The 288,358-nt window shown below is 44.8% G+C and overlaps 10 protein-coding genes and 4 long non-coding RNA genes across 25 annotated transcripts in view; 8 read left to right on the top strand and 6 right to left on the bottom strand.

The window, feature by feature from the left end:
* Positions 1–4,674: 4,674 nt before the first annotated feature.
* Positions 4,675–10,377, top strand: macc1 (MET transcriptional regulator MACC1). Its single transcript, XM_061820835.1, has 5 exons — positions 4,675–5,062; positions 6,742–6,837; positions 6,935–8,934; positions 9,051–9,239; positions 9,553–10,377. Exons 1-5 carry the CDS (start codon positions 4,735–4,737, stop codon positions 9,754–9,756), a joined length of 2,817 nt encoding a protein of 938 aa, XP_061676819.1. The 5' UTR covers positions 4,675–4,734; the 3' UTR covers positions 9,757–10,377.
* Positions 10,378–26,518: 16,141 nt separating this feature from the next.
* On the top strand, positions 26,519–28,689 carry twist1b (twist family bHLH transcription factor 1b). The gene is made up of 2 exons (XM_061820158.1): positions 26,519–27,639; positions 28,342–28,689. The coding sequence occupies exon 1, from the start codon at positions 27,074–27,076 to the stop codon at positions 27,611–27,613; it is 540 nt and encodes a 179-aa protein (XP_061676142.1). The 5' UTR covers positions 26,519–27,073; the 3' UTR covers positions 27,614–27,639; positions 28,342–28,689.
* Positions 28,690–32,315: 3,626 nt separating this feature from the next.
* On the bottom strand, positions 32,316–59,913 carry LOC133501231 (uncharacterized). The gene is made up of 3 exons (XR_009795135.1): positions 59,759–59,913; positions 36,809–36,907; positions 32,316–32,557 (listed from the first exon to the last, which is right to left on the bottom strand). It is a non-coding gene; the product is annotated as an uncharacterized LOC133501231 (long non-coding RNA).
* A 5,196-nt stretch (positions 59,914–65,109) lies between these two features.
* hdac9b (histone deacetylase 9b) lies at positions 65,110–90,170 on the bottom strand. 3 transcript variants are annotated; one of them, XM_061820376.1, is made up of 11 exons: positions 89,852–90,170; positions 83,633–83,874; positions 82,410–82,635; positions 81,195–81,318; positions 80,983–81,104; positions 73,304–73,435; positions 73,012–73,127; positions 71,640–71,762; positions 71,048–71,225; positions 70,709–70,917; positions 65,110–66,675 (listed from the first exon to the last, which is right to left on the bottom strand). In XM_061820376.1, the coding sequence occupies exons 1-11, from the start codon at positions 89,949–89,951 to the stop codon at positions 66,352–66,354; spliced, it is 1,896 nt and encodes a 631-aa protein (XP_061676360.1). In that variant the 5' UTR covers positions 89,952–90,170; the 3' UTR covers positions 65,110–66,351. The 3 variants fall into 3 exon arrangements, with proteins under 3 accessions (XP_061676360.1, XP_061676361.1, XP_061676362.1); XM_061820377.1 differs by lacking the exon at positions 89,852–90,170 and adding an exon at positions 89,614–89,760; XM_061820378.1 differs by lacking the exon at positions 89,852–90,170 and adding an exon at positions 88,842–88,892.
* A 21,195-nt stretch (positions 90,171–111,365) lies between these two features.
* LOC133500950 (uncharacterized) lies at positions 111,366–115,017 on the bottom strand. Of its 2 annotated transcripts, none has more exons than XR_009795054.1 (3): positions 114,514–115,017; positions 114,364–114,438; positions 111,366–114,292 (listed from the first exon to the last, which is right to left on the bottom strand). It is a non-coding gene; the product is annotated as an uncharacterized LOC133500950 (long non-coding RNA). The 2 variants fall into 2 exon arrangements; XR_009795055.1 differs by having other exon boundaries at positions 111,366–114,275.
* Positions 115,018–115,206: 189 nt separating this feature from the next.
* ankrd28b (ankyrin repeat domain 28b) lies at positions 115,207–131,358 on the top strand. Its single transcript, XM_061820246.1, has 28 exons — positions 115,207–115,429; positions 117,704–117,787; positions 118,095–118,173; positions 119,823–119,893; positions 120,013–120,213; positions 121,593–121,680; positions 121,990–122,132; positions 122,272–122,484; positions 122,795–122,873; positions 122,957–123,071; positions 123,592–123,674; positions 123,743–123,806; positions 123,921–123,989; positions 124,117–124,257; positions 124,846–124,957; positions 125,041–125,067; positions 125,817–125,891; positions 126,003–126,204; positions 126,308–126,395; positions 126,478–126,595; positions 126,736–126,955; positions 128,172–128,259; positions 128,341–128,424; positions 128,533–128,678; positions 128,761–128,843; positions 129,010–129,092; positions 130,087–130,178; positions 130,327–131,358. The coding sequence occupies exons 1-28, from the start codon at positions 115,403–115,405 to the stop codon at positions 130,608–130,610; spliced, it is 3,159 nt and encodes a 1,052-aa protein (XP_061676230.1). The 5' UTR covers positions 115,207–115,402; the 3' UTR covers positions 130,611–131,358.
* A 1,151-nt stretch (positions 131,359–132,509) lies between these two features.
* Positions 132,510–145,866, top strand: LOC133501305 (syndecan-2-like). Its single transcript, XM_061820965.1, has 5 exons — positions 132,510–132,825; positions 140,024–140,156; positions 142,401–142,600; positions 143,539–143,794; positions 143,874–145,866. Exons 1-5 carry the CDS (start codon positions 132,766–132,768, stop codon positions 144,035–144,037), a joined length of 813 nt encoding a protein of 270 aa, XP_061676949.1. The 5' UTR covers positions 132,510–132,765; the 3' UTR covers positions 144,038–145,866.
* A 1,639-nt stretch (positions 145,867–147,505) lies between these two features.
* On the top strand, positions 147,506–160,716 carry LOC133501353 (carboxypeptidase Q-like). Its single transcript, XM_061821043.1, has 11 exons — positions 147,506–147,794; positions 148,031–148,160; positions 149,676–149,897; positions 150,140–150,256; positions 151,560–151,767; positions 151,843–152,050; positions 155,700–155,811; positions 156,661–156,752; positions 157,925–158,020; positions 158,211–158,316; positions 160,230–160,716. The coding sequence occupies exons 2-11, from the start codon at positions 148,031–148,033 to the stop codon at positions 160,388–160,390; spliced, it is 1,452 nt and encodes a 483-aa protein (XP_061677027.1). The 5' UTR covers positions 147,506–147,794; the 3' UTR covers positions 160,391–160,716.
* Positions 160,717–161,727: 1,011 nt separating this feature from the next.
* dscc1 (DNA replication and sister chromatid cohesion 1) lies at positions 161,728–165,786 on the bottom strand. Its single transcript, XM_061819070.1, has 9 exons — positions 165,462–165,786; positions 165,200–165,368; positions 164,704–164,838; positions 163,500–163,590; positions 163,235–163,373; positions 163,111–163,163; positions 162,885–163,039; positions 162,672–162,820; positions 161,728–162,427 (listed from the first exon to the last, which is right to left on the bottom strand). Exons 1-9 carry the CDS (start codon positions 165,629–165,631, stop codon positions 162,316–162,318), a joined length of 1,173 nt encoding a protein of 390 aa, XP_061675054.1. The 5' UTR covers positions 165,632–165,786; the 3' UTR covers positions 161,728–162,315.
* A 167-nt stretch (positions 165,787–165,953) lies between these two features.
* Positions 165,954–173,503, top strand: mrpl13 (mitochondrial ribosomal protein L13). Its single transcript, XM_061819071.1, has 7 exons — positions 165,954–166,133; positions 166,832–166,955; positions 167,034–167,127; positions 167,487–167,547; positions 168,736–168,822; positions 170,819–170,940; positions 173,152–173,503. The coding sequence occupies exons 1-7, from the start codon at positions 166,107–166,109 to the stop codon at positions 173,174–173,176; spliced, it is 540 nt and encodes a 179-aa protein (XP_061675055.1). The 5' UTR covers positions 165,954–166,106; the 3' UTR covers positions 173,177–173,503.
* Positions 173,504–173,640: 137 nt separating this feature from the next.
* Positions 173,641–281,165, bottom strand: col14a1a (collagen, type XIV, alpha 1a). 5 transcript variants are annotated; one of them, XM_061819066.1, is made up of 48 exons: positions 281,040–281,165; positions 278,528–278,631; positions 267,654–267,770; positions 265,011–265,154; positions 263,120–263,218; positions 248,580–248,735; positions 248,373–248,492; positions 248,055–248,219; positions 247,807–247,971; positions 247,111–247,262; positions 246,476–246,605; positions 245,759–245,904; positions 245,529–245,658; positions 244,775–244,914; positions 244,515–244,641; positions 241,712–241,851; positions 237,588–237,720; positions 237,176–237,217; positions 235,741–235,883; positions 233,871–234,003; positions 232,791–232,913; positions 232,004–232,153; positions 227,484–227,600; positions 226,571–226,717; positions 223,514–223,588; positions 220,484–220,623; positions 216,548–216,671; positions 208,116–208,259; positions 207,507–207,671; positions 207,386–207,424; positions 207,168–207,306; positions 205,868–206,010; positions 203,946–204,055; positions 201,135–201,293; positions 199,622–199,699; positions 198,563–198,649; positions 195,571–195,624; positions 192,726–192,821; positions 192,310–192,363; positions 189,384–189,437; positions 187,537–187,590; positions 187,357–187,428; positions 185,886–185,921; positions 184,761–184,827; positions 184,142–184,324; positions 183,345–183,422; positions 181,264–181,419; positions 173,641–176,610 (listed from the first exon to the last, which is right to left on the bottom strand). In XM_061819066.1, the coding sequence occupies exons 2-48, from the start codon at positions 278,607–278,609 to the stop codon at positions 176,288–176,290; spliced, it is 5,631 nt and encodes a 1,876-aa protein (XP_061675050.1). In that variant the 5' UTR covers positions 278,610–278,631; positions 281,040–281,165; the 3' UTR covers positions 173,641–176,287. The 5 variants fall into 5 exon arrangements, with proteins under 5 accessions (XP_061675050.1, XP_061675049.1, XP_061675051.1 ...); XM_061819065.1 differs by lacking the exons at positions 278,528–278,631; positions 281,040–281,165 and adding an exon at positions 267,843–268,303; XM_061819067.1 differs by lacking the exons at positions 278,528–278,631; positions 281,040–281,165 and adding an exon at positions 267,855–268,303.
* Positions 215,145–221,133, top strand: LOC133500426 (uncharacterized). Its single transcript, XR_009794888.1, has 3 exons — positions 215,145–215,282; positions 220,457–220,600; positions 220,698–221,133. It is a non-coding gene; the product is annotated as an uncharacterized LOC133500426 (long non-coding RNA).
* Positions 266,965–271,382, top strand: LOC133500425 (uncharacterized). Of its 2 annotated transcripts, XR_009794887.1 has the most exons (5): positions 266,965–267,527; positions 267,661–267,883; positions 269,309–269,429; positions 269,520–269,752; positions 270,662–271,382. It is a non-coding gene; the product is annotated as an uncharacterized LOC133500425 (long non-coding RNA). The 2 variants fall into 2 exon arrangements; XR_009794886.1 differs by having other exon boundaries at positions 269,309–269,752.
* Positions 281,166–287,686: 6,521 nt separating the features above from the next.
* deptor (DEP domain containing MTOR-interacting protein) overlaps positions 287,687–288,358 on the bottom strand; it is a 33,292-nt gene continuing 32,620 nt past the window's right edge. For all 4 annotated transcript variants that reach the window (XM_061820917.1, XM_061820916.1, XM_061820918.1 and 1 more), the window contains one exon: positions 287,687–288,358. This exon is cut by the window's right edge and continues 2,924 nt beyond it. The gene's annotated coding sequence lies outside the window, so the exon portion shown is untranslated.

The following is a 288,358-nucleotide window of genomic DNA, read 5'->3' as shown; positions in this document are numbered from 1 at the left end:
ATACAATAATAATAATACTTTCAAGTGAAACACTTTTTTAATTGAACTCATTATATTTATTACAATGATTATTAATTTCAAGGCCCAATTCAACTTACATATTGTTCTGAATTTGGGTTATGCACAAACAAGCAGAGTTATCATGAAAGAAAAATTAACAACTCCAATAGCAGTTTCCTAAACAAAAACAAAATATCCTTGTTAAAAGTGACATTTAAAGTTTGCTCCAACTTGGAACATCGAAGAAGCGTGTTTCAAAAACAAAAACGAAGAAAAAAGACCTCTCTTTAAAGCTCTGAAGATGAAGGAGTAAGCAGTTACGTTGCTTCTTCAATGTGCAGCCCTTCAGCGCCCCCTATCGTTTGAAATGTTTTGGCCGGAACATTCACATCAGTCGGAGAAGCTCCCATCAACATCAGAATCAAAAAAATCAGAAATCAATCAGAAAATAAAACAACCACATCAATGGATACAGTCAATGTGTGGGTGATTTTAACAATTTTCAATGTTTTTTTCAAAGTTCTCAACTTCATTATTAGAGATAAACGGGGGGGGGGGGTCGAAGTTCGGTTAAGTATGTTTTTTTTTTTTGAATGCTGACAAAGCCCGAGTGAAGATAGTTTAATGTTTCAATATACCAAAACTAAATTTAGGCAATGCTTATTTTTTGTGCTATTTCTAGAAACGAGACAGCCCATTGTTTAATAGTATTTATAGATATACAGTAATACGTTGCATACTGTACTGTATGTGTCCATTGTATCTACAGGCTACTTTAGTCAATTATTATTATTTTTTTGCTCAGCTAGGGAATTGATTCAGAAAGATCAACAACATAAGCAACATTTCAGAAAAGTGGCCTACTTTCAAAATGATATTTATCACTAAGGAACACATTTAGCAATGTGTTTATTATTGTGGTAGTAATTTACAGTAGTGTCGAACCTGCATTGAATAGATTTTGATGTGCACGAGAGGATTAATACCTACAAATGGATGATGTTGAAAATTGATCTCTTTCAAGCACATTCTTTACATCCACTCACAAACTGTCAAAAGAGGGGAAAAAATGACTTTTTATACCTATGAGACACTTACATATGAAAGAAATAAGACATATGGAGGCCATTTAATTTAATTTTTTTTTCTTTAAGCACACATAAAGCCAGTATGTGTAAAAACAGCCTTACAATTGGCGGTCAAGCGAAATGGTCTCGGGCCATTTGCGGTCAGGCTCCTGAAGAGGGCCCGGGCGTCATCAACTGCTCTTCACAGGATGAGAGGTGCTGAGCTGTCAAGCGCGAGCCAAGGAGAGCGCGACGGCGTTTCCAGCCCAAGCTCAATCCTGACCACCGAGTCTAATGGAAGACGAGGAACGCTTTCAAGATCAACTTTTCAAACTCTTTCCCCAGACAAAAATCGCATACTCGGTAACTAGCAGTGCCATCAAAGTGACCAATCTCGAGGGACGGACAATTGGATAATACTTGGACTCGAGTCCGAGTACTTGGAGCAACTCTGACAGGGTAACATTTTCAGTGCTTGCAGTCATTTCCATTCGCTTATGTCAGCGACTGCTGGCTTGCTTGTTCGACTGCAAGTGAAACAAAAATGGGGAGTCGCATTGGAAGATTATTCATGAAGGCGTACTATCATTTATTTGGCTTCGTGGTGATCGGGATCCTTTTTATTTATTTTTTTTCACCTTCAATTCAGTTTTTCCCAACAAAAAGTCCCGCAGCACACCACCAATCAACAATGTTAAAAACAACAGTATGTAAGCAGTGGCTTCACAGTTCTGAGGACCGGGGTTCAAATCCAAGCCCTGCCTATGTGGAGTTTGCATGTTCTCCCCGTGCCAGCCTGGGCACTCTGATTTCCTCCCACATCCCCAAAACATGCAACATTAATTGGACACTCAAAATTGCCCCCGTCGGTGTGATTGTGAGTGCGGCTGTTTGTCTCTATGTGCCCTGCGAATGGCTGGCAACCAGTCCAGGGCGTACCCTGCCTTCAACCCGTTGACAGCTGGGTTGGCTCCAGAACTCACGTCACCCTCATGAGGATAAGCGGCTCAGAACATGGATGGATGGATGGATAATTGAATTAAAAGCTGACAATGACAACAGGTGTGGACGTCTAATGTACCTTCCGCCATCTTGTGAAGATGAGGTGAGATATATTTGTCATTAATGAATTTGAAATCATTCACAATGCACTCTTTGAACCAGATAAAGGACCGAGATTTGACGATCTGGCCAAGCGATCGGAGCGTACATCGCAAACACAAACTATACATCGCATAGTCAGACGTCAATCAATGAAGTGCGGGCTTTGCGAACGCAGTAACAAGGGTCAAGCGTCGACGAAAGTGTCCAGTTGAAATCTGCTATCTGCACCTTTTCAAACAGACCAAATGAAACAAGACGTCATCATTTCAACTCTGATTGCTGAGTGTTCCAAGCAGGAGTAGCATAACCACTTGCCCTTTGACCCTGTTCAGTCCAAACAAGAGGAACAGTACGGTCAAAAGATGTCACGTGACCTTACGGCGTTCCTTGGGAGAAAACAACGTAAATACTGCAAAGCGGAACAAGACTAACGAGGGCCTTGCGGGGCGCACTCATCAAAGATGGCCAACCGGAATTAATAAAGTCAAATCATGACAAGCCACCGATTACATGCAGCCTTAATTGATCCTAAGAGAAACCCACCTGCAGGCTAAACTAGCAGTAAAATATGTAAAATGAAGAGGATGACACATGAATACAATCCCGATTTTTTTTTTTAACTGTACCGCTGTGGTTTTTTTGAAACCCCATTCAATGAAGCAATATCAGAAACATGAACGATAAATGCTAGTTTGCTCGTAACCTCCAATAATGGCACAATTTGTAGTTTAACCAACAGGAAAAAAATGCCTGAAAAGCCAAACAATACTATCGTCCGCATCAGCAAATCTTTTTTTACTTTGACTCAATCATCATCATCCAACATCAATGAAATACAAAATGAGTTTCGCTTATTTATATGATTACATACAGTAAACTTGTCTTTGGAATTATCGGGCGATTTGGAAATCAACCAGCATCACATGAATAGATTTTCCCATTTTACAAGTTAGGGTTAGCGGAGTGAATAAGCCATTTCTATTTGGCGATTGAAGCAATTTAACACATATCAAATCCTTGTTTTGCCTGTGACTAGAATGTCCCAATTTCAAGTGACTTTAAAACCAAAAGGAAATGAAAGTTAGAGAAATGGCGCCCTCGTGTGGCTGAGAAGTCACAACACCTTCATCTTGAGCCATGGGATCCATCTAGTACTGTACTCGCAAAGGTATACACAATGAAAATACAAATAAAAAATAAAACTGCAACTTTCATCAAATGGTGAAAATCGTTCCAAAACGGGAAACTGATCATATCAAAAACAATAATCAAGAATGACATCTTTAAAGGGCCGCACGGTGTCGCACGAAAAAATTATTAGACCACTCTTGTTTCTTTAGTGTTTTGTTCATTTTTAACGCCCTGTACAAAATAAAGGTACTTTTTATTAGATGAATATAATAACGGCAAGATAAAAACAACTCAACCGCTTCATTAAAAAACTGTTATGTAACGAATTAAGATAAAGCATGCCAAATAGGACAAATTGTTATGCAAGTAGTCATTTTTTTTTCTATTATTCATGTAATATACCTTTCATGGTATGAGGCATTAATACAAGTTGTGTACTTTTTTTTCCCGGTTTCCTCCCACTCCCCAAAAACATTGGACACTCTAAATTGCCCCAAGGTGTGATTGCGAGTGTGGTCTGTCTCCATGTGCCGTGCGATTGGCTGTCAACCAGTTCAGGGTGTAACCCGCCTCCTGCTCGTTGACAGCTGGGATGGGCTCCCTCGTGAGGATAAGCGGCGAAGAAAATGGATGGATGGATGGATATCTTTAAATTGTGAAAATGTCATACTGTCACATATTAAAGAGTCGGAGCCAAAAGTCTGTTTTATGTGAATGTTTTTTTTCCATAGTTTTACATTTACAGTCAGTACAATTTCATTTATTGAACGCAATTTATGTCAGAGATGTTCTCATTCCACGTTGCAAAATTCCCCAAAGCTTTCCAGGTCACTGCGACACTCAAGTAGACACAAATTCCCATCTGCATCACTTTCGACCGAGTCATGCCTCAAAAATGAAGTTTTCTAAACAGGATTTCAAGGCAAGTGTTAGTAGGGTTTGATGGAAGTTTTCGGCTTTCAAGTCAGGGTTACGCTGCATTTATTTATCATTTTTAATCTTATACGAGATGTTATTGGATGAAGATTTGCAAAATATAGTCTTTTTCTGTTATAAAGTGGTAAGAAACAAAAAAAAAAAAAGTATGTTGATTACAAGCTGGACTGCTGTGTAACCAGTGTATATATTTTTTTTTGCGATATTATAAAACAGTCAACCTTCACAGTTAATGAGTAATTTGTTTAATTAGATAACGTAGCGGCCGTCCTTGACGGGATTAACTCCAGTTAACCTTCGTTTGGGGTAAGATCACACAAAAGAGCAGTGATACCCAAACAGAGTAGAATCAATAAAAAACAAAACAAGCGAGCCTTCTCAGATAACTCCAAAGCCCGCATTCCAAATGAATAAATAGCAGCAGTTGCCGCGTCGTATTCCATTTTTGTTGAAATTGAGCCGAATTCATTTGAACGTGAACGCGCCGGCTCCCCGAATGACATCTTTTGTCCGAGGCACGCTTATCTCGAAGGCCTCGAAACCGCCGCTCAGTTTCAGGTCTTGTAACCTCGCGTGCGTCCCGCAGAGGTGCATCGTGGGAGTTGCAGTGCCGCACTGCGCGCAGTCCCCTCCTCCGCCGAGCGAGCGTGTGCGGCTTCGAACTCGCACTCCCAACATCCTTGGTGTGTCTGTTTGTGTGTGTGTGTATAGGCGGATCCGGGCACGCTTCGCAAGTGCGGCAACAAAGTGTGTCAATGTTTGTGAAGAGGACTCGTTTTCTCAAAGCGTGCCAGGGGAAAAACTACCAACATCTCATGCCGACGGTGAGAGATTACACACATTTTTATTTCTATATTTCTTCATGTTGTACATTATGGCTGGATTTTGGCGTGACCGTTCTAGCTAAAGAATTATTAACACGTAACCACAAGACACACACACCTGTTTAGACGGTACTACAGTTTAGCTCGTGTTTATTTCATTCATTTGAATTCTATTCAAATATTATGTTACAGCGAAATATAGTTGCTGACGTCATTCATAGGCACAGGCGAAAATGGACATTTTTCTACACTTGAATGTCAGCCCGAGGCGCAGAGAGGAACTGACTCGAAAGCTCAAACCTGACAAGCCCAACCAGTTTTTTTTTTTTTTTGTGCAATGCTTATAAGAAAGCACATTATTGACGAGTGACTCACCGCGACACGTCGTGAATGAGTCGAATCGTCCTTCCGCCAACCGCTGACACGCTTCCTTCCACTTTGCGTGCTGTTTCTCTGCAAGACAGCCACACAGGGGCTGTCGGCACTGACAAAAACAATAACAATTATGATCATTATGACAATTTCAACAGAGCATGGCGCAACCACAAATGTTCCATGACTACTTTGCTGAATCTTTTTCTCAAATCAGGTTGAGCAATGTTGTGTGTACAACGCTGCGATTACTTTTGCTCTCTCCTTATCAAATCATGCAGATAAGTCCATCCATAAAAATAAAAAAAAAACTTCATATTCTCAGGTATTCTGTTTAGGAAACATTTTATTGTTTATTTAAGATTCATGATTTAATAAAGTGCAACTGTCATCTCAGCAAATTGGGAGTCGAATGTCTCCGAATAATGTTTCATTTTTCATGGCAAGGTACACGAGGCACAGAGACTATTAAGGGATGTTTCTTATTCATTAGCATGATTTCATAAGTGGCCATGGGCATTTTAAATGATGTTTTGGCTCAAACTATAACCATCATGAAACCCTTATTAACTGCACAGCTAATGAGTGAAGTAATATTTCAACATTACTTGCTGAAATACATGTGTTAAAAAAAATAAAAAGTTGAGCGCTGGCTGTATAACAAAACTTCCATCCATCTATCAATTTTCTTAGCCGCTTATCCTCACGAGGGTCGCGGGAGTGCTGGAGCCTACCCCAGCTGTCAAGGAGCAGGAGGCGGGGTACACCCTAAAGTGGTTACCAGCCAATCGCAGGGCACATGGAGACAAACAGCCGCCCTCACAATCACACCTAGGGGCAATTTAGAGTGTCCCCGGAGAAAATCCACGCAGGCGGGTCCGGGATCGAACCCGGGACCTCAGAACTGCTTCCCAGCTGTTCCACCGTGCCACCATAGAACAAAACTTAATGAATCCAAATAAAATGAGATTACGCGTTGGTTATAAGTTACAGAAGCAGATTTCACAGAAATGAGGAAAGACGATGATGATGATGATGTACTAACCCTGTCATGCAGTGACAAATACATATTTTGAATTGTAAACACCACCACAATGGATTTGAAATGAAATGAACAAGATGCGCTTTAACTGCAGAATTATGTGCAAGAGCTTATGGTTATGTTGCTATATTTTTTTTTTTTTTTTTTTGGGGGGGGGGGGGTTTCCAAAGGGGCTATTTGACACAACCACAACTTTATAGACTTTTCTTAGCAGCTCTTTTCAAACTGCCATCTTGTAACCACACTATGTTTTTAATATTTACAGATGCAAATATGGCAAACTCCTTGCCGTGTGCAGGGAGTCTTGTGAGGAGCAAATCTGAGGGCACGGTGATCGATCTGGATGAAAACGCCTTAAACGGTAACAAACGGCGCTTCTGTAAATTGGAGGCAATATCATTTAAGATCATGTTCAAAGCAGAATTGATGATGAAATAATGCCATTTTTTCCCCCACAGATGGAAATGCGCCTCAAATGAGAGAGAACTACGACACGTCAAGACAAAATCCCTTTTGTCACAAGCTGTCGCGATCGATTCCTAGATTAGACGACGAATCTGATAAGAGTCTTTCCAATGCATCGCACGTATTCCCAGGATCTCTCAACCGTCTGGACACAGAACACGGGGAGACCGTCAGCACATCTTCGGACGAGGGCAATGAGGGGAACTTTCTGGAAAAGAAAAATAAAGCCAACAACAGATCCGGGAGATGGAGGAGTGCCACGGACATTCTGGAGAATTTTGAGAGGAAGGCACCAAAGAGGGGGGACAGCTTCAAACCACCTCAGACTGTTCTAACCCCTGACTTTGAGTGGCTGAAAAACGACAGAGAAGCCTATAAAATGGCTTGGCTGAGCCACAGGCAGTTAACTCGCTCTTGCTTGGACCTAAATGTGATCAGCCAGAGTCCCGGATGGGCTCAGACACAGGCAACAAACTTTCAGGTCATCTGCAAGCTCGGCCACGTTGGGGGCACAGTCCAGCTGCCGGACTCCGAAATTAGTATCCACGTCCCGGAGGGCCACATCCCTCCTGGCGAAGTTCAGGAAGTTACACTGAAGGCAATGCTCGACCCTCCTCCTGGACTCAACAACAACCACATAACCACTATGAGCCCTCTTCTGGAAGTCGTGCTCAGCAACATCAACACAAAGGGTTCAATCTCCCTGAAGGTTAAGCTCTCCGGAGAGGTGCGGAGTGACCCGTTAAGTCAGGTCCTGACCACAGTGGTCGGACTCTTGTCTTGCAAACGAGAAGGACCCTATACTAGTGTGAATGACTGTTCCATTTTCAACAACGTAATGCAGATGAAGCTCCAGCACCTGAAGACGCATTTTTACGTGATCGCAGTCGCAGAGGCCTCAGCCATTCAGTCTCCGGCTACGTCAGTCTGGGATTACCTTCACCGCCAAGTCACAGTCGCTGTTTACGGCCCCCGGTACATCCATCCATCTTTTAAGGTTGTGATAGTGGTGTGCTGTCACGAGGAGGTCCCACCAAAGCTCCCCTTTTCAGACATATGTCGAGGAAACAAATTGCCTCCGCTCGTGCTGCAGCTTTGGGGAACGCATCACCTTCGGACTGGCAACCTGGGCGACCTACTTGTCACCACTAGTATCACGGGCTCCACGTTTAAAATTCGAAATGAGGACAAGGTGAAAGAAGTGAGGCAGAGCCAGCTCAAAATTGGTACAGTGTTGCGTTTACCGGTGGCCTTATCGTGCAGCAAAGACCCAAGTCCTTTTCAGTTACATCTGGAAGTGACCGAGTCAAACTCTACAACTGTTGCACATTTCCAGGTCACTTCCCCTCCTGCACCTCCGATTCGATGTGAAAAGCGCGTGCCAAATCAGACAAGTAGAAACACTGACGAAACATCAAAAGCATCCTCTATTCCTGAGGAACCGATTCCAGAGTTCCCCATATTTAAAGATGGACCTGTGAACCTCAAACGGTACGGTGTAGCCCTAAAGTCAGTTCTCCGTCAGACACGCGTGGACTACCTACTGGAGTACTTCAAAGGAGACACGTTGGCTCTCCTCTCCACGGAGACTGTTAGATCAGTCGGGAATTCAAAGGGAAAGGAATGGTACATTGGGTTCCTTCGGGGCAAGACCGGTTTGGTCCATTGCAAAAACCTCAAGATCATTACGGCGGATCAGGTGATCGACTTTACCGGCGTTCACGTGACCACAGACCTTCTCCTGGACAACCTGACACTGCCCTTCAAGAACCTTACGTACATGTACTCGGCCATCCAGACGATAGTCGCCGAGCACATAACCAACTGGAGAGAGTTTGCGGATGCTTTAGGGTATTACGATCTGTCGCTGGAGAGCATCACTCGCAGAGTTGCCGAAACGGAGGCTGACAAGGTGGCCTGTGTGCTGGAAAAGCTGAAGGAAGACTGTCACGCTGAGACGAGTGAAAAGAAATTCCTTCACGAACTCATGGTCGTAAGTAGTAAATTTCACACCAACAAGACTGTCAACACTTGACAATACTCCATAATAACACTCCTCCTTTTCTACCTCTTGGTAAACTCTTTCTTCTCTCCTGTTTGTCCTTTAAGGGTCTGTTAAAGATGGACAGAATCAGTCTCGCGGCTCAGCTGATTCAGAACACCGTTATCCTGTCCACTGCCGTGGAGTTGGGGATTCGATGGCGGGAACTGACTGACAAAACGGGAAAGCTGACCGGCGCTCAGATTGCTCTCTACGAGGCTCCGCACAGAGGAAAAAACGGAGAAGTTGGGTCGCAGGTCTGTTGGCCAGCTTGCCTGTAGTCTGCCTGATTTGCAGTCATTTTAATGGTAGTTTATAACAAGGAGACTATTATCTGTCCTTGCCATATGTTATTGGTGGACCAACTTGTGTTAAGTTAGTGCTCGTTTCAGTGCTTTTGTTACCGTTTTGAATTGAAATATTTGCCGTTTGCTAAAAAATTCCGACACGCTTTACTCGAAGGGATGTTTTGCTTTGAACAACGTCCGAAATGCATATTATACTTTCCAACAGTAGGGGCGGCTATTGAGATTGAAAAAAAATGTGTTATTGTCCACCCGTGTCTTACAGCTGATGTGGAAACCTGCCTACGATTTCCTGTTCTCCTGGAGTCAACGTTACGGAAACAGTTACAGAGACATGATTCAAGACCTCCACCTGGTCCTAGATAAGATGAAGAATCCTGTGACCAGACAGTGGAGACAGCTGACCGGTGTCCTGATCACAGTCAACTGCCTGGATCTCTACAGGGCCTCGGCGTACCCAAAGACCTAAGCTAAGGACTTTTGCAATCAGAACGTGATAATGTCCCTGCACTTGGACTTTTTCTGTTTGTTTATCGAACGTCTTTGTCCTTTAACTGCAGCTGTGATCAGCACGCCTTGAAAACAGATAAATAAATTTGAAAAAAAATGAAGGCCAGTTTGCCCAGCAGCACATTGGGTTTATGAAAATGTGACAAAAACCGAGTGATATTTTCCTTTGAATCTATGATTTGTACATTTATGTGTTCTATTACCCTTAAAATGTCGGGATTCACCAAATGATTATGATCACTACGTGTATTTTTGTAGAAGTTTGTGCTTATTATAGCAGGAGATGTTTGCATCAGTTGATCTGACTCATACAGTGTCCGAATGAAGACACCAAGAAATGTGAAACGAATTTCCGTGCATTTAACTTGTATGATTTACATGTACTTCCTGAACGCTCTCCTAATGGGATAATGAGCAGGTACTTCATATTTTGTACTGTAACATTATATTTTACAAGGAACCGTTACTTCTTATACAACAGATGTTTGAAAGGTGCACCGTAGATCCAAGTTTGGAGCGGTACCGAGCTTGACACGGAAATGAATTTTGCGTTTGATGGGGAAAATAACTGCAATAAACCACCTGGATGAATCACATTTTAATAAATGTGATGTTTGTAATAGTTTGTTGTCAAGCCTTTTTAATTGCTCTTGCTACAGTGGTTTCAGTGTTGATTTATTCCCCCCCCCCCCACCCGCCATGTTTGCTTTCGCTAACACTGTTTGTTTAAGCTTTAGTTTCAGCTTTATCTTCAGCGTCTTGACTAGAGCACACACACCGCGACAAACAATGAATTGACTTTGGCTGACTGAACGCGCCCGAGGCGAAATAAATCTGCAAATTAGAACGGGGAACAGAGCCGACTGATTGCAGGAATGGACATTGACGGCTGAAGTAGAACCGTGCAAGAGTGTAAAAAATATTTTTAACCATCTTCGTGAAAAGGACATTTTATCTTAAGTAAACAGACTACATTATACAAATATACAGGATATATCAACAAACATAAATGTGTACAAAATTTAACTACTGAAATGAGAAAAATTTTAGCTTTTCCATCCAACCATCGGCTGAGCTGCTGCTTATCCTCACAAGGCTCGCTGAACTGGTTGCCAGCCAATCGCAGCGGTCACACACGCAATCACACCGGAGGGCAAATTTGTGTCGTCAATTAATGCATGTTTTTGGGATGCGGGAGGAAACCAGAGTGGCAGAAGAAAACCCACCCAAGAACTGGGGGAACATGTCGACCCCACACAGGTGGGGCTGGGATTTAAATCCCAGTCCTCACAACTGTGAGGCAGTCGGTCTGGATTAGCTATCTTCCAGGCGACATGGTGGACCAGCTGGTAGAGCGTTGGCCTCACAGTTCTGAGGACCCGGGTTCGATCCCGGCCCCGCCTGTGTGGAGTTTGCATGTTCTCCCCGTGCATGCGTGGGTTTTCTCCGGGGACTCCGGTTTCCTCCCACATTCTAAAAACACGCAACATTAATTGGAGACTCGAAATTGGCCTAAGGTGTGATTGTGGGTGCGGCTGTTTGTCTCCATGTGCCCTGCGATTGGCTGGCAACCAGTTCAGGGTGTACCCCGCCTCCTTCCCCTTGACAGCTGGGATAGCACTCCCGCGACGCTCGTGAGGATAAGCGGGAAAGAAACTGGAAGGATGGATGGATGGATGGATATCTTCCATTTCTTGCCAATGGGAAAATTACAGAGCTTGTACTGAGCAAAACACTAATTCCAGGGTTTTAAGACGACCAAAAAGCTGAAATGTCAAAGCAGGAAGTGAACATGACATTTACGCAAGATAAACAACTCCACTAAATTAGCCCACCAGATTTATGAGTGGAGTTTGGAGATGGTCTAAAGTATTTATAGTAATATATATATATATATATATATATATATATATATATATATATATATATATATACAGAAGATTTGTGGTTGGAAACCTCAAAATTACACTCAGATATATCAGTAAAAATGAACTCACTCTCAAACTAAAAACATTTTCATGGCTTTGAGTACATTTTAAAGCATACTTACTTGGCAAACGTGATTAAAACTGTCGAGAATTTCGAAATACACCTTTTTTTTTTTACTTCCGGAAACATACCGTATGTTTCATTTAAAAAGGGACCTGAACGCAACGACACCTTGATGCATTGGTTCCACCAGTACTTCAACAAACGTGATGATGTTGTTTTTTTAAAGTGATGAAATGGAACAGAAGCGTTTGGTCCGATCTATCTATTGAAGCACATCGCTCTTGCGCTTGTGTTGACATTTAACGTGCTTTGGGCGGCAACAGGCTGAAAATGTAACTGTCGTGACATTCTGCAGCCGATGGGTCGCGCCATTGTCCCAGCAATGTGGAACGACTACGCGCTTCTTCAAAACAGTCTACAAAACCAATATAAAGAAGAACATTAATTTAGCATCTTAATAACTGCATCAGCAGATTTAAAGTCCCATTTTGAAGATTTGCTGCGAGCCTAAAGCCGTAATGGAGTAACGATCCACTACAAATTAAGATAAGTGAGCTTTGGAAGTTTGTGGAAGGCCGCTTTCTGCAGCCAACAAACTTGCGAGCCATCCACAAATCACTTTGCACGAACAGAAGCATTCCTCTGTCCCCCTTGGGTGTACGAGGCTTCATTTGACTTGCCGCCATGATTCCGTGAAATATGCCGGGGCCAAGAAGTCATTTTGCTTTTCAATTTATTAGCCTGCTGATTTATGCTCGCTGTGGAGGCTGTGACGGTGACGCCTACCGCAACACCCACCCTTTTTTTTTTTACTTTGCACCCAAATAATCTGGTAATGGATGATGTGAAAGCTGAGCAAGTTGGGTAATTAGAAAAGTCAGTGGTGGAGTGGGGTGGGGGAGTATATAAACCTGCACTTCATTTATCACTGGAGATTGAGTCCCTCTGATTAAAAGCGGAGGCAGTGCGGTGGTTTGTGTTTAGCACACCTGCCTCACTGTTCTGGGGTTTGGGGTGCACACGTTAGCTCCGGCCTTCCCGTGTGGCGTTCATGTTCTTCCCACGTTTGGGTGGGTTTTCTGGAGCTTCCTCTAACATTCCCCGGAAAACAAACCAAAATGACACGCCAGGTTATTTGAGTACCCTGCCGTTGTTTGCAAGAGCAATTATCTTGCAGCCAGTCCAGGGCATACGTCGCCTCTTCTCCAAAAGTCAGCCGAGATGGGCTCTTTCTCTCTTATGAGGACAAGTGGTGCAGAAAATAGATGCATGGATGCTTGATGTTTGAAATCAAACTACAAAGCCATTGCAAACTATCCTCTATATATAATCCAAGATTGGAGTGTGATTAAATCTCGTATTTAAATCTGTTCAAACATGCAAAAGAAAATTACAATTTTATTTTGTTCCATTCAGCTAATTCACGAGACAAATTGCTGACAGTTTTAGAGCAACATATTTGCGGTTTTACAAGGTGTCCGATGCTTTTCTTCTGACTAACAGCCTCCTCGGAGCCTCTTCCCATGACCACCGCTGGGAAGGAGGAAGCTCCATTACCACATGACTCACAGGGAAAGAAAGAAAAAAAAATATATATATATATAAAACGTGAAGTGTTTGGCAGCGCTCTGGAGCGGCTTTGTGAGTAATCTGCGTCCACATCCTGGACGCCTGACTTTCCTCTCACTTTTTCCATCTCGCCGCCTTACAGAAGTTGAATTTCATGAAACGAAAGCGCGCAAACGAGCCCGACTTTGATAAACATCAGCTCCCATGCAGACAATCGGTCATATGAAATGATGGCAAAAGGAATCCCGTATTTAGTTTAAGCTGATGCGATCACATCCTATGTTGCGGTCAAAAGTTTTGTCAGGTGGAAAGCAACAGTGTGCGGGGGATGTGCGGAGAGCGTGGCTGCTGACAGGCCCGGTGTACCAAGCGTGACACTCCCAGTCCACTCGTGATCTAAAAAACAGATGGAGGCAACGGGGTCGGCGTGGAGGCATGCTGATCATCAGCGACGGGAGTTTTCATAGCACACAGCGTCCGTCCTGAAGTCCCGGATTGATGAACCGCCGACACCCACTGTTACCAGCCCAACATCAAGCGCAGTCCTGACTACGTCCTGGACTTGTCGTTGTCAATGTAGTTGAAATTTTATCGACACAGAGGAAAGTAAATAAATAAATCGACAAAGAGACTGCTTGTAACTTCAGCTTGCTTTAATTTTTCACACCAAAAGAATCAGCGTGCACTGTGTAAGTCTGCTTTTCATTTGAACAGGGGCGTCAAGCTAATTGACCCCTCCGTGGATATTGCGCAATCCGCGTCACTGACCAATCAGAGGCCAGAGATCTGCATAAACCAAAGCCCGTTTTTGCTCCTGCCATTTTCTCAGACAACATTGCATGGTCCAGTATAGGTTTAGTTAGCGTTTTATCGCGTATTTGGGTTATTTAACAAAAAATATGGTTAAGAGGTGTAGTCACGGACTTTGTAATAGTGACGACAGGTACCCTGAAAGGCTAGTTGGTGGAGTTCGATTCGTACCCTTTCCAAAACCGAAGACCCAGTACGAAAAATGCCTTCGATGGATCAAACTTTGTGGAAGACCGCATCATCAACTAAATCCATCTAATATCAACCGGTTGTCTCAAACTAAAAAGTCCTTAAGATGTCCTGGAAAGTCCACCTCCCTTACATCGAGATCCTTCGTAAATGTGGACTTTCAAGCATCAAAGCCACTCGATAGCAACGCCAGTGAAGATGTTTAAGGATGCCTGACAATCGCAACACTGAGATTTCTCTGTACTCAGAACTTTGTGATGGCTTCCAACCACATGGGGGTCCAAAAAAAACCCAATACACTGACCACATTAAAAAAAAAAAAAAATAGGGATAAACACCAAGAGCTGTGGTGTTGAACCTAAAACCATCAAAGTCTCTGCTCGTAATCGAACTCAACAAAGACACCTGGTACAAGTCCAGACAAGCTAATTTGACGCTATCTAAATCAAACAGTCCAACATCAACTGCAACCTTCCAGAAAAATCATTCACTTGCCTCTTTTGTGGGCGGAGCTGTAAAATCAATCATTGGACTCAATTCAACGAGAGAGTCGGACGTCGACGCAGTCAGAAGATTTGTGTGTTTTCTTCCAAAGTGTGTTATTTTCCCTCAAACTGCTGCACTTCTCTGAAAGTACCTCGCACTCCAACAAATTGGAGGTCAGTCGGTGTTCAGTCTTGAAAGTCCCACTCTATTTTGAGATATTTCATGGGATTATCAGAAGCGCTAATCAAGCTGCGTGACGTCACGCAGCTTGATGACATGCCCAGCTGGGTGACCACACAACTTCATCGACCGTGAGGGAAAATAAACACAGCTCCCGGGAGCAAATACACAGAAAAAAAATCTACAATCAGCTGAGAGCTCGGGGGGTAAATCTCTCCGAGGATGTCTCCTTGGCTAATTTCTGTCAACCGAGCGAGGCTGAAGGGTTCCTGTTCCAAAAACAACATCGTTGGAGAGGTAGGCCATTGTGTCCTCGGTGAGGAGGAGGAGGAGGAGAAGGGAGAGGAGGAAGAAGAGGTCGCCTCGAAGTGACACGGTGGGGGGTGCAGAGGTGAGTAGAGACGAGTGTTCAGCTGGAGTTCAGGGACCGTCGGGGTCGCTGCAGCCTCGCGTCATTTACGTTTCCATCCCTCGATGCATTGTCGGTTCTGAGGCCGTATCACCTCGACCGAATGACGGTCCAATGACAAAACGGGGGGGGGGGGGGAGATAAGATTCCCGGCCATTCAATACACAAGTCAGCAGGATCCTCAGCAGTGTTGTTCTTGGCGAGAGATGGGAGTCCCTCCTCCACCCAGATCACTCCCCAAGTACCGACAGCCCACCCCCACACCGCTGCCCATTCCCCCCCTTGTACGAAATTCATCCTCTTACGCATTTGGAGCATTCTGCTTGACCTGCTCCCTACTTGTAGCCTTATGAGCAGAATCTGCGGGGAGAAGCATTAATGTACTTATAATGAGTAGGAAGTACTTCAGAATAGCAATCTTATTCTCGTGACATTTTTGGTGAAACATTTTTTTTTGGGGGGGGGGTGTTTTGAGAGGGGCTTCAGCCCCCCTAAAATTGGGCAAGCAACACCACTGTTGCAAACCATGAACCTACAAAAAAAACTAAAAAAAATATAAAAAATCTTTGAACCATTTCTAACCTTTTGATCAATAACAGCTGAAAATATTTACAATACTAATATCTCTAAAATAATTGACTTTCTAAAGGAACTTTAGTGGTCCATGTCTTTATCGTTATTGGTCAAATTATATGAAAATGACCCGTGTGCTGTCTTGAGAGTTTACCAAATGTGCACCAAACATGGAAACGATTTGGAGCTCCATCAAAATCTTAAGGTCACCAAGTCAAAACGAAACCTGTCGGAGTTCAAAACATTTACGAGACATCAGCAAATCTGGTCAGACTTACCACAAATATGTTTTGCTATATTTTGATGCCACCAAAGGAGTCAACCAGTGAGGGCAACAAGCCTGAATAAAGATAGATCATGAAGTGGAATTGTGACATAGGAACGGGCTTGGATCCATCCATTTTCTTTGCCGCTTATCCTCACAAGCGTCGTGGGGAGTGCTGGAGCCTATCCCAGCAGTCTATGGGGAGGAGGCGTGTTTTTATATGTTTTAATGTTGCGTGTTTTTGTGATGTGGGAGGAAACCGCAGTGCAGAGTTTGCATGCTTGCGTGGGTTTTCTCCAGGCGCTCCAGTTCCCTCCCACATCCCAAAAACATACAACATTAATTGGACACTCTACATTGCCCCTATGTGTGATAGTGAGGGCGGCTGTTTGTCTCGATGTGCCCGGCGATTGGCTGGCAACCAGTTTAGGGTGTGCCCTGCTTCCTGCCCATTGACAGCTGAGATAGACTCCAGCACTCCCCACGACCCGCGTGAGGATAAGCGGCAAATAAAATGGCGAGATGGACTTAAAAGCATCACCTAAAATGTTTGCGGTACACTACATTTTGCTTTAAGGGTATGTTATTAGCATGTAGCTATTCTGTTAATGCTGCCTCACCATCAGTGTTCCAGTTCATCCCAAAAGTATTTGAGGTAGTTGAGCTCAGGGCTCCGAATTTCTTCCCCGTCAAACTCATCCAAGCATTCTTTAGTGAACTTTGTCATGTTGGAAGAGAAAACAGAAAATGATACATCTTATGTTGCATGTACTATATAACGTTATGACTTTCATGCTTAAAAACGGGTACAATGCATCAAGGGAGCACTTGTCATGTCTTAAATCTCCCAAATCCAGAGGGTAACCTTTTTTTGGAATCCAAAATAAAATATGAGTTATGCATTTCTATTCCTATCAGATCCACAGCACTGCTATTCAAGCCAGTACATTTCATTTCAAGAGTGCGTTGCACAGGGACGATTGCATCAGAGCAAATAAAAACAAGCCAGACAAAGCAGCTGGTTGGTTGATTGCGAGCTCTGCGCATTGTCAAGAGAGCGGAAAAGCTCAAACCGCGATTGGGTTTCAAGTCATTTTTCATTGTTGGGCTCAGGTGAGGAACGTGGACGTCTCGCAGGCCCGCGTACGATCGCCACCGCCGGTGTGTGCAAAATACTGACCGAGCGCTCGATGGTTCCACTCGCATGAGCATTTTGTCAGCAGTGGTGGGACGAAATGAAGTACAAATACTTTGTTACTGTACCATTGTAGATTTTTTTTCACGTACCTACTAGAGTACTGTATTTACTTTCAGAGGACTTGAAAATGGATACATTCAAGTCCTAATTTCCAAAAGAAAGCTTGTCAATTTTTTTGATATCCACAGGTAACGACACATTAAAAAGATGGAAACATCTGTAAATTCAATCAAAATTGAGAAATTGATTGATTTACAATTTGGTGACAGTGACGCAAAAGAACTAGAGAAGACGGATACGATCATATTGAAGGGAATTGTTGGCACAGTGTCAGCTCCAAAAATTATTCAAGATGAATGTGTTGTCCTGCGGCTGACAAGCTTGTGGTATTAAAACGATATAAAAAATAATTTATCCATCCATCCATTTTATGAGCTGCTTATATCCTCACAAGGGTCATGCTCGACCCTATCCAATGCCATCATCAGGCAGGAGGCGGGGTACACCCTGAACTCGTTGTCAGGCAATCGCAGGGCACATCGGGACAAATAACCACACTCAAAATCACACCTTGGGCCAATTTAGAGTGTCCAATTAATGTTGTATAATTTTGGGATGTGGGAGCGCCCGGAGAAATCCCACGCAGACATGGGGAGAACATGCAAACTCCACACAGGTAGGGCTGGGATTTGATCCCTGTTCCTCAGAACTGTGATGCCAACGCTCCAAGTCGTTGTGACACCGTGCCACCTCATCAAAATAATGAAATAAACAAATAAAAAGACTGACTTTGGGCAAGCCTGAAACGGTCGACACCCAAAGAAAAACATTTTGGAAAGTAGGAGAAAACTGGAGTGCCCAGGGGAGAAAAAAAAAAAAAAAAAAAAAACATTGACACAGGGGGAGACCAGGCAAACTCTACACAGGAATGTCAAAACCCAGATTCAAACCATCAACCTGAGATCTGCCAAGCAAACACGTTATCACGTCACCTGCTTTCAGCATATGCCATTAAAATGACAAGAGATTGCAAACAATGATGACAAAAAAAAAAAGTGGACCTTCACTCCTTACATTCCTGCCAAGGTCAGTTATAAAAAAAGCGATGTACTGGGGTCTTTGAAGAAATGCACAGTATGTCGTGTATCACGTTGTGTTCCATCAAAGATCTGTAGGTGGCGCTAACATATCCAGTTGGTCAATTCGAGGTTCGGCCCCCAATGCAAGTAGACTGAAAAAGTCAAAATGAATTCTTGCATCCTCACTAAAATTGATGCTGGCAGGGCACACATAACCCTCCGGTACAAACTTTTATCTCAGTCAGTTCTCTTATTTTTACAAAAATGTATTTTATAGACGGAACGGTGGATCAGCTGGTAAATCGTTGGCCTCACAGTTCTGAGGACTCAGGTTCAATCCCAGCCCCGTCTGTTCGGAGTTTGCATGTTCTCCCCATGCCTATGTGGGTTTTCTCCCGTCACTCCTGTTTCTTCCCACATCCCAAAAATATGCAACATTAATTGGACACTCAAAATTGCCCCGAGGTGTGACTGTGACTGCGACTGTTTCTCTCTATGTGCCCTGCGATTGGCTGGCGACCAGTTCAGGGTGTACACCGCCTCCTGCCCTTTGACAGCTGGGATAGGCTCCGGCACTCCGCGTGACCCTTCTGAGGATAAGCGGCTAAGAAAATAGACGGATGGATGGATGGATGGATGGATACTTAATGTAGAGCAATGATTCATGCTTGTCTGCACGGTCAATATTAAGGCAAAATGATTGAGCCCTATAAATTTCCCCCAGCAGCAGGAGGCCATGCAAATGTGCGATGTGCCCCTGCAGGAAAGCGATTCAGGGCCATTCTTTTGATTTATGCGTCTCTGTCCGTCCGCTACATGGTCAAAATTTGATTCCAGCCATGCAGTTGTTCTAATGACTCAGGGATTCTCTTTTATTTATAACATTTCCCTTGGAAGATACGTCGGAATGAATTTGAGCCCCGCCAATACGTGTAAAATAAAAAAAAAAATTTAAAAAAACACCATCGCACAGATAAGTTGCTCGGTTCCCAATTGTCGAATACCTTTTAGCCCGTTTTCCTTCAAGAGCTTTGCACAAAAAAGCAGCTCAGCACCTGTTGATGGCAAAGTTGCGATAAAGCTACTGTAACTCCTCCGCGAGCAGACGTTTTCATTGCGCGGGTCACAGCATTGGTCAGCCTGCTGCGGCAGTGTGGGTGAACGTGTGTGTGTGTGTGGTCTGTTGTTCGCCAGCAAGCTTTTTATAGGCAGCAGAAGGCACGGCTGACTGGTCTCCAGGTTTGAAGATTTCACTGTAGCCAAGGAGCCCAAAACATACACACACTAACTTTCCACCTCGAAAACAGAACGTAAGGAAAAAGTGAGGCCATGTTGAACGATGCGTGGATGCACCGGGGTGAGATTTGGGTTTTAATTGTGAAGTTTGGTGCGCGTGCCAAACTCGGACTACGTGATGAGCAAATCCATCCCTTGGGTTTGCTCCGTGCGTGTGTGCGCACTCGTGCGCCAACTTCCAAGCTGTGAAAACATGCCGGAGATTTGTTGGTTTTTGGTTGGCTAATAAGGTGTCATTGTTGCATCGATTGCTGCCGTCTCACATCCCGGGCAGATCCGATGAATCCATTTGAACAGAACATGTACTACTAGGTTCTCCCCTGTGCCTGCGTGGGTTTCCTCCCACATCCCCAAAACATGCAACATTAATTGGACACTCTAAATTGCCCCACGGTGTGATTGTGACTGCGACTGTTTCTCTCTATGTGCCCTGCGATTGGCTGACAAACGGTTCAGGGTGTAACCCCGCCTCCTGCCCGTTGACAGCTTGGATAGGCTCCAGCACTCCTTGTGACCCTCGTGAGGATAAGCGGCAAAAAGAAAATGGATGGATGGATGTACTTGTGGATCAACTTTGGTGCTGTACCCTTCGACTATTACTCAACTGCACAAAACACCACCCAACCAATTTTTAAATTACTGTCCAACTTCTCCACCGAGAATTTTCATTTTTAAATACTCCACAGGGAACCAACACTTGTGTGCCTTGGTAGATGCCACGGTTTGGGTTCCGCGTGGGGGGAGAGCAAATCTCTGAACTGATGCAATTCAAATATGTGAAGGCGGGTGGAGCGGATGAGACATTTTACAGGTAGGTTACATGTACCTTGCAATATAACTCAGAGATTTTTCCATGAATGCATTTTTTCATGTCATTGGTCCTACCCGGCGAGCTGGATCTTGGACCGTCTGTAGCGACATTATCATCGTTCAAATCCAGCCCCTGAACGGGGTTGCAGCTACTACCAAAAACTACACAAAGTATCTATTCAGGGGCAAGCGTCTACTGCCGGCAGGCCTCAGCTCAGACCTCTCAAACCAAATGAATTTGTGCTCCAGGAACAGGAACCCGAAGCCCGATTAGAACGTGCAACATCAAAGCTTTGCGCTTTAAAGACCTCTTTTCCCCCCCCCCCCCCTTTTTACTGCTGTCCAGGAGTCCTGGCTCCTCCATGTCCAGACGGATTATAAAGGCTTGTTTTTATCCTCACCTCCCTTTTCAACACTACACATCATCCCTCACTTAGAAGACTGCTGTTATCAGAGTTGGAAAAAAAAAATAAAAACCTTCCATAATGTCTGGATTTCACTGTTGAATGGCACATTTTGTTGCTAAGGAAAGTGTTGTCTTCCAGTGCCGTTGCTTGACCTTGTTAGCCCCTCGGGTTAATTAAGCGGCCCTCGCCCCATTAAAGAGCCCTGTCTTTCCTCACAGCGTGCAGCTGATCCATCTCGGCCAGCAGGCACGGGACTCCGTGCGATCGGCGGCTTTAATGGAGTGAACGCGGATGTCACGGGCAATTGTGGGAGCGTAGTACGTGCGGGGGACTGCGGTTTGTTATTCCAGCAGATATGAGTGGGCTGATAGAGAAACGCTGCCTTCCAAAGGCCCCAGCAGAGAAAACAGACGGGTCTCTGCGGATCTGGCTCGGGTTCAGATCGTGTAGTAAGTGAGATCCTGAGTTGTGTCTGCCTCGATGTGACCTCTGGGAGGGTCCTCGATGACGCTCGCTCGAGAGCACGTAAAGGATCACAACAGCCGCGCCGGATCTCGTCGATAAGCGGACGAGCGGGCACACGTCATGGCCGTCCCGCCTCGCTCTTTTTGTATTTGTGCGCGTCCTTTTCCGACTGTTGGACGAAGGTTCGGGTCTTTATTAAAGATCAACAACGGAGGAGTTGTCCTGTGGTGACATCATTTAGCTGAGGAGCAGCTGTGTTTTCTCAGAGTCACTTCAGCAGCAAAGAACTGAACTCGACAGTGCAATCTGCCAAGGATTATAAATATAGAGTAGGCCTAAAGACAAGTTTCTATTTTTTTTTTTTTTTTTTTTTTTTTACGGATATACCGTGCAGAAGGAGACCACTACACGCTTTGTTGTTTTCATGACCTTTTTCAAACGTCAATGTGACTTGGGGAAATAACGACACATATGTCATAGTTAGTGGCATTACAACAACAACAAAAAAACACGGGATTTGGATATGTACAGCTACGGGGATTTTCTTTCACAATTTTACATCATCAATGGATGAATCTAATCCCACAGTCATAACAGCACTCCTTGTGTGCGCTCACCATCCTTCTTGAACCAGGAAGTCATACACAAATGGACAAACACACACAAATGTAATTTATTCTAATAAAAAATTGTTCATCCATGATGGAATTGTTTGGTGTATATTGCAAACATCCAAACTTTTATCATAGCTAAATCCACAAATTTAACGGCAATGGCCTGAACTATTTTGCATAGTTCTGTATATTATGAGGGGATCTCCAGGTAGACCAAAACTATTTGTAACGTTTTCTGAACTCCAAAGTGAACCACTGAACCAACTCGTTGCTGAACCGATTAGTTGATACGCCACCTGGTCCAAATCTTGGAGTTGAATAATCACAATGAGAGGGCAACAACTGTGTGATATGACATTTATTCATCATATAATCCAAACATCACAACACTTGGTCATAACTCTACCACGTACAAGTGTAGGGAGATATTTTCCCATAAATGACACCGGTCATATGGCCACTTGCAAAATATGCACATCCATCCTCAAATAGAGTGAAAGGAGAAATGAAATAGAAACCGTAACAGAGAAATAGTTTTCTTTTTTTTGGGGGGGGGGGGGGGGGGGCTTGGCCGATGACTAAGAGAGAGACAGAAGAGTACCAGTAAGACACAAAGGAAAAGGGTGATAAATACTAGAAAGGAAGTTATTGCGACATAGGTAAGCATCTTGGTCCCGGCTGTTCAGTACAACAAGGAGAACATTTCTCAATGCAGTAGTGCAAGAAATTGAAGGATTTCATCATCTATGCTCCATAATAATAAAAGATTAAGAGAACTTGCAGAAATTTCTGCATTTAAGCAGCAAGACTGCATCAAAAAAATAAATACAGCATCGTTGTGCAATGGAATTAGCCATGTGGGCTGAGGAGGAGTTCAGAAAACTATTGTCAACTAACAAAGTTCGTCGCAACATCTACAAAACCAAGTTAAAACTCTACCGTGTAATGCCAAAACCAGATTTCAAGAACACCTAAGAAAAAACATCCAACTTCTCAGGGTCCAAGATCATCCTAGATGGACTAATGCTAAGTGGAAATTTGTGCTGTGCTCTGATGAGTCCACATTTCACAAAGTTTGGGGGAAATCATGGATGTTGTGTCCTCAGGGCCAAAGAGGAAAAGGTCCATCCATATCTTTAATATCGCAATGTTCAAAAGCAGGCTCTCTAGTGCGATATGGGGCTATATTAGTGCGCGTGGCAACTTACACATCTGTGAAGGTACCATTAATGGTGAAAGGGACGTCGGGGTTTTGGAGCAATGTATGCTGCCATCCAAGCAATATCTTTTTCATGGACACCCCTGTTTATTTCAGCAAACATAAAATCACATTCTGCACGTGTTAGGAGTGAATACCAAAATGGCCTGGCAACAATCCAGACCTGTCTCTCATTAAAAATGTGTGAGGCATTATGAACCATGAAATCACAACAATGGACTGTTGAGTGACTCGAGTTGCAAATCAAGCAACTGTCTTTTTCATGTATTCACTTGAATGCATCTTGAAAATGATTTGCAAATCATTGTATTCCCTTCGTATTTATGTTGTCCCAACGCCATTGGTATTGGGACTTTACAGATTTACAGTATCTGCTTTCCAAGGTCATAACAACCCACCAAGAGACATCACGACAAATGAGTTTAACTCACTGGCTCTAAATTGCCCATAGGTGTGAAACGGTGGCTTTGTTTTTCAGTCCCTGATAGGCCAGGGACCAGTCCCGGCTGCTACCAAAGTCTGCTGGCAGGTAAAAGGTGCTTACTGAAGTCAGTACCATGGACAGGGGCACCACACAGGTACGTTCACCTTGACGAGACAGCTTCAGATTCTAATCCTTGGGTTGCAATCGCGTGATAATCGCCACCATTTCTACAGACGACACCGGCACGGCAACGTCCACCGACCCACGTGCAAGCGGCGAGCGGCAGATGTTTTCGGCCTACTTTAATTCCCTCGATGGTGTCGCCAAAGCCAGAGATGTACAGAAGAACTAACTCAATCTGTATACTCTCCACAACAACGGACTTTCAAAGGCTCTGAAAGACTTCCCTGAAGTAGAATATCCGGACACTAGAAATACACATGCTTACCGCTGTCAAAATGATCAAAACAGACTTTCAAATAATTATTTACCTTGTGTACTCGAGCTTCGTTCAGATCTGCACGTCGTATATTTGCGAGCCGATTTTGTTGCCGTTTTTTCGATAACTCCGTTGCATCTTCTCCTTCATTCAATCTAATCTTTGGTACAATTTTAAAAAAAAAAATCACTCCCCAATGTCTCCGTTTCCGCGATTTCCACATCCGTCGACGCGACAACAATCTGGCATGATGACGCCTGACTGCTTGTCTGCAACAATGGCGGTCAAGTACCCCGGATGAACAAGTTGCCATTGGTAAACAATGTAACTGTGCAGGTTACAAACATCAATAGTCACGTTCATGTCGTAAAATATGCACAAGATTAAAATCTGCTTGGTGAAAATGCTGCTGAAGTCACACTTAAACAAGCCTGTGTGCTGTCAGTACCTGGAGGCGCTCCCCTTGGAACAATACTGCACTCTCAGGCCTCCGCGAAGATGTAAATGGATGGTTTGGCTGATGTTGTGACCTCTCACCCCGACTGCCCCCCCCCCCCCGTTTCCAGAACCAGATGCTGCTCCCGTGGTCTACGGCCTTCTCAACCTAAACAAAGTAATCCTCCACTAAACAAGATGGATATTGTATCGCCGCGCCAGTAAATACCAGAGGGCCTCGCGCACAAAGATGCTTTTTCCTCTCCGTGGGCTGCGCGGACTCGACAGGGGGCTCCGACGTGCGCATTGTTTTATATACACACACACGCACAAAGGCATGCTGTATTCTGTGATTTGACCGTGCTTTTAAGTGATCCTTTTTAAATGTACATTTGTGGTTTAAAACCAAAACATGCCCTCTTGTGGGGAATATAATTAGAGCATAAAGAAGGGGGGGGAGGGGGGGGGACAGTTGTACAATGTGAAACCCTGGCTTCATATGTAAAGTGTCAGATTGGGCTCACGCGTTGCATAATGAGACGCGTTTGATCTCCCCTGGATTAGGTCAGACTATGGAAACATTATTAGCGAACGTCATGCGGGTTGCACGCACGGTTGCATAATAGAATACGTGACTTTTTGGGGGGAGGTGTTTCTTTTGGACTGTGCGGTGAAATTAAAGCAAACTTAAAAACACACACACACACACACACACACAATTGGCCAGTCATGTGACAGGGGGAAGCAATTTGTCCCTTGGGGGCACATTTTAATTTACAAGGTTTTGTTTATGTCTGCTTTAGGTCTTGTTTTTTTTTTTTTTTTTTTTTCGCCTGAAAACTCCTATTTTTGTCCAAAAATGCCTTGAGAAAATAAAATTGTCTCAAGAAGTTACACTGTTTATTAATGTACTGTCCAGTATAGGATATGAAGTCCTCCATCTATGCTAACAAGTCCTTCCTTCGTACTAGTACACATCATTATTTCCTAATTTAAATGTGTCTCATCTGCACTTCTATTCTAATCTAACGTGTTTCATTTCTACCCAAATGTGTCAGAAATATGCTTACATAAATGCATGGAGAATGAATGCCAATCATGTGCATGTTTGATTGCAGTTTTAAGGAAAAGATTAGCAATACTATACTGTCGATGGATAAATCGGGAGGTAGCTCAATCCTCCTGGAAGTCGTCACTTTATCGTGGTGGAGGGTTTTGTGTGCCCAAAAGAGCCGAGGAGCTAAGTTGTCAGCCGTGACAAACGGGTCCGAGTTGCGGGGCCAGACAAAGCACGGCAAGGGAAACAGGATTCGGGTCACCGGGACCCCCACTGGAGCCAGGGTTCGAAGGAGAGTGCCTGGTGTCTGGGTCTGCACCCATGGTGCCCAAAAGGGTAACGTACGTTGTGACCAAAAGGACAAAATCTTGGATACCAGCACCCAAAATGAGTTTCCTCCCCAGGGCGTCCGGGATCTCTCCCTTAGAGATGGGGTGAGAAGGTGGGTCTTCCAGGAAGGGCTCAGAGTGGAGCCGCTCCTCTTTCGCATTGAAGGGAGCCAGATGAGGTGGCTGGGGCATCTGATTCGGATGCCTCCCGGACACTTCCCCGGTGAGGTGGCATGTCCCACCCGAGGGAGACCCCAGGGATTCCCCAGGACACATTGGAGAGACTATATACCTCGGTTTGTTTGGGAACACCTCGGGATCCCCTCGGAAGAGCTGCATGAAGTGGTTGGGGAAAGGGAAATCTGGGCATCCCTCCCCAAAGCTGCTGCTGCCCCCATGACCTGACCTCGGGGAAGCGGTAGAAGATAGACAGACAGATGTATATATGTATACCGTATACAGTGGTGAGAGTGGTGTTTACTGGGGACTTTTTTGACCATACAGTATATATATTTTTTTTTAAATTGAGTGCGATTATCCTCATGATAATGTTTTTACCATGCAATCAGTCATTTATGACATTGTTCTACACCATTGCAAATACAATTTACACTGTTCTTAATTGTCGGTTTTATAGACTTTTTTTCAATCGTGCAGACAGTCATATAATATTTGCTTCAATGATTCATGGCAGGCAATATTTTTTTTTTGGGGGGGGGGGGCTATGATGTAATGATACAGCGCCGTTATCTGGGTTTCTTTTGTCAAAAGGGGTCCCACCTATTTAGTGACGTCGCTCGCCTTGTCGTCCAATCGCGGCCCTCCCCCCAAAAGTTTTCAGCCTATAAGGTTAGGGTAACTTTCTCAAGTGTCAGAAAAAGACTTGTCCTCCCCGAGGCCCATCGATGGATACTTGGCTGCCTTCAAAGTGCAAAGACCTCCAGGTGGACTAACCCGAGGACTTGATGACAGGGAGCTAATATCGGGACTCTTTTAGAGGGGGGGGCGCAATTTCCGTGTGGCGAGTGGAGATGTCCGAGGAAAACTTGGGGGAAGAGTCGAGCAGCTCCCCGGTCTCCCCTGTGGACAGCAGCCCGAGCAACAGCGAGGGGGAGGCGGACACGCAGCCCAAAAGGAGCGCCAGGAAGCGGAGGCCGAGCAGGAAACACGCCGCCGCCGCAGCCGCAGCCGAAGACTCGGACAGCCCGACCGCGGCGGGCGGCAAACGGGGCAAGAAGTCGAGCAGCAGCGGCGGCAGCCCGCAGTCGCTGGAGGAGCTCCAGAGCCAGCGCGTCATGGCCAACGTGCGGGAGCGTCAGAGGACTCAGTCGCTGAACGAGGCGTTCGCGGCCCTGCGCAAGATCATCCCCACGCTGCCCTCGGACAAGCTCAGCAAAATACAGACGCTCAAACTGGCCGCCAGGTACATCGACTTCCTGTGCCAGGTGCTGCAGAGCGACGAGCTGGACGCCAAGATGTCCAGTTGCAGTTATGTGGCCCACGAACGCCTCAGCTACGCCTTCTCCGTGTGGAGGATGGAGGGCGCCTGGTCCGTCTCCACATCTCACTAGCCCCCGCGCCGCTCGAGCCCAACACGGTAGGGAGCGGCCAGCTCCTCACACTCAGATGGCGCTTCGATCTCGTTATTATCCCGCCGACACAATATTTTGCTTGGCGAAAATACATATACACGCATATGATTTTTGTCTCGTTAAAATTGCATGCACATTTTCCTATCTAAAACACATTTTTGACCAGCTAAAATAAATGCTTTTTTTTTTTTTTTGTTAAAATATTTTTTTCCCCTAACAGAAACCCACCCACGCATATTTTTGTTTGGCTGCACGATGCAAATGTTATCAAATAGTTTTGTCCAGCGAAAGCCCGTGCGTGCTATTTCTTTTCTAAAATACATAATGCATATCGTCAACCAACCCCCCCCCCCACCACTACCATATAAATAAAAAGCATCATGCCGACTGTTTCTCAGCTGTAGCACACCGTTCTTTATATTCTTATTTAAACATCGTTTAAACTAAAATACGTTTTTATGGTGCTGTGAACATTTTTTATATGCTTGATAATGTGCTCCAACATGCGTATTGCAGCAATGCAACAATAACTATTTTTCTGCTCAAATAAAACGTCGAATATTGTTTTCTAGTTACAATGAATGCTCGTTTTTTTTCCCAGTTTAAATTCATGCCTCAATATATCACACATGCATGAAAAATACGACTATAAAGCAATCAGAACGCGAGCACAATAAACAATAATCATTGTGTGTGACCCTGCACAGGTGACTGCTGATTCTCTACTTCTCACATTCTGACGGGACATATCTGGAGTCCAATGCTGGATACATCGGATCACTATTTAAAAAGCAAAGACCACAAGACCACGGAGGTGCTGAAAGGAATTTCTGTTGTCGTTTATTTTTTATTTTTTTTTTTGCAGCCATACACTCACGTGTATGTGCATGTTGACGACGAATGTTGATTATATCACGGCTGACTCCTGTTAAGAGTTGCTTTTAAGACATGTATTGGGACTTATGTGTTGTGTGTGAGTGTTCTCTACTGGTGGTGTAGCCCACATTATGAGGCTTTTTTTTTGGGTGGAGCAAACCTGTGCAAACAAAAGTATTGTCAGAAAACATTTATTTATTTATTGGTATTACATTTAGGAATACATCCTGTGTCTGAAATACAAATACATTCCTATTTTTATTATCACTTTTGTAAATGTTTGTATATTTTTTTGCAATAAAGAAAAGCAGAATATTAGTTTTGGCTTTTTACCCTTCTTTTACTGATTCAAAAAAATATATATATATATTTCTTTGCAGAACGTGAGAAACCACAAGGCACAATGACGTATACATAGGATAAAATAATACTAGCTCAAAAAAGTTTTAAATTAAAGATACATAAATTAAAGTGTGTGAAGTCATTGCTAAATACACTGCCTTAATATAATAAAAATAATTCAAACGACACTTGTTTATTGCCCCTGAATGAGTTTACATGTGAATTAAGATGGTCTTTGCTTGTACGCTACATGCATTCGCCATAAAAAAAATAAGGGCTTGAGGGGTCTTGTCAATCTGCTCAAGTAGTTATTTTATTTTTCCAACTCAAATATTGTAAAGGTCTCTTTTACGTGTTTAGGAATATGCATCAAGTAAAATCTAGCACAGCGGATGCATTCTTTTGACGTTCCAATAATCACCAATATGCGTTCACTAATTTTAAAACTCTTAATGAAACTGGAGGGGGTCTCCCTTTGATTGGCAAAAGACGACTTCCGGTGTGCTTATATGCCCTGTCATGGCTTTGTGCAACGTTTAGGTGACGTGGGAAAGTTTTTCCTCAATGCACCCCCCCCCCAAAAAAAAAAAAAAAAAGCCGTGACCGTTTGAAGGTGTGTAATTGGCCTTGGAGGCATGTATGGAATTCCCAGATGTCTATGAAATTTAAGGAGGCCGTGAAGGTAGCGTGCACGAGGGGGCCACTCTCGCTGCTTGTTTGGGTGGGTGTAGGGGCTCCACCAACCCCACGAAAACATCCACAGACTTTAAAAGTTGAGTTGATGCATTTAACATTTACATTTACACGCAAAAAAAAAAAAAAAAAAAAAAGTGTCACTGTTTGAACGCATCACTCCGGTGTTGACATTGAGCTACTGACACATTTCAAAAGTGCTTCTTCCCTGGATGAAACAAGCTTAAATATGTTTCCCCTTTTCAGAGGAGAGCGGTTGCCAATTGAGGCACACAGAATGAAACCTATTTAGAACAGATGTTAGCCCCTCTCTTTTTTTTTTCGGGAAGGGAAAAAGTCACGTGAAATGAGCAGATGTTCAGAGTGCGGCGCGGAGGCTCACACAGAAGCGCGTTGCATCGCAGTGCGCGGACGGAGGGAACCCGCGCGACACGCCGAACTGGAGCCGAACCGAGCCCGACATCACGCTCGGCGGCCCGCAGGCTTACATCACACGGATTTTTTTTTTGATTTTTTTTTTTTTTAATTTATTTTTTTTACCGGAATGATTGCGTGTGGTTTGGCAAGTGGAGGTGCAGGAATCATCGACGTCAAAAAAAGAAAAAAAAAAAAGAAAAAGGAAAGGTAGGCCATTCAAAACGCGTTGTTTTGCAAATCTAATGGCTGCGTGCCTTCTATTTTATATTTGTAAGTCCTGATGGAAATATGAATTATACCACGTGTGAAGAGCAGGGAGTTTCAGAGGTGCAAAGGTCAAAACTGCAGAAGCTGTGTGTCTGCGTGTGTGTGTGTGTGTGTGTGTGTGTGTGTGTGTGTGTGTGTGTGTGTGTGTGTTTTCATGCAGCTGTTGGGAGGGAAATGTAAGTCAGACTGAGTGTGTGACAGTATCTCATTAACAAGTACATAATTCACTCCATTCTATTATTGTACAAGATTCCAAAAAAATGAAACTATAAGAAAATGAAATTTGCAAAACTTGTGGAAAAACAAGCATAAAGTACATTTATCATCACGTACGAATGATATTACTACCTGTGCAAACAATAACAATATAATGAACAATAGATCCTACTTCTATCATTAAGGAAAAAAAAAAGATTATTAGTATTATTTGTGGGTATGCATTCGAACGTGATCTAAAAAAAATGTTTTATACTTTTTAAAAATGTTTTTGAAATTGTCATCAATTATTCGCATCTTAACTTCATTTCCAAGTCTCTCCAGGTAACTTTTGTTTCTGTTTTGTGTCAATTTAAAAGCCTTCAGTTGTTGCTTTGGTTACTTTTAATTTGAGGCTAATCATTTTAAATTTGTTAATTTTTGCCCTTGTTCCTGTCCCTCTATAATTTAAATAAAATAAAACATTTACTTAGTCAGTCATGCTGTCTTTTTTTTAAAAAAAAAAAAAAAACAGTGTCAATGTTAATTTGTGCTTTAAAAATTGGAAACATGTGTGCATATGTGTAGGTTTCTTTGCTGAGTCTTTCAGTCAAAAGCAGGTGCAGCTTTGAACGGGTCTGTGGCTTCTGAGTAGAATTTTCCAGAGAAGCCAAAAATAAAACAAGAGCCAGGCCAAATCAAGCTTCAAGGACAAAACGGTAAAGCGGATTAAATTAAGTGGCGGTTTTAATGTGTGTCTATATTAACAAATGCACATTTAATGCATGCGTAACTGTAATATTCCACCAACGCAGTCAATTTATTGATTCTCTTAAATTGGAAATATTCCGTCATCAATCTGGGATTGTCTTAACAGGGGTTGGGAATCTGTTTTTATTTTATAATATGTACCTTTTAAATGTTTCTAGCATCCTCAGATTAATTTGTTTTTAAATGAAAAACGTGATTTTAAAAAAATGCAACACATTTGTATCATACAATGCCAGCATATGTGGGTAAAAGGTTTCGCATTTTTTAAAGAGCACGTAAAAGTTTTCATGAATTAATGTTTTGGGTTTTTTTTTTTTGTATTTTTAAGAATTGCACTGGGGGCTTTCGAGGACCAGGAATTGCCCAGGGACCAGAGGTTCACCACCTTTATTAGAGCATGTTTTTAAAGTCAGTGACATAAATTACCCTGGAGAATAAATAATGGAAATAGAAGAGCCACTTTTTTGTTCATTAAGATGTGTACAGTCTACTGCAATGGTTCCCAAACTTTACAGCAACGAGAATACCCCCCCCCCCCCCCAAAAAAAAAAAAAGAAAAAAAATTTAACAGTAGTACAGTAGGCCTAAGTGGTCATAAAAAATTTACATTTTATCCCAATGTGTATTTAATATTGTAACATTATTTAATTTGAATCCTACACTCAAATGTAGAATATTTTTAAAAAGCTGACCTTAAAATAAAAAAAAAATGCACATAATTGTTGAATGAAAATGTACCTAAATAAAAGTTTAAAAACAAAAATGCTAATGTATTTTCCAGAAAAGAATGAATAACTTGAAATGTTTATTGATTGATACACTGATTCTTTTGCATATCTCTTGAAGAGCGCCACAATCCGGTGGAGGAACTGGTACAGCATGTGGAGTGTCACCGTCCCGCTCTCCTAAAAATATTGGCTTTACTTAGCTGAAGTTTGCAAATTAATTACATCTTGGAGGGGAAAATAAGTCCAAAACAGATTTTGACGGCGGTATCCGTTTTTTTTTTTTTTTTTTTTAATGATGGATATATTTTTGTCACCATCTGGATTAAAGCGAACAAAATGGGAATCTCTGATGTGTTCTTGCCGGCTCGACTTTTTAATCATCCTTTTTCCCCCCCCCCCTGTTTGAAATCTTTTTTGAAGGCTGGACGTAAAGCGTGTTTCAATTGGCAAATGACATATTTCGGTCGATAATTTGGAGGCGGGTCAGCTTCTCATCACAGCCGAAGGCTCTCCGGCGCTGCGGAATGACGCCAGGACTCAGGCATGCGACCTGATTGCGTCCCTTTGATACTCGGGTGAAGGGCACGGCGAAAACCTGCGCTAGCTCACTGGCGTGTGACGTGTGCCACCCAGGCTGCAGACAAGACACAAAAATCAGCGTGTTTAGGAGGAGTACACAATGATGTCACAGACAGGAAATGGCTGGGGCTGACGGGGGAGGGGGGAAAGCTTGGCACCTAACTCCAATTGGCCACATCCTCATCGGCTCAGTGGAAAAATTGCAATAATAAACAGGCAATCAGAGGGTGGCGTGAGCGTACACAAAGGCCGTGCAAAGCTTTGCAGATGATAAAATCAGATTTTGGGGGGGGGGGGGGTCAGGGCCACAAAGGCGATGATTATTTGCGGTTGTCGTTTGCTCGTAAATTGAGGGCCCCTCTTGGACGCGTATAAACACCAGATCAAACCGTTTCAAACCTTCCTGTTTATGTTCAATCAAGATGTGATATCAAATATGTGTTTATACAGAATATCTATACAGTCTTGAATTCGACATAGGGGAATATTTTTATACGGCGGGGAAATTCTTGGGTCAAACCATCGGTTCTGGGACACTGATGGGCTGACACTGATTTCAGAACATGTTCCCATAGGTAACGACCTGTTCTGGGGTCAAACTGTGGCCGTCGTAAAACTTTTATGAAGTGCAAAAACATCACATTCTCAACTGCCATGCCGGGCTAAAAAGATGTAAACCACTTTAGATCACAAAGTGTCCCATGCCATCAATCCTTTCCCCTGAAAAAAAAAGGAATAATAATTCCTTTTAATGGGGTTGCAAGATGAGTTTTGGTTGGAAATGCCCAGGATGCCCCCCTTTCCAAGAGATTCTTTTTGGTCTATACCGCCTGGCATTTGAGGTGGGCCGACTTATTAATATCTGTAGCATAAATCAGCTTGGCTGCAATCCTTGATTTTAAAATGCAAAAGAGTTTGGCCAGATGACTCCTTGGCAATATCATGAAGTCTCGAATCCTTCAATGTGGGGGTTTTACTGCCATCGTGATCTCGTTTGGGATTCTTGGTCCACGAATAGTGAACTAGAGCTCAAATGGAATTGGTGTGAAAGTCAGGCCAGGGGGCCATTTTGAGTTTAGGCTGGTATACACTCACCCGATAAATGGAGGGTGAGGTTGGTCGCTTGTGCACTTTTTGGCCACAATGACCTCAGGTTTTGCTCTTTCATCCTCGTTGCTAAATGAATTATGCATATCATCGAGTGCGTTGTAAAGCCCTAAATATTGCACAGATTGTACTAGTACGGGTGTTCACTGACAGTGTAGTGGTACACACGCCTGCCTTTGGTGTTGGCTGCTTGGGATCGATTCCCACTCAGTGATGGTGTCGAAAACTGCCCTGCGACTGACTGGCGACCAGTTCAGGGTGTAGTCCGCCTTTTGCCCGAAGCTAGCTGGGATAGGATCCGACTTTCCCGCAACCCTTGTGAGGATGAACGGCTTGGATAATGGCACGACAAATTAGTACGGCTTGGTGGAAGCTTATACGAGCTCGCAAACCCCAGAAATACCGTCCTGCACTCAGCAGATTCAAGTGAGTGACGTCGGTGCAGGATTTGGGTAATAATTGCCCAAACTACATCACAATGGCTATGATTTCAAATTCATTTGTTTTGGATTTAATATTCTGGACTGTTTTGCATTAAACACCGGGGGTGGGGGGGGGTTTAAACTTCGCATAATGGAGCTGGAGTCTTACTGCTTTGAATCAGAGTCTGCTTCGAGTCGCATAACTTGGAGCGTCTATTCTTTTTCTTCCCTTAACACCCCTCGTCCTTTTGAAAATGTTTCCAACAAAGAAAGAAAAAAAAGCTGACACAAAGCAGAGATCGAGAAAAACAAGTTGAACCTTTCATGTGAGCCGCGCCGGAGGTTGGAGGCTACGGTCAGCAGCATTTCGGGGCCCGAGGTGAACCCGCTCAATGCTTCCCTCCACCTCCTAACACCCCAAAGATTTTGAATATTAAGAACAATAAAAAGTGCGAATTGGATGACAGCTCGAGAAGTTCCTTCAAAACCTTCTTGAGGAGTGTCCAACAAGTGAATCATCCCGAGGCATTTAAGATTATTAATCAACGTTTCATATGATTTACCACTTGGAACACTTTAAACGTCACATCTCCATCCTGAAACGTTTCCCTCAGCATTTCAGTGTCATGACGACAAGACTCTTGTCGTCAAGTGTTGCCAAGGAAAGGTTGAAACCTTGGGTAGTTTAGATTTTTGTTTTTTGTTTTTAAACTGCTTATCTATCACCTTCTCTATCCACACTGAGAGAAAATGCTTCATTTTCCTCACAACGTGCCAGCAAGTTTTCCTGAATCAAGTCTTCACATGCGCATTAAGAATATGGACTAGTCCATTGCATGAGAAGGTAGTGCAAGTGCAGCGGTCGAAACAAAATCAGTGCATGAATTCATTTTGTCAATTTTGGGGTTTAGCCGATTACTACTCCGGGCTGAGCATTGATGAGGTTTTCAGTACATTTCTTGTTTTCGTTTGCGGTGGTCCGGCACTACTCTCATTGTAGTGATGCTCGTTTATGCCTCCACATTCTCGTTTGCAAAAATATTCCAACATAACAGTGGTAAAGCGTTAACCTCTCAGTTCTGCGGTGCCGGGTTCAATCCCGGACCTGCCTCCCTGTGTGGAGTTTGGAGGTTCTCCCCGTGCCTGCGTGGGTTTTCTCCGGGTGGGCAATCCGGTTTCCTCCCACATCCCCAAAACATGCAACATTAATTGTACACTCTAAATTTCCCCTCGGTGTGATTGTGAGGGTGACTGTTTATCTCTATGTGCCCTGCAACTGGCTGGCAACCAGTTCAGGGTGTACCCCGTCGACAGCTGGGATAGGCTCGAGCACTCCCCGCGACCCTCGTGAGGATAAGCGGCTAAGAAAATGGATGGATGGATTCTGGGTCCCAAATGCATCGCGTAGGTGTAACCTAATAAAGCGTCCGGTGAGCACCCAAGAGGGCCGCCGTCCATCAACCGAAAGCCACGCGACGTCCTCTTGAGAGCGAATCCGCGCGGGAGACAATTTGCCCTTTTATCGCGGTGAAAAGAGAGCGAGCCGCTTTGCCAGAGGGGATTACAGACACGGCACGCTCCCCATCTCGTCCCCGGGGGAGCGCAACTCCCCGGCTTTTAATCCCATTGCCTTCATTAACCTGGTGGCCCGCCAATAGCGGGGGGCGGGGGGGTCTCGAGCTGATAATTAATGTGTCATTACCTCCACTTACAATGATCCCCCTTGTTGCTCCTACACGGTTTCAAACACTCTTATCCCGTTAAGTGGATTCCAGGAAGGCGGGATCCTTTTGTGCGAGCGAGGCAAGTCAAATTGACCATCAACACCCCGCTGGACAGCAGACGCTCGGCGCTTATGTCGATAAATTGGAAGGGGAAAATGGTCGACATGTGAGCTTCCTTGGATTTTGAAAGAAAAAGGAAGAGGGGGGGGGGGAATGTGGTATTAAAATCTAAATACAGTGGAACCTCTGAGGTTGAACGCAATCAGTTACGGCATGCCGGTCGACCTCCTGTTTGGATTTAGAAATTATTTCCCCCGTAGGAAACGAATGAAATTTCAATCAGTTTCAGTAGTTGTTGCTGTCATAAAACTGTTAAGACCTGGACAGTCCAAACATTTTTTTAACCGTTACACAAACATACAAAGAAGTGCTAGAGGTTAGAATTGAAAATAACTTCTCAGTTTGATGGTTTTTCAGACATCGCATTTAGGGCAGAACTTGCTGACAATTTCAAAAAAAATTTTAAAAACATATTAGTCAGGCTATGTTAAAAATCTGTACATGGAAAAAATATGATTTTAACCCCCCATCAAATTCAGTGAGGAGCGATGAAGCTTGCAGTTATCGCTTGCGTTGTAGGGAGAAATATCAAAACCGAACCCCAAACGCTGCGCTTATATATGGGCTTAATGTGCCATAATCACTCAAACTGGGGGGTGGGGTGGCTTGGGGGGGGGGGGGGGAATCAACAAAAGCCGTCCCCAATTTCACAAATATTTTGATTGCAACTTTAGGTTTTCAGCAGATGGCGTCTACCTTACATAGGCGCGCGCTCGTGTTTATCAAAATCAACGTGGTACGCTCCGGATGGTGTCAAATTCTACATGTCCCAGGGCACAGTCGACCCGGACTCTGTCCAGACAGCTCGAGAACAAAATACGACATTCCACCATGAAGACCGACTTCAATCAATCATGCTTTCATTGTTTACTGCGGCGAAATGTAATAACAAGGCTCATTTTTGTTGTGTTGCTTTGCTTGCTTGTGACTTACCGAAAACTGTCCTCTCTCTTTCACATTCCGGCAGGGGCGGCGTCATGGCGACACGCGGCCTGCCGCTTCAGGGACCAGTCGGATGTCGAGCACCACGGCCTGTGCACATGAAAACCTTGTTGGATTTTGTACAAAAACATTTGTCGACGCTTCACTCCATAACAAACAAACTGCATGTCATGAAAATTACTCCAAACTGATTTGATATGTCAAAATTTAACATCAGCATAGCATGTCGGCCATGTTTGTGGACTGTGTACTTATCGTTTGTCTTTGTGTGTCAATTTGGGAGATAAAAAGTAATAAAGTAATACATATGATGCCAGAAAAGAGTTCAATTTAAAATGAACAGGCTGATGTTTGGAGTTTAAAAACCTTCTCACGTTATTGTAATTTACATGACGACTACAAATGCAAAAACCTGGGAAATGTTTTTGATCATCTTTTTTGGCAAATGACCTTTTGATTCCTGTTTGCTGCAATAAACTGATGTCTAATACGCTCTGTCACTAATTTATTTGTATCGTACCTGTAGGGGAAAAGCCCAAAAGATGTATTTTAATCATTTGGGTTTGGAGTTTAAAAAAAAAAAAAAAAGACCTTGGTAGGAAGCAATTTAGAGGGGAAGTTTGCAAAAAAAACCTGATTTAAATATTTAAATACTTAATAAATTGTACTTTTTATAAAACTACGAATTGACAGTTGTGCATGACAATTTTGAGCTGTAAAAAAAAAAAAAAAAAAGTCACATCTTGTGCTTCACTTTCATGTACAAGAAACCACCACGCCCAAAGAAGAACAACCAATCATAGAGGATGTCTTGCGATGGGGCAGACACAGGTGATATTTATCACACACTCCTTACAGTCATGGCGAAAAGTTTTAAAATACAATTTTTTTCCACACGTGTGATTTTATGGGTTAAAATTGTATCTAAGTGGTGTATGATGCACATTCATATTCAGCAACATACCATATTTGTCCACACCTAAAAGTCTTAATTTTCTCAAAATCTGATGGTGCGCCTTATATATGGGTCAATATTGGATGGCTAACATAACCCCAACCTCTACTGTAGCGTCTATTCTATGCGCCTTATATCTGAAAACAGTTTTAAAATGGGCCATTCATTGAAGGTGCGCCTTATAGTGTGGAAAATACAGTAAAATAAGTGCTCCAAAATATTTCCCCTTGGGGTCTGACAGCGCTTCCCGCTGGACGCTCCATTACAAGCGGCTGATAATGGCTGCGAGACGTCATTAAGGCCTGCTTATCTCCGTTATCTCCTCCTCATCCGAGTGCTTCTCTCCCTCTCCGCATGGAAGATGACCTTAGTGGTAAATCAAGTGGTGCTTGGGAGAAAGCTCGACACGAGGCCAGTGGGAGGGAAGCGTCTTTGGTCAACCTCTGTCTCATCCCCCCTTGATGCGGCGGGGTAGAGTGACACCAAGCCCCTCCGCCGCACTTCAGAAGCCGCTCAAAACGAAAATAAAGCATTGAAAAGGGAAGGGCAGTGCGTCCGGTTTGGTGGCCTCGGTACCGCATCTCTGCTCTTTGCAGATGATGTGGTTCTGTTGGGTTCATCAAGCCGTGATCTCCAACTCTCACTGGAGCGGTTCGCAGCCAAGTGCGAAGTGGCTGGGATGAGAATCGTGACCTCAAAATCTGAGACCATGGTCCTCAGTCAGAAAAGGGAGGGGTGCCCTCTCCGGGTCGGGGATGAGATCCTGCCCCAAGAAGAGGAGTTCAAGTATCTTGAGGTCTTGTACACGAGTGAGGGAAGAATGGAGCGGGAGAGCGACAGACGGATCGGTGCAGCGTCTGCAGTGATGCGGACTTTGTATCGGTCCGTTGTGGTAAAGAGAGCTAAGTTGAAAGACGACGTTCTCAATTTGCCAGTCGACCTACATTACTACACTCACCTATGGGCACGAGCTGTGGGTCGTGACCGAAAGAACAAGATCCCGGATACAAGCAACCGAAATAAGTTTCCTCCACAGGGTGTCCGGGCTCTCCCTCAGAGAACGGGTGAGAAGCTCGGCCATCCGGGAGGGGCTCAGTGTCGAGCCGATGCGCCTCCGCATTGGGAGGAGCAAGATGAGGTGGCTGGGGCATCTGATCCGGACGCCTCCCCGGTGAGGTGTTCTGGGCGGAAAGATACCCCGGAGATGACCCAGGACACGCCGGAGAGACTATGTCTCTCGGTTGGCTTGGGAACGCCTCGGGATCCCTCCGGAAGAGCTGGAAGAAGTGGCTGGGGAAAGGGAAGTCCGGGTATCCCTGCTGAAGCTACTTCCCCCGCGACCTGAACCGGAAAAGTGGATGGATGGATGGATGATTTATGCCACACTTGCATGACAGCACTATGAAATCGTCAGTAGTTTCGCGTACAGACATTAAAACACATTCACACAGATGTGAAATTAGCTGTAAGTGCTGAAATCTGCTCACCAGGCCAAAGGTTGGCATTGGAACAGCACACCTGCACCAACAGCTTGCTCTTCGGGTTCTATTCAAGAGCGGATTGCGTACGATTTCAAATTGACGTACCGTACAATTAATTTATTTCCTCCGCAATACAAGCATGTCATGACACATTAATTACAAACAGCAGCGAGGTGGAGCGCAGGATAACTCCCAACAGTTACGACCTCCATCAGATGCTTCAGATTACAGAATTTAAATCCACGCCATGTAATGCGAATTAGGGGTGAGACAGATCTATTACATGACAAATCTACGCTGCGCCCGCTCACATGAGCAAGTGCACTGACAGGTTTGAAGTTTCTGTATGTAATTCATAAAGAAGGACGCACAGACACTTGTTGGCGTTGTGTCGGGTGCGCATTTTCTCACAATTTACAGAAGCACGGCGATCGCGTCACGGAATAAAAGCGACGGCCCGTCAACCGCGATCACCCTCCGTCAAAGATATCATCACCAAACGTCCTCAAAGTGTTACGCAATACGTTTGAGGCCGCGACGTCAACCCGGCGGCCCAAATGAGATGATTGATGTGGTATTATTGTCGTTATTTTCATTGTTCTTTGATTGAATTCACAGGCTCCAACAGCCTTGAGAAAATTGATGTTGAGATTGATTGAAAGCGATCGCCAATGCGTCATTCCGGTTAAAGTTGGCCACAAAAAGACTTGGCTCCATTTTGAAGTTGTCAAAATGCAGATGGAACATAACCGTAACTCGAATGGACTCAAAACACCCTCGTTTACCGGCCTCATCGACCGCCCAAATTGACCGGAAGCTTCCGCCTTGAAACGTCGACCGATTGACCGGCGAGGGCGGAACCTCAATCGTTTGTGGCGTTCGGTACTCTCTGCTCTCGTTTCTCACGTGGATCATACATCGCTCTCGTTCACGCGTCAGCTTGAGAACTAGCCTAAAGATGACGCCAGTTGTTGTCCTGTACCAACATGGCTCGTCGTGGTTTGAACATGGTAAGCTAAACGTTCCTGATTTGACCAAAGTCATAAGCAGTGACGAGAAAAGTAACAAAGTCCTTCCTCAGACCTCCCTCCGTGCTTCTTGCTTCATGAGGTGGCCTCTGAAATCCGCGTTGTAGCATACTTGTGGCCTGCAAAGTTTGCACACACGCTACGCGAGAAATAACTCTTCCCTCAAAGACAAAAGGGCACACCCTCGAATGTCAACAGGCAAGGCTTGTCAAGTCAGGTTGCAAAAATACTAAGCCAAAGTCAATTCAGTCCAAAATTTAGCCAAGTGAGTCTTAAAATGTACAAGTCATGTGACACAATTGATCCTTCCATACATTTTCTTTGCCGCTGATCCTCACGAGGAGTGTGGGAGCCTATCCCAGCTGTCAACGGGCAGGAGGCGGAGAACACCCTGAACCGGTTGCCAGGCAATCGCAGGGCACATTGAGACAAACAGCAGCACTTACAATCACACCTAGGGACAATTTAGAGTGTCTAATTTATGTTGCATGTTTTTGGGAGGTGGGATAAACCGGAGTACTCTGAGAAAACCCACGCAGGCACGGGGAGAACATGCAAACTCCAAAACAGAAGGGGCTGGGATTTCAACCCCAGTCCTCAAAACTGTGAGACCAACGGCTTTCCAGCTGAGACACCGTGCTGCCACCTCACAATTGATATGTGGTAAAGTCCTGCATCGTCACAGGTGAGCATGTGCAAATTCCCACAATTTTGTGAATTTGTCCTCCGTTACTCACACAAAAAACATTTGGCCAGCGCAATTAAAAGTATCATTTTGCTGAATCTGTCTTTGTTTCTTTTTGGCAGCCTCTCTTGATTTGTCCACTTTTGTTGGCATTCCTTGAACGCACCTTTTGCCTAAAGAGAAACAAAGTGTTTCTCTCCCGATGGCAGACGTAATAGCCAACGCTGTCTTCAATTTGCCTGTACTTCCTTGCTATCATTTGTTAGTCTGTGCAAATGCCAAAGATTACCGGTAGTTAAATGACAGAAACTTTGCGTTTTAAAAACAGCGTTTTATGCGCTACCGCGGTTTGTACTAGAATGTTAAGCAGGAGAGTATGCTAGCTAACGCTATTCATCAGCTTCACGAGAAAGGTGGTTTCCTCGTGTCAAAAATTGTAACCCATGAGGAGCCAATAATGTAAGATGACCGTGCACATGCGAGGCGCAACATGTTGTTGATGCTTTAAGATCATCTCCCATTTGAAGCGCTTTGCCGGCATCTACATGCAATTACCGTAACTCCCGGCCTACAGAGCGCACCTCACCGGGTACATTTGCAAAAGAAATACCATTTGGTACATACACACGCCGCAGCTGAGTAAAAGACGCAAGTGCCCACATTTAAACACGAGATATTTACAAAGAAAGCCGGTACACAGGAAGAGCTTTACCGCTAATGCTAACAGGGCGGGTTAAAATAAAACTTACCGGTATTTACCACTGAAGCACGCCAGTAACACAGCAGCAACACGCTAGCACAGCGCTAACGGGGCCGGTAAAAGTCACTTCCTCGGCACATATATTCCACCGGTCTCATTTTTACCTTTTTCGCACAAGTGCCGTTAGGAAAAAATGCACAAAATAGCCGCATCACCGCATAAACCGCAGGGTTGAAAGAGTGTAGAAAAAGTCGCGGGTTGTAGGCCGGAAATTACGGTACAACCCTTTTGGCGGTTACGTCAATTATTCACAAATGTCTGCTATTTTAATCTGGCCTAGGCCCCACCGTGAACAATTTTGTAAATATAGAATTGTTGCTACAGCTGCACAACCTAATGAATACTAAAACAAAAGCTGTATCAATAATATTCGAGTACAAAGATAATGTTCACTTTTGATTGACCCAATCAGGAAGGATTTAAGATTCAGCAAGTGTACCTAATATTGTGGATTGAATTTGATCTTTGTCTTTTTTTTTTTTTTTAAATATGTAACTAGATAAGTCTCGTTGCGGCACGTTGACGAGATGATTGTTACACAAGAGATCACAGACAGAGATTTTTGTTTCATTTTTTTCCCCCGAACATCCAATCAATTTGTCAACTTGGGAGTTTACCTAAAAATCACGCATGAATGATTAGTGTCCATTTATTTTGTTTTAGCTCCCCAAAATGTATAGAAATGTCGAGTGTTTGATTAATCAAAGCATTGTTTATTACGTGTGATGGACACAAACGAGCAAGGGGGATGAAAGGAGTCCACTTTTTTATGTGCAAAAAAAAAAAACCATAGAACTCGAACCAGACGTCAGCAGAAAAGCAGCTGAGTCGGAACGCCGCTCTGCTGTTTTTGCAACAGTCTCGCAAGGGACTACATCATCCAAAAGTGAAGAAATACACGCAGAGCGTTCATTTTCCACCGTCTATGTCCCAGCTCCATTGGAAGCGCTTCAGGGAAAACAGAAAATGTGTTTATTTTGCGTTACGAGCGTATTATCACGTTAAGAGAATGATTAATGTATTGTAATTGGATTGCTTTTATGTGGACACTATTTAAGTATTACTCCGACTCTGACGGAGGTTTTATGCGGGGGGCATATTAAATTAAGTCTCCTTTTTTGGCCCGTAACATAGCATGAAAATTGGCAATTCATCACATTTTTGTCTTGAGCTTGACGCGCAGCAAACGCCGTCCACTGTTAACTTAAGTAAGCAGATCCCGTAACCAAACTAATTTGTACCAACGTATTCATCATTCTTCTGCAGAACGCCATTCGTACAATATGTTGATTTAGTGCCCCTCTCTGACCTTTGACACTCGACCCAGAGAGATGCAAATCCCCAAAGAACATAATGGCTCCCTTCCTGTGTAAAAAAAAAAAAAAAAAGGCCGTAAAAGGACGATAATTAGGGTTGTCATGGCGACGGGGTCCGGCAAGATGCTCGGAGAACTTCAAACGCCATCGAAGCTCCTGCCGGGCCAGCCCGAGCGGTTCTGGTTTGAATTAGCGGCAAGAGTTCCACGGCCGCTCTTTAAATTCAAGATCAATATGGAGGACCCCCCTTCAAAAAAAAAAAAAAAAAGACTGACGAGAGAGAGAATCGGGTCGGGTGCTTGAGATCTGGTCCAGACAGACCCAGGGTTCTGGATTTGATTAGAGACAATTATCTTATCTGTTTCATCTCACTGCTGCTCCAAAAGGTTGGCAGGCAGACCAGCGGGCGCGCTTTGCAGTTTTGCGAAGGCCTCGCGGACAGCCAGAACCCTGCGGATGGACTCCTTGAAACGCTCGCGTCCCCGCTGCTTGGGATCAAATATTTGCACGCTTTTGTGAATAGATTTTCTTCTTTCAACCCCACAGGACATTCAAAACAAGACACGGGCCGGGTGTGGATATTCTGGGATGTTGGACATTTTAAAAGACAATTCGGGGCCGTCGTTGTTGGTTTTCCTCGCGGTCGAAGCCGCATGAGCGTGTCCGCACGTGTCGGGTTTCTTGACGCTGTTCTTCGTCAGTTTACGGTGCGCGCCACTGGTACCTGTCAACGCTGCAGTTGCACTTTACTGGGGGGGAACATTTCAATGACATCACTTTTAACTGGAAACGGATAATTTTGTGATCGAGGGCGTTTCGGGGCATGAACATGCAAACATTGAAAAACATTTCAGTCGCCATTTTGTCATTTAAATGACAAAAAAAAAAAAATGTAACGTGTGATCAGTGAACAGTGTGCTATGAAAGAAGTCAAACAAAATGTTAGACCACAACATGGGGAGAACATGCAAACTCCACACAGGCCGGTTTGGGTTTGAACCGGGTCCTCAGAACTGTGAGGCCAACGCTTTACCAGCTGAGCCAACGTGGGCAAAATACATGATCATATTTTTAGGAAATTGATTATTGATCAAGACACTATATATTTGTGCAATTCACCGAATCGCCGTTTGTTGCAGCAGCTACAGAACAACAGAAGAAGAAGAAGAAAAAAAATGGAACTCCAGCAAGACCATATGAAGAAAAAAAAAAAAAAAAAAAAAGGAAAATTTTACCCTTTCTGCATGATCCAAAATTATTCAAACGAGACTGTAACAGGGTGGCACGATGGATCAGCTGGTAAAGGGTTGGCCTCACAGTTCTGAGGACCCGGGTTCAATCCCGGACCCGCCTGTGTGGAGTTTGCATGTTCTCCCCTAGCCTGCGTGGCTTTTCCCCGGTCACTCCGGTTTCCTACCACATCCCAAAAACATGCAACATTAATTGGACATTCTAAATTGCCCCGAGGTGTGACTGTGAGTGCGGCTGTTTGTCTCCATGTGCCTTGCGATTGGCTGGCAACCAGTTCAGGGTGTAACTCGCCTCAGGCCAGACCGTTGACAGGTGGGATATTCTCCAGCACCCCCCACGACCCTTGTAAGGATAAGCAGCAAAGGAAATGGATGGATGGATAGACTATAAAACCCTTTTAAAAGCACACTTAGCACCTGTGCTCATGCTCTTGCTCTCAAGAAGCTGGAGACCATCGCATAACCTCACTAGAAGGGAACAAAAACTTCCTCGCGTAGGAATCAGTTCAATTTTCACTCCCAGTTGGCGTTTACTGCAAAACTGACGATTACAACAAAAGGGACTCAAACACTATCTTTAAAGAGCGAAAATGTTCAACCAAAAATGATAAAATATGTTGTCCCATTCAACATGTGGGCCACGTGTCCACGTACTGTCCTTGACGTGAAAGTCCCCACTTTCAACATGGCCGCCACATAGGCAAGGGCAGATCCGTTGGCCGATCGTAGTCGGATTGTATATCTCTCAAAAGCAGAAACAAGAGCGGCCAATTCTGGAACCGACAGACTCTGGCGACATTCTTTTGAGTGATGACTGGAAGCTATTTTTGGACATGTGCAGTCCAGACGTTCTGTTACTTCTGATATCCGTTAAGTCGACGTTCCACTTTACAAACGTCGCATCTAACAATCTGTGGCAACAACATTTTTTTTTTTTTTTTACTGATGGGGCCTACGGTATTACTTGGCGATCTTAGTACCGCAAGTTCACTTTCACGTCGAGGGTGCGGATCTGTAAATTCATTTCATCAAAACACTGAACTGCATTACAACAGCGCGTGCTCACTTTAACGCGCGCTAATGTCGTCTGGCATTGAAAATGAGGCCCAGGAAGATTTAAGTGTTTTTCTTTCAGTTGGTATCTGACAGGCTCGCTGGTTGTAAATCAAGGGAGAGATGCGTCTCCTCATCTGGAAGTCTTTAAAATGTCAAGTGGCTTTGCCGTCTTCGCAGAGACGCAGCAGAAGACACTATTTTGGCAATCAGGTAAAGATACACTTTCGCAGTTTAAGATCAGACATGCTCAGGGGACGATGCCCTGCCCGGTCGGATGAGAGTCTGGGGGCGAGGGGGGGGGGGGGGTCTGAGGCCCGGGACCCGAAGCCTGAAATCGAGAAGCCTCCTCATCAAGGGTTAGGGATCACGGGGGCCCAGACTTCCCTTCATCAACGCCAAGCTGGGAAATGCGGAGGACAGCGGGGGTCAGCGCGACGGCATGCTGTGCTCCCCTTGCCGTGGCAACCAGCCCCGGTTGGGGGGGGGGGGGGCAAAGAAAATAGATGACAAGTACAATAATATGAGGCGTAATCACAAAGATCACTCGATCCTGCGCGGTTTGCAGTGTCGACTCGAGGCTCCAACCTCCAAACGTGAGCCCCCACCCCACCAAAGAGGGAAAAAAAAAAAAAAAAAAGAACTTTAAGGAAAAATGAGTCAGTGCGGTGGTGGATTGGGTCCACGCTTCCAGAAAGCAGGAAACCTTGAAGGGACATGCTTGGGAGACTCTCCACGAGCAGCCATTGAGAGATTCCAGTCCACTTCCACAGTGAGATATTTATTTTCCGGTTCTTTGTACTGGGTGCCCCCGCAGATGGAATCTCGGATCCTCTTGAAGGGGAAATTTTATGACTTATTAACTGTCAACAGTTCATAACCTCAGAGGAGCTATTTAACGTTCTGCTGCGGTCGCACCAGAGAAGTCCGTGTTTGATTTGGACTGGAAAGATATTTGAGTGTTTTTGCTCCCCGCCCTGCCCGCAAGCGCAACATTAAAAAAAAAAAAGCTGTAATCAACTTTGACATCAGAACCTCGTGTCAAGATAAGGATAATGTGCTCACTTTGGGATGAAATTACGCACGAGTTCCACACTGAACTCAACACGACTGCAACTTGTAAATAATATTGTAATAACCTGTTTTGGGGTTATAAGCGATCCTCCCCTCGTCCTCGATGCTTAAAGACCTTTACATCCTTAATTGGTCTTCTCTTCTCTTAGCGTGGCCGTCATATTGGGGTTGGTGAAACGGCGTCGGCGCTGTCACTAAATCATTTATCACGGGCCAAAAGCAACCGCGATGAATAATCGAGTCCAGATGTGGCCGCTTCGTGCAAGATAGCAAGGTTCATTTCCTGTCTGCGCTGTGTAAGACAACCTATTACACCTCCCAGGCAGCTGCCGGCCGGCTACGCTGGCCCGACCCGAACATCGACACTCCTCAGGTGTCGGCGAAGGAAGGGCGCACCGCATCCGCGACATCTATCTGCAAAACAGACCGATGAATCGAGAAGGCGACCGGGAATCCTGGATCGTATTGGACGTTAACGCTTGGTATTTTTATTGATTTCTTCTTCTATTAAAATGTATCACTTACAATCAATGTTCGCTCTAATTTTTTTACATCTGAGCAAACAGACTAAGGCCGTGAGCGCCCCCTTTGACCACTGTGAGCAACATCAGACGTACGCACTGTGGTCAATCAGTGTCATCCATCGAAGGCCCATTAAAAGGTTCAGATTCCATTCCCATCAGAACATTTTTATGTTTTTGCAAACTTACAGTGAAAATGTCAAACATTACAATACAAATACATACCCAAGCCAACTATTAACTATAAATTTGATATGTCACTTCCAACTGTTTTATTTTTTATTTTTTAACCCACAATGATATCCCCGTCTGTTTTTCTCGGTGTAAAACTGAATTATTGCTTGCATTTATTGCCGCCTATATTTAAAATACAAAACTAGCTTTTTAGGGCACTGTATCGTCTGTGCTTTTATTCTCGATCAGGCTGTGCCGAGGTGGATTTTTAACATTATACACCATCTCATCCTGTACTTTCTACTTTGGCTTCAGACCAGATGTTTTTTTACTCAAAAAAAAAAAAAAAAAGAGAAAATCTTATCCAGTTTGACTACTTTTTCTTCTATTATTCACCAAGCCCGTGTTTGTAATGAGTGTATCCCTTTAAATTGGAGGGGGGCAGAGTCAGGTAAAGACGAGGTGGAGTGTGTGGCCCGGTGCTCTGAGCGCTCCCCCATGCTGAAAAGTCTCCTTGGGATTAGTGCACATGCGTGTAGAATTTTTTTAATTTTTCTACTTTTTTTTTTCTACATCCGTGCCAGTCTGAAACCTCCCCATCCATGCTTCTTCGTGTTCATTTTCGCTCCGCGTGCATTTGGCTATGGACGTCTCACAAGGCCGAACACAGCGAATAAAAGAATACAGAAAGAAATCCGTAACGTAACATATTGTTTGCTATTTATCAACTGGAAAACACGTTCCAGCATTGAACAAGAATCAGAGGATTGTTCGGGCTCAGTCATGAAGGCACATTTGGGATAGTGAAAGTAAGCGTCACGTCACTCAAACCCATACCCGAACAATTCTCTGTTGATTCCTGTTCAATGCTGGAATATGCGTTCCAGTTGCTAAACAACAAACAATACATTTGCATTTGTTTCTGTATTCTTTCATTCGCTGTGTTCAAGCATTGTGAGGCGTCCAAAGCGAAACTCACGCGGAGCGAAAATGAACACGCGGAAGAAGCATGGATGGGGATGTTTCGGACTGGTACGGAAGTAAAAAAAAAAAAAAAAAATTCTATGTGGATGCGCATTAACCTGAAGAAGACCTTGCAGCACTGGGAGCGTTCAGACCGTCACACCGGTGTGGCCAAGCAGCAGCTCTTTGTGAGAGGCAGTGTGCTGCCTTGTTTAAAATAAACAAAAAACAACCAAAAAAAATCAGCTTGTAGTTCAGTGTGCAACAAGTGCACAAATGCGCAGTTGCGCACCTTAGAGGGCACATTGCTTACAGTGTAAAAATGCAATTTGGTTGATCTTACTTGCAAACGGCATTCTTACATAAATCGATGTGTTCCTCAGCCAGGATTGGAAGGTGAATTTCTTGCACTGCTTTGTGATTAAATGTAACTCCACAAGTTTCTACCATCACACTTGCAGCCAGTAGCAGTTGCTTTGTTTATACGACATGCTCAAAAGACGTGGAAGGCCATAACTCTGAGGCTGCCTTAAAAGCATTTTCTTCCGGGCCCTCGGGCTCCATGTGGGAGTCATTAAGCCTCCACGCAGGTGACTGACACCGAGTGACCACTGGCTCGGCAGCCACGCATGCGATAATGAAGCGCAGTTTCCTGCTGAACATGAGATTTTGCTTCATTGTTGGCTGTTTGTTGACCTGCTCGATCATCACAGCAGCCAGGTAACGGCCTGAACTGGAGCTGGTGAGGCGTCGTGGCGACTTTACAGCTTTTGTCCACCGACGAGTTGCTCGTGCTCGCATTTCGGATAACGTCGACTTAACGTTTGCGTTTTAAACGAGGTCGCGTTTGTTCGCCGTGCGCGCTGAGAAGGGCATCAGTCAGTTCAGCATTAAGTGGATGCCCGCTTCCAAACACATAAACACGAAGGGAAATGGGTTTCTGTGGATGGAATTAATCTGGAAATGGATGTCAGGATTGTTTGGGGGAAAAGGTAAATAGTGAAGTGGAACGGGGCCGCCTTCTGACTCGAATGTTGCGTTTACGCTGCAATTAGTCTTTTCAGAATGAGCGTCCTGACAGAGGGCCTGAGACTGTGTGACATGATAGAATAAACTATCAACAGCCCCTGTTTGAAGGATCCTTCAATGCTCATAAACTAAGACGCCTTCCAAAAACTAGCGGCTCTCATTTTCCCGATGGGTGGTCCGCCGACTTTTCCTCGTCTCGCTCTCCCACCCAAACGTCGCCGTTCCACTTGTTTGTTCTGTTGATGCTACCCATTCCGCCCACTTCGGCACATTTGCATTTCGCCTCACTCCTGCCGTTTTAACCTCACTTTCCCCACTGCACGGAACCCGCAATCGGCGCTTCTCCGTTGGCCGGAGCGAATACAGCTGGTTCACCGGCGTTCCGAGTAGGTCACGTCAACTGCTGGTCAGTTATCGTCGTACACATTCATCATCGCTAATACGTTTTTACAGCCAAATTTGGAGGCTAACGGCCAATCCTTACGCACAACTTGCTGCTCTTCCTGCTCCAATGATGTGTCATAGTACTGCAGTTGTTGCTACAAAACAACGGGAAGAACCACTTCGTAGAGCAGAACTATGGAAGTGAATTAGTCCCGCCAGGAAACAGGATTTGACTCTGAAATGTAAAGTGATCACATTTTCAATACAGCGTGCCTCGGTTCTCAAACAATCCATTCCAGAAGCCGGTTGAAAACTGAAACGTTCAAAAACCGAAGCGCATTTTCCTATTACAATGAATGGAAAATGAAATAATGCATTGCAACCCTGTTTTTTTTTTAGCTTTTCCTGATAAACTACATAGTAGAAATACATGTATAGTTTAAATATTTTATATAATGAAATCATTTGAGACATTTATTTTTTGCTTAAAATGTATGCTTTAGTACTAGAGTATGCTAAGCTAGGAGTGCATTGCTCTATCTTTATCGACTCGGCACCCAGCCTTGTAAACTTTTTCTTTTTTTTTTTTTTTTTTTACAACAAAAGTGCATAACGTTAAACAAGCAATAATGGGGGGAGCGACAAATAGTTTATTTGCACAGAAAGTAACGTACAAAAAAAAAAAACCTCACAACTAGAGGTAGGGTCAATGGAACAAAAGAAAAAAGCAATGAAAAACAATCAACTGTTTCAAATGTCTTCAGTGGGGGTGACTTGCCCCTTTTTAAACAAAAAAACAATCTACTCTATAGTGCTTCTTCTGCTGTCGTAAACTGATCACTTTACATTTCAATTTCAAATCCTGGTGTCACTCATTTACAGTGGTGCCTCGGTTCTCGAATGTCCCCGTTCTTGAACAAAAATCGTTTCTCGAACGCCCCAAACAACAGCCGGAAGTAACAGAACATGGGGGGGAGGGGGCAGACCAGCTGATTCACAACACGCTCCGTTGTGAATTCCCACCCGCCAAAAAAAAAAAAAAAAAATAATAACGTGCAGCCCAACCAGCTGACCTCCCCACGACGACAATTCGAACGAACCCCCGGAAATAACAACGCGGCAATTGATTCGTTTTTCTAACAAAATCAGTTCTCGAACCGCCTTCTGGAACGGATTGCGGTCGAGAACCGAGGCACCGCTGTACTACCATACAGAAGGCCTTCCAACTCTTCAACGTGAAGCCGCCCAACTTTCACCAATGTGCAATGAAAACAAGCCTAATTACTCCTATTTTTTAAAAGCGCTTTGGTTAATGGAACAGTTTGTGCTCGTAAACATGTAAAATAATGATTGGAAACCCGCATGTGGACAAAATAGCAAAAGGCAAATTAGAACTGCAAACGACAAGATGAGTATTTCCACCGTCAGAGCATGGGGAGGAGGGACGTCTTCAACACTTCCACGGATGTGACACGACACCGATTGGATATTAAAAAAAATACGCCAATGAACTTTACAGCCGTCACAGTTTGACGACTCTTGCAGTCAGCAGCGCAAATCAGACGACCAAAAGCTGGCCAGCTACGACAAAACTTCTGACGCTGCAGTATTATACAAACCACTGCAATAAAACTGCAAACAACCCCATGAAATAAATGCTGGAGATCCTCTTTGTCGTCCGCTGCTGTCATTTGCACGTGCTGCATTTTCACAGTTCCCCGGCAGTACTCCGAGTTTGAAGTGAACAGAGCTGAAAACCTGCAGCTCACATGGGCCTTGTCAGTGCAGGGTCCACCTGAGCAAACAGGACAAGAAGGTTTGGGAGGGGAGGAGACCAGCGGGGAAGGAATTGGTGAGGTATAGCTCCAACCGAGTGACACCCGATGTATAATAACATTAGTCTTCCTCCTTCAGGACAACTTTTTTTTTTTTTTTTTCTTGCACGGTATTGGCTCCAATAGCAACACATTCCTGTCATGCCTCGCTGCAGTTCCCAGTTTAGAATTCTCATTACAGTCGGCATTACACGCACGGGCTGGAGCCGTCCGGAGCACCCGCCAGGGAGAGACCGTGTGGACCCTAAAAGTCGTCCAAAGCCTGCAGCAAAAGGATGAAGCCGCTCCAGCAGTCAGACAGTCAAAAAGCATCCAGCAATGACTAATACTTGAAATGTCCATAATTGTTTTGCGAGCAATGAAAAAGCAAATGACCTCACTTTTTTTTTTTTTTTTTTCTCCTGACACTAGACTGTCTTAATATTAAAAGTGCCTCTGGTGTGCCGGGATGGATGAGCCCGTCCGGCCTCCGAGCGGACGATTTATGATTATGAAGTGCAGCGGCCTCTTAGGATTGCACATCTTTATGGAAAGCAGAGCCGCTAGGTCCTCTCGGCAGTCTTTCAAGTCAGCTCCGGAGGACCGGAGCGGCCATCGCTCGAGCGTGTTGAAGAACAGAAGGTACGACGCGCTTTAACCCACGCACAAAGCACTCGAAATCTGAAGGGGGGAAAATGGACGGTGATAATCTTTGAAAGTCTGCTTTATCTCAGGCAAGTTCTTGCTTGGATGGGGTCAGCAGATGAGTCAACAAGCTAGAATCCGAAATCACGATCCAATTCCGATGATTTCCGCCATCCGGATTCTGCTCGAGCCCAACAGTATATCAAAATAAAAAAAATAACAACCATTCATCCCTACAGTTTAAAGTCTTTAAAGGTCCACTGTCATGAAATGCATGATTTTTAGTATGTTATTAATAAAAAAAAAAAACAGCAGCCGGTATGGACCGATCCATTTTTTATGTATATGGCTTTTCATCCCATGAAAATCCTCAAGGGATTTGTTTTCGAGAAGAAGCAGGAAGTGACTTACAGGGCAGTAGCACACCCAAGCGGTCTCGTATGTTTATACTTGTTTTACCTGCTGGAAGCTAGCTTTGTTCCTTCATGTTAGCCAAAATGGCGGCTCATTGTATTGCTGAACATTGCTCAAACACTCGGGAGGATGGATTTGCTCTTCATACTTTTCCAAAAGACCCGGTTCGTCGTGAAAAATAGATTGCACTGGTGCAAAAAGGACGAGATTCCAAATGAAAGGTAGGTGTGCATACAGCTACTAAAATAATAATAATAATAGGGGGGTACGTAATCCATAAATCAGGGGTGCTAAATGTGTCAATGTGCCACCCCGGCCAAAGCCTTGATGGGCGGACGCGGCGCCGCCGTTGTGGCTCACCTCTGCTGCGGAGGTGGATCGGACGCGGAGGCGGTTTGGCCGTGATCCGCATATCATCTAAAAATGGCTCGAAACGATAGGTTAATATTGCCCCGGTCACTTCACTCAGTTGTGAGATGTTCTCTTCTTCGTGAAGAGCTTCCGTGTAAGAAGGGGCATGTTCGTCTCCCATAGTAGGTGGCACAGCGTGTTTTCACTGGCGAATGTCCCAGTGTGATGTCACGGACAGATCATGCAGCCAATATGGTGACTTCCGCAACTTTGCGCAAGGATGACGCGCTCTCCGCTCATACTTATTTTTTCGTATAGACGAAGTAAATAATGTTATGTATTTTTCATTATAATATCTATTTTAGAATGTTTATAGGGATGAGACTTGACCTTTAAGCGAACATGAATGCATGTTTTGTCAATGTCCGTGGGAACGAAAGTACCCACACAAGCGTGGGGAGGAATTGCAAACAGAAAGGCTCGATCCAAAATGTAAACTCAGAGCTTCTGAGTGTGTGGCAGGCGCGCTAAACATGAATCAATGAGCTGACAAATATATGATTTCTACTCAGTATGAACATGCCGGACGCCCCGTAGCTCAGTGGTTGGAGCACTGGTTTGGTAAACCAGGGGTTGTGGGTTCATATCCCACTGGGGCCTCAACTCCCTGAGAAGGGTTGCGTCAGGAAGGGCATCCGGCGTAAAAATTGTGCCAAACATACATCTGCTGTGGCGACCCCGAAAGGGACAAGCCGAAAGAAACTTACTTACTACTCAGTATGAACATGACCATATTTCCGTCGAGCTACAGTATCGCTTAAATGTACATTTTTCCATAATTTTCTGTTCTCTGTCAAAGAGCTAAAAACAGCAATCCCTTCCCGGTGCAGTGATTTTACCTAAAAATAAAAGTCCTGCTGAAGTTTTACTGCCTCGTGATGAGTATTACTATGGTATTAACGCCAACTCTCGGAATCTACTTTGGTGGTGCGCAATGCAAAAGGCTTCTGGAACATTCTTCTGTTTTGTAAAAGAAAGCGAGAACACGCTTTTTGGAAAAAAAAAAAAAAAAAAAAAAAAAAAAAGTCGTTGAAAGCCAGTACCACGTTACACCTGTAGGGGGAGTCCCGTAGCAGTACTGTTCACGGGTCCAAGGGTTAAAAAGTACATTGCAAGTAATGTGAAGACACTAAAGTAGTGGAAGTTGCATGGAGAGCAAACACATCAAACCAAGGCTGAGTGACTTTGCACAACAAGCTCACACCTCCACTCTTGGCACAAAACGATCCGGTTGGCGCCACATTAACGCCGGGCCACACGAGGTGGCATCGCCAGCCGCACTTGCACGAGAACTGATCCGTCATTGACCTCGGGTAACTTCACAGAGTTGCACTTATTGATTTTTTTTTTTCTTTTCATATTTACTGCGGAGGATTTTCCCAATCTTCAGAACTTCTTTTTATGGTGGCGCAACACATATTTGCATGACAGTTGCGGTGTGCGATGGAACGCCAACGACATGCCTGCGCCGTTCGCTATGTGGATCTGTCACGCTGTTTGTTTTCCCCGAACAGGAAACTATATAGTTTGGTCTCAAATATAGGTCATGTGGATTATACACTAACTCTTGGGATAGTTTGTCAGTCTTTGCGTAAGGAGTTCAAGTTTTTGGTGTAGACAGTCCCGCTGGATATTATCATATGCTAACGTTAGCACACAGCTGAGGGTAGTCTCCACATTGTGGTGAGGGGGGCTACCACTTATTGTTCTGTCCTGTCTTCTCGGGGTCTTCTCCTTATGAGACTCTCGAGTCCGGCCATTAGAGCTGCGAGATGTATCGCTTCAGTCGTTTGAGATCAAGTTCCTCTGCGCCTTAGAGTACATTTTTCAAAAAGCAGCAATAAATTGAAACACCGGGACAGCCGTCACACATCAGGCGTGCGGCGCACTGCAGCGCATTTGACGTCATTTGGAAACTACACAGATGACCTTTAAATCCCTGAATCATTTTCGTCATCATGGGGCTTTTGTCTTTGAGTCAAAAGTGTCCTCCAAATCCAGCTGTTGGCACCGTGGTGAAAAAAATAAAAATCATATTGGTAAGCCTATCAGGGATTTGCTTGCTAATAATTTGGTTTAATAAAGTACCGTAATTTCCGGCCTATAAGCCGTGACTTTTTTCCACACGCTTTCAACCCTGCGGTTTATGCGGCTAATTTGTGCATTTTTTTCTAACGGCCGCAAGGGGGGCACTTGAGCGGAAAAGGTAAGAATGAGACGGGTGGAATATATATGCCAAGGAAATGACTTTTACCGGTATGTTTTTTTTTTTGTTTGTTTTTGTTTTAAACAGCCCTGTTAGCGCTGTGCTAGCATGTTGCTGCTGCGCCTCAGTGATTTTTACCGGTATGTTTTTTTTTTTTTTTTAAACTCGTGCCATTAGCGCTGTGCTAGCGTGTTGCTGCCGCATCTCAGTTATTTTTACCAGTATGTGTGTGTGTGTGTGTGTGTATTTTTTTTAAACTGGCGCAGTTAGTGCCTCGCTAGCATGTTCCTACTGTGTTACTGCCACATCTCAGTGGTTTAGATTTTTTTTTTTTTAAACCGGTAATTTTTTTTTTCTTTTAATCAGCCTTGTTCATGCTACCGTGTTGTTGCTATGTTAAGTGTGTACTGTCTTTCCTTGGAAATATCTCACGTTTCAATGCTGGTTTCTATGTGGGAACTTGATGGCTTTTACACAGGTGCGGCTTATGCATGTACCAAATGGTATTTCCTTTACAAATGTACTGGGTGAGGTTTATAATCCGGTGCGCTCCGTAGTCCGGAAATTACGGTAGTCTCGTAATCTGAAAAGAACAGTCCGTGTATCAAAAGGAAAAAAAAAATAAACCCAACACTATTTTGAAAAGTTGGAATAGGGATGATGGCATTAGCCATAAGTCAAGATTTTTGGCATATCCTCTGCTATAGGATGTACATTACACAAGACAAACCCCAATCGTTTACAATGGCAACCCACAAGTGGCAAAATGAGTACTTCCAAGATGGCCCTCGTGATGGTGCGTTGGCGTGAGGCAGCGGAAGCCCTCGGGAGGTCACTGCAGCCAGCAGTGCAGTCAGGCAACACTTACTGTCCAAGCACAGCTCGTCCAAGCATTTGCAGAGCGGCGGACTCCTTTTATGGACGCTGCGCCACATAAACGTGCCTGATCCCCGAAATCAAAGCCAAGAGACGGCAAGCCGGCGACGCAACGGCGACTCTCCCAGACAGGAGGGGCCGACTTCGTCCGCCCCGTCCCCCCACCCCCCAACGATGGGCAGGATACGTCGGAAGACGCCTCGCTATCACTCTGGTCAATCGGCGGCTGAGATAAAGCCGGTCGGTCTTTGAACGCAGCAGGCAGAAACTCCCCCAGGTCTCTTATCTCATTAAACTTGAAAAGATATATTAATCCTTGAAAGGCTAAGATAACAAGAAGGTTGACAACAGTCAAGGAGACTGACAGTATTATAAACGTTATCGCAAAGGGGTCATCTGTGTTTTATCTCAGGAGGCAGGAGGAAAAGTTATGGATTTCTTTTTCAGCGCCGAATAGGGATTTTTTTTTATTTTTAACTCTTATCGTGGGATTTGCGCAAACTGTATATTGTAGGGGTCAGCAACCTGTGGCTCTGGAGCCACGTGTGACTCTTTCGTGCTTTTGTTGGGGCACTCTGTGTCTTTCAAAAATAAGGAGGATTTTAATCCAATTCATTTTAGTTCGTTTTTAAATGAAAATCTGAAAATGTTTTTTGTAATAGGCCACATCAATACCATTGACATCCCCCGACGGGCCTCTGCGAACTCATATAGGCGGGCTGTGGATCGAGTGGGTGGGTGATCCAGTGACCAAAGTTCAAACATTCATACATCCATTTTCTTAGCCGCTTATCCTCACAAAGGTAGCGGGGAGTGCTGGACCCTATCCCAGCTGTCAACTAGGAGGAGGCGGGGTACACCCGGAACTGGTTGCCAGCCAATCGCAGGGCACATCGAGACAAAACAGCTGCACTCGCAATCACACCTCGTGTCCAATTAATGTTGCACGTTTTCTTTTTGAGGATGTGGGAGGAAAACAGAGTGCCTGGAGAAAAGCCACGCAGGCATGGGGAGAACATGCAAACTCCACACAGGCAGGGCCGGGATCGAACCCTGGTCCTCAGAACTGTGAGGCCAACTCTTTAACCGGCTGATTCACCGTGCCGCCATTATGATGGCATATTTAAATGAAGTACTGATGCTGTAGTGGTACACACGCCTGCCTTTGGTGCAGGCAGCGTGGGATGGATTCCCGCTCCGTGATGGCGTCAATCGCTGCCTGGCGACCAGTTCGGGGTGTAGTCCGCCTTTTGCCTGAAGCTAGCTGGGATAGGCTCCAGGTTTCCCGCAACCCTTGTGAGGATAAGTGGCTTGGATAATGGCAAATGACATTTTGGTAAGTAATTGCCAACATTTCAGTTGATTGTGTTTTGATTTTGTTACCAAGCAGTTTGGGCAAAACTGGGTGAAATGCTTGATTGGCACCAGCAGAGGCGCTGTTGATAAAAGCTGCAACCAGTTTGCGAGCTGAAGAAGAAGAAGAAGATTGTGACCTTAGCAACGTAGTTGACCTCCATCTAATCTTCTGAGCAGCAACATTCTGTTTCACCATCAAAAGACGCCGAAAACATTGTGAGATAAGATCTGTGGCCAAAGATCAAGACGCCATTTGCATTTTTTGCTCCTCGGCGTCTTCGTGTCCTCTGAATCCAACGTTTTTTTTTTTTTTTCCTTTGGCATTCCAAGTAAAACGCTTCAAAGCATTCGCTGAAGTCCGTTTCCACATTCTGCAGCGCACGCAAGGCTCCAGTCAATTAGTCCGGCGAGGTTTATGATTTCACGGCAAACGGCGGCCAATAAAGAACAAAACTCTGGCCTTTCGACAGGCCGCAAACATTTCAGTCCGCTTTCGGCAGCACACCCATCTGACATCAGCCCACCTCCCTCCTCTCTCTTTTTTTTTTTCTCTCGATTCTTCTTCTTCACGCCAGGACGCAAAACACTCTCCCTCCGCTGGCTGCCAGCGGTGCACTGTCCCAAGTCTCGACTCTCGCAGTTTAACAGCACATGGAAAGAAAAACACCACGTCGTACCGCCGGGTGCCAGATCCACGCAACCCTCGAGGCGCGAGCGCTAAAAAGCTGGAAATTTTCCTGTGGCGCTCTAAGCCGTCCGTCATCCTCAACATTGGTGGGCAAGCGTTGGCAGAGTAAAGTTTCACTGAATAAATGTCTTTGCTCGTTTATCTCTGAATTATGCGCAAACCCTCCCCCGCATATATTGAGATTTGTGGATAGCTGCACATGAGCACGGAAGATCAGGAAATGTGGTGAAGGCGCTTTTACCTTCTCTGGCTGCAGCAGTCATAACATAACATCAATCACGCGCGCTCGGCATATGATTGACAACAATCGTGCACCGTGTATGAATGAAGTACTCCGTCTCCATCGGGCCATTGAAGTCCGTCATAAACCAGGTCCAAAAAAGTGGTATCTAAAATTATGGAACCAAGCAATAATGTTTTCATTGACTTCCTGTATTTAAATACATTTGTAGAGTTAACGAGTGCATAAAATGAGCCAAATTCAATAATAGACTGTTACAATTGTAAAGTTGTGTAAATGTAAAATTATTTCATAAAATACATGGTCAAATGTTTACATCAAATGTGTAAAATAGTTTAGTAATAAATTCATTCTCATTGTAATATGTATAATAGATTCATCCATCCATCCACTTTCTTTGACGCTTATCCTCACAAGGGTCGCGGGGAGTGCTGGAGCCTATCCCGGCTGTCAATGGTACACCCTGAAGTGGTTGCCAGCCAATTGTAAGGCGCATGGAGACAAACAACTAGGGGCACATGTTTTTGGGATGTGGGAGGAAACCGGAGTGCCCAAAGAAAACCCACGTAGGCATGGGAAGAAGTTGCAAACTCCGCACAGGCGGGTCCGGGATTGAACCCGGGACCTCAGAACTGTGAGGCCAACGCTTTACCAGCTGATCCACCGTGCTGCCGAAATGTAAAATTATTTCATAAAATACATGGTCAAATGTGGAAAATAGTTGAGTAACAATTATTTTACTTATTGTATTATGTATAATAGATTTATCCATCCAGTCAGTCACTTTCTTCGCCCCTTATCCTCACGAGGGTCGCGGGGAGTGCTGGAGCCTATCCCAGCTGTCACCTGGACAGGAGGCGGGGTACACCCTGAACTGGTTGCCAGCCAATCGCAGGGCACATCGAGACAAACAGATGCACTCACAAATCACACCTTGGGGCAATTTAGAGTGTCCAGTTCATGCTGTATGTTTTTGGAATGTGGGGGAGGAAACCGGAGTGCCCGGAGGAAACCTACGCAGCCACGGGGAGAACACGCGAACTCCACACAGGCGGGTCCGGGATTGAACCCGGGACCTCAGAACTGTGAGGCCAAAGCTTTACCAGCTGCACCACGGTGCCGCCCACATGATAAACTGTTTACATCAAATATGTACAGTAAAAAAATAATGAATTTTACTCATTGTATTATGTATAATAGATTTAAATACAAGTCATTCAATTATCTAAAATTGAATGTATAAATATCAATCTCCAGTGGATATAAAAACTGTTCAAAAGCCAGGTTGAATATTTAAAAAAAAAAAAAAGAAATCAAGATAAAACATTTTGAAACTTTGGTTGACTTTTTTTTGTAAAAGTCCATCCATCCATTTTTGGTACCACTTTACCGATTGTAAGCAAGTCACATTATTTGTCATTTTCAACAACAACTCCAAACAATTACGTGATTGAAAAGGTCCAAACATATTCCCACCACGTTAGCATCACAAACTGGATGTATATTGACGGCTTAAAGCTGTTAAGCCAAAGAAAAGAACAGCATGAGCGGGCCAAAATAGGAAATATTATCATAACTGTAAGACAATAGTAGGCGCGGCAGTCCTAACTTTCCTACCTCGAGCTTTTTGTTGCATTGGTCATAAGAGGTAGTGGACCCAAATCCAGGGAAGCAGAAAAGATGTGGAATAACCACAAGATTAATGAAAGTTCTCGAAAAAAAAAAAAAAAACCAAGCGTGACTGACAACAAGACAAAGCGAACCAAACCCAAGCAAACTGATGAAACAACGAGGCACACCTGGACGCGACGAAGGCTGGAGAGAGCCGATTGGTGGACAGAACAGGTGGAAACCAAAACCTAATGAGCGAGACAAAGCATCAACGGAGCAAGGACGCAACACATCATCTGAAACAAAGTCAAACTTATCAGGCGTGGAAAACTTTTCATTTTGAATTCCCTTCAGGTCATGTTGCGTGATCTAACGCACAGAAAACACAGATTATGACAATTTACACTTTCTTTTGAGTATTTCAATATCATGAAATTCAAACTTTGTGCAGTAGTCTAACAGCGATCTCATCCGTGACATCGACAGGAAATTCGTTTTTTGTTGTTGTTGTCATATAGTCACTGATGGTGTCGCGGTACACTCGCCTGACTTGAGTGGAGGCAGCGTGGGATCGATTGATGCCCTGTGATTGACTGGCAACCAGTGTACTCTGCCTCCTGCCTGTTGATAGCTGGGTTGGCTCCAGCACTCCCGCGACCCTTGTGAGGATAAGAGGCAAAGAAAATGGATGGATGTGGGAAGGCGGAACGGTGGATCAGCTGCTAAAGCATTGGCCTCACAGTTCTGAGGTCTCAGGTTCGATCCTGGCCCCGCCTGTGTGGAGTTTGCATGTTCTCCCCGTGCCTGCGTGGGTTTTCCCTGGGTGGGCACTTCGGTTTCCTCCCACATCACAAAAAAATTGCAACATTAATTGGACACTCTAAATTGCCCATAGGTGTGATTGTGGGTGTGGCTGTTTGACTCAATGTGCCCTGCGATTGGCTGGCGACCAGTTCAGGGTGTACCCCGCCTCCTGTCCGTTGACAGCTGGGATAGGCTCCAGCACTCCCCGCGACCCCCGTGAGGATAAGCGGCAAATAAAATGGATGGATGGATAAGTAGGAAAAAGGCCAGTGAAGTAACTTTTTTTTTTTTTTTTTAACTTGAATCGGATGAAAATTGTCTTGAAACAAGTGACTTTTTAAGTGATGAATGTTTAAGAGGGTGGCACGGTGGAGCAGCTGGCCTCAAAGTCCTTAGGACCCGGGTTCGATCCGGGACCCGCCTGCGTGGAGTTTGCATGTTTTCCCCGTGCCTGCCTGCGTGGGTTTTCTCCGGGCACTCCAGTTTCCTCCCACATCCCAAAAACGTGCAACATTAACTGGACACTCTAAATTGCCCACAAGTGTGATTGTGAGTGCGGCTGTTTGTCTCTTTGTGAGGATAGGCGGCAAATAAAACGGATGGATGGATGGATGGATGGTCGTGGGAAGAAGCAAACCGACTCTGAGTCGAGAGTCGACCCCAACACCCCTCAAGTGAGAGGCAGAGCTGCTAACCACTTCGACCTCGCGCCGACCTGTTAAAATAAAAAGGTTATTTCATCAGTAGCTAAATTTGTGTTCCTTGCATCGACTTAAAGTTGACGCGCGCTTCAGCAGTCTTTACTTTGGCACGTTTCCTGCCTCATTACATCAGAATGTACAATGTTTAAGGGAGCTCGGGGCTTGCATCAAAGAGAGAGCGAGAGAGCGAGAAGAAAAAAACGTCTCGGTGATGAAGCCAATGCCGTAAAACTTGAAAAATTCGACTTAATTTGTCATTTGTAAATGAGAGAACTGTCATCCTGCGGCACGGCGCTTGAATTGTAGGCTGCACTGAAGCGGATCTCCAGCCCTGTGGTCCTTCGGGCCCAGAGAAACATTCCACGTCTCTCTTTTTAGAGCGCTGGATTTAGTTTGGGAGTCAATCAATCAGCCGTCCCCGACGCCGACCGCAAAACGACCGCGTTGCGGCCGCGGGTCATCAGTCCAATTAGTCGTGATGGAAGTGCGAAGGGGCCAAAAATTTCCCAAACCTTCTCAAATTCGACACCCTGCGACATCGTCCCCTACAGAGGCCTTCAAAGGCGGGCGTACGTCATGGGTAGAACGTCAGGAAGCGAGCCTGACGTGTGCGGTCAAAGTTATTAGCTTTGATTCATGTCACGATGACAAAATGGCAACTCGAAGCTCCGACAAGGAACGGAGTTTATTTGTCTCCCTGAGTGCGACTTTCACTCAAGCGCCTTTGAACGCGCGCTCGTTGTCGCTCGGTTTGGCCGCCGCGCTTTGTAAAGTGTGTGCGCACGCGTGTGTGTGCATAACATTTTTTTTTTACAATCATAGCTCAGCGACTGACTCTCCTCCAAATTCAGATGGAATAAGCTCCTGCTCACTCGCATCCATAAAGGAGCGAAAGAAAATGGATGAATGGAAAAATCCAATGAATTAGGCCATCATAACGCCATCAAAAAATATTTTATTTTTGGTTGTTAGTGAGTATGATTCCGCAATATATCCGGCTCCGCTAAGGACAGATGATTGGAGAGTCAAAAACCTTTGGGTCATCCATCCAGCCACCCATTTTCTTTGCAGCTTATCCTCACGAGGGTCACAGGGAGTACTGGAGCCTATCCCAGCTGTCAGTGGGCAGGAGGCAGGCAGGGTACACCCTGAACTGGTTGCCAGCCAATCACAGGACACATGGAGACAAACAACAGTCGCACTCAGAATCACACCTAGGGGCAATTTAGGGTGTCCTATGTTTTGGGGATGTGGGAGGAAACAAGAGTGCCCGGAGAAAACCAACACAGGCACGGGGAGAACATGCAAACTCCACACAGGCGGGACCAGGATCGAACCCGGGTCCTCAGAACTGTGAGGGCAACACTTTACCAGCTGTGCCACCGTGCCGCCTTTGGGTCAAAAATGTCTTTAAATGTGACAAAGAAGAGGAATTTCAATGGTTTCCTGTACGCAAATTTTGCCGGTTCTTAGTTTTTTCCTCATCTTTCTTTGTCTTACAAGAAATACGCCACTCTCGATATTTTCACCAATTTCAAATTGTGTTTTTAAAATACCCGAAGAACCAAGAACACTTGTCACTGTCTGCCATGACAGCCAGTGTCAGCCAATCACCGTTGGCCATGACAACCAATCTGTCAGCCAATTACCGTTGCCCATGACCTCCAATCTGTCAGCCATTCACAGTCGGCCATGACGGCCAATCTGTCAGCCAGTCACCATCGGCCGTGACAGCCAATCTCTCAGCCAATCACCGATGTTCATGACAGCCAATCTCTCAGCCAATCACCGATGTTCATGACAGCCAATCTGTCAGTCAATTACAGTCGCCCATGACTACCAATCTGTCACCCAATCACTGTTGCCCGTGACCTCCAATCTGTCAGCCAATTACAGTCGGCCATGACAGTCAACCTGTCACCCAATCACTGTTGCCCATGACCATCAATCTGTCAGCCAATCACAGTCGGCCATGACAGCCAATCTGTCAGCCAATCACCGTCGGTCAGTTCGCCCCAGTCGCTGTTTAAGGTTTGGTTGATGCCGCAATCGTTGTCAGAATTTACGACTGCTCCACATGCAAGATGCTGCAAGACGACCCCGTGACCCCCTCCGTTCTTCTCCCCAGACCACAAATTCTGCCTGATCCCGCATCAAGAACAATTCAACATTTATTCTGAATCTTTAATGACGTTCCACTTCAAATCAATATCGCACGCGATCGATCGGTTCCCCGCCTACGAATCGTGCCGTGAAAATGCCTCAACCGTGTTTGCGCGCAACCCATACATCAGCCCACCTTATCTTGACTGCACTAAAGCTGCCCCCCCCACCCCCACCCCGAGAGCTTCTTAAGCCCCCCTCTAAAGACTTTACATACATGCCTGAAAACAAAGAGCCGCCTTAGCGTGGGAAAGGCCCATTTGACAAGACTTGCGTCAAATTTATTGGGGAACTTCCAAATTTGGGGCTCTCCGAAGCTTTTGTTTGTGGAAATAGGCCTCAAAACCTCAATAGAATTTCAGCCATTATCATCTAGACCATCCATCCATTTTCTTTGCCGCTTATCCTCACAAGGGTCGCGGGATTGCTGGAGCCTACCCCAGCTCTCAACGGGCAGGAGGCGGGGTACATCCTGAACTGGTCGCCGGCCAATCACAGGGCACATGGAGACAAGCAGCCTTACTCACAATCACACCTACGGGCAATTTAGAGTGTCCAATTAATGTTGCAAGTTTTTTGGGAACCCGGAGAAAACCCAGGCAGGCACGGGCAGAACATGCAAAATTCAAAGCTACCAAGGTGGGGCCGGGATTCGAACCCTCGTCCTCAGAACTGTGCTTTACCAGCTGACTCAACCAAACTAGACCAGAAAGGTCAAAAAGATGCTGAGAAGAGATTTTTGTCTTTGAACATAACGCAACCCTAATTGAGAGGAGATTAGGAAAATCTTAAAGACGGCTTCAGGCCGCATATAATATTCCGGAAACCATAAAATTACTTCCAGACTCTATCAACGGGAAATTGTTGTGTTGCTCTGGCGTGATTAAATTGACTTTATTGTCGATTTACTTGACAGTGGTTAACTTCTACTTGAACGACAAGCGTTACAATCGTATTTAAAAAAAAAAGAAAAAAAACTTTATGAAGTTATTAATGTTAGCTACGCTTTCAGCCTGGGAAAAAAATGACTTCCCAAAAAAATGGAAAGCGACACTGACGGGCTGCCTGGATTGCCGTCATCGATTGTGGCTCTTTATTCCTCTGATTAATAACACGTCAGAATGACAAGATTGCTTACATATTCGTGTGCGTATTGCTCAAGGGCACCCGGGCACTTTTTTTTTTTTTTAATCATTTACTGTGTTCAACCTGTGACATTCCAAATCTTTTTAAACTCCCATACCATAAAAGTGATCTGCAAGGATGCCAGACGTTTGAAGGTAAATTAACTTTATTTTTATTTAAAAAATAATAATAATAATAATCATACAAGGCGAAAAGAAAAAAAAAAGACCTGTGACCTTCCAAATCTTTTTAAACTCCAATACCATAAAAGTGATCTGCAAGGATGCCAGACGTTTGAAGGTAAATTAACTTTATTTTTATTTTTAAAAAAAAATTATAATAATAATCACACAAGGCGAAAAGAAAAAAAAAAGACCAAATGCAAAAAAAAAAAAAAAAAAAGCAAGCCCCTCCCCCTGTTGACATTTCACACGAGGGGTTCGTCTTCTCGTCACAATTAAAGAGGCAAGAGAACACAGGACTTACGTTTGTTCTGACGGTGTTTACGTAACCTACAGCACATTGAAACCCGGACAGAGTGACTTGCACAGTTTCATACCAAACACAAGACCCTCACGGGAGGTTTTACACCTTGACGACGGTTACAAACGGGGACGGGACGAACCCATACGTCGGACGGACCACTTTTAAGACAGACTATCAATGTCGCAAACGGGCACTTTCATGGGAAGTGGGATCAAATGAACACAAAAAAAAAAATCAAGGTCCCATCCTGTTTTTTTTTTTCATTTTTTTTTTTTTTTTAAATGCATTACATCAAACCTGCATGTTGAGGTAAGCATGCCACGGGGGGAAAGAGAGGAAGCCGTCTCCCATATACGCTGGAAGGACTCCCTTGACCGAATCCCCTCTCACTTTGTAATTCGCCTTGACAGTAAATCAATTGTGAAGCCTGGCCCCTCGGACTCCTTCCCGATCCGAGCCGAGGCCCTCCCCTCGCAAAACATTCCTGCGCACATGAATCACTCCCGAGTCCTGGCTTCCAGAAGGCATTTCCTGCCCGGCCCTCTTCTGGAAGCTGGGCAGGAGCCTTTTGATTTGGACCCGCAGAAGGGGGAGGGGGGGGGGGGGGGGCTCAGCTAACGGCGCGACCGGAGAGGGTGTCGGGTGATGGGTGCGCGGCCCCCGGCCGCCGAAAGCCGAGATCCGAGCCGCCGACCGTATTCCGTCGACGGCGCTCGACACTGGGGGTGGGGGGTGCTGTGTCAACATTTCAAATGTACATTCTCGCTAAGACAGATGTTCAAACCTTTAACTTCGACGTAGATTTTCCCGAACGACGGCGTACGCGTCGTGTTCATCGCGCCCCTCCTCGCCCGTCCGTCCCTTAAAACACGCCGCAAAGATTCATGAGCGTATTCGGCGCCGAGGAGCCTTCGGCGGTGAAAACGCGACTTGGCTCGGCCGCGGCGTGCACCTGCTTAACCTGACCCCCCCGCCCCCAACCCCGCCCCCAGACGATGCGAAATCCGCAGCACGCGGGCCCGTCCGTCATCGTCCGTCAGCCGAGCAGACTCCAAAACGACCACAAGCGCCTCGTTTGTCTCTGTGTTATATACACGACGATGTAGCCTACATATTTACTAGGTGAGGATCACGGCTAGAGTCTGAAACTGAGTGGAGAAGGGTTTGTTGTGGTGGTGACGAGGAAGGGCCTACGGTGCCGCCGCCGGCGTGCGCGCTCGCTCGCGCGTCTGTCTGTCTGTCTGTCTGTCTGTGCACTACAGGGATGTGGTGTTAGTTTCTCTGCGAATGTCGGAGTGTGTGACCCGCTCCCCGCAATCCTCAGATCATGGCTCGAATCACCAGCCTCCCTTTGACCTGATGAAGGTAGGCGCTCCTCTCCGCCTCCAAGCCCTCGTCCTCGCTGTCCGGCGGCTCCTCCTTCACCTTGATGACCCCGTAGCGCGCGTCGGGAAGCCCCACGCCGGAGCCGCGGCCGGCGACGGCCGGCGTGTGCTTCCGGATGACTCCTCCGGGGGGCGGCCCGTCCTCCTGCATGCGCTCCGGCTGCTCCCGGCGCGGCGGCGGCGGATCCTCCTGCTCCTCCTCGGACTCCTGCAGGTGCGCGCTGGGCTGACGTAACTGCTCGATGGACTTGGACAGCAGCTGCGCAACGCAACACATCGACAAGACGGGCGAACTTATTCGATGAACGCACAAGCCGCTTTCGCTCTTAAAAAACGAAGTTGAAAAAAAACATCTTTATACGTTACATTGCTGAGTTTAAAACCAATTCATTTGATTTTTTTGCCTTATTGAGATAAAAGTCTCCTAACAAGCCACAATCAAGGAAATAAGACTTCTTTTTCGTTTATGGTTACGTTATATGATAACTTTACTCATTTATAATCACTACTACTATATAATTACTGTTATTAATTTATAATCTCACCCCAAAAATCTAACAGCTAACTTCAACCGATGAGTTATCCTCTCCTGATACCAAATTATGGCTTCAGATTAAAACACTTAAATATTTTGATATACTAAAGGATATAATGAGTGAAAATCATCACGTCCCAAAAATGGGACGCTGCCCACGATTGGGTTTTAACCTGTCTGCTTAGACCCGCCTGAGGGATTTTGTCACTTGGTACCGGACCAATCATAAATTGCTCTACACTCATCTCCAGTTAAAAATGTATTTGATTGCATCATCTAAAAAGGAAGAGCGTGAATACAATTTTCACTTGTTTCAAGAAAAATTTCATTGAAAATCCATCCATCCATTTTCTTTCCCGCTTATCCACACGAGGGTCACGGGGAGTGCTGGAGGCTCTCCCAGCTGTCAACAAGCAGGAGGCGGGGTACACCCTGAACTGGTTGCCAGCCAATCGGAGGGCAGATAGAGACAAACAGCCGCACTCACAATCACACCTTGGGGCAATTTAGAGTGTCTGATTAATATTGCATTTTTTTTGGGATGTGGGAGGAAACCGGAGTGCCCCATGGAAACCCACGCAGGGACGGGGAGAACATGCAAACTCCACAAAGGCGGGTCCAGGGATCGAACCCGGGACCTCAGAACTGTGAGGCCAACGCTTTACGAGCTGCTCCACCGTGCCGCCTCTCAGTATATAAAAAAAAAAAAAAATGTTTCTACCTCTTTGAAGTAAGTGAAAAATGTTCTGCCTGACTTGCATTTTCAAATCAATCTGATCACACGTCCAAATTCATCTGACAGAAGCAGTTCCAAACAAAATAAAGGTAATATTCCAAAAATTAATTGTACACGAGACAAAAATGTGGGTATTGTATTTTGGAATGAAAACTCAAGTGGAATGTCCCAAATTTGTAGTTCAATCCAAATTTCTGAGGGCGGGAAAAAAAGCCTCAAAAGTGAAATACATTTTACATTCCATAAAACTCATGAAACTGTGAAAGACAATCTTGTGTCAATTCAGCTCAGCAAGCATCTCCAACTCCACAAACGTTTTGCTTTTCTTTGGCTTCTTCAAAGTTTTGCGGCGCCGAGAGGAAAATTGTCATAATAATCGCGGGGCCAAAAATCAAGCGTGGCGCAACGTGAGAACGCGTCTGGCTCTTCAGTACAATCAGAGCACGTTGATTTGTTATCAATTACTGCAGATACTTTTTTTTTTTTTTTTTATTTTAATTTTACGGTGGTTATCCGCTTTAAACCTGTACAACAGTTCCAAAGAATGTTAAAATGTGACGGCGATACATGTTTACATAGCTCGTCAGGCAACACAAAGAGAGCCTGGCACAACATTCTAGTTCCACCACAAGGGGGCTCCACAGCCAACCGCGAGAAGTTCCTGCCGAGCATCAGGTTGGCCTTTTTAGAACTCTCCCTCTATTTAAAGGAATAAGCGTCTTTAGCTCAGCCTTTGGAAACACACTGCAGACTATTTTTTTTTTTTATTTCTTTTCGAACTGCTTAATCTCTTGTAATTTTCCATCGGTGCCCCTAACTGTTGCGAGCGGCGAAGGACGAGTAAAAACAGCCATACACCCCCCCCCCCCCCAACAGGCCTGTACTGGGAAATTAATTAGGGCAATGTTTCACTGATCCCTCGCTGTAAACACTCAGGGCTCATCCCTGATTAGCGGCCATTTATAACCTCTGCTTTAAGTGGCTCGATGCTGCGATCTCATTGGGCCGGATGAGCTCGCTCACATGAAGTTATTATTATTATTATTTTTTTTTTAATTTAATCAGATTCATTTCACCCGGCAACTCCCAATCAGGGTGCAGTGAGAGATCATCTCGGGTGTTGCTGCAAATTTCTCCATTTCACACAACATCTTTACAGACTTTGTTGATTTTTCTATCCCACGGGTTCCCGTTAGAGATCATAATGGTAGATTTAATGTACATCACAGTATTTGTCGAGTTAAATTACTTTAAAACTCAAGGTGAGGACTACTAGGCAGGCCGGTCACAACTACCCGAGTATGTACAGCTTTTGGATCTACGTGGAGCAAACGAGACTGTTACTCAACCAAAAACAAGAAGTCACCATGTATCCATTCATCAATTTTCTTTGCCGGTTATCCTCACAAGTGCCAGAGCCCATCCCAGCTGTCAACGGGCAGGAGGCAGGGTACGCCCTGAACTGGTTGCCGGCCAATCGCAGGGCACATCGAGACAAACAGCCAAACTCGCAATCACACCTAGGGGCAATTTTAGAGTGTCCAATTAATGTTGCGTGAGTGCCCGGAGAAAACCCACACAGGCAGGCACGGGGAAAACATGCAAACTCCACACAGTCGGGTCCGGGATCGAACCCGGGTCCTCAGAACTGTGAGGCCAACGCTTTCCAGCTGGCACACCGTGCCGCCGGAATCTGAATCAATGTAGTAAAAACTACAAAAAAAAAGCAAATGACACTGGTGCGTAAAATTTGGAGTATTCCTGTCCTCTTTGAGACAATTTACAGTGTCCAATTAATGTTGCGTGGTTTTGGGATGTGGGAGGAAACCGGAGCGGCCGGAGAAAACCCACTCAGGCACGGGGGAGAACGCGCAAACTCCACACAGTCGGGTCGGGATCGAACCCAGGTCCTCAGAACTGTGAGGTCAACGCTTTCCAGCTGGCACACCGTGCCGCCGGAATCTGAATCAATGTAGTAAAAACTACAAAAAAAAAGTAAATGACACTGGTGCGTAAAATTTGGAGTATTCCTGTCCTCTTTGAGACAATTTACAGTGTCCAATTAATGTTGCGTGGTTTTGGGATGTGGGAGGAAACCGGAGCGGCCGGAGAAAACCCACGCAGGCACGGGGGGAGAACGCGCAAACTCCACACAGTCGGGTCCGGGATCGAACCCGGGTCCTCAGAACTGTGAGGTCAACGCTTTCCAGCTGGCACACCGTGCCACCCTCGCCACGTATCATAAGAGATGAACTTTCATTCAAGTTGAATTCAACCAATAAGAGTGAATCAGGCCCTCGGTGCTGCTGTTTTTGGGTAGCTCCATGGTTGGAAAGTGCAAAAGCAAAGGTTCGTTTTTGGGGAGCGAGAAGAAATAAGGTCGTCCCGGATTCTCCCGAAAAGAAATGCCGAGTCTCGCTCGGGAAGTGGAAGATAACGGCACACGCGTCAGCCGTACGATCGGCTCGCACTGGAGGACTGGAGCTAGTTGTTGCTTTTTCTTTCCTCCTCGGTGGTTTCCCGTCCCTCCTTGAGGGTCTGAGCCTTGAGCCACATCAGTGCAGCTCCGCACAATGCCGCCATTCACAGCGCCGCTCACCTCACACGCGTCCCTCACCAGAATAATTACTCTCTTGTGCCTTGGCGAGGTGACCTCGACCAGCTTTCAGAAACACAAATATTGCCACAGAGGAACAAAATGTATTCTGGGCTTTTCTCACCCCACCCCCCCAAACCCCACCCCTTTTCCGTTTGAACGTAGCCGAATTGAATTTCACAGCGTTAGCATGTGAACAGCGCTGGTGCCGTGAGCTATGATAACAGAATTAGTGCAGGGGAAGCATTTCTTCCCCATTTTGAAGTTTTTTTTTCCCTTTGCTTTGGAAACGGCGGGGGGGAAGACGCACAACAGGCCGGGGACTTTAAACTTCGCTCGTCGCGGACGCTTTTTCGACAACCGGATGCGGATTTCGTATCCTTGAAATAAGCCCGTCGGACTTGTACGGAAATATTTTGACAGACCTTGTTTATGTGGATCTGCTGCTGGTATTGTTTCTGTTTCTCCAGGAAGTGCTGGTGCTGCTGCTGGATGACGAGCTGGGCCAGCGCGTTCTGGGGCAGCGGCGCCGACTGGGTCCTGTTCAAGGGCCGATGTTTGGGGAGTTTGGGCCGACTGCTGAGTGGGCGATCCTTCATAGCCAGAGGGGAAGGAGGGTGGGATGGCAAGGAGCCTTGGACCGACCATGAAAAAAAAAAAAAAAAAGAAAAACCATTCCATTCCTCTTTGAGTTTTTTTTTTTCATATTGATATAAATGAATTCTTTTTGTACGTCAACGTAATGTGATGCGAGACGTTGTTACCGGTGGAAAGCATCTTCTGCTGCCTCATCTGCTCCTTCTGGAGGAGGTGCTGGAGCAGAGCCTGGTGACTGGGGCTGACTTTGGACTCCGCGCCGTTCTGAAGGGGGACGGGACCAAGCAGATGGCCCGGCAGTCCGTGCTTGCTCTCCGCCGATCTGTCCTTCAAGCCCACAGCCGCCTGAAAAGGAGAGCGCACAAATGTTGACTCGCTTTACTCGCTTTTTACTCCTTTTTGTTAGTCACTTGAAAATATTCGAGAATTTTGTGAAATACTGGATTTGTTTACTCTTTTGTCTTTCTGCCATTCCGTCATCAAATTTTAAACAAATAATAAACATTTTGCTTTGCTTGTGGTGAACTAATATACAGGTTTTACTTTTGGAAAAAAAATTGAATAAATGGAGTTGTCATCGATATTAAAAAAAATAATAATATTCCACAGCCTTTCGTTTTCCGTGTTAGCATACAGGTAAGTCCTCCTCCTTTGTGATTTCCGTCACATAGAGTGAAAGATCAAGATCTTTGTTATGCAGTCCTGAGTACCATGATGTGTGTACGCCAGGTAACCTAAAAGTCTCAAAAAGGCACTCACAGTAATAGGTGAAGATGCAGTCGGAATTCCAAACGAGATATTCGGTAGGGACGGAGATGTGTACAAACTCAACACAGACACGGAGCTCTCAGGTCGGAATAATCTCGGCTGTGAAGGCCATCGCTGGAAGACACGGGACAGAAACCACGAGAGATTCAGATCGACGATAGCGCTTACAAAGATGTGCGAGCTAGTTGACTAAAAGTGCTGAAGTAGTAGCGCAGGCACAGTTCCTGGGCCCCCAGCGGATCAAATACTAGTCGGTCCGGGCCCCCGGGCTCTGCATCCAGAAGGGCGCCGCCACTGGGGCCCGCTTCCTGTACCCAGCAGAGACGGGGGGACCGGCTTTTGGAACAGCCTTGTTTATCCTTGCGACCCCTACCGTTACTCAGTGACCCGTGCGTGGATATCCGGCCCGTATTCGACCCGAAGGGACCCTTCTCCTCTGAAAAAAGGATACCGAATGTAACGCTTGCGTAAACACGCCTTGGTTTTGCAACGGGCATGAGATCTACGGGCAGCCCCCGCACTCCGTCGGTGACTTTCACGGGATTCTCAGCTTGCGGCAAAACGATGGCAAGACGGCGTGTTTAAGCGAGTCGTCTTTTAGGCTACCGGCGGCCGGGATATCAATTAAGCTCCGCGGTGCCTTTGTCTCCCCGGGCCCCGATGTCAGGGCGTCTCTGCATTCTCTGTCGCAGGAGGTCCCCGCGAGAGTAAACAGCCGCGGCTCAGGAAAACACAGCTGCTCTGTTGAGATGGGGAGTCCATGTGTCATATCTGCCACCCGCCATAATGCTCTTCTTTGTGAGCCCGCTCAAAAGGGGATCCACGGGCCAGGACTCAGCCTCGGATCTATCGGGAAATGCCTCGGAAGAGGCGCCAAGCCGAGCCAGTGACACAAATACGGTGACGAGCCAACAGCCGAGCTCGCAGCCAAACTTCAGATTGTTTTGTTTTGGTTTTTTTTTTCAATTATTATTATTAAAGGCGTAATTGTGCAGAACATCTGGGGGAATAATGCGAGCGATAAAAAAACTGAGCAGGATTCGAAGTGCCGCGGTTGTTTGCGCTTAAACGCTCACACTTCCTGCAAAACGTGTTGTTTTAACACGAGTCGACCTGGCACAGTGGGACATTTGGGTCAAGCTGCGCCTCTTTAATGTCAGTGTGGGGAGTCATTTTCACAGGAGAGGAACAGACAGAGGGCAAATGGCTGTTTATGTAGCTGCCAGCAGAAGGGCAGCCAAGCATTTTGTGCCATAATCCCCCCGGCGCCCGCCCCAAAACATTTTTTGTGTTATTATGATTTTTTTTTTAAACATGCATATGCCACAGTTTCCTTTATTTGGCTGACATTTGGCCGACGTACCTCAGTTTTCGTGGTAGTAGGCAAAGACGAGGGTCCGTTTTCCGCCCCCAAGGCACTGGAGGCCCCGATGGGGGAGCTGGGGCCCGAGCCGGGGGCACTTTTAGTCGGCGTAGAGTCTACACGACAGACAAAGAATCAGGCAGAATTCAGGTACACGTACAGGACAAACAAAGCATTGGAATACATCCAAGTAACGTCACATCAACGACAATGAATAGCTTTCAAAACTATAAATATTGTGTATGTCTGAGTGCAGCACGTTGTAAAAAGAACGGGGAAATCTCGGCCGTACCCATCAGCTCCAGCGCCCTCTTCTTGTAAGGCGTCACCAGGTTGCCGTCTCTCCTCTTGAGCATCGGGCTGCTGCGCCGCTCGGCTACTTTCTGCTTGAGTCTGGACCGCACCTTCAGGTTGGGCTCGGAGGCTAAAGAATGGGGAAAAAAATGGGGGGAGGGGGGGAAAGAGAGAATAAGACGGTTGGTCTCGGCTCATTCTTTCAGTCTCCAAAATGATCCAACGGGGAGAGGAAGTCAAGCAGTACTCTTCCATCCAGGCGGTGTAATGGAACTCGTTCAGATCCGAGGCGATCAATCTGCTCGGATTGGAAAGGAGCAATACTAACCCGCTTCGCACACGCATAACTTAGGGCTTCCAGAAAAAAATCCCCAACACTTTTGCGATCAATTAAATAACTTGGGATCGGGCCTATTTCCACCTCATCTGGACTAGATTAGCTCGAGCAACTCTGGGCTCCAAGTGAAATTCGGCCGCTACCTGCCGCCCTTGTGACCACAGCCTGATACAGTAGCAACAGTTAAACTAACACAAAAACATGGCAGATGTTATTACCCCCCCCCCCCCCACACACACACACACACACATACACATATACTCCTCCCACCTCCTAACCCAAAACAGAAATACCCACACACTTCTCAGTCTCGCACAGCCGGGCCTAACCTGATCCAGACCCGATCAATCAGCTGTGAGTGAACGGACGATTTTTCTTCCGCGAGGCACCGCTTTCTAAAGTTTCAGCCGCTATTATCAATGATTTTCAAACAATTATTGCCGGAATACTCGACTGCATCTCAAAGTTACTGAGGGTCAAAGCAGAACACACACACGCACACATATAGAGCTGCTGTGTGCGTGTGTTTTCTGCTTCTACTACATACAGTGGAGAAAATAAGTATTTGAACATGTCATGTCGAAAGACCCTGCCACGACCCATCTTCAATGCTCTGACTGAGGCAAAGAGGTTGTTCCCCAAATTCTCAAAATAGATGGCCGCGGTCATCTTCCCCTTAATACAGTGCAGTCGTCCTGTCCCATGTACAAAAAAACACCCCCAAAGCATGATGCTACCACCTCCATGCTTCACAGTAGGGACGGTGTTCTTGGGATGGAACTCATCATTTGTCTTCCTCCAAACACGGTTAGTGGAATTATGACCCAAAAGTTCCATTTTGGTCTCATCTGACCAAAAAACCTTCTCCCATGACTCCTCTGTATCATCCGAATGGTCACTGGCAAACTTAAGACGGGCCTTGACATGTGCTGGTTTAAGCAGGGGAACCTTCCGTGCTATTCATGATTTCAAACCATGACGTCAACAGTCACCTTGGAAACGGTGCTCCCAGCTCTTTTCAGGTCATTGACCAAGTCGTGTCGTGTAGTCCTGGGCTGATTCCTCACCTTTCTAAGGATCACTGAGACCCCACGACGTGATATCTTGCACGGGGCTCCACTCCGATTGAGCTTGACCGTCATGTTTAGCTACTTCCGTTTTTTAATGAATGCTCCAACGGTGGACCTTTTTGTCACCGAGCTGCTTGGCAATTTCTCCAGAGTTGCACAATTTTGTCTCTGGTGTCTTTGGACAGCTCTTTGGTCTTGGCCGTGTTCCAAGTTCAAGTTTTACTGATTGTATCGGTTGGACAGGTGTCATTATGCAGCTCACGACCTCACACAGGTGCATCTGATTCAGGATCATACACGGAGTGGACTAACAGGTCTTTGAGGGTCAGAATTCTAGCTGATAAGACAGGTGTTGAAGTACTTCTTTGCAGCTGTATCAAATAAATAGATCGATTAAAAAAAAATCATAGATTGTGACTTCTGGGTTTTTCTTTTTAGATTATCTCTCTCACAGTGGACAATTTCAGACCCCTCCAGGATTTCTAAGTGGGAGAACTTGCATTATAGCAGGGTGTTCAAATACTTATTTTCTTCACTGTATAGTCCCCGTGAATACTTACAATTTGGATATTTGAACTATTCAGCCACAGTCTAGGAAAGCAGCAGCTCACATTTGTCATGTGAAGGCAGCTGAACGCCGACCGAGTCACGTTGTGACTCACCGGGTCAACACAGTACCGCGCCGGACTTTCTGTAACATCCTCTCGGACACGTTACCCCACAGAGCCAAAGGAAGAAACAAAACTCCTCAGATATGACGGGCATATCGCTGCAGCGGAGTTATGTAAAGCCGTTACACAACATACAACCGCCTTTAATTATTCAGTTTGCGAATCAATACTTGAAGGGTTATTTCGGCGCAGGCGGCGCGCAAACCATGCAGCCGAACACGAGGACGCCGGGGCGTGACGTAGGAGTGCCGCGGGGGAGGACGGAGGTGGGCGTGGCGCTGAAGGCAAGATTGGGGCACGGTGGGCCAGATGCTGCTATTTCTGGCGTTTGTCAAAGCAGCCAAAGCCTCATCCCTAATACGTTTGGCGGACCTCGCTAATCCTGTGGGTGTGAGGATGAATGAAACAGCGTGCAGGGGGGGGGGGGGGGTGGGGGGGGTGGGAGAAAGGAGGCAGGAGAGATGGAGAAAAGGCTGCTGGGAGTCCTGCGAATCTGCTTCTCGCCTCACTGCCTTGATTGCTTTCTATTTTTACACACGACGCTGCCACCAAGCAACATATCCCGATTGGTCGCCACGGGAACGCCAGACAGCAGCACGGAAAGGAACACTTTCTCACCGGTCTCCGTGGGGGGAGACAAAAAAAAAAAAAAATCCCAATGCTCAAGGAAACAAGAGGCAATTAAGTGCTGTTTTCACTTGAAACTTGGAACTTGGACCGACTCTATTCCAAAATGTCACGCCAAGAGGTGAACAACGATAGTACGCTCGAGAAAAACGACGTCTGTTTTGTTTTGCCTCTGACCTGCTTGTTGGATTCAATTAGAGGTAATTAACATCGGTAATAAAAGAACAAAAACGGTATGTACACCGGAACCGGAATTCTATTTAGTCCTGTCCTATATATAAACTCCACCCTACCCAATTCCTCTCATGCCTTCAAAATGAATCATTAAAGCTTGAGCAGTGGTTCATTTGCTTTGTCACTATCATGACACAAATGTACCAAAAAAAACATCCCCAGAACAGTTAATTAGTTTTGTTTGGTTTGTTGGGTTTTAGGTCAGTGGCAGTTCATCCTCTGTAAGAAATTATGTCTATTTATCTTTGGAAAATACTTAATGCAACTGGAGGTTGACCATCATCCAAGAGTAGAACTGAAAATAGTGTACTGCACCGCACGGGATGCTCCGTGTACATCGCGGGCAACTGGGTCAAGAGCGGAGTTGTCACCGCTAAGCCGCAATTATTTTTGCAGCAGACTTGTTGCGTGACTCGCTTGGGGAAATAAAAGCAGATAAACTTGGACAGATAAGCAGGTTCGTCAACTGCGTACATTAGTTGTCAGGTCAGATAAGAACGAGTTTAAACGGCTGCTTAACACACAGACGTGAGATTGATGCTCGCGGAAGTGGATGGTAAAATTCAAACCAGCACCGCTACAGCGTGGAGAATAATTGATCCCCCGTATGCAGACAAAACTGACCTTTCCGACCTGTCAATCACTCGTAAAATAATAGCCAATCAGATAGCCGCATTGTCTTAACTCCTGGCTTGACACGCCCCTCTAGCCCCATTTTCCCACAAGCAATGCTAGTTGTCAGCAGCGGGCGCTTGGAAAAGTTAACGTTACGAAGAAAATGGTCCTCAGATGCGCTTGGGGAACGTGCAATTCTGATGAAAGATATCCTGATAGCTTACAAGGATTCATTTTCCAAAGCCTAAAACACAGTTGAAAAAGTGTCTACGATGGATTAAGGCTCGCGGAAGAGCGCACGTACAACTAAATGTGGACAATATCAACAAACACAAGGCTGTATGTTCGTATCTTTGAGTTTGATATTATCAGCGCTTCATACATTGCAGGAGAACAACTTTCACTTTGTTCGCGTATCACTGACCTGCTGAACAAAGTGCAACATGTTTTATGCCGAAGAGTCGGGTTAGCGATACGTAAGTGCGCCATGTCATGCAAGAGAAATATCTATTTGCCTATTTGTATCACATCAGACTTTTAAGACAGAGCACTGGGCTCCATTACGAGCCAAGTCAAACAAATACACCCACTCGCTTATTATAAAGACTCCAATGATATTACTCGTGATCTGTCCAAGTCCAAAGTCCTCACACTGCTTTACATGCGCAGTACGATTCCACAATTTTATCCTGTTGGTTTTCAATATGAAGTTTGCGAGGCGTCAAACTTTTTTGCATCCATCTACAACATTTCGCTGTAACTCTGACATTGCGTCCTGCTCCGTCCAAAATCTTAATCCCGTGTACATATCCTTGAGTGAAATAGTTCAGACCTCTCTGTAGAACTCTCTTGGACAAGTCTGACGCAATATTATCTGGAATATGCGGTAGAGAATCGACTTCAAACATGTTCTGTTCAGTCGCCATTTTGGAAGCTTGTGGGACATGGCTAAGGGGGCGGAGCTTAAGGTCGCCATCGCAAAAGGTCCATTGGCTTCTACGGTTACGCTCACTATTTAACATTCAACGTACCGCAAACCTCCATATTTACCGTTTGACCTTTGTCAAGGAGAAATAACCTCGGCTGTGCCCAGAAGGCATGAACCCGTGCCGTTTGCAAACATTTATGGCTAAAAATACACGTCGTTCCAATTTCCCCAAAACTTTGTGTGGGAAATGAGCAAGGGCCAAGTAAAACGTGAGCTCGAGTGGGGAAAATGTCCTCAACTTGTCAGTGAATAATACGTGAATCCTATTTGTTATGCTTTGATGTATTTTTTATTTTTATTTTTTAACTCAGCAATAGAACACCACTGTGGCTATTTAAAAAACAGTCAAGTCACCGTTTGGCAACCGCCGACGACAGCATTTCCTGTAACACTCGGAACTTAGGTTGACATTTACTGAGTTTCTAGGAGGGCCGAGAGTCTTGTAAAGGAGCATGTGTGACCAAAATCTAAATTACCGACAAATGCGATTATGAAAGTCCACCAGAATAAACAGTGAACTTCGCCCTTTTGGCCCAACGAGCCAGTCGTCCGTCTCACGTGGCGCACTCGAGTCATCTCCGGCTTGTTTTGAGTAGAGCTATCTTTTCTTAAACAAACAAATCACGCCGAGGTCCATCCTGCCTTCGCCGGAGCGGACCCCGACGCCACCTGCCAATCAGCCGTCGGCGGCGGGGAACAACGCCACCTTTGTGCGTCGGCTTTCTAATGAAGACGGACAGGAAGCGGGGGAGGAAAAGGCCGAGCGGGAAATGACCGCATATCGATTCGGGAATCCGCCCGGGCAACAAGTTGCTTTATCGGAGCGAGACGCGTGCACCGCTCGCTCGTGTTTGCGCAGACTGCTTTTCATCTTCCACATTTTTGTAACCTTTTTTCCTTTATTTTTTTTTTTCCAGGGCCTCCGAAACACATTCCGTGGCTATAAATAGGCGGGCCTTTCGTTATTCCGAGAGTGCAAGTTCCTTGAGCTTTTATTTTTCTCCCCCCCCCCTCAAGTCTGAACGGTTTTCATCTCATCTTTATCTTAAAAGATATAATTCCTCCGAGTGATCTCCAAATTGCGGGTACGCATGTACAAACCATGACAAGCCCCGGAGTTAAAAAAACTCAACAAGTAAGACTGTTTTGGAGTGGAATGAAAGAGACATTGATGGAGAAGGAAGGAACATAATGTCATTTGGTGAACTCATAGCTGAGGTTTTGGGTTTTTTTTTTTTTTTTTTTTTTGGGAGGGGGGGGGTCGCCAAATCTTGTGCGAGTAAAACCCAAAGGACAAGAAGGATCGGGCTCCTAAAGTTTAAAACCAGCAAAGCTAATCTCGTCGTCCCTTTCGGTGGGAACCTCTGCCCGTTCAAAATTGCTTCTTTGGAAACAACTCGACTACTTCTATTCCCTCATTCATTCCTGCTGTTAGAAGCTTATTATACATTATTAGTCGCGGTTCATATTCCATCAAAAACAAGTTAATTTGAGTTCAAAACAACAACAGGATCCCTCGCATATTATTTCGACGCGAACAATGAAATGGAAGCAACTTGGGAAGTCATTCGCGTGTCCTCGGAAGAGTTTTGCGCCGAGCCCCCGCGGCGGGGTGAGCGGGTCAGAGGTCGTGATCAGGCAAACTGATGTTATTAACAGTTCACAGCAGCATACACCAGGAAACACTCAACGGCTGCACAGACCTCTTGGCGAACACGACTAAAAAAAGAACCGTAATAATGAGACCTAATAATAATTTTCCGGACTATAAGGCGCACCCCCACCGAATGACATATTTTAAAACTTTTCCCCATATATAAGGCGCACCGGATTATAAGGAGCATAGAATAGACGCCACAGTAGAGGCCGGGGTTACGTTATGCATCCATTAGATGCATAACTCTTGAGCTGCACTAAAGGCTAAATTCTTCTTCTTCTTTTCCTTTCGGCTTGTTCCGTTAGGGGTCGCCACAGCGTGACATCTTTTTCCATCTTAGCCTATCTCCTGCACCTTGATCCACATATAAGGCGCGCCAGATTATAAGGCGCACCGTCGGCTTTTGAGAAAATGAAAGGCTTTTAGATGCGTCTTATAGTGCGGAAAATACGGTACTTGGTTGTTGGGTTTTTTTGCCCCTCAAGGTACAATTTCTATGGAAGCAAATATGTGCCACCAGGATTTGAATTCACATTTTCAAAAGTTGTATTTCAGTGTAACTTTTCAATGTTAACAATTCAACCGGCTCCAATTCGCTGTCTGAAATTCACCGTCTGTGCCTCCAGGCAGGGTTACTTCAGGTCAGTGCCGAACAACCAGCCAATCCAGTTACGCTTTCTTAGTCACGTGACGTCACATATACTAAGAAAGTGTAACTGGATTGGCTGGGTGTTCTGTTCCGACCTGAAGTAACCCTGCCTTCTTAACACTCAATTTAGATGGCGAATTTCTGACAGCGAATTGTAGCCGGTTGAATTGCTGACATTGAAAAGTTAGACTGAAATACAACTATTGAAAATGTGATCACTTTGCATTTCAAATTCAAATCCTGGTGGCACATATTTACTTCCATATATTTCTACGAGGCGGCACGGTGGCGCAGCTGGTAAACCATTGGCCTCACAGTTCTGAGGACCCGAGTTTGCATGTTCTCCCCATGCCTGCGCGGGTTTTCTCCGGCCACTCCGGTTTCCTCCCATATCCCAAAAGACCTGCAACATTAATTGGACACTCTAAATTGCCCGTAGGTGTGATTGTGAGTGTGTCTGTTCGTCTCTATGTACCCTGCGATTGGCTGGCAACCAGTTCAGGGTGTACATGGTTGACACAATGGATAGGCTCCAGCATTGCCCGTGACCCTTGTGAGGATAAGCGGCAAAATGGATGGATTCACATTTCTACTCATGTAAACTTACTAGACTGCAACATTTCATCGTCCTATTTTTTTCCAGGGCTGAAGTGGTTACAATTTGGGGAAGCAGCGGATTTGAGGGTATCAAGCTTGCCATGAGCCAATTAAATCCCAGAAGTACAATTGTGTACTTTGTGTCTGCAAATGCAGTATGCAGCGAGTAAAAGCAAACAAAGCCTACGTAAAGATTCATGCCTCGCACGGACACGGATGCAAATGAGCAGACCTGTCTTCCTCAAGGGGAAATCGTCCTTGCCGTCGACGGGTGACGGCAGAGTGTAGTGGCAGGTCGGGGACATGCCGCCCAGCGGTGGAGAGCTTTGGTCCAGAGAGCTTTGATGCGAGGACCTGAACAACACAAAAACACAAACACACAAGTGAGCGGGAGATGCAAAAGTACACAGCAAAATGGCTTCGGTGGGACCGACAATGAGTTACCTGTACCAGAGCTGGGGGTGGTGGATGAACGCATGATTGACGCCGTTGCTGGCGGGGTCCTTGGCCGATTTGCTCAACAGAAACTCTTGGAGTTTCTGCTTCACCTCCGTACTGGCCACTGCACCTGTGAGACCAGAACGGGCAAGAACGAGGATTGGGGTCACCCTAAGGATACCTGACTCCCCATATATACAAGGCGAAACATCAACATTTCAAGAAAATGCCCTCAACTTCAACATTTTTCCTCTGCTTCACTTTCTCTGTGGAGGTCCCTAGTCGTGTAGGAACATCGCCCCCTAGTGGCCAACGGGCATTAGATTGCAAGATAAGAACCCTCCTCTCGGAGGCCGGAGGCCGACAGTTCCAGGGCATCGTTTCAAATTACCTGAGCGGACAAAGTCATAAGTCATCTCCTCTATTATTAGACAGAATGTAAAAACAGAAATGAAACCCTACAACCTCAGCTATTCTCTTAGTGCTATTAAAAGACATTTTTTTTTGAACAAAATTCTAAGATTAAATGGCACTGGGAAGCCTCAGCTATATGGAGTGCTTTAATTATAGTCATTCTTGAAATAATAACCTTGGAAATTACAGGAGACGCCTTAATTTTACAACTCCCGAAATCTCAATAACGAGTCCGAAAGGCTGTCGCTAAACACAAATATATCGCAATGAGAAAATATTAAAAAGTTGCAAATCCAATTACGTGCACTAGATATGTATTGTACTTTTTTTTTTTTTTTTTTTTGCTTTATAGGCTCTCTGCCTATTCAAGTTATGGTAGAATTCAATTCCAATTCTTTTAATGCACTTTACAAATCATTAAAAGATTGTAAAGTGGATATTATTTTGCAGAGTGGTTCGCAACTGGTGGGTTGAGACCCAAAAGTGGGTCGCGGGCCCGTTGTGGGTGAGTCGCTGGCAGCCGGTGAAAACTAACATGTATTCATATTCTGGCTTTTTTGGTACACTATAGAGGTTTTCCCGAATTACCACATGGGACGTTTTGGGTAAGCGACAGGAAATATTACATGGGTGTAGAGGTTATTTTTAAAAAACAAAAGCAAGAGGAAATTGTGGGTGCCGGGGTGACAATAGTCAAGAACCACTGAGTTATTACAAAGTAATAATGATAATAAAAACTGTTTTTTTGTGTGTGAGCGTTCATTTCGTTTCCTATCTGGACTTTGCGGCGGCGTATCGAGCTCTTACTCTCTCTGGCGCGCTCTTTGGCCCTCAGGCTCAAGCCGGAGATGTGCGGCTCTCGCCGGTGCCTCTCCTGCTCTTTCTCCTGCTGGTTCTGTTGGTGCTGCTGGTTCTGCTGTTGGAGCTGCTGCTGCTGCTGCTGTTGCTGGTGGTGCTGCTGCTGCTGTTCCAGTCGGCGCTCCTTCTCTGCCAGTTCCTGCTGTTGTTTCATCGCCTGCAGCTCCTGCTGAAGCTGAGAGCGCAGCGGCACCGCCGGTCAGCGTGAGGAAGCCATCGCAGATGAACGGCGCTTGATGTTTTGGGGAAATAGCAGCGATTTTCGCGGGCTTCCTGTGCTTTTCTATTTTGAAGTGATTGCCGATTTGATGCTTGTAAGCAAAGACATTGCTCACGCTGTGCTATGACGCTTGATACTCTGCATTGCTGGGCCGCCTCTTCTTTTTCTGCTCAATGTACAAAGTTCTAGTATTTTCCAGCAATCTGGACTCGCCCACGCTGTGTTGCAATTGCTGTGCTGTGCGGCATAGGGTGTTGTGACATGCAACCATCTTACATAATTGAATTCCCAAATTAGGCAATTGCAATCTATTCCACCGCTGTGAGGGCGTGTAATTGAGTTAGAGTTGCTTTTGGAAATTGCCATGATTACAATTTTAATTATACTTGAAAAATGGCCACAAAGGCTTCAATTGTTTTCCACGTGACTTCCTCCTCCTAAATCGGACGCTTGTGATTGGCTCTCTCTGGTCATGTGCCTTTCTGTGGTCGGCTTAACCCTTTCCGGGCAGGGGTTGCAAATTTGCAACAGGTTTATATACAATCAAAATTTTAAATAATATCATTTTCTGAAAGTATCAGATTTTTCTCTGCAAAATTTCATTTAGTCCAGAGAGGGCTAAACATTCATGAACATTAATATTTTAGTTTTTTTAGACTTAGAGTTACACTTTTGAAAACACAATATAGGACGGACAGTTCCATTTTTATAATTTTGGACTTTGTTTCTGGAACATTCACTTATCTGGTTTGTCATATGAAGTCGTAGCGTCTACGTTTGTCGTTGAATCAACATGTAAGCATATAATGCAACAAAACATTTTGTATTATGTATTTACATTTCATCATGTTTTGTTATCCTATTATTATTTGTGTAAAGAACAGAGGTTTTAATCTATTTTGTTCCGAGGAAATATCAAATCCAATTGTCCTGTCCGCTGAGCGACACCCACCTTGAGGTGCTCCTGGAGCTGAGCCTGGTGCTGCCGGGTCAGCTTCTCGTGCTGCTTCTGGAACTCACTGATGAGCAGCTGTTTCTGGATCTGCTGCTGCTTCTGGATCAGCAGCAGCTCCTGCTGCAGCTGCCGCTCCCACAGTCCCGGGTCCGAACCGGGGCCCAGCATCCTCAGGTCTGTGCGCAGGTCCAACGGAGATAAGGCTTCCACGACCAGCGGTACGTTTGACTTTATCTCCACTGGATTGGGGGAAAGGAAAAAAAAAACAGGAAGAGAAAAAACAAAATTATATTCAATGTCTTAAACTGAGCACGTGCCTGTCAAGTGACACAGTTGGTGCTGCTGCACGGGGATAGGGGCGGGGAGGAGGGGGATGGGGTGGGGGGGGGGCATAAAAAAAAAGATAACTATATTAAGGATCAGCATGTACAACGGAAAGGGAAGTAGAGAAAAAGCGAGAATCATGAAGGCAAAGCTTTCTCTCATGCAAACCTGTAATTATAATCGTTTCTAAAAACAAACACTGGATCACATCCGGCAGAGTCCACTGGGAGAAGCTGGACCGGGGACCCAATGGACATTTGGCACGGAGCTCGCAGCGGCCATTCCAAGTATTTATTTAAATCCCGTCTTCCCTCTGTTTAATAAACAAACGGCATTCTTTGCGTCTCTCCCAGGACGTCGTGTATCTTATAAGTCCTTGAAGGAAAATATTTGCTCAGCGTTTATGGAGGCTTGCTGCGATTCTGCAATGGTTCCAGTTTTGTTAACGAGCACTGACGTTAATAGGAAGTGTTTTTGTCATTATGGATGATGGCCAGATTCAGAGAGACCGGGTTTCCTTTCATGCTCCAAGGCCTGTTGCTGGATAGAGTGGAAAACCATATCGACTGGTAGCAACAACAAAAAAGTAGGACACAAGGCTACTTTGTCTTTTTTTGATCCTTGCGAAGGTGTGAACAGATGAAGATCTGGAAAGTGCAACAATGCTTCGAGGATAATATCAACACTTGATTAAAAAGCTATGATAACCTAAGTACTGTAAATCAAGGACATTACCCCCCTCCAAAAAAACATCTAGCTAACGTATTTTCCGCACTATAAGCCGCACCGCATTATAAGGCGCACCTTCAATGACTGGCCTATTTAAAAAAAAAAAAAAAAATCATATATAAGGCGCATAGAATAGACGCTACAGTAGAATCCGGGCTTACGTTATGCATCCATTGGATGGGCTGCGCCAAAGGCTCAATATTGATCCATATATAAGGCGCACCTGATTATAAGGCGCACTGTCAGTTTTTACAAAATTAAAGGCTCTTGGGTGCGCCTTATAGTGTGAAAAATACTGCAGTAATATTAGACCTACTTTTATTTTTAACCTAACAGTTTCTTACAGTAAAGCATTTTTGTTTCTGGACTATCAGAGTTTTAGTTTCTGAGATGAATTTGGTCGTATATCTAAGAAAATGATAGATTCCTGTCATTTGAAGGTCATGATTATTAGAAAGACCTGATTCAAACTGTGGGATCGCAGCACGGCTGGCCTGCTTTGCTCCGTGATCTCCGACGAAACTGAGGGCGGCGCCGCGTACGATGACCAGGATGCTGCAAAGTGTTTTGACACCAGCCGAACAGCCAAACCTACTTGAAATTCCAGTAGCTGCGGGCAGATTTACTGAGTGCATTCATCGGCTTAATGTTCTCCAGGCAGGAGGTGGCACACAAACACACACAAAAGAGTGCACGCCACGACACACGCGTGGTATATCACCTGTTTGATAGAAACACGAGAGAAAATTGCCACACTTCACCTTTGACATTTTCTGGTGTTTTGTGACGCCATCGTCCGCCACCAGAAATTGTTCCGAGTGTCACTACCAGATTTATTTTTATTTTTCTATTACTGACAGGCAGCGTTCGATTGGTACGTGGCGGGGCTGATTATAAATAGCAACATAAAAGCAAGTGGCGCAATCCTGTTCTGTGACAACCCCCACAACCTCGTATCCGCCACCCTAACTTGCGGCTGTCATGGCAACGCCGGCTACGTAATTATGCCCCCCAACCCCACACAAACACACCCCATCCTGCAGATATGGAGTCTCGCTGCGTGGCATCTCCTGCCTACTGTGGCAATGTGACATGTGGACTATTATATCAGCTTCTTATATAAGGACGGAGTCCCCGGCCGAGAGAAACGCGGTAAAACAAAAGCAAATGACACAAAAGAGGGAATGCGGCGCCATAACTCGTTTCAAGAAGAGGTTCAAAGAGCGAAGACAGCCAGCGGGGAGTCCTGGGCTACGGCGTTCTAAAAACAGCTCCAGTGAAATGACAGAAGAGGCCACCGGCTCAGCAGGCACATGAATAGCTACCTGTAGATCAGACTCCTCTCTGTTGACAGGAAAATTCATCTTGGCGTGGAAGCGCCTGACAAAGGACTCTCCTGTAACGGGCGCCGTTCCAGGGACAGCCGTGAACCTGTCAACCATTCAAGGACTCCGAGACTCAGACGCCGTCAGTGCTACTTCCGCCTAATGGAGCCCAAAATAGCAAGAAAAACACCTGCTGGCAGGGAGAACTCGCCACTGTGATATTTAATTAATCTCATATTTCATTCCCTACCCTGACTGCAAATGACATTAAGGAGCCACACTTTGATCGGCGCATCAAGCTGAGTCTCGTTCACGGTTACTCAAACGGGGGGTGTCGGGGCGGGAGAAGGTGTAGGCGGGAGCGCGAAGGCTCGAGGGCACATTTGATAGCCGCGGCTGCACGAAACGGCCCTTGAGGAAACCACAACAGCCCCACGCGCCCGTTCTATTCTCGTCCGCCCACCGTCCACGAGAATAGCGCAGAGTGGAGCGGTAAAGTTTCAGGGAAAATAATGAGATCCTCGAGGTACGGCGGTTGTTCAGGCGCACCGAACGGAGGATTGAAAATAAATGTACATCCGTCACGACTGCCTGACCTCGCCGTGAGAAAAGGTCTAAACATTCTCTACACCGTGTGCTTCACCCAACGACCACTGTTCTCTGTACTATAAGCACGTACTACTGCGCAGGAGTACTGCCTGAAAGAAGCAAAAAAACAAAGACTGAAGGCATACCAGAATACCGAACCACCAGTAACGGCGGCCAAATATAAACGCTCTTAATATAGACAATGTGCGAAAGACTGTCACACTTGTGAGGCTGCCTCCTTAATTTAACACGGGCAAAAATAAAAATGCAATGTCGCATTCCAGTAATCTTCAGGTCAGGGTTCGTGGCGACTCTTGATGCAAAGACATTTTTCAGATTACAATGAGGCACCTCCCGATTGGACGGCAGCGCCGACGCACCATGCACTATAAGATATTTATGAATTACAGCTCCCAATTTTGTTTTAAGCACCAGGGCGAGACACGTACCCTGTTGCCCCGTGCCCGGATTCCCCCCCAGCAGAGGCCCACCGAGGGGCGATTTGGTGACTCGCACCTTGTGACCGCTGCAATCGGAGCGCCAGTCCCCCTAAAAGTGTTTACGTACTCACCTGCCCGTTTGCCTGGCTCTTGGCTCGAGGGCCGATTTCAGCATTAACGTGAGATGGCCGCTCAGAACGAAACGGCTTAAATGAGAGATTAAAAAAAAAAAAAAAAAAAAAAGCCATTCGTAGTATAAATATCGCAGTCTGAAGGGAAAGTGCAAAGCTGTTTTGACACCTCGAGTTTGTCCTTGTGTCACTAAATAAAGCTGATAATGTTCCGAAGCTTCAAGTGTCATCACATGCGGTCATACGGCCTGGCGATGAAGATGTAACGCGAGTTCGGTTCAGCCTTGATTGAAAAACAGCAGTTAACGGTGCAACTGCGTTTAGTGAATGGCATAAAACAATGTCTGCTCTGTAAGACTGTATTAAAACTTTACAAGGGTACAAGTTTGAATACTCCCATCACACCAGTTGCGTCGCTGAGAGCAGCCCCCGACATTGCCTGTTTCCAATCATCTTTTGCAACCGCCAAACCAGCATCAGCAGTTCCACTAAATATCTTCATTTGCGGTGCACGTTGTCTACATTCCGGCGACATGTTTCCCGATCTAAAATTCCCCGTCTGACGATAAAAATAGGAGCAGAAACACGGTAGATGTTCAAGGGGGGGGAATAAAAAATAAGCGGATATGCCGCTGGATCTCTCATTAAGTTCCTCGTTATTTTGAGCAGTTGGCAAGTCTAAAGCGGGAAACGGAATTTTATTTTTAAATACCTGAGCCAGATTTCAGACTCGCATGCTATCTGTCGATGAAGAAAAGTGACCCGAATTGTCGCGTTGGAGCCAGCAGTCTCGCTTTCTCTTGTTCGCCCGTCAACAAACAACACCACACTATCCAAGTATGAATAGCGAGAATAATGATAAAAATGTGATGTTAAAAACATTATCGTCCTCTAAAATTGACAGTTAAGCTTTTTGTAAGGATCGTGTCACTTTCTCTGCGAGCAAAATGACCCGTATCCTTAAAAACAAAAACAAAAATCAATCACAAGAAATCAATTTCATCGATCGGCATGAGCCGCAGCTGGAAGATAGTCCTCCCTCTTCATAAAAACACAAACACAAAGTTCAAAACAACTCGATTGCATAAGATACGATTTCGCTTTCCGTCCCTCGAGTGCCGTCATTGTTTTTGGTGTTTGCGCGTCGTGAGCACTTCAAACGCGATCCGAGGGCGACATGAAGGTAGACGCGCCTCGCAAGGGTCCTCAGAAGACGCGGCGACTATTATTGTCTGCGGAGGCTCCGATTGGGCCTGCGTGATGCTTTGCATTGGGAGAGCGAGCTAATTAGTTTCCTGCTTAGAGAGCTCATTTGAGCGAGCTTTTGTCTGATGTCACTGACACAGATACGCTTTTATTCACCTGAACTACTTGAAATGAAAGAGCATTATCCAAAAAAAATAAAATAAAAAACTGTTTGGGAGAATAGATTGTCATTAACCTCACTTCACAGCACATGACCCCCGAGTCAGTATGAGGTCTGCATCGACTCATTTGGCAACAACATATTTGCCATAAAAGAGAGAACAAACACAACCTGGCGAGAAACAGACTTCACTATTAATACATGTTCCGAAGCACTGTTATATCAGGAGCACGCCAAGATGGAATGATAATGCACAGACGCCTAATCTTAGCAGGCTAAAGCCATAAGCCGAAAATAACTCACCTAAGAATAGCTGACCCACAGAATAAGCAAGGAGGCTGAATTCGGGCGGCTCTGTGCAGCCGTTGTTTGCCTCGCGGGCCTGGCACACGGAGGACAGGACACAAGACGTGTGACAGCATGATTTATTGACAGATGGAATGTGTCATCGTCCTGTCTTCCTTCTAAATTTGTGAGGCCTGCTGCCTCTCAGGGTCAATCTCATGCCTGGGTTTTTTTTTTTTTTGTTTTGTTTTCTTTTTTTTTGGGGGGGGGGGAACTTGTATATACATAATGTGTACGTCATGTTAAGCTCTCGATTGAATCAATCTGCACACACAAGTCTCACTTGCTTGGCGGCGACCCAAACACTGAACAATTGCGAAATGCATGAAAAGTCCATTCACTCCGTGCACATCCTCATCAGAGTCGGCCGTGTATACTGTACATTTCCGCCAGAAAGGAAGCTGAGCAGAGAGCGGTCGATATCTGCGGTTAACGTCCCGAGAGAAACCTTTTTTTAAAAAAAAAAAAAAAAAAAAAAAAACTTGTTCCCTCGGCGTGACCGTTGCACTTTTTTTTTCACTTCCCCGAAAAGTGCAGGAAAACAACATCCCCTTCACGATCTCGGTGACTCATTTTGGCCGGCGAGAGCTTGGCAAAAAAAAAAGGGGGGGTAGCACACTTCCTTATTCATATTGTTTTGCACGAGAACCATGTTCCTATCAGCTTGTTGGACGCACGGCGATGTAACTCACGAACAAAAGACACACAAAAAAAAACAACAACACAATACCTCGATTAGGGAAGAAGTCCCAGATCGTACCGCGAAGTCCAGCTGAGAGTTGTTGTTTGCACGAGAAAAGCGAGACTATCTGAGCGCAGAGTTGGGGAGGAAGAGAGCGAGTGGGAGAGAGGCAAGTACGCACACAGCCCGTGAGATGTGAAAACAGGAATGCACGAGAAAGAGGAAAGAAAAGATGAGGGGACAAAAAAAAAACAAACAAACAACAAAGCTGAGATCCCGCGATCACCTGAGCCGTTCACGTTGTGCATCCTGGGGGGCGGCCGGGCTCCAACGCGGCCGTCTGCTGTGGAGAAACTTGACTCGCCCTCGTAAATGGTCTGCAGCATACTCCACTCAGCGCTCGGGTCTCATCGCACGGCGTCACCAAAAGAGCCACCCCTTCGGCCACCCGTGGGGGGGGAGCGAACCTGCCACGACAGCCCCTTCCTCCGTCCGACCTCTTCCTCCGAGGGCTGCGCTCGCTCTGTCTGCCGGGGGAGCCCCCCGTGTTGCCCGCAGCCACCACCCGAACACTGACACGGTCGTCAGCCTCTCTGGCCGTGCCTGCCTGCCGACCTAAAGCAAGAGTTGCTTGACAAAGTCGTGCGGACTGCCTGCGCCGAGAAACCTCACTCAGACGGGGGAGGGAGTGCGCTTCATTTGCATGTGAATCAACAACTGCGTGGCCCACAGGTGACAGAAATAGAACAATAGCCAACCCCGGCTAAAAATAGGTCAGGCGAGGCGCGGGGATTGGAGCAGCATTGATGCGTTTAAAAATACCGCACCAAACACAGCTGTCTTCTGCAGCTCCTGCCAGAAGGCACGTCTCCTGACTCCCTCTCTGCAGATGGAGTCTTCGGCTCCCCTCCCTCTCCGGCTTGTGGAACAAGTCGCTTTCGCTCTATATTTGCGTCTTCATTTCTGTTCTCTCGGGTGGGCGAGCGACAGTTTTACGTTGATGCGTTTGTCAAATGATTCACAAAACGGCTTCTTTCGTGCGATTCACAAAAAAATGTGGGCGCTGTATTTAAATTTCAGCACGAGGCCATTCTTGAAGGCCCTTTCACACCTCACACCATTTTCTCTGACCCACACAGGTGTCAAACCGATGCCCTGGGGGCCAGATCTGGCCCGCCGCATCATTTTACGTGGCCCGCCAAATCAAATCAAAACTGCCGATTGTGTTCGGGTCCGATACACTACCGATATCAATTCCCGTTTGTACAGAAACATAATAGTGAAAAACTCGTTCAAAGGTTTCTGATTTCAAAACTGGGTATACATCAATGTGTTTTGTATACTATACGCAGTTAGAGTATATGAGGTAATATTTCATTTGTATGGATTTGGAGTCATAGCGGTCCTCCGAGTGAAGTCATAAGTATAAGGCCTGTGACAAAAACGAGTTTGAGCTAACAAGTTTTGGTAGGAACCCCAAACAGTAAAAAAAAAACCATGTGGGAGCTCTCACTTCTCCTATTGATGACAAGAATTGAAAGTTGTTCTTGTTTTTTCGTTTTTTTTACTAACCACAAATAAATACTCGTCAGTATACTATGTATAGTTATGTCCCAATGGACCTTTCCGATGGCGAGCTTAAGCTCCGCCTCCTTAGCCATGTCCCACAAGCTTCCAAAATGGCGACTGAACAGAACATGTTTGAAGTCGATTCTCTACCGCATATTCCAGATAATATTGCGGGATGTATTTTGCCAAATGCGTCACACTTGTCCAAGAGAGTTCTCCAGAGAGGCCTCAACTATTTCACGCAAGGATATGTACACGGAATTGAGATTTTGGACGGAGCAGGACGCAATGTCAGAGTTACAGCAAAACGTTGGCGATCGATGCAAAAAAGTTTGACGTCTCACAAACTTCATATTGAAATCCAACAGGATAAAATAGTGGAATCGTACTGCGCATGTAAAGCAGGGTGAGTACTTTATACTTGGAAAGATCACAAGTAGTATCATTGAAGTCTTTAGAAGTGAGTGAGTGGGTGTATTCATTTGACGTGGAACCCAGTTTTTTGTCTTAAAAGTCCGATGTGATACAAATGGGCAAATAGACATCTCTCTTGCATGATATCACGCATTTACGTATCACTAACCCGACTCTTCGGCATAAAACATGACGCACTTTGTTCGGCAGGTCAGTGATACGCTAGCAAAGTGAAAGTTGTTCTCCTACAATGTATGAAGCACTGATAATAATAATTCAATCAAAGTCAGAGAAGATACTTCTCCCTCACTTACCTTCGAACATACAGCCTTGTGTTTGTTGATATTGTCCACATTTAGTTGTACGTGTGCTCTTCCGCGAGGCTTAATCCATCCTAGACTTTTCGTCAACTGTATTTTAGGCTTTGAAAAATGAATCAAGCGGGCCCTTGTAACCTAGCAGGATATCTTTCATCAGAATTACACATTCCCCAAGCGCATCTGGGGACCATTTTCTTCGTAACATCAACTTTTCCAAGCGCACGCTACTGACAACCAGCAATGCTCGTGGGACAATACGGCGAGAGCGGCGTGTCAGGGGTTAAGACAATGCGGCTATCTGATTGGCTATTATTGGAAAGGTCCATCGTTCTGTGTCGGGTGGAAGCTGGATCAAAATGAGTTCATTTAGAGTCGCGCCGCTCAATCCTTAACGACTCGAGTTTAAACTCTGACTGTGATCGCACTGTTTTGAGGTCCATTTCCATTCTCTCAAGGTACAATCAATTCCAATGTACTCACAGAACTTTTTACCCCGGGAGATTCTGTTCCTAGGGTCTTTGTGACAAAAGCGATGAAACCATCGAAGCAAAAGCGCACTAGTGTGAAAACACTCTAAAATCTGATCTGTTGTACGATGGAATGAGTCCATTTTTTTCCTCCCATGCGGCCCAATTTAGATGTAGGTCAAGGCAGTGAAAAAATAATAGAATATTTTCAGAACAGAATAATTTGTGTTCAAATCTTAAGCGATTCACATATCTGCAAATGCATCGTAAGTGGACGGAGCCGAGAAGACCTGTCAATACATAGCAGAGGTCTTCTCAGCATGCCGATGAATTGAATGAATGAAGAAAACGGGTCGACCCAGAACAGCAAAAATAGGAAAACACTCGTAGCAAATTTAGATTAGATACGGTAAGGGGAAAAAAAAAGTGGTTGACAGCAGCAAATCTACCCAAGAGTCTGTCCAGGAAAACTCAACAACATGCAATATGTTCTTATTTACTGTTGTTGAATATGGAGTGCACATTTCATAGACAGTTCAAAGAAAAAAAAATGATATAGCCTCTAAATCATAATTGGGCAGTGTAGTGTAAATCCAGGCTGAGCGCCATCTTTCTATGACACACACACCCAACATGATGTCTTCAAGTGGTATGCCACATAAAGACTGTGTTCACTGCAGACACCGAAGAGTGTGCGCGCCCCCCCCCCCCCCCCATCGCTATGTCGGCTCACTCGGGGGTACGTATGTGCGGGCTTTAAGTGTGTATCCAGGCCAGCGCTGTTTGTTACTCGGGAAGCATGCTTTAGGCTTGCCAGGGAAGCCAACTGGAAGATGCCGTAACAGCGCCACGGCAATTACATAAAACCCGTAGTGTCAATCGCATCTCTCATGCTTGACACCCCCCCCCCCCCCTCTCATGCCACCACCTCCGTGCAGCAGCCGCGCGACGTCATGTATAATGCGGGGGTATGAAAAACACCTGACTCATTTTGAAAAACCCCAAAGCGTGAGAAAGTCTACCGTTTAATGAGCGTTCTATGAATACGTCTACCAGAAGCGGCCAACGTCCATTGTTGATATATTGCGACTACCTCCCATGAAGTCGAATCCAATGTGACCGCGAAGGCAGCTTTGTGGCCAAGCAGCCCTGTGCCTTTAAATTTTTCATCTTCCTTCATAATTTGACCTGTCCCCCAGCCAGGGGCGTGGAGCCAGCACAGCTATTTTTAGGTGGTGAGCTCTGACGACTGGCTGCAAACGCTTGACACACACACACACACACACACACACAGGACTTTTACTGTGTTAGTTCAGCTGGACAAACATTTAACCCTTCCGTCATTTTATCACACCACCGCCGAAGAAGTCATGTCAGGAATGCACAACTAATATGCCACATTAATTATGCAGCACATGAGCCAATTACTAAGATAAGCAAACGGTGTATCTCCCCCCCCCCCATCTTAAAATCATAACTTCTTTGACTTTGTGCGCATTTTGCACGTTTAGGAAGCGCTCGTCACTCCGGTTGGAGCTCCGCAAAGTGGTCGGCGTTCGCACTGGAGAAGATCTTTGTGCGAGGTACCGAGTCCCCCAAGTCTAAGGGAAACGACGGCTAAAGACTCGGAACGCCATCTGCCGCGGCATCTGTCGGCGTAGGAGATTGCCGACCCCCGGCCCCAGAGGTTGACCTCAAGCAAGGCCAAGAATAGTTGATCAAAAGAGGAAGTGAATCCGCTGAAACATCCATCCATCCATTGCCTTTGCCGCTTATCCTCATGAGGGTCGCGGGAAGTGCCGGAGCCTCTCCCAGCTGTCAACGGGCAGGAGGGGGGGGGTACACCCTGAACTGGTCGCCACGCAATCGCAGGGCACATCGAGACAAACAGCCGCACTCACTATCACACCCAGGGGCAATTTGGATTTTGGCGCGTGTTTTTGGGATGTGGGAGGAAACCGGAGTACCCGGAGAAAACCCGCGCAGGAACGGGGAGAACATGCAAACTCCACACAGGCGGGTCCGGGCTTGAACCTGGGACCTCAGCGCTGTGAGGCCGACGCTTTACCAGCTGAGTCACCGTGCCGCCCCGCTGAAATATATGTTGCAGAATTACTTAGTCCAATTATGTTCCTCTAACCAAGTATTTGTCCCAAACTGATGTGATTATTTTTGTTTTCTCGAACATGTTCCGCTTTGTATATTCCGCCTACAAATTGGAGTCAATGGGTCAACAGTCTGTTCCTGGTATTAAGATGAAATATATGTTAGCGGTGATTAACCTAAAATGTTTATTTCAGTCTGGCTTCCTGGGGCTGATGAGGGATTGCAGATGGGAAATAGCTCGGTCCAATTGCCAAGGCCCAGTAAACCGGCAATGTGGCGAGACCGTTATAGCTCCTACTGCGTCACCCGTGGCCTTTGTCTACTTTAGTCCTATTAAAGCGTTTAAGTATGAAAGTCGGCCTCTCCGCAGGATAGTCGCTGTGCGTACCGCCGCTGTGTGCGCCCAATTACATCCGGCCTGTACTCACGAGAGGATGCATAAAAATTATGATAATTAGTACATGACTCTTTTCGTAGGTACCGGAGTTCAGCGGGCATCAGGTTTTGTCACTCAACTCGAGAGAGAGAACGCGGCAAGGCATCATCAGTACATGCGTGTAAGTGGACTGGACAAATACAAAAAGTATTCTGATCCAATATCACGGAGACTTTCTCTGGGGAAGAAAATAGTGCAGCAACCAAAATGTGACGCAAGCTCATAAACGTGTCGTTGATGGATGCATGCAACTTCAGCGATCTTTTGGGGATGGACGGTGCTAGTGGTGGTACATTAGGTCCCTCTAATTTATCGTAAGAAAATGCGGGCTTGTATCCTCTTCCATCTAAACCCTCTCACTCTGCCACAGTCCCAAGTCAACACCCGACTTCTGCGGCTTAATCACCATGGCGCTGCCGCCGTGTGACAAAGTGTGCATGATGAAACCCAGCGGGGAGCCAGGCGGGAGAGGGATAAGTGTTGCGAGAAATAAATTAGGTGGACAAACACCACTCGATATAAATGTGCTCCGGCGACCAAATGTGTTGTTTCCTTTTCGCAGCGGACGATCCGTGGGTGCGATGGAGTGAGCGTTTTATTGTTCTCTGAACTGAAGGGCCCCTTTCGACTCACGCAAGGGGGACACTCCGGCGACTAAACGGGAAAAACAGTGAATAAGATTATTTGCAGAGGGGCTCGGAGGGACGTTCCTCCTCGGACCGGACCTGACGTAAGAGCGCTGCCCACCTTGCTCCCTGAGGATCTTCTCCCCGGAGGTTGCCCTGACACCGGAGGGAAAATCGAGCCTCCTCCCGAATGACCTTACTGCCTCCCGCCTTCATGAGTCACCATAACAGTGGAAGAGATTTTCCGTTAATTTACGGGAAAGGGGAAAGGGGAAAGGAGGCGCTCATGTCTCTGCATTTGTTAGTCAGCGTCTCTACCTGCTGAAGGTTTTGAAGGCTTCAAAACTTTTTTTTTTCCCTCCCATTTACCTTGCGGTCATTCTCATAAAAGCACAAAGCCCCGAGAACTGCTGATGTGACGGTGAAATCCAATTAGTGCGTACATCTGGATGCGTTACGTGAGTGTTGGCCCACTAATGATTTGGGTGCGCTCATTTTTTATTGGGTTACTCCGTCTCACATCCTGTGGAATTTCCTGTTGGACGATATAGAATGCACTTAACAGGCCGGATCAAATAACATGAAGAAAAGAAAGAAAAAAAAAACATTTGAAGGCGGTCATGTTCGCAGCTTCGTTCTGAAACGCTGCCAGCACGCTTGGCGACGTTGCCAATAATACCGCCGTTAATTGGGGCCCGGCTTCCGCTCTTATAAGACTTAACATGAAAAATAGAAGCTTCTTCCCCTCATCAACATTGTAGGCCCGTAAAGGCCCACTTGGCGACTAATTGACACAGAATTCCAAGCCCCCGTGCCAAAATACAATAACTGAATAGATGGATCTCTTCGACTCCTGAGCAAAACTCGAGTACAATTTAAATTTGGGGGGGGGGGGGATGACATAGAGCAAGGGCTCCTCGCCAGGAGTTTGCGCTGCACTGCGGAGGTTTCACACATCAAGCCAGTCATCACGCTCGCAATGGACCTTTCCGACCTGTCAATCACTCGTACAATAATACCCAATCAGATAGCCGCATTGTCTTAACTGTTAGCTTGACGTGACCCCGCCGCCATGATTTCCTAACAACCAATACTGGTTGTCAATAGCGTGCGCTTGGAAAAGTTCATGTTACGAAGAAAATGGTCCCCAGATGTGCTTGGGGAACGTGCAATTCTGAGGACAGATATCCTGCCCGCTTGATTCATTTCCCAAAGCCTAAAACACAGTTGACCAAGTGTCTTATGGATTAAGGCTCATGGAAAACCGCACGTACAATTAAATGTGGACAATATCAACAAACATGAGGCTGTACATTCAAAGGTAAGTGAGGGAGAAGTACCTTCTCTGAGTTTGATAGAATTCTTATCAGTGCTTGATAGATTGCAGGAGAACAACTTTCACTTTGTTAGTGTATCACTGACACGCAGAATGAAGTGTGTCACGTTTTATGCCAAAGAGTCGGGTTAGTGATACGTAAATGCGCCATGTCATGCAAGAGAAATGTCTAGTTGCCTATTTGTATCACATCAGACTTTTAAGACACAGCACTGGGTTCCATTCCGAGCCGAGTCAAACTTTTTCATCTGGTGACTACTGACTGAGTTCATCACCGTTGTTTAAATGAAAATCGAACCTAACTCATTTATAATGACAATGTTGTTACTCATGATCTTTCCAAGTAAAAGGTGTAGTGCTAGCGTATTTCCAATAGGTACACCCTTCTTTACATGCGCAGTACGATTCCACTATTTTATCCTCAATATGAAGTTTGTGAGACGTCAAACTTTTTTGCATCGATCGCCAACGTTTTGCTGTAACTCTGACATTGCGTCCTGCTCCGTCCAAGATCTTAATTCCGTGTACATATCCTTGCGGGAAATAGTTGAGACCTCTCTGTCGAGCTCTCTTGGAAAAGTCTGGTGCATTTGGCAGAAAACATACCGCAATATTATCTGGAATACGCGATAGAGAATCAACTTTAAACATGTTATGTTCAGTCGCCATTTTGGAAGCTTGTGGGAAATGGTGACTGTAGCTCAGGGGGAGGAGCTCAAGATCGCCAGTCAGAAAGGTCCATTGTATGTCATTGTGGTCGTTGAAATTTTAGGTACCGAAAGTACTACTGATATCGGTGAGTACTCAAGAGTGAATAGTCGTACTGGTATCGGTTCCAAAAGAAAGTGGTGTCAAAAATCATCATGTCATAACGATCCATGTTACGTAAACGTTTCAAAATTCGCGAGACCTCAGCCTACCTCATAAGAACTCAGATTATTTAACATCAAAAATGTAGTACAATATTTGTACAGTGGTCAAAATTATTTTGGTTTTACTTCTGCTCCACTGGTTGCTGATTAGTTTTTTGGACATAGTGGTTTTAACTCCAGTATTTCTTTCTCTGAACTCCTGTACTCATGCACTGTACTAAATCAAATTATTTGCTGCTGCTATTTTTCTTGGTCGATAAGATGATTTCACCGTCACAACTCAAAGAAGGGATTTTTATTTGTTTCATGCTCCACCAATCGGTCATCCGCTGATTCCCGTCCGACAGCCGAGTTTAGAAACACAGCCCGAACCCCGCTGCAGCTTCCAAAGTGGCAAAAACACATTTTTCAAAGCAATTTCAGAGCATCCACGCATTGTGCGCTGAACTTGAGGTCAGTTTACTCTCTCTAACTTTGAAAAGGTCTCTGACGCGGCGCATTCATCTGTTGCCATTGGCTTCCTATAAATAGACGCAGCACAAAGGCACACTGGAAACAGAGGGCAGCGCTTGGTATTTTTACTGATCAATGCGCTCATCTCGGTTGGAAACCATTGATCCGCCGGATCAAGTTGACCATGTTGTTGTACAACTTCCACCTACGTACATTCAGCCCTTTGTGTTTGCCACTTCTCTCAAAACAACCCTGCAGCCTGCATCATCATCATCATTTCAGTGACAGCTTTCACGAGAATAATCTTCACGATGGCGTGACAAAATCAAGGGAAAAGCAGAAAGACAAGAAGAAGCCAGATGCCTCCGCACGTAACCGCGTACAAACGCATCAGCAGGAGACGCAAGTGGAACGGCAATCCTGCAAAGCTCGGTTGGCTGACCTTAAAATATTCCCCGGAGGATTCATAAAAACAAAGGTTCTCTATCAGAAGTGTTCTTTCTGAGCACATCCTGACCCGGGGAGTCCTGCATCATCCCTCAGTGGGGCCTTGAGATATTATCTTAAGATCATGAAAAGAAAAAAAAAAAAACTACAGTACGTATTTGTGGGACTTGCTGCCGCCTTTGAAAAAGCATTGCTTTCAAAAACAAAAGCGGTGTTTTTTCAACTCCTGGTCTCAGATCAACTTGCTCTGAACAAATGTATCAAATGAAAATTCAGAACAATTGCCTATATGTTGGAATTTAGTTTGTTTTTGACCTATAAAGTGAAATGGTCGCAAGCAGGAAATCAGCTTTACTATGGGAAGGGTGGGATGACGCTTATTGTCCAGGCCGCTTCCACCTACGCCAACACGGTTTTTCCTCCTCGCGGTGCATGTCTCAAAGGCCTTAGGAGCAACAATACCACCGAAAAATAGCTCTTCCTCTTATCATTAAGCCGACACAAAAAGCCTTTGCGGGAAACGTCTCTCGCTCCAAAATTATAAAGTCAATGCAAATGGGAATAAGGGGGGAAAGGGGGCTCCAGGAGTACTTTTTCGATGATTTATCTCGGTTACGTCCCGAAAGAGCAGGATTTATTCTGACAACCGTCATTTGGCAGGTCTCACATACCGCAAAACTCATCACATGTGGCAGCCATTTGGTGATTTCTCATTGTTGTTTCTGGATGTAAGCGGTCCCGTGTGACCACCACTAACAGCCATCCGATAACTTATGAAAAAAGAAGAATGGCAAACGACAGCAGTTCGAGCAAGCCGATGCGCACTTTGGCAGCGACGTCCATCGGGGCAGGATGCAAAGGAAATGTTTTAGGAACCAATGCCTGCAAAATAAATTCAGTTTGATGGCTGTTTGTTGTTTAACAACTCTCTCCAAATCCAATAGCTACAAGACATGAACCAAAATACACCAGAGACGTGGCCAACACGTCACCGTAAAGCTTTTTAGCCCGTAAAGTCGGATGTGGACCATCAATCAAGCAACTCTAATAACTCCGAGCTCGGCTGCGTAACTTTACCAAACGTGTTGTGTAAGTTCCGTCCCAACGGGTCACAGCAGCATTCACTTCAAACCGGGCAGGTTGTTTTCCAATTCAGACAATATGCATGTTTGTGCTTCGAGAGGATGACGCAAGACTTGACATTTGAATCCTCCAAAGGAATGTTTCAATCACGCCACAGTGACACAAACACTGAACAGTGAAAATAAATATCTGCGGCAAACCTTGAACGAGATTCTCTTCTCGATTGCTTCTAGTTTTTTTTTTTTGTCTGATCCTGTTGACTCGTCAACCAAACTGTGGGATTCAAATCAATAATAACGGGAAGAGATTGCACATCCTCGCTACAAAATTTGTTGACAATTTGCTACCTTATTTATTTATTTTAAAGCGCTTAGCATATCTCTGACCGCAGAGACTTTTATGAGGGCTCTGCTCTTAGATGTCCGGGAAGTGCGTCCATTCCCTGCGTAATTCCTGGCTCAGTTAGTCCTGCACATTTGATGCAAAAAGTCGGGAGGGGCAGGAGCGCCAATCATCCTCATGTCCGGAGTGAGGTGGAAGTGGCCTATAGAGCTCGTGCACATGACGTCACCGTTTTCACGGTGCCATATTGCCGGTCAAAAACAGTGCGGGGGACATTGAACCAGGGCACAATATTCACAATGCCTGAGACTTGTTGTGCTGTTGGTTGTTACAACAGGCGAGACGGATATTCAAGGATGGCATTCTTATGGAATACCAGATGAAAAGACCAGAAAAGATCGACGGATTTCAGCACTTAAACATGATGGATGGTGCCCGACCAAATACGCACGACTGTGTAGCAATCACTTCATTTTTGGTAAGAATTATTCTTCACAATCTCAAATTCCCCAAAAAATATTTATAATGCCAAGTTGGCTCATTAGAGAACAATGGATATTAAAAAAAAAAAAAAAAAAAAAAACATCTGTCACGGAGAGGTTTACTGAAGTTTAACGTGTGGCCGCAAAAAGCTTCGCGTACAGAGGAGCCAACTCGGTGTCTTTTTTTTTCCAGTCATAGTCAATGAATGCGAGTTTGTGTAAAACCAGAGGTCATTTATTGAAATATTGGTATTTGTATTGAAACAACCTGAGTGGCTCCATGGCTATGTGGGATTTATTCCTGATTGAGAACAGATCCAGCAACAAAGTATTCATATATGTCCAGACTTTTCTAGGCTTTCAAACTCTTCCATGTAAATCTCGACGACTTCCTCACCGGATCCATGTGCAGATCCAGTTGTCCAAGACAAGCCGGAGGCTGGTTAACAGTCCAATTTCTTATCGGCGAAAACATCGACTTGGGCATTAAATATGGACCCTCTATGCAAAGTGTCTCTCACTTTTCCACGCACCTTCGTTTATTACCGCCTTCTAAATGTTTAACGGTATCGGAGAAAACTCTCGCCGTCGTGCTGTAGGACGTATTTTCGCATCGTCTCCAACCGACTTAGCATTGAAGAATGCTTTGTTTGACCGTCACTTCCAGCCACTGACGTGATTTCATGACGTAGGTGCACGAGCTCTATAGGTGAAAGCCAACAACAAAGACACTCGAGAGGACCGGGCCCCGGAGGATTATGGGAAGACCAATCCCCTTCATTGATTGCACCACAGACTGACGACAGCAGGATGGACGAGAACTCGGAACGGAGGTTGATTGACAGTGGGCTTGATGGGAGGAAATAAGATAAACAACAACAACAACAAAAAATGTCTTTCTCCAGGCTTTCTCCTTCCTCCTCCACATTCAAGCCATTTCTCCCGCACGCATCCTTGCTCGCTCCTTTTGGAACCGGCCGCCGCAGCCCAAACCCTACGCTGCGAGGACCGCGGCGACATTTTCGCCCAGCAGGCAACGCTGGATTGAGGATGTGAGATTGAAAATGATTTGAATATTTATGAGCGTCGCCCTGGTGTTGATTTAAGGACTGGAGAATAAGGCCGTTGCGGCCGAGACGAACAGAGCAAATAAAAGGTGTGAGAGGAATTCATATTTCATGACGTCAAATAAATTCCGTGCTTGTGGTGCGCCTCAACGCCGCACAAAGTTCGATTTTGCATTGCCTTTGACACGGGCTACATAAATGTGGTGACATTGCAAACATTCAGTGAGTATGGCGCTTTCTGTCATTGTAATTGTTAACTGATTTTTTTTGACATCTCATATTAATCTGCCGCATCTCGCCAAACACATTCCCGCTCCCAAACTCGTGATGATTTGTTTTCTGCCCGCGGACTGACAGCAGGCTGCAAAAGAACCGTTCAGGCGTGTAATCATTTGTCAAAATTAAAGACAGTGTGACTGTGTTGGTGGACAAAAGGAAAAAGAAAACGTGCAATTTTAGTGTACCCTTGCTATGGAACTATTCATGTCACGGTGAATTTCTTTACATATTGCTATTGTTACTTCCTGCTATCAAGTAAGCCTTCTGCACCGCACAGACAAAGAGAACATAACAAAAAAGGCTGCAGAGAACAAGAGCCCAACTCCGTCCTCTGGGCATCAACAGCACTCCGCCTCCTTTCAAAACTCACTGACCCAAACCCATTTTTTCCAGTCTAAGAGAAATGTCAAGTCCAGACCTAGAACTTGTCTCTGAGAAGAGAACATAGCAGCCAAATATAGCCTGCCTCTTGACATCCACGGGGCTCTACGGGACTCTGCTAGCAGTGCTTAATTTTGGCCGTCTGCCATGTAGTCACTTACTATTAAGCATCATAACTAAACAAAATAAATCTTCGCTGAGCAGCGGCTCGAACGCTGGGTGGTGCCGGTGGCTGGTAAGCTCGTGCGCCAATGTGGATGGGCCTTGTTTCAAAGCAGAAAAGCCTGGAACAAAACAAGAATATACAGTGAAAAAAAGAAGTCTTTGAACACCCTGCTATATTGCAAGTTCTCCCACTTGGAAATCATGGAGGGGTCTGAAATTTTCATCGTAGGTGCATGTACACTGTGAGAGAGAATATTTAAAAAGAAAACTCCAGAAATCACAATGTATGATTTTTTAAATGATTTATTTGTGTGATACAGCTGCAAATAAGTATTTGAACTCCTGAGAAAACCAATGCTAATATTTGGTACAGTAGCCTTTGTTTGCAATTACAGAGATCAAACGTTTCCTGTAGTTGTTCACCAGGTTTGCACACTTACGTACGTACGCTCTTACATAGCCACTCCTTGGTTTTCGTGGCTGTGCGCTTCGGGTCATTGTCATGTTGAAAGACCCAGCCACGACCCATCTTCGATGCTCTGACTGAGGGAAAGAGGTTGTTCCCCACAATCTCACAATACATGGCCGCGGTCATCCTCTTCTGAATACAGTGCAGTCATCCTGTCCCATGTGCAGAAAAACACCCCCAAAGCATGTTGCTACCACCCCCATGATTCTCAGTAGGGATGGTGTTCTTGGGATGTAACTCATCATTCGTCTTCGTCCAAACACGGTGAGTAGAATTATGACCATACAGTTCCATTTTGGTCTCATCTGACCAAAAACTTTCTCCCATGACTCCTCTGTATCATCCAAATGGTCATTTGCAAACTTACGACAGACCTTGACATATGCTGGTTTACGCAGGGGAACCTTCCGTGCCATGCATGGTTTCAAACCGTGACGTCTTAGTGTATTCCCAACAGTCACCCTGGAAACGGTGGTCCCAGCTCTTTTCAGGTCATTGACCAAGTCGTGTCGTGTAGTCCTGGGCTTATTCCTCACCTTCCTAAGGATCATTGAGACCCCACGAGGTGATCTCTTGCACGGGGCTCCACTCCGATTGAGATTGACCGTCATGTTTAGCTTCTTCCATTTTCTTACTTATTTGCAGCTGTATCACACAAATATAAAATAAAAAAAAAATAATACATTGTGAGTTCTGGATTTTTCTCTCTCACAGTGGACCTGCACCTACGATGAAAATTTCAAACCCCTCCAGGATTTCTAAGTAAGAGAACTTGCAATGATAGCAGGGTGTTCAAATACTTATTTTCTTCACTGTACATGAATCCAGTAAGATATCGTAGAATCTCGTAAGTAAAATGCTTCCGACATCACGTATTATATCCCATAAGACCCCAACAAACCTGAGAAGACCTGAGAAAAGTTCAGCTCTCTGAGCATGTCAAGGATTAACTCTACGAGTGTGTACATCATCTTTTTCTTTTTGTGCGATTGCGTCACAGACGTGACAGCAAAGAGGAAACGTGGAAGTGGTCACGTACCTGTAAATTGAATTTACTGCAACGGCACACATTGCCATTTCTACTGCTGCGTAGCATATGTCTAGACCGGCAATAAATCAAAAGCCTGAATTAAAAAAAAAAAAATGCACTAATATGACAAAGAATGTCAAGTATGAACCGTGAAGTTGACTCATCTTTAGCAATCTGCTGACCGCCAACTATTACAGTATTTTCAACACGCTATTACAATAGCACACCTACACGTGTCAATTTTGAGCAGAGCAGCCCAGTCGACAAACAGGGATGAGAATGACCAATTCGGAAAAAAACTGAAAATGTCTGCCTTTTGGCACGACATTTTTTTTTATAAAACACACTTTTAAATGGTGACCTCTGGTTACTTCTAACAGTCGAAATACACGGCAATCAGAACATTTTGAAAACTTAAAATATGAGTCCGGACAACCAAAATAATTTTGCCAAACCTCAGACATAAAAATGTAGACGGAGTAAGATTTATATCAATTAGGCTACTGCCCTTACAAGTTATACTTCAGAAATAAGTACACAAGTCATTTGCGTATCTATCTATCTATCTATATATCTATCTATCTATCTATCTATCTATCTATCTATCTATCTATCTATCTATCTATCTATCTATCTATATATCTATCTATCTATCTATCTATCTATCTATCTATCTATCTATCTATCGATCGATCGATCGATCGATCGATCGATCGATCGATCTATCTATCTATCTATCTAGAGAGAGAGAGAGAGAGATCATGAAATATAAAAAGTGAGTGATAAAATGTGTGATGTACAGGGCCAGTGCTACAGATGGGCCTAATCGTGTTAACACTTGTTGATTATGTAATATTTCAGAAATTTACATCCAATTTACCGTTGTGTTTCCTGGTTTGGATTTGCTCCTGGATATTTTTTGTTCCTCGGCTTCCATAATTGATCATATCGGAACACAGAGCGCACAGCACTTTGTCGGGAACGTCCACTTTTTCTGGGTGTTCGGTTAGACACGATGATACCGTTTTCATTCCTATCTGCACGGTTACACTTTTTTCAAGCCATGCCCATCTGAAACAGTATTTTTACCCTGTGGTTTTTGTCGATTTCCCTTGCACGATCTTCATCTTTTCGCTCCAAGACTTTCACCAGACTGGCAAACGTGCAGACCGCTCGATAACATGTGCGTACGTATGTCTATAAGTTATAACTATGTAGTAATAAACGGAATGCTTCTCTATGAAATGTTAACATCAGAGTGAAAACACCGACGAAATACTGCCAAAATTCTGCCGGAAATCGGAATGTTGTCGTTATTATAAACACCAAATTTAATGCAAACAGATAGCAATGCCGTAAACACATAGCAATGCCGTTTTCCGCTATCACAGCTGTGACTAATTTTACGACGAGTGTTGCAGATAGATGCTGGCGGTCGTTCTTGATCGCAGCCGAGCCCCGCGTCAAGCCGTACCCCCCGAATTTTCTCAACGGATTTACACGTCTCACAAAAATGACATTTTCAGATGAAAAACTCGGAATTACGCGAATCCGCTGAAAATTCTCATCCCTGGATGAAAACGATTGTCATGGCTCACTGTGTCACTTTCGGACCCACAACACCCCGGCATCTCTACTGATAACTGCGATTTCTGCAGGGTGACATGAAGACTGCCGTCGCACGGTCACAGTCCGTCAAGGAAGGGCCCACATACACTGGAAACGAATCCTGAGTGTGAACGCGTGATTCATCGCCTACAGTGTGAACAAAAAAATAAATAAAAACACGATAAATACATTCATCGTATAACTTGAATTTGCGGCAAAAGGCTGCCTCGCACTTCTTATTCGTGTACCTCAAGTGCTGTGCCGCCATCTTCTATGTTGTATTTTAGCAAACACGAAGATGCCTGACGCCAACTTTAAGATTGGAATAAAGGTGAACATGCAGCACGCAGCAGGGACGTCGGGCGTCACACTGCGTCTGTGAATTCTGTTTGGCGATTCTATGCTAACTTATCAGGTCCGGTGAATAATTCAGAGATGCCTGCCAAGATTTGTTCTCTCTCTCTCGAAAAAAAAAAAAAAAAAACATTTTGTCTCATTAGCACATTCATTGGTACTAGGAAATTATGTGTCAAGCAAAGTGGAGAGTGCTGTTAAGATGACTCTCTCTCCCTGACACAGCTCAGATGGTACCTGCCCCCTCAAGCCATCTGAGCAGAGCAGACATCTGCGAGCATTAACCTGCCAAGAACAAGTCTAATGTAAAAAAAATATATATGTATATTCAAATATTCTGAAATGGAAGGACGGCCGAGAGGTCATCCGGAGAGACTGCGGAAGGCACTTATGAAAGTATGATTGGTGTTTTGCAAGTCTCACGTGAAAATGAGTACACTGGACGGGCTGCGGTTCTGCTGCTTTCAAACGACCGTGCAGGGACGATCCGGAAGAAAGACGTCTGCGCTCTGGCGATCGAACAAGACCCAGCGTTAACAAATGGCCAAAAAAAAAAAAAAAAAAAACTCAAAAAAACAACAGAACCCAATGAATATTATGAAACTTGAGTTGCAGGCTGCTGCAAAGGCTTCAGATGGCCATAATAAATTATTAGCTGATTCAATGACAGCAGAGAATTATGACTGCGTGGAGATCAGTTTAATAGAATTAATTGCGTGTTGAGACGACCCAAGCAAAGGGAACCGAGCGGCTGGAACCGGCTGCGTGCTGTTGATCCGGTCTCGAATCATTTGCAGGCAGAAGAAAAACGGCTTGAGGAAAGCGACGGGAAGTTGAGGATTCCGCGCAATCCTCTCTGGAGCTCCAGCATTTAGTACAATGCTGACATCCAGGCAGGAAATCACAACATTGAGAGGAAGACAAAGAGAGGTAGACAGAGAAAGAGAGAGAGATTCCCATCCCATCCCATTTTTCCATTTTCTGTCCATTTTTCGCTCATTAAGGTCCAAAGTAAACTCAAGGATATCCAAGCTGGGCTGAGGCGAGGCGCAGAGCTCACCCTGGACCGGTTGCCGGTGTGATGGTCTGAACGATCCCGGCGCTAAAATATCTCCTTGTGATTAATGCGCATGCGCGTATATTTTGTAAACTTCCAGTCAGTCTGAAACATCCCCATCCATGCTTCAACAAGTGCCGCTCGACAACTTGTCGCCGAGCGTTCATGTTTGTTACGGACGTCTCCGAAAGACGAACACAGCGAACATACATATACGTGTATATCTTTTTTTTTTTATCAACTTTTGTTCTAAGGTTAGGACATAACGTATGTTAGCTCCCTCTATGGAGAAGAAGGGGAACTATGAGACTGGGGGATTTCCCAGTACGCGTTCGCTACGTACCCAGAATTCCCCTGTTAGTAGCGCATGCGCATTAATCACAAGGAGATTTTTCAGCACGGGGGGATCGTTCAGATCGTCACACCGGCCAATCGTAGACAAGCGACCATTCACGCGCACATTCGCACCTAAGAAAAAGTTAGAGTGTTTGATTATTCTAATACAGTTTTTGGAGGGGACTGCGTAGCAAGAGAAACGCCAAGCAAGCATGAGGAGAAGATGCACAACTTTAAACGGGACAGCTGAGATTTAGAACCTAGAACCTGACAACTGTGAGGAAGATACGCTAACTCCACTTTCACTGGACTCCACAATGCAATTTTCGATATCGTTGGATCCAGAATACATTCTGAAATGTCTCAGAGAAATATGACATACCACATCTTGGATGGGGAATTGAAGTTTCAGCTACGCGCTCACTGCATTGGAGAGCTGGCCCAAAAAGCCGTGTTAAGTTCCCACTTTCACCTAAAATGTCAACAGCTCCGAGTAGCGACAAGGTTGCAACTTCCCCTGCGGGGAGGGGGGAGTGGGGGGGGGGGGTTGTGGCCTGAGGGTGACAGAGAGTTTGAGGATCAGAGAATCGGAATAGCGTCGCCGCTCCTGCACATCAGGGAGAGCCAGATGGCTTTGGGCATCTATTTCGGATCCCTCCCTCGGGGGAGATGTTCCGGACACACACATCCGGGAGGAGACCTCTAGAAACACGGCGGACACACTGGAGGCACAACAGTACGCCTGACAGCTGGCCCGGGAACACCTCGACGTCCCAAAAGAGGAACCGGGGAGGAGACGGCCGCAGGGGAGGGAAGTCCGGGCGGCCATACTCGAACGTCTCTCCCCGCGACCCGGATGGACGGTTGGGTGAAGGCTCAGAACAATTTCATCAAAACTGCACATTAGTTTTTATGTAATCCTGAGGTTCTCGCTTGGAGTGAACAGGCTGGATTGGATTATAAATGAGCTCGTTAGAGGGACAGCCAAAATGAGATGTTTTGGAGACAAGGTTCGAGAGAGCAGACTTTGATGGTTTCGAGGCAAAAGAGTGAGGATATTGATAGAAGGGTGTTGAGGATGGCGCTGCCAGGCCAAAGAGCGAGAGGAAGACCAAAGAAAAGGTTGATGGATGTGGTGAGGGAAGACATGAGGACAGTGGAAGATGCGTGAAATAGGTTTAGATAGAAAAAGATGGCATGCTGTGCCGACCCATAATGGGACAAGCCGAAAGGAAAAGAAGATGTTTTCATGTAATCCTCCAGACATGCAACCAAGACCATAATTTTTTTTCTTCTTGGAGGTCACAATACTTTGCTACACCTGTACAGTTCATGACATTTTGAAAAACAGGAAAACCCCAAGGATAATTCAATGTCTGCACGATGTGGATTGTCTTGTGCAAAAAAAAAAAAAAAAAAGTAGAGTAGAGGGTTTAATCAAATTATATTGAATAATATGTGTTTATTTTGCTGGCATTTTTTTTTCTTCTGACTGAACCTGAATTTGACCGTGAACAGGACACTGCAGCCAAGTGACAAACTTTGTCAACCCCTCTAGCAACATTTTTTTCCCCCCAAAAAAACAATTAACGTGAGTTTAATATGGATGTAATGTACAATAATGTTGCAGTGGGAACGTTCCTATATCCATTGCTGACCTCCTCCCTTCTGATGTCGCCCCCCCCCCCAAATGACACGCATTCCAACAAAATGCAGCAAGATTTAGCAATTAACCGGTTACTGTCGTATACTGGCGAAGGGGGGGAGTCTTGTCGAGTAGTTTTCTGGCCTGGGGGTGATGAGACAGAATCGGCTCTTTCACTGCGTGTACGTCGAATGAGGTCACATCTCCGTAAGCAAGTGTCTATTTATAGATTTTCTCGGAAATGTAAGAAGAAACAGCGATGGTGAGGACAAACTGTAATAATCGCAACTTCCTTGCCCGGCTCGCTACTTGGACTCGGCAGGAAAGAAGATATTATTCAGCTTTATGCAAATCTTTGCGGCTTGCACATTTTGACCCCAACTCATTCTGCCATTTTTTGATATCTTTTTTTTTTTTTTTTTTTTTAATTCTCATTTATTTTAGCGCGCGTGAAGTGCACTGAAACTTCGTCAGGTCGAATTTAGTCATGTCACGCGCTCCCCCGTGTTCCAAGTTCAACAGGAGGAAATATTCATCTGGCTACCTTGAGAGCAGGACCTGACCGGTTCTTGTTAAATTTAGAAGACGTGTAGGAGGAACGCTGCGTCTGCGCCAGTGTGACGACGGTACTATAAATAGGGATTATTTCAATAGGGGGGGAGAAAAGAAAGAAAGAAATGACGACAGCCAGAGCGAAAACGACTTGTGTTCGCCAAAAGAACCCCGGGGCAGGTGCACGTTGCATTTAAAGAAATAAAAAAAATAAAAACATTGAAAAAAAAACATACAAAACACCTGTGACATCGGATACATCCCGCACATTGAGCGAAATCATATTCATGCGCATGATGACACCAGCTGGCTCACAAGTACTTACTATTTTTAAATGTTATGCTCCTTGGCCGATGCGCGATTAGGAGACATGTTTGCTTGTTGATGTCGGTGCGACCTTTGTAAACGAAACGAGCTTTTATGGAACCGGCACCTGTAGCGTCCGCTCATCGAGACGGACAGACAGTGCTACCTACTGGTCACTTGCGGGACTGCATCCCTGTTGAATAAACCTTGCGTTAAAAAAAAAATCGCAGTTCAGTATATGCACCTTGGTTTTGGTCAGGATTTGGAATATTAAGGGTTAGGTTTTTGTTGCAATTGTACTACTCTGTAGTTTATTTATTTTGTTGAACGATGGGACAAGCCGAAAGGAAAAGAAGAAGACAGAGACACAGACACACTTGTTGTCTGCAAGCCAGAAACTGAGCTGCACTGTATTTGTTTAGAAATTAGACATGTGGAAATAGTGTGAGGCGGTTATACTTCCTCCCTGACCTAATATTTTACAGAATACTCACTCAGTTACCTCCAAGTTATTCCCTGTTTCGTATTTTTACTATTATCATCGTTTATTTATTTGTATATATGGCCTAGATGTGTTTTGCATACAAATATTTACTGTACTTGGGCAGATTTTGGTCACGTCGGCACCATTACCAAACCTGCATTGAATATTTTCCCTTTGGCAGCTACGATAGCTTAAGATGGAAGAAATGTCACCTATGAGTCACTTAATTTTAAAATTTCACGTGTCCATTATGTGAGCCGCTTATCCTCACACGGGTCTACATATTTGTTTCCCCCTCTAACGTATACTTGGTGTTGCCCTTCAGCATGCAATCAGAGGTTCAGAGTGAAAGAGGTGCGCAAAGAGTGAGGGGACGGTGCCTTGCTCGAGGGCACCTTGAATCAGAATCAGACTTAGCGGCTCTCCAATAAAAAAAAAAAAAAAAAAAAAAGTGTTGCCATCCTTACATTTTGTCCACATAGCGGGTCCTTTGACTTGAAAGCCCAAGAGCTGAGAAACTGACCTAGTGGACAGTTCATTACATGACGTCTGTTACTACAGCAGGAATTCAGCATTCCCTAAAGTACAGTGATCCAAATATTGGCATAACATCAGATGAAAATGTCGGTCAAAATTCAGAAGACATTTTTTTTCTGTGTGTGTGTGTGTGTGTTTACAACGCCACTTAATTGTCTTGAGCAGGTGATAGTACCAGGCCGCCATTGGAGCACTCCACTTTTTCCCACCGGTGGGAGTTTTGGTTCGAGGAGCGAGGCCCTGAGTGATTAGCTCAGATTATACACATATTTGTCATTGTCATGAATCCACAGCTGTCACAAACTCCCATTTTTATTTGTCACTTCAAAGCATTCTTGCCGGCCTCTTCTTAGTTGCTTGCTGGGCTCAGTGGACGAATGTCATCCCCGTAGGAGTGCCACAAAGTTCTCGCTTTACACTTTTCCCACAGAACCGCTCCTCAAATGTCAACATTTTTTTTTTTTTGGACAAAAGTTCATTCTTTCTGCCCTCGGGAGGTATGCACCCTGCTTGAAACCTTTAAAAAAAAACACACACACATTATTATTGCTTCTGCTCCCCTACACGACGGTGACATCTCTTCCTCTCTGCATCCACCTTGTACAGGATGCCACCACTGGGACAAAATCCGCCAGGGGGGTGGGCGCTTATTTTCAGTGAGTTCTTCTCCATCATTACAGAACGTCTGCCAACCTGATGCTACGACAACATTCATAGCCCGCTTCTTCTTTTCCTTTCGGCTTGTCCCGTTAAGGGTCGCCACAGCATGTCATATTTTTCCATCTCAGCCGATCTCGTGTCGCACCTTCATTTCTGCCACCTCGGGTTCCGCTTCCTGTTGTCTCTTCAGCGCCACCGTCTCTAATCCGTACATCATGGCCGGCCTCACCACTGTTTTATAAACTCTTCCCTTCATCCTAGCGGAGACTTTTCTGTCACATAGAACACCAGCCACCTTCCGCCAACTGTTCCACCTCGCTTGGACCCGTTTCTTCACTTCCTTACCACTCTCTCTATTGCTCTGGATTGTTGACCCAAAGTATTTGAAGTCGTTCACCCTCGCCATCTCTTCTCCCTCTTCCTCCTCCGCCCCTCACATTCACGCACATATATTCTGTTTTACTTCAGCTAATCTTAACACATTAATACAACACTTAACACATAACACATCTAATCTTAAAACATTGATAGTCTGCTGACTTGTTCTAAAAAAAAAAAATAGCTCACCAATGATCAGTGAGTTCCTAGGCGTAAGAAAGAAAAATGTGAACTCTTGCAGAAATGGATGGAAATTTGAACGGTATTGGGACCAAGCCCTAAATAGCAAAGTAATTCGCTACGATTCAGCTCACACATATATTTGTACATTTCACATCTAACAGTATCTTGAAAAGTACTTACAGAAGAGTACTCTGTCGGTTTTGGTGAAATTAATTAGTGGCCCAACACTGAGTCCGTCCGTGATAAATGTCCATCTGAAACAGTGGTTCTGGGTTTTCAAACATGGTTCCAGAGGGAACTTTTTTTTCTTTTTCGAGGCATCAATCTATTTTCAAAGTTGACTTTGAGGAGTTACTCAATTTCCTCCCCCCCCCCCCGAGCACTGGAGAAAAACACTGCCGTGCCGAAAACGCACTCCCTGATTCCATTCTTGTGACTAATAGATTAAGAAAGGCAATGCCGTGTGGTTGGTTGTGACACATTTTTTGGTACTTGGAATTTTTACCCAGTGACTGAGCGAGAACAGAACATCTACAACAACATCGACCAATTCGGGCCAGAGGAAAGTACATCTGTGTAAGCACCTGATGTTCCTGGGATTTTGCGTTCGTGGATATTTCATTTGCTTACAGCAGTTTACAGTTCCTAAAGTGTAAAAAGGGCACATGATTGGTAATTTTACAGTTTTTGTATTTGAAATATATTTTGTTGCAATACCTTTGGTACTGAACTTTTTGGGGGTTTACATTTCTTTGAGCATTATTTTTATAATAATGTATTGATAACGTGAAATTTTCATACCCTTTCATTGCTAATGAAAGTATTAACTTTTTTTTTCCATCAGTCCATGTTGCCTGTTTTTTTTCTTCTTTTTTTTTTAAGTTTAAATAACAGTTGGTAAGTTCTCCTCACGACCGTATTTTACTGATTTTCCACAGACCAGAAAGGCTGCGGCCTCGGGGCTTGGGTTGCCGCTCGCTTATAAGTGGAGGACCGGGCTTCTCTTTTTAAATTTAATTTGTGGAAACCCTCTTCCGCTCCATACCTGCCGGGGTTAAAGTATTCCCGCTGAAATTGACTTTGGCCTTCACGAGGTTTTTAACAGTAGATCAGGAGGACTTACCTGCTTACCGTTAAAATCACGAGCGGAGCTGCCGCGAGCTCCCCTGTAGCCCTTCCTGCCCTTGAACGCCTTGAAATATGAGACCAGCATGGAAAGTTCAGCCCCATGGTGAGGATAAGGCACATTCTTTCAGCGGAGCCCCACTCGCTCACTAAACCCCCTTCCTTAATAAGTCATTACTGCAAATAAACACACTTTACACCAGACAGCACCCCCGATATAGTACAGTACATTTACTTTTGGAGAGTAAAAATACCACAGTGTTCACATATGGACAATATTACGTTGTTGTTGTTTTTTTTTTTTTTTTATAAGACTGCCATACATACTTTTTAGCTTTATCTTAGCATTCTACTCCTGGGTTCGAGGAACTGAACTTGCGGGGTCATATTATTGAAAACCTACTTTTTTAAATCCCTCCACAGAAATAATTGGGTCTTCGAAGTGCCTGCACATCCATAAGTGTGATATTAAACAAGTGAGTAAATTCTTTGTTATCTGCCTCTTTCTGAAAATGTCTACGCCAGAACTATTTGGCACTTCTGGCGTACTGTTACGAACCAGCAGGGCTAATTTATGTTATAACCACACCACAAATCAAGTTGCACAACTACTAACATGTAATGAATGAATAAACAAACATACAAAGAAATAAATACATAATCAAATAAACTCACATAAGTGTTCCAAAGAGAAGGTTTCTGGATGTGGTGAGGGAAGACATGAGGCCAGTTGGGGTTAGTGAGGAAGATGCAGGAGAAAGGCTAAGACGGAAAAAGATGACACACTGTGGTGACCCCTAACGGGACAAGCCGAAAGGAAAAGAAGAAGTCGGTCAGTGGCGGCATGGTGGAACAGCTGGAAAGTGTTGGCCTCACAGTTCTGAGGTCCCCAGTTCAATCCCAGACCCGCCTGTTTGCAGGTTTTCCCCGTGTCTAAGTGGTTTCCTCCGGGCACTCGGGTTTCCTCCCACATCCCAAAAACATGCAACATTCATTGGACACTCTAAATTGCCCCTAGGTGTGATTGTGAATGCGGCTGTTTGTCTCGATGTGCCCTGCGATCGGGTGGAAGCCAGTTCTGGGTGGAACCCCGCCTCCTGCCAGTTGACAGCTGGCATAGGCTCCAGCACTCCCTGCGACCCTTTTGAGGATAAGCACCTAAGAAAATGGATGGATGAAAGTCAGTCACCCGTGTCTCATGAACAATATTGTATATGAGGCCGACTGACCAGTCGCTCATTTGCATGCTCTAAAAAGAAATAATAGGGTGCAGCACTCCCTGAGACTCTCGTGAGGATAAGCGGCTAAAAAAATGGATGGATGGAAGTCTGTCAGTCGCTCGTGTCTCGTTAGGAATATTGTATATGAGGCCGACTCACCAGTTACTCATTTGCATAAGCGAGGCCTGCTCTTTCTGTGTCGCTCGGAAAAAAAAGGGTGATTAAAAATTATCTCATAAAACGAAATAACGTGTGCAGTAACTCTTGGTTTTTGAGGTATTATGACAAATACATTTCACAGACACGCTGTTAAGACATCGAGAAACTGGGTAAAACATGAGGGGGCGAGTGAGCGGGCACATATTTCTCCTTTAAGGGTTACTGAGTGTATCATCGACAGATTTGTAAATGTGGGCGTAACCGAAATTCGAAACCCAACCTTCCGAATTCTGAGGAACCACAACAAGACCTCCGCGCTGACCCACTCCTGTACTCACATCCGACTTCGCAAGACGTGTGTGCAGTTCATGGTATGCCCTCCAGGGGGACACCGTCGACCAAATTGTGTGCTGTCAACGTTTTGTGATTTCTCACCGAAATTCAATATGGAGCACCTTAAAGAAGTCGTCCATTCGAAAGAATTGGAAAGTTGCCGAGGAAGTTGCACAACACAAAAGTTACGCCACTTATCTCCCTTCAAATCGACGTTGCGCGTGCTTGTCAAACCCAACGAACCAGCGGAACCGCGGCACCGAACAACACCCAATCACTTCATTTCTTGAGCTCGGGGAGGAAAAGATTCGACCAATCAGATCGCTTGTTTTTCGGAGGTGGAATATGGCGGCGGTAATGTTGTGGAGTTTCCGCTCGTCGTTGACTCGCGTGCGATCGTGCTAGCCGGCTAACGAGGGAGCTAAGCTAGCGTCACGCTAGGCCTCAAGCGGAGCGGCGGAGATAGCGACAAGAATACAGTAAAACACCGCTGTTTTGGCAACGAGACCGGGACCCCTTTACGAGTCTGCATGAGACCACCGAAACCCACAGAAATATGGTGGTTCTCAAAATTCGAGACCAGGTGAGAGGGTGCCGTGCCAAAAGCTGAGAGAAGTTCAAGATAATGTTTGACTCGCTAGTGCTAGCTAAGCTTTTTTTTTTTTTTTACCCAGTGCTGTGTAATTGAGTTTCTAGCTAGTTTGAATCTTTTGATATATTTTTTTTATTTTAAACATGAATTGCATTACGCTCATTCGCGACACCGCAGTCGGTTGACCCGAACCCGAGCAAAGCTTGTTGGAATGGTGATGCCTTTCACTTATGCATGACATCCACGCTCAACCAGAAAACTGTTCCATCTACCAACAATTAGCCAGCCCCCCCCCTTTCACAGCTCATGAGGTAACCCTTGACCAGTGAGCGTGCTTGCTGTCTGTCTACAACAACTACAGGTTGTCTCGTGTCGTTTAATTTAAGCGTGTTTATTAGTAAACGACACGAACGTTGTTGGAGACGCGTACCATGGCAACATAACCTGAGCTAGCGACTGTGACATTTCGGCGCTTGTGACATTTCGTGGCAGCCTCTGTCTGTGGCTATGCGCCAAGTAAACATGTAAACTACAAATAACAAGGATACGTGCGTTAGAAAATGAAAACTGAATGTTAGTCCGATGAAAGCACTTGCTAATCTTGTAAAGCCCGATGTCTGTACTACTTGAATGGGTGCAATCTTGTTTATAGCATCCTTATGTCAGTCTTGTACATGAGTCTTCTAATCTCTAATTAACGTCTGGACAAAACCCCCATTTTTAATCATGCAACTGTGTCCAAGTTATTGTGAATTTTATTACTTAAATACAGTGATAGTGCATTGGGTAATCATCTAAGGATGAGGTGTCAAAGTGTCATTTATCCGCTGTGGTTATTTAAAGCACCTATCCTCGGGTCACGCGTGTGTACGCTCTTGTCATCAGTACCACTAATGATCTTTTGTTAGCCTGTGTGGTTGCCGAAAGACCTGTCACCATGGTGACTGTGTTCGAGGCCGTGAATGAGGCACAGAGCCGTGCAGTTGTGTTGCTGGATGAGTATATAGAATCTCCCGCAGGAGCCCAAAAACTAAAAAAGCAGATTGGTGGTCCCACGCCGAAAGTATCAACATGAAAGTCTGTAAGAAACACAAATACACACTTGTTTGCTTCAATTGATCATTAAGCATCTGCAGGTCTTTGTGAACACTGAAGAGCAAAATACTTGCCTGGGATTATTAAAACGCTTGCATCGAATGCGGATATATTGAGCTACTTGTCGTGTGTCTCATTGATTCAAAGAAGTAGAATAACTTGTATAAAATGAGCTCCCTCTGTATAGTTTGCTGTTGTTTTTAAAATCCTCTTCCTCATTTTTTGCATTTAGATGTTGTTCATGTCAGCTGAACGTCAAAGTACTCAACTCATATTCGTGTGGTATTTGCCGGGGATTGTTGGGAAGCCACATACAAAACGGCTTCTGTACGAGTTAATGATGATCATGTTTTTGGTGTGCCGCATTAATGCGTATAAACTCAATATCTTGGTTTGTAAAGTCCGGAGACTGCTCATTAGTCAATTAGTTGCTAGGAAGCTGGGGAAACGTGACCTCATTTTTGTTTAAAAACTTAATTTTTGCACAGGATTCGGTGAAACGTCTCGTCAAATGCCAATTCATACTGATTTTGCATCATTTTCCTCTCTTCCCATCAAATCAGCGAATGCCGCACTGTTGTATGTATCTGGAAGAATATCCTGAATGTGTGGTATATACAGTAGAGGGTACAAACTTGGCCCAAAGCAGGGATTTTGGGCTCTACTGGTTGTATACAGTTCAAAACAAATGCTGCCAATGAAGTGGATCAGTGTGTGTGGATCAATGACTGCTTTTACAACATAGAAATGGGCACCGTGTCTTTGACAACGTTCAGCGCTATGGATTCTGTGATTGCCATCCATTGTGGGTCGTCATTTTGGTTTGAATGTGTATCTGAGAGTAATAAACTATCCTGATTGTGTACTCCACCTAACTTTGTCTTCTCTGGTACATTATTTCCTCGCGTTGTGGGTCTTCTACTATCCTACAACCTTTTGTGTGTGCGTGTGCATATGTGTGTGACGGGGTGGTGGGGGGGGTATTTGATGTCATTGAACAGATGAGTCGGGTTTGTATCGTGATTCCCGAGCATGAGGACGCCACAAACATTCTTGCTGCTGAGGTTTGTGGAGTTAGATTCTCCGTCATTTGTTTCACTTAATGGCAACAACTGCAACGAAAACGATCGAAAAAAATGGAAATGAACTGAAACTTCTTCCCTTCCACAGCCTGCTTTGCTGAAAGCAATTTTCAACGTGGACCCCGATGAAGTACGCTCGCTTATATTCAAAAAGGAGGACGTGAATGCCCAGGTAACCTCAAACTTTTTTTTTCCCCCAAATGTGACACTTTATTATCTCCTTTAATTTCTTTTTATTGTAAAAATAGCACCACTCCTTTTATTTTCTTGCATCCCTCACTGGTTTACCTTTGGTGTTTATTTAATCTTGCGTGTGTTCCAAGTGGCGCACTATATTTATTCCAACTATTTATGTGAGTGATCTTTGTGGGGCTTTGAATCATGACCTTGAACAACACATTGTTTGTTTCCACCGTGCATCAGGATCTGGGAGCCTTGTATTACAAAAGCCTGTCTATTTTTTTTTTTTTTTTTAACAGGACAATGAGAAGCGGACGCCACTCCATGCTGCTGCTTACCTTGGAGATGCAGAAATTATAGAACTTCTGATCCTTTCAGGTCCGCTTAATGTGATATCAAAATATCAGCGTATCCCTTTGGGTTATGTGGTAGATTGAAATGTAGAATATGTGAGTTGTCTAGCACGTGAGTGATGCGGTCACACCCTGTATACAAATAACTAATAATGCCTCTTGACTTATACACCAGGCTTAATTCATTTCAACTCATCGAGACAACTTTTTATTTTGATCTCGGTTATTAGGTTATTAGAGTACTGCTGTCGATGATAATTTAGAAAATGGGGACATGCGTGGCTAAAATAAAAAACATTAGACCCAAGTTGTGAATGCAGTGCTCAGCATAATTAACACACTATAAAATATTCCAATAAATGATTGCAAATGACTTTTTTGCATGCACAAATATGTAACTTATCACAAAATCAGTTAATGATGCAGGAATGAGCACACACCAATTAGTTTATCGGATTTAAATTCAAGATTATAAATCGAATTCAATAAACAGTCCATCTAATAATAAACAATTCTGTTGTCCTTGCACCCATTTAAAAAAGGATACAAGTTTTAATAGAAGGTGCACACTTTTATGCACTATAGATATAGTTCATATTTGCATTTAGACCTAAATACAATTTCTAACCATATGGCACTAATATAGGGTCAAATTGTTGCCATAAAGCATTTGTTTCGAATACAGGGGTTGTTTTAAGCAAACTTGTAGTATTCTTAAGTTTATTGTTATTCTTTCTTTTGAGACTGTGTATTACCTGTGTCACTAGTAGTTATGTTAAAATACCAAAATTTGGACATTGATGCTATAGATGTATAAGTTACACAGAAAGCAAGACAGAAATTGTACTATGGCAAAAAAAAAAAAAAAACGGTAAAAGCAGCGCAATCATTACTGGTAAAACATTGAACTTCAAATTGTTTTATTTTTTTCATTCTAAAGAAAATTAGCCACTAGAAGACGCTAAATAACAATTGGATACAATTAAATTGGAAAAAAAATGCATGGTGGGTCAGCTGTTAAACAAAATAAAACGATTCGTGCAGAGGGTGAGTAGGTGTTGAACTGACTGGTCGAGTATTTGACCCGTCAAATTTGCCACTCCACAGTAATTAGTTTTCAATAATGTGTTTGGCAACAACAGCCACAACCTCGCTGCTTGAAACAAGCATGTTTTGCCTCTTATTTGGAGAATTGTTCCCTATTTGTTAAACAGTATACAGGCACTCCTAAAAATACAGATAACTTATCTAGCATAGTACATTTTATGACAGCAAAATATTGTGGTAGTTTTTCAGTAGCAAGATATCATGCAACCTTACTCATTCTTGCTATGTTTCAATAACTTTCCATTTCTCGGGTTCTTTGTTTGTCATCACTTTTCGTCTTTGCCATCTGGTGGCACCGCAGAGGGAACAAAGCCTCCTGTGGGACTCAGGAAACTGTGTAGCATCTCACATGACATCACAAATGACATTTCCAAATTCCAAACCTTTTCTGTGACTCAATGCAAATTTCTCATCAAAATTGTTCATTGTCCAAACTGTATAACTGTACAGTTGTAAGGTTTCTTTCCACTCTATGAATTTGGGCGTTTATCAGTACGTTTAAATTAGTTGTTCCATAAATGTCTATAAATAGACTGACTGCCAGATTCCCCCTGACTTGTGCTGTAGGTGCCAGAGTAAATGCCAAAGATAGCAAGTGGCTCACTCCTCTGCATCGAGCTGTTGCCTCCTGCAGCGAGGTACGACAACGCCTCGCTATCTCTTTGCGTCTTTCTCTCACACTCAAAGACGTGCTGCTGTGCACCGCCTTGAACATTAAACATTGTGTCAAATTATCAAGTAAATGTGTTTGTGGCAGGAGGCTGTGCAAGTATTGCTGAAGCACTCTGCCGATGTAAACGCCCGAGACAAGAACTGGCAGACGCCGCTACACATCGCCGCCGCCAATAAAGCCGTCCGCTGCGCCGAAGCGCTCGCCCCCCTGCTCAGCAATGTGAACGTATCGGACAGAGCCGGCCGGACCGCGCTGCACCATGCAGCCTTCAGTGGTCATCTGGAGGTATTACCTCTCCTCTGCTGATCTTAATGTAATAAGTTGTTGCGCTGAATTATACTTAGAGTTGAAATATTTTTGTTACATTGTTTAGCTACAATGCAACTCATATCAACTGCAATAATAGGCTAATGATTAAATTACTACTTCTGACGGTGCTAATGAATACTGATATATCTCATGCGCCGTTGGATGATAATTGGAAACGCGTGCCTCTGTTGGAGTCTTCAACTGACCACATGACTAAAATCACAAGCACCATGCGCGTTGAAATTAAGAAATCCATAGTTCATAAACGCACTTTAATACCTTTTTTCCACATTGTACAGTCAGCATTGGGAGTGTGTGCTAAAACAAATACTGCACGTTGCATCCAAGTAACTCTTTTTGCCGGATGCGTGTACTTCCATGAGGATTTATTGTTTTAGGAAAGTAAATGCCTTGTCTAATAAGGTAATGGTTAGGGTTACCCTTGCCCTAACCCAAGTAATGATTCCACTGTGATTCGCTAGTCATTCGTTATTGTCAGTGTGAGCAGTGAATGGGGATTTAGACTCCAAATCCGAGCCCTACGTTCTACTGAAGTAACCGACTTTGAATGTGTATGACTTTAACACGAGGAGCAAGACTTTGTGAGTGACGTGAGCATCAATCAATCAATCAATCAATGAGAGTGTAGAGTTGGCTGTCTGGTTGGTACCAGGCTTTAGCCCGTTGGCTAGCCTGCTTGTTGAGTGACTTGGTGTGTTTGTGCTTGTTACAGGTTAATTTTCTTCGTGTTTGTTTGATAAAACGAAAATTCACTGGAGGCTGTGCCTATATTGGACAACTTGCAAAAAAGTGACATAAAAATGTCGGCGATGGTAGATCGGCTGCCATGGTACATGTTGCACTTTATCTTATGTCGCATTATCTTTTGTTAGTGTGAAATGATTTCAAACTTTGAGAGCCTTTGTTGGTAATGGACAGTCCTCTTCTGGGTCGCCGCCATTCTTCCAACTGAGTGGCGCATGCGCCTGTAGCAAGATTTGTCCGTTTGGAAAAATGATCCCTGCGAGACTCAGAGGCAGAGATTTTGTGTCAAGAACGGTTTTGTCATTTAATTATTCAGGTTATTCCAATTGTTGCGACCCTAATTTAACATCATTGCAATCACGTTCCGTTTTGCAAATGAACTTCTCCTTCAGTGGAGAACATTATTGAACCTATTATGAAAATATTTTTCCGAGGTAATTTACTCAACACCCTGTATTTTTTTTTTTTTTTTTGTATTCATGTCCAATGTTGAAATGCAGCAATGGTACAGTCACAGTGTTGAGCCGCCCATGACTCATTCACACCCCCTTCCCCCCAACCCTCCCGGTTGTCCCTGCCTATGTTGTCAGATGGTGCGGCTCTTGCTGTCAAGAGGGGCCAACATCAATGCCTTTGACAAGAAGGACCGGCGTGCAATCCATTGGGCAGCCTACATGGGTAAAAATAACTCCACTTGCGCGGTTAAATAATTAGTGCCGTGTGTAACATGGAAGCAGAACTTTATCGGCATCATATATACAGTAGATATCATTGCTATCTGATGAAAACTTTTTTTTTTTTTTAAACATTCAGTACCAGAAACCTGTATGTTTTGATTTTCCCAGTATAAATTATGGTTTGTTGTGAAGCTTTACTGGCTAAGTAATGTAAGTTATCATTGTTTTTTTTCATCACAGCAATATTGTTAGTGACAGTATCCTTTGATGTTTTGATGTGGTAATCCTATTTTATGGGTGGTCATTTCAGGTCACATTGAAGTGGTAAAGTTGCTGGCTTCTCACGGTGCCGACGTGGCCTGCAAAGATAAAAAGTCATACACACCTCTGCACGCAGCTGCCTCCAGTGGGATGATCAGTGTTGTGAAATACTTCCTCGACTTGGGGGTTGATGTGAGTTCCGCTCAGGATTGGACTGTCAAAGAGTTATTGCTTGGATATGCAATAGCATCACAATTGTCCTGGAGCTAAACATAGTGACGTTTCTGAATCCAACCCCTATCCATTCTTTTTTGTTTGTTTTTCTTTTAAGATCAATGAGCCTAACGCGTACGGCAACACGCCACTCCACGTGGCCTGCTACAACGGTCAAGATGTGGTGGTGAACGAGCTCATCGAGTGTGGGGCCAATGTCAACCAGGTGAACGAGAAGGGCTTCGCTCCCCTCCACTTTACTGCTGCTTCCCGGCAAGGCAAGCTGTGCCTGGAGCTGCTCGTCTGCAATGGAGCTGATGTCAACATCAAGGTGTGTGAACCTTTATCAGGGAATCCCCAAAAAAGTTGCTTTAGCCTCTTTCACCCCACTCCCTTGGCCATCTATTTATGTGACTGTACTTTTTGATTACAATACTTTAACTGTGGAGTACATTAACCCGAACCCCAAAATGGCCGTGTATATCATCATCCAGGTCACGGTCATCTGCAACGATTGAATTGAGTCAACTAGTCTTTTGGCATAAATAAACAACCACGAAAGAATTTAACCTTTCAGCCTCACCCTAAAAGCCCTTTTAAAAAGCTGCATATTTTTACCAGCATGTCTCTCTTTTGTTTAGAGTAAGGATGGAAAGACTCCCCTCCACATGACAGCAATCCATGGAAGATTCTCAAGGTCTCTTGCAATCATTGAAAATGGTGAGCATGTCTGAAAGTGTTCCATCTCGTAATTTGGCTCAAAGTTGTGATCTGTGATTATTATTTTTTTTTTCCCCCCTCAGGGGCTGAGGTTGACTGTGAGGATAAGAACAGAAACACACCACTACATATTGCTGCACGATATGGACACGAGCTGCTCATCAACACGCTCATTGCCAACAGAGCTGACACAACAAAGTGAGTGAAGACTGTCCACAAATGTTTCAAGTTTTACACGTTAGTGTTCTTGGGCACTCAGCACCTGGACACCCTCCATCAAATTTCAATGATCGACTTTGTGGTTGTGTCACCGGACTTGCGGCCGCGTGTCTTGGACACTCGGGCGAGAAGAGGGGCAGAGCAGTCAACTGTCCACCACCCAGTTTGGAGTTGGCTCTGACGTGGCTGGCCCAAACATATTGTGAGGGTCTGCTAGGAACATCTGGCCAAATTCCCTGTCACAGGGCCAGTTTCAACTCCAACCTGCGAAAGAACTTTGCTCATGTTCCGGAGGATCCAGCAGTGTTCCACCCCTCCATTGTTGAGGCGGCAGACCGGAGCTGTGGCCTTTCGTGGATTTTTGTTATTCGCAGGGGTGTCAGGATCGTAGCCCCCGCGAATAACTGGGGAACACTGCATAGTAGTGAAATCGTTCATTGTTATTATTAAGAATGTGTTGCCTGCAATATCAACTCGCTAACTCTGGGAGTCTTTGCAGACGAGGGGTCCACGGTATGTTCCCACTGCATTTGGCTGCACTTAGTGGATTCTCTGACTGCTGCCGGAAGCTTCTGTCTTCAGGTAACGAGTATGAAAGTTTATCTTGCAAGGGAGTTACATATTGTTGCTCATCATTCTTTTTTCATCAGGTTTTGCTATAGACACGCCTGATGACTTTGGAAGGACTTGTTTACATGCCGCAGCTGCTGGAGGGTGAGTCATTACAGTTTTTTTTTTTTCTTTTTAATATTCGTCATTTACCGTAATCACTCCTAATAATAAAAGCCAATCATTTATTTGTCATTTTGTTTGGGGTTAAATCTGCAGAAACCTGGAATGTCTCAATCTACTTCTCAACACGGGGGCAGACTTAAACAGAAAAGACAGCTTTGGCAGGTTTGTGATGAAGTTTTGGACCGTTCAGACACAACTCCTTTAATGGCTTTCCCGTTTGATGGCTAGTCGCATTGTTAGTTTCGCTGTTTAGTTTGACCTGTCAGCTAAGCAACGTTTGCCGTTCCAGGACTTCTCTGCACTACGCTGCTGCCAATTGTAACTACCAGTGTCTGTTTGCGCTGGTGCGCTCCGGGGCCAGTGTCAACGACGTTGACGAGAGGGGCTGCACTCCACTTCACTACGCCGCCGCTTCTGACACCGATGGAAAGTCAGTAATGCCCCGACTTTTATTTAACACGTAATAAAAATGAAGCAACTTGTAATGTGATTACACTTTGTATACAAGTTTGTGAGTTCTGTAAATGTAAAAGAAGTGGCAGCTTTGTCTATCTCTAATGATATCTATCGAGATTTTTTTCATGATTATTGAAAGGTATGTTTGCTTGCGGCGGCACAGTGAGGCAGGTGTAAAGCGTTGGCTTCACAGTTCTGAGGACCGGGGTTCAACTCCGGCCCCGCCTGTGCGGAGTTTGCATGATCTCCCCGTGCTTGTGTGGGGCACTCCGGTTTCCTCCAACATCCCAAAAATGTGCATTAATTGGACACACTAAATTACCGCTCGGGGTGACTGTTATCTGTCTCCATGTGCCCTGCATTTGGTTGTCAACCAGTTCAGGGTGTATCCCGCCTCCTGTCCGATGATAGCTGGGATAGGGTCCAGCACTCCCGTGACCCTCGTGAGGATAACCAGCTCAGAAAATTTATGGACGGATGTTTGCTTGCAATATTCTTGGTTTTGAGTCATAAATAAAGGACTGACTTTAAGTTATAAAGAAACTTTTTGTTTTTGGTCTAGGTGCCTGGAATATTTACTGCGAAATGATGCAAATCCAGGGATCCGAGACAATCAGGGCTACAATGCTGTACATTATGCCTCTGCATATGGACATCGCCTCTGTCTGGAGCTGGTAAAAACTCAGCATTGTCCGCATGTACATTGTACTTGCTTGTATTGATAAAGGTTTTTGTTTAATTTCCCAAAATGTTTTAGATGGCAAGTGAAACCCCGCTAGATGAGGTGAGTAGAGTTTGTGAATGTTCTTTTGTAGACACAGTGCCGTACATCCTCAACCTGTGGCTTCTCCTTCCTCAAACTAAAAAAAAAAAAAAAAAATCTATCCTCTTTGTGATTTGATCTGGTTTTTACACATACCAAGCCTGGGATAGACTTGCTTGAGAGGGAACAAATCTGAAGATGAATTTAAAAAAAAAAAAAATTCAGATAGGTTTACGGACACTCGGTGAGTGCAAACTTGTCTTAACTTTGCAAAAGTGTTTGTCCTTGTCTACTTTGGTTACTTTTTTTTGGCAGATCATTGTCTCCCTGATTTGTGATTGATTATAAGGAAACTATAGCAGGGAACAATTTACTTCCTCCTCGAAATGCATTTTATTGTTGATTGGAACCAAGTGCAAAATTCCGTACACACAAACCGCAAATGTGTGTCAGTTAAACATTCAATTCCCGTGACAAAAATGTTAGTGACGATTCTCAGTTAACCAATAAATGGGCGTCTAGCTGCACCCATACACAAGTATTAAATTAAAGTAAATTGAGCTCTCCTCTCAAGATGTAGCCTCCATCAAATACTTTAAATAAATGACTTATTTTGTACAGTTGAACAAATAAGTACCCTAGGCCATTATTTGAGGAAATGCTCTATTTAGATGTGAAGTGCATTGATTTGGTATTTAGCTCCAAAGTCATCCAAATAATATATATATATATATATATATATTTTTTTGTCTGTGTGTGTGTAATACCAGTTAATGGAAAACTCAGGGACAGACATCCTCAATGACTCTGAAGTCCGAGCTCCCGTAAGCCCTTTGCACCTTGCTGTGAGTCAAATGTTTAACACTCAAAACATCCCTTTTATTTATTTTCATTATAATTATTCATTTTAATTTTGGGTTTCCCCGACTATTTGGATGGTTGTTTCCGGTGTTCAGGCATACCACGGTCACCACCAAGCCATGGAGGTTCTGGTGCAGTCTCTATTGGACCTGAATGTGAGAAACAGCCAAGGGAGGACCCCGCTCGACTTGGCTGCGTTTAAGGGCCATGTGGAGTGTGTGGATGTTTTAATCAACCAGGGTGCCTCCATCTTGGTCAAAGACTTTACCTTAAAGCGAACTCCTATTCATGCTGCAGGTACGGGGCTGGGGGTGAATCATTTAGTAAGTCTACTTTGGTGTTTTGAAATTGATAAACTCACGCACAAAAAGACAAATGAAGTGTTTCTCAATCCCCGCAGCTACTAATGGTCATTCGGAATGTTTACGTTTGCTCATTGGAAATGCTGACCTTCAGAGTGCAGTTGACATTCAAGATGGGAACGGGCAGTAAGTCAGTCTTATTTCTTATAGTCCTCCAGGAAGTATAAGTATATACAATTTAACATTTTTTTTTTCTGTAAATTTTCAGAACCCCTCTGATGCTGTCGGTTCTCAGTGGACACACGGACTGTGTATATTCTTTGCTCAATAAAGGAGCCGGGGTAGAAGCCAAAGACAAGTGGGGCAGGACTGCCCTACACAGAGGAGTGAGTGTGACTTTCCCTTTTTTCTTTGTAAATACAACCAGTTGTCTAATAAACCTTTTTTTAAAAATCCACCATTCCAGCCTGGCATCTTTAACAACACTCATATCTGTTTGATTTTTTTTTTTTTTTCCTACTATCAGGCAGTGACCGGTCACGAAGAATGTGTAGAAGCTTTGCTTCAGCATAGTGCCAGCTTCCTGGTGCAGGACTGTAAAGGCCGCACACCCATTCACCTGGCAGCAGCGTGTGGACACATTGGCGTACTGGGAGGCCTGCTCCATGCGGCCCAGTCTGTGGAAACACCTCCAGTGTTGACAGATAGCCAAGGCTACACACCGCTCCACTGGTCCTGCTACAATGGTGTGATATAAAAAGAAACTGAGGATAGCCATGTTCGTATGTTGACTACTAGTACAGGGGTCCTCGGTTTACGGTGCAGTTTTGTTCCTACGACTGTTAAGTCATCTGAATTTGAAGGAATGCACTGTAGTCCATCAGTAATATACACTAATGGCGTGTTAAAATCATCATTACAGTCAGTAATTGTATGGGAAACATTACATCTGTGTGCCGACATAATATTTTCTTTGCTGCATCAACTACTCGTCATTTCCGACCTCAAAACATATTGGCAACCTTGTAAATCAAGGACTCCTCTTCATATTTAAGATGTAGCAATGCAAATTGAATTTGAATCAGTGGTTTTCAAACTGGGGGGCACGACGTCCTTCCCCCACCCCCGGTTTTAAATTGTCAGCGCGAGCACCAATGTTCCCTCTAATTTTTTGTGTCTCTGAGCGAATGCACTAAGCCCCTGAGCGCTCACTCTGACCACTGTGAGCAACATCGGGTCAGTTTCATCCATTGAAGTTGCATATCTTATTAATTAAAAGAATCAGATTACAGCATTTATATTCCCTCTGGAACATTTTTATTAAGTACAAATTACAATGAAAACGTCACCAAATGTGTTTTTTTAACTACACGCAAAACAAATGCATTGGTAACCAAACCAAGCCACCTATAAACTATGACCTATAAATTGAAAGCCTGCCTTCAAATGTATTTAATCAATTTTTAAATGCACAATGATATCCGTGTCAGGTTTTTCTTGGTGTAAAACTGAAGTATTACCCGCACAATATATTTTTTTCAATGGATGCTGACAGCTGACTGATGCCCCCAAACTGTTTTATAGTGTTATTATTTTGCATCCTGTATTTAAAATACAGAATTTCCAATGCAGAATGTTTGCGCAGTCAGCTGTGCGCAATTGCGTATTTGTGCAGCTTGGAAGGAACAGTGGCTAACGCCCGCCGCTTTTTTTAAACACAAATTTCACCCCTCTCCCTGTTGGAGAAAATTTCAAGCAGGGATGCCACCCAAAAAGTTTAAAAACCTGTAATTTGAATCCTTAGATTTTTTTTTTTTTTTTTTATAGGTCCAACCTCATCAAACAAAAAAAGTCGCTAAAGTCCAATATAAGTAAACGCCACTTGTAAAGTGGACACTTAATGTTTAATGTTTTGGACAGTGTTGGCTCAGCTTGACGGTGAACCCTGATTCATTCCTAAAGGTCATGACACATGCGTGGAGGTTCTATTGGAACAAGAGATTTTCCAAAAAGCAGAAGGCAGCCCCTTTACTCCACTGCACTGTGCTGTGTAAGTTCCCAAATCTTTGCAATAAATGACATATTGGAAGGCCAGGTGGGCTTAAAATATATATATTTTTTCTCTCTTAAGGATCCGTGACAATGAAGGTGCTGCAGAGATGCTAATCGACACCATGGGCCCTGCCATTGTCAACGCCAAAGACAGTAAAAACAGGTGAAACCTGGCGCGTGTCAGACACTTGGATGTTGAAGAAACCTTTGCTGTGAAGTTGTTACTTTACCAGCTTTCAACTGTGATTTGTGTCACCCGTTTTGCGTGCAGGACCCCGCTCCACGCCGCAGCCTTCACTGACCACGTTGAGTGTCTACAGCTGTTACTCAGCCACAACGCTCAGGTCAACAGCGCGGACGCCACAGGGAAGACCCCGCTCATGATGGCTGCCGAGAATGGCCAAACCAACGCCGTCGGTACGGAGGCCGCACGGCAGCGATACGCCAAAGAGACAAATATTATTGAGTTAAACTTACATGTGCCCTCCTCACTGTTCAGAGCTGCTGGTGAGTAGCGCAAAAGCAGATCTCACCATTCAGGATGCAGTGAAGAACACTGCGCTTCATCTCGCGTGCAGTAAGGTCAGTACTGTTTTAACCACTAGAGGGCTGTCTTTCAGTAATAACGACGACGCTGTTTGATTTCACTCGTGATTTTTTTTTTTTTTTTTTGGCTACTTGATCAGTTTTAACACCAATACAACTCCTTGCTTCTTCTTTTTTTTTTTTTTTTTTTTCCCCCTCACAGGGACATGAAACCAGTGCCTTGTTGATATTGGAAAAGATTGCAGACAAAAACCTCATCAATGCCACTAACGCCGCCTTACAGACGTACGTATCACTTGCAATAGTTTTGTGTCTGAAAACAGAAACTAACGAATTCAACTTGACATTTTTAATTCTGGACGCGTCGCATATTGATTGGCCTCCCAATCAACTCAGGATGCAAAATTCCGTGACATTTGATTTATGACTACCACATGGATTGCTCATCAGTCAATCCCAGGTCACACCCTGTGTCGATAACCAGTCATTCACTCATATTCATATCTGTAGACAAATTAGAGCCTCCCACTCAATTGAACTCACGTGTTGTGGAATTTTTAGAACATAGGAGGAAGCCGATGTACCTGAAGAAAACCTGCACAAACAAAAGGAAGAACATACCAAGGCCTGAACTGAAATTTGATCACGAAACGTCAAACCTGTTAAGCGCTACTCTACCATACTAAAATTAAATAAAACCTTTTTGAAAATTGGTGAAAAAAATAGCCCAGTATTTTTAAATACTAAGTTCTGTTTTCATCCATGTCATGAGAAAATGTTTTTTTGTATATAATATGTCACAAATAAGGTGGCACGGTGGGTCAGATGGTAAAGTGTTGGCCTCACAGTTCTCATGTCCCGGGTTAAATCCCGGACCCGCCTGTGTGGAGTTTGCGTGTCGTCCCCATTAATTGGACACTATAAATTGCCCCGAGGTGTGCTTGTGAATGTGGTTCTTTGTCTCTACGTGCCCTGCGATTGGCTGCCGACCAGTTCAGGGTGTACCCCGCCTCCTACCCGTTGACAGCTGGGATAGGCTCCAGCACTCCCCGCAACCCTCGTGAGGATAAGCGCCAAGGAAAATGGATGGATGCCTGTCACAAATATTACTCTGAACTAATTAATTTAATGATGAATAATTCCAAATGACATTGTCCAATTCCTTTGGCAAACCTCCCATGAAAAATTGAGATATGAGATGTTTTCCTTCCCTTTATCACTTGACATTCTAAATCCCCCCCCCTCCCTTTTTTTTTTTTTTTTTTTTTTCTATTTCAAGGCCTCTGCACGTAGCTGCGAGAAATGGTCTGACGGTGGTGGTGCAAGAGCTGCTCTCAAAAGGAGCCAGTGTCCTTGCAGTTGATGAGAACGGTAAAAGTATTTTTTTAACATTCGAGAAATGGACACATTTTTACAATAAGCACTGGTGTGTGTGTGTGTGTGTGTGTGTGTGTGTGTGTGTGTGTTGTGTGTGTGTGTGTGTGTGTGTGTGTGTGTGTGTGTGTGTGTGATCCCTTAGGTTACACACCCGCCTTGGCTTGCGCGCCCAACAAAGACGTGGCCGACTGCCTTGCCCTCATCCTGGCCACCATGATGCCTGTGTCCCCCTGCACCCCGGCGCCCACCCTCCCTTTCAGTGCCATGAACCACTACACCACCAGCCCCTCCAAGAGCGTCACTTTCGACAGCCTGCCGGCGCTGCGCGGCCAGCACAGCTCCTACTGCAGCTTCAACAACATTAGCCATCGCGACGTCTTCTACAAAGACGAAGAGCTCAACGACTCGGACTCAGAGACGTACTGAAGGACAGACGAGAGCTGCGTGAAACATACCCACACACACACACACACACACACATACACACACGGTGTCTTAACGTTCACCCAGGGTCCGCTTGGTAGGGCAGACGAAGAAGAGACGAGCCCCTTCAGGAGCCTTAAAAAGTCCTCCCCTCCCGACCTCATCCAGCAGCAGGCGTCCTTCCAGCGGATACAAGGCTACACTTGACTCACTGCTTAAGTGATTGCACTCAATGGGCATCCGGCGACTTTTACTGCAATAACATGCTGACGGAAGGACGGTAGCACCTCACAGAAAAGCTAAACCAGCATGGACCGAAAGATGCGGATGAATTTTAACCTAATTTTAATTAAGTGTACATGAGTTTGGGTTTTTTTTGGGTGGGGGAATGGGGGGGGGGGCGTTGGGGGTGTATTGCTTGGTTTTCCCGGAGGCAGTGCAGCCTGTTTCAATGTTTTGAGATGTTTGTGTGAATTTAGGTACATTCTACACGCATCTTTCAGAATGCACTTAATCCTGTCGAGCCCGTGTCACACAGGAAGGAAATTGTGTGAATGTTTGAGACGGAAAAAAAAAAAAAAAAAAAAAAAACGAGAAAATATCCTGTCCTTGTCTTCAGATCCCCATCCTCTCGAAAAAGAACAATTATTTACATCAGGTTATTTTAATGTTGATTAATCTCACTCACCCTTGTGTATTGATATGTCCGTCATGGTTTAGTCTGAAGAATAAATTATTTGTGTACTTTTGAGTCCTATAGATCTGATCATTTTGTGCCTTCAATTGTTACTCGGGGGCGGTGTAGCTGTAAGTGACTAAGTCATGGAAGTGGAAGACTGAACAGTGACTTTTAGTTTTCTTGCTTTGTTGCTTCAAAAAGAACCCACTCAAATCTCACACTTGAAATTATCCACTTATTTTCTCAAAGGATTTTAATCTAACTGGAGATATGTGGATTTCCTGTGAAAATTTTCTTCAGGTGGAATATAATCGCAATGTACGGAAAGAACTGTGAAGTACAAGTTTGCAATGAATTATTGCAACACTGAGATTGGTGTGTATTTTCTAGGTAATAAACGTTATTTATGGAATTGGCTTGTCATCGGATAATTGCGTTTAATGCCCAAAAGCAACTACTTGTCAAGATTTGATGATTATAATGGATAGGTTTCCAATTACACCATCTTGTGTGTCACAAGGTCAGAGAACACAGGTGATGGTTGAAGTGTGAATTTTTTTTTCGTTCATCCATCCATTTTCTTTGCCGCTTATCCTCGCAAGGTTTGTAAGGAGTGCTGGAGCCTATGTCAGCTGTCAACGGGCAGGAAGCGGGGTACACACTGAACTGGTCACCAGCCAATCGCAGGGCATATTGTGACAAACAGCCGCACTCACAATCACACCGTGGGGCAATTTAGAGTGTACAATTAATGTTGCATGTTTTTTGGGGAATATGGGAGGAAACCCACGCAGGCACGGGGACGACATGCAAACTCTACACAGGCGAGGCCGGGATTGAACCCGGGATCTCAAAACTGTGAGGTCAACGCTTTATCAGCTGCTCCCACCGTGCTGCCGCCATTTGAAATGTTATTGAAATAAATGCATATACTGTATAGCAATTTCATTCAAATTTAAGTGTTATTTTCTCACCTTGGGGGGGGGGTTGCCTGCTATGTTTGGCTTTTTCCATAGTTGACGGTAAAAAAAAATGTTCAATATTTAATATCAAATATAGCTCTAAGAAGTTTTTACAAATAAATGAAGCCTACGTTGATTTTTAATAAATTTGAAATCTTTTTCGCTGTAAATCAATCCAGCGGCGCTGGGACACGCCCCGAACTTCCACCTTAAGTGACGCAATGGCGTAATGTCGTCACTCGGGCGTCACGCCGCCTCGCCAGACCAAACAAGATTTTTTTTTTTTTTTTTTTTGTCCTCGCTCTTCTCTTCCAGACTGAACCATCGAGCGACTCCACACCTCGACTCGTCCAACTCCAGCACGCCGCGGAGCAGATTTACTCGGGAGTGCCGAACGTACAGAGCCAAAACGCGGACCGACCAAAACACTTTGAAGGACTTCACCTTAGATTTGAACACGTACTTTCCCATTTTGGGCACTTTATTTAGTTTCGATTAAAAAAAAAAAAAAATTGAGATGAGGACTCTGTGGTTGTTGTTCCTCGTCGGGCTAGCCCCGGGATTCATCAACGATAAAGTAAGTACGTTTTGGCTTTTACTTTTTTCTTTCTTTCTTTCCGTCTATTTGAGTAAGAAGTAATCATCAGTTGGTTCAGTGTACACGCGTTTTCATTTGCAATACAAAATGTTCTCTACCTTGTCTGAAAAAAACAAATAACGCCCGTCTATATTTAAGTAAGTAGTGTGGAAAAATATGTTTGGCCGACGACTATTCAGCCAAATCCTCCTCGGTCCATGTGTAGGTGGTTTTAGAACGGTGTCAAGTTCACACAGGACCAAGTCTGTTTTCTCCTTTTTCACTTTTTTTCTTTTCCTCCATCTCCAAACTACTACAATCTTATCTCACTCACTCATTGTCGGGCTTTTCAATGTAATCAAGTTTAGTCCACATGCCTTCATGCTACTTTTTTTTTTATTTTACTCTCCTCATAAACAAAAAAAAAAGTTTTCCCAGGTTTATGTGTAAAACAGCTGGAAACGCGCTGAACCTTTTTCTCGTTTTATTGTTTTGTTTTGTTTTTTTTTTTTTAACACGGACCAAAGGTTGGTGTTACCTTTTCCAACGAGCGTGCTAATTGTGACTCGCGAGTCGTGTTTTGTGAAAAGAAAGCTAGCTGAAACCTGAGACTCGTTCCAGGGAGAGTTTATGAAGTTTCCCCCCACCTACAGTAGTACATCGACGGCCCTGCACGCGTTCTCGACGTGAAAAGTCTTACAAAAAAAAAAAAAAAGTTTGTGTTGCCTCACTTCCAAGAAAAGTCCGTTTTTTTTTTTTTTTTTTTTTTCTGTGTGTTTTGTTTCCTGTGGCTGGAGAATTTCCGGTCAGGGTTAGTTTAGGTGAGGTTTATTAGCAGATAGTCGAGCAGAAATGCTGCTCTCGTGTGGATGATGAATGTCGAAGTGGGCCTTTCTGTTTGTGACAGGATGTGAGCTGTTATTTTATTTTATTATTTTTTGGGGGTTTATTTTATGGATGGATGACTCACCGTGAGTCCCTCTGGGCTAGTCCAGGCAAGCTTGGAGTCTCGTGGGACTGACAAAGTTTCTGAGATGTAGTAAGACACCTGCTTCCTTTCTTGTATTGGGATTCACACATTACGTCAAGGGGTAGCGTGGTGACCAAGTGGTGAGCACCTCTGCCTCACAGTTCTAAGATAGCAACGTCTGAATCCCTGGCCATGATCTCCAGATGTGGAGTATTCTCATTCTTTTCCCCGATTACTCCGTCTTCCAAAAAGCATTCATGATCTGTGAAAAGAAGACTAATTTGTCCAGAGAGTTGAATGATTGTCGAATTGTGTCTGGCGACCTGTCCGGGGTTTAAATCAGGTGCGATAGGGTGTAGCTCACCTCATGAGGACGAGCGGCGTAGAAAATGGAGTGGTTAGAGCAGGGGTGTCAAACTCATTTTTCTCACGGGCCACATTGTTGTTCCGGTTTCCATCAGAGAGCCATTAGGACTGTGGAACAATAACATTTAATCATCTCATCATATTTACATCATCAATTTATGAACTAGTTTTGGAATCAGAAATCAAGGGTCGTGTGTTTTTGAACTATTCACGCGTGGCAACACAAAAATCTCAAGTTTATCATTTAGGATATATGACAGCTTGAAATTTTGGTACAGATTTTTACAAGAGTCACAAAAATTGACACTCTAGATATGGCTTCGCGGGCCGCATAAAATCATGTGGCGGGCCAGATCTGTCCGCCGGGCCTTGAGTTTGACACCTGTGGGTTAGAGCATTGGTTTGGTAAGCCAGGGGTCGTGAGTTCGGATCTCACTGGGGCCTCCACTCCCCGAGAGGGTTTGCGTCAGGAAGGGCGTCCAGCGTAAAAACTGTGCCAAACAAATACGAGCGTTCATCTGAGACGACACGCTGGGGTGACCCCTAACGGGACAAGCCGAAAGAAACGCACACGGATGGGAACTGTACAACTGCATTGTAATCATCTTCAAGCGTCTAATATGCAGTTTTTCAATTCATTCCCGACTTTCACGTGTCACAGGGTTTTCTTGATACCAAGCTCACCATATTTGACAGTGCACAGTAAAGCTGCGGTTTTCGTACAAATCGGTTTTCGGATGAAAATTTCCCTTATTTTCATTTATTTATTTATTTTTTGGGTTCTGTTTTCGAATTAAAATCTATACTTGAACGCCCCGCTGGAAAAAATAACACATTGCGGGCTGGCCGGACCAGCTGACCCACAACGCGCTTTGTTGTGAATTCCCATGCCCACAAAAAGGGAAATAACATAAAGCGCGCAGCGCAAGCAGTCAACCCATCCACAACGCGTTATGTTGTCTATTCGAATACCCCCCCCCCAAAAAAAAAAAAAAAAAAAGAAAAAAAAAACGGACATGACAAAACGCGTGCGGCGCAACCAGCGTAATTTTGTTATTCTGTATAACGCAGCCTCTGTACACAGACATGTCCCGGTAGTGACTGTTGTTTGTGCTGGCATCAAAGCCGTCTGTGCCAAGTGGAACAAAATCCATAATTTCGTCAAACTTCATCACCCCAATAAATGTGAATGTAGCAGAGCGCTCCAAAATGTTAAAGATGTCGCGATGAGCCACTTCAGAAAAGTTCTTGAGAGACGGCAGAAACAAATGACATTAGATTCATTTTTTTTGCTAAAAGGGGGCGAGTCAACACCCCAAAGACATTTGATACTACAGTTGTTGAAGCATTTGTGCATTTTTGTTTTGTTTGTTAACTCCAGTTACGAATGTTTTAGTGTTACTTTTTGTAAAAATGAAAAAAATGCCCCCCCCCCTCAATATGGTTTGTTTAAAGTTATTCTGCACTTTTGTAAATAAAAAAAGTTTATAAGGCTGGTGGCCGAGTTGGTACAGATACGGTCATGCGCTCCCAGCCTAGCGTACTCTACTACTAAAGCATACATTTTAAGCAAAAAATAAATATTTCTTAAATTATTTTCTCATATAAAGTATTTAAACTAGACAAATATTTCTACTATGCGGTTTATTTTCAGGAAAAGCTAAAAAAAAATGCTTTAAGAAGCCCTTTTTTTTGAAGGCTTGGAACGCATTATTTGTTTTTCCATTCATTGTAATGGGAAACATCGATTCAGTTTTTGAACACTTCACTTTTCGAACCGTTTTCCGGAACGTATTGTGGTCGAGAACCCAGGCGTCACTGTAATTATGTCGTGGAATATTGCAAAGTCTTTGCCCGTCGTCGTCAGCAGAACATTTGTCAGTCTGTGGCTTTCACACGACCATGAAAGCTTTCACAAGGCTGGCAGAGAATCCCACGTTCAGATAATTAGATGTGCGAAGTCATCCGCCGACGTGCGATGTCTAAAATACGCGTCGGACCGAGATGATTGCTTTGGACACGGCGGCCCCAGTGAATGTTCGGTGTCAAATTTCACACCCGCTGCCCTTACATTGTAGTATTCCCTTTAACGTCGCCAGTAAATGAGGGGAAAAATGTCCTTCCCCACAGTCTCCACTTCCATTTTCCTGCCCCCCTCCCTCCCTCGTTCTCGTGAATAAAAAGACAGGAGAGGCTGATTTGTTGAATGTGGCGATACCGTACTTTAAAGTGAAAGTCTCAACTTCCCCAGACTGAGGCGATCGGAGGTTGCGCAGTGGAAGATCAGCAAAATGATATTGGCAGGAAAAACCGCCCACCGTACTTTAATTTTGCTCCACTTTCTAAACCCAAACCGAAGCGGTAAAAAAAGTTGCAGAATAACACGCCGTACGTCGACTGAAAAGAGCTCCACGCAGCGTTTGCCGCCGCCGCTGCCCTGCCGTCAACAAGGCGGTTACACAACCGTGCTACCGTGTGTCCCTGTTGTTATTATTATTCTTGACTTTTCCTGTAAAAACTGTAAGCCCGATTTCTATACAGGAATTATTTATTACAAGAGGTAATAATGCTTTTCCCTTTAATCAATCACACATCCCTTGGTCTGTCTTTTATTGCTGTCACAGAGTTTTTTTTTTTTTGTCCAGCAAACCAGGTTGCCAGATGCGAATATATATACACACACACATACACATACTGTATGTATGGTCTGTGTGTGTGCGTGGGGCGCCACGTATGTTTTCCAGATGTCTTCTTTTCATGTAAACAGGCATTATCGCGACTCTCTAGCGCGGGAGCATGATCGTGAAATGTATTTTATTTTTGTCGCCGGGTTTTATTCTGTTGGCTTCCAGCCCGGAACCTCGCAATAGCTCCGCTCTGGCATTCTGCCTCCATCTAGTTGCTGTGATATTTATGTATAGCGTGTGATATTTTTGAAGATGGGCGGCAGTTTTTTTTTTTGTTGCTGTTCAGCAGATGAAAGCACCTGAGGTCGCGGTAAGGTGAGCCTCGACCGCCATAAAAGGGGATCCTGCTTTCTTTCACCCTGGTTTAACTGTTCCCTCCAGACTCGTGAGTCTATTCATTAAGGAGACACCGGTGTGAGCTGCTTTTACGCCCCCCCCCCCCCCACAAAAAAAGCTAAAGATCGCATTAGATCAGAGGTTCCAGCCACCAGTTTTGCTCCATACTTTAACAAAAAGGTTCCTCTTATGTCATCATTTTTTTCAACGCCATGTACAGTGTATAATTTTTTATATTGCTGGCGGTTTGTCAACTTTTAGTGGTCACTGATGGCGGGACATTCAGCTGGCTGTCTTCTGTGCAGGTAGCGCAGTTCAGTTCCTTCCTGTAGTGTATTGGTCCATCCGTTCATTTTCTGAGCCGCTTATCCTCACGAGGATCACTGGAGTGCTGGAGCCTATCCCACCTGTCATCTGGCAGGAGGCGGGGTACACCCTGAACCGGTTGCCAGCCAATCGCAGGGCACATGGAGACAACCGGCCGCACTCACAATCACACCTAGGGGCAATTTAGATGCTCCACTTAATGCATATTTTTGAGATATGAGAGTGCACGGAGAAAACCAGTGCAGGCATTGGGAGAACATGCAAACTCCACACAGGTGGGGTCCGGGATTGAACCCTGGGCCTCAGAACCGTGAGGCCAACGCTTTCCAGCTGATCCACCGCGTGCCGCCACACTTTTTAATGATGTAAAATATTTTGGGGACAGCCAAGAGTCGTCTTCTGCTCTTGGCGTATCTGTTAGTACTAAAGGCAGCACGGTGGATCAGCCGGTAAAGCGTTGGCCTCACAGTTCTGAAGACCCGATTTTGATCCCGGGCCCACCTGTGTGGAGTTTGCATGTTCTCCCTGTCCCTTCATGGGTTTTCTCCGGGTTTCCTCCCACATCCCAAAAACATGCAACATTCATTGGACACTCTAAATTGCCCCTAGGTGTGATTGGGAGTTTGGCTGTTTGTCTCGATGTGCCCTGCGACTGGCTGGCAACCAATTCAGGGTGTGCCCCGCCTCCTGCCCGTTGACAGCTGGGATACGCTCCGGCCCTCCCCGCGACCCTCGTGAGGATAAGCGGCAAAGAAAATGGATGGATTGATGTTAGTACTAAAATGACTATTCCGTTTCGAGAAGCGCTTTAGTTGCCACGGTGTGAATGAAACATCCCGTCCTCATTTTGTTCATCTTGAAATAGCAAATTACTTGACTGACTCATCAGCGCCTCTAGTGGTAGCAATCTAGTAGTGCACCCCGACAGAAATGTCGTTAATAACATCTTCAAATTCTGCTTTGATTTCGGCTCAGGTTTCACCGCACATATTTTAAGTCTGTTTTCCGGGAAAATTATTCAAATCTATTTACTCACTGCCTTGCAATTTCATTTCCTATTTTCATATGCGGCTTTTGGAATATTTCACTAACGATTAACATCTCCTTTCTTTTTGTCAACAAACAAGTTTAAGTGTGAAATATAACAACGCAATACGACAAAACACATCTGCTTTGAGTAAAGTAGTAAATTGCTACTTTCTGAGTCAGAGCAACAGTTTACGGCCGTGTTGCCTCCTTTTTGTTTTCAGCGCTTGTTTCCCAAGAAGTTCCCTTCCCTTCCCTTCCCTTTTGCCAGGATCCATCCGTGTTAGCACCTGTGTTAGTGGAAGCATAGCGCGCATACCAGACGTGCATACTTCACGTCTCAATGGGCCACATTCGTCTGTGTGCGCGTGCGTTCATGCGGGCGGTTGTGTGTATTTTTTACGGAATTTCAGGCATATTATTACGCTGCAAACGCCCAGCTAATAAATGTAGCGCGTTGTGACGCTTTGGATGGTAGCGGATTCGGGGGGGTTATCAGTCCCTGTTGCAAAACTGTGGCAGCATTTGGATTGAAACTATGCAGAGTAATTCAAACAAACGGACCTCTTTTTACTTGCTCAATATGGTATCACTTTATTGGCACATTCTAAGAAACCAAAGGTCAATTTCTGTATACCGGAATGTGCACCGGGTAGGTGTTTTTTTTTTTGGTCCTTGTTTTTCCTCCTTTTTTTTTTGTGTTTTTTTTTGGTAAATGAGTAATTATATGGCGGCACTGTGGATCAGTTGGAAAGCACTGGCCTCACAGTTCTGAGGTCCCGGATTCAATCCCGGTGTGACGGTCTGAGCCCTCCCCCGTGCTGAAAAGTCTCCTTGTGATGAATGCGCATGCGTTGCTAACAGGGGAACGTAGCAGACGCTCACTGGAAAATCACCCGGTCTCATAATTCCCCTTCTTCTACATAGAGGTAGCAAACATACGTTATAATCTAACCTTAAAACAAAAGTTGATAAAAAGATATACACATATACAGTATGTATGTTTGCTGTGTTCGTCCATAGCGAACATGAACGGTCGGCGACAAGTTGTCGAATGGCACATGTTGAAGCACGGATGGGGATGTTTCAGACTGGCTGGAAGTTTACAAAATATATACGTGCATGCGCATTAATCACAAGGACACTTTTCAGCACCGGGAGCGCTCAGACCATCATACCGGACCCCGCCTGTGTGGAGTTTGCATGTTCTCCCCGTGCCTGCGTGGATTTCCTCCGGGCACTCCGGATTCCTCCCACATCCCAAAAACATGCAAACATTAATTGGACACTCTAAATTGCCCCAAGGTGTGATTGTGAGTGCGGCTGTTTCTCTCGATGTGCCCTGCGATTGGCTGGCAACTGGTTCAGGTTGTACCCCGCCTCTTGCCCGGTGACACCTGGGCCTTGTGAGGATAAGCGGCCAAGAAAATGGATGGAGTAATAATACTATTTGATTATAACCTCTTAATTGATTTCTTTTTCTCAGATGCTGGTCTCTTCCCAGTCCCTCTCATTTGTGGGAGATGACCTTTACATAGAGGGTCAAACATCAGGTGACCTCCCAATTGATGATGAAGACGGGGATGACTTTGGCTCAGGATCTGGATCCGGAGACTATGGTAAGGAGGCTGGGTGGTCCTGCTAAGCTACATTTTCAAACAAGCAGAAAACAAAACAAAGGTTACACCCGTTTACTTCTTTTACAGTAAATAAAGCCCCATTTGCACGCAACATTAATTTATGAGATAAGCAGTAAAACTGAGTCGCAATTATTTCAGCTGTTCTTCCTGACTCTCAGTTGGTGTACTTTTCGTGAATCAGATGATTAAAGTCTCACAAGTAACAAGATAATTTTACATTTTGCTGAACACAGTAAGAAGCTTCAGGAATCTGGACTCGACACTGAATTAGACATGTTCAGGTTGTCAGAACCCCGGGGTACCAGAACCTCGAGTCAATCGCGAGAGCAAAATAATTCGCCGTTAACGACCAGACACAAATTTCCCAACTCTTTCTTTTCGGGTTATTTATTTGTACAGGAAAAACTGGTTAACGCGTTGATCATCAAGTGCGTGTGGGTGGATGGTCCGTTGCCAGGTGCCAGGTGTGGCCTTTTCAGCTCAACCGCAACGCACACTTCCTATTATTAATTTGACCTGTTTACACACTCAGATGTATGCTAATACGTTCCGACAATTGCGGGTGTTCCCGATGTTTGTCCCAAAGCGATGCGGACGAGGTGGGGTTTACTAGAAGCCAGCAGATGCAAAGTACTTTTCACCTTTTATCCATGATGAGTCATCTTTGTGCCGCTCCCAGGTGGGAATTTGTTCAAGCAATTTTTGATTTTGTGAAATCTGCGCGTTTTACAGCTTGTGTATCGAAGCAACCGTGGTGTAAACAACCAGATGGCACATTCTAACGCTTTCTAATGGCAAAATCAGCTTCTCTCTCTCTCTCTCACTACTGTTAAATCACTGCCGTGCAGTACCGTGCACAAGCGCTTTGGTCACAGCGGCCACTTTGTCGAGATTAACAGATGACAGTGGTCAGAATCCTGGTCAAGGGACTTGGGATTGATTTCAGTCAGCATCGTAATCATATTAGCATCTGCTCATGAAGGAAACTAACAAACAGAAATGAGCAGTGAACAATTTCTCCTTTCTAATCATTTCAACTTGCTATCAGGCTTACTTTCATGTTGCCCGGCCGAGATGACAAGTTACTTCCACAGTGGGCCTCTTTGTGAATGGAGCGCAACTTCCCGTCGCCTTTTTCTTCTTCTTTTTCTTCTTCCTCTCTTCCCTCCTGCTTGTACCGCTCCCTCCAGATGACTCCCTCTTCTTCTTTTTTCCAAAAATTGTCCTTCTTATTTCTTTGTTTTCTCATTAATTCAGTTTTGATTTCAGTGTTAACATTAAAGCTCCACCATAATGTCATTTAACCATCCATCCATTTTCTTTGCCGCTTATCCTCACAAGGGAGTGCAACCCAACTGTCAACGGGCAGGAGGCGGGGTACAGCCTGAACCGGTTGCCAGCCAATCGCAGGGCACATAGAGACAAACAATCGCAATCGCAAGCACACCTAGGGGCAATTTAGAGTGTCCAATTAATGTTGCATGTTTTTGGGATGCGGGAGGAAACCGGAGTGCCCGGAGGAAACCCACGTAGGCACGGGGGAGGCCGCAATTTAGTTGAGACGAATCATCAGCGGCTCTCCCGGTTCCAGCCAGTTGGTGCTCTCCATTTTGTTTCAAGACTCATAATCAGTCACGATTGAATCACTGATAATATCCGTTCAAGTTGTGAGCATGCTGCTAATCATCGCACCCTCTTCCACTCCTTGTTGCTTCGTGCACCACTCCCACTCGACCTTAGACGGACCTCTGTACTCCTACAGTATGTAAATATACATTGGCAGTTGGTTCCATTTCTTTGTGCTTTCATTGTTTTTTTTTAAAAAAAGGGAAGCAATAGGAAAACGCTTGGTACATGTGCGCACTTCATACTTTAGATTGTTGTTGACCAAATATGTTGGCTGACATTCCACATCATAATCTCCATTTTCCCCGTGTGGTTTGCTAAATAGTGCAAACGTTTGGAGGTTTCATTATACTGTATATACGGGTACATCTCAATAAGTTAGAAGATGATTCTGATTTTATTATGAATATAAAAAGCTTCATTTTGATTACCTGCTGAAATGAATTCACTTTTCCTTTGATATTTCAATTTATTGAGATGCACCTTTTTATATTGATCATTACGACATTCCTAAAATAACAAAACTCAAAAGGAACCGCATTTGGAGGCAAAAGGTCAAACTTGAAAAAGGGACTCACGCCAATCTGTTGTTCCCAGACAAAGACGACGAAGAGGCGCTGATCCGTACCACATTTGTTGGATCGAACAAGAACAAGAGCGAAGGAATGCTTCCAAGTCGGCCAACGGCGGATCCCGCTGACCGTCGGCCAACCGAAGCAGCCGACGGCCGCGATCCGCCGACCGCGGTGGTGGACGGTGAGACGACAGCAATGGGGGAGGACACCGAGGGCGAGAAGGTAAAAGCACAATTTGCTGGGGATTTATTTGCGTTATCAAAAGTCTTGTAACATTGTTTTGGGTGAATTTAAGGTTTTTTTTTTTTTTTTTTGGTTTTTTTTTAGCCGTAAAATAATTTGGCATTTAATTAATCCAAAATGTTACTTCAGCCTTCAATTTACATTTATTTTACATACCGTAATTTCCAGCCTCCAAAGCCCGACTTTTTTCACGCGCTTTCAACCCTGCGTTTTATGCGGTGATGCGGCTCATTTGTGCATTTTTTTTTTTTTTTTTTCTATCGGCCGCAAGGGGGCACTCGAGCGGAAAGGTAAGAATGAGACCTGTGGAATATAGGTGCCGAGGTAGTGACTTGTACCGGCCCTGTTAGCGCGGCGCTAGCGTTAGCGCTGCACTCGCATGTTGCTGCTCTGTTACTGGCGTGTCTTAGTGATATTTAACGCTAAGTTTTATTTTAGCCGGCCCTGTTAGCACTAGCATTAGTGCGGCACTAGTGTTAGTGCTAGTTTTAGCGCGGCGTTATCGCTCTGCTAGCGTGTTTCTGCTGTGTTACTCCCGTGTCTCAGTGATATTTACCGGTAAGTTTTATTTTAACATTTCGCATTAGTGCGGCACTAGTGTTAGCGCTAGCTTTAGCGGTAAAGTCTTTCTGTTTTCTTTGTAAATATCTCATGTTTGTTCGTGTGGGTTTCAATGTGGGCGCTTGCAGCTTTTACACAGCCGCGCCGTATGTATCTACCAAATGGTATTTCCTTTACAAATGGACCGGGTGAGACTTCTAACCAGGTGCGCTCTGTAGGCCGGGAATTACGGTCCTCATTTAGCTCTTGCAATTGAACCTGATAACCAGGCCCGTCTGTTTGTTTTCAAACTCAAACGTGTCTTTGTGTGCGAACGCTTTCCGAAGCCATTCGTCATGTCTGCTTTTTCCTTTCAGGCGGCAACTCCCGACTGGTTCACGCAGGCTCCCAGTCCCAGGTCCACCTCAGAAGGCAAGGACGGGAAAGAAGCCGACGAGGACAACAGCCTGGATCGGTGGGACGACCCCTCCTCCGCTCCCAAAGATGGCGGGGACAAAGTCGCACACGAAGTTGAGACAAATGAAATTGTCGTCAGCCGAGGCAGCAGGATGTTTGACTCGCCTGATGACGTGACGTCTGAGAGCATGTGGGAGCGAACGGAGGTGCTGGCCGGTAAGCGCGCAACGTACCTGTGACTTTTGATTGTTGAGCACCGACGACAACACGTCAACGGTTCTTTCTCCCGTTGCAGCGGTGATAGCCTGCGTGGTGGTCGGACTGCTTTGCGCCGTCTTCCTCCTCGTCCTCCTCGCCTACCGCATGAAGAAGAAGGACGAAGGAAGCTACGACCTGGGCGACAACAAACTTTCCACAACGGCTTACCACAAAGCACCGACCAAGGAGTTTTACGCCTGAACTGACCAAACGGAGACTGTGAATAGATCTCATCACCTGCCAGTTTGGACTGAGAGCGGCTCAATTTTCAGCTTTATTTTCAGATCTTCAAAAGCAGCAAAGTTCCCCCTGCGCCTCCTTCCCGTCACGCTATCTTTTCACGTCTCTGTCTTTAGTCTGCGCAACTCTCCTAGAGAACGAGAATTCATATGCATTCATGTCATTCCAATCTGGGAAAGGAGTGGAAGTGTATCGATTGTCGCAGGATTTACAGCCATCGTGGTTCAGGAAAGTCCATTCGACGCCGTGCCTTAAAGCCACGCTGCCTATCTAAGATGGCCTCCCAATTGTCAGTTGGCCTCAACGGTCATAAGGAAGTTGACTGAAAAAAAGAAAAAGCGTTTTCGAGGATATCATAAAAACGGTACGAGTATTCCAAAGAGCCGAACGTCCATCCCTTTTAGTTCGAGGTCAGAGTTCACGCGTTGTTACATTTCATTTAGCGCTTTTTGCTGACTGTACGAATGGTTTTTTGTTGTTGTTGTTGTCATGACGAGTGAATATGCAATTCCATATTCTGTCCAGTATTGGTACGTGAGATTGAGTTCCTCTGCAGGTACACAACTTTTTGTTTTTCACCCCATAAATCTTCAACTGTAACTAATCAATATACAGTACGTGCTCTCTTTTGTTCTCCTTGGAAATTGTCGCTTCTTTGTGTATTTTATATTTTAAGATTTTTTTTTTTTTTTTTGCACCCAAAAGCCATTTTAAAGAGAAAACTCTTCATATCTCTACATTTGCATTCCCGTTGCCTTTGCCCGCACAGCGGTCAACCTTGCGTTGAACGTTCTTAATATTTACATGCCTATTTTCTGTGATGACTGCGTGCACCAAGCAAAGCTCGACCACATTCCGTCGCCGTCGCCAACTGTAAGCAGCTCTAATGACAGCTTTGGCCGCTGACGCCATTTCTACACAAAAAAAAAGGTTTCTCACTAACGCGGGCGACTAAAATAAGTTTCCCTGCAGGTTTCCAAAATGTCATGATGCAGTACGTTTGTCGTTATTCTGTTTTTATCTTCTTATCTTTTAGCATTTCCTCTGGTGCTAATTGTACACCAAAGCATTTTTTTTGTCTGCTTTGTGGATTGAGGGAACATTAATTTGCAGCAGTCTCTTTTAATTTTTTTTTTCAATTATTATTTTTACGTCGCATCACAGTTGGACCTCTAAAATAAAAAGCTCTAATATAACAAGACCATATTTTAAAGGTTTTGCAGCGGGTTTTTGCTTTGGTTAGAACCTATTCCCTTTCCCCAATGTGCAATACCTCTCACCTTTCGTCAGTTTCAGACATTTATGAATTTTTAATTGCTGTTTTGGCGAAGACGAGAATCCCGTGCGTTTCCCAAATTTCCCGGAGAAATCATTTCATTTCATGGCTGGAATAAACAAATTATTTTGGAACCTTAACCCTCTGTGATTCATTGTTCTCATCAAGACCGTACGGATCCCAGTTGAATGGACTCAGTAGCTCTTTAAAAAAAAAAATAATTTGGCTGAAATGAAAAACATATTTGCATTTCAAGTAAAAATGAGGGTTAAAAAAAACGTGCTGACGATTAACGTGAAAGTTGAGGTCTTGCAACATTCATTTGAGATTGTCTAATAGGTAGTGACGATACTTTATATTTATATTATTTTAGACTAATCAATTTCAATATGTAATATGTACAGTTAAATATCTTTGTTCCTGCGGATTGGATTATTTCAAATGTATGTTTTATGATATTTCTGGTTCAGTTCATAGTAAACCAGGTGTATGCAATCTGTGTCATGAATACATATAATAAAAGCGGAGAAACTATAAACACGTGGCTGTTTTTATTTGAAAAGGTTTAGCAAAAATCGGTTGAGGGCGTCCCTCCGCTATCTGAGCCGCTTAGCCTCACGAGGGTCACGGGAGTGGTGGAGCCTAACCCAGCTATCTTCAGGCAGGAGGTGGGTTAGCAACAAAACAACAGTGCCAGTGTGAGCTGAAAGGAAGTAAACGGTACACAAATCACCGATGGATACGGGACAAAAATTATATATATTTTTTTATGTTGCACAACTGGCTCGGAATTAACAGCCTATCAATTAAGAGATCTTTTTTTTGATCTTTCACCTCATGTTTACATGCGAAATTTATGACCTAGTTTTGAAATTAGAAATCAAGGTTAACGTGTTTTTAAAGTGTTGCTGACACAATAATGTACACAATAATGCTCGCAACATCTCAACATTTTCATTTATGATATGGCAATTTGATGTTTTGGTACAGATTTTAACAAAAATCTTGGAAGTTCATACTCATAATTTGCCTTTGCGGGCCACATAGAATCAAGAGGCGGGCCAGATCTGGCCCCCGGGCCTTGCGTTTGACATGTGTGATATAGTAGGTGCTTTAAGACAAGATAAAGAAAAAATAAATAAATACAATTATACCTCATTGGCACATAGTCATGTGCATCAATAAATACATGATTTACTGAGATGCAGAAATTACAAGTATACAAGTATAAGTATTTACAGTATTGACATTAATATTTGTATTTATGACTTTCAACAGTTTTTACATTCACAATCCTGATCATGGATTTTTTTCTGGGTTTTTATGTATTTATTTTTTTACAGGCCGTTCTCATTTTACAACACTTGTCGAGGTTCCAAGAATATGTGGTCAAGTGCCACAAGAAAGCAGGCTCAGTTGCCACAATTCTTCATATTTTTCATTTCATTGTTCTGTATTTATATACACCACGTGTTTTACTTACAAATATTGACTTGGTTATAAGTTGGGTTTTTTTTTTGATCGGCTGCCAATGCATTTCTGCACAAATTTAGACCGCTGTCATAAGAATGTCACTCAATTCTAATCTGAGGACCAAATGGTAAAAATAAATACATAAATAAAGAATAAAATATCATGAAGTATTCAGCTATTTCTGTTTATTTAAATATGTCAGTGTATTTATTTATTTATTTCTGTGATTATTTATTTCCACGTACTTACTTCCATAGCTGTCTTTTAATTTCAATGTATTTATTTTCACATTTATTGATTTCAATATTTATTCCATTTATTTATAAATGTCTATTCTATTTATGTATGTATTTATTTGTGTTCTCTTCCTTGTATGGCCTATAGGACAATTAAATAATTGAATTAATGTTGAGATTATTAAAAAAAAAGTCTCGAAATAAATGAGTATTGAACGAAGGAATATTTTGAAATATTAAAATACATACCAAAATATTAAACGGTTCGTGACACATTTAATTATTTAGTCAATGTATGCATTTATTTTCATTTTGGAACTCCTGGTCATCCACAGTCTACATAAACTGATTGGACATCTGTACCTTTTTCATATGCAGTGCTGATACTTTTTACTTCGAAGGGCTTCTCAAACTTTTATTTTGAAAGTGTCCCGAGAGGAAGTTAGCAATCGGAATCTCAGCAAGTTGTTGACATCAATTTTTCCCGTCATTTTTTGGGGGGTAAATATCGTGAAGACGTAGGCAGCCCCCCAAAAAACACGAGCCGCCGGGCTGCTATCTTGGCCTACAAGATTTTGTTTTCTGACCCCCACTTTTAACTTTTTTTTTTTTTTTTTTTTTTTTTTTTACATTTGTATAAATTGTGAGCTTATTTCGACAGAACACCGGCGGGGTTTTGATTTGTTGCGAAGCGACCTCGTTGCCCCCCACTCGGACTGCACCTGAATCAAAGGTATGAACGTATCCGATTATTTGTTTGAATTAATAAATATGTGCTGCGTGGTCACGGCTGCATAACTTTCGTTCTGAGTTTATTCTCAGTGAAAGTGAAACATTAGCTTCCTCTTACTTTAGTTTCAAGTGAAGTGAAGTGTGCTGAATCATGCTTATAATCGTGCATCCTTATTAGTGCTTTTTATATTCTGCAGTTTTGAACAGTTTTGATTTGTTATTTTGTGGCAACGACAGATGGCACGGCTCAGAAAAGTCTGTCTCCACTTCTCCATCTTTGTGGCATTTTCCTTGCTGACAGCCCTGGATGGGCGACCCCCAACATCAGATATTGGCACAACTGAAGTCAACGGTACTGCACGGAAAGGTACTACAAACGCTCTTTCATTTTTACATTTTTTTTTTTAGCCATTTATTGAGTCAATGTAACCATGAGGTGCCTTTGAGACTGCATATTAATTGTCTTAAATGATCATGCTGTCAAAATGTACAGTATATTGGAAAATCCATCCATCCATCCATCCATCCATTTTCTTGGCCGCTTATCCTCAAAAGGGTCGCAGGGAGCGCTGGAGTCTTATCCCAGCTGTCAACTGGCAGGAGGCGGGGTTCCACCCAGAACTGGCTTCCACCCGATCGCAGGGCACATCGAGACAAACAGCCGCAATTCACAATCACACCTAGGGTCAATTTAGAGTGTCCAATTAATGTTGCATTTTTTGGGGATGTGAGAGGAAACTGGAGTGCCCGGAGAAAAAACCCACGCAGGCACGGGGGAGAACATGCAAACAGGTGGGTTCGGGATTGAACCCGGGATCTTCAGACCTGTGAGGCTACCGCTTTCCAGCTGCTCCACCGTGCCGCCATATTGGAAAATGAAATGCAAAATATAACATAGTAGTTATAAAATAAGTGCAAGCAGACAGGAAAATAAGTGAGCTTGCAGACTGGGTGGACAATTTGGGCTACTGTTGTTAGCATTTAATACGATAATAATTTAAAACTCGTACACACGGTCGACCTTCACTGAGCAACGTGATGAGCAAGCTGACTGTGTACCGTACAACAAATATATTTCAAATTTCTGAAAGTTTTTCTTTTTTTTCTACATTGATAGGTCACTGTGATCGGGAGGAGTTGTTTAGCTTGACAACAACCAACTACACACATAATGCAAATGATGAAAATTAAGAGTAAATACTTATTTTTGCAACATTTTTTACTCTCTCGGCTCCACTGAAGAAAGCCAAAGTGGTCATACATAATTCAACATCGGAGGGATACCTAAAGTTTCACTTCCGACATCATCGAAAGGTGGAGGCCAATTTTGACGGACGCGAAATGTTCATTATGATAATGACAATGGAATACACTTGATCAATGACTTGTTTTGTCAAACAACAATAATAACGTATAATGTCAACACTGATTACACACACACGAGTTGGCAGAGTAGTGTGTGGGAGAGCAGAAAAGCAGAAAAAAAGTTTAAAAAAAATGGGATAAAATGTAGGAAACTAATTTTTATTAATCTAAACTCCTTGATCATATTATTACAAACACAGAACAATAGGATCACAATTGTTATTTTTTAAATCAGATATCAAGGACAATAGTTTGTTTAACAAAATGTGTTTATTGATTAAAAAAAAAAACAAAAAACATGCACATGATTTCCTATAGCGGACCACATAACACGACGTAGCCGGCCAGATGTGGGCCCCGGGCCTTGTGTTTGACACCTGTGCTTGAAGGGAATCACCATCGATGGAGTAAACATGAAAATATTAAATAATATTTAAATGGAAGAATCTACAGAAACAACAAAAATGGATACATCTGCTTTTGCGTCCGAACTCTTCAATTGTTGTGTGTATCAAAGTGCGCCCCGAAGACGCGGCAGCGGAGGTCGCAGGCTACGCGGATGCGGCCAAACGGATCATCGAGCTGGCCGTCTTCGGAGCTGCTCGGAACCGTTCGTACAGACGCCTCGCCGACTTCACCGACACCGTCGGGAACCGCGTCAGCGGCTCGCTCAACCTGGACACAGCTATCGAGTACATGTACAAAGCCATGACGCAGGACGGTTTGGACGTCCATCTGGGTCAGTCATCATCCCGCCTTGATCTTTACCCGAACGCGTGAGGGTCACATGCCTGCTGCCAGCTTTACGGGGTTCTGAATTTTTTTTTATTTTGCTCTTCAATTTATTATACAAGACCTGAGAATGCAAAGGAGAGAAAGGTCACTTTTCTGGATCAGCATCTCGTGTTTTGTTGTCATGGAAAATATGAATGAAGAATTCAAAACGTTTCTGTGTGTCTGTCTTTGGGTCTTTGTCACCAGAACCGGTAAAAATCCCACACTGGGTCCGAGGAAAGGAGAGTGCAGTGATGACGTCGCCAAGGACCAAGAATTTGGCTATTCTGGGACTGGGGAGCAGCGTTGGGACGCCACCTGAAGGTCAGCTAAGCTCAATAGAATTAGAATTTTTATGAATTCATTACGTCAATCCCCGACCCGCCTGTCTGGAGTTTGCATGTTTCCTCCGGTCACTCCGATTTCCTCCCACATCCCAAAAACATGCAACATTCATTGGACACTCTAAATTGCCCATAGGTGTGATTGCGAGTGCGGCTGTTTGTCTCAATGTGCCCTGCGATTGGCGAGCAACCAGTTCAGAGTGTACCCCGCCTCCTGGATAGGCTCCAGCAATCTCTGTGACCCTCGTGAGGATAAGCGGCAAAGAAAACATATCTATCTATCTATCTATCTATCTCTATCTATCTATCTATCTATCTATCTATCTATCTAAATATCTATCTATCTATCTTTTTTTTAAATTAGCGCTCACTCATCCTTATCACGATACGGCTTGGTTTGCTTTCATTGTCAATCCTCTATACATGCACGTCAATAAATTACAAATTGGTAGACGACGACAACAACAACAACTTTCTTTCGGCTTGTCCCGTTCGGGGTCGCCCCAGCGCGTCATCTGAGATGAAGGCTCATATTTGTTTTGGACAGTTTTTCACGCCGGACGCCCTTCCTGACGCGACCCCTCTCGGGGAGTGGAGGCCCCAGTGAGAAATGAACTCGCGACCTCTGGTTTCCCCAAACCAATGCTCTACACTGGTGTCAAACTCGAGGGGCTTGGGGCCAGATCCGGCCCACCGCATGATTTTACGTGGCCCGCGAAGCCCAATCTACACTGTCAATTTCCATGAGTTCCATGTAAAAAAATCAGTACCAAAATTTCAAATTGTCATGTATCATAAATAACACAAACATTTTTGTGTAACCAAACAGTTGCGAGAAACATTACCCTTGATTTCTGATTCCAAAGCGACTTCATAAATTGACGATGTAGATATGAGACGATTCAATATTTTTGTTTCACAGTCATAACGGCCCTCTGAGGGAAATCAGAGGTACAGTGTGGCCCGTGAGAAAACTTTGTGCCACGCCCCTGCTCTAATCCCTAAATTAGAAGTTGGTCGAAATGTTCATGAATTGAAACACTTCGGAGGGAAGATTTTGGCCTAATTGGTACATAAACGAAAAAAAAAATGTTTCTTGATTGTTTCTTTTTTTTAATGCACGCTTGGTAGTCTATGCTTGAAACAAAGGCCACCGTATGATAAAATTAATAATTTTGAGGCATCCCATTCATCTTAAAACTGGCAGATATTTGGTATGAAAGAGGCAGTGCATCATAAACACATGCATCACCTTTGTAACGTTTCCCCCGGCTTGTCCGAAGGCATCGAGGCGGAGGTGCTGGTCGTCGGTTCTTTTGAGGAACTGAAGAGCAGAGCCGGCGAGGCCACAGGGAGGATCGTGGTCTTCAACCAGCCGTTCGTCAGCTACGGCACCACAGTGGCATACCGGGAATACGGCGCCTCCGAGGCGTCGAAATTCGGAGCCGTGGCCACGCTCATTCGATCCGTTACGCCTTTCTCCATAAATAGGTACCCAAATACCTGCAGACGCGGACGCCTCTGTTCTCGAGCAAATGTTTCACCTCGGTCTCTCGCCGTCTTTAGTCCTCACACAGGTTGGCAAGACTACCAAGATGGTGTCAAGCGCATCCCGACGGCGTGCATCACAATCGAGGATGCCGAGCTGATGTGGCGAATTGCGCAGAGGGGAGAGCGGATCACCGTCAGAGTCACGATGGGCGCCGAGACGCTCCCGGATGCCGACTCCTTTAACACGGTGGCTGAGATAAAAGGCTGGCAGCACCCCGAGCAGGTAGCATTTGTTTTTTTCAATGTGTGCGCAGGCCGTCTCGCTTTTGAATGGGTAAAGGTCTGCTGTCATGAAATGCAGGATTTTTAGTATGTTATTAATGGAAAAAATGCCAGCTTGAATGGACCCAACATGATTTTGACGTATGTGGCTTTTTGTCACTCCCGCCATGAAAATCTTCTTGATGGATTTATTCTGGAGAAGAAGCAGGAAGTGACGTTATTAGCAGGCTTCAGGTGTTTAGACCAGTTTTACCTGCTGGAAGGTAGCTCCTTGTTCCTTCGTGTTCGCCAAAATGCCGGCTCGTTGCATTGCTGGATACTCCTCGAACATTCGGGAGAATGGATCCACTCTTCATACTTTTACAAAAGACACGGTTCGTCGTGAAAAATGGATTGGACAGTTGCAAAGGACGAGAGCTTCGTCGGTTCCAAATGACAGGTAGGTGTGTATGGAGCTATTAAAAAAAAATAATAGTCGGGGGGGAACCACGTAATCTGTCTCTCATAACGTAACAAAGTCCACGTACGTAAGACAGGGGTGCGAAATGTGTCTATGTGCGCGCCGGACGGCTTCCGCGTCGGGCTCGCCGGGGAAGTTCTTACGCGCCGGGCTCGCCAGGGAAGTTTTTCCGCGTCGGGCTCGCCAAGGAAAGCTTCCGCGTCGGGCTCGCCGGCAAACGCTTCCGCGTTGGGCTCGTCCGGGAGCTTCCGTGTCAGGCTCGCCGGTGAAGACTTCCGCGTCGGGCTCACAGGTGAAGGCTTCCGCGTCGGGCTCGCCGGGGAAGGCTTCCGCGTCGGGCTCCCCGGCGCAAGCTTCCGCGTCAGGCTCGCCGCGGATCTTCCGTGTCGGGCTCGCCGGGGAAGGTGGTTTTGCCGCACGCGGGAGGAGAAAGTAGCTTCCCCCCGGCGCGGGTCCTCCCGAGTACGCTACATACTGTCAGGGAGTCTGTTGTTAGTGATCATATATCATCAAAATCTGTTTCGAAACGATAGGGTAGGATTGCCCAGGTCATTTGTCACCAGGGGCTTCGCAAAAATCGGAAAATCTCCGTTGTTCCTCTGCGAACGTCCCGGAGTGACGTCATCAACAGACCTTGCAGGCAATACGGCGACCACTTGGCTGTCGAATGACACTTCGGCAACTTTGCGCATGGAGGACGCGCTCGCCACTCATATTTATTTTTTTCGCATAGACATTGAAGTGAATAACGTCGTATGTGTTTTTCATTGCAATATCTATTTGAGAATGTTTCTAGGCATGCCACTTGAGCTTCAAGTCAACTTGGGTGGCACATTCAAAGGATGCGTGATGTCACCGGAAAAATTCATTCCGTCTGTTTGGCGGCCACCTGCGCAACGATTAAGATCTTCCAGCTGACTGCGTACCGTCCTGCAGCTGTTTATCCTCGCAGTTAACAAGAAGCAAAGTTAGATAAAAGTAGGTCCACGCGTCAGACGTATTTCTTTGGAATGGCAGCGCGGTACGGAGGAAACCGCACACGTGTTACTTATTACCCACCTCGAGGCGGTGTTTGTCTTTTCTAGCCGGAGACGATTTTAACTGGATTCACTGACGTAGTGGAATGTGGGACAGTTTAAATCTTTTCATGTTCCTTTTTTGGTGTTCTGTGTGTTTTTTTTTTTTTTTTTTTTTTTAATGACCTCAGTACAGTGCTCCAATTTTGGCTGCATGAAATGATCCACAAAGCTGCGTTTGCTGTATTTGTCAGAGTTCCCCGCAGCTTCTTCTCCTTTCCAAAGAACATGAAGTCTGCTGAAATTGTCAACCTCTCGCGTGTATTATATGAATATAACTAATCAGCTGACTGCGGAAAATAGGTTTCAGTTTCCATCCGAATGAATATGCCGGAAAATGTCATTCTTAATTTAAAAAAATATATATTTTTGGTCAAATGATTTGGTCATTGATCAAATGTGGCTTTGTTCGGTCATATTTTTATCATACATGACACATAACCGCAGATTGACCCGACAAGTGTCTCTTGCGGATCCTTGGCGATGACTCATTCCTCCCCACTGAGAAAAACGACTCCAAAGTCACACAGTAAGTTTCTTCCAAGCGATTCTCCAGAATAACCGTACGATAACTACGTACTGCATTTTCTTAATTGTCTGGTGTCGAATCGGGGTTATCATAAAAAAATATGCCATCCGGATTTGAATGTCACTTGAGGGCACAATGGGTGATTCATTAGTGAAAGAGTTACGTATAAGCTTTTAATCATTTACAGTAGATAGCGAAGCCGAGGCCTGTTGAGTTTTACACTTGAAAAAAAATGTACTTCATACAATTGATATGATGGAGTCCAAAGTGTGATGTTTGGAAATAATAATTAAAAAAAAAAAGGGAAATGAAACGCATAACATAATAGAATCATTTCCAGCTTGCGGACGCTCCATTTTGCGGTCTCAGCAAAGTATATGCGTGTATTTTGAGGACTCCGTTTGTGTTTTAGTGACTCAGAGCTTGAGGCCGGTCCGCCCGTCCGTCAGTCACCTGACGGGAATGAATCACTTCGACTGTTCTCCAATTCACCCCCCCCCCCCCCAAACCACCACTTTGGGACAACTCCACAACTTCCGTCGTCATTATTTGAGACAGTCGCAGCTGAGTAGTGCGCTCGATTTTGCATCCTTGATCAATCATTAGACAATCCATCCATCTGTTATTTTCTTTGCTGCTTATCCTCACAAGTGGATGCTGGAGCCTATCCCATCCATCAACGGTCAGGAGGCGGGATACACCCTGAGCTGGTTGCCAGCCAATCGCAGGGCACATTGAGACCATTAGATGCACTCACAAATCACACCTTGGGGCAATTTAGAGTGTCCAATTAATGTTGTGTGTTTTTGGGATGCGGGAGGAACCCGGAGTGTCCGGAGGAAACCCACGCAGGCACGGGGGAGAACATGAAAGCTCCACACATGCGGGGCCGGGATCGAACCTGGGTCCCCAGAGCTGTGAGGCCAACGCTTTAGCAGCTGCTCCACCGTGCCGCCTCATTAGAAAATCCCTTCATAAAAAAAATGATGAATCAATAACGCCACAGTTGACACACCCTTAGTTGACTCCTGCTTTTGTAACGGCAGTCAGCATTATGACCAATTGCACAATTTTTTATTTAGTACACGAGATATTTTTTACAAAGGTCATAATCATTTCAGAGCTATCATAATGAATTACACTTGTACTGTATAGTGCTTAGATTATTATTCTGTCATTCCAAGTTGTGGTAAACCACAACTGCCCTGGGACGGCCCGGCGGTGGCTGCCATTCTGTGCCTTCGGCCACTTCGCCACCAAACAAGCAACCAGTGAGTTCAATTGTCTTTGATGGGAAAATCTTAAAAATAATAAACAACGCGTTAGTTTGGACTCAAAGTTTCCGTATTTTGTTTGTTTTGTGGTTACGAAACAAGGTCTTCGTTCCTGTTTTTGTAGGGGGTTATTTTCTGGTTAAGTGACCCAAAGTTTCAGGGTCACGGTCTGCACTTTGGTTTGTCCCCACATCATGTGGCTGATGGGAATTCATCGTGACATAAGATTACTGGAAACTGCGTTCGCGCCTTTTGCGTCCCCATCCCCGGCGGGGTGTATGGATTGAATCCCTTTGACGTATATGCGCTAGGTGGTCCTGCTGAGCGGTCATCTGGACAGTTGGGACGTGGGCCAGGGTGCCATGGACGATGGGGGCGGAGCCATGATTTCCTGGGAAGCCCTGTCACTCATAAAACAGCTCGGTGAGTCAGCCAAGTCACGTACTGTAAACAAAGTTGAGTAAATAATTCACTTATCGCGATGTCCTTTTGAGTATTTGCGCTTGTATCGTACTGAGTACTTTTATTTACTACATAAAGCTATATAAAAATTGATTACACCACCTGTCTTAGAAACAATAAGACCCAAGTAGTTTAATAATTATTCAAAATCTCGAACTTTACTTTTCGGGAGCTCTCAAGTGTTTAACAGTTTTGAACAAGAGTGATGAATTTGATGATTTTATAACGGATTTTTTTTTTTTTTCATCCAAATTTTGGATTACTCACTGAAACATTCAAGAGTAATATTCAACCACTAAAACTAATTTGCAGAAATAAAAATGAACAGTATTTTTTTTTCATAAAATAATAAACTCATGGTTATCGATAATTATTTAAAAAATTGTTTTTGCTGTCAATTATAGCAAGCTGAGCAGTATCATCCATTTTTAGTGGCACACATGCCTGTCTGCCTTTGGTGCAGGCAGCGTGGGATCGATTCCCGCTCGGTGACGGCGTCGATGTCTGCCCTGCGGCTGGCTGGCGACCAGTCCGGGGTGTAGTCTGCCTTTCGTCCGAAGTTAACTGGGATAGGCTCCAGCTCTCACCCCGGATAAACGCAGAGGGGTTGCGTTAGGAAGGGCATCCGGCGTAAAAACCGCGCCAAGCAAAAATATGAGCGTTCATCTGCGATGACACGCTGCGGTGACCCTTAGCGGGACAAGCCGAAAGAAATACACACACGGTTAAAGCTTCAGCATGTTAAACCGTTTTATCATCAATGTAAAATCGGCGCACAAACTCATAATTTCCATTTATGTGAACGTGCAGGTTTACGTCCGCGGAGGACCCTGCGCACGGTGCTGTGGACGGGCGAAGAGCAAGGTGGAGTTGGAGCGCAACAGTACTACGATCTTCACAAGGTCCGACATGTTGCCGCGACTTTTGTTTGCTCGAAATCGAAAAAAGGGAATGAATAAGAGAGAGAGCACATCTGCAAAAGTCACTAATGAATTTCTTGGGTGCCTACATGTGGTCTGCAGTGCTGCTGTCCAGGTCTGGTGAAGTGGACTCGGATCAGGCCTTCAATTCAGCATTCAATTCATGATTCATATTGCTTAGATTAGTCATTCATTGCTGGTCCGTTCTGAAGCAGCGATTCTCACTCTTCACTGAGCCCAACCAGACGTTTTTCTAGTGGAAAATCATTTCATTGTTCGGTCTACGTTGCTGGCATAGTTGCAGCAATTCAAAGAAACCATTTTCATAACAATTAAGTGAAATTGAATCACGTATTCCTTGACTATTAACGATGTACCAGTCACTCACGTTTGAAAAATGTACGGGTGTGGTCAGTCGTGCTCGCAGATCAAGTTGCGGGTGTGATTAGATTAATATAACATAACTGTAAATTAAAAATAAAATAAACATACATAACTAAAAGACAAAACAAAAATTGCCGCGACTGCCGTAAATAGGAGGCAGGTTTGCTAGAACGCGCCTTTTATGTGCGTGCGCTCCACGTATTGGCCACACCTGAATCAAGCGACGAGGTGGATGATAGTCGGACGTCTTTTTTTGGGGTGGGGGGCACGCCGTCGCACGATCGACGCATTTCGCACCCCTGGTGTAACTGACTTTCCCTTGACATGGCTCCTGATGTTGATGACTTTGGACGTGATTGTGCTCGCAGTACGTGTAACAGCTCTAAACATGCGCTTTTGGCATCACCTCCGTACATGCTCAGTACGGTTGACTCACATTTTCTTTTTCCGGGTAAAATACTGATTGTTTAGGAGCAGGCTTGTTTTGTTAACAACGTTTATGAAGTAAACACGTCAATCAATGTCAAGACTACACAAAATTAGCAACGTCTTTCGACATCTATTTTTTTTCTACTCGTGACAAATTTTTACGCTCGTGATTTTTCGTGCTGGACTGTGAAGATTTGCGAGTGCGAACGCGCGCGTCAAATGTGAGTGACTGGTTGCGGTCTGAGAACGTGTGGGGGGTGTTTTTCCAAACTGCTTTGTATTCGTTGAAGTTTAAAGACGGGATTCGAATTGGGAAATTGTACCTGAGCTCTTCCATCCAGGTGAACGTGTCCAACTTTGACCTGGTGATGGAGTCGGACATGGGGACGTTCAGCCCGGTGGGGCTGCAGTTCACCGGCAGTCTTGCGGCACAAAAGGTAAGATACTGTATCTGCACTCAATATATATATATATATTTTTTTTTCGATACAGTACTTTCTATTCTGATTCTGTATGTACGCCTTCGGAACCACTGGGTGCTGAAAATCAAGAAAGCTTGAAAAGCAAACGCCTCCGTTGTCAGTTGTATTCAGCGCTAGTGTGAAAAAGTGTTTTGTGTACCAACAGGTGATGGCGGAGGTGGTCAAACTCTTAGCTCCTCTCAACACCACCAAGCTGGAGACAAACGGGGAGGGCACAGACATCTCACCTTGGATGCAGGCCGGAGTACCAGGTAAGTTCAATCAGCTTTCATTGCCAACTACGTGACGACACACGAGGAATTTGTCTCCGGCAGTCGGTACCGCCCTGCTACGACATTCAGAACAAACGACTAACAAGAACAAAGAACAATAGTTCATCGGCGTTATTACTTATAAGCGTCACAGATGTGCAAGATGCAGAGTCTTCTTCATTTCCAGCACTTTGAAGAGTCATGTCAAGGTTATACAGAGCGCGCTTAGCCGTTCGCAGTTCCCGTTCTAGACCAGTGAAATGACAGTTATGCAGAGGGAGCGGTTTAAAGTGATGAATTGTGCGATAGTCTACAGAATATATTAATAATACGAATACTGATTCGACCAACAGGATGTGGGGGGTGTCCCAACAACTGCACAAGGCAGAAAATAGTACGTTCATCAGCAGCGTGTTACTCACCACAAGGTCAAACGTGAAGTAATATACCCTGACTTTTGTGGAGTCACTGAATACATTATTATGTACAAAAATGCTGAGAATAAAGATTCTCTTCCTCTGCTACTTACCAGACAAAAAAGTTAGGAAAGATGTCTGCTTTAAAAATGATCTCAGAACAAAACAAAAAAAACATTCTGATTGTATGTTTGTCGATCTCAAAGGATCCCTGAACATACAGGGATTATTTCTTCATTATCATTTCTCAAAAATTTTAGATTTACTGTAAATGATCATCCTCCAGGAGTATTGATTCTATAATTTCTGCCCTCAGGTGTAGCTTACAGAAAAAAAAAAATCACCATATCAAGAAATGCGAATATTACATAAGAAAAAAAAACCTCTGTTTAATAAATGTGTGTGTTAGTCGTCCAGTCCGCCAACTAGTGTATCCATCCATCCATTTTCTTTGCCGCTTATCCTCACGAAGGTGGCGGAGAGTGCTGGAGCCTATCCCAGCTGTCAACGGGGAGGAGGCGGGGTACCCCCTGAACTGGTTGCCAGCCAATCGCAGGGCACATGGAGACACATTTCTTCATTATTATTTCTCAAAAATGTCAATTTTACTGTAAATGTTGATCCTCCTCCCATACTTTTTGCCCTTACAGCTGATAAAAACCCAAAATTCACCATATAAAAAAAAAAATGGGAATATTATCTTTCATAAACGTTATATAATTGATAAATGTTATGTAATTATCCCTTTTTTTAATTGAAATGCTGGAATTATTATTAATATTTACTAAATTTTAAATCATTGCGACACTTCTGTATTTATTGTTTTCTGAGTTGCTCAGTGTGGAACTTCGTGGTCCAGTCCTCCAACTAGTCTATTTAAAATAATTAATGAATAAATACAAACAAATTAGAAAAAAAAGAATTAAGAAACACTTTCTGTTCCTCATTGTCCCTTAAAAATTAATAGTAAAAGCTGATGTTTTTTTTTTTTAAAAGGCGTGTGTGAGTCTTTCCTGACTAAAAAATTGTCAATCATATGTCAAATAAAGTCAGTATAAAAAAAAAAAAAAAAGAAAAAAAAACATTTCAAATTCTACCATTTGATCAAAAGCATTCATCTGAAGGAACTCTCAGCATCGTGCACTCATAGCCGCAATTTCAACTCATCGAGCACTCCCTCCGGTCCCAGTGAGCGGATCTTGTGGCGGGTCGCGGGTCCCGCTACGGTACCGTAGACAAAAGACTGCCGACTCTTTCCCTCCATTCATCACGCGGCACAGAATTGGGCTGTGCGGGATGTGGCAATCTGATTCTGTCGTCATCGTGTACATTCAAGATGGGGACTCAAACTCACGTCCTTGTGAAAGATCAATGAAATAAAATCTCAGAATCAGTGAAGCAACGGAGTAGATGGAAATTTGTAAAGGTACCCGCGAGGTAAACGGACTTCCCTTTTGTGTTCGATGGCTAACGTCTGCACGTGTCGCGATTCTCCAGGCGCCAGCCTCCACGTGGCCGACAGTCGCTACTTTTGGTTCCACCACACGGAAGCCGACACCGTCAGCGTTCAGGACCCCCGAGACATGGACCTCTGCTCGGCCTTGTGGGCCACGGTGGCCTACGTGGTCGCGGACCTCCGGGACATGCTGCCCAGGTAGCGCTTTTGGAGGAGTGGGCGCGCATTCTCCGAAAAGTGATATTGCAGCAGAGATTATCAATGTTTAAAAAAGAAAAAGAAAAAAAGCCTTTACAAAAATTAACATTGCACATAACGTAAGGCCAAAATATGGGAAAACTGCTTTTAAGACATCTGATTATTCCATTTTAGATTTTGTGTCTTTTAAAATCATTTTTGGTATGTTTACAAAGTGGCACTTTTATTTTTATCACCAATGTTACATGTTCAGTCAGATTTGACAAAGAATCATTTTATCGTTTGTATTTCCTGAATAAACTGCCGCCGTTGCTCCGAACGGCTTTTCATCAGCAGGGCACCGCTCCCATTTTCCTCCCATTTTGGTGTTTTGACAGAACCGGCGATAAGTGAAATAAGCCAGGACGGAGAACGTAAGGGAACATAAAAAAAAAAAAAAATTGGCAAGAATCCATAATTATGCATAAAAGACCATTTCCCAATCCAGCGCGAAGTCACCTTTTCCCATCAGTGACGCCCTTTAGAAACTGCGCTGGATGCTGTCGTAACATGCAACAGGCTTTAAATCACTTTTTGTTTTGTTTTGGGTTTTTTTTTGTCAGTGTCTGCTGAGCTCATGGGCTGATTCACACACACGCACACTTGGGAAAGGTTTCAGCACGATGAGTCACACATCTGCGCCGACACGAGCTGCAGGAAGCCGCACGCGCGCTCAAACGGCAGACGTCATTTCTGGGACTCGCTTCTTTTACTTTCTTCGGGTCTCTTTTTAAGACCAAACAACTTTATATTCACTTTTTTGTCCCGTATGGTTGCCATCTTATTTATTATAGATTTTAATGTTCAAGTAACTTTTGATAACTTGGGTATTCATGCGAAGGGCGAACAGTTTGATGTACGCTTCTGCTCAAGTTAGTTTGAATGTGAGGACACTGAATATGTTCATTATTACTAACAATAATTATCTGCAACAATATAACAAGCTTAATTGGACACTCTAAATTGCCCATAGGTGTGATTGTGAGTGTGACTGTTTGTCTCTATTTACCCTGCGATTGGCTGGCGACCAGTCCAGGGTGTACCCCGCCTCCTGCCCGTTGACAGCAAGGCTGGCTCCAGCACTCCCGCGACCCTCGTGAGGATAAGTGGCTAAGAAAATGGGATAGATGGATGGATATAACAAGCGGTGGCACGGCGGGTCAGCTGGTAAAGCGTTGACCTCACAGTTCTGAGGTCCCGGGTTCAATCCCGGCCCTCCCTTTGTCGAGTTTGCATGTTCTCCCCATGCCTACGTGGGTTTTCCCCGGGTATTCTGGTTTCCTCCCACATCCCAAAAACATGCAACATTAATTGGACACTCTAAATTGCCCCTAGGTGTGATTGTGAATGTGGCTGTTTGTCTCTATGTGCCCTCGTGCCTGTTGACAGCTGGGTTGGCACCAGCACTCCTACGACCCTTGTGAGGATGAACAGCAAAGAAAACGGATGGATGGATACAATAAGCGTAGTAAGAAACAGATCACTTTATTCTATTAGAAACGTGCGACTCTGGTGAGGATAAGCGGTTCAGAAAATGGATGGATAAGTGTTATCATGTGAAAACAATCACTTCCAATTGATGGAAGTAAGGGAGTGACCCCTGGTGTACACCGTCAACACTTTGATGGATTTTCCTTGTGTGCCTCCACCTTGTGGAGAACTTGCCACATAGCAGCCACTAAGTGAAAAAAGAACAAGGCACTCAAATACTGATAACAATAATGTATAATGATGAACATCTTTTTTCTTTTACAATTAAAAGTGAAGAAGCCAGAATATCCCCAACTGCAGGGTCAATTCCAAGTTTCAGAATCAGCACAAGGACAACGTTAACAAGCACGTCATGAGGTTTGACTGAAAAGAAGCGATGGGAGGAATTTTAAGTTGAGTTTAAGTCACGATCGGCCGCCTTGAGTTGAACACCTTGACGCCATTTTGCAGTGAAGAGCGAGCGTATTTGGTCAGCAGTGCTCCTGTGGTCTGCTTCTCACTGCACAGGTCCCTGGAGAGCAGGTAGGACGACATTAATCGCGATATGGTCATCATTACATAAATGAATCAATTACAAAATAAATAGCAAATACACACTGATGACAGTGACGCCGAGAGTGCGCAAATGCGCAGTTGCACAGCTTACAGTGAACATTGCCGCCTAATATTCAACAATAATAAATATATATTACTGAATATTGTACATGTGACCAAAAAAAAAGCGCCCGTACTCATCAAGAAGCGATTCCACTTACGCGATGTATGGCGTAATATCCTCTTCTGTCCATTTCTCTCGCAGTGTGAAGAGATGGTTGAAGCGCTCCATCGTGTCCTCGGGAAGATCTTCAACCTGCAGAAGGCAGATGGTCTCTGGGCAGGAGCTGCGATCCACCAGGGCGAAGCTCTGAAGGTAGTACGACATCCTCGTGACGTCCTCTACAACAAAAACGAGGCGATCCGATCCAAACCTTGAGCTGCTCCAGTCTGGTGCTCATGCCGTCCGGTACGCTCTGCTGCCAGACTTCCTGAAACTCGCTCAGGTTGAACTTGACGGCGTTCTTCAGCAGCATGAGCGCGGTGGCCCGGCAAACCTTCGCCTCGTCCAGCGCGTAAAACACTTCGTCTGTTCGGAGGGCAAGCGGACGCGTGAAACGCCATTTCTCAATTCCTGCGCCTCGCGCGAACGTTACTCACCGTTTTCAACGTAGCGTGTCCCGTAGCAGTTCAAAGAGTGCTCAATCATCTCTCTGTGAACGAGTCGACGTTACTGCGAGCGTTTTTAATCAGTTCACGCGCTGAAGTGACGGTTGAGGCTAACCTGGGCTCGAGCGGGCCGAGCTCCTCCAGACTGCTTTGCAGTGGGACCTTGTTGCATGACCACGACTCGGAGTCCACCAGTTGAGTCACGTGACCGAGCAACTTCATCTCATAGTCAGAGTCGAGTACACGCCAGCGGCCTGGAGAAACACGCACACGGACGCCGAATGTCTTTTTGGTCGCTGACACGCGCTGGCCCTGACGTTAATAATCCTCAGCGGTGATTGAATGGGACAGCGAGGCGTGTGTGTCATCGTGGCTCTCACCATTTATCTGACAGGCATGGATGGCGGTCAAGTGGGTCTTGAGCTCCTCTTCGCTAGCTTGAATCGTGTCCAGTAGATCTTCCATGGTGTACTGCAGCAGGTTGTGAGATAAACATAATTCAGGAAAACTACTTCTTGCCTAGCTTTCGAGTTAAAAAGCTACTTGGATAATAGAAAAAAAATTGTCTGGTAAGATAATAATCAGAAGTATGTGAAATCAATTACGGTACACTACAAGGATCAATCCTTGGACCCAAAGTGTTTGTATTGTTCATTAATGACCTGGTAATCGCAACAAAGCTACTTGGGACTATTTTATTAGCCGATGGATCATGACATAGCGACAATAGAAAAATGCGGGGACCAGGGTGAGAACAGTTGAGAACCAGTGCCTGACAGGAAATACAGTACAGCAAAGAAATAGTATCCCACTGTGTAGGGTGTGTTGTCGTCAATAAGTACAGCGATGCCTCGGTTCTCGACCACAATCCGTTCCAGAAAACGGTTTGAGAAGTGATTTGTTCGAAGACCGAATCGATGTTTCCCATTACAATGAATGGGAAAAGAAATAATGCGTTCCAAGCCTAAAAAATTGGGCTTTCTAAAGCATTTTTTTTTCAGCTTTTCCTGATAATAAACTGCATAGCAGAAATACATGTATAGTTTCAATAGTTTCTATAATAAAATGAGACTTTTTTTTTTTTTTTTTGCTTAAAATGTATGCTTTAGTAGCTGAGTACGCTAGGGTGGGAGTGCATTGCCGTATCTGGAACGACTCGGCCCCTGGCCTTGTAAACTTTTTTTCTTAACAAAAGTGCAGAATAACTTTAAACAAGGCTGCGTTATACAGAATAACGCGCGTTATGTCATTTCCGTTTTGTTTTTTTTCAGATGGCGTTCGAATTGACAATAACAAAACGCGTCGTGGACGGGTCAACTGCTTGCGCTACGCGCAATGTAATTTTGGGGGTTTTGGGGATGAGGGAATTCACAACAAAGCGCGTTATGGGTCAGCTGGTCTGGCCACGCGCAATGTGTTATTTCCGGGTTTTGGTCCGGGGCGTTCGAGTACCGATTTTCATTCGAAAACAGAAGCAAAAAAAAAATTTTGATTTGTTCGAAAACGGGGACGTTCAAGAACCGAGGCTTCACTGTACTAACAGTGATAAAATAGCAGCCGGTTGAAGGAAGGAAAACATGATACCGTGTTTTCTGTGTTCTCCTCCTGCCCTCCCAAGGCAGGTCCTTCATATGGGTTCTCCCTTAAAACTCTCAGCAGCTTCTTCATTTTCGGACGCTGTCTTCTCACTTCCCAGTAGCTGTTGCAAAAGCCCCAGACCTGCAAAGAGGGAGGAACTCACTTGAGTTGTTTATTTTTGACATTACTCTGGACTAGCCAGGTATGAAGTGAATTCAAAATTTGACTGGTAAGAGAAACGATCAGCTTGCTACATCGATGAACACTCCTGATTCCCAAGGATCTGGACATCTTTGCATGTCACAAAAATTTCAACATCCACATACTTGAAGCACTGCAGCCAAGACAAATGATGCAAAATAAAGACATTAGGCTGTCTGAATTAAAAAATATAGGTTCAAAGTGAAACACAGCATAATGTAACTTCTAAGTCAGTCGAAAATGGCTTGACGGCTCAACATTTATGGAACTGCAACGGAATTTGGCATCTGCAGTCGTGAACCTGAGCGTGAAGAAGATGCGTGCTCTCCTGGCTGATACTGAGCTGTTCAGGCGTTTTGCAACCGGGCAAAAAGAGCAGCAGGTTGGACGTGTCCGCGATCTTCAAGTCGTACGTTTTGTCACCGCTGCACAACACGGCGTGCTCGTCTTTATCCCCTCTGATCACCAGGCTGCCAAACAAAAATCGACATCACTGTCATGTCTGCGGACGCTTTCAAATATCGTTTACAATATTAAAAAAACACATCAAGTCAACTTCCGACCTGTTACCCGCTTCTAGGTGTTTGCACAGTGTGTCGTCCAACTCCATCAGACAGTAATCGGGAGATGAGACGTTCTCCCCCAGGGATAAACATTGGATCGTTTTCTGCAGGTCGTCCTCTTTCAGCTTGGCGATCTCAAGTGTCGCCCGAACCTCCTCCAAAGTTCTCATGTTCAACACACTGCCTATTGAATAAGTAGAGAATTGGGGAAAAAAAATATCACTAAAGAGAGGAAGACGTCTACTTTGTGGGTGTTTTCGAGAAGAAGAGAAGCAAATGCAGCGTTGAGTTGTTATGGAATTTACGCGCCCTCTGTTCGTCAGTTCCAGGAAGGAAGCTGAACTATGGTGTCATCGCAAAATAAACTCGTGTAGAAACTTAACATTTGGCGCAAAGCGGGACCACCTTTAGAAAACATTCATCGACGCTCAAGTGCATTTTCATTGCATTTTAGACACAAAATATTTCAAAATATAACACATTCAAATGAACAAAAGATTACGTTTACGCAGAAGGTAGCACGAATACTCTTTGCGGAACTGATTTCTACACAATGTTTCAGACGAGTACAAATATTTAACGCACTGTTGTCACGTTGGGGGTCAAGCTAAAACGGTGGAAGGATGAGCTTGTAGTGTTCTCAAAATGTCAAGTTTCTCTAGATCTGCCCAGGTAATATATTTTTCCCTTCAAATTTGATATTTGTATCATGCTTACCGTGCTGTTACGTTATATCGACAATCCACGCTGTCAGTTTTCACGCTAGCCATTTAGCTGGCCCATGCCAAAGGGAGAAGGTGTGTCAGACATGAAGTATTAATATATGAATAAGTGTTGTTCTTGTTTCTTTGACATACAGGTAATAATAAACGGTGGGTAAACATTTAAGGATGCACACTACCTGATCAGTCAATCAGTTTATCTTGATATAATTAAGTCATTCATCTCTTTGAAATCTTAATTTCTAGACAAATTGCACTCGTGTCAAATGACAAATTAAAGACGGAATTAGATGCATTAGTAATGTTTTGATGTGCATAATCGATTATTATTACACTCTAGGTCGGTATCGTTCCACAATATCTCTATGATAATGTGCCAGTTCTATATGATTATGATTAATAGGTAATTGCTGGGTATTTGTTTTGTGTCCATTTAGAAGCTTAATGTGTCTCTTAGTGGAATGTATTCCATGCATCACTTCTCCAACACAATTGCAGAAGAGCTGTAAAGTACTGCAACATTCTATGGCCTTCAATTTAAGATACTGAGTCTTCTTAAGTCTACTGAGACTGAAGATTCGGAAAGGTGGCAAGAATGCTCAGTGAAGGCCGCGTTCCATCTCATAAAATTGTTGTTTATCTTTTTAGCAATGGGCCACATTTGCTCGCTCGTGGTTCCTGATCGACGCCAGGTTGCAGCCTCCAGGGAAAATAGCCACCATGTGCTCTATCAGGCTCAAAGGGAAGCACAAACCTATTTATCATGCAATCAGTGAGTCAGCTGTTTGTGCGTCTGTCTTTATGTCGTTTGCGCCTGGCTTTGAGCTGAATAAGTGTCCCGTGTGTGCAGGCGATTGTGGTGACCATGTGGTGGTAATCAACAGCAAACACATCGCCTTCTCTGGAAACAAATGGGAGCAGAAAGTCTACTCGTCACACACGGGGTGAGTGGAAACCGAGCATCTCGTTTTAGAAAAGTCCCCCTAATTGTGATTCACAACCACTGAGATCATCTGGTCTGCCATTGAAATGATCCAATGCAAGTGTTTATCTATGCCAATGACATATCCACTGTATTTGTGTAAGCATATCAAGGAAAGATTATTATTATTATTGCAGTGTTTTTACTTTTTGTGACATTTTTTTCCCTTGGCGTTGGCCCGTGAGAGTTTTCTAATAACAAAGGGTGGGAAACAGAAGACAAGACGATGTTGGAAAGTTTCTTGTTGTGTCGAACAATCACAAGCAAGGACCAAACACGTTTCTCAGTTCTTGCTCAACGTTTTCTTGGTTTTCTCCAAAGTTATCCTGGGGGCTTCAAACAAGTCACGGCTGCGCAGCTCCATCAGAAAGACCCCAAAGCGGTAAGCGCCGCCGACGCACCTGCCATCTTTTCACTATACCCACTCAAAGCTTATTTAGCGTTTTGAGGTTGGCTACATATATTTTTCCTTTTATTATACTGTACTAAAAAATTTTAAGGTGGCACTGTAGTGAGTGTTTAGCGCATCAGCCTCACAGTCCTGCGGTTGGGGGTTTGAATCCGAGCCATATGGAACAGGCTTCAGTTCACCTGCACTTGGCACAACAAGCAGCGCACTGTCCAATTGCACACAACAATTTTGCAGCTTTTTAATTGTAGATTTCTGTAATGTCATAATTTACATTCAAACGACTCCAGAATGCTTTGGATGGAGTACCGGCTTGTAAAAATACAAGCAAAAAAAAAAAAAAAATGCATCAGCTGTTGTCGTGTCAACCACAGATCGCATTCAAAATGGATCGTATTAATGGATCAATTTAGACACCTCTATTGTTGTTTGAACATTTCCGTCCAAAGTTAAGTTTAGCGATTGTTTAAACATACATAATTTTTTTTTTTAAATCAAAAACAATTTTCTATATAATGGTACATGATAATAATACACCAAATGAATACGAATAACACATAAATATGTAGAACATCATCAGTCAGGCTTTGTAACCAAATGAAACTTGTCCGACGTATGTATGAAATGAAGAAATAATTCTTACTATAAATGGATATTTCAAATTGCTGATTGAAAGTTACACAGTGGATCAGCTGGTAAAGCGTTGGCCTCACAGTTCTGAGGTCCGAGTTCAATCCCGCCTGTGTGGGTTTTCACTCCGATTTCCTCCCACATCCCAAAAAACATGCAACATTACTTGGCCACTCTAAATTGCCCCTAGGTGGGATTGTGAGTGCGGCAGTTTGTCTCCATGTGCCCTGCGATTGGCTGGCGACCAGTTCAGGGTGTACCCCGCCTCGTGTCCGTTGACACCTGGGATAGGCTCCAGCTCCCGCGACCATTGTGTGGATAAGCAGCAAAGAAAATGGATGGACGGATGATTGAAAGTAATTGCAATTATATTTGCCGAACATCAATGTTCTTCGTCAATCTTTTGCAAGGATTTGTTGTTCTATTTTTCTGTTCTTTTCCATTGTTTGAGATTAGTAAGGTTACATTTTTTTCCTTCTAGTTGATCACTTTGCTCGTTGCGCTATTTTGAAACGCGTTTCCTCCCGCCAGATCGTGAAGCTCGCCGTGTACGGCATGCTGCCGAAGAACCTGGACCGGCGTACCATGATGCAGCGCTTGCACATCTTTCCTGAAGACGTATGTACACGCCAGCCATCAGATGTATTTTACTGTCTGCTTTCAAACCTTTTGGGGCGCGCCCCCCTTTCTGGAAATTAACCCCCCCCCCCCCTTTAACATTTTCAAGGGTATGTGGGTTCGTGGGTGGGCTGCAACAACCTCCACTTTGAAAACTACCACCTTTTATTTTTTTATTTGTATGGCGGGTCATTTATCGGATTGTTTTCTGTCTTTGTTGAAACTTATTTGGTCTTGTAGTGTCGACAACCAGCAGTAGGTGGCGCCACATTACTTACTGAACTTCACGATGTGCTTCCATATTCAGTCCGCAGCTTTTTTTATGTGGCAAGACAAACGCGCTGGACTCGTATCCGATTGGGTGAAAGGGAATCTTCACGCCAACCCCATTATGATGATTTGGCAACGTTGAAGCGTCGTCATCATATTTTGCGAACAGAGTGGGACACAGTGGGTCACATGATGATAAAAATGACACCCCCCCATCCCCGCTGTGTTCGTGTGCGTCTTTCATGACTAGTAACAAGCTTCCATAGAGGGACCTGTTTGGAATCCCCTCAAGTGGCCTGTGAAGTTTCTTTTTGATGCCACGGCGTCTTCGCCGTAATGAATATTTATCTCCACCCACCTTGAGTCATTAACAAGGCAGTGCGAGGCCTTGGAGAGGAATATCTTAAGGTCATGCAAAGGTTTCAAAAGCAGCGGTAGCTCTTGACTGCGAGGCGCACAATACAAGAGAACGAGACCTTATCGCTGTGTAACTCTGAAAATAAGTTAGTGGAAAGCTGGCAATTTGCTCTCTGAGCACTCCCAACGTGCTTTTGAGCAAGACGTGACTTTAGTGGTGGCTGGAACGCACCCAATGAATTTCCTTTTAGTTATATTTGGGTTTATCGTTTGTGGCTTGGCTATATCACCAATTCCAAAAAATGTTTTTTTATGGCTTTTATTCAGTGGACAGGCTGGGTGCGAGTGCTCAGTGTTGAACTCAGCATGGGTTCGTTACATAGGTATGCTAACCTTGAGCAAAAATATCACGGTTTCACGCCATTGTAATTACAACTCTGAACTTGTAACAAAATGTTTGGGTCAGTTACTGTTTTCCTGGAAAGCATGTTATCAACTAATAGTATATATGCTACATTAGTAAACATACAAATTTGTAGACAAATTATTTAAATTGACTCTCTGTTAGCCCGTCTATGACCTTTTATGCCAGTATTATGCTACTTGACTTCCATCTGTCCATCCATGATGTGATGTGATCCATGAAAAATAAACTGCTGGGATAGGCTTCAGCCCCCGTGCACGGAAGCGCGTTGCGGCCACACGTTAACCTACGTAAACATCACTGTGACTGACGGTTTATTTTCTTTTTTTAAATACGCATTGAACTCATTTGAGAGCAATGCATATTTAAAAAAAAAAAAAGTCTGTCGGGGAGAGGTTTAACAAAGTTTAACATGTGTCCGCAACACGCTTCCATGTATGTTGATGACGACTCCCTGTCTTTTTTTTTTTTTAACGCATTGTTCTCAAATGAGCCAACTTGGCATTATAAATACTTCTCGGGAATTTGAGATTGAGAAGAATAATTCCTACCTGTAGTGAAGTGATCGCTACACAGTCGTGTGTATTTGGTTGGGCACCATGCGTCACGTTTAATTGCCGAAATCCATCGATCTTTTCTGCTGGTATCCCCTTAGAATGATCTTTTCGAATATGTGTCTCATCTGTTGTAACAACCTACAGCACAACAAGTCTCGGGCATTGTGAATATCCGGCTCCGGTTCGATGTCCCCCACACTGTCGAGCAGCTCTTTTCGACCTGCAATATGGCGGCGTGAAAATGGTGACATCACGTGCACGAGCTCTATAGCAGATTTGAACTAATATGGGTTGCTCTGAAGCATATCGTCTGCGCTAAATTGCAATTCATCTTCACTTCACGCCATCCTGCCCGCCGCGTCTCACTCGGCGTCCGTCCCGTCATCAGGAGCTGCCCGAAGACATCCGAGCCAACCTGACGGAGGAGCTGCCCCAGCCCAGGAAAATCCCCAGGAAGCTCAGCGAGTACACGCAGGAGGAGATCGACGCCTACCCCCGGCTCTGGACGCCGTACGTACAACGACACTGCCACAAGTACACCAATGAGATGAACGCGGCGACAGCCCTAAACGGTGCAATGCTGTCGGAAAAAGGTTAAGGACGAGGAGGGGGGACATGTCGCGCTGGGGGCCGTTTTACTTGACGATTTCGAACTCTCTGCTGCTGTCGAGGGAAGGAAGCTTCCAGATGGTTGGAAGCGCTGCAGCTGCTCATGCAAGCAAGATGAAGCGCTAACTCGGGATCTCCAGAGATCCTGTAGTGGCTAAGTTTAAAAAAAAAAACGAGATAAATACAGTGGAACGCCATCAATTAAACGTCTCAAAGGTCCAACAATTTGGTGTTCAACTAAAACTTACAGAAATAATACGTCTTAAGAGACAATTAAAACGTCAGTCATCTTTTAAAGGTTTAAATCACCAAATGTGTTTGGATTATTTCACTTCTTTGTGAAAGCGTGTGGAAAAAAATTTGCGGTTTAAAGGACGGGAAATTACGGTATATTCATTCATCCGGGATGAGGTCTGGGCTCCGACCGGACGCTCGTCGTCGCGGCCTGCCGGAATGCGTTTGGACCAAAACTTTTTTCTGTCCTATCCATTGTGGCTTCGCCGGTCGAGTCGCGCTGGTCGGCCGCCTTCATTTCGGCTCGTTCCGTCGCATTGATTTCGAGGGGGACGTCGCTCGCGATTTTGCAGGTCTCGCTCAGGCGGCCGCCGCGACAAACTTTGAATAAACGGGGCGGAAAATGTCACACTCACTTCTTGTCGGCGGGACGGCTTAATGGTATTCATGGCTTGTCAGGGGTATTTCTGCGGGATGATGACAGTGACGCCCGCGTTTGCTGTCACGATAAGAATAATTGAAATGTCGGCGTGTGGCCTCGCGCATAAGTAAAGATCCTCTTCCCGTCAGGTCTTTGGACCTTCTCCTGGTTCAGTTACTTGACGCTTGTTCGTTAATTTTTTTTCAATCTCAACTCAACTCCTTCCTAAAAGTCGTCTTTTTTTGGGGGGAGGGGGACAAAGGAGCCTGGACTCAACTCTCCAGTCTCTCGGCTGATACAAGTAAACAGTGACAATGTTTGAATTTCAATAGAAACCAGTTGTGCTGTTTTTTTGTTTCTTTCCCCCCTCTGTAATTTATTCGAGTTCCCAGGTGTCTTAATGGAAAGTGTCTGTCTTGAGTCCATCAAAATCAACAAAAGCCAAAGAATTACCGTGCACTTAACATCCAATTGTCATTTGTGATGAAACTGCATTGCCTCACGTCTGCACGGGTCACGCCAGCGCACTGCTACATTTGGTGCTGGGATCAATCTCGCGTCGCAGTTTTTTCGGGGGTGCGCTGTCCCGATTAAAAATTGAATTTGCTTTGATTAATTGGAGTGATCGTCAAGCAGACACGCAAGGTCATAAATGAATGTCTGCATTTATATTATATATACATATATAATTATAGTATAATATAATAATATATATAATATTATATAATTGACATGCTGGTGGCAGGGGCGGGGGGGAGTTAGTCCTTTTACAGAGCCATAAATTCTTTTAACACCTTTTGAATTTCAGGTCAGCACGTCCGTCCTGCTTTTGCATGCGCAGCCAGCGCGATTTAGTGCATTTTGTGCAAGCGGCGGCCATGTTCGGGGGGCCGTGTGTGGGGTCGGCCGTCGCTGTGCACGTGCGCGCTGAAAAATGGGCGACCCGGTATTCTTCACTGGTCCAATCTTTAGCCAATAAGCGTCACCTCGGTGCGGTCGTCAAGGTTAAGTTAAGGCTGTTTTGTTCAAGGCGGGGGGGGGGGGGGGGGGCTTCCCCTTGTTAATATTCACTCTGTCTTTATGACTCATTTTAGCTTCGGGCAGGGTTGGGGGGTCATTCAGGGTGATATTAAGCGCATAGTTAATATTGTACTCGGGACTTGGGAGAAAAACGCACACACGCAATCAAACAAACGCTCAGACGGAAAATAAACAACGGGAACACAGAGCGAGAGTTGATATAGTGGCAATTAGGTCAAAAGACTGCCAAGTGATAATATCTGACTCGGGCCAGAAATGAAAGATGAACAACAGATTAAAAAAAATAAATAAATCTGATGTTGGGTTTGGTATCATTTTGAAAAAACAAAAGCAAACCCAGATAAAATGTTGATGAGGCGTCATCCATCATCTCGACCGCTAACGCGCTTCCTGTCTGTCTTCCCTCCACGCCGCAGACCTCAAGACTTCAAGATAGAGTGAAACCGCAACGGAGGCTGCTGTGGATTTTCACGTCAACGCCATCTTTGCAGTTTTACATCCAATTCTCCTGTTACGTTGAACAGTTTTGTTTCTCTTGACATTTGTTGCAGACATCCTTTTAAAAATGAGATGAGTAAAACTGCTAATTTGCTAACAGTAGACTTTTTGCATCAATTGTAAAATAGGCTATTAAACAATTTAAAACTACTGTTTTTTTACACAGTATGAACATTTTCTGTGTAACATTCACAATCCAAAGAACAGTTGTCTCAGAGATTTATTGGTTATAAAAGCAAACAAAATAAATACTTTCATGCGATGAGACACGTTTCGTGTTCTGTAAAAAAAAAAAAAAAAAATTACAACAACAGAAAAAGATCACTTCCATTTTTTTTTTTGTGTGTGTGCTTGTGGACGAGTTCCAACCTTTGGGACTACGAACTGGATCCTGCCAAGGAACCGAGGCCGGGCTCAACATGAGAACAATAAAATACGTAAACCCTTACGACAATCGATGTCCTGCGTTGACATTATTTACCATAATAAAGATATGTCGTATCATTGTTTGATGTCTATTGATGTGAATCAACAAATTTTTTTTTCCTGATTTTTGTTTACTAAATGGTTGAGTTTCGTGACTCCTTGGGCTTTTATCATCATACAAGAGTACAGGGAGTCCTCGGGTTAAGACGGTCTCGACCCAAGACGTTTCGACTTTACGACGCCCGTCCCCCGTCCGACATTTTGTCTGGCTGATGCTCGTCCGTGTTTGTGCGCTGGGAGTATCTTGGCATTTTTCGCCCTCCTTTTGAGACATTATCGCCCCAAAGAAGAAAGTTGTGTCTTTTAGCGATGCTTCTGCAGTCAAAAGAAAATCCATTACCATGGAAACGAAGCTCAAGATCATAAAAAGGTTGGAGATAGGAGAGACGGCAACACCACCAAGGCTTCAGTCGGTCGACCGTGGTCATAAATATTAAAGACAAATCCCATATTTTAGCGCATGTGAAGGGTTCCGTTCCTATGTCGGATACAATGATCACAAAACGAGGTTCTTTGGTACTTGTCGAGATGGAGAGGATTGAGGACCAGGTTCCTCGGCAATAGCGAAGCACAGCCTCCCCTTCTTCACCTCCATCCACCTCTGAGCAGTAATGCTACGTACATCAACTTATTGATTTCAAGGTCTTAGTTTTTTTATACAAAGCATTTTGATGTAAATTCTGACTTTAAAGATGGAATCCGACTCAAGTCGAAATTTGAGTTAAGTTGCTACTCTCGGAACGGATCTCAGTCGTAGACCGAGGACTCCCTGTATGTCGAAGTCATGACGAGAAAGGTTTTTTTTTTTAAATGTTTTTCACCTTGCTGTTCTGAACTCGAAAGACTTCAGAAAGCCAAAAAGCGCATCATGTAGCCATGGCGTCTTCATCTTTATGCCGGGTTCGGACGACCCAAACGGGGAGCAGTAAAAACAGAATTGAAAGCAACAAGTATGTTTTTCCACAGTGTTCAGGTAACAGGTCGTGGGGTTATTTTCATTCTCTTATCGGCTGAAGAGAAGCAGACGACAGATGAATCGCTTTCGGGTTCAGGCGGGTTCACGTCCTCAGTTTCCGAGCGCACCAACGTGCAGCGTTTCGGGGTTACGAACGGCGCACAATCAAGCAAGAATACGTCGACGTGGCACGGGCAGAAGGAATACTGGGCAACAGCTGCGCTCTGTCAACCATTTTGTATTCGATTGTTTTACATCAAGGGCCTCAAATTTATTTTTTCAACAACAGTATTTCCTGTACTTTTAACAATGATTAGGGAAGTGGTTTGCAACCGGTGTGCCATTCGTCGCTCTTTTTGAACACTGCGTGCTGTCAGTACTACTATAAAGTTAACAAATGTCAAAATGCGAGATATTCCGTTCTATCGGTACGCTCAATGGACCTTTCCGACCTGTCAATCACTCGTACAGTAATAGCCAATCAGATAGCCGCATTGTCTTGACACGCCCCTCTCGCCACATTGTCCCACAAGCAATGCTGGTTGTCAGTAGCCTGCGCTTGGAAACGTTAATGTTACGAAGACGATGGTCCTCAGATGCGCTTGGGGAATGTGCAATTCTGATGAAAGATATCCGGCTAGGTTCCAAGGGGGCCGCTTGATTCATTTTCCAAAGCCTAAAAACACAGTTGACGAAGTGTCTACGATGGATTAAGGCTCACGGAAGAGCGCACGTAGAACTAAATGTGGACAATATCGACAAAGACAAGGCTGTATGTTCGTATCTTTGAGTTTGATATTATCAGCGCTTTATACATTGCAGGAGAACAACTTTCACTTTGTTCACGTATCACTGACCTGCTGAACGAAGTGTGTCATGTTTTATGCCGAAGAGTCGGGTTAGCGCGATATGTCATGCAAGAGAAATGTCTATTGGCCTATTTGTATCACATCGAACTTTTAAGACAGAGCACCAGGTTCGATTACGAGCCAAGTCAAACGCGATCTTTCCAAGTGAAAAGTACTCACCCTGCTTTACATGCGCAGTACTATTCCACTATTTTATCATGTTGGATTTCAATATAAAGTTTGTGAGGCGTCAACATCGATCGACAACGTTTGGCTGTAACTCTGACATTGAGTCCTGCTCCGTCCAAAATCTGAATTCTGTGTACATATCCTTGCGTGAAATAGTTGAGACCTCTCTGTGGAACCCTCTTGGACGAGTCGGACGCATTTGGCAAAAAAAAAAACATACCGCAATATTATCTGCAATACGTGATACAGAATCGACTTCAAACCTGTTGTGTTCAGTCACCATTTTGGAAGCTTGAGGGACATGGCTGAGGGGGCGGAGCTTAAGATCACCAGTCGGAAAGGTCAATTTTTTTTTTTTACAAGTGAGGACAAAACAATTTTTGAGTCAACGCTCGGACGGCTTTCTATACGTCGCCTCGGCTTATCGATGAAAACAAAACAAAGATCAGGCACTTTTTGCAATATTATACAAGAGTCCACAAAGATATTTACATTGTTTCACCAGGTGCATGGGGGGGGGGTGCATCTTGCTACAGCTTCTGAATCGTGTGTGTGTGTGGGGGGGGGGGGGGCAACTCAAGCACCCGAGTCCTTCCCTTGGCGCTCCTCCGCCACGACGACGTCTCGGGGGAACCTCCCGACCACGCCCGGCGACCGTAGCTCCGCGTCTTCCGAGCGGGAGGGGCCCGCAGGGGATCCGTAGCCATAGGGCCCAGGGGGGTAACCATAGTAATAAGGGTCCGCTTCACCTCCCTCCTCCTCCTCCTCCTCCTCCTCCTCCTCCTCTTCCTCGTCATCTCGGCCTCCGCGGTCGTCGCCGTACGCGACTGCAGACGGGTGGTGAGCTCGATTGCGGCCGTGATCGTAGTGCCGATAGCCGCCGTGTGGCAAAGTTTGGACTGTGAGAGGAACATTGCGGAATCAGTTTTAGCACACACATGGGGGGGGGGGGGGGGTTGGGGTGGTTGAGGCTCCATTCGTGGAGCAGACTTAGAGCTGCCCGGATGATTTTTAGGACCCCCCCTCCCAAAAAAATCCCACCACCGCCAATGCAACCCCCTTCAGAGGGACCTTTAGCAGTCGTCGGGGGCCCCAGGCAGCCGATTCGGTCCACTGCTAGCAGGTTTGTCTTTTTGAAGCAGGGTTTCAAATCTTCAACAAAAGATTTGCTGATCCGTTGTTCTTGCCTGGGGCCCCTCAGGGCGTCTTAAAAAAAAAAAAAAAAAAAAAATCATCATCATGCCCCGCCACCACTTTGAGAAGCTTTGGAACCACGTGAGGAGCATGCAGGGATCAAAATCTCCTCTAGAAACAGACCCAGAATTTGAGGGGGTTCTGCCCGTTTTCCAAGCAGGCAAACAGCGAAGAAATCAGCCAACAAGCAAAAAGTATTCATCGCGTGTTAGTGGACTTGAAAGAGGAGATTAGCGCTGAGGAGATTCGAAGACGCATTCGGCATTATTATGGTCTGTTTTTGGTCAACTATAAATCCAGGGTTGCCTCAAAGTACGGGGTTGGAATAGCAAAGCTCGGTTGAATGCGACTCTTTATGAAGTGATTCTGAGAGGGGGAGGGGGGGGGAATAACTCCAGTAGGAGGGAAGATTTTAAATGCTTGCAATTCTTTATCGCAAAGGAAGATGGAGCTCTCGAGGACGTCGTCGAGGGAGACGGGGCCGACGCTCCTCAGTAATCGTTGCCGTAGTCCCGCTGAACTTGAGTCGTGGAGGGAGGGGGGGGGGGGGGCAGGAAAGGGAGGAAGCACAAAAGATGTTTACCTCGCGTCGCGGCACAGAACACCCGAAGACACCAAGATGGGCGCAACTCTTGAGCTGCAAAAGCGGAGCAGGTTGCAGAGGCCCGAGCGGGGAAATCGTTAGTTAGTGTTCAACTGCGAGAAAATGAAGACGACCCAAAGAAAGTCGGCGGCGGCGTCAAACGTCAAGGGAGGGTTGCAAAGACTCGAGACCACACCCATCCATCCATTTTCTTTGCCGCGTATCCTCACGAGGGTCGCAGGGAGTGCTGGAGCCTATCCCAGCTGTCAACGGGCAGGAGGCGGGGCACACCCTGAAGTGGTCGCCAGCCAATCGCAGGGCACATCGAGACCAACGGCCGCACTCGCAGTCGCACCTGGGGACAATTTACAGCGTCCGATTAATGTGCCATGTTTTTGGGATGTGGGAGGAAACCGGAGTGCCCGGGGAAAACCCTCGCAGGCATAGGGGAGAACATGCAAACTCCACACAGGCGGGGACCGGGATCGAACCCGGGTCCTCAGAACTGGGACGCCAACGCTTTACCAGCCGATCCACCGTGGCGCCCCTCTGGGCAACATAAATTCGAAATCCATTTTTTGAGACAGCGTGGGCTTGAGTTTGAAAGTGCACCAAATATTTTGCCTATACATTAGCAGTATAACTACTTTCTTTTACATAATGCCGATATAGTATTTGATACGATATTATTGTGGATGTGTGATCCACTGATCAATAATTTCAGATTTTAGGTGGATTTTGTGATTTTATTCACAGGTAGTACAATGAATTGCCTTTGAGTACGAACTGCGATGATAACACACAAAAAATACACAATATATAGTTTGCATTGTCCACCGGAAGGGTCTGAAACAGGCGGCCCACGGGCCATTTGTGGACCACGAGACGATAATTTGTGCCTCTCTCCTTAATATGAAAGTTTAATGTTAATGCGGCCCTCGGGTTTTATATGAATGGCACTTTCATAGGGTTGTGCGCAGAGCTGATGTGCCAACCAATCACGGTGGGTTATTTGGCTCTCGGGGGCGTGGCATCGACCCAGTTTGATGTCAACGTTTGCAGTAGTTTTGCACACCTTTTTAAAATGATTTCATGTTACAAGTAAAAATGACATTTTGAGATTTTTGGAGGGCGGCACGGTGGGAGCAGCTGGTAAGTGTTGGCCTCACAGTTCTGAGGCGCCGGGTTCAATCCCGACCCCGCCTGTGTGGAGTTTGCATGTTCTCCCCTGTGCCTGCGAGGGTTTTCCCCGGGCACTCCGGTTTCCTCCCACATCCCAAAAACATGCCACATTAATCGGACGCTCTAAATTGTCCCCAGGTGCGATTGGGAGTGCGGCCGTTGGTCTCGATGTGCCCTGCGATTGGCTGGCGACCACTTCAGGGTGTGCCCCGCCTCCTGCCCGTTGACAGCTGGGATAGGCTCCAGCACTCCCTGCGACCCTCGTGAGGATACGCGGCAAAGAAAATGGATGGATGGATGAGATTTTTGGATGGATTTTTTTCAAATTGAACTTGCACGTGCCCAGCCTCAGTCGGACTCGGCCTCCAGCAGCCTCAAGGTAAATTGAGTTGGAGACCACTGGGCTACAATATTAATACACCTAAAAAGATGATTGCCTCATTGGGAAGAAATGTGATGCCTCTGAAGTTGTTTCATATCCATTTTTTGGGGTTCTGCCTCATAGCACTGCAGGTTTTGTTCATAAAACGGAATATAAAGTGTAATAGGGGGTTCGTTTATTGTTATTGTCCTCAATTAATACCTCGATTTCATTTTTTCAGCATTCACAATTTTCAAGCGTGTTACAATTCTCTCTCGTCGAGGGTGCATTTTAGCAAAAGCGGCGATGAAATAAGATCTGACTCACGGAATGAAACAATGTTGGACTTTCTGTAACCGCAAACGATTCCGAATCACACGTGAATAAAAAACTTATGGCTGAATGAAATCCAGAAATATACCGAAGCGTATTTCTGCCACACCAAAAAATAAAAAAGGTCGCGTTTCACATGATTATGTGAATCATTTCACATAATCATGTGAAACACATCACAGCATTATGTGTAACGTTTCACATAATTATGTGATATTTATTTTTATTATCACGTGAATCACATAATTATGTGAAAGCCAACCTTTCTTTCTTTTCTTTTGGTGTGGCAGTAATACGATTTTGTAGAAATACGAAAGCGGCTCTGCGGACAAAAGCGTCACCGTGGGACGCTTCGAGAAGACCGTCGTCACCACACGCGTGTCACAAGTTTCTGGAGGCGTGATCGCTTGGGTGGGCGGCAGAGGAACCGCCAGACACGCAGCCCCGTCGACGCCATCAATATTCACATCGGCGTTGGAGTTTGTTTACACGGGCAGACACTCAGACAGTTGTCCGATCCATCGACTCGTCCTGAAAGTCAGATGAGTGTGCGGGGCTGAGAGCTTCATGAGAACAATAACAAAGTGAGGACGTGCCGCCCGTTGTCCACATTGTCGCTTTTCATATATAAATACATATTTTCACGATGGAGGACCTGCCTTGATAATATGTCTGCATGGATTATTGAGAAGGAGAATATTTGGCTTGTCTGACGTGGAAGAAATATTGTTCATTCAAAATTCATTTGGCTGAGAAATGCAGAAAAACAAAGACATTTGGCGTTGTCAATACACTTTTGGATACTACGACACTCTGACTACTACTACAGCGGGGGGGACGATCGATCAGAGTGGTTGGAATTGATCAGATTCACAGGTTAAAGTTGCCTCGGAATCGTTCAGTCCAATCGACCCTGGCTTGTTATTAAAAAAGCGTACTTCCTTTAAAAGGAAATAAAAAGTACGGTGATGTCTTGGTTCTCGACCGCAATCCGTTCCAGAAAACGGTTCGAGGGGTGATACGTTCGAAAACTGAATCGATGTTTCCCATTACAAAGAATGGAAAAAGAAACAATGTGTTTCAAGCGTAAAAAAATTTGCTTTCTAAAGAATTACATGATTACTTCAAATACTTTATATAATAAAATAATTTAAGAAATATATTTATTTTTTGCTTAAAATGTATGCTTTAGTAGTAGAGTACGCGAGCCTGGGCACGCATTGCCGTATCTGTAGCGACTCGGCCCCCAGCCTTGTAAACTTTTTTTATTAACAAAAGTGCAGAATAACTTTAAACAAGCAGCTCGCCTTCTTTGGAGCCATGATTGGGGGTTAATACAGTCGTCTTCAATAAGAAGAAAAACAACAGTCACTACCGGGACACGTCTGTGTACAGAGGCTGCGTTACACACAATAACAAAAGTGCGCTGGTTGCGCGTTATGTCATTTCCATTTTTTTTGGTGAGGCATTCGAATTGACAATAACAAAACGAGTCGTGGGTGGGTCAGCTGCATTATGTCACTTCCGTTTTTTCATTGGTCAGCTGGTCTGGCCGAGCGCAATATGCTATTCCCGGGTTTTGTGGGGGCGTTCGAAAACAGAGGCAAAATAATCTCGCAACTTTCGTTCGAAAACCGATTTGTTCAAAAACAAGGACGTTCGAGAGCCGAGGCTTTACTGTAAATAGTAAAGTAAAGTGAATAAAAATACACTTAATTCAAAGGGATGAATCGGGAACTACTTTTGCCAGAGTTTTTTTTTTTTTTTATTATTATTATTTTTAACCAGGTATCTGTACTTTTTTTTCCAAGTACGACAATGATACCAATTAATTACGCTTTTGGTTTCCCTGTGGTGCTTCCACCAAGTCCTCCCGTTTCGCTGCGCCGGCGTGCTTACCTCCAACGTTGTACCCCAAACAAGAGTTCTGGTCGCAGTAGCCCGCCGGACCGGTCGGTCCGGGGGGACCCGGATTGCCCGGCCTCCCCGGAGCCCCCGGGTCCCCGGGCCGCCCGACGGGTCCTTGACTGCCAGTGCGCCCCTCGCCCGGTAAGCCTGACGATGCAACCAGAGCAGGTGCGTAAAAGTTGGGTCAAAGTGGGTGACGTCATTGAACTTTCATTTTTCAGGCACCTACACCAACAAAAGTGACACGAAAGAATTTGGAAACCGCCTGCCATATCGAGTCTGCGCGAAGGAAACCACAAGAAAATAAGAGCAGATAGCAAGCAGAAGTTTTATGGAGTCCCTTGAAGAGTCGTCTAAAGCCTGCAGTAAATCTGGGCAAGCGAGATGGTCCACTTGGAGCCATTCTCCTTCATTTCTAAAATAACATGACTTTTAATATTCATAAAGGAGTCTACGGGGCAGTGTTAAAGTTGCCCAACATCTCCTTTATCACAAAATGACCACAGACAAACAGAATGCACCCCGCTGGACAGCTCGAATTGCCTTCCAAGTTCAGCCACAGTTGCAACTGATCTAATAAACCGTACCGATCGATTTTCTTTCTTCTGACAGAAACAGCAACTGGCAAACTGATTCATGAGCCTACATTTTGGTGGTTGGGACCAAGGGAACCTCAGCAACCGCGGTCGACCTTATCGCTCCCGTGGTATTTGCTCCCGTGTTATGTGTGTGTATAGTTTTATTCTTTGTTCTCTTGATTTTCCTTTTATGTTTTAAGTTGTTGTAATGCAGTACTTTGTGACACAGTTTCCTTTCCTACTTTCAAGTCCTTATGATGTGACGCGGTTTCCTCTAATGCTCTCGGGTCCGCGTGACGTGAACTCTTTCTTTTCTTTGTGACGTGGAAGTCTGAAATGTTTCAAGGATTACCTATATAAGGATGAGAAAGACGGACAACGAGGCTTCTTCTTACGACCTCACCCCTGCTCTGGGAAACTACGCTGCTTGGAACGCTAACCACACGGACACCTGCCACCTTTCGTTTTTGGACTGGCTGGAACTTTCACTAACTTGGAATACCCGCTGGGACGAACATTTACTTGTTTGGGAAAACTTGTTCAACCTTGGTGACTATTCGCCGTTGTGGGTGAACTACTCTGTTCATGAACATCTATTTTGTGTTAGCTATTTTATCGCGTTTGTGTTGTGTTGATGTGTGTGAGAGAGATTAAATTGTCAGAAACGCAATACAACTGCCTTGTCGCATTTTGCTGGTTTGAACAAAGGGGACGTTAGTCGAAATTCATACGTAACACGCGGAATTGGCCCATTTTCAGTTTCCAAACTGAGCTGCTGGTCCAATTATGGCTCCAATTTATAAGCAATTTATTCGACGTGCTTCATCCGGATGTGGTTTTGTTGGAAGAAATGCAAGGAAGTCCGGAGGCTGAACGCACTTGGTATTCGATGTGCCGCTAGAAATGTCCAGCAGCGCTAGGACAGAAAAGCCAACGTAGGCCTCTGCCAAGGCCTTCGCGTTTGTCACCCGTGAAATCAATGAGTGAAGACCGATGATCCGGGATCTTAATGGCTCACAGAAGGTCACGCTTCATCAGAACCACCACCCCTCCCACCTCCCACCCCACCCCCCGATGCCCTGGAACAAAAGAGCGTCCAACACGGCCATAAAAGATTCCTAAAAATCCAGATTGCTATTTCAAGTACCGTACTTTCCGCTCTATAAGGCGCACCTAAGGGCCTTTCATTTTCTCAAAAGCCGACGGTGCGCCTTATAATCCGATGCGCCTTATATGCGGATCAATATGGAGCCTTGAGTGCAGCTCCATGGAATGGATGGACGTAACCCCAGCCTCTACTGTAGCGTCTATTCTTTGTGCTTTATAATCCGGTGCCCCTTATATATGGAAAAAGTGTTCAAACTAGCAAATCGTTGAAGGTGCGCCTTATAATGAGGTGCGCCTTATAGTGCAGAAAATACAGTACTTTAGATAGTAAACTACACACGAATCCAAAGCCATCAAAGGGTAATCATTGAAGGGGTTTCATCTCACCGGGTGGTCCTGGGGGGCCCCTTGGTCCTTGGCTCCCAACACCCGGGCTCCCCCTCTCACCCTTCTCCCCTGCAACACCTGGAGACAGCATGATGCCACACGTTGCATTTTTCATCTGTGCTGTAGAATTTGACATTTGAAAAAATCCATCCATCCATTTTCTTAGCCACTTATCCTCACAGGGGTCGCGGAGACTGCTGGAGACTATCCCAGCTGTAAACGGCCAGGAGGCGCTGTACACCCTGAACGGGTTGCCAACCAATCGCAGGCATTTGAAAAATCTCACAGTATAAACCAAAGAAAAATTTCACCAAATGTCCATTTGCGGAACTAACGAGGATCTTGTCTCAATTTACTCACAAACGCCTGACTCGGTCCGTTTTTGCCATTTTTTTAATTGTATCACACAGATGGCAACGGGGAGTTTAATGTGGCCTTCTGCAGTCTAATGGAAAAGTTTTAATTTGTATTTTTATCAAACTAAGAGACATTACACGTTGTTAAAAAAAAATATATATATATATATATTATATATTTTCTAGCCAATTAAGTGGAATTGGATAATTTGCTGTGGCACGACGGTGCTTCTGCGCTGGTTGGATATCGAACGATGAAGTTAGCTGAGCACATAAACAATGCAGAATGTGACGGATCAATAATGGGCTGAAGCCAATTAGCGAGTTTGTTCAGAAAGTGACAGGAGTCGCCTTTCCCGGTGGCCTCCGTTTTGACGCTGGACATCCTGCCAGCGGGTCCGTTTTGTCTGCATGTCACTCAAAACTCTTTCGGTCCCTGACCTCTCTCTCCTGGCCGTCCGCTCTGCCCGTTGGCTCCGGGGAAACCGGGCCTGCCGGCCGGACCTTGCTCTCCCTGGGGTCCCGGGGGGCCCCTCCTTCCGGGCTCGCCGGGCGGCCCGGGCGCCGGATGCGCCGACTGGACCGGGATTTGGTTCAGGATGGAGTTGTAGCGAGACAAGTGGCCTGCAAACAGGAAGAATTGATCATGATGATGACGATGATGACGACGGCAATGATGCAAAATGACGAAGCAACAAAGTGAAGCCTGACATCTTTTTTTGTTTCTTGGACTTTCCTGCGTGCTGTCTGCACTCTGGCACTTTAAAATACCAGAATATAATCCAATATTGTATTAGTACTTTTACCTTTACAAAGATACTAATTCTGTGCTTTAATTGACACAACTTGTCTCAAGTGGCAAAATAAGATTTAAAAAAATGATAAAAGAAACAGCACAATCACACAATCTACAAAGTTAAATACATTTATTCATCATTTTTATTTCAGCAGAATTTTGGGAATAAATATGGCACTGAATCTCATGTGGTGAGTGTAGCTAATGTGTCTTGTGTGTTTTTTTTTTTTTTGTTTAGTTTTTTTTTTTTTGTTTATGACTCACTTTGAATGAGCTGCTCACACACTTGTCTTGCGATCGCGCGCACGGCTGCCTGCGACTGCACGTCACCCTGCAAAAAAAGACCAAAAAAAAAAACCCACGGTAGTACGTACGGGCGGGACGTGGGTTTTCTCCAGTTTCCTCCCACAAAACATGCAACATTAATTGGACACTCTAAATTGCCCCGAGGTGTGATTGTTATTGTAATATTGTGTTGTAATTGTATTGTAATAACAGATTTTACATTTTGCACGTCTTAAAAGGAATAGTCCCTATACACAGAAATGTTTCTTGTTCCTTGTTCTTCTTGCTATGTTGTTCCTTGTTCTGTATGTCGTACCAGGGCAGCACCGACTGCTGGAGAAAAAAATCCTTGGCCATTCAATCTGATTCAGATTCTGATTAATTTTCTCAGATGTGTCCCAATCGTTCATTTCGAGCGCATCGGAGGAGGAACTCGGTGCTCCCTTTCGTCATCCAACGTTCGGAAACATCCAGAAAACTTCCGCAGGGCTTGGTGAAATCCCTCCGGCAGATCTGTCAAATGCGGCCTGCTACTTTTACTACAAACCCACAACAGATGCGGGCGGCATCGGCGTGCTAAATATTTCATGCGACTATTTCCTATAAATGTTTTAACTTGTCCCGGTTAAATGATTGAATGACACAGCACCACCGTCGTCGTCGGGAAGACGCCCGGCGGGCGCAAAATTGCAATCCGGAGTGGGGAAAGCTTCCCGGAGCGACGCGACCTCCCCTCCTCCGTTCAATGAAGCGCAGTCGGACGCAAATGACCGTAAAAGTAGATGAAATGGGTCCGACGGCGCTTTCATTCGGGCCGGCGAGCGGCAGGCACGCTCGCTCTCTGATCGCTCTCTCGTCAAATGCGACGCAAACGCTGACTTGATTCGCTTCGCTGCAAACCGGGAGGGAGAAGCACAATGGATGCTTTTGCATTCCATTCAAAAAAAAAAAAAAAAAAAAAGTTTAATGAGAGGGGAGAGCGGCGAACTCCTTCAAATCGAAGCACCGCTGGTGAGTCTCAGCAAGTAATATTTCCATTAAACGAAATTGGAACAGTTCTTAGCGTCAAGGATAAAAAATGTACAAGAAAGCAGGAAGACTTACTCTTTCTCCTTTATCTCCTTTGATACCAGCAGGACCCTAGAAAATAATCAATAAAATAAAAAAGCAGAAGAGGAGGATAAAGACGGGATTTGGATGGAAAGGCACATCACACTACATTGAAAGGAACATTGTTGGTTTTTTTTCTTTATACTCCCTCACCAAGCGCACAGTAGCACAAACGCTACTTTGAAGTTTTGATACATTTCGACTTGGATAATTTTTTGTGTTGCTTCGCCGCAGCTTCGGGGGCTTCTGGCCGCACCGCAAAGCTCGCAGATCTCACATTTGCTCACGCGAAGCGATATCGGCGTGCAGCGCATTGGAATCCGGAAGCGAATAAAAGATTTTCCCTCATCAAGTTAAGCAAATTAAGCTTTAAACAAAAAGCTCCATTTATCGCTTTTGTACACTTTCTGACAATTATATTGCAGTGGACAGTCTCTCTGGATTTTCATTGTTTTAAAACAATAATTAGCACTTTTTTGTTTTCCCAACAAAGCCCAATTTGAGTCGGCTGCATGAGGACGATGCCGAACGGGAGGAACAGAAAAGTTTCACTCTTTTAGGTCTCGGCCATTCTCTCCAGTTGTATCCTGCGCGTCCAGTCTGACCTTGAAGATGAATATTTCATGATGACAGTATATTGACCATAAGCTTTCCTTTCCCTCCTCATGAGGCTCACAAAACAGTTGAGAGGAAATCGCAGCTTTTTCAAGGTTACTCTCACCAAGTCGAGCAATATAAACGAAAAAGACTGGGAGGGGGGTGGGGGAGACCCCCAACGCATTCCGACTCGACCACTGTGAAAATGTCCCGTGTCTTGAAAAATACATTTTCTTGTAACCTTGAACTGAAAATCCAAAGAAAAATTTGCATCTTGTGGTGCTGACATGTGTATTCCTTCCACGACTGTACTGCATCTCATTGTTTGTACGTTTACCCCAGAAACTTTCCACGTGTTGTTCTTTCTCCGTTTTACTGCTCCTCATTTCATTTAATTTGTATTTTTTTTAGCAGCGCTGATGTAACAAAATTTATTTTTTTAACGCGCAATGCTGCAATAATTGCAGTCTGTCTATCTCACGATGCGGAAACAATTCTTCCAATCCATTCATTGAAGATGAGCATTTCTCTTTTTACCAAGAGAAAAAAAAAAATGCATAATCTTCAATTTTGAAATTTTATTTTTTATTTTTTTCCAATTAAAAGGAACGGATCACAGCTCTTGCTAAGTAGTTGTTGCTAACAGGATTTATGCCTTCAGTCTGAATGTAAACGCATCATTTCGAGGACAAGAGGAGAGCAATTAAAAGGAGCTAAAAGGAGCTGGGGAGGAATTGAACTTGAAAGCGAGGATATGTGATGCAAAATTCCTCCTTGACGTCAAAAGCAGGTGGTCACATGAATTCTAATCATCACAATGTTTTTGTTTGCATGAAATTCTCAAAAGATGAAATATAAACCACGTTACCGAAGGTCCTTGTTCCCCTTGAGGTCCCGCTGACCCGATGGGGCCCGCAGCCCCAGGTGCACCCGGGGCCCCCTGAGAGAGAGACAACGAAAGAGAGACGGAAAGCGATGCTCCGTAATTGAACATATCAGGCAAAAATGTATTTATTCTTTGATCAAACATGAAAAAGCATAAACTTACAAGCGGGCCCGGCGGCCCCTGTTGACCTTGAGGTCCGCTGTTACCCGGCAGGCCCTGTGAAAATACAATCGATGCCGTTCTGATTTTCTGTCAACTTCAACATGGATCAGCACAATTCTTGAAAAATACAAAGAAGGAACGGACCCGCAAGCATCCGCGATTTGACACACGCATCTCGCGCACCTCCGACCAGTTTTCATTGGCAGATTTGCTCCATTTTTGTTTTCAGGACCTACATGATTGCGGAGCCCTGTTCCTGCAGTTTTGGCAGATAGTTGCACAAATCCAGCGCTTTTCACCTCGGAAACCTTTGCCGTGTGGAATTATCATCCGAGCGGGAAAAAAACGCATCGGTTTGCCGCGCCAATCGCGCCCGCCGCCCTTTCGACACGGACTCTGGACTTACGCGGCTCCCCTTTCAGCTTGTGTGAAGCGAAGCCAACACAAAGCAAAGCAAAGCAAAGCAAATGCTCCAATATTGAACACAGCTGAAGACACAAACCCCTCCCAGATGTTCCAAGAAACTAGCCTCTGAGTTTCGCTCGCGACATTAAGCCCTGATTGCCGAGACAAAGACTGCTGGATGTATCCCCTTGCGGCCTTTCGGTTTAGGAGGCGGCTACGGTATCAGGGGGCTCTTCGCGGTTCCAACGGCACAATTGCACATTCTTCACACAGAAACAAATCACGCAAGAGTGAGACCCACCCAGGACTTGAAGGGTACTCGCGATCACTGGGACCAAACCACTAAACACACTCTGGACAAGCTAGACTCACGTCCCGCTTTTTGCACAAAACTGTCATTGCGTTCATATGCAACAAGAATAATCCACTTTACGAGTAGACGAGTTAGGAACCAAGCTTGGGGTGAGATCGGAACCGAGACTCCTAAAGTACCGTATTTTCCGCACTATAAAATGCACTTAAGAGCCTTAAACCTTTCCGGACAGGGGTTGCAAATTTGCAACAGGTTTTAATCGAAAAGAATGGAATAGAAAATTTTAAGTCCAGAGTATCTTGTTCTGAAAGTGTCAGATTTTTCTTTCAGCAAAATTTTATTTGGTCCAGAGTGGGTTAATTTTCTCCATTGCTGACCGTGCGCCTTATAATCAGGTGCGCCTTATATGGGGATCGTTTTTGAGACTTAAGCGCAGCCCATCTAATGGATGCATAATGTAACCCCGACCTCTACTATATTGTGTATTCTATGCGCCTTATAATGCGGTGCGCCTTATATATGAAAATGTTTTAGGTAGTGAGTAGTGATTTTGTGAGATTTTCCCAGGAGTTGAAGGGTACTAGCGAGCGCTGAGACCAAAGCACTTAACACAGCCTGGAAAAGCTAGACTCACATCTCGGTATTGCACAAAATTGTCATTGCGTTCACATGCAACAAGAATGATCCACTTTACGTGTAGACAAAAACTCTCAGTGATCTTAGCAACCGAGCTTGGGGTGAGATCGGAACCAAGACACCGCATTTTCCGCACTATAAGGCGCCTTAATTTTCTCAAATGCTGACAGTGCGCCTTATAATCAGGTGCGCCTCATATAATATCTAATGGATGGATAACGTTACCCCAGCCTCTACTGCAGCGTCTATTCTATGCGCCTTATAATGCGGTGCGCCTTATATATGAAAAAAAAAAAATTTGGAAATAGACCAAACATTTAAGGTGCATCTTATAATGCGGTGCGCCTTATAGTGCGGAAAATACGCTAAATCTAAAGTTCCACCGGTTTCGACCGCTGTCGGTAATTTCGTAGGCCAGCACGGACAGAGGGCGAAATGTGAAATGAGCAAAAGCATTTTATGTGTTGCATCCTAGAAACGAAAGGCACCTTACCCGCGCTCCAGGGGGTCCATCCCTCCCCGGGGGGCCCTGACTCCCAGGAACGCCCTAAACACAACACAGGATTTAAATCATCACGCTGATTTCGAGCAGTCTTTCTGAATCTTTCGTCGAGCCAAAATGTGTTTTGCGAGAGAAATATCTCACGGCACACCACCCAAACAAGAATGTCACAAAAATGATAAACTTGCATACTGAAAATAATAATCCTCTTGTCACAGTTTACTCACAATTTTACTCAGTGTGCAATGGTTACTCATTTAGTGAAATGCAAAAGCTATTTTTTCTTTTCGAGAGAGTCGCAACAGGTTAATTGTTCCTTCTATCGGCTGCCGGGAAAGCATTTAAATGTTCATTATAAGTCGCTGGAGGGCCAAAGATAATTTATTTATACTCATTTTAAAAAAAAAAAAAAAAAAAGGTTGACTCCTAAGTGAAATTGGATAATTGGCAAACCTGACGATGTCTCGGCTGTGCGCTGTGACACACTGGTGACAAATCACTGAATATTAAGTCGTGTACCATTGAGTCAGCCACAAAAAGAAAACTTTTATTTGATTTGATTTACGAGATATTTTGATCTGCTCACAGTGAACGGGTTACGTCCGAGTTATCATCTTGAACAACGATTTAGATGCAGAATGTGCGCGGTTTTAAGTCCTGTAATTTCCGGCCCATAAGCCGCGACTTTTTTCACCCGCTTTCAACCCTGCGGTTTACGCGGTGATGCGGCTAATTTGTGTATTTTTTCCAACGGCCGCAAGGGGGCACTCGAGCGGAAAAGTTACGAGTGAGACCGGTGGAATATATGCGCCGAGGAAGTGGCTTTTACCAGTCCGGCCCTGTTAGCGCTGCGCTAGCGTGTTCCTGCCGTGTCTCGGTGATTTTTACCAGTATGTGTTTTTATCAATCAGCCCGAGCGTTAGCATTAGTGCAGCGGCGTCTTTCTTTGTAAATATCTCGTGTTTCAACGTGGACACATTTACGCAGGTACGGCAAATGGTATTTCCTTGACAAATGTACTGGCTTATAACCAGGTACGCTCTGTAGGCCGGGAACTACGGTAGATGTGCTTTAATAGGTACAACTAAAAAAAAGATGAAACACTTTCCTCCAAATATTTGCATAGAAAGAGTGAGGATGCGCTCACCTGAAAGGTTGGCAGCCATCTTGCATGCACGATGTCGCTTACGTTTCATCTGCTCTTTGTAATTTATAATTTATATGAACAGGAGTAACGTGTTGTTAAAACTCGTCGAAGGGCTGCCACTTTTACAGCAGGCCCAATTTGATTTCATGCATAAATATGCTGATCCATTTTTAGCTGGTTCTTGAATGATTACCAGTCGCTGTCATTTGATGGGCGCGTATGCGCCCGCGCGCCATCGCAAATCTGCACAGTCGAGCATCACAAAATCACACGCGTAAAATTTGTTACGAGAAGAAATACATAGATATTGAAAGACGTCGCTTATTTTGTGTACTCTTGACCAATGTTCCCTCTAAGCTGCGCCACTGCGCAATCGCGCACTTGTCGCACACTCGCAGCGCACATGAAAACCGATCCAGCGCGGTTGAACCACAGCCTGACGTCAAACAACGAGCTGCTGCTCAGCCTACTTCTACTTTGTAGTTTATGTGACACCGCCTCTCTCTGCTCTTAAAGGGGTACACTCATAATTACAAACAGAACACACACCCGCAATTTTATATCTGCGGGCATGACTGGTGTACCGCACCCGCAACTTTATATCTGTGGGCGTGACTGACCACACTTGTACCTCTTTCAAATGTGAGTGACTGTATTATTAATAATATTATTGTATTTTTCAAGGGGAAAGAAAAGAAAACCTTTGCGTGTGCAATGATCATTATTGTTCTCAATTAATTTTTTTACACATGCTGTGCATACTGAAAGGTTGACCACAGCAACATAAGAGGAGTTTAAATCCATAGGAAACATTCCAAGAAAATGTTTTTTTTAAATACTGTCTACATTTTTAAGTAAATATTTCAGTTTAAAGGTTGTATTAAATATGTTTAATTATCCCTCGCTCTACTCAAAATAAAATTCAAATATTATGGCATAGATGAGGATTTTTTTCATCATTATTGTAAAAAAGTGATTGCAATATTTAAAAACGTCGTGGTGTGTTTCCGCATTGATTGTAAACTCAAATTATGTAATTAAAATGCACTGGCATAAATTTATTTTCAAACAAGTGGACATGCGTGTTCATAAATACACACGTTGCAATGTAGTTTCCTCGCTCAGAAAAAACAGATAACATAATAATACGCACACGTTCCTATTCTTCGATCACGTGATTTTTCGTCAAAAAGACTTTTGTGCAAATTGGGGATTTGCAGGAATGGAATTCCATGGTGACGCGAGGCCGCCCCGTTCCAATGTGTTCATTGCTCACATGGAGGTCAAGAGGAGACCGATCGTTCGCCAAATACTCAAAAGCTGAGATTCGTACTCGCCACCCTTCAGTTTTGAGTTTGGCGGGAGCGCCAGCCAAGGACTCCACTTCAAATAAAAAGCGAAACTCCATTTTATGTCAATCAGAGTTGATATGTGGGACTCCTCTCGCGGTGCTCGCAGGAACAAAACCAAATAAATTTTTCATTTTCTCTGGCGGGACAATAACAGAAAACGTTAACTTTGCAATTTGAATAAACCGTACGAGTGTGACGCATTGCTGCCAAGTCACAAATTTCATCCACTAGCCTGTTTTGTTTTGGGTTTTTTTTCGCTTCACAAGATGGAAAAAAAGACGGTTTATCGAACTGACACCGCGGAGGCCGGATCAGTTCACGCGATGACGGAAATCTCAAAACAAGGCTTGACTTTTTTTTTTTTTTTTTTTTTTTTTACAAGACTTGATGATTTAGAAAGTTCTGCAGCGTCTCTTACCGTGGGGCCGGGTGGGCCGACGTCTCCTTTATGTCCCTTCTCCCCGGCGGCCCCCTGCAACGCAAACACGTCTCCCGCATGTCAGACGACTGAAACGAACGCAAATGACAGCCACGAAAAGCGACATCGTTTTTTTTCTCGCGAAGGTTCTGGCCCGACGCGAGCGCGCTTTGAGAAACAGCCGGCGAGCGTCTGGCGGGAGATCGTTTGACAGTTTACCCTGGCACTTGCTTGATAGCGCGGAATGCGGCACGCACACAATGTGATCTTTTTCCCGTAATACAACCCAGACGGACGACCATTCTAAACATTACGCACGGGTATTCTTCTCGGAATGTGCAATTTGTCTAATATTTAAACATACCAACAGTATCCTTCAGGTAAATATTGAGAGAATGTCAATAAGCAAACGTTACCTGAGGGCCTTGAATAGAGAGGCCGCTGGGTCCCTGAGGACCTGACGGTCCGGGTGGTCCGGGGGGGCCGGTCTCTCCCACAGGCCCTTGCGGCCCCTACAAACGAGAAAAACAATCTCTACAGAGTCACTGATGGTGTAGTGGTACACACGCCTGCCTTTGGTGCGGGCAGCGTGTGATCGATTCCCGCTCAGTGCTTGTGTCGATATCTGCCCTACGACTGCCTGGCGAACAGTTCAGGGTGTAGTCCGCCATTCGCCCGACGCTAGCTGGGATAGGCCCCGGCTTTCCTGTGACACTTGTGATGATAAGCAGCTTGCATAATGGATGGATGAATCTAATCATGTGACTATCGAATGTGATGCTATTAATTTCACGTTTACGCCGCAGCTACAACATTAGGTAAATTTGGGCAAAATCATGGACTCAGCAGTAATCACATATTTTTCATCCATTCATTTTCTCAGCCGCTTGTCCTCACAAGGGTCCCAGGGAGTGAGAGGCTCGGAGAACATGAAACCACCACACAAGCGGGTCCGGGATTGAACCCGGGACCTCAGAACTGTGAGACCAACGCTTTACCAGCTCCTCCACTGTGCTGCCATCACGTCCGTCCATCCATCCATTTTCTTGGCCGCCTATCCTCACGAGGGTCGCGGAGAGTGCTGGAGCCTATCCCAGCTGTTATCAGGCAGGAGGCGGGGTGCACCCTGAGCTGGTTTCCAGCCCATCGGAGGGTGCATGGAGACAGAGAGACAATCACACCTACGGGCAATTTACAGTGTCCAATTAATCTTGCATGTTTTTGGGATGTGGGAGGAAACCGGAGTCCCCGGAGAAAACCCACGCAAGCACGGGGAGAACATGCCTCCATCCATCCACAACATGCACACATGCGGGGCCGGGATTGAACCTGCGACCTCAGAACGGTGAGGCCAACGCTTTACCAGCTGCTCCCCCGTGCCGCCATCACATATTTTAATGAAAAAAAAATGACAATGAAGTCAACTAAAACGACGAATCGTTTTTTTTTTTTTTTTCCCCAAACATCGTCACAATTCATCTCCACATCCCAAAACGAACGGGAATGTGGCGGCGTTGGGATGAAGTCGACGGAATAGCGAAGCGCTTCAAATAGCTCGGCAGAAAGCGCGGTGATAAGAATGCGAGCGGGCAATTGTGATCTGGCAGGCGAGTACAGTGCATGCGCGCCGCATATCAATGTGCCAAACGTGCCCAGAAATGCATCTCGCGTAGCGCACACGTTCACCACAGAGGAATCAAAATGTCCTCTACTCTGCCTGTGTTCCCTTCTTGGAAATTTCTAGAAAGATTCCTGGGTGGGCCGGCTCATGCCCGTCGCGCCCCACTATGGTCAATAACAATAATATTTTCCCTGTGACTTACTGCAAGGCCAGCCTGCGTGATTGAGCGCAAGTGGTGAGAAAAATCCGATGCGGGCGAAACACATTTCCATATGTCAGACGAAATAAATGAACAGGAAGGAAATTGGAGCACGCGACGGCAAACCTTCCGACGTGATCGGTTCGGCACGCTGAACCGTAACAGAAATAGACGAACACACAACGCATGCTAATCTTTAATACAATCATGAAGTTTGTAAAGTTGCCACGTCGGATAATTGTTCACAAAATGTTCGGTCTTAGACCCACAAACTGTGTTTGTATTTGCTTAATATGCAGTTGTGTCGACAGTTCTGGTAAAAGTGCAGCCACGATGGCAAACGTGTAGCGAGCCTTGCGCAAAGCTCAAGAGATCTCAAGATATCTGCGCTCTAACAAAGAAAACGAGGGCGTCTTCGGGTGTGGACCACACATTCGTACAACGGACAGTCAGCAAGTGCGAGAGAGATGGAGCGGCCGTTGTTATTGATCTTGTTGTCCCTCGTGGGACCTCCGTCTCATTCACTCGTAGCGTTAATGCGGCAGAGCCGCATTGTCGTCAAGTCATTAAAAAGTCACGCAGTCACTTCCTCCATCTTTAGCACATTCAATTTTCAACCCCCACGCAAGCGTAGGAACAAGAATTGATCAATTGCGTCGTCTATCGATACAACAAACTGCGTCTGTTCAGCCAAATGATCACAGATTTTACAAAGCGGCATCAAACCTCATAAACATTTCACGAAGACAAAATGTCACATTCCAAACACCAACAACAATGAAATTCATCCATCCATTTTCTTTGCCGCTTCTCCTCACGAGGGTCGCGGGGAGTGCTGGAGCCTCTCCCAGCTGTCAACGGGCAGGAGGCGGGGTACACCCTGAACTGGTCGCCAGCCAATCGCAGGGCATATTGTGACAAACAGCCGCACTCACAATCACACCGTGGGGCAATTTAGAGTGTCCGATTAATGTTGCATGTTTTTGGGATGTGGGAGGAAACCGGAGTGCCCGGAGAAAACCCACGAAGGCACAGGGGGAACATGCGAATTCCACACAGGCGGGGCCGGGATCGAACCCGGTTCCTCAAAACTGTGAGACCAATGCTTTAGCAGCTGCTCCACCGTGCTGCCCAATGAAATTCAGGCAAAATTAAATTACTTTTGTGAAATAGCTATGAAATCGATCGCACAGAATATCATCTGAAAAGGTTGATATGTTTATGAAAAAAAATGTATTTTTCTGTTTCAATAGGAAGCGTGTTGAATTGTATTCACCTAAAATTTAATTGCTCAGATATTTCTGGGTGAGGGGTGGAGAGACACACACCCTGTATCAAAAAATACAAATAAAAAAAAAATTAAATGAAAATATGATCAAGGGAAGCGTTACACATGTTGAGGGTGCCAGCAGAAATATGCAAAACTGGGACTTTTACTCACCGTCACGCCAGGTTCCCCCCTGTCCCCTCGCGTTCCCCGAATCCCCGGACCACCCTGGAACACACCAGAACAGTACACAAGCACAAGTACAATCATTCCACTTCCAAGTACTCCTCTGCCAACATATGAGTACATTTGTAATTGCTAGCATTTAAAAAAAAAAAAAAAAAATCAGTGCAGTATGCGATTTCAATTTTACAAGAATTGTTACATCAGGCAACTTTAATGGCTCATTTCTGCGACACGAGCAATGAACGCAGTAGCCGTGGGTCCCGAGTTTAATTCCGAACACGATCTAGTTTCCGCTGCGCGTTCTCAATAAGTCAGCAAAAATGTCCTTTTAATGCTCTTCCGATTGAATTGTGTCCACAAATGACGGACGGCTCGGGCCAACAAACTGTCGGCACGCCGTAGCTCCGGCTTGTCCAAGAAGCTATAAATTCCTCTTCTTGGAAGACATGACTTACTTCCTTTTGTAAAAAAAAAATGTTTTTTAAAAAACCCTTCCAACTGTAGATTTATATCAGTCCTACAACATGTTTTGACATCAACACAATCTTGACAAGAGTGCATGTAAACAGTGTGTGAATGATATTTGGATTTATGTGAGTGGCAAGCGAGGTGCGTCTTCATTTTTGCAGAGTCATTTCAGAAAAATAAATAGAATATATTTCTTAATTCCTTGATTTGGATGAACGATTTGTGAAGAATTAAGATTCAAACTGGATTATCGATGGGCTTTCAATGGTCAAATATGGATGTTAATTTAATATGAAGAAGGTGAAAATGGTTACATTTTGAAGTGTTGGGTTTTTTTGGGAACAAAGTTTGCTGTGAGCATTTAATGCTTCAATCCACTTCATTGTGCTGCTCCTTCTGGTGTGCCTGACCTGGCCACCAGGAGTCAGTACAGTATAAATCATTTGTGCAGAAACAAAAGAAGAATAGTACATACTTCATCGACTATGTGACCTCAGAGAATATTTGCCTGTTATTATATCATCGGTTGATCCAAGAGTTGTTTTTAGTTTTCAGTCACTTCCAAAACCGATGTTTTTGCTAACTGTTAGCATGTCACACAACTCTTGCATAGAGATTTAGCATTAAGCTAACTGACTTAAAGCACATTCTATTTTTTCCACGCTACCAATTTGCGCACTTAGTTATCAAATTTGCACTGACGAACTCCAATCTTGTAACCATCTCAAACAAGCGTTTAAAAAGGAAATAAAAGATGTATTTATCATGTTATGAGTAAAGTAAAGCCTCGGTTCTCGAACGTCCCCCGTTTTCGAACAAATCAGTTTCCGAACGACTATTTTGAGGTTTTTTTGCTTCTGTTTTCGAAGGAAAATCGGTACTCAAATGGCCACGTACTGCACGCGCCGCCCGGAAATGACAATGCGCGCGGCGCAACCAGCCACTCACCACTTTTGTTATTCTGTGTAACGCAGCCTCTTGTACACAGACGTGTCCCGGTAGTGACTGTTGTTTTTCCTTTTTATCGAGGACCACCGCCGTATTTACCTCCAATCATGGCTCCAAAGAAGGCAAGTTGCTTGTTTAAAGTTATTCTGCACTTTCGTTCATGAAAAAAGTATACAAGGCTGGGCGCCGAGTCGCTACAGATACGGCGTTGCACTCCCAGCCTAGCGTACTCTACCACTAAAGCATACATTTTAAGCAAAAAAATAAATAAATTTCTTAAATTATTTTGTTATTTAAAGTATTTCAACGATACATGTATTTCTGTGTAGTTTATTATCAGGAAAAGCTTAAAAAAATGCTTTAAAAATCTTCATTTTTTAGGCTTGGAACGCATTATTTCTTTTCCCATTCATTGTAATGGGAAAAATCAATTCGGTTTTTCGAACAAATCACTTCTCAAAGTGTTTTCTGGAACAGATTGTGTTCGAGAACCGAGGCATCGCCGCACGTGGCGGACACACATTACAGCACGGTGCCAAGGTGCGCCGTTGGAGCACCGATAAGATTTACCCCATCGTGGCATTCACGAGCCGCCACGTTCCGCAGTTACAACGTGATTTAAGTAGTCCATTCAAAGCTTCGGGGCAAAACAAACACGGTGTAAAGGAGGCATAAAGTAAACGGGAAAAAGAAAGCGTCAGTGGTGGGACGAAGAGGATGTAAAAGAAAATAATGAGACGGCCGCAAAGAAAGCATCGCAGCGGCGGCTAGTCGGAGAAACAAAGCGGAAGGAAAATTCACACGCAAAAAGAGGCAAGGCGAGGATAACCAAACAGTAGAAATTGCGCATTAACATATATATTGGATGTTTGTTGCTGGACTGCAGTATTGTCGCACTACAGGCTTCTTAAGTGAGCCGTAATTAAAGAAAATTAGAAAGACGGCGCCGCGCGGACGCGGATTCCTCAAATGAAAAAGCGGCCCCGACTTGGCCGCACGCGGACGAAAACTGCGGCGCTTCGGAATTGGCCGTGATGAACGGAATCGGCATTTAATTGCTCTCGCCGACCAGGTGGCGCCAACACAATGATTGGTAGCTCGGAGAGTCGGCGAGCCAATCCCGGGAAACGCAGCGCATATGGCCGATAAACACAGAAATTGAAACATTGAAAAATGAGAATCATGACAAGAACAAGTTTCGGGCCATAAGCGACTTCATGTGTTAACTTAGAACGTCTGCTCTTGAATTCGCTTAAATTATATCAAATTCATCAACGTTCACAAGCCGAACCATTGCAAAACTGAAAGGAAATGCAAAGTCTTGTATAGATCGTAATAGAGCACAATTCCAGTTTCTATCGTTTATATTAGATATGCAAATAAGCCAAGAGCTGCTGGGAATTTATGATCCAAGAACGAATGCGCAGAGCAAAAAAAAAAATAAATGAATAAGAATGGAAACGTAGAAATGAGGGCCCCGAAGACAAAGAACAAATCAAAGCTGATCCGCAAAACCTTTTCAGTCCAACTTAGATCCGCATGACAGAAAACAACAGCGACTCACGGGAGGTCCGGAAGGTCCCGGTGGTCCTTTGCTGTCTTGGGCGCAGGCGCAGGCGTGAGGCATGGACGGGCACTCCTCCTCGACTCGCTGCAACATCCACACGCCCACATCAAGATATCGCCCGCATATACGACGTATCATACCGGGAAAAACACGTTTATTTCTCAGGATTGCATTTCTGTATCAGTTGTTTTGTTTTTTTTTGTTTTTTTTTTTAAATATTTCTTCATGTTAAAGTTATTAGCCTAAAAACGTCAATGCTAGGCCAGAATCGAGTGTCCTCAATTAAGCTTTTGTAGATGAGTGCGACCTGGTGATCAGCTCAGACGTAATCCATCCATTTTCTTCGCCGCTTATCCTCACGAGGGTCACAGAGCCTATCCCAGCTGTCAACGGGCAGGAGGCGGGGTACACCCTGACCTGGTCGCCAGCCAATCGCAGGGCACATCGAGAACAAACAGCCACACCCACAATTACACCTTGGGGCAATTTAGAGTGTCCAATTAATGTTGCATGTTTTTGGGATGTGGGAGGAAACCGGAGTGCCCACCCGGAGGATACCCACGCAGGCACGGGGAGAACCTGCAAACTCCACACAGGCGGGTCTGGCATTGAACCCGGGACCTCAGAAATGTGAGCCCAACGCTTTACCAGCTGTCTGCTCAGACGTAAAGAAAAAAAAATGCTTTTTATCCACCGCGTTAGTTTTTTCTTCTTCTGATATAGATATGTATATATATGATGACACTACCTTGCATAATGTGCGAGTTTGATTGCTCTATTGGATTGTGCAACTGTCGCGAGCGTACATGAGGGCATAATGGAAACGGGTACACCATACAGCGCATCCTCTCGGTAATTCGATTTTCCAAAGGAAATTAGCGCGGGTGCCGTCGGACGCCGGCGCGGCTTCGCCTGCCCCCGTCGCCGTTTAAGCTGATTCAGAGTCATTTGGATCCGATTTTATTGTGGTCATTGTGGTTTTACACACTCAGCTCGACTATTGCGGCTCGGATCAGCCAGTGACGCCCACCATGTGACTGGAGTGTGTGCGCTCACCAAAGCCGGCAGTTCGCAGCACTTGTCCCTGCTCGCCCAGGACGTGCTGCAGATGATATCGAACATCTGCAGCTGGAACTGCAAACAAACACATGGTCAGGCGTTAATGCCCTCAGAGACTTCCGGTGTGATGGCCGTCACCTAACGTGAGCAAAGGGGACAGCTGAGGGTGACGGTCTGAGCGCTCCCCCGTGCTGAAAAGTCTCCTTGTGATGAACGCGCATGCGTTACTAAGAGGGGAACTCTCATACGTAGAATACGGTTTTTGGGAAATCACTCGGTCTCATAGTTCTCCTTCTACACATAGAGCGAGCTAACATATGTTATAGCCTAACCGTAGCCCTAACCTAACTTTAAAACAAAAGTTGATTAAAAAAAAAAAAAAAGAAAAAGATATACACGTATATGTACGTTGGCTGTTTTCGTCTTTCTGAGACGTCCATCGCGAACATGAGCACTCGGCGACAAGTTGTCGAATGACGCGTTGAAGCGCGGGTGGGGATGTTTCAGACTGGCCGGAAGCTTACAAAATATACACGCACGTGTATTAATATACGCGCGTTAATCACAAGGAAACTTTTCAGCACCGGGGAGCGCTCAGACCGTCACACCGGACTGTGATTTGTTAAGTCGCGGGTGTCAAACTCGAGGCGCGAGGGCCAGAACCGGCCCACCACATGATTTAATGTGGCCCGCAAAGGTAACTCATGGGTAACGACTTCCCCGATTCTGGTGAAAATCTGTACCAAAATTCCAAATTGTCAAAAGTTATGTTGCACTTTTTGTTAGCAAAGTACTTTCTAGGGTTAGTTATCAATCAAATTATCATTTATATGTAATATTTGATGATCAGGGAGATGGTAACTACAACGGGGCCACCAACAGTAATGGGCTTGTACCTCTGGGTGACACTTTGACATACATGAAGAAATTTTGTTACGTTCACAAATATACAAGCATTTTTTTTTTTTTGGCGCTGGTTTTAGTACAGTTTTTCAAAGGGACATGCTAGCAGACTTATGGATTTAAGTGTGTCTCGGGAGGGCCTGCTGCTTCATCAAGTGTGAAATTAAGCAACCAAATAAGGCTTTAGACACATAACTGCTCATTTCCGGTAAATGTGTCTGGATTTTGCAGCTGGCAGACCAAAGGAAAGCACGACCAGATCAAAGCCACCAGGTAAGCAGAGCTGCAGTGTTTCCTGGCATACACTCAAAGGTTCTGCTGTGTTGTCAACGCACAATACGAGATGTGGAGATCGTCTCCTTATGAATCGCGTTGCAGGCTCCTCATAAAACACTGCCACCAAGAGCGAAAATGTGACGTGCATTCTGGACTCGGTTCTGCTGATCTGGAGGGAGTCCCAAACCCCGCAGAAGTTTTTGCGGATGCTTTCACGCTATAACTTGCTCGTCGTTGTCAGATTATCGTTACAAACACGTCGACTTTGACTGTCACGTCTTGTCAGAGGAAGTCAACCTGCAAGCGGGTCACTGTAGGACGCCGCACTGACCGGAGCAGAACTGTCCCGTCTGCCTCGAGACCGCAGCGTGCGGCCCAGGATCTCCACGCCATCCGTGGTGATGTTCCCGGCCGCTCCGATGGCTTTTTCCCCGACGAGGGCGCAGTCCAACACCAGCGTCACTGCCGTCTTACTGATGGTCACGTGCAGCTGGACAGAGACCGCCGTTCGATATATGAGGACAGTACGAAGAAAAATAATGCAACCGCCCAGCAAAATCTTAATTTTTGCGGGCTTTTTCACATATTTGACAGATGAAATGCGGATTTGATAACAACAAATTGTTTTCGCTGGCTTGATATTTGGTTATTAGTCATGTTGGTCCTGATCACATCAGCCACACGACTGCGGCGTGAAAATAAAGAAATGTGACAAAATAAAAGAGTAAATCGGGATAGAAACAAAATGAATAAAAGAAAAGCAAAAAAATGTTTGCCCCAAACATCAGCGGCGGCTCCTTTGTTTTCGTCTGACTTATCATTTTCCAGACATGCGACAAATTGCTTTTGCTTCTTCTGCTGAGAGTGACGCATTATCAGTCATATTTCACATATTATTTAAGGGCGGCAATGGGCAAAATGTATTAACTCTGTTGTACAGAGAGAGCGAGAATCCATAACGCAGAGTTATCAAGTGATTGTTATCGGCGGAGAGCGCAAACGCAGCTAAACAGATACCAAAGAGGGGATGGGGTGGGGGGGGGTGGATAAATGTCATCTGGGCAAAAAGCTACAGAGTGTATGTGATATAAGTTTCTTTTTGAAATATATGCAGTTTATTGTGAAAACTTTTTGTTTGTTTGTTTTGTTTGGTTCTTTTCAGGGTTGACGTCACGCCAGAACAAAATGATGTTGCTCAAGGACTTTACAAGCAAATCAATACAATATTTATTTGGATGGCAACGCATCCCACATCCCAAAAACATGACTTCATCGGAGACTCTAAATTGCCCCTAGGTGTGATTGTGAGTGCGACTGTTTGTCTCCATGTGCCCTGCGATTGGCTGACGACCAGTCCAGGGTGTACCCTGCCTCCTCCCTGTTGACAGCTGGGATCGGCTCCGGCACTCCCCGCGACCCTCGTGAGGATAAGCGGCTAAGAAGAACGATGGATGGACATTGATTTGGAATTTTCAGGAGCACATCTAATTTGGACTTTTTCCAAATGTTTTAGTGCACATCACACAGAGGAGTCACTCAATTTGTGTCCACAAAGCTCAATTCCTCACAGATGAGCCATCCATCCATCCATCCATTTTCTTTGACACTTATCCTCACAAGGGTCGCGGGGAGTGCTGGAGCCTGTCCCAGCTGTCAACGGGCAGGAGGAGGCGGGGTACACCCTGAACTGGTTGCGAGCCAATCGCAGGGCACATGGAGACAGACAACGGTCGCACTCACAATCACACCTTGGGGCAATTTAGAGTGTCCAATTAATGTCGCGTGTTTTGGGGATGTGGGAGGAAACGGGAGTGCCCGGAGAAAACTCACGCAGGCACAGGGAGAACATGCAAACTTTGCACTGGCGGGGCCAGGATCAAACCCGGGTCCTCGGAACTGTGAGGCCAAAAAATCAAATGTCATAACAAAAACAAATGCACACGAGGAAAACAAAACAAAACAAAACAAAACAACAACAAACCTTCAATGGCAAATTACTCCAACACAATTGAGCCTTTAGGATCCGTTTTGCGAAACCCGATTATCATGTATTTCAAGCGTGAATGGTTTCAGCTTGAGGTTACACGTTTCAGCGTTTTATAGGGCGCTCGTGGCGACGTGCTGTCATGACTTTCCTAAATTTCTTCAACTTGCGTGACGAAAGTGTGCCGTCACTTGCAGTTCTTCGCTTGCCTAAATCCTCCCACTTCACTCATTGCCTAAAGCTAAAAAAAAAAAAAAAAACAACAACAAAAACAAGATGCGTCATCTCGCATCCAAGCCCTTGCAAAAAACGCAGGCGAAGCGTTCGTTAGATTCGAGTTGTAACGTTGCATAATTGAACTAATATCGAGCTCGGAAGAGCAACTAGTGAAATACGGCAAACTGAGGCCGAGTCACGGACCAAAAAAGTCCCGATTTTTTCCTGCAAATCTCATTTGACTTGCTGATGTTGTCCTTGATGTGGACGAAGCATCAGGTTGGCGAACGTCCATTTTGCAATACCAAGCAGCCACTAATAATTGTTCTTTTTCTGACGATGAACATTAAAGATGATCATCACTAAGACCTTACTATCGCTATTAAATATCGTCACTGACTGTTAAATGAAGAGTCCGCGAGGAAAATATAATAACGCTGCAGTGCCTGGCTCACTTTATTTATTGATTGATCGTTGGAAAAGTTAAGGGCATACAGTACTACACAACAACCTCTATTATACCGATTATATTTGTTGTATGTGTAGCGTTGCAGAGATAGAACCACCATCTATACCGCACAATTTCATCTTTTCATACGTCATCGTTATTGTATGTTTTGGTGAGACAACTACTAAAGGTACATTTGACAATTCACTTTTCACCGGGTGCATCGTTTTTTACATTTTTTGAATCCATCCACATTTTCTTTACTTTCACCCCGCCTCTATTTTTTTTCCTCTATGTGTTTTGTTTGTAATGCATCTGAATATACATTGAGGGTTAACTCTTTGCTGGTGCTGTTAAAAAGACACTCTGAAATATCAAATATGAATAATGCGATGAAAGTTTCTCCTTTTTAATAGATACTTAAAAAAGATTTTTTTTTTTTTTTAATAAAACCCCCATTGATGAGTCGCCTAAAGTGGAAATCCAGAACTAACCTTGTGGAAACTGCCATGGAAAACTTTTTTGATCTGAGTTCCTTCGAAGGTGACAGTCTGAAAGTCTCCTTTGTAGTCGTAGTTGAAGAACGTCAAACTCTTCCCGGAGTCTTGAGGAGAGCAGTACGGGTGAAGATGAAACCATAATAATAATAATAATAATATTACAAACACATGCATGTATTAAAAGGGGATTTTTTTTTTTTATGAAGATAAATTGCTATTGTTGAGAAAAACCATTTAAAATTTGGGGGGAGAGCATCTGTTATTGTTCTGCAAATATAAAAAAATATTGCTTCGTCACCCTGTGCCAGGGAATTATGTTTAATTTGTGTAGTCTATGCAGATGATGCGCACAATTATATTTAGCAGTGTCTCCAGATGGCGACAGTTCAATTGAGGTGTTGGGTCACCGTCTCGAGCAGATAAATAACCGGATGAGCCAACATTTTCTTCAGCCAAAACTGAGAGAATAGTTTTTGCCAATGAAGAAAAGAGAGAGGAGAGCTTCTCGGAAATATCTGGAGTCGCCATCTTTAAAAACCAAAGACCAAGTCCGAACCCTTGGTGTTCTGATCGATTCCTATGGAAGTAAATATGTGCCACCAGGATTGGAATTAAAAATGCCACTGAAATTTGTTCTGTTGTAAAACTCACATTGCTATTTCATTTTCCATAGCTGCATTTCACTTGAACATTTCAATGTTAACAAATTCGCCATCGAAAAAAAATAAATAAATAAATTCAACCTTTAAAATTCAAATGCAATATTTTCAGTTTCCTGAGATTCAACTGGCTGCAATTCGCTGTCTGAAATTCAGTGTAAAGAAGGCGGGGTTACTTCGGGTCAGAACCCAACACCTGGCCAATCCAGCCAGTTGAATTGAAAATATTGCATTTCAATTTTAACTACAATTTTCTGTCTGAAATTCAACCGGCTGGATCGAGGATGTGGGAGGAAACGGGAGTGCCCACCCGGAGAAAACCCACGCAGGCACGGGGAGCACATGCAAACTCCACCCGTGCGTGGCCGAGATCGAACCCGTGTCCTCAGAACTGTGAGGCCAATGCTTTGCCGGCTGATCCACCGTGCTCCCCTCCAAATAAACTAACAATGATTTGCTTGTAAAATCCTTGAGCAACATCATTTTAGTAAATCATGTGTGACGACTTCCTTGATTCTTGTGAAAATCTTTACCAAAATTCCAAATTGTCAAAAGTTATAAATAAATAAAAACGAGATATTGCACTTTTTGTTCGCAAAGTATTTTATACAAGAAATTGAAGAACAGTTGAAAAATGACTTAAAAAGTAGTTAGCCATGAAATTGTCGGCGGATCAGCTGGTAAAACGTTGGCCTCACAGTTCTGAGGACTTGGGTTCGATCCCGGCCCCGTCTGTGTGGCGTTTGCATGTTCTCCCCCTTCCTGAGTGGGTTTTCTCCGGGTGGGCACTCCCGTTTCCTCCCACATCCCAAAAACATGCAACGTTAATTGGAGACTTTAAATTGCCCCAAGGTGTGATTGCGTGTGCGGATGTTTGTCTCGAAGTGGCCTGCGATTGGCTGGCGACCAGTTCAGGGTGTGCCCCGCCTCTTGCCCGTTGACAGCTGGGATAGGCTCCAGCGTTCCCCGCGACCCTCGTGAGGATAAGCGGTGAAGAAAATGGATGGATGGATTTTTAATTCAAATCCTGGCGGCACATATTTACTCCCATAGATTCGGACCTTTGTCAAACGAAACGCTGCCGAATGAGTTCATTTCACGTCTGTGTCCTAATCAGAGGAATTTCTCCGGCCTCACTTGCTAAAAACCGCAACACCACGCAGGATTTTTCACAAGGTGCGGAAACGCCAAAAGTCAGCGCAAATTGGCAGATTGAGATGCGGACAAGACAAAGAAGGGAGGTTGAAATCAACCCACAGTCCAAGATGAGTCCCACCAAGGGCTTGTTGTCCTTATCGAGGATTTCCCACAATGCAAAGGGCTCGTGTGGAGTCTCGGGAAGAAGGCGGAACATCACGGAGATGGTGTAGTCAGACGGCAAACCTTCAGGGTGGAGGAACCTGCACAAAAACACACACGCTCGTTCAGAAAACACATAAAACGGGTTAACTGTGCCCCGAAGGCGCGTACCCACGAGGCGTCTTTCCCGAGTCTCTTTGCCGCTCGGCTGAGAGCTTTTCCGAAGCGTTTTGGCTGCCTCCAAACTGTCTCGGAGTGGCACCTTCTTTTCATCAGAGAATCAAACTTTTTTTTTTTTTTTTTTTTTCGACGGGGGTTGGGGGCGCCTCTGAGCAGTTGAAGTTCAAAGGATTTCAGCTTCTACTTTTCAGCACTCTTGTCAATGTCGCTTTGGAGAAACGGCAACGCTCCGAGTTAAGGAGGCTAAATTTAAAGCTGGCTGACGAAAAGCGCCGACAACACCGCAGACGGAAGACTTTGGGTCACGCTTGAACACTTCTGCTACATTTTTATCGCGTCTAGTTTAATTTATTCTACTGTAACTACACGCGTCTTTGCTTTAGCTTTGTTTACTTTTAAAATTGACATCTACACTTTTCAAATTTGTCAATTTTTTTAAGAGTTACAATCGTCGTGCGGAAGATTTCTTGACTAATATGACTATTGTATTTTCACTTGTATTACATATTTTCCAAAACAGACGCTAGGATCATGTTCTATTCCAATTAGCACAATATTTTCACATTATGGAATGCTAATATCAAAAACAGGTATTTGTATACGTAATTCATTCAGAATATTTGCACAGTGTTTGCACAAAAAGCCAAAATAAGTCTTTTAAAAGTGAATCTTAATAAATAATAGGTCATCTTTTTATGTCTGCATCTCAAACTGGTCTAAGAGACAAACCTGGTCCACTTCGACTCTTCACGTCTGATTGGTCAATACAACAGGAAGTGAACCTGAACCACTTCCTGATGGTTAGTATTCATTTACTTGTATGCATAAGGAAAAAAACGGACTTTGTTTGGAGGATGAAAATACCTTTGCCATTTTAGTATGTCTACATTTTTTGGGGAGGGGGATGGGGCAAAGTTTAACAAGTCTAATTCATATCAATCCTGACTATAACCAGATTTTTTTTTCCAACTACAGAGGACAGACGGGAATGGCGGCAAACTTCAAATTTGGGAGTTTGGGAAATGTATTGGTCCAAAGCAGAAGTGCTCCTTTTTCAATTTTGACCCCCCCCACTCACTTGGTGGGCTGCGACACCAGAGCATCCCGATGCAGCCTATAACAGGGGAAGCTGTTGAACGAGCCCGGCTCCAGAGAAACTCCGGATATGGTGCTGTACTCCTTCTCCGCCAGACCAAACTTGTCCATCATGTGAAAACCTGCAGGGTGACAAATCCTCATCACAGCCGAAACTCCCTCCCTCCCGACGACCCACGTGAACGTTTTGAACCCTCTCACCTGCCACGCTGCCCCCACTCATCAGAATTGACGGACAAGCTGAATGTCAGACACGAGCGAGTTACTCAGATCCTTATACTTTACCGTACTTGCGTTATGTTTTGAATACGGGCCCACTTACTGGCAGTGGCTGCCTCGCAGACGAAGGTAATGAGGTGCTCCTCGATTTTCTTCACCGCATCCAAATCGTCCACGAAGAAGACGTGCCTGTCGCCGGGCTTGCTGGCGATGTTGACGAGTTCGCCGTAATCTGCATCCGCAAAGCCGATTGCAAAGATGATGTACCCTGGGAACGACGTTCCATAAATCAGATTGATGCGTTTCTCACCATGCTGAAGGTTCATAATAAGCTTCTGGAGACGCCATACATGACTGAAATGTCAACAGAACCACGGCCGTGCAAAGGGTTGTCTACGTAATTTGGATTCTGACTTGTTGTGGATAGAAACACGCAACCAGCACAAAAATCCAGAAAATGCAGCTCATGTCACTCATTTCAAGCAAACACTCGTTTTTTTTTTTGGGTGGGGGAAAAAAAAAAAAAAAAAGTTTTGTTTACTGTGACTTCCGCTGTTAAAAATGCCCGAGAACTGTTGCATGAGTCAAGTTAAAAAAAACGAAAATGTTTCTACAGCTTTTTGCATCTATCTTCTCATGATTGTAATATTGCCATACATCAATTAGCACGTAATCATTTACTGCGATTACTGATGCTGAACAGACGACAAACCTTCCATCTGCATTTCCTTGGACACTTTATTGACGTCGTCCTGCGAACGGCCGTCAGTGAGGACGACCAGAACTTTGGGTACCCCCCTCCTGGCTCCGGCATCAGAGTTGAAAATGGACTCCTTCACATGCTTGATGGCTCGACCTGATTAAAAACAAAAACAGTGACAAAAATGTCCATTCCACCACGCGCATCCGTATTGGCGTACCTGACTTACGTGACTAAATCATGGCTGCGCAGTCAAGTCAACACTTGTTAAAGGGGAAATTCTGATGGTTTGGATTAACAATGTATCCAATAGGTCATGTAATATGTACTGTATCTTGAAAATATGATGTTAATCGTCTCTCATTTAATAGTGTTCTGATGGGATTTTTATCGACAATTCCCAATTTTCAGGGGCGCGGCCATTTTGGCGAGTCACATGACCTACGTGCGCGGATGTAATGTATTACGTGTCGCACCAAAGGCTCGATTACGATGGGAAACAATTATGGCCAGCGCTGAGGGACGGTGTGACGGTCTGAGCGCTCCCCTGTGCTGAAAAGTCTCCTTGTGATTAACGCGCATGCGTTAATAACAGGGGAACTCTGGGTACGTAGCCGACGCTTACTGGGAAATCCCCCGCTCTCAGTCCTCCTCCACCTTTTCCACCTAGAGGGAGCTAACATACGTTATATCCTCACCCTAATCTTAAAACAAATGTTGCTAAAAAGATGTACACATTCGCTGTGTTCGTCTTTCTGAGACGTCCATAGTGTACGCGTGAATTTTGACTAACGCCCCCTTTGTTTAAACCAGAAAAATGCGACGAGGCAGTTGTATTGCGTTTCTGACGATTTACTCTCACGCACATCAACACAACGCAAACACGATAAAACGGCTAACACAATGTAGGCGTTCAAGAACAGAGTAGTTGAGTCACAACGGCGAATAGTCACCAGTGTTGAACGAGTGTTCCCAAACAAGCAAATGTTCGTCCCAGCGGGTATTCCAATTTAGCGAAAGTTCCAGCCGGTCCAAAAACGAAAGGCAGCCTGCGTCCGCGTAGTTAGTGTTCCAAGCAGCGTAGCTTCCCATAGCAGCAGTGAAAAGAAGCCTCCTTCTCCGTCGTTCTTGTCCTTATATAGGCACTCCTCGAAACATTAGCGAACATGAACACTCGGCGACAAGTTGTCGAATGCCACACGTTGAAGCATGGATAGGGGACGTTTCAGACTGGCCGGAAGTTTACAAAATATACGCGCATGCGCGTTAATCACAAGAAGACTTTTCGGCACCGGGAGCGCTCAGACCATCACTCCGGCAACCGGAGCTTGCTCGTCAGACTCCGCGTTATTCCCGTCTGAAGAACCATCCGAAAATTCTACATAATTTACAGCCACAGGTTCAAATCATATTCCTCCGTCTTCCCGATACTACTATTTCTTCATCAGATGATGATAAATCCGAGAAATCAGCGCTGGCCATAATTGTGTAGGAACGTAACCGAGCCTCAGTTTGAGCACACATCTGCGCACGTAGGTCATGTGACTCGCCAAAATGGCGGCGCCCCTGAAAATTCGTAACTGTCGATAAAAATCATTTCAAAACACCATTAAATGAGAGAGGATTAACATCACATTTTCAAGATACAGTAAATATGACATGACCTATTGGATACATTGTTAATAAAAAAAAAAAAAACGGAATTTCCCTTTAATAACTGCTGTTGGTTCCACAGCATTCTAGAACATTATATAAGGCGACTAAAACATTCGATCGTTGTGCTTGAATCGCCCCGCCACTGTAATGTCGTCAAATCAAAAAATTTCCATTCGGTGCACACAAATGAAATATACTATGAAGGCCAAAACTTATGCACGTAAATGAGAACGCCACAAAACTCTGCAGGCCAGCCAAGCTAAGGGCAGCATCTCCATTAGCATTTAGAATAAGCGCATTTAAATGAGCTCCCAATGTTTACAGATAAGGCCGAGCGGGACACAGAAATGTCACAAAGGTCGAAAGTTGATGAACTGTGGAGGAAAAAAAAAAAAAAAAAGTTGAATCGCCGTAAACTTTCACGGATTAAATCCGTCAATAAGATGCATGCGGGCATGTTGGATAGGTTAAAAGACCCTCCCATTAGACAAAACATAAAAACTGTATACATGAGGTGATGCCAAAAGGCAATTTCTCAACCATGTGGGATTTGCGCTTATAAATATTTGATGTGGTTTTTGTTACCCGACAACTGGCTAACCTCTGAAAGGAAGCATTGTGAATGCCCACATATGTGTAAGACAAAAAGCTCTTTTGTTTGTTATTGTTCTTCATTGTCAATGTGGTACCCATAAAGTGTCGCTTAATGGCAAGCGACGCTGATCATTAATCTGTCCTTCGAGCCCTGATTGATCGCTTCATTATCGCCCGCTCACGATACGTCGGAGCCGCTCACTTATCCATTCAGATTAGTATTTGTAGTTTGCGGCGCTGCACTTGACCTTTTTATAATGACGCGGACAATCGCCATCGTTTATCCTCACAAGTGCGCCTGTCAATTAAGATTTGATTTCCTCATCCTTTCCGTTTTCTCCGGCTTGTCCGGGTTATTTGTGGCGGCAGAGCTGGAATGGACTCATTCCAACACAAGCACAATTATTCTTTTGTGGGTTTTTATTTTTTTTTAGGCTCCAAAAGCTGTAACAGAGACATCCACCAACTTGTATTATAATCTTCTTCTTCTTTTTCCTTCGGCTTGTCCCGTTAGGGGTCGCCACGGCGTGTCATCTTTTTCCATCTAAGCTCCATCTCGTGCATCTTCCTCTGTAACACCCACAGTCCTCATGTCCTCCCTCACAACATCCATCAACCTTTTTCTTTGGTCTTCCTCTCCCTCTCTTCCCTGGTAGCTCCATCCTTACCATTCTCTTACCAATTTCCTCACTCTCTGGCCTCTGGACATGTCCAAACCATCAAGACGTCGGCCGATGGGCGACGTCGGTCATCGTCACAAAATGTCGCCAGCGACCCAGCCTCCAAAGTCCACCGGACAAGCGTGGGAGTGTCAAGAGGAAAAGCTCCTCCGATATCATGAAGCTCGCTGGCGGCTTTTGCATTTACTCTGTTTTCCCACCACGTGCACTCACAAGGTTAAAAGGAGCACCGGCCTTGAGAATAATCCAAAGCGATCGGGCTGTCATTTCATTGGTGGGGATGAGGGCAGAGCAAAAGGAGAAATAAACTAATGTGTTTGATCTGCGAAAACACTCCAATAACAAGCGATTCGCTGGGTACGATAATGACCGATCACGTCCAGAACCGTTCACATGAGTGAATACACGTGCAATCACTTCAGAAGACTGACTGGGCCAAAATTAAATTCACGATTTGGACATTTCCCTCGTTGCACCTTGCAAAAGAAAAGCAGATTGAAAGAGGAAGAAGGAAAACAAAAGCAATTTCTCCTCTGAGAGCTTCCGAAGCATCAGGAGGAGAAGATTTTCTCCAGCATTAGATGTACCGCGAAAAATAACAATAACAATAACAATAATCATTGTCTCGTGGAGAAAACAGGGCACAGCGGTGACATAGCAAAAAAAAAAAAAAAAATCTGCTGAAATTATGAAAGGGAAACTCAAGTCGGTGGCGGAGAGGCCTACGGCGACATTTCCGGCAAGATTGTCTGCGTTTGACATGTGACGGCAATCTCCTGTAATGTTTATAGCGTACACTCGTACGCTAGGAAAAGAGATTCAAAGCACAGCTGAAGATTATCAAATATCTTCAGAAGCTCCAAATGCAGAAAAGATTGGACTGGCGCACTGTACGCGCTACTGCTGAGTCGCAAGGGAGGTGGCGCTCGTCGGCTTGACTTTCAATTTATTGAATGTTTGGATGAGAAAAAAGGAAGAAGGCTGCGCTACGGGCACACTTGACACAGCAGCAGCAAAGACGTCAAACATCACACGCCGGTTACGAGCGGTTGCCAGCGGGCAGCCGGACAAGCCGTCATTATGCAAAACGATTATTTACCAGCCGCGCCTAACAACAACAACCCCCACGTGACCACCAGAAACAAACAAAAAAAAAAGGAGCAGTGTTGCCTCCATTCAACTTTTTGCAACTCAACCACGACGTCGATGACTGACGATCTACAAATCAACGAGGATCACTTCAACAGCTCTTTTTTTTTTTTTTTTTTTCTGTCAGGAATGACAAACGACAGCGCAGTTGGCCTATAGAGAGGAGTTTTGTCAGAATTCTGCCAGTGACATATTTCAGGGATCACAAAGGCCGGGAATGGAATTACCAAAGTTAGCCAGGCATGAAGTGAGACTCGGACGTGCAACCCTGCTACAGTGAAGAAAATAAGTATTTGAACACCCCGCCGTATTGCAAGTTGTCTCACTTAGAAATCACAGAGGGGTCGGAAATTTTCATCGTAGGTGCATGTCCACTGTGAGAGAGATCATCTAAAAAGAGATACAGCTGCAAATAAGTATTTGAACACCTGATGAAAACGATGTTAATATTTGGTACGGTAACCTTTGTTTGCAATTACAGAGGTCAAAGGTTTCCTGTAGCTGTTCACCAGGTTTGCGCACACTACAGAAGGGATTTTGGCCCACTCCTCCACACAGATCTTCTCTAGATCAGACAGGTTTCTGGGCTGTCGATGAGAAACACGGATTTTTCGCTCCCTCCAAAGATTTTCTATTGGGTTTAGGTCTGGGGACCGGCTAGGCCACGACAGAACCTTGATACGCTTGAGCCACTCCTTGGTTTTCCTGGCTGCGTGCTTCGGGCCATTGTCACGTTGAAAGACCCAGCCACGACCCATCTTCGATGCTCTGACTGAGGGAAAGAGGTTGTTCCCCAAAATCTCACGGTACATGGCCGCGGTCAGTGCAGTCATCCTGTCCCATGTGCAGAAAACCACCCCAAAGCATGATGCTGCCACCCCCATGCTTCACAGTAGGGACGGTGTTCTTGAGATGGAAGTCATCATTCGTCTTCCCCCAAACACGGCTAGTGGAATTATGACCAGAAAATTCAATTTTGGTCTCATCTGACCACAAAACCTTCTCCCATGACTCCTCTGTATCATCTAAACGGTCATTGGCAAACTTAAGACAGGTCTTGACGTGTGCTGGTTTAAGCAGGGAAACCTTCAGTGCCATGCACGATTTCAAACCATATTTGTCTTACCAACATCCAACTACGATGAAAATTTCAGACCCCTCCATGATTTCTAAGAGGGAGAACTTGCAATATAGCAGGGTGTTCAAATGCTCATTTTCTTCACTTTATATGAAAAGGGTCCGCAGAGAAAACAAAACAAAAAGAAAACGGGACCAAGTTTCACTCAATCAGGCTGAAATATTGAAATATGCCAGGGAATTGTGGTTCGGCGGCTCAATGAGCCGGCGATCCGCTGCTCTGTGCGCGCTTAGTCAACCCCGTCAGCACTGATTGGGCTCCTTTTATGAAAGCGCTTGTCTCACCATCAGCGGGGATGTAAAAAGATAAAAATACTTGAAATAATCTCCTCCCGTTTTAGCCCGCAAAGCCTCGCCGCCTCTCAAACCTTTGTTCTCTTCCATGGAAGGATATTTTTACCTCTGCCAAGGAGCTTACGTTTGTTTGTTTGCCAGATTCGAAGCAAGAATAGACATACTTGGCACCTTGTACGGGCGAAACGGTGGAACATGTTTGGAGGCAAGATGCGATATACGGTTCCTTTTCCTTGGTGAAATCCTAGTTTGGCATTATAAAAAAAAAAAAGATTCAAGACGCAAAACGTTTGCTTTGGTTCATTTAGAACAGATACTCCAGAAAAGGGCTAAAGTTCAGTCAAAGCCAGAAAAAAATTTATTGGTTGAGGAACAACGGCCTGGTCTCGATGCTAATGCTAACCCCTTGAAAACAATTTACACGTCCGCGTAACGAACTGACGCACTTTTCTCCGTCTTCGCGTATAAAGCAGCAAGGGGGAGCGTCGAGGATTACAGGAATTACTCGAGTAGAAGGTGACAATCCGTCGCACTTTGTGCGTCTCCGTCACTTGCCGACTTCGAGACGCAGAACGCTGTTTACGAGCTGAAGCTACCCGGACGTTCCCATGCGGTCTTCGATTTAACCAATCAAGGTGAAATAACGAACGAATTATGAACAAAAAAAAACAACTGGGCAATACAGTTTGGTGCTCCCCGGATGTAGAAGAATAAAGTTCACTTGCCATTTATCGGGACAACATCGGAAAGCATTTCAACTGCGGGGTTTCTGGTTGGCAGCCAGTTGCCCCCCGCCGGCAGAAGAAAAAGGTCGAAGAGGTGGAAAGTTGCTTTTTAGCTAAAGATCTGGAGGTTGTAAACACGGTGAGGGGTCTGGCCATAATCTGCAGCGAGAGTTGGGGGGGGGGGGTAAAAAGCAATCGGTTTGCTTTTTGGACTGTGAGAAATCGAGCATTTTAACGTTGAGCCCAAGGTATTAAGTGGAAGTGGGGAGGGAGGTTTAGACAAAGTCAAGGCAAAGTGAAATAAGAACACGGCAATGCGAGGAGGCTTTCCTGGGATGGATGGCGCATATTACGATGTAATTACATTTGTGCCTGGAACTTGTGGAGGGGACAGTCGAGAGCAAAGAAGGAGGCCACGGCAAGAGAGATGAGTGAATGGCAACTCGTGTACTTGCTACAATGATAGCTTTGAGAGCTACACAGAAATACTACATCACAGTGTAACGCGTGGGGAATGTGGCAAAGGAAAGGGACAAAAAAGAGGCAGCAATTTTTTTTTAAACTGACATCGCATTTAGCATGTAAATTGCTCAATTTTAGTAGTTCAGTACTTTTGCTTTCATTTTCGTATGACACGGTGGTACGTCAACATTGCACAAGTTGGAAATGAAGCAAAACTTCCCAGGAGAACTATGCCAAAAGAAATATGTCATATTAAAAAATAAGCGGAACCTTCATCCAGGGTGACGTCTCGTAATGTCAGCGAACCGCATGAGGCCTCATTTCACTCAGCATTAAAGGATCAACTGTTTTGCTTCTTCTTTTGTGTGAGCCTTAATCGAAAAGAAGTGTTATTAAGAGAAGAAAATACTATAAAAAATATAACACTTCTGAGCAATTGGACGTCTACGATGCCGTGGAAACTGGGAACTGCAGCTTGTACGGTAAGCTTTGACTGCAAAATGTGTCAGGAAAAGCCCACTAGAGCAACTGAGATTTCGTTACGGCAAATTAGAGGCACTCTGAGTGGTCCTGGCTATGTGATTAGGTTTGGGTGTGAATGCTTCAAACTGTTAGCACAGGCACATCCCCATTTGTTACAGGGTGTGTGCACTTCTACAAGCACGATATCGCTGTTCATAGTTTTTTATGGACTGTGTTGAGGGTGTTAACAGAAAGAAACACAGAACCTATATACTCTTGAATAATTTTGTCGATGGGTGCAATTTTTTTTTTTGGCTTGAGCGCCTGCCCCATAGAATGTCTATGCAAGTGCCTGCTCTTGACCATGGCAATGACACAATACTGTTAGTAATATAGTCGTTAATTCGAGTAATTCATGGAAAATTGGCTGTAGTGTTTAAAAGCAGAGCATAGTAAATACGAAAAGTGGTGGGGAGGAAAAATAAGGAAAACAAATGAAGAGTAAATATCAGCATGTTGTGGAAAAGGAGTGAAAAGGGGGCGGAGTCACCATCGGGTGGAGCGAAAAAGCTCCGGAATCAAGTCATGACGAGGATGTCCGCTCTGAAGCCGGCAGAAAAGCACAAGGACGCACTTTCTCTCTGAACGGATCCAAATCTGGACTTAATGCGCTCCCAACAACAGCCATTGTGTGCAAAACCTCGTCGACGCGTCCACATTTCTGACGCTCACCTCGAGCTCACAATCACAGCGGGACACCCTCGCATGAATATTGCAACAGATTAAAAAAAAAATCCACACTACTCGTTAAGTATTCCGACCCCGGGGCCTCTGCCTCCCGGGTCCGGCGTGTGAGCGTTTCAACACATATCCCCGCAAAACGAGGCCGATCGGAAAGGAATTTCAATTCCGACGCAGATTTCTGAACGTTGCCTGTGAAAATCGCTGGACAAAAGTTTGTTGCTGGGAATGCGATCTGTTAAAAAGCCCCATTAATGCTCGTCCGGTGTTGTGATTATATTACAGCAGATGGATTTTAATTGCAAATATGTTTGTTTTTTAACCAAGCAAAGTAATCCTGTCTTAAAAGTGGAGCGCAACGGTTGGCCTTTGGCAACAACTATCTCAACTAATATTCCACCTGGGGCACGTCCATCTGCTGCTGAGAGTTATGTGGCAGCACTCAAGGCCCAGAAGGGCTGCCAGTAGATCTCGACACTGCTGCTCCAAAGCAATCTTCTGCCTGAAATTTCCACCCCGAGAATCAACGGCAAGATGTACTGACCTGTCTTTGTGTTGCCTCCCTTGTATTTGATTCTCTGAATGGCTTCCAGCAGTGCTTCTTTGTTGCCATGGGAACTCAACTCGACCTCTGTCCGAGCGTCGTCACTGAACTGGCAAATGGCCACCTGGACAAAGACATTGGCTGATGTAAGACGTTTGCCAAACACACCGTACAGGACCAGTACAAAAAACCAGAAAGCATCCGTTCCGTGCTAAAGTTTGAAACGTTCGATTTTTCACCCCCCGGCAATGTGAAAGTGAGCCGCAACGCTTCTCACACCATGGTTGGCGTTGACCATCCAATTCATTGACACAAACATGATGAAAACATCCATCCATCCACTTTCTTATCCTCACGAGGGTCGCGGGACTGCTGGAGCGTATCCCAGCTGTCAACGGGCAGGAGGCGGGGTCCACCCTGAACTGGTCGCCAGCCAATCGCAGGGCACATCGAGACAAACAGCCGCACTCACAATCACACCTAGGGACAATTTAGGGTGTTCAATGTTTTGGGGATGTGGAAGGAAACCGGAGTGCCCGGAGAAAACCCATACAGGCATGGAGAGAACATGCAAACTCCACACACGGGATCGAACTCAGGCCAACGGTTTCCAGCTGATCCAGCGTGCCGCCCAGGCCTATTCTTGTGCACTTCATTTAGTTTCCCCCGAGGAACAAGTTTTTAACTACTGGATTAAAGTGCAAGCATCCGGTTTGCCACTACACCCTTAAACTGAGAAGCTGCACACAGGCGGGTCTGGGATCGAACCCTCGACCTCAGAACTGGGAGGCCAAAGCTTTCCAGCTGACCCACCGTGCCACCTGATGAAAACAGTGGAAGGAAAAAATACAATTGACAAACTTGGGAGAATTCATGATGAGGGCTGAGGCAATTTATATTCTTATTTTTCAAATTATTCTATTTATGGTGCCCTGCGATTGGCTGGCAACCAGTTCAGGGTGTACCCCGCCTCCTGGTCTTTGACAGATGGGATTGGCTCCAGCATTCCCCGCGACCCTTGTGAGGATAAAGCGGCTAAGGAAATGGATGGATGGATGGATGGATGGATGGATGGATGGATGGATGGATGGATTCTAATAATGACCACTTGATCATTTTGGACCTACCAAATTTGTTTGCTCCGGCCAACCACTTCCATCTGATCTGTATTTCAGTTTTTGTCGGCCATTCACATTTGAGTGCGAGAAAACCTAAAATATCCCTAAATATTTACCTCTCATTATCACGCAGAACGGCTCATTTACAGTTTTATTCAAAACTGCGCCAACATCTGCTGACCCGACAAAGCGAGAACATTGGAATTTGTTTAATCCATTTGAAAATCGACACAGAGTGAATATTGTTTAAGTGCGTAATGAGTACTTTAAAGTATAATGAGGGGAAAACGATTGTTTTGGTCTTTACACAGGAAGCTATTTTGGAGTGATTTGAATATTTCTGTTTCTACCCAAACCAGAATCAACGGCACATCTCAAATGGCGCACCCAGAGGGGGAACTACAAGATTTCATCCAGCGCGCTAATGCTGCTGTTGTCGTTGGCTCCAGGTGGCCAACGACCGCCAACTTTCACTTGCGCTCACTGCCAACTTTCTCGCATTGCAGCCCATGTTTTTGCTGTCGGTTCCCCGGCGCCACGGACAGGCTAGCAAGGCGCACGCTGTACTGCACAAATGAAACAAAAGGCTTTCGCGAGCACCTCCGCGGAGTGACAAATGAAGAAACTGAGCAACGGCGACACGGCGGCGCGTGGCGGGGTCCGCCGCAACGCAGCGATATTGATGAACCCGATATCGGGGAACCGCTCGGAGGCTGCGGAGATTACAGCATTGGCTCTGGCGAGTATTCCTCCCGGTAGATTTTATGCTCGGGATCAAGATAATTGTGTTTTCCAAGCAGTCCTGTAGCCTGGAGGCACGGGCTGCTGCAACCACTTGATATTTGTTCCAAAGAGTAATGCATTTGGAATCAACTCGCCGCAAAGTCGGCTTCTCGGGGACAAAACAAAGTGGCGGCAAACAAGCAGAGACGCCGCCACGCTTTTCATAAACAACACACACGCACACAACGTTCATTCCTCGTAAATTTCCCTCGTTCTTCCAATCGTGTGAATTCAGACTGTTATGTTAATTTCACAACAGAGACAGCGGGAAACCGACTCCGTTGGACAAAACAATAAATTGTAAAAGTCGCTCTGCTCCTTCGTGACAGGAATGTGAGATGGGTTCAACTTTTTAAAAAAGGAAATGGCAAAGTACGATCAACTCTGAATTTGATGTCGTCAGCATTGTACACGGGATGGAAAGGAAAAGTCACATTGTGATCAATCCACAACCGCTTTTTCTCACTTGATGAGTTGTCACATTTCACGAAAGCGACAAAACAAAATCAGACGTGTAATTTGACTGAATGAAAAATGGGGTCTGGGGTGTGGGGGCTGGGGGCAGCAACCACAATCACCAACTTTTATAAATAGTAATAAAAACCGTGCCAAACAAATGTGAGCGTTCATCTGAGATGTCATGCCCTGGCGACCCCTAAACGGGACAAGCCGAAAGAAACGTAGTTATTGTGAAAGAAATATATCTGGTACATCTAAGAATAAATGCTATTCTCTTTTCAAAATGTACACAATATGATGGTTCATTATTTAGGCACATATCTTCACCCCAAAAAATTTCAAATACAAATTCAACTAAGTAAACTACTAAATTGAATTCAGATTTGCATCACGGCGTGCAAGCGTGCCTTGATAGTGTGGATATCATATCTACTCAAAAATGTTTTAATTTCTTGTTTTTGTAAATGATTTAAATGCATGAATTTGACAACAACCATTAACGCCAAGTAAGTAATACAGACATTTTTACAAGTACCGTATTTTCCGCACTATAAGGCGCACCTAAGGGCCTTTAATTTTCTCAAAAGCCGACGGTGCGCCTTATAATCCGGTGCGCCTTATATATGGATCAAAGGCGCAATGCCTTTAGTGCAACGCCGTCTCATGGATGCATAACGTAAGCCCAGCCTCTACTGTAGCGTCTATTCTATGCGCCTTATAATCCGGTGCGGCTTATATATGGGAAAAAAAGTCTTACAATAGGCCCTTCATTGGAGGTGCGCCTTATAATGCGGTGCGCCTTATAGTGCGGAACGTCCGGCAATTGCTTCTGAACTCTCACCGCCTGCAACTGGGGTTGATTGTTGGTCTTGAGTTGACATCTTAATGTAGCAGCTATTGAAAGGTTCATTTTCGTCGCTTCTTTCTTTCTAACAGGAGCTACGATTTCTCGTTCCATCCAATCCCATCGGAACTTATTTTTGACGTATCAATTTCTTTCACTCGCGAGGCGTCTTTCCTCTTGAGCGCCGCCATCGTGTTTTTTTTTTTTTTTTAATGATGCAATTTAAAAAGAGGAAATTCCACCTATAAACGAAAAAAAATCATGTCTGCACAATGTAGACAGCAAGAAAGAAAGCAGTCTCATGGCATGAAAGAACTTACGACAGCTTTGGGAGCGGAGTTAAGCGCCTCATTTTCGATGAAGTTGCAGCCCGCTTGAACTCATCCCACAATCGCAAACCGCAGGGAAAATGAGTGCACTTCCATTTATTGTCAGCCGACTGTCAGATAATCATTTTATTTCTCTTTTGTGTTATATTGTTAAGAGTTGCGCTGTTCCTGAATGGGTAAATGGTCGAGAGCCTACTAAATAGCATTTATTTCCATTTATTTATTTAATAGCGAATTTAGCCGGTCAGTCCTGAAATCGGTTTCTTCAAATTTTTATACATTTATCTTATAAAATGAATGATTTTGTTGTAAATAATAAAATACATTAAATAAAAAAATACATTATCAAGATGGCGTGGTCAAATTTTGTATTTAGGACGACGGGAGGGCTAGCGCCGCTCACCTGGGTGCCGTCGGGCCCGATTTGATCCAGCGATCCAATGGTGCTGTACAGGAACTTGGTGATCTTCATGAAGTTGTCGTCGCCGATGGACCAAGAACCGTCGACCAGGAACGCCAGGTCCGCCTTGGCCTCTTTGCAGACTTCACGCACAAACACGAAAGGCAGACAACGATGGACGCATGATACGGAACCGACATCCTTGTTCTTCTTTCAGATTGTTGACCCGAATTTCTCCAACATCCTGGGAGGATTTTCCTTCTCGGTTTCTCAGTACACCGGGACGAGTCCTGCTGTTGAGAGGTTGGCGTGCTCTTGCCGAGCTTTTATGGGTTTGCCCAAGCTGAGTAAAAGTTCCCGTTTTAATACCGTCGGGAAATACACTTCATTTGTCATAACGAGGTACCCTAACTACATTTCTGATGAATTTAAATTAATTTAAAGACAGACACCTTGCATATGTTGCCACAAGTCCCCAACCGAAGCAAAAAAACAAAAACAAAACATGGCTTTGGATCTTTTCCGATTGGCTTTTTCTGCACACCCTTTTGATATGAGTGAAAACAAACAAATACAAAAGCAAATATGACTATATATTGACTATATTTGGAGGCTTTTCTCCCGGCCATGTTTGGAGATAATTTACAAAAACAACAGACCAGACCAAAGGAAAATACCGTAAAGATATCACAGCTATAATTAGCACTACAGGTGACATATTTATTTGAACTTCTATGCTTCGTTTTTGTAATTGCTGATCCGTTTTTGCTGCATCTGTACTTTTATCTTTCTCGGGCTTTCGGATTCCCGGCTGCAACTTTATTCAACCGCTGCTGCTGTGAATTTTTTTTTTTTTTTTTTTTATGCTTTGAATAAATAAAAATATTTCCTCTCTATTCAGGTTCTAATCCTGGACCAAGAGTGAAGAAAACGAAGGTCAAATTACTTGGCAAGCCCAATAAAACATAAACCTTGGAAAAAGCTCTTGTAGTGTTCCTAAGGAAACAAATACACTTTTTTTGTACTTTACTGCAGTCACTGTGATTTGACAGACGCATATGCGCCCACGCGCCATCGCACTCGCAAATCTGGAGTCGAGCACGAAAAATCACGCACGCAAAATTTGTCACGAGTAGAAATACATAGATATCGAAAGACGTCGCTTGTTTTGTGTAGTCTTGACCAACGTTCCCTCTCAGCTCAGCGCACATGAAAACTGATCCAGCGCAGTGAACAACAGACCAACGTCGTTTTTTTGGTTTTTTTTTAAAACACGGAAGCACACGGTCTTCAACGATCTGCTACTCAGCCTACTTGTACTTCATAGTTTACCTGACACCGCCCCCCTCGGCTCTTAAAGGGGTAAACTCATAATTGCAGACAGAACCCGCAACTTTATATCTGTGGGCATGACTGGTGGACCACACCCGTAACTTTATATCTGCGGGCATGACTGACCACACCGGTACATTTTTCAAATGTGAGTGACTGCTTTACAGCGTGTCAGAAGTGTGGCGATAAAGGTCAACTTTGATGCTTTTTTTTGTGATTTCCAGGACCTTTTTACACATTTTCTCAATCATAGATTTCATATTCCTTTGTACTTGTATGTGTGTCCTGGGAAAACTTACATCAGAGTACTTTTCACCCGGCTAGACCCCCACCCCCACCCCCCATCACTAATAGTTGTGTTTTTGCTGTCTATATTTTCCAAAGTATAAACACAGTTTTGGCTATTTGTCTTGGAGTGTTTTTTTTTTTTTGTTTGTTTGTTTTGTCCAGACGTATGGCATCAACGTGACAAAGGTCAGAAACGTAGACTCGAATTACAACAGGGGGCTCGGCAGGCGTGTGGGATCACGTCCGAGGAGTTGCTGTTGCGGGTCACACGGTTAGCTGAGCTTATCAGACAGGAACAACGCAGGGCGGCGGCGACGGCGGGGAACATTTGGTACAAAGGTGACGCTTGTGTACTGTGAAAGTGTCTCTCTTCCTTCCTCACCTTTCAATCTTCTTTGTCTCCTTTCAACGTTTTTTTTTCTTTCATGTTGAAATTGATGTGACATTCGTACAGCTCGGAACGTTTCCACCTCACTCGGCGACATGACAAAAATGATTGGAAGACGACCGATAAAACACTTCCAACGATCAAAATACATCAAAATAATGGTATTTTACAGATTTTATCATTATTATTATTTCCTAATGATTTGTTTTGGTTATTTAGGCGTCTCGTTAAAGGAAAAAGTTTGTGAAAAAGTTAAAAGTCAAACTGGACGGTTCGAGAATACTGTATTTAGTACCACTTACGTACGTACTATTAACGTAGTCGCTTCGGTACGTTGATACGAATTTTTCGAAGCCTTGTGTGATATAACGTAAACGTCTCTTTTGCATTGTGTCAGTTTACAAATCTGTTTTCCTTCTGATGTAACTCAAAACCTAATCAAACTGCCACTTAAATGGTATATTACAGTAAGACACAGGTGTCAAACTCAAGGCCCGGGGGCCAGATCCGGCCCGCCGCATGATTTTATGTGGCCCACGTTGGCAAATTATGAGTATGAACTTTCCATGATTTTTGTCCAAATCTGTACCAAAATATCAAATTGTCATATCATAAATGATAACGTTGAGCTATTGCAACCATTATTATTGTGTACCCGAGCATCAGCAATACTTTTAAAATACATTAACCTTGATTTCTAATTTCAAAACGAGCTCATAAATGTCATGTGTGAATATGATGAGGCGAAAGATTTTCATGGTTTCACAGTCATAACGGACCCTCGGAGGGAAACCGGAACGACAATGTGGCCCGCGACAAAAATGAGCTGTAAGAGATTGTCAGGCCTTGCCTTCGGTACCGCCGCCTTCAGTTGGGAGCTCCTCATATCACAACGAACAAACCCCTAATCAAAAAAGCCATCCATTTGAAAATTTAAAACATTTCTATATAAATACAGCTTTCTTTGAAAAATGTTATCTCAGGTTAGAAAGCTTTGACCTCGTGTACGGAACGCGAGTGCTCACCTTCTTTGGCAGGCGGGATGGTGGGAGGGGGTTCCGTGGGAGGGGGCTCCGTCGGAGCCTGCGTGGGCGCTGGCACTGGAGGAATATGAGCAAACACAAAAACACCACAAATCCGTAATGAGTGATAAATAAGGATTCTATCTGTGAAACTGAAAAGAATACTAATCCCGTTTTTTGGCACCGATAGCTGAGTACTGAATTAAATGACCTTTAGTGGGGTGTACGCGTATTTACAAACAACAAGTGCGAGAGCAATCTTGTTGTTGTCGCTTTTTTAAGTCTTTCTCCATCTATAAGTCAGAGTAAAAAGACAACAACCAAAAAAAAAAAAAAACTCTTCATACCTCGCATCTGTTTGCTCATAACCTGAGGACAGCAAAAGTATTTTCATCAATCTCCGGCGTGTCTGACCTCAGGCTGTTTTGTTTTGGTTTTTTTTTTTGTTTTTTTTTTTTTCGAGGGGAAAAACAACCTCTGGCTTGGGGGATGTTTCTGTGCCAAAGCCATTAGTTGGCGGGAAGGAGCACATTTGGTCAAAAAAAAAAAGCTGAAAAAGGTGCAGGTGTACAAAATGTGCACCTCATTGGACACAATAAAAAATAAAAACTAATAAAATCGCCGAGGAATAAATCATGTATGGCCATCATATTGATTCATATTACTCCCAATGTCGTTGTGCACTTCAAGTGAATATAATTGAAGGTGAAATCAAATCCTGATAATATTTTTATTGCTATCCCTGCAAAGGCTTCTGGAACACTGCAAATTTGATTCTTAATCAGCATTGTTAGTCCTATGCAACATAAATAATCTAAAAAAAAAAGATATTTCACAGCTCAACCCAAACATTTACTACAAAAACCTAAAACTGTGTGGCTATTTGGATTTCTTGTGAATATCAAAATTATGGTATATTTCCAGTACTGCAGTTGCATCAGAGTTTTGTCTGAGAAGAAAATCATTTATCATTTATGCTTCTGCTACCAGCTAAGTCCTTTTCCCATCTCGGGACACATTCCAGGTCTATTCTTCCATCCATCTATTTTCTTAGCCGCTTATCCTCACAAGGGTCGCGGGGAGTGCTGGAGCCTATCCCAGCTGTCAACGGGCAGGAATGCGGGGTACACCCTGAACTGGTTGCCAGCCAATCGCAGGGCACATCGAGACAAACAGCCGCACTCACAATCACACCTTGGGGCAATTTAGAATGTTCGATTAACGTCGCGAGTCACTGGTGGTGTAGTTGTACACGCGCCTGCTTTTGGTGCAGGCAACGTGGGATCGATTCCCACTCATTGATGGTGTCGATATCCTACGACTGACTGGCGACTAGTTCAGGGTGTAGTCCGCCTTTCGCCTGAAGCTCGCTGGGATAGGCTCCAGCTTTTCCCGTGACCCGTGTGAGGATAAGTGACTTGGATAATGGATGGATGAATTGATGTTGCATGTTTTTGGGATGTGGGAGGAAACTGGAGTGCCCAGAGAAAACCCACGCCGGCACGGGGAGAACGTGCAAACTCCACTCGGGCGGGTCCAGGATCGAACCCGGGATCTCGGAACTGTGAGGCCAACGCTTTCCAGCTGAGCCACCGTGCCTTAAACTGAGAAGCTGCCCCCTCGCTTGTGTGTTAGGCTCTGTTGTCTTGTCAAAACGTTTGTTTCAGGCGAATTTAGTCTTGAGCGCGAGTCAATAAGTGCTCTTCAGTTCTTATCATTCCAGCGATCCCCCTTTCGGCTTATAGGCGAGATGGGGTCTCATCCCGCCGATTTGGGGCGAAAGGTGCGCTCAATACGTGCACGGGCTGAACCCTTCGGGAGCTCCTTTTGTTTGATAACTTGACTGAGGGCAAATCATGAAAGTAAATCAGGCTCCGAGAGAGGAAAAACTTCAACTTCAAATGTCGCGGCCCAATGTTTGTGAAATTGCAAATAATGCCCATTCACTAAACAGCGGGTGGAGAATCTGTGAGTTTTTGCGTGCGAGGACTATCTTTCTAAAACTCTGACAGCGAGCGGAGCCCTCGACGTCCTCCGAGCTGCGTGACTCCACTGACTGATGGACTGCAACAGCGGCCAGAGCCTTCACTGAGACTCGGATATTAAAAAATATATATACACTGCATATGATGAAGGTCGAAGGGGCTGCTACAGAGACCGTTGATCGGAAAAAAAAGACTTTCAAATGTAAGTCCAGAAGTTCCGAGATTTGCTTAAGGCAGAAAAATTTGTGGCTGCTACAGCATGACAACACGTGTCTTTCCCACTCTACCCGTTTTGAATAGTAAGTGTATGGACTAAATGCGTAAAAAGTGAAGTGAATGTCCCAGTCGCTCCGATTTGACCGGCGCGTTTGCGACCGTGCGCTATCGCACTCGCAAATCTCTCCGAGCACGAAAAATCACGCGTGTTACGAGTAGAAATACATAGATATTGAAAGACCTCGCTTATTTTGTCTAGTCTTGACCAATGTTCCCTTAAACTGAGCCCTCTAAGTCAGGGGTGGCCAGACTTTTTTACCCCAAGATCTACTTTTCGAGCAGCCAGCCTCTCGACGCGGGGTGCGGTGGGGGCGGTGCACGCGCGCATCGCCGTACGTGGGAACCCAACTTGGTAGAACGCGCCTTTATGTGCATGCGCTCGACATATTGGACACACCTGAATCAAGCGACAAAGTGGATGATCATCGTGTAAAACTACCTCGCAAATCGCAATCGACGCATTGATCACCTCTGGTCTAAGTGAACCACAGCCTGACGTCTTTTTTTTTTTAAACACGGAACGTGCTGATGCTCAGCCTACTTCTACTTCCTAGTTCACCTGACACCGCCGCCCTCCACTCTTAAAGGGGTACACTCATAATTACAAACAGAACACACAACCGGGACTTTATATCTGCGGGCATGACTGACCACACCTGTACATTTTTCAAATGTGAGTGACTGACGTGGAGGGTGAGTCCACAAAAAGTAAAAGTTGTGAAATACTGTCATGTCAAAAACTGAGACGTGACCTTCGCATGTTGTTCTCTTTCAATTGTAAGCAAGAAGTTCGACGTACGCGTCATCCCGGTGACGGTGACGGCGGGGCCTTCCATTTCCTGCATCAGCGAGCGAATGCTGATCTCGTACTGGCTGCTCGGGAAAAGGTCGTAGAAGCACTGCCGAGAAGCCCCGCCTCCTTGGCTCACTTCCTGTCGCTGACTGTCTGCAGTGAAACAAACAAATTGGCCCGTGAGGATTAAAAAGCAAAAAAAAAAAAAAAAATTACAATAATAATAATCCCTTTAATCCCATTAAATGATCATTTGAGAGGTTTCTTCATGTTTTGAAAGAAGAAAGAAAAGATCACTAAGGGTAAGCTTCTTAGGGGAAGATATTGAAATAAGTATACTACTTACAACAGTTATTATGTCAAAAATACTGCATTCAAATATCTGACACATGAAAGCGGTGCAGAAATCCCCCTAAAGCAAAGAAAAGCAAGTGCATCGATGCAAATACTCGGGATTTCTGTGTGAACGCAGACGCGTGAACGCACACAAAACTCGACTTCCCCTCTTAAGCTGCGCGTTTGCCCGAGGTTAGCGTCGATCGTGATCCTCAAATATCTTGCGGGCGCATGTGACATTTGAAAAAAAAAATAATTTGCGTGCAAGGTGGCAAAATAAACAGAAGCGCGAAGATGGCAGTCAAGTATTGATTGGTTTCCTCATCTACTTTTCAATCTTCTCGAGACAAAAGGGCACACGCGACGACAGCTTCTCTTAATCGGAGAAACTGAATCAAAATGTGAATCAAAAGACTGATATGAGCACGTTGGAGTTGCTGTGACAAATTTGTGAAGTCCTCAGCATCACATTTACTCGCGACAAAAAGGAATGTCGAACCATTCGCCGGACAAAACTGTTGCAAAACATCATTTACACATGAATACTCGTCTTTGCAATGTATTCTGTATGTAATGTACTTACTGAGCGTGGACTGGATGGAGATTCTGTAATGTGTCGCGTGCAGATGAGGCTGCCATTCCACGCACAAGCTGTTGTGGCGCAGCTGCGAGACCGTCAAGCCCGAGACCCCCAAGAACACTGCAGGGCGACAGGACACACGGGTTAGCCGTCGAGGAGGAGGACGTTGATTGATATGAATTATGTCGGGTTCTGACCAGAGCGAAAGAGGTCAGAGCATATAACGCCAATTCTAAAGTCTTTACACTGGCTTCTAGTCAGCTTTAGAATAGATTTTAAAGTTCTGCTCCTGCTCTAGAAATCACGAAATGGTTTTTAGGTCCCGAATACATGAAAGAAATCCCGACGGAACACAAAGCCAGTACGGCTCTGAGGTGGACAGACTCAGGTCAAATACTGGATCACATTTAGCCGTTATGTTGCACATAAGTGGAATGAATTGGAGGCGCAGCTGTAAAGCGTTGGCCTCACAGTTCTGAGGTTCAGGGTTCAATCCCGGACCCGCCTGTTGGAGTTTGCATGTTCTCCCCGTGCCTGCGTGGGTTTTCTCTGGGCATTCCGGTTTGTGCTCGCATCCCCAAAACACGCAACATTAACTGGAGACTCCAAATTGACCATAGGTGTGATTGTGAGTGCGGCTGTTTGTCTCGATGTGCCCTGCGATTGGCTGGCGACCGGTTCAGGGTCTACCCCGCCTCCTGTCAGGTGACATCAGCCCCGAGTGTCCGTTTTTAAATCCTGGTTGAAAATTCTTTTTTCATATGCCATTTCCACTTTTTAATAATATTTCTTGCACATTAATAATTTTTTTTACATTTTTTTTCATTTTTTAGCTTTGATTTTGATTTATTTTTTGTTATTATTATCTTTCCCATTTTTAAATGTTTTATTTCATTGTATTCAAATGCTTTTGATCAACTAAAGGACAATTAATTATCTTATTTATGAAATTGGCTACATAAATAATTTAGCTTTGTGCTGTCAAATATGAGCTTGCCGAAATATTCGAGATATGTTTATATTAGAGTGCAATATATTAGTGTGCTTGCATCATCATTTTTGGACTTTTAACAAAGGGCCCTTTTTTGAAGCAAAAAAAAGAAAAAGAAAATTTGAAATATTGAATTGAATGTCATGTGCAAAAGAACTTGTGACCTTTGAGGCATTGACCTGATTTGTTGAGAATCAATTTTCAATCTCTTTATGTATCATGGTCGACATCAGCGTGATTGCGAGTCCTGCTGTAAACGTCTTTTTTGTGATTTCAAAACGGTCGCACAAATGCGGTTGGGGAAGTATGGAAGCTATGAATTCAATTAGAGTTAGTCGCAAATAAAAGTGAATTTTCTCCAAATGAGGCCAGAGCATGATGCAAAACATCATAAACAACTTAAATAGCAACGGAAGCCAGAAAATCTCTGAGGAGCCACTTCCTGCCTCTCTTTTATTTCCTCGCGCAACTTTTGCCCTTGTTAACAAAATTTGCTGACGGTAAGAAATAAACTTGGCTCCAAATGCCATCTAATTGATATTTAGTGCAGCAAGCATATGGCAGGTACTCCTTTTTAGTTTAAAAAAAAAAAAAAAAAACATTTTAAGCACACAGCCTCACACTACATATGCTTGCTTATGCCAATGATATTTTTTTTTTAATTTGCATTTGAATTAAAAAAAAAATATAAGTAAGCGCTATATAAACTGTGGGGTCAAAACAGAGTAGTTCTTTTCATAAAGTTTTAGAATTTGTCACTCATTCTTCTCAGAGTCTAACAAGACCTTGGAGATCAATTAAGTAAAATAAAATCTAAAATAAAACCCTGCGGCTCAGCGGGGAATACTACGCGGATGAAAAGACAGCTTTGATTAGACGAGAAAAATGAAATCCAGGACATGGCTAAACAAAAAGTTGACAGCAACAAAAGAGAAATTAGCCAATAATTGTCAAAAAGGCAATCTGAGTCGCTCGTGCTGAGGAAGAAGAAATATTGAGGAGAATTTGCAAATACCTTTATGCACGCGCATATGGAAAGGCACTTTGTACAGTAAGCAGAAGCACCTCAATGCAAGCAACATAAAACTTAATTACGAGGAAACATTTTCATCCCCTCCAGCGGCACCCATGGCGCCAATAATGAGCTTTCCGCTTGCTCGTAAGTGTGATTTATAGACGCGAGCATGTGCGTTTGCTACCATTAGAAAGATGCTACCTGAATCACGGACAAGCACCGACGTTAAATCACAGCAAGCGGAATTTGGCTCCAACAAGTCGTCGCTTTCAGCGGGATCGCAGCTGTGTCGCAAAAGTGGACAACAAACCACGACTTTTGTCACCCTTCAGCATCCAAATGTGGCCTGAGGGTCATCAAGCAATAAGCAGAATGAGTGACGATGACACCGGACTTGCCAGGGCGGGTCATCACCAGTGAGGAGTCTTAAGGTCAGATCCAAAAAAACAAAGGCCAGAGACTTCAATGGAAGAGTCCCACGTCGCCGAGAACAAAAAAAAAAAAAACAGAAAGTAGAAAGCCAGAAAGTCCAAGTTAAAGTCACGTCGATCGCAATCTTCCACTTCTTTTTTTTCTTCAATCGTTTTGCGGCATCAGTCGTGGAACTTTTCTGACTCGCCTCATGTACCGTAATTCCCGGCCTACCAACAGAGCGCACCTGTTTATAAGCCTCACCCAGTACTTTTGGAAAGGAAATACCATTTGGTAGATAAAAAACGCAAGTGCCCACGTTGAAACACGAGATATTTACAAAGAACACAGAGTTTAATGCTAGCGTCGTCGCGCTAACGCTAACGCAAGCGCCGCTGCACTAACACTAATGCTAGCGCTGCCGTGCAAACAAGATCGGTTAAAAAAAAAAAAAAAACATACTGGTAAAAATCACTGAGACACGGCAGGAACACACAAGTGGAGCGCTAACAGGGCCAGGCCGGTAAAAGCCACTTCCTCGGCAGATATATTCCACCGATCTCACTCTTACCTTTCCCGCTCGAGTGCCCCCTTGCGGCCGTTGGAAAAAAAAATGCACAAATTAGCCGCATCCCCGCATAGACCTCAGGGTTGAGAGCGTGTGAAAAAAAGTTGTGGGTTTTAGGCTGGAAATTACAGTAATTCATTGGTCATTAAAGAGTCACGCTGATAATGGACTCGCCATCTCTTCTAGGTGTGAGCAAGCCATCTCTCGTCCACTGAAGGATGCGTTAGATGGCATTGAGTTGAAGGAAAACAAAAAAGTGGAGTATGAAAGGAATCTGAACTGTTAAATAGCAAATTGTGACATTCATGTAATCCTTTATGTGGTAAAAAATAAAATAAAAGCTAGCAGAGGACCCACGAGCATGATCAGAAATTGCACTATTTGAGGGTAAATCAACGTGAATATATTTCTGCGGTTACCTTGAAGAGCAGATTAAAATATGGGACGTTCAATGAAACAGAAGGACGCGCGAGACGTTATCGGTCGTCATTGGCGGGGATTTGTTAACAGACGGACACACGGAGGATGCAACAACTTTACGACACTTGATTAGTGTCGAGTCACTCAATTCAGGTTCTGTTCTAATTTGTTTTGTGGTGCTTTCATCAGCTCATCAAGTCACTTTAAATTATTTTTAAAAATTGTAAAAAAAACATCCCCCTCTTAACGTCCCTACCCAGAGTTGCTCACCGTGATGACAAAATATCGAAACAATGAGTGGACAATTTCTCATATGAGTGGTTTAGTATTTTGTGAGTCAACAAAGGGAACACTTCACTTTCCATCTGTCGTCCATTTTCTTTGCCGCTTATCCTCACGAGGGTCGCGGGGAGTGCTGTAGCCTATCCCAGCTGTCAACAGGCAGGAGGCGGGGTAGACCCTGAACTGGTTGCAGAAACAGCCGCACTCAAGATCACACCTACGGCCAATTTAGAGTGTCCAATTAATGTTGCATGTTTTTGGGATGTGGGAGGAAACCGGAATGCTTAGAGAAAACCCACACAGGCACGGGGAAAAAATGCAAACGCCACACGGGCGGGGTCCGGGATCAAACTCGGGACCTCAGAAATGTGAGGCCAACGCTTTCCATATCAAAGCACCTACCTCGGAATCTGGACTGAAAATGTACGCCGGCTTCAAACAAATCTATGTATTAAAAAGGCAGTTTCCTCCATCTGACCGGGATACGTCAATATTGTTCCGTGGGTCGGCGTTTCGCCGGCGTCTCAATGGGAATTTGCATTTTGCGGCCGTCCCTTCGCCGTTATTGGCTCCTCTCCAACAAGTCACACCGTCCTTCCCGCAAAATTGCGAGGAAGACTTAACCTGACAGCAACGCCCCCATTAAAGCTCGGGAATTCAATTTGAGATCTCATTTTAACCACAGTGTTATCATTAACCTTTCGCCCCGTCAAACTAACTGCGGGATGGATTCCGTTTCAATTTCACGCGACACACACGCGCTTGTCTTCCACGCGGCCAAGGACATTGTAGATATGATATCGAGCGTCGTCAAGCAAAACCCGACGCGTGCTCACGTGTTTTAGCCTTCGAAAGCAGCGGTTGACTTTGTCCTGCCGGGTAGGAAGCCGTCACTTGAACGTCGTACTCTGTCCCGCTTTGCAGATTCAGGAGGAGAAGCGAGTTGACGTCTTCACCGGCGCTCATCTCCGAAACCCTCCCTGGGACTGATGGAGATAGACACAAACACATTTCCATCCAGATAACAACTACGACGCTTATAACATTGTAATTGGTTCCACGAAATGGGTGCTTAGTGCAGACCTTGCAAAGTTCTAACAGAACTGTAACGCCTTGTGTTTGAAATAGCAGAACTTCAAGCCTGTTCAAATGAGAACTCTAGATTTCAGGCAAATACTTTTTGTTGTTCATTTTTCCCCACGTATGGCCAAGTGGAGTCGCATTCTGGTCTTAATAAGTTTGAAAGCAGATTCCACTGCACGTTTGGCACCTGACCCGAGTCAAAGAATAAACCACATTGAACATTATGCCTCTGCCTCGAAGTCCTGCATTTGGGTCCACCACCGTACCGGAGGTTCGTGACAACGTGTTTATACCAGCTTCCTTGCTTATCTTATTTTGTGTTCAAGAATATAAAAAACATTTTTTTAAACTTTTCATTAAAAGTGCGTACATGTGGGGCCCAGCTTCAGCCAGAATGTGCCTCCAGTGGTGAATTGAGTAGGAGACCACTGATCTAGACGGTTACTTGAAGCTTTTGTTAATTTTAGCTTTACGTATTTGTTGTAATACATTTATTACTTTTTTTTTTTTTTTTTTTTTGTCTTTTGTGACTGTGCCTACCATCAACAGGCCGGTAAAAGATCTTGAAAGCCGCAGCAGCGGATGGCGGAGGGTCCCAGGTGACCCTGAAGCGGTTGTACCACTCCTCGGACACGCGAAGGTTCTCGGGAGGCAAGAGCGCCACTGGGCCAAAAGAAAGAAACAAATTCATTCAAAATAATATTCAACGCGTCATAAATCCAGTACCCCTGCATGTAGAATTAAATTAACTTTCTGACAAATAAATTGAAATTGAACGTTACATAGAAAAAAATCTGAAAAATCTAACCCTATGTATCGTAATAAATACAATATAATAAAATCATTATATATAGCAATAGATAAATCTTTTCCATCAATAAATATGTACATTATTTTAAAAAAACATAGAAAAGCAACACATCAGTGAACAGTGTTTGCTATATTGCACTCATCTTGAACTATTTTGCATTTCCAGAATAAAAAATGTCTCGAGGTTGTGTCTGAGTGAGAGTGGCTCCACATGATCAATAATTTATGTTCCTCATTTTTGAGGCGACAATCTAAAAGCGAGGCGCCGTGGAACGCTCCATACGTGTTTCCAATTGCAAATGCAGCAAAATATACAATTAAAAATGTTTCGGTGAGGTTCAAGCGCCGGTTTAATGTCTTTATTTCCTGAATCATTTATTTGCAAAGAAAGTTTTATCTCTACAGGAAACGGATTATCGTCACCCTGCTCGTACTTGCGCGCCTGTGCTCTGATTGATTACGACGCCGCTTGTAGGCACAAAGGTTTTTATTTGCAATAAGGCCAGCTCGGACCCTTCACATAAGATAATGACATACTGTATCATAACCAGGATTCCTTCTCCCTGTTTAACGAGGAGGCAATCAGTATTTCTCCCGGGAATATTTGCCGTAATCAATAAGGATGTGAGCAGTCCCTCGCTAATGAAAGGAACGGCTGTAATTAGGAATGGCCCTCATTAAAACAATTAAGAAAGCATCAGTGTTTGTCATACGCTTCATTGAAATTTTATTTCACGGACATAAAATAGATTAGCCCCTGACAAAAAAAGTTGTGGAAAAAGCTTTCGTTTTTTCTCGCGTGCGACTTACGTGTCGTCCCCCGCGTGGACACGCTGACGCCGACGTCCCTGTAACCGTAAATCGGTGTGACAGTTACGTTGTACTCCGTGTCAGGAAGTAGCGAGTCCAGCAGCGCGCTTTTTTGCCCGCCGGGAACGAACACCTAAACACACACGCGCGCAAAGCGGCAGTCAGGTTTTGCGTTACACTCATTAGGGGCAGTAAATATGAACATGTAGCGCAATTACTACAGATATGTACTGTAAATTATTCAAAGTTTGGAGGGAAAGACAAGGTTCATTTGTTTCCAGATTGCAGAAATCTATGTGTAACTTAAGGGATTGGAGCACAACTGTTCAGCAATTCCGATCACTGCGGCTCAGTCAATAAAGTCAGATGAGACCGAAAGGGAGACGGCGCAATTAAAGTCGGGTATTGGTGTTGAACTTGGTTCTCCTTCGGCATTTGAATGTGCTTGTTTCCACCAAATCAATCGCTCGGCTTGTATTACAGCAACTTCAAATTGATTTAAAAAAAAAAAAAAAAAAAAAAAAGGAACATGATTGCTGTGATCTTGCCGAGAGAGATGATGTGAATATGAATTGAGACTGATATCTTGAAATTGTCCACAGCAGGTAATAAAAAAAAAAAAAAAAAAAAAGAAGAAGACCTCTCAAGGTTAACTTTAAGGTCTCTTGTTCCGGAGCTTTCCGCCATTTTGCAGGCTCTGTGTTAGCCAAAGAAATTTGATGTGCCCTTTACAAAACCCCGCGGTGGACGAGACATGAACTTTGCCTCTGGGGGGTGCCAGTCCCAAGCCCGGGTAAATAGGAGGAGTCGGAGTCGGGAAGGATAAAAGCTGTGAAGACGGAGAAGAAGATGCGTGGACGCTAGCGATTCCCATTGCCGCGGCGATGTCGCGAGGGATCACCGGCCGCTGACACGGTTACGCTTGATGCCTGGGGGGGGGAACTCGGGGAACAAAAAGAAAGCCCCATTAGATAGAGAATCGACTTCAAACATGTTCCGTTCGATCGCCATTTTGGAAGCTTGTGAGACAGGGGGCGGGGCTTAAGATCGCCATCGGAAAGTTCCATCGCGAGACAGCCGCAGCTCGATGGAGAGCGGGGAAATAATCCCACGACAACAGCATCAAAGTTTTCCTCCGTGACCCGCAACACGACCATCGCGCTCGCCCCGAGTCGCTCGAACGTCCCGAAAGAGACACCCTGGCACAATTAAGCGTCAGGCTTAAGCACTCGTCCCACTTTTGTTTGGCAAATGTTCCCCCGCCACCACCCACCGCCCACCGCCGATTCGTCTCTCCACCGCGAGGCAAATGGCTGCTGAAAAGATAATGGAATGTCCCCTGGCTCGGTCAGGCCTCTCCATCTTGTGAGGCCTGTGACGCCACAGCGGGAAATTAAAACGAGAAGGGGGGAAAAGTGCGAAAGGGATGAAAGTAAAAGGCTGGTGATGAGAGCGGAGGGAGGCCGCGCCGGATTGGAGGAACAGACGGAGAGTGGAGGGGATGCGGTCGCCCGCCGAGGAGGGTCTGGGATTGGAGAGGCCAAGTGGACCGGCGCTAAACGTGTAATTGCTTTTCTGATGGGAGTAAATGATCACCGCAACCGACCGCTGCCGAGCGTGTGAGAAAGCAGCGTTGTTGTCTGTCCTGTAAAATCGATGTGCACAACTGCGGCTCGTTCGCACAACAATTTGTGAGGTGTAAAAAGCGATACGCTGTCGACATAACGATAGAGAAGGGTTCATTTTTTTGGGACGAGGGTTTGATGGTGCTAGTCCATCTTTAGCTGACAAGGCTTTCGTAAGCGAGGAGAACAAACTGTAAAAGGTTTGAAATCGGGAAATCGCATGACACTGGTCTTAATGAACTCACGGTCTTGTCTGTGCGACGGGCTCCGAGGCTGGCGTAGGACACCCTGTAGCTGTCCACGAGGGGGTCGTCCAGCTCCCAAGACGCCCGCAGGCTCTGCGTGGTCTCGTCGTTCACGAGAAGCTTTCTCAGCGCTCGGCGGGGGGCTGCGCAACGGTGAAACGCATTTGTCAAAATGTCACTGGAAACTGGCAGCGGGTTTTAAGAGCGGCTTGGACAGATTTGAAATGTCAGGTGGAGAGGAAAAAAAAAAAACAGCAAAGCAGGTGTTTTGTCGGTCTGCGCCAGCGGTCTCGATAGCGCCTATAAAATGTTTGTGCACATGAATCAAGCTTGTGCAGGCTTCAATTGCTCACATCTGTAAAGCCACTTAGATAAAGCAAGTGTTCAATAAAAGCCTTGAAAAAGGGATTGCTCTTTTTTTAAAAAAAATTCCAAACAAAGCCTTTAGCTCTCCTTGATGACGTTTTGAATTTTTAAAGCTTTGACGAGGCTTTAACTGGATTAGCTGCGGTCGGTTCGGCACGCTGAGAAACAAGTCAGGCTGCCTCGGGGTCATCGCGGGAAATATTGCGTCCGAGCCACAATTGCGGCGTGGATCCAACTGGGTAACGCAACCTCAAGTCGCTTGACTGTGTTGCACATTTGATTTTACAGCGCGTGGCTCTAAACTGTTTGAAATTGTCCTGGATCAAGCACCAGCGCACACCGACAACCAGCAAATCTTTAAACAATTGAAGGACTTAAGACGCCGTTAATAAATGGTCTGACTTGAACCATGATTAAAACTCAGCTGGGCTCTGTATTGATCCAAAGGCGCCGTTTGATCGTAGCGAGATGCTACGGCCACTTACAAAACAATTTCTATTTTGAAATGAAATATTTTCAGGCGGGGTGTCAAAATGACATCATATATGGCAGTTGGATGCCGGAAATGATCTGATTTCACCTTCATTCCTAACCTAACTAAAGTATAATAAACATTCATTTCATAGCTACGTGTGTCACAAACCTCCGGTACGGGGGGGGGAGACGGACCCAAATGCAGGATTTCGAGGCAGAAGCATAGTGTTCAATGCAGTTTTTTTCCGGAAACCAGGTCATACACGGTGTAGCAGTCCGACAAGGCAGAGGTACAGAAACGCTAGGCTAAGCGGGATCCAAAATACATGCAGCGAGTTCCGATGACTATGGGCCAAACTAACAACTCAACAAGACAGGATCAAACAAAAGGGCATAGAATCGCTATGACTAAGGTTACTCTAACTTATGCGTACAGTCCTACAGGCAGTGAATGCAACTCACGAACACAAAGCAACGAACTGGCAATCAATGTGTGAATACTTGCACAAATGGGATTGCGACAGAGTGTTATGTTTGTCGACATTTCGCTGTGGAAATTTTTACTCTTTTCTGCAGTCATTTGCGCTCTTCTTACCGGAGGTTGTGGCGGCCGTCGTCGTGGTGGTCGTCTTGGCCACTGGGGAAATGCACGGAGCATCAATCACATGATTAGAGTGAAACGCAGCAACGCTCTGTATCAATAGTGAAGGTAATTAGATGGATACGTAGAACTCATTGATAGGGAAAATAGATTTCCCCCCCTCTGAGATGAACGAGGACAAACAAGTCAATGCAATTAGTTACATTCGGAGTGAGACTGAGCTCGGAAATGCATTTTCTTTTTTTTTTTTTTTTTGGGGGGGGGCACGATGATGATGAAACGCACACGCTTCGGATGATTTGCACTGGACTGCCCTCAGGGGTCTTTGCAATATGAACGGAAAGCAATTAAAAAAAATCTACTGGCTCAATCAGATGACGCAAAGAAAAAGAAAAACATATCTCACGTGTGATTTCTGTGACGGACACGGCGTCGCTCTCGGACTGGTCTTTGAAGACTGCCGTCACCATAACTTCGTACGCAGTGGAAGGTTTCAGGTCTGCCAAAGTGTACCTGTCAGTGCTTCCACTGAGGACCACCTGAACAGAAAACACAGACACACACATCTTAATTCTCACCAAAGACACAAGTCTAGACTTACTGCACACAATTGCACCAAAACGGCCAACTGAAGTAGATCTCATTCAGTAGGTAATCCCTCCATGTTTAAAGCCCAAATCACATGCCTATAAAAATTTTAAAATAGATATTGTGATAAAAAAAAAAAAAAAAAACCACACATACAACATTATTCACTTCAATATTTGTATGAAAAAATAAATATGAGCGGAGAGCGCGTCATCCATGCACAAAGTTGCGGAAGTCTCACTCGACATCCCAGTGGTAGCCATATTGCCTGCATCGTCTGTTCATTACGTCACACCGCGACATTCGCCATTGAAAACACGCTGCGCCACCTACTATGGGACACGGAAGGTCTTTTCCAAAAAGAGAACATCTCACAATCGAGCAAAGTGACCTGGGCAATATTACCCTATCGTTTCGAGCCATATTTAGATGATATGCGGATCAGTTCTAACTAACAACAGACTCTCCGACAGTATGTATGACAGTATGTAGCGCACTCAACCGCGAGCGACGACAATGCCGTAAAGCGGCACGTCTCGCCGCCACGATGAGCTACCGCAGACCAGAGCCGCGATGAGCCACCCTGGCCGAAGCCGTGATTGGCGGACACTTATGTACGTGGATCTTTTGTTATGTTCTGAGAGGATTATGTTTTTTAGTAGCGCTATACACACCTACCTGTCATTTAGAACCCACAAAGCTCTCGTCCTTTGCACCTGTGCAATCATTTGTCATGACGAACCGGGCCTCTTGGAAAAGTACGATGAGTGACTCCATCCTCTCGAGTGTTTGAGCAATATCCAGCAATACAACGAGCCGGCATTTTGGCGAACACGAAGGAACAAACCGCCACCTTCCCGCAGGTAAAACTGGTATAAACACACGAGGCCGCCTGATTGGGCATCTGCTAATAACGTCACTTCCTGCTTCTTCTCCAAAACAAATGCCTCGAGAGGATTTTCATGGGAGGGGTGACCAAAATCCATATACGTCAAAATCATGTTGCGTGGTGAAAAAACGGATGGTCCATTCCGGCTGCCTTTTTTTTTTTTTTTTTTAATTAAAAACAGACTAAAAATCATGCTTTTGGTGTCATTGGACCTTTAAATGTTTTTGTCCACACTTCACTTTGTAGTCAAAGTTGAGCAGGGGCTTACAACAAGTCAAGATGTAATAGAATTGTGCCAACAGACATGTCGTGTGACAGAATACAGAGTCCAAAGTCAACAATTTGGATTTTTCCACACAAACTCCATAAAAACATAATAATAATGGCGGAAGGGGGGCACAAAGAAAATCATGGAGCAGTATTTACACGTAAAACTCATGGCCTAAGCATGCTGGCATTGACCAGTAGTCTCTGTATTTGATGGTAATTGGAACATGTGCAGCGACTGCCAGTTGGCGCGATTGCAGCGGCAGACGTCCAAACAACATCTGTAACTTATACAAGACAAGAAAGACTCAAAGCCCAAGTTGAAACCTTCGTGCCAAGCGACTCTGGAATTGGAAGTTACTTAAAAAGCACACTGCAGTGCATCTTTAACCGCTTCCTTGTTTAGTCGGAAATATTTCTATGTATCTATTTTTTTGTGCGTGCGCACAGCCCTCAGAGACATTTGCTTAATTAAAGAAAGTAGACGTTTACTCATTTTACTGGCAAAACATGAGAATAAAAGATCCCAAAAATGGCGCAAGTAAATAAAACAGGTTCAAATGGAAAGTATTTGATCAAATGCCAAATGCCCGTAACTATCAATTTTATTACCCAGTTTCCAATAAGGTCTGACTACTCCAAAAGTGTTCCTCAGTTTGTGGGAAACTGTGCTAATTTTTAGTATTAAATGGCTGTTACAGGGGTGTTGCAATCATGTCAGAAGCAGGGGTTACAAATTGTGCACGAGTAAGCCACATTTTATGAACAAATGACTATCCACTGGCAATCAAATTCTCCTTCCCATAATGCCCCCAAAAAATAAACTATGCTTGAGGTCAAAGAAAACAGCAGAAACTCAAGCAAGCGATCAACCAAACGAGTTGATCAACGAGTTGATCAATTGTTTCGTCCAATTTGTGGCAGTTTACCTCAACTGACTTTGCTCGTTTTCAGGATGGTTAGCCCAACTTTTTTTTTTTGTTTGATTGTTTAGCTCTGGCGTGACCAGCAGGCATCATAATTTCATTTAACTTCATTTAATTTTCTGTCTCATTAGCCGTCTGACGTGATTGATTTCCTGCAAGGCGATGCTTCAAGATGCATTCGAGAGCAGCTCGGAGAAAAAAAAAAAATGTATGGACACTTGAACAAGAAACGGAATGCGTTTTAATGGCCGCAAAAGTCAGGGTCAGAAAGAATGTGAACTCCACATGCCTGTGGCCCCGTCTGTTTTGCGCATGTTTGCCGAGACAAGAGTGCGTAGAAGCTGCCCTTCCACCCCACCGCTCCAACTACCGAGTGTTATTTACAGCACTTGATCACTCTCGGCAGCAGCACACACACACACACACGAACGATGCAAACATTAGAGAGCTCTATCGCCGCCGCCCCTTTGTCGTCTGCAAAGCCTCGATCAGTGTAATAAAACACCCGAGCCATTCGTCTCTGGGTCCATTTAGCTTTTATTTATACTCAGTCATGTCTGGGGTTTTACCAGCTCGAGTGGAGCCGTTAAGTCGGCCGAGCACGTTGCTCTCCTTTATCAGGGCACACCCAGCCTTAAGGAGAACGCTGCCCCGTTCGCCAATTGTGACTCCCCCAAGATAGCAATGTTTGCCTCCAAATTCAATTTTCACTCCAGTAATATTTTTCAGATTGATGAGAAGAGAGTACCAAATGGTAAGCGTGTGTCTGTGTGTTTTTTTTTTAAACCTACTTGTTACGTTCCATGCCGTAATGGACCTTTCCGACCTGTCAAACACTCGTACAATAATAGCCAATCAGATAGCCGCATTGTCCTGACACGCCCCTCTCGCCGTATTGTCCCACAAGCAATGCTGGTGGTCAGTAGCGTGCGCTTGGAAAAGTTGATGTTACGAAGAAAATGGTCCCCAGATGCGCTTGGGGAACGTGCAATTCTGAGGAAAGATATCCTGATAGGTTACAAGGGGGCCCGGTTTATTAATTTTCCAAAGCCCAAAACACAGTTGACGAAGTGTCTACGATGGATTAAGGCTGGCGGAAGAGCGCACGTACAACTCAATGTGGACAATATCAACAAACACAAGGCTGTATGTTCGAAGGTAAGTGAGGGAGAAGTAGTTGGATTGAATTATTATCAGTGCAACTTTCACTTTGTTAGCGTATCACTGACCTGCCGAATGAAGTGTGTCATGTTTTATGCCGAAGAGTCGGGTTAGCGATACGTAAGTGCGCCATGTCATGCAAGACAAATGTCTATTTTCCCATTTGTATCACGTCGGAATTTTAAGACAGAAAACTGGGTTCCATTACGAGCCAAGTCAAATAAATACACCCACTCACTTATTATAAAGACTACAATGATATTACTCGTGATCTGTCCAAGTCAAAAGTACTCACCCTGCTTTACATCCGGAGTACGATTCCACTATTTTATCCTGTTGGATTTCAAGATGTAGTCTGTGAGGCATCAAACTTTTTTGCATCAATCGCCAACGTTTCGCTGTAACTCTGACATTGCGTCCTGCTCCGTCCAAAATCTTAATTCCGTGTACATATCCTTGAGTGAAATAGTTCAGACCTCTCTGTAGAAATCTCTCGGACAAGTCCGACGCAATTGGCAAAAAACAAACCCCAGTATTATCCGGAATATGCGACAGAGAATCCACTTCAAACGTGTTATGTTCAATCGCCATTTTGAAAGCTCGTGGGACATGGCTAAGGGGGCGGAGCTTAAGGTCCATTGTGGTCAGCATCAACAAAGTCAACCTGGAGCGTTGCAACTGGTCGGTCGCTCTACTGACCTGCTTCGCGTCGCCTCCTGCGAGCGGCGCCCAGGAGACTCTGTAGACCACGATGTCATCTGCTGAGTGATCCCAGCTGACCCGAAAACTGTCTGGACTGACATCGCTGGAACGGAGATGGAGAGGACCTGGAACAGGAGCTGAGAGACAAAACTTACCTTTACTGTTTATAGCATGGATTTCATCATTGTGCTCTGTCAAGTATGGAAATGCCAAAGTTATATTTTTATATATGTGGTATGAATGATCAGGCATTTTAAAGAAGAAACGTCAAGCAGTAAACACAAATAACAAACAACCTTCACACGCTCTGTTGTTATTTCGCTCCCTGTGCGTCATACTTGTTGCAGATAATTGCTTTGTTTTTCTTTCTCGTTTTCTGTCACTTCGACGGAAAAGCAGATTTTTGTCTCAACTTCCATCACGGGTGATAATTAGTTTGAATTGTACCTTTACCTTTTGTATTTTTCCTTTCTTTTTGTAATAAAAACCCACAAAGGCAAGATTTCTTCCCCATTTTCTGTCAGAGAAAGTGTTGCCAATACAGTAAAGATTCATTTTTTGCATGAGCTACATTCATTTTCTAATAAAAGTCAAAGATAAAGTATGCATGTTGATATTCCGTGTAAAAAAAAAAAATATATATATATATATATAATAATTAAATGCAAAAATAAACTACAATTGCCTCGCAACCAGTCCAGGGTGTATCCCGCTTCCCCCTCAAAATCCACTGGGATAGACATCATCCCAGCAAGCGACCCTAATCAAGACAAGCACTTTAAATATGGCTATATATATAAATTGAATATAAAATATGGAGCTTGCGTGAGCCCCCGTCTTACAGAACCTGCGATTCGCAAGTGATAAATCTCCTTCTCGAATGAGCAGTTGGGTGGTTTTCTTGCCAGGAGTCCATTTCCCTCCAACTGACTCAGCACTGCAGCCCCGTCGCTTGTTGCTTAAAGGGATATTCCCGCCGATCAATAACCGTGAGTATGACGGAATAGTCAGGGAGAGGGAAATGACCTGTTAATGTGCCCGCGCTATTATGCCGAGGTGCAAATGAGGTGGGCGCGCTGCCAACGTAGGGGCAATAAAAATCAGACGCTGTGAGAAAAACGGCTCACCTTTCAATGCTACTGATACACCCTCTCGTGGAAAAATGGGAATAAATTGCACATCAGTCGCGGGTGCTTTGGGGAATGAAATCCAACCAATTTACAAGACAAAATTAGGAGAACATTTAATTACTTATTCATGCAAATTTGGTACCGGTACTGACATCTGTCTCCGCTGGTTAATAGTTGCTCATCCCTAAATAAGATTCAATAACCTTAACCGCATCGCTACTTGCAAGTCGGAAGTATAGCATAATATCCAATATAGCCTAATTTTGGGACCCCTGTCTCCATAAACTCGATCAATAAAATCCCCCAAATTATTACAGACACTCAAAAATTGTTCAGCCAGTCCGAGACGGTGAAAGCTGCTGTAGCACCGAAGAGGAGATCAGGTACACTTCCTGAAGGTGGAATGCACAAGTATCCCGATATTTCTGTGGATGTCGGATGCCCAGTGAGCCGCTTTGGGCTCACAAGACAAGGTCGTTAGGAATGGTAAAAAAAACACATTTTGCGAACCAGGCCAAAACCGATGCAGTGCATTCACCACTCCACAACAAAACGCTTTTTCTTCTCCTTCTTTTCCTTTCAGCTTGTCCCGTTGTCATCTTTTTCCATCTTAGCCTATCTCGTGCATCCTCCTCTCTCACACCCACTGTGCTCGTGTCCTCCCTCACCACATCCATCAACCTTTTCTTTGGTCTTCCTCTCTCTCGCTCTTTTGCCCGGCAGCTCCATCCTCAGCACCCTCCCACCAATATACTCAATCTCTCGCCTCTGGACATGTCCAAATCATCAAAGTCTGCACTCTCTGACCTTGTCTCCAAAACATCCAACTTTGGCTGTCCCTCTAATGAGCTCATTTCTAATCCTAGCCAACCTGCTCACTCCTTAGGAGAACCTCAACATCTTCATTTCTGCTACCTCCAGTTCTGCTTCCTGTTGTCTCTTCAGTGCCACCGTCTCTAATCCGTACATCATGGCCGTCCTCGCCACTCTTTTATAAACTTTGCCCTTCATCCTAGCACATAGAACACCAGACATCTTCCGCCAGCTCGTTCAACCCGCTTGGACCCGTTTCTTCACTTCCTGACCACACCCGTTGTTGCTTTGGATTGTTGAGCACAAGTATTTGAAGTCGTCCACCCTCGCCATCTCTTCTCCCTGGATCTTCACTCTTCTCCCTCCGCCCCTGTCATTCACGCACATATATTCTGTTTTACTCCAGCTAATCTTCATTCCTCTCCTTTCCAGTGCGTGCCTCCATCTTTCTAATGTTCTTTCGCCTGCACCCTGCTTTCAGTGCAGATCACAATATCACCTGCGAACATCATGGTCCAAGGGGATTCCAGTCTAACCTCATCTGTCAGCCTGTCTATTACTACCGCAAACAGGAAGGGGCTCAGAGCGGATTCCTGATGCAGTCCCACCTCCACCTTGAAATTTTTCTGTCACAGCTGCGGCACATCTCACCGCTGTTCCGCTCCCCTCATACATTTCCAACAAAATGCTGCATTCCAAAAAATAAAAATAAAAAATCCACAAATTGGCATAGAATCGGCTAGAATTCGGTTCAAAAATTTACTCTGAAACACCAACGGCAAAACAAATGGCCATCCTCAAAATTATATTCACAAGTCGTCTTGATTTATTCCACAAATGCAACAAAGTGGACGTACTGGTTGTGAATCCATCGGTGAGCGGTTCCGATTGGCCTTCATCGTACAGGGCGAAGACAGCCACCGAGTACTCGGTCAGAGATGTCAGTCCGCTGAGGACGTAAGACCGCACAGGCCCAACTTCCACCTGAAGAACGCTCAAACGTACACAAATCGATTAGGTCACAAATAGCCTTTCTGTGAGAAAATCTAAATATATACAGTCAGCAAATAAGCAAGTACGCGATGTAGCAAAGCAAGACAGACGTCGACGGACGCACCTCCTCGGTGAGCCGCCCGTCCGTCTTGACCCACGTGATACGGTAGCCAGCTGCTCCGGCGGCCGAGGGGTCCCAGCCGATGCGGGCCGAGTTGTGGCTGATGTCAGAGAACTGGAGGTTACCGGGCGCGCTAAGTGGTACTGACCAGAGAGAGCCAGCATTAAACGAATGTACTTGAACAAGTACACCAGCACAATGTCAGGAGAGCCGAAAAAGATCTCAAAATGTGCACAAAGACAATAAAATCAGTTTTGATGGACATGTTCGGAGCCGTATTAATGGAACAACTTATTCTTATTTATTTCGTTGACAATCCTTAGAGGAGAAATTCGGATTTACACTACGGTATCGTATTTTGTAGCGTACGCCGCGTACGGAACGCCATCGCGCAATCGAGTAACGGGAGATGTTAGAGTGAACGCAGCGCGCAAACAGTGCTTAAGTTGGAGAGCGCATCGTGCTCAAGGGCACCTTGACAGTAGCCAGGGCGCAAAACAAGCATCCATTGAAAAAGTGGGCATTTTTACATTTTCGAACCATGACCCTGTGGTTATAAATGATTGGCAATGTTGATTATTTTTGCTTTGCGGTGGCACAAGAGCTGCACCGAAGGCTGTTCTTAACAAATGTTTAATTTCCGTATGATTCAAGGCAATTCTACAGGACCGCAAACGGCAACCTACTTTCTCCGCCAGATGACCTCCGCTGCGAATTACAAGGCGAACGTAGAGCATGCGGACACGCTAACACTTACAAGTAGTTTCCTGGTTTGTAATGGGGTCGCTGGCCTCCTCGCCATACATTGCATAAACACTGACGCTGTACTCGGTGCGGGGGACCAGACCGTCCAGCTCCAGTTCCGTCACCGCTTCTGACACTTTCACCTGCAGACAACAAAAAAGCAACGCACAAACCTCAACGATAAAAAAATGTCTGATTGTTTGCTCAATAACTACTTGAACCCAAAACAAGAGAAAGTTTTACCTCCTTCTCAACTAAGCCTCCATCGTCGGTAAGCGGTGTAAAAAGCAACATGTAGCCGGACGCTCCCTTCACGCTGTCCCATCTCGCTCTCATGCTGTTGTGAGTCGCATCAAGCAGCTGGAGGGCCGTCACGGAGGGAAGAGCCACTGCGTGTGCACGAGACCGCACGCCGTGAAAAAGCAGTCGCAACAACAACTGCGGCAAATATTACAAATCTAATCTTGGCTGGGACTGAACACAACTTCATTTTGCCCCAAGAAGAGAGCGAATTCCGTTTTAATGACCCACCAAAAGAATGCCCTCAATAAAAGCGGTGCGCATGGCTGCCTTTTGAAAACATTAGCATGAAAATTTTATGAGCGCATGTCTGATTTGTATATGTCCTGTATGAATATCGTGCAACGATTTAACCAAAGCTAGCAACAAAACAAAACAAAAAAATTGTGACACATCCCAAATATGCCCCCAGACTGCCTTTTACACGGTAAAACTACAAAAGTATGTCAATTTATAAAGAAAACAACAGGCTAAAACTTAATTTCCCTTTGCAGCACCAATACAAAATGACTGTTTTGAACTTTCTTACTCCGTATTTCCTCAAAAATTGCAGGGGGGGGTAATCATGTTGGCCATTGAGACGTTTTAAGCGTTTATTGCCGTGCTCGGCTTGTGACCGTCAAATGTTTGTACGAGACCGCCGCGGAAGCAAACACTCACGGGTTGTTTCATATCCTGTCGCCGGTTCACTGGCCTCATTTTGGTTGGCGGCAAACACGGACAGCCGGTATTTGGTCTGCGAGTCGAGGTGGCGCAACACCACGGAGGTGTCGCGGCCGTCGACGACAGCCTGCCGCGTGGGGGGTGGGGGGGTGTGGGTGCGAACAGAGAGGGATGAGATCGGAAAGCAGATGGCGGCGCAAAAGGCGGGGAAATCAATGTTGGGACATGAAAGTACAACAGCGGAACAGTTGTTGCGTGAAAAGAAAGAGGAAAGAGGAAGAAAAAAAAACGACAACAGTAAGGACGTCTTGGTCCGGGAATAGTTTTTTTTTTTCTTTTTCCATTTTTAAGGAAATGACAAGTATGCCACAATTTGGGTTATTCTGGTAAAATGCAAAGCAAAGAAAATTCAAGAGGCGTTTCTAGTGTGCCTTTAATTGTTAAAAAGACACTTAGATTATTCCAAGACGTGTTAAAATAAAGAATCAAGGTTCGGAGAAGTTTCAGGGCTACAACAGAGACTGAGAGTGAGACCATTTATGCTGAAAATAGAACGTCAACCCAACACCAATTATTCTGATGAAGAGATTTGTTTTGAGAACAAAACTTTGAGAGCAAAACTCTCCCCTTACCTCCTGCGGTTGTCCTCCATGAACTGGGGAAAATACCACTCTGTATTTCTCCACATTTCCGGGCGAGTGGCGCCACGTGACCCGAAAGCTCCTGGCCGTGACCTCTGATGTCACCAAGCCCGACGGTGGTCTAATAACCTCCGGTGGCTGCTCTGAAATTGGAAAAAGGTGGGGAAAAAAATGGACACAACAAAGACAGTGTCGGAATAGAAAGACTGAATGTATCTGAACATGAAGCGATACGAGGTTGATTTCCTAAAGCGGGCGACGATTAGGATAATGAAATAAATGATCGAGACGATCGCCATTTTCCTTTTCTTTATTTCTGTGCTTGGTTTTGCTCAATATTTGTTATGACTGCGGTTGGACTCATTAAAACAGATTAGATGATTTAATTCTTGTCCAATTTTCTACAGAAGCACATCAGGATGATAACCATATCTTAACCTAACAAAAATATACACAATTAGTCCTTGAATCTGTTGCGGAAGCTCAAACATGTTATTATGTGCTTATTAATCGATACACGGTGACAACTGAAATAAATGGACTTTTCTAATCTTGCCATGATATTCAAATTTATTGAGATGTGGCTGCATTTTCATTGGCTGCAAATCGCACCAGTACTCTGTCGTCCACGTAGTCCTTCCCCGTCAGTTATCCTGCGCGTTTCTCAGCGTCGCATCGGCCACTTACGCTCCTTAATGTCCTTGTCTTGCTGCTCCACTTGTTCACACACCGTTCTGGTCAATCCTTCCACAATGGAGCTCATCACACTGAAGTCAGCGACATTATATACATGAGAGTCATCCGGCTCCGAGGCGATGGAGCGCAGCTCGTTCTCATCAGCATTCTTGACACCTGAGAAATAAAAAGGGAACGCGTGGGGGGGATTTCGGTCTGTAACGGGATCACTCGCAACACTTGTCATCACGGTGTCTCACCGATGGCGAAGAGCTCAACTCCGGCTTTATGCAGGCTTTCCGCAGGCGGCGTAACATCATCTTGAGACTTCCCGTCAGTAATGAGGACCCCGATCTTAGGTACGCCAGCACGGGCGCCGGATTGAGGCTTGAAACAGTTCTCCAAGATATAGGACAGTGCCAGCCCTGGGGACAGACAAAGCAGAGGGGGGAAAAGGGAACATGGTGGAGGAGACGCTTTCTATCATGAAAGACAAAGCAGATCAACCAAGAGGGACGAAGAATTCCAATTCGATTGGAGAAGCGGATGAAATAAAGATGTCGATACAAAGGTAGTACCCGTGAGAGTGTTTCCTCCTTTGTAAGGAAGGTTCTTGACAGCGTCAATGACAGCTTCTTTATTGGTGAAAGCGTTGAGATTCCACTCCATCCTGGGATCGCCACTATACTGAACCAGACCTACAACCGCGCACGGAAAATTTCATGGTCCCACAAACGTCGAAGGGCCGAAGCAGTTTCAAGATGGGGAGGGGACGGTAGACGTACCTATCCTGGTCTTATCAATGCCAACGTCAAAAGCGTTGACCAGGTTTTCCAAGAACACGCGGACCAGCCGGAAGTTGAGCCGACCGATACTCCAAGAGCCGTCGACCAGGATCACGATGTCTGCTACGGATTCAGTGTGGCACACGAACTGGTCCGCTGGAAAGACAAAAGATCCGTTGCAAAATGCACGCTTGAACGGCAATCCTTACAGCACAGACCTCCGCCAAGGCTGCAAGGTTCTACAGATGTGTCTCAATAGCTCATTTGAAAAAGTTAGATTGTTTTTACTCAAGGTTGGCACTTTTTTTTTTTTTTTTGCTGGAGCTGCCAAACCTTTGGAGTTATCGTATTTTCCGCACCATAACGCACATAGAATAGATGCCACAGTAAAAGTTGGGGTTACTTTATGCATCCATTAGATAGAGCTGCACTAAAGGCTCAATAGTGATCCACATATAAGGCGCACCGTCGGCTTTTGAGAAAATTAAAGGCTTTTAGGTGTGCACCTTACAGTGCGGGAAATACGGTACTCTGGAAGTCTCCTACAGTCTACAACAGCTAAAAGTGAAAAGTGATACCCTGATCAAACGTATCGCAGCAAGTAAATATACAACAACCAAAGTGTTGTAATGTAAAGTCAAAGCTAATGGCTACAATGCAAGTGTCCTGCAGTAATAAAAAAGAAAAAGCAAGAGAAACCTAAAAAAACAAGTATGTACAATTGAAATGTTGATTGAAAAAGTCACAACAAACTGGTCGTGTACCTTTAAATATATCAAATAGTAAAGCAGTCTTTCCGAATGAAATAAATATCCACACAAATGTTAAAGACAATCAACTCGAAATACTGTAACTTCGTCAGTTTGACCTCTGTAATGTTTGGGACGGGTGTTCTAATATTTTTGTCAGTTTGACCATTAATCGGTTGCAAAATTGCAGAACGCTCAAAGACAGACAAGAAGACGTGCAGCATCTGGAAAACTATCGTCAAAAAGCGCACACTTCATTCCCTCACGCATGCTTGGATTCGGCGTGATTATATTTGATGCTTCATTCATTAGTGATTATTCATCAAGGTAATAATCCATATCAGCGTGAAGAAGGTTGCGAGGATATTTTCCTTCAATCCCCTCTTTGGTGATGAAATATAAAAGAGGAGAGACAAAGACTGAGTCAACAAAATAACGGTTGGATTCATGTCCACATAAATAGAACGGTTGTATTTTTATCTTTGCCAAAAACACTCCAACCGAAAGTGTATTCTTAAACCTCTCCACAAGGAAAGGTATGATTAAATTAATGAGAGTGCGTAAACAAAAGAAATTGAAGGTGGAGCTCGGTTGCCAAGATGTAATTTGCGTCGCTCTTTCTGTTAGTAGATTTTATTTCTATCCAATGTGGAACAAAGAAATGTCCCCTACTAAACAGCTATTTTGTATATATATGTATATTATTTTAATGTTTATCAAATGTTCAGAGAATAAAGAATCCTTGACTAGAAACACACGGCAGATATCATATCATAAAACAGTAAGTCGTTCATCTGGCGCACACGCCAGACGAGAAAGAAAACACAAGTTGAGGGATCGGAATCCGTACCCTTTTTATTTGCCAAGTATGTCAAAAGCACACAAGGAGTTCGTCCCCGCTAGTTTGGAGCCGCTCCAGTGCGACGAGAGAAGGAAATACCGTCATTTGAACAAGATGGGTCAGTGCGGGGAGGCCACTTGGATGGCGATGGGTTTCAGTTTTTGCTGACACTAAACACAATCGGATCAAGCCAGGTAGAAAATGTGGGCGAAACTAAGTTGGAGCAGATTGTTTGATGTTCAACTTAAAAAGGCTTTTTCATGGGAGTGGCCTGGGCTCTGCCGTGGGTGGCGGCTTCCTGTGAGGGGCGTGGCCAGGCCACTGCTCCGGGCCATGCCACCTCTAACAGCTGTCAGAGTTGTGTTGCATTCGGGACTCTAATTGATCAAGCACTTAAGTGGTGAATGTGTCACCGGCGTTTGCCAGTTGCTGATGCTAAGTTTAGTGTAGAGCGAGCCCTTGTCACAGCGAGGCTGTGCCTCTTTTAGTTTGACCACGTCTTGTCGTGTTTTTTTACGTTTGCCTCTTTTATCTTTCTGGACCTTGCCACTGGCGTAGCGTTTTTGTGCTTCCACTTCTTTTGCACTTCCTTTTGGTATTGAACTGTTTTTGGAATAAAACCTCTCTGAACATTATGCCTCTGCCTGGGAGTCCTGCATTTGGATCTGCCCCCGTGCCGCTGGCTCATGACAGGCTTGAAAACATCTTTGCAGAGTTGAACTAACTTTGATTAAAACAGCCTCTTTTCTCATGTTATGCTCGCTAGATGTGGAATAGTTAGCCTGTTTTGGGTGTGATGAGGCTAAAATATTCATGGAAACTCGTCGCATTTTCTTTTTACATCATCCTGTGAAGCAACCTACCAGCAGTAACTAACACATTAGCACAATAAATACCCAACTGAGTAATGAACTCGATTAAAACTTAACGTCTTGTGTTAGGCTCGGCGGGCGTGATGAGCCCCAATATGAAAAAGCCGTTGAGCAGTGCAATATTAAAAGAGAACATGGAAGTGGCTGCACCCTAAATGTCTAGGAAGAAAACAGCCGAAAAGTGAGCGCAATATGGCAAAAACTAAAGCTGACAATATTGTAATGCATCTTGCAACGACAACTGCGGGATCAAGTCCACGGTCAATCCGTCTCAGTTCTGACTTTGAGATTAGCAGGTCAAGAGGTCTGTTTGGACCACGGGGGGAACAAACTGTTCACAAATCCAGCATGGCTGTGATGAAATATAGCGCAAGCCTGAAAAACGGGAGCAGGTTTTGAAAACTCATCTCCCAATTTTCAAGTGAACTCTGCCCAATGTTTTGACGAGCAATGCCCAATGGCGTATCAGACACACATGACTTCTGCAATCACGCAGCTATTGACACAGACCCATGCAGACAAATAATCCACACAGCAACTCAAAGCCCTGCCTTGTGCCTACGCATAAATATGCGCGCAACGTTGTTGATGTCAGCGAGATGGCTCGGTTGCTACTGCGATTCGCGCTGCTCCGTCTCATCGTTACACAGGGCCAGCCTCGCAGACAACAGCCGGCCGGTCAAAGGTGCCTCTTCTCCCTCCGAGTCCCATCTGCCTTTCGTTCTTCTCTTCTTTCATTGCCGACAGCCCTTCATCTCCCCTCTCATCTGGCACCTTCGCTCTCTCCGACTGAACATTCTGAAGAATAGTGTCTCTCGGCTCGTTTAGAACACGGGACTTGAAAAATGAAAGAACCAGACCTAGCGAGAGGGCAACAAGTCCTTTTCAGTGGCCGTAACGAGTTCTGATTATTATTACTTTTTTTTTTAAGTAGGCAATTTAAAGTTGTCAAGGTAGTTTTTGTGACTATGTTGACTGGACGGGTAGACGGATGGACGGACATTTGGTTATGTTGAAAAGGAGTTGGACAACATTAATTTGACGACTGTGCAGGCCAACGAAGCGCTTGCCTCGTACGTCTGGGCACAGTCGCGCTGGAAAAGATACGCGCATCCTGCAAAACGGACTTGGTAAGATTCCAGTGGGTTTTACGAAAAAAAAAAAAAAGACAAAAACATCTGGACTCGTGTCCTTCACATTCAAGCATGTAAAGACTCAGAGCATTTGGTGCTAAACTGTCTTTGATGTATCAGGAGCAACATAATGATGTTGGGTGAACTACATTTGAACCTTATTTGCACATAAGCTCGCGATTAGCAAAGCTGCGTCCGTAACTGATCCGATTTGCATGCAAGTACACAAATGGGTGAGCATCATCCGTAATTGGCATGCGAGCACACGGTTCAAGGGACGGTCCACCTGGCGTGAGGGATCGCGGACCGATGGGGGTGGGAAAAAAACTATCCGCTTCCCAGGCAGTCGGGATTAACACACAGGAGCGCTGAAATTGTTACGGAAACTGTGACGGCCGCAACGGCAGCCCACGGTGGTCTTCCAGAATCTGCACACGCACAGATCAAGAACAACACCTGGATCAAGACCATAGGGACGCATATCAAACGTTTTTAGAGTTCCTAACACGTGTGCTATCATAAACTCGCTCAGAAAGTACGTAAAGTTTTTAATCGAGCCCATTCATTGCATCCGTCCATCTTCTAGATCGCTTCTCGTTCTTTTGGGGTTGCAGGCAACTGGAGTTTATCTGCACCCTAAACTGGTCAGCAATCACAGGGAACATATGGAGACATACGAATGTTCACATGTACAAAGATGAGAAAGAACCGAACCCACACCCAAGTCAGGCACCATCAGTCGCACGCAACTTCCACAGAAATGATGAGTTGCGCGGAGGCCGTGCAGAATGTACTGCATACTAAAATAGCTTGGTGCATATGTCAAGCTCCAGGTGTGAGCTCGCCTATTTCCGACATTCGCTTTCTACCTGGAGGGGCAACCGTGATTAACGGTAGCAGAGAGCCGTCGAAGTCGCAAGTGACTAACACCGCATGCGCGGGAAAAAAATAAATAAATAATGAGATGGAAAGTGAAGCCAAGAATATTAACGTGAAATAAAACTCGCCCAACTCTTGAAACGAGTCAAACGTTAGTCAGCAGTTAAAACGTGTTGCTGTCTGCTGGCTTTGTTTTCATGAAGTGTTGCTTCTCACCGACGCGGCCTTCAATTATTAGCGACTTCTTTTAATCCAAGGATCAGACTTAATGCGCCGTCGTTTCAGTCCCTCTCTCGAGAGGTTTTATTTCCCCACCAGCACCGTGATTACATTGCGGCGAGATGAAATTAATGTCAAAAGCTGACAGTTATGGAGACGGACGGACAGTCGGAATGGTTCCCGCGCGACGCCGACATTTCGCTTCCTTAATCAACTTTGGATTCCCGGGTGAAGCTCGTTTCAAAATGGCAATTCACCATCGCAATCGGGATCGTTCATTGCAAAGATAACCACAATCATATCTGCTAAATGGTTTTTCATGAAATTAATGTGCACTCTTGATGTAAGATAAATCCCATCTGCAAAATAATCACGGAATACTGCACGGATTTGACTCGCCGGGAGGACAGTTGGAGAGCAGCATCCCCGTCTTGCCGGAATAAACTCCGACTTTCCTGCGACAACTCAAAGGATGTGCCGGAACCAAACGCCTACAATGAACCGCTTCAAACGAGTCTTGTAGTCTTTCTTTCCAACCATTTTGAAAATCAGAATTAATAGAATATCGCAACCTTCTTCCGAGAAGTGAAAAATGCTCCCAAAGAAGTCTTTTGAGAAAACGCCGACCAATGGCTGAAAAAGGAAGATTTTTTTTTTTTCCTCTGTGTTTTGCGTCTTGTGACGTCAGCCGCTCCCTCAGTGATCCCCACAGCGGCTCTAGAAAAGTCAGCCGTCCGTTGCTTTCGGCGCGGGGATCTGAGGACCTGCCTCGGGGGACTGGGATTCATTGTGTTGTACGGCATCATCCAACTGATGTATTTTGACATTTTGTCTGGTTCCGCACGCGACCTTTCTTGGCCTCCTGATCTTGAATCGATTGCCTCGTTCTTTTTTTCACCTCGTCGCAAAGCCGTTTTGACACAGCCGGTGCTTTATGCGTTGGCTGAAAACGCCAAGAGGCTTTCCCTAAAGCCGTCTCTCCTCTGCCATTGTCTGGCTGCTTTGCCTGCGCTCCCCGTTCTGTTTGCCTTCACCTAATCTCTGCGCTTGGTTGCTCACATATTTGTTGAGCTGAGGAGGCTTCTATTTCGCAAATGGGCCCCTCTTATCATGTCTGGCTTTTTTTTTTTTTTTTTTTTTACCCAGCCCATTGTAAAAAAAACATACATATATTCGTGGCTAGTTCCCTTAAATATGATGTAATTATTGATTCTGCAAGTGGGAAATAATACTTTGTAAACCAAACGGCTCGCTGTTGCTTTTTTTGCAGAATATATTGATTTCTAAAACATCCAAATCCACACAGGAAGGTTGGAGCCTGGATTCAAACACCCAACCTCAAAACATCCCGCCTGCTGTTTCTCACAATTGCCAAAACGACACGTCTCGGTTATCGCGATGTTACTGGAGCAAATGGCTATTAAAGACAATATGTATCCTGCTCTTGATTTTGTGTGTTTGTTTTTTTTTTCGAAAGCCGAACCGGAAAATTCCATCAATTTTCAAATTCGCCACGTTATTCCAACTAGCAAATTGTAACTAATTATAAAAAGTGCTGGCACGTTGCTGCTGTCTTCCGACACAATTGAACCTGGGTTGTTGTTTTTTTTTTGTCTTGAAGTCAATTTGCATCTGCACGAAGACGGTGTGACATTGCTTGACAGGATTAGAATATTCAAGAGCGCTATCGTTTTAAGCATTTTTTTTAGGAGGTGGAAAGGGACACAGGTGGACACAAATCATTTTAACTGACCTCTTCACTTAGGCAGTTCAGTGACCCTTATGCCGTCCAAGTGCGGCGTCGTGCAATTAGCTTAACCCAGTCGCCAACCGTCTTACTTAATTGAGGACGAGGACAAAAGTCTGGCGAGCGCACGCTGCCTCTGACCAGCACGCTATTATTCAAGGTGAACGCTGGTAGAGGCGCTCCCGAGACTGCCGACGGACACCCCGGCGCGGGTCAAGGCCACGGATGCCGCTTTGAATAGAAATCCGAGACGATGGTCCTCAGTCGGAAAAGGGTGGCGTGCCCTCTCCGGTTCGGGGATGAGATTCTACCCCGTGGAGTACTTCAAGTATTTTGGGATCTTGTTCATGAGGGAAGAATGGAGCGGGAGATCGACAGACGGATCGGTGCAGCGTCAGCAGTGATGCGGACTTCGTATCGGTCCGTTGTGAGGCGGAGCTCTCAATTTACCAGTCGATCAACGTTCCTACCCTCACCTATGGGCGCGAGCTGTAGGTCGTGACCGAAAGAACAAGATCCCGGATACAAGCGACCGAAATGAGTTTCCTCGGCAGGGTGTCCGGGCTCTCCCTTTCGTGATAGGCTGAGAAGCTCGGTCATCCGGGATGGGCTCAGTGTCGAGCCGCTGCTCCTCCGCATTGAGAGGAAACATATGAGGTGGCTGGGGCATCTGATTCGGATGCCTCCCGGACGCCTCCCTGGTGAGGTGTTCCAGGCATGTCTACCGGAAAGAGACCCCGGGGACGACCCAGGACGCGCTGGAGAGACTATGTCTCTCGACTGGCCTGGGAACACCTCGGGATCCCTCCGGAAAATCTGGAAGAAGTGGCTGGGGACGGGGAAGTATCCCTGCTGAAGCTACTTCCCCCGGAACCCGACCCGGAAAAGCAGTTGTTAATGGATGGATTTAATGAATAAACATTGGCAAGACGGGAGGAGCCGTAAGTGTAGGAAGAAAAATGGAAAAAAGGTTGAGGGTAAAAAAATTGCGGAGGACACCGAGATAAGTTTCCTCCATGAGTCATTTTGCTGCCACCTCACTTTGCGTTCAAGTTTATGGTCATTATTTTTCGATTCTCCTCACCACTTTCCCTGCTGCTTTTCCTCCTACCATATTTATATTAGAACACCAGCTGGCATCATCATCATCATCACTCTTGCCTGTCCTGAGCTGACAAGATAAAAAGAGGATTCAGATGAATGTTGCAGCCTTCACTGACTCGAACGGGCTGCCCGCGTGCCACAGTGAGCCACCAACATTGTGACATTTTCCAGATACAAACTTAACATTTTCAGTGTCAAATCTCTTTGCCGCAAAGTAAAGATTGAAAATGCACAAACAAGAAACGATAAAAACAATGAAGGCAGAAGTGGAAGCAACCAAGTGGAAGAAGCAAAAGCCGCTGTGTGTGTGTGTGTGTGTGTGTGTGTGTGTGTGTGTGTGCCAATATTGTTGGCAGCATGCCAATTGATAAAACACAATTCAGATTTGCACAAAACAAGATTTTTAAAAATGCCTGCAGAACTCTGAACCAGTTCGATGCCCTATTGCGATGTGTTCCTCTCATTTACTGTCTTTCCGAATATATCATGGCCATGGCACTCATAATTACAAACATAACACACCCCTGCAACTTTATATCTGCGGGCTTGACTGGTGGACCACACCCGTGACTTTATACCTGCGGGCATGACTGACCACACCCGTACATTTTGCAAATGCGAGTGACTGAGACTGGTAAAGGCCTTCAATTGAGCGTTCACCTCCAAGAACCTAACGGTCTAAACTTCAACCGAACATCAAATGTGCAGACATAGATACACGCCTTCTGCATACGGCAGAATTTTGCTTTTCTCCTCCATTATTTTCTGAGAAAAGAAAATGCAGGATCTCGACACGCTCGCCAAAGTTCTCATGAAACTGCGGTCATTACGTACTTTATTTGTACATTTGCAAACTAACAGGTGGCGACGAAGGCAGCCTTCGCGAGAGAGGTAATCACAGAGCCAAAGAGCTCAAATAATGTCACAGATGAAGGACGTTTCTGTGACTTTGGAGAGGCGAGTCCCTGCCTCCATCTTGCATTAGCACAGCATTTAGTGTCAACAGAATCTCATTGGCCCCCACTTCAACTTTAACTACATCTGTCCCTTGGCTTCATTACACTTGTGTGCGTGCGCGCGTGTGTAAGATCCTCTGATTGCTTTTAGCGTTATTTAGCAAGTTCACATTTGCACTGAGTGTACTTTTGATTGCCGACTCATTCAGGGCTGCTTTTTTTTTTTTTTTTTTTAATAATCTCGGTATGTAGATTTTGCTTTGCATTGTAGGAAGTGTAATTATACATTAACAACAACGTGACTAAAGGACCGTGTGACTTACAATCAGTTTTAAGGGTCGTTTCAGTATCTGGCTTTGTTGGAATTGATGCCACATTTTTTCTCATTGATTGAACTTATTAAGTCACTCATTTCATACATTTCACTAACGTAGGCATTCATATTTGGGTAAGGGCCGCATTGCTTGTGATCATTTGCCGTCTTCAATTTAATTGTCACCAGTCTCGGTGCAAGGACGAAAACTGAAGCTGATAGTGAAGGAGAAGAAACAATTTTGGGGTTCTTGTGATCAAATTTGTAATAAATTCAGGCAGAAGAACATGGTTTCCCCCCCAAAAGATAAAAGATGACCTTGTGTGTTAACATCTGTTTAACTAATGGAGGCTACTGAACAACATCTGTGACACACACAAACACACGGCGAACGTATTACTATTTGCTGTAATGCTGCACAGCTGTTCAAATAATCATCTATCAGATTTGGTTTTTGAGGAAACATTGATTCAGGCCAACTTCCAGTGAAAATAACATTACCGCTTAACGCTAGTCCCAGTCATGATTGGACGTATTCTGGTTTTGACAAGCAAAATCAGCAGATTTTGTACTGCAATGGCAGAATTCTTTCTGACTTGACTTTGGATGCGATAAACGATGAAGTCAGGAGCAAAAGATGTATTCATAAGACAAATGGGACACAAATGTCTAACTGCTTATGCAAAGGACGCTGCGGTATGAAACCGACGCGCTCGCCAGTAATAACGGCTTAGATGGGACAGCGACAGGAAGCATGGGAGGGGAAAACATTCTTTGAAAGTAATATCCAATGTATGAAAATGTAATTTGAAGTATGATAAAAGACTCACGCCGAAACACTTAAAGTCTTCCTGTCACAGCATAATATTTGCGCGCCAGTGTTTCAATTGACGCCTTTGCGGCACCATCATGCATCACTCTTGACTTTGTTTTTTCTTAAAGCTGACGTTTGACATGGGAGGAATGAGAAAGGCGGAAAAAAGAGCAGTCACTGACGGATGATTCAAATCCAGATTTTAAGATGCGCGAGAGCGGAGAGAGATTAGCTTCGTTTGTCCGGTCGAGTGCGGCTGTTGCCCAAAGTGCTTGCGCTGAGCACGATGCCGTTAGGTAATTGTGGAAAAGCCGACCAAATGCGCTTGTGCGTCTGACACGATACATTTCTTTCTTTTATCCATCCATTTTCTTTGCCGCTTACACTCACGAGGGTCACGGGGAGTGCCGAAGCCTATCACAGCTGTCAACGGGCAGGAGGCGGGGTACACCCTGAACTGGTTTCCAGCTAATCCCAGGGCAGACCGGAGTGCCCACCTGGAGAAAACCCACGCAGGCACGGGGAGAACATGCAAATTCCACACCGACGGGGTCCGGCATTGAACCAGGACCTCAGGACCCGCCTGTGTGGACTTTGCATGTTCTCCTCCTGTTTCTCCGGGCACTCCAGTTTCCTCCCACATCCCAAAAACATGTCACATTAATTGGACACCCTAAATTGCCCCTAGGTGTGATTGTGACTGCAGCTGTTTGTCTCTACGTGCCCTGCGATTGGCTGGCAACCAGTTCAGGGTGTACCCCCGCCTCCTGCCCGGTGACACCTGGGAAAGGCTCCAGCACTCCCCGCGACCCTCGTGAGGATAAGGGGCGAAGAAAATGGATGGATGGATCTTAATTGTCCCTTCTTTTTTTTTTTGGAACTCCACAACACCGTTACTGGAACAGCAGGACTGCGATGCATGATGGCCTAACCCTGAACAATTACTTTTGTGGGACCGACAACTCTGCAAACATTGAAGCGGTCTAAAGCGTGTAACTTTTGTCTCCTACAAACAACGCAACACGAAAACACACCATCACACGAGGAACAAACGTACAGTATATCCAAGCCTTCCGTTCTCTATTAATTGATAGTCCATAACAAACGCGGATAGGTTGAGAACATACATAAATCAACATTTTAAGAATATCCACATCTACACTGGCATAGGATGGAGGCACTCGCGTGTCACGATAGAACACGAAAAAACAGCTTTCGCTCATTTAGAGCTCGGCATCGTGTAATCATCATCGCCGCGGTACACAAAAGCTCAGAGATGCGCGAGGCATTCACTGACTGGAGTGACGCGCAGCGGCATACGATAATAAACCGCGAGAGAGGTGAGGCGCAACTCTAATGAAGGTCACCTCTGCTGCGGCGGGCGCTTGTGACGGAGCGGAAACAAGGAAATGCGCCGCTCTAGCCAACCTGCGGACGCCGCGAGAGGAGGAGCAACAATTATTTGATTATTTGCTTACAATCTTTTTCTTGATTTATGCCTGTTTAAATAAATAACCGTCCAAATATACGACCATTTTTACTATTTTCGAGCTGAGTGATCATTTCGTTATTTCCTGTCAGGGGGAAACATTAAATCGTGAAATTATGACGTTTTTTTTTTTTTTTTCTTGTTAGGTCATTGATATACAGACTAATTACAATTGAAACAACACAAAGCAAACAAAGAAAACTCTCATTAGGGCAGCCTTTCATCATCCAAATCACGTGTGCTGGAACACAAATTTATGCCACAGCTGCCCTAAATCAACATTATTTGCAGAAATAATCATCAATTCATTCTGAAAATATTTTCATAGAGGTTATTACACTTTATATTTTTTTCTATGTGAAATACTTTGTCATAGCTTTCTTCACAGATAAAAAAAAAATTATGAAGAAGCCCTGAAAAAAATTCTCAATCAAGAAATGATAATAATTCCTTCAAGAAATAATTATGCATGCATGCTTGAATTCCTCAACCCCCAAAAAAAAAAAAAAAAAAAAGAGAAAAGCCTGTTTAATTCCTAACATCTGTTCAAAACGGCAAAATGTCAGCGTTGAAACGCTTCACGATGCCGGATGGTCCTCTTTCTGTTTTTCGAACAGGTGGTCGAACACATTTTCAGTTTAGAGGTCTCCGTCAACAAAAAGTTCTTCGTCGACAATCGGGGTTTAGCTTCCCCTGAATCTTTTGGTGTCGGCGGCCGTGTTTTCTTCAAGAGAAACCGGCTTAATTGAAACGATCAGAATAGTTCTGAGGCGTCGCGTTCCCTTGGCGCCCGATGATGAATTATCTTCTTGCGCAGTGAAATCGGAATAACAAACCAGCCAAAAGCGTGCGTGCCGAAACAATAACTGCACTGAAACTGTGGAACGAAAATGTGTTTGTCTAACTTCTTTCACACTCAAGCTAGAATGCAGCAGTTACATTTTTTTTTTTTTTTTTTTCAAAATTTGGCTTTTGGTTTGTGTTCATAACCTTCTGTTCTATTAGTCGCCGTTCTGAGGATTCCAAATTCAGCATCGAGCATCGTTCAGTGTTTGAAGTCGGAAAGTAGAAGCATGTATCAAGTATAAACCGAGTTTTGGAAATGACACATCATATCGCAATGTTTCCATTTACTTTCACAAATTTTGTGTAATCAATACGGTTCAACACCCAAATATAAAAAGACCTAACGTGATAATATTTGTAGCTTGCATAAATTTTTCAACCAAAAAATACAATTATGTCTCACATGTCGACTTTGATGAGAGAATTGTCCTCTTATTTGTCAGTACAAACGTAGATCAATCACGATGCAGGAAAATAATGTTTATGTAGTTCTTTTTTTTTTTTGTATTACCGTAATTTCCGGCCTACAGAGCGCGCCTGATTATAAGCCTCACCCAGTACATTTGTAAAGGAAATACCATTTGGTACATGGATAAGCCGCACCTGTGTAAAATCCGCAAGTGCCCACACTGAAACACGAAATATTTACGCTACGCTAGCATGGCGCTAATACTAGCATGGTGCTAACAGGGCCGTTTAAAAAAAATGGCAAAAATCACTCAGACACGGCAGTTGCACAGCAGCAACAAGCTAGCACAGCGCTAACGCTACCGCAGCGCTAACAGGGCAGATTTTTTTTTTAAAAAAAACGGTAAAAGTCACTTCCTCGGTACATATATTCCATCGGCCTCACTCTTACCTTTTCCACTCGAGTGCCCACTTGCGTCCGTGAGAAAAAAATGCACGAGTTAGTCGCAACACCGCATAAGCCGCAAGGTTGAAAGCGGAAATGAAGGTAATTTGTGTGCCTTTAATTGTGTGCAAAATGTCACAGAAGGACAGACACAGTGCCATTCAATTATTTCATGAGCAATCATTTTTTTCTTGTCTCTCTCTTTTCACAGAATATGAAATCTGAGGTATTTAAGTTGTTTGAGTATTACCGAGGCTGTCAGTTCCAATAAAACCTTGGTTTCGAGATGAAAAGCCAGACAGTCTTGTCTGGGGCGAAGTAGTTCAAGTTTAGAGGAAAACCGCAGAGAACAAATGCATCACTTAGCACTGCGCATGCAATTCTGAATGATTTAGCAGCAGAGTGTAAATAGGATTAGCATTTCGGTTCAGCGTGTGGGCCACTTTCAAAACGTGGCTTTTGTTGTCCCTGAGAAGGAGGAGAAAGACTCAGCAAGGAGCGAGAAACTCACAGTAACATCCAACTGGACAACGGAAAGATGCTGAGCCCCACTTTATTTTTTTGGGGGGGGTGGGGGTGGGGGGCAGCTGCTGTTTGGAAATGGCCCCAACACCTGCTTGTGCTGTACTGCCAAATTCATCAATAGAGCACACTATAGCAACTACTTTGTTTGTTTGTTAAAGTGCTACTGTCATGAAATGGATGATTTTTCGTATGTTATGAATGAAAAAAACAGCAGCCGGTATGGACCCATCCGTTTTTTTTTTCACCACAAAACATGATTTTGACGTATATGGCTTTTTGTCACTCCCGCCATGAAAATCCTCTCGAGGGATTTGTTTTCGACAAGAAGCAGGAAGTGACGTTGGAGGCAGGTGCGCGCTCAAACGGACTCGTTTGATTCAATTAGTTTTACCCGCGGGAAGCTAGCTCGTTGTTCCTTCGTGTTAGCCAAAATGGCGGCTCGTTGCATTGCTGGATATTGCTCGAACGCTCGGGTTGTTGGATTTACCCTTCATAAGTTTCCAAGAGACCCGGTTCGTCGTGAAAAATGGATTGCACGGGTGCAAAGGACGAGAACTTCGAGGGTTCCAAATGACAGGTATGTGTGTATACAGCTACTAAAAAAAAAAAACAATAGTTGGGCGGGGGCATAATCAATAAATCAGGGGTGCTAAATGTGTTGATGTGCGGATCGGAAGGCTTCCGCACAGCAGCCGTTGAAGGACGTGCTCCGCAGGCCTTGTGGATCCCCACCGGCCTTGTCGACAAGGCCAAGCCGGCCGCCGGCCTTGTCGGCCGGGGTGGTTCATCTCCGCCGCAGAAGTGGATCGGACGGGGAGGTGGTCTGACCGTGATCCGCATATCATCTAAATATGGCTCGAAACAATAGGGTAATATTGCCCCGGTAACGTCATTCGTTTGTGAGATGTCTTCCGTGTCTGAAGGGGCGTGTCCCATAGGTGGGGCCAATGGCGAATGTCTGGGGTGACATCACGGACAGAAGATGCAGCCAATATGGCGACCACTTGGATTTCGAATGACACTTCCGCAACTTTGCGCATGGATGACGCGCTTTCCGCTCATATTTATTTTTTTGTATGGACGTGAATAACGTTATATGTATTTTTCATTTCAATATCTATTTTAGGATGCTTATAGGGATGACACTTGACCTTTAACGCAACAGTAATGCCCGATCATGCAGGAAAGTTTGTGTTTTACCTCCGTAGATCTCGTTGACGTCTTCGGGCAAAACGAATGAGTCGGTCAGACGTTGCGGCTCCGTTCTGCCTCCAACATCCTCCTCCCCCCTTTCAACAGCTGCTCATGGAATAAAAGAAAAAAAATACCACATTTGTTACAGTCCAGCATTTGCAGACGGTTACTTTGCTTGATTATGAAGGCAACGTTTTTGTGCGAGTTTTTACGGTGTACGGTGCAAATCCGGATTGAGAACGTTGTGCCGCAGCATGCCGGCACGACGTGCAGTATCATTTTCGGAAAATAGACGCAGACAAGGCCTCCAATTTGTCATGTATATATTACATGGTTGTACATTTTTGGTGTTTGCAACACTGTTCTACTTTATGTGTCAGTTTTACAGTAAACTTCAGCTGGAGGGGCGTAAACAGCTTGAAGCAAAGAAGCAAAGTTTCTCTGTTTTTTCCTGCGAACAAGAGTGAGTGAACATAGTTTCAAAACGGTGTCATCAAAAGGTCGTGTTCTAATAAGGTCAAAGCGTGTCGTGGGGCTAAAACTATACGGTCTCTCTATAATGCAGATTATCACCTTCTGCGGCTGGCCTTGGAACGTATCCGCCTGCAATAAATTGGGATTTACTGCAATAAAGTTATACGGCACCTTCCCTCCCTCAAGGTATACTTTTACAATGTCGCTTCAATCATCCGCTCGTATGGCCAAAATGAAGTCAAGGAAAGTAAACTAGTCTTTCACACCGATGAGATGATATGTATGAAATATTCAATATGTATGTATAAACGGGGGTGGCACTCAACACTATTCTTTTCACGTCCAAAGGAAAATGGAAACATCATGTAAATGTTCAGGCTCAGCTGGTAAAGCATTGGTCTCACAGTTGGGATAGGCTCCAGCACTCCCCGTGGACCCTCGTGAGGATAAGCGGCAAAGAAAATGGATGGATGGGGCTCAGTTTGTCATTTGTGAATATTTGCAGGTCAAGTGGGAATTGAACCTGTCATCTTTAGGGACTCAATGTTCTTTATTTTTATTAGTTTGAATTTTATTGTAGGGTTAGGAACATGAACATATGATGTGGAAAAAAATTTGATACCGAAAGTTCAAGATTAGGGCAGATCATTTCGAAATTTAGACATGACAAAATAAAATGAGAAGCATTTGAATGTAGTCCATCCATCCATCAATTTTCTTTGCCACTTATCCTCACAAGGGTCGCAGGGAGTGCCGGAGCCTATCCCAGCTGTCAACGGGCAGGAGGCGGGGTAACACCCTGAACTGGTCGCCAGCCAATCGCAGGTCACATAGAGACAAACAGTCGCACTCACAATCACACTTGGGGGCAATTTAGAGTGTCCAATTAATGTTGCATGTTTTTTTTTTTTTTGGGGGGTGTGGGAGGAAACCGGAGAAAAGCCACGCAGGCACGCGGAGAACACGCAAACTCCACACAGGTGGGGCAGGGATTGAACCCGGGATCTCAAAACTGTGAGACCAACGCTTTCCCAGCTGAGCCAGATTTGAATGTAGTGAAAATATAAATGCCAGAGGCTTGAATTTCACAGAACATTTACATCATATTTCCATTTTCCTTCGGACGTGAAAAGAATAAAGTGTTGATTGTGCAGGGATGAAGCGTCGTGGGGGGGTGGGGCATATGGGGGGGTCCTTATGTCTTGGCGACAGGGCACTGTCTGTGTTCAATAGTCTGACAGCTTCCAGAAAGAAGCCATTCCTCAGCCTGGTGGTCCTGCAGCAGATGCTCCGTAGCCCCCTGGCGGATGGAAGGGAGGACGGGCTGATCTTCGAGCCCTCGTCCTGCACCTGCTCCCCCCCCCCCCCATCCACCTCCCACCCCCCCACGCACAATACACAAAGGTGAACTAGATCCACTCACCTTTAAATCTGCCAAGGAGCGCTCTGCTCTGAGTGCTGCCGCCGACAGCAATTACTCTGACAACGTAGTCCTTGGATGGCTCGTAGTCTGCGATCAAGACTTTACTGTCGCTTTTCGATGTGATGATCTCCCTCTGATGGCCACCTACCAAAAGCGGAGTACCAATGAAAGGTCGAGGTTAAATTCGTAGAAACTTTACCAATACAGGTTGGAGGCAGCTTGTACCTTTCCCAGCTCATCGAGGAAGGATTTCATTTTGTTGCCGGACATATTTCAGTTTCACTCAGTTAAGTGACACTTGGGGTGGATTAAAAAAAAAAAAAAAACAAGCGAGGGATCTGAAATGTATTAATATTTCTCAAGTTTGATGCAGCAAGAATGGTGTTGCACGCTTTGAAAATGACAATGTGGGCCCGGAGACGAAACGTCGGGCTGCGATCGGCTCAGCCACGGGAGCCGTGTTTTGACCCGGTTTCGCGCACCCTCTTCGCGGTGCCCCTATCGCTGCAGTCTCACTGATAACGACGCCCTTAGGAAAATGGCGAGGCATGAGGAGAAAGTGAAGAAACAGCAGTTGTCAGCAGTTGCATTTATCCAAATTAAAGTCAATAAACTAAATACAGAACCGGGGAACTCGTAATTGAAGCCTTTTATGTCTTCGCACACCCCCGGGCGGTAAAACCTATTTGAAATTTAAAATCACTCATTTGCAATATACATAATTACACCTCTGTGTGTGTAAATAAAAAGTTGCCATTTCTGTTCCGGGATGCGCAGGTGAGGTCAAAAATCTTAACGGCCCAATAAATATCCATTTGCTCACTTCTGGTTCGATGAAGGGATTAATGGCTCGTGATTGGCTGCACATTTTCGCTTAAAGATGGTGGCTATTGTAATAAGAGTGCTAATATGCACTGCATGAAATGAACACAAACGTTGCATTTTTATCCATCCATCCATTTTCCTAGCCGCTAATCCTCACAAGGGTCGCAGGGCGTGCTGGAGCCTATCCTTGCTTTCAAGGGGCAGGTGGTGGGCTACACCCTGAACTGGTTGCCGGCCAATCGCAGGGCACTGAGGGGCAATTTAGTGTCATTTTTACTCTTTTATATTTTGTTTGTATTTGGTTTGCTTATGGGAAACTCATATTGATTGAGTTCATATTTATACAGTTGGATTTACAGTAGGCGGCATGGTGGATCTGCTGGTAAAGCGTTGGCCTCACAGTTCTGAGGACCCGGGTTCAATCCCGGCCTCGCCTGTGTGGAGTGTGCGTGTTCTCCCCCGCGCCTGCGTGGCTTTTCTCTGGGCACTCCAATTTCCTCCCACATCCCAAAAACATGCAATTTAGCAATCTCTTTGGACGTGAAAAGAATAAAGTGTTCATCGTGCCGGGATGAAGAGTCATGGGGAGTGGGGGGGGGGGCAAATGGGGGGGGGGGAGTTCTTATGTCTGGGCGACAAAGCACTGTTTGTGTTCAATAGTCTAAGAGCTTCCAGAAAGAAGCCAATCCTCAGCCTGGTGGTCCTGCACCAGATGCTCTGTAGCCTCCTGGCCGTTGACAGCTGGGATAGGCTCCAGCACTCTCTGCGACCCTCGTGAGGATAAGCGTCAAAGAAAATGGACGGATGGATGATCCACAGTATATTCATCCCCAAATCACCGCATCAGTCATCCCAGCGGGTGCGCTGCCACTAGATTGGAGAAATCTGAGTGAAGCCCGTTGACGAAAGACTTTCTAACTTTCTTGGGGATGCGACTTTGTTGCAGCCTTTGTGAGCATTGAATGCACTTGCATGGAGCGCTTGACTCTCTTGCGCGTGTGCGTTACGCAAAGGACGCGTTGTGGAGGGCCAACATTTTTACTGCATGTGCTGAGTGCCAAAGAACCACTGCGGCACTTCCTCTCCGCCTAAAAAGGAAGCGGCCGTAAATCTGATTTTTTTTTTTTTTTTAATTCTTTTCTACGCCATTAAACGCAGCACGAAATTGTCACGCACAGCGTCGCTCACCGCGGGTTGTTTGCGGGGGGAGGGCATTTTACGTTACTTTTACAGCGGCCGGCTGCAAGAGAACTACCTGCAGTGCCGCAGCAAGGCATTAATACGGGACAATCTGCGGTCGGCAGATCGCTAGGAAAGGACGTCACGTGACAAAGATGGACGACAGTCAAGGCGGAAGCGCTGCAATTACAGGAAACATCAGCGGCAATTAAAGTGACGGGTGGAATGCGTTCAACATGTGCAGAAGCGGATGAGGTCACGTCAGACATTTGAACACTCTTCAGCTATTTACAATCGACGGGATGAGATCCCTCGCACCGCCATCATAACTCATAAAGGACGCCGCTTGATGGCGATCCAGACTTTTCCACCCTCTGACGGATCACGTGCGGTTAGTTATAAGTTGTTCAACTTAGCGGGGTCACCCCGGAGGAGCTTTGATAAGACGCACATTCCACAATTGTTCCTGAGATAAAGAAAAATCCACGTTGGAATGAGCTCCTCTTCCTCAAAGTTGAGTCATCTATCATCTGCATACGGCATTATTATATTTTTTTTCTCATCCTCTGTATGTGGCAGTTCTGAGAGCATGAAATCATGAATATGAATTGCTTTTTAAGGCTTTTAATCCTTTCCTACCTGGTAGAGTTTTGTAGAGGAACAGGTAGCTGTCAAAGTCGCCTTTGGGCTCCCTCCACGAGACCAGCAACTTGTTTGGCTTCAGCACTTTGAAACGAAGCCTCCGCGGAGCTGCAACTGAAGGAACACATCACGGTCCACACGTCTACCACGGGAAATTAATCACGAGTCGATTAATCAAAAGGATACTAATTAAAATACTCCGCTTCGCCGGGGACACGAAGTAGGCGGTAGGAAATCTCTGTTCTTCTCTCCCTCGTTCGTCTTGTGTGTGAACCATTTGTGATTGCCACTTTTGTTGCAATGCACCAAATCGGGTTTGTTCGAGGACAGTCGTGACGGTGTCGGTCGGCCGTGACCCCGTGACCCCGCGACGGGCTACGTTCTCAACCCTTCGCCGACCAGCCGCCGCGTATAAAAATCACCTCAACACTTCTCAAATCGGTGGCACAAATCAGCATTGCAGCTTATGACGACGAGCAAAAGCGTCTCTCTCTCTCTCTCTCTGTCCAGTGGCTAGTCTTCTATTTTATCATTATCATTTATCATTCATATTCATGGGGGGGTTGTGTATTTTAGTTTTCATTTTCCTTCTTGAGCTTCAGAGACAGCAGGGATTAATCAATAACACGCGCACACACACACACACACACGATCATAAAACTTGCATGCAACAAGACGAAAAACGTATTTAGTAAATATATATATTTTTTTTAGACTGGTCTTGGGATAAATCATAAAAAAAAACATGCTGACAGAAAAAAAAGTAAATTTTATAGTGGGGTGGGGCGACACATGCTTGATAGCCCAAAAAAAATTAGTTTATGGCTATATTTCCATAATTTGCACATCCATCCATCCATTGTCTTCACCGCTTATCCTCACGAGGGTCGCGGGGAGCGCTGGAGCCTATCCCAGCTGTCAACGGGCAGGAGGCGGGGTACACCCTGAACCGGTCGCCAGCCGATCGCAGACAATTAGCACATTCTCATCCATTTGCAGCAATCTTCAAACATCCATCCGTCCATCTTTTATGCGGCTTATTCTCACTAATGTCTCGCGCAAATGAAATCAAATGCGTCTTCAAGAAAACATACCCCAATTTTTGGTGTTCCAGGGAATTTTACTTTGGGTTGTTGTCCTTCAGATGCGGTTTCCTTGGTAGCCTTCTTGTTACTTGATTTGATTACTTTGTCGAGACACAATGCAGTACAGCAGTTTCACCAATTATTCTCCACAGCGCTCAGGTAATCATATCACACCAACGATCAAATAGTCCAAATGCGTCACGCAAAACTATATAATTACATCTCACCACAATAAGACTTGATGAATAATTCACGGCCGCTGGGAACATTAGAACTCTGGTAGCGTTTGGTGTGTGCTTGATAGTGTTTGAATAGAGTTGGCAGGAGATTAATAATCAGGCCTTCCCTTTGCATGTCAAAGAACGCAACCGTACACACGCTGAATTGTAATTAATGAATGTAAAAAAAACAACAACAAAAAATGCAAGGAGACAGCGATAATGCTCAATGTGGCCCAAGGTCTGTACGTTGAGGCAATTCAAGAGACCATAACTGTGATGGATGAATATGGATATGACAAAGCGAATAGCCGCGGATGCTGACTAAAATCCAGACTCCTTCTTTCAGCTCTTCTTCACAGGTCAGCACATCCGCCACATGCGGAATATTAAGAATATTCAAGCTCAACATTCTGCTCCTTAATGTGCCAACATGCTTTTGGGGATCTGGCGGGAAAGGATTGATATGGGTAAGAAAGAGCCTTGTCTAATACAGCAGCTATAGGCAGTCCACTACAATATCCATCCATCCATTTTCTTTTGCCGCTTATCCTCACGAGGGTGGCGGGGAGTGCTGGAGCCTATCCAGTCGTCAACGGGCAGGAGGCGAGGTACACCCTGAACTGGTCGCCAGCCAATCGCGGGGGACATAGAGGCAGTCACAATCGCACCAAGGGCCAATTTAGAGGAAACCGGAGTGCCCAGAGAAAACGGGGAGAACATGCGAACTCCACACAGGCGGGGCCGGGATTGAACCCGGATCCTCAGAACTGTGAGGTCAACGCTTTACCAGGTGATCCGCCGTGCCACCTCACTACAACTACCGTATATCACTCAGCGATATCTTTCAATAACTAGCCAGCAGGGGTGTCAAACTCGTTTTTGTCACGGGCCACATTGTATTTACGGTTATGTTTTGTGATGACTGAGAAACCATAAAAATCCTTTGGCATATTTACACATGAAATTTATGAACTAGTTCTGGAATCACAAATGGAGGGTAATGGGTTTTTCAACTATTGTTGATGTTTGGTAACACAAAAATGCTTGCAATATCGGAACATTATCATTTATGATATGACAATTTGGAATTTTGGTACAGATTTGAACAAAAATCTTGGAAGTTGATATGCATGATTTCCCTTCGCAGGCCACATGAAATCATGTGGTGGTCCAGATCTGGCCCCCAGCCCTTGAGTTTGATACCAACGAACTAGTGCCATTTACAATGGTTGCCTTTGCTCATTACTCAGCTTTGCACAAAACTAGACGGTCAAATTAAATGCCCGAATCGCAGCAGCACGTTGGTGACAATTGCTCAGCGACCGCATTTTTTTTTTTTTTGCAGCAAGGGAATCATTGGAGGTGCTGACGTCTTCATGAAGCGAGTCATACGTCGTTAGGCGCATTCTTTAAGAAAATGAAAGAAATCCATTCCAGCACTGTATCGAGCACATTTTTCCCCTGAACCTCCATTCAAAGGCCTTTGAACAAAAGGCTAATTAGCGTAATCTTAAACTGTGCAGGGGGTGTGCGCCGGAAAGGAACCGTTACACTCTCTTCCCCGCTGGATAGAGAAATGTTTACTTTCCAATGTCTTTGTCCTGCGCCGCTTAAGTTGATGTATGATTCATTTTTGCTTCTGTTAACGTGAGAAATCTTTTCTTTGCTGGCTCTTCTCCGTGTTTTTCCTGTGCCACAGAACGGAACGACTATCGGCCTCAGCCTGGATTTGAAGGCAAAAACCCGGCCACTGACCACCAGCAACACGGGAGCCGGATCACGTGGTCCCGCATCTGCACTGATGAAATCTTCCGCCGCACTTGAGTTACTCGTGGCATCTGTCTGCGCGACGTACCGTACTCCTTTTCAGCTCATAATATAACGTGTCCCGCCAGGGTCGAGTGCGCCTTCAGCCCAAAGTCATCCGGGCAGGTCTTCGGCTCCCAGCGGCCCCCAACGAGGCTAGCGGGACGGCAAATGCTTGCGTGGACAGATGCACTGAAAGGTTTCAATCATTTATCTAACCGCTGCGTCCTCTTCTGCCAATTCGTATTCATTTTTACCCCGACCGGGGCTGCGCCACTCACAACAATGCAAATGTACGTTTGGGTTTGTCTTCCTTAGTTCCGCGTTCTTGTTTGTATTACTTTTGCGTTTGTGTGTGGCTTCAAAAAGAGGGCAACGGTTGCGATACTCTGGCCCATTTTTGCCGGAAGCGCCGCTTGGCACGACGCATTCGATTCTAATGCGCAAAAGATTTAAGTACGTTCTTGGCGGCGGGCTGCCTTCTATTCTCGATCAATATATTTTGTCAGGTTCTCGTAATTGTTTGGGCTTTCCTGCTGTAATTGTTTTCCCCTTTTGAACTTGTTGTTCATATTGACTACACCTGATAAGAAAATGTTCACATTTTTCTTTTATTTTCCCAGTGTGCAACTTCCATTTCTTTAATTTGTCAACCGTAATTTTTAGCTATTCACTCGATGTTCACCCGCAACGCACAGTGGAACGCACAATAGCCCACAGACTCTTTGAACTAAAGTCACATAATTTTTCCCGTCCAATTGATCATTTAGAACAGGGGTCTCAAACATGGGGCCAGCGGGCCATTTGCGGCCCGCAACGTGATATTTTGCGGCCCCCACCTTAATATGAAAGTATAATGGTAGTGCGGCCCTTGGGTTTTATATGGATGGCACTTTTACAGTGTTGTGTGTGTGGAGCAGACCAATCACGGTGAGGTAGATGGCTATCGGGCGGGTGACATCAATGCCATCAGAGAAACAATTTTCAGTGAGAAAGTTACGGCAGTGTTCCTAAGGAGAGTTTTTTTTTAAAGAAGTTTTACACACAATTTGTAAACACCGGTGTCCTTCATCTTATTTTGTGCTTTTAAAAAAAAGAAGATAGGATTGTTTTTCATTTCTCATTTTAATTCCGCATTAGTCCATGTGCGCTGACGCTGCGGCCCAGCCTCAGCCAGACTCCGCCTCCAGCGGCCCCAAGTTAAATTGACTGATTTAGAAGAACATAAATTGTCTCGCTGTCCACTTTCTGAGAGTCCTCGCCAGAAACCTCGCACATTGTTTCCGAAAATTCCCGTCAGCTCATGCTCCCACCAGGTGTGGTTGATTGCACTTTTTATTTTCTTGAACGAAAAGCGCGCAAGCCTCATGCGCCACCGGCAACAAAAGAGACAAATTGGCGGGGCCTCTTCACATCAAAATCCACAACGACGTTCGTTCCGGAGCAGTCGGAGACGGCGACAAGACTAATTCCGCTCAGCAGACTTTGAACGGTATCCGAGCCGCCACTTGATTGGCTTTGGGATGCACGTGCGTGATTGCAATTCCGAGCAGGTCGCTTCCACCTCGTTCCGCCTTTTTTGTTTGTGAAGTAACGCGTTCCCCGCGTCGGTTTCGCTTTGGGTTCGTGATCGCATGAATCGTTGGCCACCACAAAGTCACTCGCGCTCACCGTCGGCCGTCTCGCCGCGCACGTCGGCTGCACAAATGCATGCATAGATCATTACACACACGCGCTACTTAGTGTTGCACTTCTGCCTGTACCAAGTTCATTAGGTAATCAACACGAGTGGGATTCCAAACTCACTTTAAGGAGCTCCACTGGAGTTACTGGACGACAAACAAAATCCATCCATTATCTACCGCTTTTCCGGGTCAGGTCGCGGGGGAAGTAGCTTCAGCAGGGATACCCGGACTTCCCTTTCCCCAGCCACTTCTTCCAGCTCTTCCGGAGGGATCCCGAGGCGTTCCCAAGCCAGCCGAGAGACGTAGTCTCGCCGGCGTGTCCTGGGTCATCCTCGGGGTCTCTCTCTGGTGGGACATGCCCGGAGCACCTCGCCACGGAGGCGTCCGGGAGGCATCTGGATCAGATGCCCCAGCCACCCCAGCCCTCATTTCGGCCGCTTGTATCCGGGATCTTGTTCTTTCGGTCCCGACCCACAGCTCGTGCCCGCGGGTGAGGGTAAGAACGTAGATCGACTGGTCAATTGAGAGCTTCGCCTTTCGACTTAGGTCCCTCTTTACCACAACGGACCGATACAAAGTCCGCATCACTGCAGACGCTGCGCCGATCTGTATGTCGATCTCCCGCTCCATTCTTCCCTGACTCGTGAACAAGACCCCAAGATACTTGAACTTCTCCACTTGGCGCAGGATCTCATCGCCGACCAAACCAAACCTCCCAAATTGTCAATTCAAAAGCACAGATCTTTTTCTCGCCGACACACAAAGTTAAAATATATCCGCTTGAAGCCTCCGACGGCTGGAAAATATCCCACCGGGTTGTCGCGGCGTTTTCCAGGGTGTTACGAGATTGAGCTAACCGCCAGCTAGCTTGCAAGCTAGCCACCGGTTAGCTTCCTCGGCCGACGGATGGGCAAATTTCTTACTTCCTTGCACCCTAAGCCTAACCCGAGTAGGCAACGAAATGAATTTGCCTCTGCCGCCACAGAAAACATCTCAGGTTATGTTGTGGACCTCATCTTGACGAATGGACTCACAGAACCCGAGAACAGGCTCACATTCATTCTCCCCGCTGGAGATAACAATAACCAAAGCACACCGCAGACCTTACGCGCAACAACCGACGTAAATGATACTCGAGCCTGCATCTGATCCATTTTTAAGATACTAACATTTCCACAAAAGAAATAGTCGGCGGTTTAGATTTTCCTACATGAAATATAATATTTCAGTTGTGCGTCGGGGGGTGGAAATGCCATTGAATTGTATGATTGGACTTTTTGCTCCTTTTCTTTCAGTCAAGCGGCCTTTCTTTAGCATTTGGTATCGTGTGAGTCCCAGAAGACGTTGGATGTGTTGTAAATACAAACATCTTCCATGGCTACAACGCACGCACACACGCTAATCCTCACTCTGAGATCCCAGCTGAGCAGATGTCGTTGCCGAGAGGGACGTTCGCGGCTTTCCTTGAAGGGATTGGACCGGGGTCACCTGTGCGATGCCGTAACTTGGCGGCGACAAATCCCGGGCTCGTTTGTACTGCCGCACTTTGGCCTCGCCTCTTGTTTATTTCTCCCTCAAATGAAATAAATGACTCTGCGCGGTACAATAGCTGCGGCAAATTGGAACGAAATGATGAAAGCGAGAGACGCCGACAGGAAATAAAAACTGGGGAGAGCGGTGAGAGAGGAGATGGCGACGTCTAAATTAGGTGTTGCGGGAAAAAAAAAAAAAAAGGGGGGGGGGATAGAAAAGCCCTGCTTTCATTTGGCGCAATCAGCATTTAATAAAGGCGTCCGCTGGCAAATAAATACCAGGCAGCAACACGGCCGTCAAGCTTTAAAGGTTTGGGACAAACTGTAGAAATCCAAAAACAAACAGAATTCGCTTGAAATTTCTCTGTATATTGATGTGCCTAACCCTAAAAAAAAAAAAAAGGTTACGCAACAAGTGAGTTATCGATTCTGCAGTTGAAAAATCTTCAATTTCCTTGTGGGGCTTGTTTTGCACACGGCTGCTTTGAATGCAGTTCGGGCCAAATTTTGGGAGGGAAAAGCAGCCGGACTTATTTTTGCCTTCACGCTGGATTTGACGCGGAGTACCTTCATTATCCATCCATTTCCTTTGCCGCTTATCCTCACGAGGGTCGCGGGGAGCGCTGGAGCCTATCCCAGCTGTCAACGGGCAGGAGGCGGGGTTACACCCTGAACCGGTTGCCAGCCAATCGCAGGGCACATCGAGACAAACAGTCGCACCCACAATCAAACCTATGGACAATTTAGAGCGTCCAATTAATGTCGCATGTTTTCGGAGTGCCCGGAGAAAACCCACACAGACACGGGGAGAACGTGGAAACTCCACACAGGTGGGGCCGGGATCGAACCCGGGTCCAGCTGACCCACTGTGCCGACTACCTTCATTATCTAAGTGTTTGGACAGTCCAAAATATAGTGTACATATTGTGCATTTTTTCACAATTCCCAGGTGTTTTGCTCAAATGTCTTTTATGGTCTGAATACACAAAGGAAAATGAATAACAGTTCACTGAAGATCCACCCGTAAAACCCGTTTTGGCGAACTCACGCCAATGAGCCGCTGTTCATCGAAGGAGGTGGAGTGGAACGAGGAACGAGGTGACGGCCAAAGTCAACGTCTTTTCCAATATCGATTTCATTTTCACCTTGTAGAGGCAGAACTTCATCACCGAGCGGACGCTTTACAGCTGTCAATTGATAAATGGCCTCCGTGCGCGTGGCGCATGCGGTGGAACACAAAAGCCCCGCAAGTCCACGTTGGGAAGACGGACTTTTTGTGGGCCGGCACTTGGAAAAGCAACTTTTTGTAAACAAGCAAAAAAAAAAAAAAAAAGTTTTCCACAATTGCCAAAACACGAAACTCTCTTCTGTGAACAAAAATTCAAAGTGGCGGAAACTCATTCTGAAAAGCAAACAGACTTTTGGCCGATCCTTAATCACTGTTCAGGTGCTTAGACTCGATCCGTAAAACTCGTCTGCCCTATTTTGCGAAAGCCTCGAGCACATTCTCAGTCACTAAACGCATTTCACACTTTGGAAAACTGGAAACATGGCAGCACGGCACAACACAAGTGCAGCACAGCTGTCATCTTTTACACACAACACCAAACCGAACGCGAAAGTTTCTAATGGGGTGATCGGAGCAATTGGGTGGGGTAAAACCCAAGGTTGGGGTTTTGGGGGGCAAGGATGAGGCTGAAGAATAACAGAAGCTGGACAAGGAGTCCAAGCCATGTGGAGCAGATTCTCCGTGGTCAACGAGGTCAGGACATTCACAGAAAAAAACAGATACTTGCGTGGCATACAGAACACGACGGCACACCGCAAATGCCGGAACGGTCATTCACAAGATTACCGTAAATTCCGGCCTACAACCCGCAATTTTTTTCACACGCTTTCAACCCTGTGGTTTACGCGGTGATGTGGCGCTAGCGTTAGTGCGGCGCTGGTGTTAGCGCACCTGGTTATAAGCCTTAGTACACAGAAAGCGTTTAACACTAGCGCCACGCTAAGGTTAGCGTTAAACTCTGTGTTACCGAGGCTTATGGTGTTTATTTTATTTTTTTTTTTTGTTGGGTGTATGTAGGTAAATGCAGTTTGCTCTGTGTAGAACAGAAGGACAGCCAAATGAGAGCGGAAGGTCTGCTGAAAGCACAAAAACTGGCTAATCCATAATCTTCATGCAAGCGCAACAATGGCCTTTGCCAACTTGGCAGAGCCTTCTGCGACAAGCTGGGCGTAGCGACGCAACCAGGGTGTGTCCTTTGACCCGTGCTTGGCGGCATGACAAACCTCGACGCATGCATCAGTTGTGACCGCATTAGAGACGTCCGGTAAGCTAGCACGATTTTGGGAAAGACAGACAGATGAATCTCATCCATAAACATGTGACTATTGGGCACCCTTTAAAACACTGCTGGAATCCATTTATTGAACGCATTATTACCGGAAGTAGTCGTGGTTGAAATAATATCAACCCTCGAGACATTCTGAAGGCATGAAATGAAATATTCTTCATTCAATCCAGTTGCCTGATCTCAAGCTCATGAAACGTTTTCTTCAAACAAACAAGCAACACGTGAAGGTGACTGCGCCGACAGCCTGGCAAAGTATCTTCATCGTCAGCCTCCGGATGGATTTTCACATTAAATATTAAAAAGTATGAAAAAGTATGCTGACTGACAGTCTTGTCACGTGGCTTGGGAAAAAAAAAAAAAAGGGGGGGAGTATTGGGTCCTCACTTGAATCCTAATTGTTTAATTTCAAATCCAGCAAAACCCTTTAACTGCTCAAACATTGGTCACACACACACGGACGTGCATGCCACACGCACGCACACAGTCACAGATACTAAATGTTGAAATTTCCCTCTGGCTCATTTTCCTCTAATCTCCATCAAGATAAGTACAGCATTTAACCTCCTGCTCTTCCTGGATTGGACATATTCTCTCTCTCTCTCTCTCTCTCTCTCTCTCTCTCTCTCCTCTCTCTCTCTCTCTCTCTCCCACACATCCACAAACTTTTGTGCATTGTCATTATACCATATAGGTCAGTGGTGTCCGAACTGTGGCATGGGGGCCATTCATGGGCCACTTACCATTTTTCAGCATCCATCCATCCATTTTCTGAGCTACTTATCCTCACGAGGGTCGCGGGAGTGCTGGAGCCAATCCCAGCTGTCATTGGGCAGCAGGCAGGGCACACCATGAACTGGTTGCTAGCCAACCCGGGGCAGATAGAAACAAACAACCATTCATAATCACAATCGCACCTATAGGGGCAATTTAGTGTCGTCAATGAATGCATGCTCTTGGGATGTGGGAGGAAACCGAAGTACCCGGAGAAAACCCACGCAGGCACGGGGAGAACATGCAAACCCCACACAGGCGGGACCGGAATTTGAAATCCGGTCCTCAGAATTGTGAGGCCAATGCTTTATTACCGTAATTGCTCAGTGTGCTTAAATTAACCCATTCGTGGGCAGCGTCCCATTTTTGGGACATCAAGATTTTCACGCATTACATCCTTCAGCATATCAAAATATTGAAGTGTTTTAACCTGAAGCCATAATTTAGTATCAGGAAAGGATAACTCATCGGTCAAAGTTAGCACAGAGTTGTTTCCCTTTCCTTTCACGGCTGCCTCAAGTACACATGGAGCGTTTTCCAACAATACAAAGGGAGAAACCAAGTTTGTCTTCAAAATGATAATCCATCAGTATTATTAATGCGTAAGTGTCGTTCTAGCATAAGAACTAATTAATAAACATATGTCTATTATGTACCACTACACAGAACTGATAACATACCCGTCCCAGTTTTGGGACACTGCCAATCTTTCTTGCCCTTTGTTTTATGCGTTGTACGAAAACGAATTGTTATTTCCTTCATTGTGGCCTGTTAGCAGACTTTTATCCATGAATGGGTTGAAGTTAAAGAATTTTATTTCATTATTCCGCATGCAGCCCTTGAAGGCAAAACTTTGGAAACTCCTGCTTACAGGTCAAACACATTCGATGACATTCCTGGAAACCATATTTTAAAATGGAGGTAAACACTGAACATGCGAATTAATCTCCAGTATTTCCGACAGTGGTCCGCAGCAACCCCGGCCGGAGCTCCCGTCTGAGACGGGACCCACTTTGATTAAAGCCAGTTTTCCGGGATGCAGTTGATTGCGAGGCACGCCGGCGCGTTATATATGTTGCGCGGCACACATCGCACAGCAAATCACGACGGCCCGAAGCGCGCCATTACACCGCATTTATTAAAAACCGCTCTGAAGCGTGGCGGCGCGAGCAGCCAGGTGGCAAGCGGTGCCGTGGCGTGTGCCCGTTCGAGGCGCGTGATGTCATCGGATTAGACCGGGCCTTTCCATCAGAACCGCAGGTGATGCAGAGCGAGAGGAGCGATGGAGAAAGTCGACCGAGAACGAGGTCGAGGAAACCGAAGCGCTCGGAGATGGAGCTCAGAAAGCCGAAGGAGGTTTAGCGGGCGGCGGAAAAAGCCCAGGACAGAATAGGGAGGAGTCGGGACAGCTTACCTTGATCCTGTGCTTTACTGGGAAAATGAGAAAGGACAGCCAGTAACACCAGTGGAGCGCACGTGTAACTCCGACAGAACATCCTCGCGGCCAGCAACGTGGACCTGCAAGAGGAGCAAAGGAAGTCGAAGAAACGATCAAAAGATGAAGGAGACAAGACGCACACTTGAGGAATGCCGTTCAGCTACTGGGGAGGATCCATAGGTCAGGAAGATCCACCTTGCCCCCCCCGATCTGGAATCCGTTAGCCACAAACAAAGTCCGCTCAGAGACAATTACGCGGCAGTTGTCGGCCCGTGGAGACTGACCGCAGAGCGGTCGTCGAGCTTCACGCCCACGCCCGCGCCGCCGAAACAGTGGAGCACTTTGTCGGCAGGAGGAGGGAAGGAAAAAGAGTGGGAGAGGAGAAGAGAAGATGGACCTTTGACCTTCAGCAACACATTTCTGGTTCGAGAACGGCGGAGTAAAGCTGTGCAGTTCAAAAGAAGAATACAAATTATTCAGAGTAAAACAAAAACAAAAAAAAAAAAAAAAAAAAAGGGTGATTTTAGAGTCGAGCAGCATAAAACCACCTCAATGACCCAAATAGAAAGAACAGTTTTATTTTACTGCTGTATCTACTAGAAATGAAATGAATGAACATTGATCTATAGTGAACATAACCTCCTTGGTCTCCTAAAACCAAGTTCTTAAACATACCACCAAATTAGAACACGCATGAGAAGAGACCTTTCAACAAGGGGTGTCTGCACCCCGAGTCTGAGTCTTTAAATATCTGCAGATACAGAGTCCCGGTCCGATACATATAACCACCAAAACTCAGGTTTGATTTAAGGTAAAACTGAAAAATACATTAGTAAAAAATACAAAGTAATTTCGCAAATAGAAAGATTTGTAGTAATCCTGCCAGTCGTGTGGAAAACGACTGCAACTGCTGCTCCTGCAGTGCGCGTCTTGGCCTCTTAGGGGCAGTGTGGGACGATGGCAGCATAGAGCAACATTTTTCTAGTGAAAAAAAATTTTGAAGAACTTTGCCATAAAACATTAATCGAACTAGTTTTTTCCTCAGTTGAGGGAGAATATACAGCCGTGAGTATATTTGAGTATATTTATATCATATTGTGTGTTACTATGGACAAAGATTTGTTTTTGGAAGGTAAATCACGCCCGTAATGCTGATGCTAATACTCGCTAGCCCGTCAATGGAGATTTCCATTGACAGTTAGCTTTACGTTGACGATTTCTAAAACCGTCTTGTGTGTCTTGCATTGAAATATACGATATGTGTAATTATTTTCCTCGCGCGTTTAGTTGAACAGTAAACTACACCTAGGTTATTATGAAGGACTTTAAAACATAAACAAACACGAGTGTCACGCACACAAACTTTCATCACTTGTATGATACCGCGACTAAAACTACCCCAAAAAAAGTTACAGTTATTGCGATAAAAATTAAGTTATTACTATTCCATTTGTAACTACGTTCTTACCTTTGAGTGGTTCTGTCACTTTGTTACATTTCAATGTCAGAAAATGATTCAAACCAAATGTTTCCTCGGAACTCCATCACTTGACAATCACGTGTTGGACCCCGATTTTCGATAACCCGATCAGATCGCAACATCTCTACTTTGAACTTTAACAAACACGATTACCGTTTCATAGAAATGATTATTATGATTATTACACAGGACAACTTTAATTAATTAGAGAGTAAGATTAGGTAATACATTTTTGTAAACCTTAAAATCTGAATAACACGGGAAAATCTTGATTTTGAAATGTTCTGTTCACAGGTCGATCAACATCTGAAAATCACAATTTACTTGTACCATATTAAACATTGTCTGCAACGGTCTTTTCAATACCTTAAATTGATACTACAGGAGTTCCATTTTTTTTTTTTTTTTTTTACCAAAGCGGTAATCATTTCCTAAGATGCAGAATAATGTTGAATGTAAGAGGCATTGGAATTACAGCGAGAGAGATGAATCAAAAGGAAAAAGATGGAGGAGGAATATGAGCCAAGTTTGAGTGACAGCTCAGCCTGAGTGCTTTTGTCCATCGCCTCCTTTCCTCGCACTTTTTTTTTTTTTTTTTTTTTTTTTGTCGATTCTCAGCTCCCCGTCACCTCCAGACTGAGCATGCTCATTACGACATTCTCCAAGAGGAGAGCCGAAGAATCTTTCCTCACCTGGGGAAAGTCGCGCTTCTGCAGCTCTCCGAATAAAAAGAGCACTTGGAACAAAGTTGCCTCAAGATTGGATTCCTGGATGGCATGCGGAGCTCAGCCTCGTCGGCGCGAGCGCCCCATCCAGACTACGAGGTAGGACCGCGCGCGGTGCGTGCCGTGGATAGAAAAGCGAGATTGACTATACGGCAGACACTTTCGGACTTGGACTTGTCCCCCCCCCCCCCCACCCCGTTCAAATGAATCTACCTGCATCCTCAAGCAGCACCTGAGACCCGCTCCCACACGCACACACAAAGAATGAAACTGCATTTCATACCTCTTCAATAATATATTCAGAGAGTCTCCTTTCCTCCTCCACCCCCATAAAAAAAAGGGAAATCCGGAATGATCGCTGCCGCGTCCCGAAAGGATCCCACACCCGGTCTGCTTCTCCTTCCTTGCGTCGCTCACTCGCTCGGTCGGGAGTGGGTGGCTGGGTGGGTGTTTCTCTCCTCGTTATTCAGTCCTTCCTCCCTTCCCCCCTCCCTCCCTCCCTCCCTCCCTCCCTCCGTGTCACCACACACAAGCACACGGCATCGGCGCAAAAACGGAGCTGGCGCCGGTCGTGCAGGTCGCACCCGGGCTGCGGCCGCCCGGGTCACCGCCGCTCATGAGGTGAGCTGCGGTATTTAACGGCGGGCGGCTAAAAGTTGCTCCTCAATTGCAGGTGCATTCAACGCCAAAACAATGCAACTGAAAACTTTCATGTCATAAATAGCGATTCATAAAGAATGTGTTGCGCAACAGTTGCTCACCTCAGATTTCTTTCAAATTTGACATTTCTGAATGAAAGTTGGCAAAATTAAACCCATTAGTGTGTTGTGTGTAAGAGATCAACAGATGTGCCGTGGGACGAGACTGAATTCCACATTATAAGTCTGAAATTGAATATCCATCCGTCCATTTCCTTTGCTGCCTATCCTCACGAGGGTCGTGGTGAGTGCTGGAGCCAATCCCAGCAGTCAACGGGCAGGAGGCGGGGTACGCCCCGAACTGGTCGCCAGCCAATCGCAGGGCACATCAAGACTAACAGTTGCACTCACAATCACACCTTGGGGCAATTTAGAGTGTCCAATTAATGTCGCATGTTTTTGGGATGTGGGAGGAAACCCGAGTGCCTGGAAGAAACCCACGCAGCCACGGGGAGAACATGCAAACTCCACAAAGGTGGAGCCGGGAATCGAACCCGGGTCCTCGGAACTGTGAGGCCAACGCTTTCCATATATTCTCAAATGCTCAGAATGTTGTGCTCATTCCTGTCATTTTTGGCAAAGGAACACAATGTGGCCTTTTCCCACCACTCGCTGCGCCCACAAGCTCGAGGGCGTCGTGGGAAACCGAGGCCGGTCCGGCCAATCGTGCCTCCGGCGGGCTTGAAAACCCAAATTGCCGCACGCAGCAGGTGCGCCCCTGAGGCAACGCACACAACAAACAACACACACACACACGCACCACTTTGTGGCTTTGTCAAACAACTGTCCAGATGTCATCGACAGCAATAAAGCGGATGAGGATTCCCTTCCCTGTTGTTGTTCTCCTCAACCTTATGGTGCTGACTTTCCTCTTCTGCTGTTGTCTGCAAAAATAAAAAATGAAAAAAAACCTGAAAAATTGTTTAAGGGGGGGCGGCACGGTGGAGCAGCTGGTAAAGCGTTGGCCTCACAGTTCTGAGGACATGGGTTCGAGCCCAGCGTCGCCTGTGTGGAGTTTGCACGTTCTCCCGGTGCCCGCGTGGGTTTTCTCCGGGTGGGCACTCTGGTTTCCTCCCACATCCCCAAAACATGCAACATTAATTGGAGACTCTAAATTGTCCCGAGGTGTGATCGTGAGTGCGACCGTTTGTCTCTATGTGCCCTGCGATTGGCCGGCGACCAGTTCAGGGTGTACCCCGCCTTCTCCTGCCCGTTGACAGCTGGGATACTCCGGCACTCGCCGTGACCCTTGTGAGGATAAGCAGCAAAGAAAATGGATGGATGTTTAAGGCACAAAAACTTACTTGACATAGTACTTTTTATCCAATTCATATCTGATCCTTTCTATTCGACCTTTGAAATACATACAAGAATTATGCCGTGGATTAATCTGGCTCACATCACATCACATTCGGACGAAAAGACGAGGCGACGGGAAAATGTTTTGAACTGAACTGAACATTTGGTACTTCATCTACTCGTTCTGCACCCTTGTGACTCATTGCTGGCCCCTTAAGGTCCAAAGTGGCGGAAGGTGATTTAAAAATATTTTTAAAAACGTGAAAAAACAGAGAAGCAGAAAATCTTGTGCTCATTTTAGCGAGACTTGCAAAGTCGCAATCACGCCTATTTTGACAAACGTCGGCATTTAATTTAACGAAGCCACGTAGACACTCGACCAATGTGCAAAGGTGCGACGTGGGTCACGTGTCAAGTTTGTGGAATTATCGTAAAGGATTAAAGTAAAGCATGGCAACAAAAACATTTGCTGGACCAACATACTGGAAAACAAACTGCTAAAATCATTTTTGATTTCATTTGCATTGTTCCACTGCAGCCTCACATGACCTTTGATTGACAGCTTTTCTTTGGAGACCACATTTTCATTTCCTCATTGTTGTTGTTGTTGTTTTTGGTGTTCATTTTCCTCTTTTTTTACATTAGTTCTGCTTTAATGATTTCATTTTTCTCACCTCGACCCTCCTTCTGTCGCCGTCCTTTCCCTCGCTGAATAAAATCGTGGGTCACATGACGCAGTTGAACATCGGGTCACTCCGGTGGGCGCCAGATGGTCCATCTGTGAGCTTCGCAAAAGTTTGTGACCCCTTCGCACTGCTGTACAACAACTCTCTGACCTGCTTGATGGCACAATTACAGTCACGTATACGCGGTCGGCGTACTCCTTTGTGTGATGTCTCACGGAGAAAGATACATATCTCGTGAGGAATTCAGTATTTGTGTCAGTGGTGAAAACGAATGCGAAATTGTGGCACTCAATAACATTTGCATTAACACTGAGAAGGTTTAGAGAAGCTTTCTTTTTTCTTCAAAGCAAACGCACCCTTTTTGAAAAGATAAGCTTCGAGTCGCAATATTTTCTCATATTCGGTTATCCCACATGATAAATTGTCACTGCTGCTATTTAGCACTCCATAACGGAGGCTTGCATGCGTACATGTATGCATGCAAGCCTCCATTGTGCATTTGACAAAAATAAGAAGTAGCAACTTCAATTGGACACATACATTTTTTTATAGATGTAAAGCTACAAATTTCAATGATTAAAACATCTCCAAGCATATAAAATGAGGGTTCAAAGCGGGGGAAATCTAGTTGTTGTTTCTGCTGAACGGGGTGAAACCATTCATCCATTATCTACCGCTTTTCTGGGTCAGGTCGCTGGGGAAGTAGCTTCAGCAGGGATACCCGGACTTCCCTTTCCCCAGCCACTTCTTCCAGCTCTTCCGGAGGGATCCCGAGGCGTTCCCAAGCCAGCCGAGAGATGTAGTCTCGCCGGCGTGTCCTGGGTCATCCTCGGGGTCTCTCTCTGGTGGGACATGCCCGGAGCACCTCGCCACGGAGGCGTCCGGGAGGCATCTGGATCAGATGCCCCAGCCACCTCATCTGGATCCTCTCAATGCGGAGGAGTAGCAGGACACCCTGCGGAGGAAACTCATTTCGGCCGCTTGTATCCGGGATCTTGTTCTTTCGGTCCCGACCCACAGCTTGTGCCCACGGGTGAGGGTAAGAACGTAGATCGACTGGTCAATTGAGAGCTTGGCCTTTCGACTTAGGTCCCTCTTTACCACAACGGACCGATACAAAGTCCGCATCACTGCAGACGCTGCGCCGATCTGTATGTCGATCTCCCGCTCCATTCTTCCCTCACTCGTGAAGAAGACCCAAAGATACTGGAACCTCCCAAATCGTCAACCGTCATTTAAAAAGCACAGATCTTTTTCTTGCCGACACACGAAGTGAAAATATATCCACTTGAAGCCTCCGACGGGTGGAAAATATCCCACCGGGTTGTCGCGGCGTTTTCCAGGGTCTTACGAGATTGAGCTAACCGCCAGCTAGCTTGCAAGCTAGCCACCGGTTAGCTTCCTCGGCCGACGGACGGCTGCCGGGCAAACTTCTTAATTAACTCCACTTTTCTTCTACTACCGGGAACGTTATTTTGTTTTTCCATCATAAGGCCGTATGTTTGTGGGTCAACCACATTTAATCATTTTGGCCAAATAACAAAATCAAGTAAATTCAATTTATTTTTAACTGAGGCGCACTTTTAGAAGCAATGAGACCAATTAAATCAGGAATGATTTTCAAGATTGGTCATTTTGGAAGTGTCCTACACTCCTTTTGTTCGGTTATCTCTCCAAACGGGAGGAGGGGAGGATGATTTTCACATTTGTGCAGTCCTGAACGCAACCTCTGGGATTTGCTACTTCCACCCAGGATTCATGTTTGTCAATAAACAGGACTACCGAAGATAAAAAAAAAAAAAACAACAACAACAACAAAAAACTGGTAAACGAAATTTCACAATGTTGTAGAGCTGTTGGAAGAGCTCAGTTTTTGGGTTAAATAACAGATAAAGGTGCAGAGAGAAAGAGACAGAGATTATCGTTAAATATTGCGTGAATCGTCACATCAAAAAAATGGATTTTTCATGTTTGCCAAGTCGTTGATCATTTATCGAAAGTGTTTATTGTGTGACGGTCGGAAAAAAAAATTGGCGTGGATCCGAATGAATCATTGTGAGTTTTCCATGCGCGACTATGACGCCAAAAATTGCTGAAACGATTCGAGCATTTGGACATTTCCTGCCATTTCCCCATAAATAGAACATTGTTCTTAATCTTTAAATGTAGGCAGCGCAAGTGCCGTTGGATTATATCGAGTGGATTTTTCAACCGCAGTCGAGATTAGCGCTTTTACAAAAGAGTCAACGTCTGCTCATTGTTGAATTGCAAACTTCCCTCTTTGGGTGAGGCATTCAGTCGGAATTCCGCCAGATTTTTCCACATCCATCCGACTGCCTGTTGCCAGAAATCATCACAGCACGACTCCAACGCTGGGACGAGCACGGTATTGATACGAAGACGATCAGAGCTTGGGATTCTGTCGGGAAATGTGGCCAAGCAGTTCCATCTTCTTCCCATCGGATGAACGGATTCCCAACGTCACGCTTCCGTGATTCACGTCGCAGTCTTTTTGGCGAACTCCCGGGATGAGAAATGGCTTCCATATGGTCAATCCGCCATCAAATACTGCCCCTCCTGACTGATGCCCTTCGCTAAGGTCGCCTCTCATGTGCAACTTGGACTCTCATCGCTTGTAATTAAACGTGCTGAACTGGCACACACAGTCAGCGAGCTTCTTGGCTCCCTAAACAACAAGACGGGCTACAGGTTGCATTGAAAACTGCACAAATAACACACACAGTTGACATGTTAATAAGAGGCAGCGGGTTAATATGAAGGCCCCCGAGCGACCGCAGCTTAGTGATTAGTGTGAGCGGTCACCGTTTATTCGTCACTTCGTCATCGGCAACCTGAAGGGACATTCTCCAAGCGCCTGCTCGCTCGAAGGCTCCCTTTATGGTTCGCCATAGCCGATATGAATCGACAAGATGGGTGGATTGATCATCTTTTTCAGACCATTATTGACTTTCACGTGTTTTGCCATTTATAATTGTCACTTTTGTTGCAGTTAAAAGGGAGTTAAACTCTTTCTGTGTACCGTGGCTTGTAACCAGGTGCGCTAACGCTAGCGCCGTGCTAATGCTAGCACCGCACTAACGCTAGCGCCACACTAATGCTACTAATGTGAAAAAAAACTCGCGGCTTGTAGGCCGGAAACGACGGTGATAACGCTGCGATATCAACAACGAACCCTGCGCTGCAATCACAACTCGGAGGCATCTCGTCGCTCGACGCCCTTTCAATCGCTTCTCGGTCAAACAGCCAAAGACGTGTACGCACGGCATTGTTTGCATGCGCTCAACAGTACTGCCAGGCATCCATGGTGTTGTTTCTGAAGAGTTTGTCTTCAATAAGGTGAGAGGAGTTGGAGCCTATCCCAGCTCTAAAGCGTGGACCGGTCAAAGGTCACCAACCAATCACAGGGCACACCCATTGACCAAACAACCACAGAAAATTGCACGTCTTTTGTTTTGGGAATGTGGGAGGAAGCTGACGTACCGAGAGAAATTCCACACAAGCACAAAAGGGGAAAGACATTCCGACCTAAAAAATATCCATCAAGAGTGAGATTTGAGTCCTTATTATCAACATAAGCGTACTGCATTCAATCCAGAAAAAGGATTGAGATAGTTTATAGGTTTAAAAGTGAGCAGATTTCCAAATTGGGTGCTTTTCTTGAATCTTTACTTAAAAGTAAACTCAAAGTAAACATTTTCTCTCGCGTGGAGCCTCTTCAGTCTCCGTCGGTTTTCACTCATCGCGGAAAAGAGCTCGGTTTCCTGTGCAACACTGCCCCCTGCTGGTAGCGCCCTGCTAACTGCGAGTCACCCCTTCAGATTGGTGCATTTAATGACGTCAGTTATCGTTTCCTTATTTTATTTAGGCAAGTGACTCATTCCCGGATGTGGCAAAGTTCATAATGTTCATAAAATGGACATTAATAGAAGCCGTCGGAACTGATGGACTTAAAGCAAGTCATAAATCGTGATTGGTCGCAATATTCTGTACACTTGTTTTAGACACCAATGTAGCAAAGGCTCAATATTATATGGAGCCATCATTGCAACTATTAAGAAATCAATGATCGTTATTAAATTCATTTCTGTGTGACATTGCAAATAATCTCACCTTATCCAGGCAATTTCAAGGCATTATTATCATTGTAAAGACAAATATTGTCCATATTGTACCCAATGTTGTGGTCTATCAAGACAAAACAGATACAGAATATGCATTTTGCTTAATCATTTTTGTTTATAAATAATATAATAAAAAAACATCTACAAATGTGCACACTTTCCTTCAAAATATGTTTCTTTTTTCCCAAGAAAATATATTTTCTTTTATTATTACAATATTTCCTGACATTTCTGTCATCATGAAATCTTGCACTACGCTAACTCTGAGGCCTTAAAATGAAAAAAATCCACGTTTTCAATAAAATGTAGTAATTCATATCTTTTTACTATTTGTACTGTAGCTCGCCTCCCCCCCCCCCCCCCAAAAAAAAAAAACAATATTTGGACGCCAGACACACTAAATGCCCAAAAGTATTGAGGAGCGAACAACTCGCACATTAACAGAATGCATTTATTAAACACTTAATCAACGTCTGACAGGAAAATATCTGTATTAGAGACCGAGCTTAATGTTGATTTTTAAAAGCACAAATGCCAAAAACAAGCAGAATACAACTGCTGAAAATATCACAGTCCCTTTTTCAGACGAAATAATTATGTCAACATTCTGTTATGAGGACAAATACATTCATTGGCCCGTCAGCTGCGATTGCAGACGTCTGTACAACCCGGATTGTCCTTTCAAAATCAATCAATTCATCCTTCGTCCGTTCACCATCAAATCAGTGAAGCCGACGATAGCCTGATTGGACATATTTTAAATTATGTGCATTTCCA

The sequence above is a fragment of the Syngnathoides biaculeatus genome, chromosome 5 (genome assembly GCF_019802595.1).
Source record: "Syngnathoides biaculeatus isolate LvHL_M chromosome 5, ASM1980259v1, whole genome shotgun sequence".
Lineage (NCBI taxonomy): Eukaryota > Metazoa > Chordata > Actinopteri > Syngnathiformes > Syngnathidae > Syngnathoides > Syngnathoides biaculeatus.
This window is presented reverse-complemented; position numbering and strand designations above follow the sequence as displayed.

Coding starts and splice junctions, on each gene's coding strand:
- macc1 (XM_061820835.1), top strand. CDS start 4,735: ATGACATCTTTTGTCCGAGGCACGCTTATCTCGAAGGCCTCGAAACCG. Junction 8,935..9,050: donor TCCTTCACGAACTCATGGTC/GTAAGTAGTAAA, acceptor TTGTCCTTTAAG/GGTCTGTTAAAGATGGACAG. Junction 9,240..9,552: donor ACGGAGAAGTTGGGTCGCAG/GTCTGTTGGCCA, acceptor CGTGTCTTACAG/CTGATGTGGAAACCTGCCTA.
- twist1b (XM_061820158.1), top strand. CDS start 27,074: ATGTCCGAGGAAAACTTGGGGGAAGAGTCGAGCAGCTCCCCGGTCTCC.
- hdac9b (XM_061820376.1), bottom strand. CDS start 89,951: ATGCTGCAGACCATTTACGAGGGCGAGTCAAGTTTCTCCACAGCAGAC. Junction 81,105..81,194: donor CACCCCCAGCTCTGGTACAG/GTAACTCATTGT, acceptor TGTGTTGTTCAG/GTCCTCGCATCAAAGCTCTC. Junction 70,918..71,047: donor GCAGAAGATGCTTTCCACCG/GTAACAACGTCT, acceptor GGTCGGTCCAAG/GCTCCTTGCCATCCCACCCT.
- ankrd28b (XM_061820246.1), top strand. CDS start 115,403: ATGGTGGTTCTCAAAATTCGAGACCAG. Junction 119,894..120,012: donor CTGTTGCCTCCTGCAGCGAG/GTACGACAACGC, acceptor TGTTTGTGGCAG/GAGGCTGTGCAAGTATTGCT. Junction 123,072..123,591: donor AACAGAGCTGACACAACAAA/GTGAGTGAAGAC, acceptor GAGTCTTTGCAG/ACGAGGGGTCCACGGTATGT.
- LOC133501305 (XM_061820965.1), top strand. CDS start 132,766: ATGAGGACTCTGTGGTTGTTGTTCCTCGTCGGGCTAGCCCCGGGATTC. Junction 132,826..140,023: donor CGGGATTCATCAACGATAAA/GTAAGTACGTTT, acceptor TCTTTTTCTCAG/ATGCTGGTCTCTTCCCAGTC. Junction 143,795..143,873: donor GCGAACGGAGGTGCTGGCCG/GTAAGCGCGCAA, acceptor CTCCCGTTGCAG/CGGTGATAGCCTGCGTGGTG.
- LOC133501353 (XM_061821043.1), top strand. CDS start 148,031: ATGGCACGGCTCAGAAAAGTCTGTCTCCACTTCTCCATCTTTGTGGCA. Junction 152,051..155,699: donor GCTGGCAGCACCCCGAGCAG/GTAGCATTTGTT, acceptor TATATGCGCTAG/GTGGTCCTGCTGAGCGGTCA. Junction 158,317..160,229: donor GATGCAGGCCGGAGTACCAG/GTAAGTTCAATC, acceptor GCGATTCTCCAG/GCGCCAGCCTCCACGTGGCC.
- dscc1 (XM_061819070.1), bottom strand. CDS start 165,631: ATGAGAACTTTGGAGGAGGTTCGGGCGACACTTGAGATCGCCAAGCTG. Junction 165,369..165,461: donor CACCTAGAAGCGGGTAACAG/GTCGGAAGTTGA, acceptor TTTGTTTGGCAG/CCTGGTGATCAGAGGGGATA. Junction 164,839..165,199: donor CGCATCTTCTTCACGCTCAG/GTTCACGACTGC, acceptor CCCTCTTTGCAG/GTCTGGGGCTTTTGCAACAG.
- mrpl13 (XM_061819071.1), top strand. CDS start 166,107: ATGTCAAGTTTCTCTAGATCTGCCCAG. Junction 167,548..168,735: donor ATCAGAAAGACCCCAAAGCG/GTAAGCGCCGCC, acceptor TCCTCCCGCCAG/ATCGTGAAGCTCGCCGTGTA. Junction 168,823..170,818: donor TGCACATCTTTCCTGAAGAC/GTATGTACACGC, acceptor TCCCGTCATCAG/GAGCTGCCCGAAGACATCCG.
- col14a1a (XM_061819065.1), bottom strand. CDS start 267,933: ATGGTTCACACACAAGACGAACGAGGGAGAGAAGAACAGAGATTTCCT. Junction 263,219..265,010: donor GCTCCTTGGCAGATTTAAAG/GTGAGTGGATCT, acceptor TTCCATGAGCAG/CTGTTGAAAGGGGGGAGGAG. Junction 244,915..245,528: donor TACAAACCAGGAAACTACTT/GTAAGTGTTAGC, acceptor CTCTCTGGTCAG/TACCACTTAGCGCGCCCGGT.